The 288,358-nt window shown below is 39.5% G+C and overlaps 1 protein-coding gene across 1 annotated transcript; it reads right to left on the bottom strand.

Moving 5' to 3' along the window:
- Positions 1-121,583: 121,583 nt before the first annotated feature.
- Positions 121,584-242,285, bottom strand: CDH2 (cadherin 2). Its single transcript, XM_032181026.1, has 16 exons — positions 241,636-242,285; positions 230,972-231,083; positions 160,863-161,089; positions 158,873-159,019; positions 157,649-157,804; positions 155,790-155,934; positions 154,563-154,735; positions 149,575-149,712; positions 149,026-149,211; positions 146,529-146,785; positions 144,919-145,061; positions 143,463-143,696; positions 142,927-143,160; positions 141,061-141,200; positions 130,274-130,438; positions 121,584-123,008 (listed from the first exon to the last, which is right to left on the bottom strand). The coding sequence occupies exons 1-16, from the start codon at positions 241,708-241,710 to the stop codon at positions 122,802-122,804; spliced, it is 2,739 nt and encodes a 912-aa protein (XP_032036917.1). The 5' UTR covers positions 241,711-242,285; the 3' UTR covers positions 121,584-122,801.
- Positions 242,286-288,358: the final 46,073 nt, after the last annotated feature.

The following is a 288,358-nucleotide window of genomic DNA, read 5'->3' as shown; positions in this document are numbered from 1 at the left end:
GAAACAGTAAAAGATTGGAAGAATTTTTGGAAGGCAATGGAAGATTTTCAAGACGTCAACTGTTTAACAAACAGGTTTCCACTGCAAATGGACATATTACCAGCCTTTGTAAACAAGCCTTAATTGGGTTTTGAGTTATAGTTTGGCTACATGAAAAGCCCTGAATTTGAAAGAGGAGTTTGCAGCATGAACAGGAGTCTGCTACAATGAAAACTATTTATATTCTTTTTCAGAGGTCCTAGTCATAAGTGATTTCATCTGGTGCTGGTGGGTTTAGGTTTTAATCAGCAATGAAAGCAAGTGAAAGGTTACATGGTACTCCACTGAACCAGCTTATCTAAGTCATTGAAAGATGGAAGTGTGAATGACTAAAGAAGCGTAAGACATTTGGAAAACCATTGCGTATTCCCACAAAGAAGAAAAATGAAAATAGTATATTAAATCATGCTGCTGCACTGCTAATTCTAGGAAGCATAGTTAGTCTTTCTTTGTGAGGGCATCTCACTAACTCTGACAGCTAAGACCAATGATGGTCATTCTCAGAACTCTACATCACTCACTTGTCTTCCTGCAAAAAAGTATATTTCAGTCTCTACAGTGTTAAAAAACCAACTGCATCTGGGAATAACCAGAGCAACAGGCAACACATATGTCAGATAAAGTAAGAAGATGTTGGTTTTGGAGCTTGACCTCACCCTAATCTCCCCCAGAAGGAAGAAAACAGCTCAACAAATTGTCTTTACCCTGGGCTCTGCTCCCAAGAACCAGGTGATGCCCACTCAGATGGGACCTGTCAAGAGAAGAAAACCTCCTGTCAGAAGAAAACATTAGTAGGCAGCTTGTTCCCCAGGTCTGTCATCTGCCCAGCAAAGTTTGCAGTAATTGCAAAATATACTTCTGAGAGGGTTTCTTCTATTATGCTTGTCACAACTCTGACATGTTAAGTAGGGGCAAAGATCAGGACAAACATGACATGTGCCCTAAAGACAAATCACTGTCCAATTCTCCTCCAGCTACAAAGCGTTGGCAACAATCCCAAACTCTCAGCAGATGATACATAGGCCATGCATCCTTCCGTATCCTAAACCCTGATGAGTCTGTCATTCTTACAGCATTTACAATGTTAGGTCAAGTTAAAAGAAGGAATCCAGGACTGTGAGGCATGAACAGATGACAAACTGAAGAAATTTGGGTTTGAATAACACGTCAAGCGCTCTTCTCAGAAATCAAAACAAAATTAATTTCTATGTCTTCATTACTTCAGACAACAGGATCACTACAGCTCAACTTGCTGGCTGAAAACCCACTGCTGCCACCCGGTGTTACTATACCAGCATTGACCTGAATTTATCGAGAAGCAGCTCTGGACTTTGCATGCAATACTACCAGTCTTGGGAAAGGTGCTTACAGGGTCTAGCAGGAGAGAATAAAGGTACAGGCAATGTATGTACAGGCTTAGTGTTAGTGTGTATGATTCGGGCTATCTGAGGCATGGTGTTGTGATGGTCTAAAAAAATCACAGTAAGTTACAAGAAGCAACTGTGGATGTTCAGTTGTTGACGAGAAGAGATCAGTAGATGGACTATTTTATTTGATTGGAAATCACACACAAGTATATTAAATCCATAGGAAATGAATGCAGAGAAAGTTAGTAACAATAGAACACTTTTTTTTTTTTTTTTGGTTTTTCTTTTTTCATTTAGGTAATCCACTTTCTTTCAAGTTACATTTCATGGATTTTCTTTAGCAGTGCTGCTTTGCTAAGCAAAACATAATGCATTTGTTACAGCCTAGGGAATGAGCTGTAGGTTGAAAGGTAGATTGAGAAGAAAAGCATACATTCATTGTGATTTTCCAGGTGATCAGTAATATTCAGGAGTCTAACTTACCTTGCATTCCAAACTGATTGTTTTACCCAAGATAATTAAAACCCACATTCTCTGAGTACAGCAGCTGCTTGTGAATGTCAATGTTTTGGCCAGAAGGCTTTTCTCAAGACAATTCACCATGCAGTATCTGTTAAAATGCTGTTCTGTTGGGACCATGTTGTGATTGAGAGACTTCTGCTCATCAGAGCATCCTCATTATTATCAGTTTTGCACTGAGTTATTCTTCTGTGACAGGTTTGGTTTCATTTTGTTCAGAGGAAATGAAGCTATACACTGTTTTTTACACCTCCGCTTGAGAAGGAACAATGTTATAATGCAAAAAGTGAGGAAAAATTCAACTCTGTATTCAACTATCTTGTTTTTCTTGCATGAAATAATACAGTCTTTTGATTGTTAACCTGTTATTCTTCATGCTAGAACATGGCACAGGTTACAACAGAAACCTCCATCATCCTTTGAAATGTCACAGGCTGTAGAATATGAAAGAAAGAAACATCATCAAAAATAATTTGGACTGCATTAGATACCTGCTGTTCCTGGACTTTCCCAGCTCTGTCACCAAATTTGACAAAACCACTGCTGAAATAGGAGACAAAGCTCAGCGTGAGATTTCCCCAGCTGGCTCAATCACACTGATGTCCTCTGGTTCTTCCACTAGACCCAGTGACTCTGCTTCCCTTGCATTGACACTAGTAACTGGCCCATCCTCTGGTGGGTCAATTCACTGTCAGCAAAAAGCCACTCAATACTTTACCATTACCTTTAGAAAGAAGCACTGGCCCACAGAGGGCCTTGGATGAGCCTCAGAGAAAGCAGAAAGAAAGCAAGAGGAGTGGGAAGATTGAAGGCAAAAGACAAGTACCACTATTGCAGTAATCCAGTCCTGCTCCAGATTATCTTTACTTTGGTTACAAACATAAATATTATTTGTAAACTAGAATTTTTGAAACTGCGAAAATGTGTCTTTATTAAACACCAACACGACCTTCCTCCTGGGAAGGAATCTGTGGTAAGGCATGCTGCCAATATAAACTTGCATTTGGTTCTGAAAGCTGAACAGAGACTGACAACCACACCGACAGAAATGGAATATTTTCACTGACACTACTGTGACTGATGGTGATGATCAGCTCTCACAGCAGGGAGCATGTTTCATTTTTTCAGGAGTTTTATCCTGACCTTGCATGCTAAGAAATTACTCAAGGAAGATATCTACTTATGAAAGCTCACACAAGCATACCCACCCTTCCAGCTCCCTGTATCACAACAGGGCATTGCCAACTGCCCATTCTTCTCCTCGCCAGACAAGATGGAAGAAGGAGAACCTGCCATGATGGGAGCCCTCTTGTTATGGGCACCATACATTGAAGAGGGGACAGTGACATGAGAACAGAAAACAAGCCATCTGGAAGAGCTGAGCAATTGACAACATAGCAGCCTATGAAATGGCTGGAGACTGCTATAAACAAATTTGATGTTGCTTATGCTGATTCAAATCATCATCTCCTTGAGACACATAATTTCCCAGCTCTGTCACCATTTTTTTTCTTTTGTTAACAAAATTGTCACCAAACAAATGTCACTCTGGACAGACTTCTGGGCACCATCTGATCCAGACCCTTCCTCGTAGCATGGCTGATGTGAAGCTTAGTTTCCCAGGCATGACTGTGCAAAAAAAGGGAGACACTGTAGGAGAAGAAAGATTGCCAAGGAAAGGTCATATATTTTAAAGCTAGTATCCAGGTCAACAGAATGCCATTTAATTACCATCTGAACATGGATGCAAATAATCAGAATTCAAACATTGACCTGTAATTGATTAATCAGAGCTTCCATATACCCAGGAAGCTCCTATCAAGCAAGTGGCCAGGGCTCAAAATTCCAGCCAAGCTATTGGTGAAAAGTAGCTCAAGCCTTCCTTTATGCTCTCCCTTCCCTATGATTTATGTTTATCATAATAAACATATGATAGTAAGTCAGTGTATTGAGAACATAGAGACAGGCTTATATGTAAAAAATATATAATATTTTGTATATAATTTTGATTATATGCAGATATATGCAAAGAATGATAAGAAAGTAGTTTTTCTACAAAGTGTAGGTGGTAGAAAATGAATTAATTTTTGTTAAAGGCTAAAGTATCATATTGGCATGCTTTTCACAAATCTCAAAATTTTGCAAAGTATCTATTATCAGTTCTAACTTTTGTTTTGCATAATAGGAAACTGAGACCCTGATCTGTATGTCTTTCATGAGGCCATAGTGACTTGTGCTAACAGAGTATGTATTCTGAAATCTTAGACCATGGAAGAACGAAGCAAATGCTTAGAAAACCCCTGTACTTCAAACAGTTCTGCAAGAGTAGACAAGTTAACAAGCTCTACTTCTGGTCCCCTGTCTCATGTCCCACCTGTCATTCATTTTGTCAGTCCTTTATTTATACTGTTTGTATTTACACTGCTATTCTAAAATAAAATTAAAAGCTACTACTTTATTACTACTTTATTTCAAGTTAGCACTCTCAGAGAAGGAAAAATCAACAGCTTATTTAATCTCCCATTATTTAATTTAGAAGTTACAGCTGAACTTCAACTGCATTATAGTAGATCTCTGTGAAGATATAGTAAATTAATTAGCAATGAAGGAGCAAATAAAGTGTTAATAGAATTTGAGCACAAACAGTTACGTCCTCTTAAATACCCAATAACTATTGCATCATTGATAATAAATTATGATAGACCATGTAAGAACTACCTGAATATGAAATGATCTTACAAGAGATGCCCAGGTAAGAAGTACAAAATGAATTCATACTAGCAAGGCGCAAATTCTTTGCAATAAAAGAATGATTCGGGAAACCATCTGAAATCAGTTTTTACTACATTATCGTCATGATCTATCAGAACACATAAAAATGCAACAAGTGTGGCATTCTCTGCTAGGGATGGGAATATCAGATGTGCTCTGAAATAATTCAAGGATCTGATTTCTGTGCACCACACAAAAAAAGTGTCTACCTTTTTGGCCAAATATATCTGAAACCCAAATCAAGTTGAGGAAAGAGAACCCCTTGGACTAGTAGCAATAAAATAATGGATGACCACATTTACCTTATGGGAGAAATAAGAGGTATGACAAGACCCCAGACCATCTGGTTTGTGAACTGTAAAAAAAAAAAAAAAAAAAAAAAAAAAAAAAAAAAAAAAAAAGTGCTAGGCTTTTTCTGGAAAATATCCAGTTGTAACAATTAAGAATGTGCAAATGTCCATGTAACATTTTGATTCACCAGTAGAGGACACCACACACTTCATAAAATTATTAGACCAGTCTGGTCAACTACTTTATAAATTTTGAAGCCAGGTGAAAACTCCGGACCAGGTCCCACTTGGGCCAAGCTCCTGCTCTAAAACTCCAGCAGAAACACCTGATTCTTCAGAGGCTATTTTTCCTCATAGATTTTTTCCTGACTTTCTCCTACAACCCAGAATTTAAGCCCATACCAGACCATATTCAGTCTCAAGATCCTATCTCTACTACCCGTTCCCTTACATTTCATAAACAGTTCCTACAATGATTTCTGTAATTTCCTCAGCTTACAAAACCACTGAGGGTGCAATATAGCAAGGATTTTCTCCATGACATGACCAAATATTCAGTGAGAAAGATGGCAGTGATTTCTCTTAAGACAATGATGTGTTTCAGAAACCCAGTATTGAAACTATGGGTCAACTTTTGTCTCACTCATCTCAGACACAATATGGGTTTTTTTAGAACGAGTGTTAGAAAACTCTATTTTTCATGTATGATCACACTGCCTCCCAGGAGACAATTATAGTGTCTTTCGATATCTAAGAAAAATAGTTTTCCAAATGTACACATGGGTTGTAAGTCATATTTGCGCTATGTTCATTCATAAACACCAAGATGTGGGATTATTTCCACAATTATTTCCATTCCAGAGATATATTTGCATCTGTGCAAAGACTCCTGTTTCAAGATTTACACTGGTTCTAAATAAAGAAGCATTAAAGGAAAGGAAATGGTGTTTACAGGACAAATAGAATCAAGATATTTTAAATTTCACTCTCAGTTGAAATCTGTGTATTGAACTGCAGTCAAGCAACCAGTTAAAAAATACAGGAAAAAGGATTTCTTCTGTTGTCATTTAAATCCATCCTTACTGGGCCATTGTCTAAATCCTGCTTCTGGTGCCAGCGTGCTGGTGTATTTGGGATTTCTTGCTGACAAATACAACACTGCTAACATGCTCAGCTGTCTGTTTTCAGTGTAAAATGTAAAAATGCAGATGTGTCCAGAAGTCCAGTAGACAGTAAGACTGGGCCCTTCATTCATTAAAAGATGCTGGCAGGACTCCAGTGGCTTTGAAAGGCTTTCTGTAATCCATTAAAATGCTCTTTGAGGAGGAAGGTGTAAGTATCCTGTTATCTGAAATATACAATATATATGAAGATATGCAAGCAGCATTATGAAGAGCAAAGTATGTCTATGATACTGAAATGCCAGATGGGAAGTCAAAAACTGAGTGGGAAAAGTATTAACAATGACTGATAAAGATGGTAGACAGTTCATTAATGCTGTTTCTATGTGGAATTATTCTGAAGATCAAGCTAAAACCATTTTGTAATGTACATCCTCATAGTGAAATAAGGATAATGCATCAGGTATTAGACTTTCTGAGCCACTGTACAAAACATGAGGAATGTCTTTTATTTTCATAGACAAAGAGCAGCATTATATGGTCTCATTCAGAATGTCACTTAATTTATGCTTTGAGAAAAATACAAAACAGGAAGAATACATAAGAATTTTAACAGCTTATTTTGATTTCATTTTAACATTTGTAACTGCCTTGGTTTCCATGTAGAATGAATCACACATACCTACAGTGAAAGTCTGATTGCGTCTGAAGTCGAAAAGCAAATATAGTGTATATATATATATATATATTTTTTTTTTTTAACCTGTTCTTTTCAGTAAATATTAACTACTGTCAGAAAAAGAGAAAGGACTAGAGAGACTCCTATGGCTGAAAGCAAGTCTTCAAGCAAACTTAAAAACTCCCAAGGGTCTGCTCTGCAAAATAGTGATGGCTGTGCTTAAAGCCTCTGTACCACAAGTATGATCACACTTCACTCTTAGTGTGAACGCATATGCAAATGGGCTCAGCTTATTTTATACAAGAACCAAGATAATGTATCTAAGTGCAAGAAAATTTTAAGAGTACAGAAAATGGGAGTGACCAGATCTAGTTTGTTAATTGCAATTCTCTGCTTCCAGATAAATCTTCATCTTGTAACTCTTTTCTTAAAGCTAGGAAAAATTATTTTCAGAGCAGTTCTCTCTTTTCTTTTATCCTTATGCTTAATAGAAGTCTGTACCAGACCTCATTATCTCTTACAAGAAGCCAGTTGCTACTAATTTCTGATCTGAATTTCATCTGCAGGAAACCATACCAGAATTGTCTGCTACCTTAGATAACTTTTCTTTCTTCTCATAATTTACTTCTGTGGTATATGAATAGTGATATATCTTCTCAGTTTTGTCTATATCTGACAAAGTACCCTTGCAAAATAGGGGCTTGAAAATGTAGGATCTAGACACTAGGTCACACTGGTAAATTTCCTCTGAACCCGTTGGATTTTTCACACTTCATGTAGGAAATTAGTACTGTGTACAGCTTTTCAGATGAGCTCTGCTATGGTCTTGCACAACAGGATCATGCTTTATATTCTCTCTGACAGAAATAATGTGCCCAATACATATACCTTCTGTATGTCTTCTTCACAGGCATATCTCACCACAGCAGATCTTGATCTGATGTCTCTCACTTTAATCTTACATATTGTTACAATTAGTGATACATTTCTTAGTTATCTTTGATCTCATTTCACTTACTTTAGATCTCAAGGTCTTTTGCATTTGTCTTTCACATTCTGTTCCCCCACTGTGTGCTGCTTATCCTTGTACCTCCCTATATTGTGTCATCCATACACTTACTCATTAGCAGTACATTTACCTTTTCCTGCTTTAGGCTACTAAGACCTATCTTTGAGGTAGACCACAAATAACTTCTATATGATAATTTCTCTTTCAAAGTGTCTATCAGCAAAAGTGTAGAAGTTAAAAAGATGTCGCAAATTTAGTTGTTGCCAAAATGGCTGTCACTATACAGTGCATCAACATATCAATATGTGAACGACCTTGGATAACTACTTATATTAAAAAAAAAAACAAAAAAAAAAAAAAAAAAACTTCTAAATTCTTGGCAATGACATCAGCTGAAAAGAACATGTATTAACTTGAATCTTTTCCCCTTCTCAACACCTCATTAAGCCTTATATTTTCAATTGGGCTTGACAAAAATCCAAGATAAAACAAGGTATCTGACTCTTTAAAACTACAATAAAACAACACAGCAGAAGCCCACAGTAGCAGTAAAAGCCCATATTCCTCTAAATCCAAGTTCTAGTACATGAGACACAGCAGTTCAGGGACGAAGGAGAGAAATACAGATAAATATGTACTGTATCTCAACAAAGACAACAGTAGGTGTTTATAAATCATTTGCAAGGTCTCCAACTCCTCCAGTCCCCTATGACTTGAGTTTAAAGACCATTTTAATTCAGTTCCAGGATCTAGAATGATAAGAGTCTATGACAGAAGTGAAAAGAAATACATTATTAAAAATATTCATGTGTGTCACTTATCTGTAAAAAATACAGTTAATATCAGAGGTAATCTGTATTGCTGTTGCATCCAGCTATGACTGATGCCCATAAAGCAGAGGAGAGAGGGATACCAGGGAGGCCCAGTAAACCAAATGCAGTGCCAAATCATTTTACATCCTGTCTGATGAAGTTCTCTATTTCTCTATTCTAAGATACTCAGTTGATACATAACTGGGTTAGTCAGGTACCCATAAACAGCCCCTGTCACAATTCTGTGCCCCAGGATCTTCAAAGATCTGATTGCTACAAAGAGGGGAAAGACTATGTCACAGCACTTCTTGCTTTGAGGCTGGTACCACTTTCATATCCAAAGGATGTGAAACGGTACATTTTTACAAATAGAAATAAGGAACAATTCTGAAAATAATAATATATGTCACAGATTTATATTATATAAATAGTCCCGGTGACATCATTGAAAAATGCACAGTTAATGCCCAGTCACTGCTGGAAAGCAGATGTAAAGGTAAACCCTTATACTAGCTTGGGATTGATCTATGCTCATACGTCAAAGGGCAAACAGAATGAAAGTAGCAATTTCATTACAGTGTCTGTCAAAATAATGCTTTAATTGATCCAAATTCTTTATTGTCTTTAATGGATTGAGCTGCCAAAGAGAGTTAATGCCTCACATATTTGGGTGAATTATAGGTTAGGATGCTCAAGAACTTGTCAGAAGAAAAATGATACCTTCACAGTGAAAGTGGTGGCTAAGGGTAGCTCCTTCAAGTGCTAAAAAGAGATAATGTTATAGGAATATTTTTAAAACAAAGATGTGTTTAAAACAAAACAAATCAAAACAAAAAGAACAAAACAAAAATGCTTTTCTCCTTTCAAATCTTTATTTAAATACAGTTTCTTCAAATGTAAAAATTCCTTGCACAAACATTCAAAGAGCAATTGTTCTTTGAGCAATTGTTCTACCAATTGTAGAATGGTATTTGAAGGAAAGATGTCTTCTGCATGTACTAGAAGAGTGCACAACTAAACATACAGTTACTCACACTGAGCTTTCCCACTATTTTCTTACAAAATAAGAAAATTCTGTGCTTAGAAATAGTACCTCTCTATGGTCAAATCCAGTAGAAACTGAGAACACACATGTTCATAGTGAAAGATGACACTGACTGATCCTATGTATGGACATAAGAATAACTTTTTGTGTGTGGTTCAGAGTTTGAGCTTCTCACAAATTCACAATACTAATGAATGCTCAAGGACAGGCAGAGAACATGGCTGGTAAAGTGGGGAGTGCATGGATGCAGTGTGTGAATCTTTCATAACAAATGCTATTTTCTATATAACTACTATTATCTGCTTCTGCAATGCTGTCGTTATAAATCTTTCTTTGATTGCCTTTCCTATTCTGCTGTCTCGTGCTTGTGGCAGGACTTGCTTTATTTTGTTTTGTTTGTTTGTTTTGTGTTTTGTGGTTGTTGTTTATTTGTTTGTATTTTGGACACAGAGAGAAAAAAAAAAAAAAAAAAAAAAAAAAAGCCAAAGAGAATTGGGTCTGAAATGTAAATATGCTTTTGATGTGTAGTGTTATTTGTCACTCTTCCCCCAAAACAGCACAAGTCTAGAAAATTTCCGATGTCTGGAAAACATTTTCTCACCTCCTAACTGAAAGTGCTTATGATGCATGACCTGCCAGCAAGTTAGATTTTGGTGTAAAAAAAGGTCATGCAGAAACCAAACATTTTTATTTAGCAACAAAGATTCATCGCTAGAGTCAGCTAGCTGCTCTCCTTTATGCAACTAGTTTCTAATTGGAATTACACCAATGATCAGAAGTTATACTTTCCTCTGTGAAATACCTGCCCATGGGAAATTGCAACAGAGCTTGTTCAGTTGAGATTTCTGAACCACAGAGGAAAATGCAAGCAGGAAGTCCCTGAACTGTAATTTCCATGCTATAAAGCAATAAATAAATAAATAAAATAAGATAAATAAATAAATAAAAGATACCTGAATCCAAGTCTTCAAATTTGGCAAAAATCAAACTTTTCAGTCAATTATTTATAAATTTTGCAGACTGCAGTCAGTATTTACACACATTCATTTCAATTAGTTGTTGTTGTCACCACTAGAAATGTTATCAAAGGCAGTGTTGATGGAAAACATCTGTTGATTCTTATCCATCTTCTCTCAGACTTCTCTTGACAGAGGACTTTGGCTTTGTAGATGTGCAGTGGGAACACCCTGATCTTGTCATCTCCCTGCAGTCACTCTTAAGGCACGAGAGCATGAAGACTGGAAGGGTGGAAAAGCAGCAACAGTGGTTCCCAGGAAGGAAAACCATGCCAGCTGCCTTTGTTCCTTCCAGAATGGGGTGGTCTGGGATGATGCATGCACCCTGACAGTCACTGATAGTTTGTTTCTTTCATAACTGGAGGTCTGGAGTTTTCAGGAGTTCCTGGACCAAAACAACTTATTGCTTGCATGTGAACTTCTCAAGCACTATGCATAACTAACAAACTCTTTACACTTGCCCTAAACTTACAAGCTCATTGAACTCCTCGCATTATTTCACACTACCTTACATACTGTTAAATAGGTAAAGATTGTCACTTGAAACTGTTTCCATACATGTTAGCAATCTCTTAGAGGGGCTGACATTGAGTAATGGATGTCACATCTTGCCCTGTGTTCACAGTGTCAACTTGAATTTTTGAAGACAAATTCAGTTTTGTCCACAGGCATTCAGAATGGGTGAATCCAGTATGGTTCCTGGTCACTGACACAAAAATCCACAGGAAAACAGGTGGACACTGATATCCCCAAGACCTGTTCTGTTCCTGGATTCAAAACTGAAGAAAACCATGTTCAGTCTAAGCAGAAACTACAGCGGGTGCCAAGAAAAGCAAAGGAGAAGCGGACTGATAGCTCTCCTAGCTGCCTTGTTTGGAAGATCTGCAGCTGCATCATAGACCAGCTAAGCTTTCACAGGGGTTATTTTGGTATATCCAAGGAGAAAGGATTGCAATAATCCATATCACAGAAAACCAAAACTTGGATTACAGAGTCTTGGTTCACCTCCAAAGCTGTGTTTCTTTGCTATCCACAGTCATTCCTTACAGTGACTATAATAAACATCCAAAAATGGAGCAAAACTTGAGGCAGAATCCAGTACTATAACTTAAACAGGGAATAAGAGCAGTCTACCTATGAGGTGATGCCTGCAGCTTTTCCTTTTCATCAAAGTAGTTCCCTTTTTAAAAAAATTACAACTCTTATTTCTTAGCTTTGAACCAGGCCCTTTTCATCTCAAATCCCATTTTTCACCGCATTAGGGATCACTCATATTTGACATTTAAGACACTACAAATGGACATCATTTTCTGTAAAACAGTATTACATATATGCTCACTGAGATGGAGAACAGTGGCATTTAATAGAAGTTTTCCAGGCGAGAGCTACTGGGCGAGGAGGTGGAGGAAGCTCCTACTAAACAGCTTCAGACTTGCAGAGAGAAATGAAAGAAGGCGTTTTGAAAGGACAAGATCTCCCCACTCTCCCAAGTCTTTCAGTAAGTCAACTGCCTCAAATGCCAGGTAAGCTAAAACTGTGATAACACTGAGGTCTCATCTGCCTGTAGTTGTAAACTACAGTGGCAAAGGGCTCTCTTTACATCTAAACCAACATGATGCTTCACCAGCACTCAGCGAAGTCAAATGTTGCAAAACCTAGCCTGCCACCAGTTAGCTACTCATTGGTGATGTAAAGCAAGACATGTCTGGGGCTGTGGAGGGCACTGGTGTCTTCTTAATTAGAAGCTGGAGTTATCAGTTAGCAACTGGGAAAATCACCAAGGAAGAAAAGAAAGCAAGGAAAAACATGAATGGTTCCAAGACTGCTGACTGATCTACTGGTTTTTCTGTGAAGCTGAGAAGGCCTGAGGCAAATGAAAAAAAAAAAAAAAAAAAGCAGGAAATCTTAATAGGGTAGCTACAAGAAATATGCCAGTGAAACAATGTCTTGGAGGAGTAGTAGATGTCCAAGTTTTCAAAGTGACAATGAGAACTCATTCACCCAACAAGAAAACACATGCCCCAACCACTGAATTACTCTGTCTTTATTCAACAGCATTTCTAATTATCAACTCTGTCCTGAGTTTAAAACTCAACTGTAAATCTTAAAGTAGTGACTGAATCTAGTACAGCCTCTAATTATTAAAAACTCTTTGTGAATTAGATCTGCAAGTATTGAAAGCCAAAGCCTAGATATCTTATCAATGACTTTGCAGATTCAGCTTCTGGAAAAGTGGTTGACCCATGTCAGACAGTCATTTTCAACTTTCATGCTTAGAAAAGTGCTAAAAGTGAATTAGTACTAATGCTTTTCCAAGGTTTGTTAACCTTGCTTGCTCAACAGCTGCTCTCTGTTCATTATAAGTCTAAAAAGGAGCTGTAATGGCCTTGGCATTGCCAGAATTTGGGGAGCAGTGCTCTAAAAGCTTCCGAACAATTTTCCCCTTGGAGAAAGATGATTGGCAAACATTGGCAGTCTGAGGACTTTTACATCGTGCGATGATGAATGCCACAGACGTACAGTAAATAGGGCTGCTGTGAAATTTAATGGCTGCCTTAGATGCTTCATTTCTTATTAGAAAAGGTCACCCATTGTCCTAGCTCACATGATTAATGTGAGCTCCTGTATCTTTATAGGATATTTCTACAATATGTGCTTTGCAAGTAACTGTTTGTTCGTCATTTCAGACTATACCAACGTTTGCTACTCAACGTGAATTTAGATTTGTTGTTGAATACAAGCATTTTTCTGGTAGGCTTGTGTAAGCTGTCCTACTGGGAAGAGGCTTATGACTGGGGCCTAAACAATGCGTGTAGCCCACTTTAGTACAATTTGCTCCAGCAGGATTGCTGAAATTCATGTTTGCAGTGCCATTTTAAATAAACAAATTACAAAATCCATGCAGCACTTCTTTACCTATTCTGTAAATTTGAAACAGGATTTGTTATTTTTTTTTTAATCATCATTATTTCCCTGAGGTCTGGGTGGCTTATTGCCATCCATACAAACAGAAAATATTAACAAGTTCTAGTTTCCTTATTCCAAAGTTTTTCATCTTACACCTATGAGCCCAGTGCTTCACAACAGGTCTTGTTACTTATTAGGGATATCTGGCATCGAAAGGCAGACCTTTCTTCTGTCATGAAACAGCAAATGCCTTTGACAAAGACTGGGACAGACTTATAGACAAAATCACATTTGATTTAGGAATCCCAGGACGTGTATATCAGTCAAATGTAGTTCATTCTTGATCTTAAGTATTTAGTCTCACTATCCTTTACTCAGAAGTCCAAAAGTGGACAGCCAAATGGGGATTCAGAAAAATAGGAGCAATAGATCATTCAAAAAGGGAAAAGAACAGTGAAATTAAAAGGCATGAGATCACTAAATGGGCTGAATTTCCTGAACAATTCATATTCCATAAGTTATTCCCTCTTTTATATTTCATATAAGGTCTATCCTTCCGACAGCCCCTAATTCTGTAATTGTTACTAGCATTTTCCTGTATGTTTCAGTTTTTTAAGAGGGAAGGCATTAAACAAAGAATCCTAAATAATTGAGCTAAATATCTACAGCAGATGTTATCCTATATATATGAGGTATATGCAATACAGCTACATGCATAGGATAAAATGTACCAATTTTACAACAAGCTAATGCCACTGACAGGCTATCCTCTCAAACACCTGAATTATTAATAGATATGCCAAACCCATGAGGACTTCTAAAAGGTAAGCATTTATATAACAATTTTCAGATTATTAGGAAATAAAAATAGAAACAGGCATGAGACATTTCATCTATATTAAATATGACTCAGAACCTAAGAATCTGTAGCTGGATTTTGCTTCTGAGTTTCAACCTCCAAGCTTTGTTTAGCCTTCATTTATTGCTGTAGCTGTCCATATACCCAGACCAGCACAAGCATTAAAGCAAAAGAAATGTCTGTCAGCAATTGAAGGCTTTTACCCAATATTCTGCAAGGTTTTACAACTACATCTTCCATTAAAATAAGATTAGCTTATGTTGGTATACTAAACTGCTGAATATGGAGAGCAATTATTTACCACAATTTAAAGACATTAAGAACTTGTCAGAATCAAATCAATTCTTGGTTAAGTAAGGTACATTAATAATTGCCAGTTGATGAAACTAATATGGATTTTATTTTAAACTGAGAGAGAAAGAAAATATTCATCATCCTTGTCATTTTTATGGAGTTATTCAGAGAATGAATTATTGATTATAGGCACGGGATGAGTGAATAGACTGTAGATGTTTAGGTACTTGTCAAATTAAGAAGTATGATTACAACAAAATGCAGAATTATGACAAAAATAGGTGCAGTGTCTGACAGTTCTGTACCAGTGAAGAACAGGTACAGCTGATTTGTATAGAATCAGGCAAAAAGATAAAGGTCCAAGATCCCTCACTGTTCAAGAACATAAAAATCTCTAAAGCTAACCTCAAAATATTACAAAAAATACATATGTACCCTCCTCTGTCTTTCATTAATTCTGGGGTAACTTACAATGCCTCCATTTTACATACTTGTGCCTTGACCTCTATACTAGGGAAAACGTCACACCTCCTCACACAGGACAACTGGGCACCCCAGAGGATGCAGTGCAACCTGCATTGCTGCAGTGAGAAAAGACCTCAGTCACAGTTGGGGCCCCAGTGTCGTGTACCAACACTGAGCTTCTTACCTCCACACAGCAAGTAGACAAGGGCAGGGAGAAGGCAGAGCCTGGGGGGCCATGTGCTCTGAAGCTTTGTTTTGACACTGCAGTGTTTTGACGAGTAGCTCTGCATGTGAGTGAGCTGGCAGCTTCTCCTGGGAGGGAAGGCATGCAGGCATGTACTTGCATTGCTGTAGGACAGTGTATACTGATTAGGGATCGATCATTATACTTTGTGCAAGTACTTTTCTTCTTCTTCTTTTTTTTTTTTTTTTTTTTTTGATTAATTATATATGAGGGAATTTCAGTATTAGAAATAATTTACCTTCAAATGTTTCCTTTCTATCAAAAGCCTTCTGAAAGCCAGGTTCTCTGTCTTTTTGGTTATATGTTGGTAGTCAAGGTCTTTCTTTATGAGACAGCCTCCCCAGCTAATTTTATCTTTCAGCTTTGCTTTATAATAGTCACATGCTGGTGTGATTTAGACAATAAAATGATGATAAAATATATTATTACTTTTGATTAATGTTATAATTTGTTGGTGCAGTTAAGCTTGTCTGACTCAGTCCACTGTGTTCAGAATGTTGTATAACAAACATAACCTTTGATCATTTTATATACTAAAAAAGATCATAATATTGACATTTTATCTGGAACATTTTCATGGGGTTACAAAAAATAGCATACAAACTGCTCTTTGAAAGGTCTTATATATATATATGTATTGATTTAATATTTAGTGATGCTTTCAACAATCAAGAGACACGGGATTCTGTAGGTTTCCTTTTAAAGCTCCACATGGGTTACTTTTAGAACTGCAAGTACTGTGTTCACAATGCTAAATAAAAATTGTGACTTTATTTTAATTACATATTTGCCCTTTAAGAAATATTGAGCATTAGGAAGAAATTCAGGCTCTTATTTATTTATTTATTTATTTTTTTAATGAATTTTAGTAGCTAGACTACAAGTCCACTTTTGGCCACTGATTGAGTTAAGTGAGTCATATTTTACTGTGAAGAATGTACACCACAAATAATGTGTTATATTCCCAATATATTTCAGACCACTGAACTGAGTTTCTTTAAGCTGACTCTACAGATATACAACTGTATTCATTTGAAAGTTTAAGAGATGATTTCATAGGAGTTTACCATATAATGAGGAAGCTTTTAAAATTTCATTCACACAAATACCGTCAAAATGAGATAGTAGATGCTTGTCAGTTACAAGTAAATAAATCCTAATCCTTGAGGGGAAAATGGGCATTGGATTATCCACTGCTATAGCTCACTTGTCAGCCCTTTGGATAAACTAATGATTAAGGAAAAGCACTTTGTAATGCGTGGTTTAACCCTGCTGATTTCATTATAATGATCTGAATGAGACATGTATGATGAAGTGATTAAGATCCATGAATCTCTAGACTGAATGGAGAACACAGTCTCTAAAAGGGGCCCTGGTGAGACATCCCTCATAGTTTTGTTATGGAAGAAAATGCTAAGTTCTGGAGTCTAAAGAAGTCTTCATTGTCACAGCAGTGATGTTACATTGTTTAACTTGTGCTTGGTCCTTCAAGCCTAGTCCACAAATCTAACTTCAATGACAACACAATACATAGGGAAAACGGGTGCCCAAGAACAAGGTTCACAAAAAACCTCCCACTCAGTTCAAAATCCCTGCATGAAATTCCTCCTCTTCTTTTTAAAAGTCCAGAAGAAAACCATTTTATTACTCTCTTGTGTGTACTCTCTAATGTTAATCAGATCCTGTTGCAAGAGTGCACCAGCCTCTATCCAAACCCCTTTGAGCTGGGAGAAAGAACTGGTCCTGTCCAGTTCTGGGTATGCTCTGGGCTCTGTACTGCTTGACCCCATCTCCTACATGTTCTGGTTATACTCAAAAGCAGATCCTTATTCATAGGGAGCCTGCAGCTGCAATTTTCCATTTAGAAACATAAGTTATGCCACTTTTGAGATCTACATCTAAGTTTCTTTCTGAGATTTTCTCTCCAGCATCTATATAACTGGAGGGTTTTTAACCTCTGTAAAAAGGCCACTGTGGGGAGAAATAGCAGAATCTGCCCAGGGAATGGAGACATGGATGAAAGAAGGGGCATAGCTGGCAGGGGGCATGGGCTGCAGTACATCTTAAGACTGTAATATGACTTGAGGTTGCAGTAGCATCATTGCCAGTTGGCTGTGTTTCCATACCAGTCCTCAACTGCCACAGTCTTTCTCTTTGTAAGCTCCACAGAGGTAAAGTGTAAGTAAGCATCCTTCCCTCATCTGACCCATCCACTGACATCCCATACCACCCTCATTCAAATGTCTCTGGGTGCAAACCATCATCTGTCACAGGGTGTGTATCTACCTGCGACATATTTTTCATGGGAGGAGAAGAGAATTTGCACATGGATACATTTATTTGGGTATGTATCTTGTAGGGTAAAGTCTAGGCCAAAAAAAAATGTATCTTATTCCCTTCCTTTATATGCACTTTTAGTATTTCAAAACCTGTCCACCTTCCCTACTTTTTATGGCTGTTTTTCATGCAACTTTTAATTAACAATAACTTTTCACATTAAAATTTAATTAATTTTTTCCCCATAGTGAATCATTGGTCAACAATTCACAGCAAGTCTTATTAAAATCCGATGTAATTACTCTCTACACATCCTGAGAACATTACAAACATTTAGTTCTTATGGTCACAATGATTAAAGAATTGAATTTCCTGAACATTATTGTTAGAGCTTATACATCCACAGAGTCAAATGTATTGGTGCTTTGTGCTAGACTTGTAAAACTACACTTTACCCAGCCAAGCTACTCAGCTAAATCCTTTTTATCAGATTGGAATTGGAAAGGACTGCAGAGTTTGTAGGAAAATTTGTAAGTGCCATTCTTCTTTTTGTTCTTAGTGCTTGGATTGCTGATTGCATTCTCCCCTGGCTGCCTCACTGGATTTTCCACCAGGGATTTACAATAGCTCACCGTATAAAGAAGGAAATAACAAAATTATTAATGACCCATTGACGCCTGCCAATTTTGAAGAGGTTTTTTACCTGGGGCTTTCAAGTATTTCATAATTATTTGACACTACTGACTGCTTTTGCCAAGTCCACATATTTCCTTAAGGCTGCTGCAGAGTGCACAAATACATTCCAGGGTTCCAATTATGCACCAGCTCAGCCCAACATGTAGCTCTTCCACTCAATTTACGATGCTCACAGGTGTTCCTTAGGATTCAGCATACACTGCACCACTCATCACATACCTGCCATCACTTCTTGAGTGTCAAAGGCTCATTTTGCCTCCTTTATCCCTCCTCACTCTCTCTACTCACACATAAATCACTCCTATGTTAGCAGTGCACAAATAATCTGCAAGATTTTTGTCATGATACTTCACAGAGGCTACTTCTCAATGAGTTTAGAAAATTAACAGGTTGAAAATTGATTATTTAAGATGCAGAAAACCTCTGATCAATGTTTCTAGGCACTGTCCTACATTTACAAAGTGAAAGCCCTATTTAGCAAAACAGGATTAAATGCACAAGAGATATTTTTGGCATTTGTTTACTAGATAGCATTTGAGACAGAAGAAGCCCCACACTGTCACATGAGGATCAGTGACTTCCCAAGTCTGAAGGCAGATTGCATTTCTTCTCTTTTCCCTATAAATCACAGGTGTTGCAGACACTTCATACCCACCCACCACTGGGCAGGTATTGACAGTAAACCCTGGTCTCCATTCCAGATGGGCTTGATTTGGGTTGACTGTAACCTCCACAGCAGCAGTGAAGGTGTTAGTGCAGGTGATGAGGACAGCTGAAACTCAGTTTTACAGAAATGTGGATATATAATCTCATCTCCTTTCTCAAGTTAGTAGTGAATCTCAGATCTATTTGCACTCCACTATTCTGACAACAGCATATTATATTCCAAGGAGATATCTGATAGGAAAAAAAAATACATCAAGACTGTCACACTACTAAAGAAAAAGGAAATTAATATATGTTTACCTTACAGGACTAGTGACCTGTTTTGGGATTTGAGTTCAAAGATATAATGCAAGGACCTACTTGTTTGTTCAAACAATTCTGAAAACTGGCCAAGAAGTAATAATATCCTTGACATCTGTAGCTCTTTAATGCAGGAATTACATTAGAATAACTGACAAGCCTTTGCATACACACAGCTTCCCATATGCTAGGTGTTTCTTTTAAAGTAAAGAAAAATCATTTTCCAATTTTTATCTAACTGCCACTTCAACAGGCAGGTTTTCTAGGACAAAATTAGAGTGCATTTATCAAAAGATGACTAAAAGATGAAGGAAAAAAAAACAAAAACAAAAAAAAAAAAAAACAAAAAAAAAAAACCTGCTAAGTCACACAGCTACAAAGCTTTCTTGCAGTCAAGGTCTCACAGAATGTACAAAACAAGCTGCCATGGGAAACCTTTAGAGCCAGGTTGCGTGCTTCTTGGTGTTGTTTTCCTTCTCACCAGTGCTTCAGCTACCACTAATGAGACTGTTCCTGACACAGCAACGTAACCAGGAGCTGTATTTGGACAGAGCACAAAGAAGTGGAAATGCAGCAGGGGAGGACAGGAACAGTTCATAATACCAGGACAATTTTGCACAGTGGTGCTCTTTGGATCAAGGGAGTAAAGACTGTGGGGAGGACAAGGAGTTGAAAAGGGAATTATATTAAGTATCACATGACAAATCAGTTGCTACCAGAACCTTAAATTAACAAATTTGTCCCTTCTTTTTTACTGCTGAAAGGTATTGCATATTTCTTCTAAATCCAAAAATTGGCTCACTTGTTGGCAGGAATTTTTACTCACAAAAAGAAGAACAAGATCTTTTCTAAATCACAGCCAGTATCTAGCATATACATTTGCTGATAAACAGAAGAACTTGCACTTCCTTTGAGGACGGACAGAAAAGTGAGATGACAAAAGCTGTGTGAAACTTGAAAACAACAACAGCTACAGTCTGTGTGACTGAAGCAAGAGTTTTAAGCTGCAGATTTAGTTTTGAAAGTTACACGGCAAAAATTACAACCTTCAGCTGTGAATGAGAATTCACAAAGACACTGTGAGGCCACAGCAAACTTTCTGATGTAGAAAATCTACTCTTCCAAATCTACTAAGCTAGGAGAGACTTACAAACAGCAAGCAAAACATATTCCAGCTGATTAGGTCCTCCATCATGTGTTTTTTGGCACAGGCACTCGTGCTTCCTTATAAATACTTTCACAGTTAATTTTAATGCCTGTCACATAAAGTATTAATAGCAGGACTCCAAAATGGTGCCAGCACAGCTAGTCATAAGCCACATGATTATATTGCTAAATACTAAGTGTAAATATGAAAATATGATTGGAACCTGCCTGGCTCAGTGTTGCTTAACACTGAGTTTGAATTCTCTTCTTCAGAAGCCATGTAACACGTTTTTCTTTTCATGCTACTCTTTGCTCATGCTTCTTTGATAAGTAGGTAAATGCACTCTCTAGCACTGACGAAACAGGTGTTTGTGTAATATCCTCAGGAGGGCCACCACAATGTTTTTCAGAGGGGAATAAATGACAGCAGTGGCAACTGCAAAACAAACATGAGTTGACTACTGCAGTATTGTCACGGCAAGGATTAGTCTTTATGAAGTCTATTGTGGTTTGTCATGTTAGTGACTAGGCAGCTGTGGAAATCCTACACAGGGTTTCCATTTCTTGCCAGCTCACAAAAACAAAGCAGTGTGGCACAGGGAAAGGGGGGCACAACATAAGTGATGTGGTAAAGCTTAGCAAGCGTATTCAATATTATGGCATACTGCATGAGGGAGAAGCTCCAGAGGTTTGTGGTTATCCAGTTCTCCAAGGTGACTAGGTTGGACGTCATTCTCTGTTCCACTGAGGGAGCTCTTCTTTTAACATTTACAAGCTGGAGAGCTGGAGTGATTTCAGCATGCAAACTCCCAGAGCCCTTCTTCATCTAAAAGCTGGGTGGCACCTATTGCTCATTCCAGATTCACAGCATGACCCAGACCCATCTCTCACTTCTTGTTTCATGGGCTGGAAATGCTGGTTGTGTGCAGATGGTCAGCGAGTGGCTCGAGCACGTGGTTATTCTCATTTCCCTTCTGTGCCTTCCCCACTAATCTCACTGCTGCTTTGATTGCCTGGTGTGGCTGCTGAAGAAAATCAGCAGATGGAGACAAGCTAAACGAGTCTTCTTGAAGATAGGTATGAGAATTTCACTGCAGTGCCTTCATCCCTATTTTCAGCCTTGAGGGAGCAGCAACCCAAGAAGAAAAGCACAAGGTGAATCAGGATGGAGGGAAAAAGTGGTCACTGTTGACTACAGACAGCCTTTAGTTCTCTGATTTCCCACAAATATTTACAATTCCCCCTCCCCTTGTAATGTGTGTACAGATATCTACCGACCTACAAAACCATATGATTTTACTAATGCAGCTCAAAAAATGCCCAACAGTAATTCTTGTGGATTTTGTTTCATTTTGTTGTTGTTGTTTTGTCTTCCTTCCTTCCTCTATCTTTTTCTTTCTCCCTCTCTCTCTCATTTCTTCTCTTTCTTTCTTTCTTTCTTTCTTTCTTTCTTTCTTTCTTTCTTTCTTTCTTTCTTTCTTTCTTTCTTTCTTTCTTTCTTTCTTTCTTTCTTTCTTTCTTTCTTTCTTTCTTTCTCTCTCTCTCTCTCTCTCTCTCTCTCTCTCTCTCTCTCTCTCTCTCTCTTTCCTATGGATGGACTTTCTCAGGAGCTCATTTGAATGGGTTTCCCAAGGAAATACAGACAGCCATGATACCTGGCACCTTCATTTCTCCCATAAGAAGTGTACAGTAGCTTGTGTTCAAGTGATAAAACCAAACAAAAAGGAGAGACTACTGTCCATGCTTTTCTGCAGAAGAACAAAACAAATAGATGACAGATGGTAAACACATCGCTTAGGCAATGTGAGAAGCTGCTCACAGGCCAAGGTTGTAAATGAAAAATAAGACTCTGTGGAATAGAAAATAGAATTAGAGGCTGATGATTGTTCTGGGGTGTTGTTGATTTTTAGTTGGTTTTAGGAAATTGGAGTCATGTTCCCAATATTGAATTCATTAAATGGCTTCATTTTTCCCTTTTCTTCTGTTGACAATGAACCTGAAACCTATTTGTATGGGTTTGTTTTATTTTATTGTATTTTCCTGATTTCAAGACATTCCTGATTTCAGGACAGGTGACAGAAAATCTAACCAACATAGCCTTAGATGATTGTACGATGTCCTGAAGTACCACTGAGCTACTGTGCATTTGCTACTTTCTTTTAATGAAGTCACTGCAACATGGCGTTCTCTCATCCAGAGAAGCAAAAGCCTCATTACATGCTGAAATAATTTGGCTATTTATTTTTAGAGTTAATATATTCCCTCTCTCTCTCTTTTGTTGTTGTTCTGCTTCTTCTGTTTGGTCATGGTGAGTGTCTACATTAGTAATTTAGTTCAGTTGTTTCACTCCACAGATCTGTTCCTACTGGGCTGTGCTCCCTGACAAATCAGCAGTACCCAGCACCAACTGTTAGATTTGTCCCAGTTGTTTTATTGAGCTTGCCCTGGTACTCTATGGCAGATTATGTTCTGCAATACATTGCCTATTTTTCACATCTGTTCAATGTATCATGGATCTTGCCTACTTTGGTTTTGCAGGAGACCCTATTATTAGTGGGACTGGTTTACATATTTTTTCCACATATGTTACAGACTATAAAGCAGTTACAACAAATATGCCAGTGAAAGCTGTTCCCTGATCAGTCCCTTTCTCTGCTAAAGACAAGAAAGTCTTTAAGGATGTTTTCACTCAAGCAAGGAAAACAGTGAGCAAAAGGTTAGATCAGAAAAAATAAGTATCAAATAGAACATAGCAGAGGACTACAGATAAATTACAGAATAATTGCTGCTAATAACTTATTATTCATTTTACTCTTGCCAATCTAACGGATTTTCATTGTATAATATTGAGATAAGAGATTACTGTTGGGAATTGCAAGAATGAAGACAGGAAGGATAACATCCAGCTAGCCAGACTGTAAATTGTCTCAAAGTCAGGCTGCATTAGCAATAACCTGACAGTGGAACCACATTAGATTATACTAAGATGGTGAGAGCAGTATAGAATGCCCTGAATCAATCCTATGTACCTGTCTACCCAACTGGAGGCTAAACAGTGACAGATGTAGGGCAAGGACACATCAGTCTCCCTCAGCATCTCCCAGACTGCAAACAACCCTACCTAACCACAGACAGCAAATAAGGTATTTCCAGATCAGAAAGCTGCTGGGAGATGTGCATCCCAACCCTCCTCATGCATATTACAGAGTCATGCAGCAGTGAAAACTGACAAAAGATAGAAGTAAAGCTCTATGTAAACTTCCTGGTATCAAAAGGAGGTGTGGATTTCTGACCAGTCCGTATCACAGATGACTATCGCTACTGTCTGGCAGACCAGCTTGCTTGCAGATTTTGCCACGTCTGTGACCCTTTGTGTGATGTTAAGCCTAATCATATGACATGCAGGCAAGATCAGACCCAGAGCACCCTGGATTCAACGAAGGCTTTTTGACTTTCAGGGAACGCATGAACTTTAATACAGTTCTGCTAGGAAAAATAAAAATAAACAGAACCACACTACTATTTGTTTTTAAAACAAGCAAGGAAGCAAACAAACATCTGTGCTCTTCGCATCTCTGAAGCAGTGGTGAAGAAATTATGTGCATTTGGCAGGTTGTGCACACGCTCTCCACAAGAAGGCAGATACCCCAGCAATGCATCTGCCTCCACAAACCTGGGGGCTTTTAAGGAAGCTGAAGCTGTCATCCAGCCATGCCATCCTCCCCAGAAATGGTCACAAACCACCCCATGGTGGTTTGGTGGATGGGATGTTTTATATGGGCTTTATGCAAAGGTGCAGATACATCACATGAAAAATTCTTACTGCAGTGTCTTGGGTTAGCAGAGTACATTAAACCTCAGACTTCCATGAAAACTACCAGTGTTCCAGTTCCCCTCCTGATGAATCCACCAGCATTAATTCAGCAAGTAATTGCTGAAGGCTACCTGACTTTGAAAATTCATACAGCCACAGTAACAGTCAAGTGTTGTGTAGGAACTTCAAATGCCAACTTCAGATTGGGGTCCATGTTGTGCACCAACAGAAGATAACCAGCAGGGTGAGATGTAGGCTCAAAAATGTTAAGCTCGCTGCATAACATGCAGATAAACTATAAAACCCGAGCACAAAACTGGTTGAAAAAATGTGTCCAAGGGAGTTACTAATAGCACCAGTATGCTCTGTGAGGATTTCACTTGTGTACAACACCTTTCAGTATACCTATTAATAGACTGGATAAAGGAAAATATAGTATTTCCTAAATCTACAAGTTTTACCAACACGGAAAAGATGAATAGGAAGAAATTCTTACAAACTGGGAACACAAACTGGAAAAAAAAGAAAAAAAAAAAGAAAGAAAAAAAAAAAGAAAAAGATCAATTTCATTAAAAGCAAATAGAATTTTCTAAATTAGGCAGAAACAATCACCTGTATCGCAGCTAGTGAACATCTGGACAGGTAGGTGTTCTACAGAAAAGAACCTGGGTCGTATGCCACATGAATAAATAATATTGGGCTGTTGCCAATAGTAATAACACATATACATGTTATATATGTGTGTGTATAATATCTAATGTATAGTACATTATATATAATGAAATACAATTAAATAAACAGGAGCAAAACCTGCAATAACAGGACATTTTTCTTTTCTGTTCAGTAATTCTAAAGATTCCAATGAAATACTGTTTTCAATTTAGGTACTGGGTTAGAAAAAGGAAAAAAAAAAAATACAAATACTAATAGACCCAACTTGCAACATGAGAGAATTAGCATAGACATCAGGGGAAAACTTTCTAGTGGTAAGTATACCAAGGCACAGGAACAGATTGCCTGGGAAGCCTTCCTTAATAGGTTGGCATCTGTCAGCTAATGATGTAAGTATAGTTGATCCTGCTGTGGGTAAAGGGATCGATGGGATGATCTCTTGATTCTCTAATTTTGACAAAACACGGTATTAAACATACATTTAAGCAGAAGCAAAAAAATATTACTGGCTAATAATACTTATATAATTTTGTATAGCTTAAACTACAGTCAAAATGAAAAGGGGGTGAGTTTTCTTTGTTTAGTCTTCCTGCAACTTTTATTATTATTATTATTGTCATTTAAAGGAAAAAAAAATCAAGCACAATGAGATATTAGCATTTAAATGAGTCCAGCTGTGTACTGAAGCTCACGTCTTGCAGGAAATAAGCAAGGTCCACTCTCTGATTACTAATGTTTGCATGAAGACAATTTATCTGTGCACTTGCCTGTAATCTCACAATGAAAGAAAACCAATGGAATATGAAGAATAATGGAGAACAAAGTGCTGAAGACAAGTGTCTTCCTTCACTTTTTTTTTTTTTTTTTTTTTTTTCAGATAGAGGAAGGTCTGTCTGTGTGTATGTGGAAAAAAAAAAAAAAAAAAAAAAAAAAAAAAAAAAACAGCAGTTCTATGCATATGCCCATGAATAGATACAGTCACATTGTATCAAAGCTGTGTTTTATTGTTATGTTATGTTTTGTTCTGGTTTTGTTGGTGGTGGTGGTTGTTGTTTCTTTGTTTTGTGTGTATGTCTGTCTGTGTTTAATGATTTTAAAGGACTCAGGCTTTACACCTTCACACTGGTTTAAGCAGCTGATCCCAGTTTGAGTGCGGTGGCCCCAATACCAGCCTCTCATCCACACAGGCAGAGAAAATTTTTACAGAGATGGCTGCAAGTGATTCTTTGTAGGGAGTTACAATCTAAGCAGAACACTCACTGAGTACACACAGAGGTGGTCTTATTTTAAGCCTTCTTCCTTCATCTCCAGCCAAAGAAATCTTTAGCAATTGCTATATCCAGGCCAAGCTTTCATCTTCAGCTTGTTGTGCAATATTAAAGTGCTAGAAAAACATAGGCAGAATATTTGGATAATGGATTATATTTTTCAACCTGAGGTAATTCAGAAGGTTGGAGGGATTTTGCTCAACATTACATCCAGTAAACAGGCTATCACCTTTCAACACAGCCAAGAATGGAAATGTTCAGCTGAAAATGTAAACATGTTAGTAAGTTATGAATGTGAAGAGAGGAAATTATACTGCTTTGCTATAAAGATTCAAAATAACCACTGAAATTACTTTAAGCAAGCCTCAGATCTTCCAGTGACATACCATTCTCAGTGTTTCTTATTTAGTTTGCCATTAGAAATAAAAAAGGAAACAGATTTTTATATGAAATCACTTCTCTCTTTCAGGAAGATTCCAAAATGTTTTATAGGCTCATACATAGCAATCAAAACAGCCATGGAGTGAAGCCACAGTTTCACAAGTGTACAGACTGCATGTGCCAATTTTTCTGAAAGTTTAACTAAAAAATGAAGTAATAAATCCAATAATGGCACAGGTTATCACAAGGGGGCCTGGAAGAACATTCTGTTGCTGCAACACACAGCTACCGGCTCCAGGGTAGTGGCAGGTCTTGGTTTCAAATCGTGTCAAGGATCCCTTGATTAAGAAAATAGTCAGGCCATGAGATCATTTCAAATTCCCCCAACCCTTCTGGTATCTAAGATTTCACATAACACAAACCTGAGCAAAACTAGGGTGTAGGTCTTGCAAGCCATTCTACAGATATGCCTGCAGCCATTAACTGATAATGCCTTTAAAAATGGTGATTTTTGAGTGCTCTCTTGATGGCAGTTTATTACACGATAAGCTGACAGCTGGTTCCTGCTCCTACACCACTCACCAACACGTCTGCTCATGTAGGTTCCTCCCATGTGTGTGCACAGAGCCAGGGAGATGTCTGCTGGAAGGTAGCTCTGGAGGTCATTTAACCCTACTGCTTGCACAGAGCATGGTCCTGGCCAATCCTAGGTCAATACAATGACCTAAGATAATAACAAGTCACTACACAGTTGCTGTAATTTTCCTTCCTACTTTGTCTCAGATGGGCTTCTGAGGTGGCCAGGAACTTCATGACTACTCAGACCTGCAAAAACACATGCATGGTTTTCTGCACCACACACTGCAGCCTGTATACAGAGTTATCACAGAGCCATCTATGTGAATAAATGAAAGGGCAATACATTTCGTTATTAGGTATGTATGCATGGCTGCTCAGGTACGCAGAAGAGAGTGGAAATTTTCACACTTGGACCTACAGGGCTGTCAAAGTGACCTCTTAATAGACTGGCAGGGTCTGTAAATATCATTCATTCATTTTATCAGCTTATTTGTTAGAGCTTTCTGATATGTTTGCCTAGACCCAATTTTCAAAGGTCATTTTGGCTAGTATGAATCATATTCATGATTCACAGAATTACAGTCCCCTGTAACACTGCCAAGAAAGCAAGCTGAAGCACTGTATAACAACCCTAACACTAACATTTACTCTTTACCAGTTATTTGGGGGGCTATCTCTAATGCTGCCTGAATAAAACACTTGCTACCGTGAGTAACAGGGAGATTCAAATTCTGGTGAGCAAGCTCTCTGAGCAAGCTTGAGCAGTTGCTGTTGTTCATCCATTAACCGTAGGTCTAGCTCATACTGTCCCTTCATGCTTACTGAGTTTTGATTGCTTTGGCTGGGTGTAACAGAGAGATTGTGGCTGTTATCAGCAAACACTGCCGATCAGCTTATTTGTTGACTTTGGTGCAGAAATTCACTGACTTGGCTTTGTACTACATACACAGCCCTGGTAGTGCATCACTCTGTAAAACAAATGTGTTCCTCCATATTTTTCCTTTTTGCTGCCAAATCTCATCGATACTGAAACAGTGTCCTGGTCTATGGTGATAGAAAGCACTACACAGGCAACACATTTAATTGACAGTATTTTGTTTCTTCATTTTCAGTTTACTACCAGCTGTTTCCAAGTGATGGATCTATCAGTGTTTACCTTCAAATTAAATGCAACCACTCTTATTGTAGGAATGTGCAATAACTGCTTGGAATTTCACCACTAGATATGAAAGCCCTGTAGTAAATATACTGCATTTGGATATGAAGTTTAATAAGCTAAGTGCAATTGCTCTGTACCATTAGGGATTAACTTGAATACTGCCATATTTCTAGATATAGAAACATTTGTCCACTAATTGCCTGTTTAACATTATGTATTAAAAACATTTACTGAAGCCTGGCATTAAAGTAAGTAAATACTATTTTCCCCTCCTCAATGCAGTTACCAAACAGCACATTTCATTAGCTTGCTAAAGACACCCTGACTGTGGCCACATAGCTCAGCTCGCCGAGCATCCCACAGCCTCATGCAAGTGATAAGCATCAAAGAGGTGGGGGCTCTGACTTGGAAACTGCCACAGAAGCATGGATACCCAGCTTCTCCCCTCTGCTGTGAGACTCAGTGCTCATTGTGACCATAGTGTTCCCTGCTTGGTATGACATACTGTTTAAACATTCCTATTTTTCCTTTTAATGTTAGCCAGGATGCTGCACAATGTTATTATTCCTGAGTGTATCCCTCTTTTCCAGGCATGCCTGGCTGCCTGCAGACACATTCCTTGGGAATGTTAAGTGCCAATGAACTGTATTTTGTTGTTCCTAATGGCCCACTCAGACAGGCCACAGTGGAATTAAGAATCAGTGTGGTGATATAATTGGCCAGCTTGCTTTATTTTCTGGACACGGACAATTTTTTCCTCCATCTGCTTTCATGGGACTCAAAGCGATAGTCCTTACACAGAGGACTCAGGCTGAAATTGGTGCATTTTACTAGCAACATTGCTGAGTATAAATGGAAAAGCCAGTTCCTGAAGAATATTAGTTCTAGGTGTTTCTCAGTGATTCAGGATGAGTGCTGTGAAATGTTTTTCTCTTTCTTACTTTGCCACAAGCCAGGAATGCGTATTCTTCAATCAAACTGCACATGGTGGCATCTAAACCTGGGTGTAAACCCCCCTTGCCTGATTCAGAGAAGCTCCTGAGCTCTTTTACCATGTCTACCAGTGTTACTCCTTCAAACTCCTTTTCCACATTTGCAAGGCCACAGAACCCCAAGGTTTGTTGGCAATTTACAGTGCTAATATTTAGTAGTACCTTCAGCAATAAGAAAGTATAGAATTTTGCTAGATCCCTTCCCAGCTATGTTTAATGATAGCTAAGCCTACATTTCAATACTCAAAGCATATTCTAACATCAAAGCATGTCAGAACTGAGGGCAGAAATTGGTTTAATCACATGGAACATTTTATATGAAGAAATAGTCCAATGCTACTTTGACTAAGCCAAGATAGCATTAAATCAGAGATGTTATCTTCATGTAGAGCTAATCAGGTCTATTAAAATCCTGTTTTATATAAATTATCTTTTTCTATGGCAAAATATCTACTGTTAGACTAGTTCAATTTTATTCTCCAGTCAGAAAAAAAGAACTATGTCTGGATTGATCGAGGACATTTCCAGTTTGAACCGCATTACTTAGCAGACATTGATTTTATTAGTCACATGGTGTTGTTCCTATTACCCAGCTGAGTGCATATTCAAGCTCCTTGAGTAACAGTGCTTGCCTGGGCAAAATATAATATTTGGTTTCCAAGGACATTTTTAAATAAATTGCTAAAATTGCTTTTGTACGAATGTGGAGGACAAAATCCTTTTCTCTTGAATGTTCACAGAAAGCAAGAACAAAGGGGCAGAAACAAACACTGTTGCTTTTAAACCTCCTCTGCCTTAGAGTGAGTGAACAGAAAATGTTTTTACTGTCTCAAAGTCCAAGATTTTAAATATCTCCTCTTTATGTATTAGGAAAGGAAGAAGACATCAAACTAGAAAAAGAGGCCTGAGTGAATGGTGGTGAGGTTGTCTGGTTTTGGAAGTCTCAGTTACCAGTTTGTTAGCTCTACAAAACAGAAGTACTACAGGAGGAAATGAGTGAACATTATCACAGACAGAGACAGAGTTATGTTACTGATTTGAATTAGTAACTTAAATCCTGAAGCTTTTAGTCCCTGGTCCTTGTCCTAGCATAGCATTATTGCTTATCCTGGAACATATGCCTTGTTCTTCCCGGAAACACCTACTTCCATTAGAAGAAGAAAAAAAAAAAAAAAGTCTAAAAGAATTACAAAATCCTGATAAAAGATAGTTTTGACAGATAATTCCTTGAGGGGCCACTCAGGAATAAAACAGCCTTTGGCCACCTTATTGAGGCTGCCATCCTTTCAAATCCCACAACCTAAGTAGAATGAGGCTTGGGAAATATGTAAATAAGAGACATTTGGTTAAGTCTTGCTTCAGAAAGTAGATCATCTAACAGATCTGACAGTCAGAGTTACAACTCTTTAAATTTATACTAAACCCTTGTCCTGGCATGGTGCTGAAGTGCTGAAATGACATGTTTTCTACAAGGTGCAAACCTAAGGGTTCTAAAGAGGTACAAAGAGAAGAAGTATAAGACTAACCATACTACTACCCTCATTAGTTATTACATTTCATTTAGTTATTTCCCAGTTGCTTAAACTTTCCTGGAGGTTTTTGCTGGGGTCTGTGTTCCCCATATCTGCTCTGAACAGATGTGTCCTCTGCCTCCAGAGCTGCTATATTCTGGTCCAGGAGAGCTCTGAGATGGAGGGGCAGCAGTCAACAGCAAGGTGGATAATAAATACACTACACATGTATGAGCATTTAAATATCCTTAAATGTAAGGATGTTATTCTAAAAAGAAGAGACTGTGCACTGTGTGCAGACCACCTTCTTATACCCAATCTCAAGTTTTTTAGTGGATTTTGCCATCCAATTCTGAATGAATGTAAGCATGGCACAAAAAGTTCCTTCTCAGAGGAGGACAAACAGCATTTTAAATTGTGTTAAATACAGATGGCTGACTCTATCAGGATGATTCTTCACCTTAGAGACTGCATAAATTCAGCCTCTCTAGGACTCAAACTTTCTATTCATCCAAAGGGAAAAGACTACAACTGGTATAAATTAGTAGGGAAGTCCTCAACACAGCAACCACAGTACAAATACATTTTCTTTTTTTAATTCTGAGTATCTCTAAGCATTACTATTTAACAGATGAAACCTCTTCAGATGCAAGGCTTTGCACAGAAAACAGGCACCGTTAATAAAACGCGTGTCATTTGGTATATCAGGAAACTTCTGGACATATTAATCAATAGGGAGCAATCACTTCAAAAAGTCCATGTTTCTGACTAAATACAGTGTGCTGAAATTAATGCAAATGGATAATAAAATATTTTCACACTGTACTGACAAGTAATGGTAGAAATCATTACCCTAATGGCTTATGAACTTTTTATATTAGAGAGTGATATACATTGGCAATATTATGATTAGTAGCAGACTTTCTATTCTGCACTTGACATAATAAAGTAGTAGAAATTATTAATGCACAGCATTTCACTTCTGTGTATATTTTATGTTAACTCCAGAGAAAATACAAATCAAGTTCTGTCTCTCAGCAAGTCTTAACCTCAAACCTTCATCTGCACTAGTGTAACAGTCTTTCTAGCTACAATGGAATAAAACCAGCACACCTTCTCTAAAGTGGATGCAGTCAAATTGTTCAGACCAATAGAGCTGTTCCCACATGAGGAAAAGAATAAATTGGTTTTGTATCTTATCCATGTCCACAGCTGTGCATAACAACACAGCCTTCATTTATTGGTATGTGTAATGTGATTGGCATTTATAGTATATATGAACACTTTCTCTGTTTGGATCAAAATCAGTTTATAAATTAACATCAGTATTTCTCCACCACCACCTTCTTCTCCTATGAAGAAAGGCTGAGAGAGCAGGGGATGTTCAGCCTGGAGAAGGGAAGGGCCCAAGTTAATCTCACTGCAGCTTTTCAATACTTAAAGGGGGCTTATAAAAAGAGGGAGAGAAATTTTTCTTAGGAAGACAATGACAGAAAAAGGGAACCCAGTATCACTACAACTTTCACCACTTCTGCTCAAGCTGGTACTGCTAGTAAAACTCTAACACAGCCTAATAACCTTGCCACTGCAGCTTAGGCTGTTCTGCTACTTCACCAGAATGACCTACTCATTATGTAGGACTAAGTTGTAGTCATAGATGTACACCATAGATACACAAATTAGATAGAGTTGAACCTTTATATTCATAGATCTGCACTCATATTTTTGGGGAAGGGGAACCCTTATACAAGCAGAGTTAAAGTCAGGTAGAGGAATATGATTTTATGGTCCATAAAATAAAATATTTTGGAGCCAGCTGCCTCAAAGTAAGGAATAGGAGGGATCTGAATTGTCCAGCACTTTCCTAGCTGCTTACAAATAAATTCTTGAGCAATTGCAACACTTCAGTTAGACTGAGCTACTACTGAAAGGAAAAAAGTTTGGCATTCAGAGCCTCTCTTCCAAACAGGATCCTCACTGGCATGTCCTTTCAGACAGGTCATGGAACGGATGGGTCAGGAAAGCTCTGGTGCTGCTTGCAAGGGCTTGCTCCCAGCTGCCAGAAGACAGAGGGGAAATCACCTCTGAGGGTGCTGACAGAAACAGACGTTTGCATTTAGGGTTTTGTTCTTATCAGCATGAAGACGCCTTTGAGGAATAAAGCATAGATTACACAAAAACATAAAAGCAAATCTCTCTTTTCTGTCTGTGGGTACTTTCATTAAAACAGTTAGGGCCTGCTGCTTGCAGAAGCCTCTGCATAAATGAGTCTGCCCTCACACACCTGTGACAGAAGAAAGCAATCTCAAAGCAGAAGTTAACATGCCAGTTTTAAAGCTCCTTGCAAAGGCCATAAGGATAGCAAAAACCATGTGCAAGACATTTGTTCCCCTCATGTACGTACACACATACACTGCATGTGCAGCTTGCTGAGCCCGTGCTCTGCCCTGGGCAGCCACAACTACATTCCAGTGACAAAGGCATGCAGCAGTGCTAGCCTGGCACCACAGGCAGATGGACAAAAATTTAATGGATTGCATGGCTTTCATGTGAGGGTTGACTCACACCCAGCTTACTCAGAGAACAGTATGCTTCCTGCACTTAGCTTTGTTAATGGATCCTCAATGACACTGCTATTATAAACAAGTAAATACAGATAAATAACTTTCTTTTTTGAACTTCTCTTCCTCCCCTCATAGCAGAGTTCTTTTGCCCCATCAAGCCCCCATGTCTTTTTGTCTATTCCTCAGCAGGCAGGAGAGAGTAAAGTTAGATTCTCTTAAGGACAGACTAGAATGAACACATACACAGTACTTCAGAGGAAATAATAAAAAAAAAACTTTTCAGCTCACATAAAATCAGATTTTTAGTTAAATACATATCCTCCACAGTTATCACTGCCTACTGTTTCATCTGACTCAGCTATTGCCTATAAATCTAACTGTTGCTAATGGCTGCCCAGTATCAGGAATGGCCACTGAACTTAGAAAAAGGATGGAGTCTTACAAAAACATGACCAGAAATACAGCAGCATTTAACAGAATATAAGGAAGAAACAAAGCAGTGACTTAGTGTCCAAAGACTTCCCAGGTACTAAGCTACCAAGTGCAGCTCCATTCACTGAAAGAAGAAAATCTGCTGTGTATTACACAATTTGAAGAACAGTACAACAGTGTTTTTTTTTTTTTTTCTTTTTTCATTTTCTTTAGCTATATAACAATATTAGACAGATCAGTGATGTGACCAATATATCTCAGATTTTCCCTGCACTGGTGCCTTGACAGTTGAGTCACCTGACTAACGCAGGAGGGCAGTAGATAGTGATGCTGCTCTATTTTACAGTGAGAGCAGACAGGCAAAGATGATATAATGCCTTCAGGAATCTGACATGATTGATATCTGCCCCTATTCCTGAGTGTAACAGTGCAAAATAAAAAGACAAGGAAGTAAGCTCTGATCAGAGTGTACCGTAAGCACAGCAGAGCTAGCTACATCCCTGCTTTGTGAAGGCAGGGGGGATTGGCTAATGCACAAGTGGGCATGCTGCTACCTAGCTAGCACAAACAAACCCTGCAAATGATGTCATTAAAGAAAAGTAAAAAACACAGCTAAACAGTCTGTCAAAGTACTATCAAGAGAAGAGAAACATCGAGTCAGTGTCAGTCTGGTTGCCACCAGGCATGGCTTGATGTTTGTGGAGAGTGACATTGTGAAATGCTCCTGAGAAATCTCCCTTTGGCATCGGGGAGAGTTTTCACATTTACCCTAGAACCACTTACTGAGCTATTTGCACTCACTGCCACAAGAGTTTCTGTCAAGAGGACAGCTGGGAGCTTTGGCAGGAAAATGTTTCTTAGGGTGCCATTCACTAAGAAATACATGATACAAATAATCCAACTTTTCTGAGTTGTTTCAACCATAATGCAAGCACTACCCATTCTGAAAACACAAAGATGTTCTGGATGGAAAACAGAATTTTGATGAGGCCAAAGGGGAATCCAAACTACCGTATGGCAGGAGAAAAATGTGTCCCTTTTGTCTTGCAAGGCAAGGATGCTTCAAGAGGCTCTCTCTATTCTACAGTTCCAAATTGTAACAGAAAGGGAGATAAAAATATTTTGGTGAAGGTGAAGAGGAAAGAGAAGCCTCATTTTCCTATTGTTTCAAAAAATTAACTCTTTGGAAAAAAAAAAAAAAAGAAAAAAAAAGAAAAAAAAAAGAAGCAAGATGATGAAGGGAGCATATACAGAAACATTGTTTTAGAGATAAATAATCTACTGCTTGGTTTTCATAGATCCCAATATCTCATCATGTTTCACTAATGCTCTAAATCTGGGAAAACATAATTAATAATAATAAATAGTGAAGGTAATTACTGGGTGGTGTTTGGCAATATAATCTCATCAACCTTATCACACTTGAGAAAGTTATGTGTGCCTTGTTTTCCTAGGCTTTTAGCTACAGAACCATCAAGGTAGCTCTTCTTGCAGAAATATATATGTTTAAGCATTGTAATTTATAGCCCAACTGATGTGCTGAAATGTTAAACACCTACTTAAATATTTCTGCTCAACTAGGTCATGCTGGATTGTTAGCCAGCATGTTATCTGACTACACCAAATTTCATCCTCTGAGTAGCAAACCTTCCCAAACCTTTGGATGCAGAATCAAGCTTTCAGATCAAATTGCACATCTTCTGCAAAATTATTCTGCAGAAGTGGGAGGATTGCAGCTCGGCATGTTAGACAATGCCTTGCATTTCAATGCTCCCTCTCTTTCAGAGTTCCCTTTTCTTTTTTTCTTTAAGGAACAAAATTATCTACAAAACGCGCTTTCTTTTCATTAAGACAATGATTTTGGCCCTGCTGCCCTCCCTGCTTCATTTACACGATCTATTGAAAGTTGCTCAGCTAATGCTAATCACATAGTGCCTTGTTGACAATACAGCTAATCTGATTTGCTGCTCAAGTAACGCACTTGGGTTGTAAAAACCCTAGATTTCAAACCTCTAGCGCATAATTCAGCAGTACCTTCAAGCTATTATTCACTAGTCTGAGTGCCTCATCAGTACAAGGTATTAGTTAACTTTTTAGAGATTGTCCTATCAAAAGAGCATCAGGTGATTGCTCTTTTGAGGCACTCATCCCAAATCCTGGCTATACATTTCACATGCCTACTGCATACGCTGTCTGGATTATAAAAGGAAAAGCATTAGGGTGTATTTGCAGTTCTATAACAGTGGGAATTAAATGCATAAATCCTATCACTGTGCAGAGGAGCTATGTAACTTAGTCCCTGTTAAGTATATGGAAAATTTGAACTAATCAGGCCATCACAAAGAGGTACTATTTGCAGGGGGCCACTCAGTATAAAATGTGTTAAGACTTTTCAGGTTCATTCCCTCTTCCATGAATTTTAGACTTTTTGCCTTAGTTTGACCCTATCCAGCTATTTAAAGGATGTTAAATGCTTTGTTCATTTCAATTCTCAGTCCATAGCTCCTATCTTTACTTTCATCTCTGAAAAGAAAGACAAGAAAAAAGGGGAAAAAAAACCCTCTCTGTCCTCTGTACAGTCATGTGGCTGATGCTAACGCTTTTTACAGAAGTGTCTCACCTGGGATGTTCTACTTGCTCCCCTTCAACTTATGTTATTAAAGGTCTTTGGAGATACTTTTGTTTCATCCTTCTGTTCTAGTTTAGCAAGGGTGATGACATACCAACTGAAATGTCTGGAGGCTTGTTAGCAAAAACCCTGTCACTGGGAGGAATCAAAGTGTTTTTGTGCAGAGTCCTTAGGGCACTGATCCTGGCAATACAGCTGGACTCAGATGCGGCCTCCACATGGTCTAACGTGACAAGCAGCTGGATCCTCAAGCCAACAGACAGGGAGTTGTTTTCTTAGGATGAAAAGTATTTCCCAAAACCAAGGGGTGAAATGAGCACCAGTGCCAGAAAAACTTGCTTAATTTCTTCCAGCATTTTTTAACTTTCAAAGAGGGCAAAAAAAAATAGATTAACTAGGAAGAAGAAACTGGTTCTTCTCACTGCAAAAAAATCAGAATGAGCACTGGAGCAAACTCATCACTGCAGATCAAATTTTGAACAAGATGGGAGTTGGGAACAATTCCTTTTAGTTAGGCCAGCCCTCTGTACAGATAAGCAATCGTTTTAAGCTGAAAATAAGCCTGAGAGTGCCTGTCAGATGTATATGTAATCATTTGCAGTCTAGCTGGAGGATGACCCACAAATACAAGCTGGCTATACATCAGTAATCAAATAATTGACTGGCTGACAACTCAGCCCAGTGCTTGGCTTGATGTCCCTGACTAGACAGGAAATGGCATTTCCTGCGTCTTGATAAAGCAGATGTCACTTGGTCCCTCCAGCCAAATACATGGCACTGAGGGTATCTTTAGAAAAGGTTCCTTCCCACGCATGTAATATTGGCCAGTTTAAAAATATGCTCCATCCCCCATGAAGCTTTATCAGGCAGTAGCTTTTAAGAAGCTGAGAATTTAGGGGAAAAACTTCTACAAAAGATGATGCCTTTATAACTGTGTAAGTCTGCTGCCATGCTGCTTTCCCTAGCTGGTGTTCCTGCTCTTATTTAGGCAGTGTCCTTCCCTGAGGACACACTCCCTTCCTGCCCAGAAATGCAGCAAGAAAGTAAGCACAAGACATGGGCTCGTGGGATTGGAATGACTTGCAAGTGAGCAGCATCTTGGACACTCATAGTCTCAAGCAAGTTGTTTTGCTGCCTGTCTCAGTTTCCATTAATTTAACTTGAGGGCTCATTCTTTTTGTGGTTTGCAGGTATACAAACAGTAGCTGTTACTGCACTAAATAACATGTGATCGATGTTTTCCGAGTTTGATCTTGTATTTGTGAGTAACGTGACTTTATCTGGCAGTTTACTATGTAGATATGGATTTAACTTAAATCACTAAGCCATCTTGCATGTTGTTTACTTCATTGCCCAGCACTCCAGAAAGTAGCAGAGACAATAAAGTTGGCTTCCCTGGAGGCTGTCAGAAACTGTGAGGAAGCAACATACAATGTGTGAAAACATCAAACTCCTCCATTTCTATCATTAGTTTTCAGCTGGTTTAAAGCCTGGGACAGCTCACCTCAAAATCACATGAACGCCAGCATAGAGGGAAAGACTGAATGTGAAGAAGGGACAAGGGAACAACAGCACTCTCAGCCTGTAGCTGTCTCTATGACCAAAAGATCAGGCTCCCAGCAGACCTGTCTTTATAGCCTTTCCCAAGAGAAAAGGGGGGGTAGTTTAGCTCTGGCCCCTGGGACAAATCACAGTACTGCCACCTTGCCAGAGCTAGGTGCTGCCAGTCTGCTTTGCCAGGATGCATTTGGGACTGCAGAGGAGATGCTCCCTTGATTAAATATCAAGAATTTGCATTAGCAGATTATTGCCCTAATCCATCCAGCTCCATTTTCTGTCCCTGACAGCAGCCAGCACCAGCTTCTTCAGAGACCAGAGTAAAGTCCTCATTATAGGCAATTTTACAGTTAATAAAAACCTAAAAGCCTGTACGCAGACAAATCCCTGTGGTTTTCACATTAGGAGTTTGCCAGAGTTAAAACTGAGAACTGACCATAGGATTTGGTGTAGCAGAAAATGTCAAACCCCTGTTATCCGCAGAGCTTATGCTACTAATAAACAGTGAAAACACAGGAGCATAACTGGAGTTATCTGCACAATAACAAAGCCCTATCCTTAAATAATATAGCCCTTAGAATCACATTTTAGAGGAAAGAAGGGTATATCTGCAGAGGCTGCCTTTTCCTGACACCCCAAGTGCAGATTTCTGCAATCACCTCTCCAGACTGAGTGCTGCATGCAGAAGTCAGGATGCAAAACCTAACTCCCGTGTAATCCTTCAGGCTGGTTACAGTGCTTGGTATGCTGCAAAGATAGCCAGACTGAACTTAAGGAGGCAAAAATCAATTCATAAACAACTTTTAGATTTGATAACTGTCCAAACGTTCACCGCTTGGGTGAAGATAATTGTACTTGCATGCATTTCTGAAATCTATGGCCAGGATGAAAATGGGTATCATTCAATAACTCATCTCTCAACGGTGCCTGTAAATACACTGGCTGATCTATAAAGGTGGTTTGGATTATTTGTTTTGTATTGCTTCCTCCACTAGTTCTCCATTACCTCCTGTTTCTGTTACTCTCCACATCTCCTTGTAATTAGTTTTAATTTACCCAGTCCCTGTAATACAAGCTTGTCGTACGTTTATACCACAGCCCGTTACCACCCAACATGATGAATATGAAAGGCTCAAGCTTGTTACAAGCATTAACACATGCAGGCAACACCAAATATTGTGTGATTAGTGCTCTGGAAGGTGGAGACAAGGTCTAGGAGGCTTTTCATTCCAGATCAATAGGACTGATAGAGATTTCTAGGCAAGTCTTTGGGCTAGACAGTTGTTTAGGCATAGTCTGTAAGCAAGGGCTGTGTACAGATCACTTCAGCAGGGCCAGGAGCAACACAAAGCTCAGAATACTTAATAATGCTGTGATTCCTCAGCGGGTGAGGTTGACCCAAGTCATCTTTGCCCCAACCCAACCTTGCACTCAGCAACTCTGCCCCTAGCTGTATTCTTGCCCCCTCCCTTGCACAAGGATTGATCCCTACACAGCTGCATGTAGAGCACTTTTGGGGAGCTGAAATTATCTATAAAACTATAAAAAATGTTGTGAGTACATTACTTGTTTCAGATCATATGTCATGATCTTGCAAGCAGCAGCAAGAAAAGGAAAGGCAAGATCATAGAACTGGGAGTAGAAGTGATGGAGGAACCAGAGCAGCCTTGTTTTAGGCTAGTTTATGTGGCATAACATTACATTCTCACTTACTTCAGTGACTTACAGCACTTGTGGGGGGCAAAGAGATTTCATCATACACCCTTGAGTCTCAATACCTCAGCACATTTGGGTCCCACTTGCCTCCAAGGGAAAAACAAAATGTGCATCATTGAGGGAGGAATCTGGGCTTCTGGTAACTCTGAGAATACAGAAGGGGTCTGGGGGTTCTGGTGCCCCCAGTCCTGGAGGGGAGGTATAGCTGGGAGTACAGAAAGGCGTCTTCACTGTCTGTGACTGTGCATCCCTGCTCCTGCAGTTCTCCTTGCCTGTGTGTACCTAACATACTGCACATACTTAATTACTCTATATATTTGTTTATAAATTCTCTCCACAACTTTTACTGACCCATCCATTAAAGCAATTTGCAATCCATGATCTGCAGAAACCTGGCAGTCTGCATCACCTAACAATAGTCCACAAAGCAATTGTGGCACTATGGCTTAAGTCAGCATAACCTTATATCCCTTCCAGCTAATTACTATGACAGCAGATCTGCCCACTTGGCCTTCTCATTCCCATCCCCGTGTCATTTCTTCTTTTGCATGGGCAGCAAGAAAGGATATGGTGCAGAGGCAGGACCAAACACTGCTTTATATGGTAATGGTTCTGAAATTGCACTGTCTGCAAGCATACATGAAACAATAGCATAATAAAGCAGGCATATTGCTGGAAGCTTAAATTTGCTGTTGGAGGACCTCCTGCCCCTCTGAAAATGTTGTCTGTGGGTTCTCAGAATAGAGAAGGCTGTAATGGCATGGCATTACACTATTCTGTGTGTATCAGAGCTGCTCCAAAGAGGAGGAGAACTGCCATCTGACACAATGCAATCAGACCTCTGGCTTCTCCTCCATGCCTTTGGGATTTAAGGTCTTTTTCTTTTTTTTAACCTTCAGTCCTCCTGCAAACCTAATCTCTCTCTTATCCTACACAACCATGTAAAGGTTAAGCTTGAGTGACACGGAGTTCATGGAGAGGCAAGCATCTATTATGACTTCTAAACACCAAAAGTCAACTTACTTCTCTACTATCCTCATGTTAACATTTCACCTTTGCTTAACACAAAAGAGTTCTGCAAGGCAGCACAAAACACATGGTAGGGGCAAGGAGTATATGCTGAAGCAGGTGTATTCACTGCTATCTTCTTGTACTGCATGTAAGGTACAAGCAAAATGTTGTGTCGTTTTGTTCATTAACCTGATTTGTAGTGGTATGAGTGACTACGTGGGAAAAAAATTATTGGGGGGGGAGAGGAAATACAGAGATGCATTCCTTACCTGTTCCTCTCCAACCTGCAGGCTGATGAACAGCAATAGCACAGTGTTGTATTACTGACAAGAGACTGCCTAAATCCTGGATTAAACAATCATGGACTGGATTGCTGACTCTGTAACATTCCTGTGCAGCCCTGTACCAAAGATACCCATCCTGTAGTCACTTCTGTTTAATGATAAAAAGCCCTTTCTGCTTTGTATTTCGCTACATTAAAAAAAAAAAAAAAAAAAAAAAAAGAATATTGTGGGTGCAAAGTCAACTGTTCAAAGGTTAGGAAATGACAGGTTTAAGATTTCCTGCCTCCCTTCCATTTACAATACAGCCCTCAATTATAAGACCACATGCTATTTTTTCTGATGAAACACTGTGGCTTTCTCAGTGCAATAGATGGTGCCAATGCACAGCTGTGCAACATGTTGCTTCATTCCCTTCACCTACCATGTAGTTTCAGGCTCTGCTTAACTGTACGCTAACCAAATCTCTTCCCTCTGTATAAAATAATTTATCTCTTCATGGGCTCTCCTGTGGTGTTCCTCAATATGCCACTTGAATGCCTCGGAAGCAGAAGTTAATTTATCTCTAAATTAGAGAGGAGTTTATATTCCCTCCATTTTCAAGATGGGAAGCTGTAGCTGCAGTGAGGCTGCACCTAGAAAGCACAGCAACACATCAAAATGTGCCCTTGCACCCACGGTGTCCCATCAGCCACCCGGCATCCAGGCTGGAGTGCATGCCACCCTCATGGTCTGCATGCAGGGTGGGTGCACACCTTCCCATGGCCCTCTTTCTTTGTGGATGCCTGCCCCTAGAAACTTTGGGAAGGCAGGCTTTTCCACTGCATCCCTCTGTAACTAGATCAGCAGCAGAAAACACCCATCTCCTCAGTTTTCAGTGTGTTTTTTGTTTGTTTGTTTGTTTGTTTGTTTTTTGGGGGGGAGGAAAGTGAAGGTTGAACCAGGACACAGCTTCCTGTGCCCGGACGCTTTCATTTCACCCTCAGGTTTCAGAGCAGTCTCTCCTATTGCCTCACTGGCTCCTTCCGAAAGCTCTTCCCTTTCTGCTGTTCCTCTCCCATCCCTAACAAGCTTTGTCCTCTCAGTCCCTGTGAGCCCATCTCAGGCTTTCCACCTCCCTGTCCCCACCTCCTCCTTGTTCCCAAGTTTCATCCTGTGCTGGTGAGCAGCAGGGAGGCTGCTGCCCTCTCCCTCTCTGCAGGGGTGCTCCGCAGGTGATTCTCTCCAGCCTTTAGTGAATTTATTTGTCATTTAGTTTTACATTCTCTGTCCTCCTTTTAACTTCCCATGCTCCTAATGCTAATGTTTGGGCACATTTTCATGTACTCCCCGAATGAAGGCTGCTTTTCTCAGTTCTGAATCAGTTCTCTTTTTTCAAATTATATATATATGTACATATATGTATATACATCCATCATACTGATGAAATGAAAACACCCCTGTTTTGCATCACCCAAAACCAAAACATGCAGCTAGCAACCTCCCCAAAAGGAACCAAGGTGCCCGATGAAGGCATCCCCTTCCCTTTGCCCATAGTTACTTTTAACCCCACAGAGCAACCTGTTTTCTTTCAGTCCCCAGTTGCTGCCGAGGCAGCTGCACTGTGGCATGGCAGGACCCAGGGAAATTTTTTTGCATGGGGCTTGAGTGTAACCCGCAGCTGTGTGTACAGCCCGGCACAGGCGGACAGCAGGGCTCTGCACCTCCTCTTCCTGCTGTAAGCTCAGGTTGCTTGAGGGCCAACAGAAAGCAGGATAAAGTTTTTTTTTTTTTGCTGGTAAGGGCTCAAGAAGAGAGGAGAAGAGAGAGGAAGCAACTGATGAAGGAAGGGAGAAAGAGGTAGGATTTTGGGTCCAGAGGCAGTGGTGGAAGGAAATAAAGATAAAGCTCACCCCAAAATTTCTAAATAGTGCCATACCCATCCTCCTACCCCCAAGCCCAGCTTATTCCCTACCACAGCAGCTAATAGTTTCACCAGAGTGATCAAGAAGGTAAAGGGGAGAAAAGATGGAAAGCTAGAAGAAAAAAATGTGCATAACCTTGCGCTTCTCTCATATGTTGCCTGCCACTGGTGCTTTAAGATAACCTTCCCCCCTTCTATTTATGCAGAAACTGCCTAATCCAGTCACTTCATCATATGGAGCAGGCTGTGACACCCCCACCCTCCCCAGTGTGAATATTTTGCTTTCCTCCTTCATGTGGCAGCAGCAGGATCTCAAAGTATTCACATAGTCCCCAGCTCTCCACCCAAGGCTCAAAAGTCATATTTCACTGTATCAAATACTAAACATTGGATGACATTTAATTTTCAGCACAGGTTATATACCATTGCAGAGCACTCATCTATAGAGCTAACACCCTGATATGTGCTATATACCTGTGCAGCATACAGCCAGGCATTTAGAGGAATATCATTAACCAGCCATCCAGCTATTTAAAATGAATTAAAAGCAGCCTCAATTTTCACATCTGCTCCCAAACGTCCTTGTCAATTTGCAACCTCAGTTTCCATAGACACTTTTTTTATTATTATTATTCCTTCTCACAGATATCACCTTTCTCAGAGTACAAAAGTTGCAAGTTAACAAATTAGAACTGATTATTCAGAGAGAAGCTGTGTGAGTGATCATTCTCACACATACCTGGCACTGGCTGTCCTACCTTTTGATGGGACACAGCCCGTACAAAATCGTTTGGGTCTCACCTTACTACATCTGGCAGATTTGAAGACTTCAGAGTCCAAACAGAAGCCAAACCTCACCCTAGCTTAAAAAATGCCCATTCCGGGGGTGCAGTCCATCTACATATTTGAGTCTCTTAGTGCATATTCCCTTCCCTCCACCCCCAAAAGGTTAATCCTAATCTTTCTGGCCTCGGACTCCTTAATTCTGTTGATTTATGCAGAGGCATCCAAGGAACTCTCAACGGTCAGCTCTTGCATGTTTTTTCTGCTCCTGAGCTGCCGCACTAATGGTTTGAACCCTTACAAAGAGCACCACAACAGCCGTGCTTGGGTCAGATCAAAAGTCCAGCAAGTCTCGTACCCCATCTTTAACAGGAGGCAATAGCAGATGCTCATTATAAGCTGCTATCAGTTTACATTAATATGCCAGGCTGCACAAATCACAGCTGAAGCCTCTGATTCATCATCTATCTTGGAGGGAGATGCCCTTGTTACAACCCCCACTCCTGCACTGAGGAGTAGTTGTGGTAGGGAGAAGGTAATCTGTTTAGCTGCAGCTATGTATTAGGGAAAGTGAATCAGAGCCTACAGATTCTTCCACATGTTTTCAGTGTGTGCTCTCCCCTTTCAGTCATAAACTGCACCAAGTCTACAAATTGATACAGATATCTGCCTACCCTCATTCCCCTTTCCCTGTCCCCCAAAATGAAAGTATTTACTCTAAAGCTTTTTGTGCACTGTATATTTGACTGGAGAAAAAAATGTGGCTGGACACATAAAATAAACCATAGAAATAATAAAAAAAAAAGGTTTGTTTCTATATATTTGACAGTCTGAGCACGTAGGTATTTCTTGCAGTAATAAGAGGTGGAAAAATCTTAGGTCAAGGTGACGTTTAAATTAGAAGGTGTCCCTTAGATCTCTCCCCCTTAGAGGACAATTTTACACATTTGAAGAGCTATTAAATCCCATCGAAATCCTCATGGATTGTGACCAGTGGAGAAGGCCATGGATGTACAGCTTCTTGTAGGACTGGCATTTTCATTTGGAAATGCATCAGGACAGGTAATTTAGACCAGTGTTTTCTATTGGAATGGAATAGGAATAGCTTGATTATTAGCAAATGGCAGGACAGGCTAATATTTTGACTTCAAATTCATAAACTTTATGGCAAATAGTGTATTTTTAGTGCTGGGCCTGAAAACATCATTATTTTGTTCTTAGTTCAGACTGATGGAAAACTACAGAAGAAAAACACTAGTGAAAATGTGAATGCAGTATTAGACAGAAAGATGAGTTTTCAGTTAAAATCACATGTTTGCAGAAAGTACCTAGACTTTTGTAATTTGTTTTTCATCATCAAAATACTGAGTGCTTGGACAAATGCAAAACTCTCTCCATTTATCTCTGAAAAATGTTCCTTCTCCTACCCTCCTTTCCCCAGCAGAAAAGCCCCACATTTTTTCCAAGCATGGAACCTAGTTTTCTAACCAAACTCTCTAATAAATCAAAAATTTTTACTACTACACTTTGCATATGTGTAGACAGCGGTGTGAAGTAATGAAGACAGGGGCTGAGGGACTTTTGTGTACTCTGATTTTTCAAACCCATTACCCTCCATGGTTGCAGCATTTTATTCTGTATACTCCTTACGTTATTCTGTATATTCTGTATACCTCTTTTTGCTACTCTGCAAACACAGAAAAATACTTGAAGACAAAATTCATAACAATAATAGATTGGAACTACTGCCAGGTTTTAAAAACCATTGTTTAATTGAAAAGTTATAAAGTAAAAGCAAGTACATGAATTGTTGAAATTGTCTGCATGAAACATTTATAGTGAAAAACCCTATTCCATAAAGATAGATGGAAGGACATCTCTTATATGCAAAAATAAAACAGTTTATTTGTCTGCAAAGCTGGCATCTTGTAAGCTTGCCTCTGGAGAACAAACTGGAACACACAGCTGCGGAAAAATGTAAACCTTACTTGCTGAAGCATTCCTGCATCCACGAGTGACCTATGGGAGGGGATGGGGAGCCAAGGGTGGCACTGAAATGTAATGAATTAACCTGCCTCCTCCCATGTGAAGAAGTGTAAATAAAAATCAAAGGGATCTTTATCCCACTGACAATATGGTATGCAAGGTCACATGGCCTAATATTTTAAGAGGATTAGAGCTAAATCTCCACAAACTTTGAAACGGCCCAACCAAGCCTGTGAGCTTTTCAATTTAAATGGGTGCACAGCATGACTTCTACGATCAGCTGGAATTTGGCAGGAAGAGATATAGTGAAGTGGACTCAAACAATTCAGTCCTGCAGTGATAGATTTTACAGGGAATCTATTAATTTGTAGCTATGCAGGAGGTGGAAACAAAGCAGGTCACCAAAAGAGCTCAATACTTAATTGTGTACAAAATTAATTGTGAAAATAGGGGAAAACATCCTTTTTATTTATTATTCACCAAATCAGGAGCACCATTTCTGTAGTTGTGTTTCATTTCTAGGAGAAATGCAAGGACCACAGTCTAGCTGAAGCATCACGAACCACTTAAACAGCACTTCCATCGATCCGAAAAACCATAGTTCCCTGAAAACATGCAAAACATGCAGGAGAAAGCCCTGTTCTGGATAGTGAAGAACAGCCTTTCACCAAAACATCTCTATTTGAGTCTCAGACATTATCACATGCAAGATGCATGCAGAGTAAATCTATTCAGCAGATGGGGAAAATTGCTAATTGTCCAGCAGAATCCAGCCACCAGCTGGCAGGCAGCTACCATCACATGAACAAGAAGCAATCCCAATAACCGCACATAAAAATAGCATAACAACATGCATTCAACCTGAACCATCAATTGTCGCTAGGGGCACAGCTGACAAAAGAAAAAAAAAATACATCTGCTCAGGAAGCAAAGTGTGTGAATTCGTGTGCTTGTGTTTCAGGAGCACTGGAAAATGTTTCCGTGCTAAAAGCAGTGGTAGTAAAGCAGCTGGGGAGCTCCATTCCCCGTAATGCTGATGGTTGCCCTTTGGAGTTCAGACTTGCTCCTCCGCATATGGAGAGATGTAAACATTTGCTTCCCAGAGCAGTGCTCTTCAAATACTTGTGCCTAGGCAGTACCTGCAATTACCCAGGGACGGGACTGCTTCTGCTTGGCCAGAAAGATTGGAAATATCCAACAGTTTTAGTGGGAGCATGGATTTTACTAGACCTCAATGTATTATTTAAAATAATAATAATAATAAATTTAAATTATTTGTGGAAAAGAAGCAGCTGATGAGCTCTGTTTAGCTCTATACCTGTCATCCCTTGTTGCAGAAGTGCTGATGCGGAGATTCAGCTTTCCCTTTTCTTTGCCACAAACAATGTTTTTTTTACAGCTCTGTCATGTCCACTTTCTTCTAGCCTTCCTGTTGCTTCTACTAAATGAAGTCATGAGTTAGCCAAAAGGCCCTTGGGTGAAATGGAAAACTCTGTGGTAGAGACAATGAATTTTTCAGTAGAAAACATAAAGAGTTTTTAACCAACCACAAGACCTGCTCGGAAGGCAATGTTCGGTGCATGTGGACTTAGATTCTCTCAGTAACCTTTAAGAAAACAAAAAAGATGCTGCTTCAAAGGTTTTTGTTGTTGTTTTTTAAATGTTCAGTGCCAGTGCGTTCCCAGATGCTTCCCCTGCAAAACACATACAAGGCAGCAGGACTGGGAACTGCACTGTAGGCTCAGAGTTCTCCAGCTGCAGTTCATTAAATCAGACTCTCCCCCATACACCTGTGTGACCCTGAGAGGTCAAAACAGAATTGGTTTGGTTTAGTTTTTTTTAAGTAAAAAAAAAAAAAAAAAAAAAAAAGCACTCAGGAAAACTGCATTTTTAGAAGGCAATAAGTAAGCAAGATTCTACATAATAACCCAGTTTTAAGCACCTATCTGAAGATCTTAATTAGCCCATTCTACTGTTAATTTCACATATCCCCTCATTGCCTTCAGTATCTTTCTGGAACAATTTACAGGCAACTGAATCTATGTTTAAACCCGTATCCATCTAGGCAGGATATGATTATGATTATTTATGATTAGTTCTTCAAGCATTCCCACTTGATCAGCATATGAACACTGAGAAGTTAACTCCCTGCATACTTGCCCCTAAGTAAGCCCAAGCACCCTACAAAAATAATGAACAGTTCAACAAACCATTTCTGTGTTTGTTTTGTTTGTTTGTTGTTGTTGTTTTTTCTTTATTTCTGATATATTTTTCTGATATATTTCTGATATATTTTTTTTCAGATTTTTACAGAACATTCTCAACTATGCTTTTATTTGGAAGATCATTACTATCTTATTCTTAGATATTCCTGGGTCCTCTTGGCAACAGTCTAGACCCCTGTGTTATGGTCAGAAAAGGTTTGGTTTATTCTTCTGCTCCAGCTGCGGTGACCACATGCAGATACACACAGGCTGCTTACTGGATTTTGTACATTATTATTCCTTTTCCCATTTTTGATCCTCTCTTCTGCTACCCTCATACATCCCTTTGACCTCACCACCACAGTCTCCTCACAAATAAATAACTGCTCTTTTTTTTTTGTTTTGTTTTGTTTTTTTTTTCTTTCCCATGGGTGCCGGTTTTACTACATCTGCCCCCAAATAAAGTATTACTGATACAGTTACTGAGGTACTGCTGTCCTTGCAGGACTGCTGCAGGAGAAGTCCTCAGCACTCCCATTACATGCCAAGCATGGCCACTTCTCACACAACTCCCTCTTAACCACCTGTGAAATCCAACTGTCCCTCATAGCTCTGTCTCTAACTTTTGTTGGCTCTTTACACGGCTGCCTGTCACATCCATCAATTTCTCATGTTATGTCCTGTACTTTTCCCCTGAACACTCTGATCCATTGGCTTAGCTGCAGCATGGGTCCCAGGTATCATTTGCCTGCAGCCTCAAAAATCAGGAGAGGAGATTCCAACGTCTGAGCTATTTGTCTCTCCCAGAATGAAGCATCCTTTTGTGCACAAAAGATACTGTAAACTCGTGTTCAGCATTTCCTGACCAGTCCTTCCCCAAAGGCCATTCATAAGGCATGCTGTGGTGTGATGCAGCACATTTGGCAGTCTATTTTCAAATTAGATATTTTCCTTTACCTAGTGCTTGAGTACTTTTCTGGCCTCTGGCTTATAGCTCCTTTTTCTGGGCCATAACTGAGAAAATACACTGCACACTTTGGCAGAGTTACTTTCTGCCAACAAGCTTAACAGCAATGTGCTTGTGTGAAATGGGTCACGTGAAAATAAGAGGCCTTTCATATCTTGAACATTGCATACCTATGGAGCAGTCTGTCTGAAGGTCAGCTGCTCAATGAAACAAGTATAAAATGAAGTCCCACATTACAGATAAGCCAATTGAACAGATTCTGAAAATACAGTCCCTGTTCTTCTCTGCTTCCCTACAATCTCTCCTCCTTGCATCAGCTTTGCTGTCCATCTGACCCCACATCAGGCTGTAGCAAGTGGGAAATTACAGCAAGAAGCTCTTTAACAGTATAGGTAGCAATTCACTAATGCAAGCTTAGTTGAGGCTCAGTTCATTTTTGACTTAAATCACAGTTGGAGACGCCTCTTCACAGTAAATGCAATCTGGAAGATGCAGACTTCTGCACCCACTCTGGCAGTCAGTGTGCAAAGCCAGAGGAAACACCACCTGTCCCAAGTGTGGAAGACCTCTCTCACCAAATGGACACTTCCACAAAACTCAGTTCTTCACGTGTGGCCACCGCTGCTAGATGACTTCTCTTTGTGGAAAACAGATGTGGCATTTTGTCTCTCAGCTGCTCAGCTGGTTTTTGCTTTTCCATAAGTAAGGACAAAAGTTCTACCTTTCCAAAAAAAAAAAAAAAAAAAACCACTGGCTGCCTCCTAGATTTCTCTGGTTAGTTACCTCAAAAATGAATGCACTGAGGGGAAAAATATAGTCATTTCTGAAAGGACCTGATATATATGTTTATTTTAGAACTATATATATATTTGTTGGACAGCACAACAAAATAACATCTAAAGGAAGCCAATATATTTTCAACACTGAAAAGGCACAATACTTCATACTAAAATTACAATATATTGAATTTGCTGCCATTGGCTTTTTCATTCATAACCATTTGAAGCACTGTCTTCTGCTGTGGATGTCCAGACGGTATCTTTATAGAGCAGAAAACATTTTGTCTTGTAAATTTACATGATATCAACATAATCCTACCTAACAAAATGCAAGGGGAGGAAAATAAAAGCTGTGAAATTAGTTTTTCTGGTATCAGAACTGCATTATGGGTAGCAATTAGAAAATGCCTGCATTAACCATGAACCAAGTGAGCAGATTTAGCGCATCACAGTAATTAATGAGTCTGCATGTAAAAGATGATAGCAACTCTTTCCTTGACACTACCTCCTTGTTGGCAGCACAGCAAATGCAATTTAAGTTATTGAGGCCACAGAGACAGTTCTCCCTGAAATGTGGAGGGAGATGAATGCAGGTGCCATGTTCCTTAATGCAAGGGCTGCGAGAGGACCCTCTGCCCTAACTTGCTCTGACTTTCTTCAGCTTGACCTCTCTTGTCAAGGGGATCCTAGATACAGATCCTGTATGTTTTAAGTGCTATATTCCAAGCAAGATATCTTATGTATGATGAAATTCCTTTCATGCCATGGTTCTCCCTTCCGATCATCTTAATGGCATTTCTGGGTAAGTTCTTTCTCTACTGAAAATTAATAATAATAATAATAATAATAATAATAATAATAATAATAATAATAATAATAATAATAATAATAATAATAATAATAATAATAATAATGTTGGAAATGGACTAGCAAAAGGAATGAAAACAGAAAGCTGAAAAATAAGACAAAGCACAGCTCGCCTTTGTGTCATCAGGATTCCCATGCTGGTTTATTTCCAGAAAATATTGAAGCTCCCCAGGCCACATTCACATGCTAGAGATAGTCTGCTGGGAATAAACAGCCCATCTCCTCACTGAGAAGCTGCCACAGGGCCCAGAAAACAATCAAGCACAAGAGAGTGGGATAAAGTGATGAGAAGAGGGTAGGGATCGCAGCATTAATAGAAACACTGAAAGAAGAGAAAACAGAGGAGTCTGGAGCATCATCACCCCTTCTGGAAGGAACCCAAAGAGAGAGGGCTAACAATGCCCAAGGGAAAAGCCTCTGCTTGGATGCTCAGCACAGGCTGGGGCATGAGGTAGGTCCCTGACACAAAGCAACTGCTTTTCAAGTTACTTTTCTCTAATCAAGCAATTGGCCCTCTTTCTTGGTAGGAAGAAGAAGCTGAGGAGTGCCAAAAAGGGTTAGTACAGAGAAAATGAAAGCAGAAATTAAACAGCCAGAAGTCCATGACTTAACGTACTGAAAAAAAAAAAAAAAAAAAAGAAAAAAAAAGCATACAATCCTGGTTGTTATCTCCCATCAAAGAGACAAATGTCCAGGGAATAAGAAAATTTCATTATATTGGTGCCCAGGTCTTGTTACAAAGAGGAGGTACAAGGTCAAGAGTCTGCCTGAAGAGTGGTGAGTGGAACACTGCTCTGAATAGAAATATGTAAGTATATTTAAGAATTAAGATTCATTAAAGGAAGTTTCTCCTTTTTCTTCTTGTTCTGTTATCTCCAATGTCACTGTAGTTCTGTTGTGAGAGGATGTGTTTCTAAGGGCCTTTTTCCACAGGGATTCTCTTTCTTTCTCGATGTGGCCTTTTCTCATTAATCACTCCCAGGCTCTCCTTTCTGTCCTCTAGATGTCTTGCTCCAACTGATTGCCTTCTCCCTTCTCAAACAGTGGCTCCCTCAGCTCATGCTGTGTTCACACCTTTCCCCATCTCCTGCAGCCTGCACAACTATGCCCTGCCGCTCCAATCACTCAAATCCTTCACACCCACAGCAGTCGTCTTTCTTCAGGGCGACACCCAACCGCACCATGCAGAACTGTGAAATCCAGGAATTAAACACGATATTCTGCAAGCAAGAGATTAGAAGAGGACTGGATGTTCATCCCAAATAGGACTGATCGCAGTAATGTACCGTTCAAACAAGGAAAGGTGACGGCAGGGATGTGTGCACTAAACATATTGTCATGGGGATTGGAGCCCCCCTTTTTAAAAGCCTTAGTACTCAAGAACAGTTGAGTAGCTTTCTTCGCCTCTGACAGAGTCTGCTGCTTGTCTGCCAGCTGTCATATTGTCCCTATCTGCTTTTGGGAGCTTTTATACTTGGAGCTCATAAGATATACTTCTGAGGAGCGCTCTTTGCCTTTATAACGAGACAGATTATACTATGCTGCAGATATTTTCAGACATGTTCTCAAAGAAGAAATAAATCCAACACTCCAGAGAGAAGCTTCACCTTCAAACTGAAGCTGGATATCTTTTTGCCAGAATTTTGTAGTGCAGTTCTGCAGCAAAGTATTTTCTGGTCAGTCTTTAACAGTTGATTTTGTGTCCATTACTATGGGAGAGGTGTATGTGTTTTGCTTAAGAGAAGAAAAATTCTTTAGCAGTTCCCCTGTCTCTGGTACCCAAATACTTTATTTATACTGAACATATACCACTAGTGTAGCATGATATGTTTGTAAGAGGCTCTGGTATGACAGAATCTCATCACCAAAATGTACAACCCATGTACTGTTACAAGCCATGAAACACATCGTGCACTAAAACTGTGCTCTTACCAAAGCAAGTGGAGGGATGAAACTGTTAAAGTATTTGCTATCCAGTAGCTACAGTAGGGCAACTATACCTATTTTTAACACCTCCACACTTGAAAGATAGCTAAGGGGAAATAAATAAATAAATAAATGAATAAATAAATATGCATATAATTGTAAATAAGGACAAATTATATCAGTTTAAAAACTTACACAAACAACAGCTCTCACTTAACTGCATCTCACATAAAAAGGAAACTCATCCAAAAGTTGGTCCCAGACTTTTACTCTGTACAGATTGCAGGAAGCACAAACAAAGCTACTGAGGCCTACAGAGGAGAACCACATCAAATCATGTGTCCACCCATTCCTCCAAGCAGCTCCGTAGGCAAAGCCTAACCAGTGCTGTATTGACTTGCCATAAGACAAATCATGAAGACTACAACCACACAGCAGGAGAAGGGGAATAAGATTGTCTCCAGCTTCCCCTTCCCCCAAAAACACTCCCCAGGCCAGGTTCAAGTTAGAAATGAAAAAAACAATAGCAAGAAAAGTACCGTTTTACAATTATTTATGACTGTGGTGAGAAGAAAAGCAGAGTTATGATGCTACTTGTGCTATTAAATAATTCCCAAAAGCATATCTATTCTATTCTCACAATCAGAAACCCCAAAAGCTCCTTTCCCAGCCATTTGCCTTGTTCTCTGAGTAAGCAGTCACACTTGCCTGAGAAATCATTATTTTTTTTTTCAACAGAAGAGGCAGAATATTACCCTTAAAATGTTCTGTTTGTTGAGGTGCTCTTGCAAGATGTAGGCATATGAAGTCACTGACTCTTCAGAAGGGCAGTGCACAGGGGCATCTGATCTCTTGTGTAGATGCAGTCACCACTATGTAATCGTATAATACTGAGGGGGCACTCAAAAACTCAATGCTTTTTAGAATATTTTGCCAGAGTCACTAATGGCAAATGTGAAGAGCAGGTGCATCAAGGAAGTGGCCACAAAACTCCCACATTCATAGTTCTGAACAAATTTAGGTGGGAGATAACTGCTGAAGTACTTTTACAATGACAGTATGGCAGAAGCTCTGGGAGAGAACAGAGCAAACTTCATCACTGCAGTCATATTTGAGTTCTCAGATTCCCAGGTCCCAGAGCACTTTCCTAGCAGCAAGTGCCTTCCAATCACAGAAATACACTGGCAATCAGATGGAAAAGCTGATTTGTCTGGACAATCAGGGAGCTCTATCCTGAGGGTAAGATCCAGCATGTTAGTTGGGATGTGGCACTGGCGAACTTTACACAAGAAAACCTAACTACCTTCAATTTTTCAATTGCAGAATGGGACAGACTTTAGACAGATTTTTTTTTTTCTTTTCTAGTCTTAGAACAAGTCTTTCTGTGGACTTGTGTTTTTGTCATGTAGCTATCTGGTCCTGTATAAAAGAGGGTATTTCTGACATTCCTTCATCCCTTCCAGTGCCTTGGACAGTGTCCAAAGACAGGTCACAAGTCTTGTCAAACCTTACCTCACACTTGCCCAGGCAGACCCTCCTGGCCAGATGGTGTGGACAGGCAGACAGCTGGGTCTTCACCTTCTAAAAGGAAGCAGTAGACTTTTAATACCTGGCAGACTATTTGCTTGGGCTCAATCCTTCGATCTGCTGTACAGTTATATAACTTTGAAGCTTTTTGTAGATGTAAATGAAAAGGAAGGTAAATGAAGCTGCTGTAGTCCCACTGCTGTGCGCTGGAAAGGTGTAATGTTCAGCAACTGAACAGCTCAGGATAAGCTGGCAAAGGGTCCACAGGCTAGCCAGATAGTAGTTGAAGCTCTTGCTTTGATTTTCTGGGCGCTTGATGGGATAGGCCCCAAGCCATCTAAAAAGATACTCAAACTACCTGGAATGAGTAAGCCTGTGTTAGCCCACAGTAAAATACAAGATAAAGGGATGGGTAAATATTTCAGCAGTTACACTGCTGTCTGTACCTTTGGTGAGTTAGTTTAAGGCCATCTTACATTTCTTTACATAAGTACAGACCTATCCCGCACTACCAGCAACAACTCATAGTAATTAGCATCCATGTTCATTTTAATTATCTATACATATTTTGAAAGTTTTACCATGGAAAGATAGAACCTGCTGGAGAAAACTCTTTCCACCAGATAGTGCTGATACTCATGAACTACTGGTTTGCAGATGCAAGAAGCTTGAATGTATATATGTATATTTGACATAATTTCATATACACATATATTTATGCCTATATATGATCCATGTAAGGTAATAACCAGCCTGACACACTCTCTTCCTCCAGATAATTTGATTTTCACTTAACTGAAAAGCACTTGCATAGGGCAGACAGGGGCCAAAGCTCACTCCAAATGTCTTGCTCTTGTGCCACTGACTGCCACAATGATTGTACCTTTTTTTCTCCAAATCAAGTTGTAGAAGACTATTCACAGTCAGTTTATTCACATAAGTTTCTGTCTCCTTGCTCAGATTCCAGTCAACTGTGTTACAATTAAAAAGATGAAATAACAGACTTTTCTCTTGACAATGCTAAAATACTAGCTACTGGAAAGGAACACCGTTTTAAAGAAATTCATGACAAAAGCAATGCTGCTGATCTATATCAGCAGAAAGACATATCATGCCAAGTTTTATTTGTGTATGTTTTTGTATTTTTTTTTCTACTGTTCTGTCAAGTACCCTGCAGCACAGTTCAGTGATAGCGGGTAGTATTTGAATGAGTGGGTAGTGGATGTCAAACTGAGTGTACAAAAATGAAAGCATTGGCCTCATCTATGGAAGGTCTGTTCAATTTTAAAAGCTAATTCAATGATACAAGCTTTCATTCAGCTAGTTTGCTGAAAGTATGCAAGCAGACATTTTCTCTTCTTTTTTCCCTTTTTTTTTTTTTTTTTTTTTTGAATGTCTGGTGCAGGCCCCATGCATCTGTTCACAAGCTATCTCTTTTCTACCACATAGAAAAAGCTTCTCAACGACCTGAAAAAACAGCTAGGACACCATGCTATTCCAATTACCTGTGAAAGAGTTTTCTTGCTTCCTTTTAGATCCTAGCAAGCCTTTTTGTCTGCCCCAAGTCTCCTAAGCCTCCCTCAGCTACATTGCCTCAGGACACAGCTTGGTACAGCACCATGTGGGATGCTTGGCGTTTGCCTCTGATCAGTGCTGGTCCTCTGTGAGCTGGCTGCTGTGCAGCGGGGAGAACGAGGTGGGTGCAAGGCAGAGAGGAGAAGTCTGGCTGCTCTGGGATGGAGCCCATCACCTCCTCATTAGTCTTGCTTCCAGCCCGCTGGCCTGCAGAATGACAGTCTGGAGGTCACTGGCTGGTCTGGATCTCCAGCTGGGCTCGTCATGACACCTAGTCAGGATCTGGTGCTGTCTTGTCCTGTTATAATTGGATCAGTCTTCTGGCTTGTCTGGGCAATGGAGGAGTTCTGTAACATTTTCATGAATATTCTGATACCGTCTGTACTTATTTATCTTGTCACAAGTAAAGTGACTTAGTCACAAAAGAAGAAAGGAAAAAAATAAATCCTTCAGAACCTGCAGGATAAAAATGGCCTCCTTGAATCAATCTTCATCTGACGGTAGTGTAATTATGGATTATTTACCAAGATCCAGTCTCCTACTCAGAGCACAAAAATTGCCAAGGTGCCTGGTGCTAGTAAATTAGATAACACACAGGGTGATTTGTCATTATTACAGATCATTAGTTCTTTTCATGTTTAAACTTGCCCTTTCCAAAGACAGACTTTTTTTGGGTGTCTGGAAGATACAATATGCTTCAATCATGACTCAACTGGTATGTTAATCATTGCACTGCATTGATTCTGCACTCCCCCAGAAAAGAAAACAGCATTAAAAGCTTTATAAAGTGAGAGCAAAGAAAGGAAGGCACAAATGAACAAATATGACTTTGCTAATAGAGACAGTGAGGGCAGGAACTTTATCTGCAGCCACAATGTGAAAGTTACTGCTCCTTCAGCTAGTCCTGTGGCTGGCACTGTCCCCATCCTTTGCTTCTCAGGCCTTCAAGTAAAGAGCTCTCTTAATGAGAATGAAATGCTTGGAGGTGTGACAGAAGCCTGAACTGGGCCACTTGGAGTTGATGGCATCCTAAAATCCTTTTCTTCGCAGGTGGGAAAGTGTTACTGTGCTGCCCTCTAACGCTCACAGCCTTGCATGTGCTCACGGATGGCAAGGTTTAAGGTTAAAATTGCTGAACAGGCACAGCACCGTTTTGCCGTCTGCTCTCATTACATGAACTTGGAAAAGCAAGACTTTATGCTACAGTCAGTGTCGCTTTCCCTGTGCAAGCACACTTGTTATTACTTAGTGAAAGCATGAATTACTGAGCGCTTTGGGGCTGTAATCCAATTTGTGGATATTTCATTTAAAGTGTGCCATGAGTGAATTGTCCCACATTGATGTATTGATAGGCCGTAGGCTGATATTGTCACTGAGAAGTAAAATAAGGCAACTCAGCATGACTGGAAAAGATAGGGGAACTTTACTTGAAGGAAATTGTGATGTGACATGTTGGGTTCCTGTTCCTTTAAATTTTAGACCGTACAAATATGATGCTTCCTGGTCTGTTATAGCTTGCAGAACCATTTCACAGGATCACTTAAATCTTTTTCAGGAGCTTCCCTGCCCTGAGTTTCTTATTGTTCTCCTTCTGCATCACCTAAAACCCTGTCAAAACTTAAAACCGCTCTCCTAATCCAAGATTGACCGCCTGAGCTTTGGGCTTCTGTACATCCTGTTTTGCACTTAAATAGGCACCAGCAGCTCCCCCCTCTCTCTTCTTCCCTGTAAAGAGGTGCAGAAGGGGGTGTATGTGCTCAGCAGTGTGCAACCTGCTTGACCTTGGAGCTTGGGAGCTGCGGCAGAAGCTGCACAACTGCTGCCAGGCTGGGGGCAGGAAGAAGAGGAGGGAGGGGAGGGCTGCAGTGGAGGAAACATGTCCATGGAAACCCAGGGCTGGGGTCTAAATGGGCTTATCAAGCTGCATAAATATTAATCGCGTCGTTTAAGCCGACATTCTGCCCCATCTGCAGAGCTTCACTGTAAGAGGTTTCTCTAATAGGGCATGATGTCTCCAAGCTCCTTTTGTTAATAATTAAAATGTATCTCGAATTACCACCCAGTTCATGGAAGATAACGCTGTGTCGGCAGTGTCGGTCGGGGAGATCCCAGTGCATAATGCCGAGGTGAAGGGGTTAGGTATGCAGCCTCCTGCCTTTCTCTTCATTATTTACATTTCAGTGCTTCCTAAAAGCCGTGAGATCATGCCCTTCATGTGCTAGGCTCCTACTCTCTACCTCTTTTCCTCATCTGTAAAATGATAACGTGTTCACTTGTCAAGCACTTTGAGGCCTACCAATGGAAAGCATCGTGTACGAGCTGGCCTGAAAAAGGATGTGTATGCACAAAAGCTTGTTTGTCAGAATATACTAGCGGGGTTATTCTATGCCAGTACTGATAAATCTTCTCTGTTTCCTTAGTCTATCACAGGCAAGCTCTCTCCAGACACATATTAAGAGGTGGTTCTGGAAAAAGAAAATAGATATTTAGGAATGATGAGTGCCCTTCTGGCAAGGAGGGGCAGACGACAAACACAGCAGAGTGATTCAGCAGTGCTACAGCCAGGAGAGCTGAAGGGCACCAATGAGAGATGAGTGGTGATAATAGGGGAGTGTCAGTGCTTTGGACCAGCCAGAAGAGTGGAAGGGTAAAGCACTGTCTCGTCATCTGCCTTTTGGCACGTGGAGATGTATGTGTGACCTGCCAACAACCCTCCTTCAAGGATCTCAGCTACAGGGAGCAGCAGAAGAGTCATAATTTAAAGGGAAGATGTAATCAATCCAGATACAAAATATTTAAAATGTGAGTTTGTTCTGGTTTTCTTCGGAGGCCAATTTCCATCTGGCAACAGGCATTAAAGCCTGTGCAAAGGCAGGTCTGTGGCTACTGGTCTGCCATAGTGATAAAGCGCAGGGAATGAAGTAGAAATAGCACAGGCAGGACTCAGCCCACACAATGCAAACCAGAGCCTGGCAAAAAGACATCTCAGATGATGACAATCCAAGCATTAATGTTTACATGTTATAACTCATACTGTAACAAGATTATAAGTTTTGGTCTGGAGGTGTAGCTTGAGCAATCAGGGCTGTTGGGTTGTGACATTAGAGGACCCTAGGCTCAGGGTGACATCCCACTGGACATCTCGGGTGTCCCTGGATCACCCTGTGCTCTGCTTTGGGTCCAGAATGGGCAGAGTAACTGAACTGAGCACCTGTGACCGGGTACATCCTTTCAGGTCTCAGGGTTTACATCAGTGCAAGCAGGGCTTACATAAAGCTGTGTTTGAAATCCCTTGTGTCAGAAATCTCTTGTTGTGCCCAAGAGTGGTATAAAAGGCTTTCAGAACTGAGCTCACATTACTTACAAACTAATGTCTTCCACGTTTTTAATTACTATACAGATCTCTTTTACATGTGGAAACAAAAAAATGACACCAATGGGAGTTGAAGTATCCAGTGAAGATTTGAATGCACTACGAGATTTCTCTAGACATGGAACACTACTTGTTCTCATCTTCTCTAGCCGTAAAATTGCATTAATTCTAAAAGGAACCTGTATGCCGCACTTATTAGTCAAGAAACCTGAAAGAAGAAAAAAAGAAAACAAGAGGATACTGATGAAAATGTATAGAAAAAAAGCATTGTTTAGTATTAAAGAGCAGACAGTACAACAAGGCAGTCGCATGAAAGGAGCTAAACCTTTCTATTTCATTTTTGTTAACTATTTGAGCACCCACTGACACCTTCTCTCCTTTCTTTTTGTGCTCCTTTTTGTCATTGTTATCTAATTCCTTGTTCTCAGGATAGCTGGTTCACAGGAGGCTCTTAATCTTTTGGCTAGGTGTTGTAATTGTTTGAAAACAAATTAGATTGCTAAACTGAGAGACAAGAGAATTAAGAGACACATCTGAGGTCACACGATAGGTTAATGGCTAATCACAGTTTGAATCCAGGAACTTCTAATTATTAGACTTTTTCTGTAATCGACTGTGTTGTCTTCTGCAACTCTGGAGTGCTATAATATCACTTGGAAATTGATGTAAGGGTTGCATAGGTGAAAATTAAAAATGTGGTCAGGAGACAAAAAATTGAGCTATCAGGAATCACTAACGAGCATCCAGCACTGATCACTTCTTAGACAAACAGACTGGACTCTGCAGAGATATTTTTGATACCCCCAGAACAATTAATCAACTCTCAGATGTGGCAAGTGTCAGTAATAATAACTTACCTGCAAATCACTGAATACCCGGTGAAGATGGTGCTTGTGATAAAATCACTCTGTCTTTTGTTTCCTCTGCAGAATTTGCTGGCACTTACTACCCTGCTGGGAATGTTATGTGGAAGAAATTCTGGAAGAAGGCAGAGTACTGCTCTCCTTCACCTGTCTCCTTCCAATTAAACCTCCATGGATTTACGTCTTAATAAAAAGGCAGTTATACTTTTTTTTTTTTTTTATTCCAATTCATCTTTGCTGTTAAAAACCACTGCTCCAAATATAATAGGTATTGTCTGCAATTGCTTAAATTGGGCATAAACATTTATTGCCTCCCCAGCTAATGAAAGCAACCTTGCTGTTCTTAGGAATGAGGAAAATTCCACTCAAGGTCAAGTGACCTGATGTTTTCAGGCAGCCTCATTACCCACATTAGCACTATAGAAGATGAAGCAGAACATCTGGTAGTGTCATAAAAAATGATAGAAATGTATGTATATCTATCTGCTTTAGCTCTTGTGCCAACATTCAGCCTGTGCTCCCATTTTGGGTCAACACTCTGAAGAAGTCACATTGTTTAAGGTTTAGCTCAAAAACATTTTTGGTCTCTGTAATTCCCTATGTCAAAATAAATAAATTAATAAATAACACAGGGACACAAAAATTAACATTCCTTGCTCCTTGTCTATGCTATTGGATTTCAGGCAGAGATGATTTAGCCAATCTAATATGCATTTCGTCTCATGTGTCTGACATCTGGGAGGTAGTTGTTTATTATAGAGCTGTCAGTATTCCTCTGCTGTCATGTCTGTCACAGAAGTTTGTTCACCACTACAAAAATGAGTTACAAAACTGGAAAAAGAAAGGATGCTTGGCAGCACGAGAAATTCTGTGCTTCTCTGACGTTACACTCAAATGAGTCGCTGCCCCAGTGGCATTACAGTATGCCATTCAGTCCTTGGAGGTCATAGAAGGGCAGCAGCATCTCACCAAACCCCTGCAGGAGGAATCTCTCTGCCCACAAAAGCTCATTGTAGTTGCACAAATGGAGTTTACACAGATCCTCAATTTTCTGCCTGACTCCAGCCCTGATGAGAGTAGTTCTGGGTCCATTTTGCATCAGCAGGTTATGATCACACACTGACAGCTGAAAGACTTTGCTTTCTGGCTTTGCTTTCTTCCTGAAGTCTGACACATCTGAGGTATGGAAGGAGAGAAGTGCAAGATCTGGCTTTCCAGCTCCTTGTCATATGGAAACGCTGCTGCTCAGAGTATCTTTAGTACAGAATTTAAGGGAGCTTCCCCTCCCTTCAAAGCAGGGGAGCACTGGAAAAGGGTGGTACAGGGCTAAAAAGTTGCCTGAAAGGCATGTATGGCACGGTCCATTTACACGGTATGACTGCTTTGTATCTCATTAAGCCCTCCTGCTCATTTCAGTACAGTACAAATGACTATACTCAGGATTTAGGAACTCCTGCTGCAGGTGCCACAACAGTCAAAAACTGGATTTTTGTGGTCCAAGGATCCCAGAAACCCAGTCACTCCCCAAAGCTCCAGAACCAAAGATAATGAAAACAAAAGGATATCTACCAAAGTGATGCTGTAGTGTATGTTGTGTCCGTCTGGATGTGTAATGTAGCCAGGAAAACAGAGAAGATCCTGGAGAGAAGTGTCAGATTCCTTCATGAAGCTGGTCCTTTCCCACTCCCCCCCTTTCCTTCCTGACCTGCATGTTTTCATCTGAACTGCAAAAGAGACAGCAAGGTTATCCTCCAGTGAAAATTTTTCAGCCTTAGTCATCATTACTGTTGCGGCCAAGGATAATAAAACAGGCTCTGTGCACTCCTGGTGACCAGTTGGAAACTGCTGCAGACAACAGAGCATAGGAACAACACTGTGTTTAACAGGGGACAAGGCTGCTCTTTCCAAGCTAGCCTTAGAGGAGTTTCATGCAAAGATGTGAAACCGAGATAATCAAAACCCACCACCTCACTCAGTATGCTGTATTGCCTTAGTACACTTCCCTGCCTGTATTTTAAAGTGCTCGCAATTCAGAGTAATTTAAAACCTCATCAGAACTCACTTGAGGGTTGGGGTTTAGAACCTCAGTCAATTAAGTCCATGTAGATGAGTAATAGGAGTAAAACTCACAGTTTTCAGTGCCGAAAAAGAAAGAAAAAAGAAGAAAAAATATTCTAGCCTAGCTATTCAAAAGCAATTATATTTTTAGTTACATAGAGAGACATTTTCAGACTACTAATTGCTCCAAATCTGTCTGCTAAAGAGTCATTACATTCCATTTTAACCCCTCTCTGACACCAGGAACTAATGTTGTAATTGAACTGTGTCACTAGTGATCTCAGTTCAAAATCATTAGTAAAGTTGTTTTTTTTTGTGTGTGTGTGTTGTGTTTTTTTTTTTTCATATTTCCTCTAACATCACTGTTCATTGTCTACAGGTGCGGGGTCAGATTTGCTGGTAACACATGTGGGTACAACACCACTGAGGCTGGTGATGTTGCGTCCAACTAGGTCTGCAATGAGGTTGGCCCTACGTGCTACAAGCCACAATTAACCAATATATTTCCATTGCAGATTGTGTCCCGTTCACTCAGCAACATCCTTTTGTGCCCATGACAATGAAGTAGAATAAAACTCAGTAATATCATGCTATTGAGTCCTCCCTAGCTGTTCTATATCATAACGTCATTTCATAACCCCTCGCATGATTCTGATTTCAAATGTGGACTAGAAAGGAATGATTCATTTAAATAATTTTGGCTGTAGTGTGCTCTCAGAATTGTAACACTTCTTGATATTACTGTGTGCATGTAAATAAAACTGGGATCACCTCGTTTCTCTCCATATACAATCTGAAGAATGAAAAAGCCTGAGTCAGAACATCACAATAAAAGTATTAATAAGGTTACATGTAGTTTCCATATCAAATTAAAATACAGGTTTTGTCTTTCTCATAAAAAAATAAGAAACATTAAACATAGAGGATGTTGCTAAAGGCAGGCTTAGAAAGCGATATTTAACCATACAGCATAATAGTTATTGGCAAGTGATAATGTGAGTCCTGTAGCAATTCTGTAATTAAGATTCTACCCACATTTCTACTTTAAACCCTGCCATAAAAATATGCTTTGAACTGTAATTTGGCAGAGGTCTTAGCACAGCAGTATTTTTTGTTGTTGTTGTTGTTTTATTTTTTAATTCCAAAAAATCATTCAGCCATTTTACAGCAGAGAAAGATAAAGAGTAAGCTGGAAGTTTCCAAGCTCTCTGTTATGATCTTGCACAATTCATCTGAGCCCAAGATTAATGCTCACAAAAGCAATAACTCAATCTCATTCTCATGGCATGAGACAGCTCAGAGCCCAGCATTTAGCCAGCAGGTAGTGGAAGAGCTTGCTCATGCCAGTGTCTATCAAAGCAGTTGATTCATAACCTGCCTTACCACTCTGAGCACCTGTTGGCCAGATAGATGCAGTTATTGATGGCCTACCCCTGCTTGTTCTCCCCGTTGATGGAGCTTACACCATTTAGTTGTGTTAGCACATGCTGCAGAGCTCTTGTCAGCACAACTTACTGCGCTGAGCACTATCATGCAACTGACCTTAACAGGACCATCAGCTGGCTTGTACCTCATTAGCTCAAAGGACAGGAGAAAGCAGTGGTGACCATCTGCATATGACTATGCAGACAGCACCTGAGGAGAAGCTGCTTTCTGGGACACACTGTGGCCCGTGACCTGTTAGAAGGGTTACGCTGAGACAAACAGCCACATTTCCATTTTTACCGACCTCATATTGAAACCAGGCTCTCTGGGGACAAAAAACTGAGCTTGTATCTGGGCCAAGATCATGGTAAACTAGGTCACCACCATGACTCTGCCACATGAGTCAGCTCAGCTCTCAGGGAAAGAGCAAATGCCTTGTGGCAGGAGCCACGGCTTCGCACAGGCTTCAAACAAAACTGCCAAGAAACAGTCTTGATCAACCTGATCTCCAGCAGCCAGAGGTTGAATGGCTATTTGTGTGCTCTGTGGTACCTTCCTACTGATGGGAATATCAGTTAGTGAAGACATACAGTGGTATGTGGTGGAGAACCGATCCTGGATAAAACTAACCCAGAAAGAGAGGGAGAGGTGAGTTAGTTTTAACCTTCTTGTGACTAGAGTGACCAGAGCATGGGAGCTGTGGGTCAGTAGCATTACTGCTGCTAAAGGTAATTTAAAGTGTATAGGAAAATATAGCTTTAAAATTCAAGCACAGAGACTAAATGACAACCAGAATCTCTCCCAAACACTGTGAAAATCCCATGTCTGTTTTGAGAATCCAGTTTTTGAGTCAAGTTTTTATACTTCTGAGGAAATAATAGCGTTAGAAACAACTAACATCCTGACCCTTTGGACTAGCTCAACATATGCTTCTTTCTCTGAAGCTTAATAAGAGAGTTTTTACATCATTATTGCACCATTTTATCTAAATTTACATCAATATTGTTATTATATTCCTACCAAATTGACTATATGATCTATTTCAGTATCCACTTAGCATAATAAAAACTTCAATTTAACTAAAAACAAAATTAAAACAAATTCCCCAAGCACAAAGCCAATTAGCAGACCATAAAGACTACACATCCGAGGTCCTTTTACTTTAGCCAGATGTTAGAATGAGCTTTTCTAAAACACTTTGTACTGCTTTGGCTTAGCTCCCCAATCTCAGAGACTACTCATGAAAATATCCTTGGCCTTTCCATGACAAATGGAGGGAGGCTTTATGAAGTGCTCCTACCAGCACTCCTCTACAGCATGGCACAGAACTGCTTTTCCCCCGCTTTCCTCATTCTTCCAAAAGGTAACTTCACTTCAGTGGTAATCGGTGTATCCGGATCATATAGGAGGCAAGACACTAATATAAATGCCGATTATTCTTATTAACTTTTGGTGAATAATCATTATCATTACGTTTCCAAAATTAGGTTCTACATTAATTTCTTCCTGTGGTGCCCTTTATATTAAACCATGGAGGTTTAATCTGCAACTACAATTTTTCTTGCTTCTGTGGGATTATTTTATTGCCTTAATGTTCCTCTAATAGATGGTATTTTGGGCATGTGAAATGATGACTGTGTATTGCAAACCAATTAGGTTTTATTTAAAAAAACAAACAAACAAACAAACAAAACAAAAAAAAAAAAACCACTTGTGATTGGCAATGGAAAGATATAAAGTACTGAGAAATGTTTGAATTTCTTGATCCTGTCTCAGAAACTGTGCTGTTTAGCCGATCTGCTAAACCATTGGAACAGTTTTATTTTTAGACTGCATGGCTCCACAGAACTAATTATCATCCCGTACATTATTGTGCATACCTTCAGTTGAAATCAGAAGTTAGATTTATTCAGTGATTCTTTCTAAAGCAACATGAGATGCGTGCCCTCAAACTAATTTTATCCTGTGGAAAATTTAATTTTACCTACCATCATATTTTAAAGAGTTAATTTCCATTTTGACTGTGTTTTATTAATAGGCCACTGGAAGCTTATAAACACTTCAAGGCTTTTAAGACTGTGTTTTTGAGAAAATGATTAATTATGCAGTGTTATGGATTATGATGCCCTCCTTTTCTGTGGTTTCCGGACTTCTTGCTTGTTGTCATGTAGCTCCAACAGTCTGATGAACACAAGAATATTTTTCTACTATTTGTTCTAAAAGAAAGTGTGGTTCTTTATAAAGGATGTATTGCCAATTGAGAATCTGCCACTCACACAGTTACGCTGTCCTGTAGTGCATATCATATACAACTACTCAACACATTTGAAGACTAGTTTAGTATTTGTGCAAAACCCCAGACTATGAGCTGTGGAGATGGACAAGCTTAAAGCTAGCAGAGACAAAGGCAGTCATCAAGACTGATTTCCCACTCAATACAGACCATATACTTTCCATCACTAATTCTTCCAAAAGAGAGAATTATTGTTCCTGGAACACCAGAGCTATTTGATCTATGAGACAGCAAAGGGACAGTGTCACCTTCTACTGTATTGCCTCAGTTTTTGATGAAAAAATGTCTGAATAGTTTCTTTACAAAAGTAATTCTTGGATTCTTTATGGATTGTGTGAAGTGGAGCCGAGTAAATCTTGAAACAAGGATCTCTACTGGAGAGTATCAATTTCATTTCTTAATTAATATAGACAGTGTGTCCCAGGCCTCCCTCCTAACATAGAAGTACTTTTTCTACTATCTTCCTTAGAATATCACAGTGAATGACTTTATTCCCAGGAATATTAGTGCTTTTCTCAATACACAGACACTGCAGAGAGATTGCACTTATGAATTAATCACTTCAGAAACCTGATCTAGCAGGTCTAGTTTACTCTGCTTGGAGGTCACCCCCACATTACAGTGGAAGGGGTTTTCAAAAGCAGACAGTGACCAACTGATATGGCAAGAATTCTGTCCCAATATTGTCTCTCTGTAAGGTGGCCTGATGGCCAAGTGCATTCAGGAGCAATGGGGCTGCTTCATTATGAGGCAGGAACAGCAGGTTGTGATGATCCTGAAGAATTACATTCTGACCTGGCCTGTCCATCCAAGTAGGGAAGCATGGTGGGGAGGTAGGGAAACTTTTTGTTCCCCCAGGGGCTTGTCTTGTTACAGGAGACCAAGTATCAGAAAATGATGAACTTCCTAGGAACCAGCAATCTATGACTTGTGCAGTAAACAGGTGATCATTCCTCTTGTCCCTAATAAAACAGCAAGCCCACCGACCTTGCAGGGACAAGAAAACAGATCAGCCTAGAAGGCAAAAATGACCTATCTTCTCACTAGTCAGGGAGTGGGGGTGAAAGGGGCTGCCGTGACCTACAGCTTGGTGTGCACTCTGCATGCACAGATGGAAAGACATGCAAAGCCTTTCCTCAAGGCACAATGGGAGATGGCAATTTTTATCTGCCATGAACAGTTAGCATGGAAACAAACCATTTACTTATTTCATGGGCTAAAATATAGTAGTTATTTTCCCATAGCTAAAATGTAGCAGTTACGCCCACCATCACTTCTCTGTTAGGATCTGATATAACAATTTATAATTATGCTTTACCTTTTCTTTGTGATTTCCACCCTTAAATTTTGGAGTACTTCATGCACATTGATGAAGTCTGCTTTGCATGAAGCATGTGAAACCTTATCAACTCCGTGTTACAGAAGGAAGGGGCAAAGAATGCTGATCAAAAGACTGTGGACATGTATCATTTACCTACACCTAGGTGGACAGGAGGAGATCCTGCAGCCTACCCGGTGCCCAGGGTTAATCATTGCTCTCCCAGCAGAAGCTCCACTTCTCCTGGCTGCCTCTGCTGCCCAGGGCAGAGCTCCCCAATCCATTTTGGCCTTAACAAGTGGGTCTTGCTTAAGAGGGGGGTGAGTAAATCTCTGCTAACCCAGCTGGATTCAAGTGCATTCACAAAAGCAGCTCAGGCTGGGTTGCCTCTGGCAAGAATGGGTAGCTAGGAGGCAGGGTCTGGCTGGTAACCTTTTCAGCTGGCATTGCTGCAGCTGGAAAAAGGATGTGTGCTCACACAGTGACTTGCCCAGGGTCAGACTGTGGCGTAAACAGACTTACAGTTGCTTAACTTAATAAGCAGAAGATAAGCATGGGGAAGACAGGAGAAAGTTCACAGCAGAAATTCTACAGTGCAGTAAAAAGAGAAGATACAAGAAAAGCCAAAGGGAGCAACAATTTCTTTGTTAGAACAAGGTCCATTTTTCAATATTAGAAGAAAGAAACTTTTCTGTGATTCTTCACTTTTTGCTACAAAGTCTTTATACAAACAACTTCTAGTTTTATGAGGCAGCAACTAAACAATCCTTCTCCAAAACTGTCAGACAGTGATAATTAAAGCCGCTATTCAGGAGACTGGATTTGAGCCACTGCTTGACAGGGAAGAGAGTGTTATGGAATATCCTGCACTCCCTCAGCTTTGCACAGCCTTTCCTTTGCTATGAACTCATGAAAAAATGAAAGTTAAATCACATCAGACAAATGCATAATGAGCTTGTGTTGCAATGTTTAATAAGTTAATCAAGTATGTTAATGATACATATTTACAAGAAAGGGATTTGACTTGAAATCAAGTCAGGAAACAACAAAGGCTGGTAATAAGAACAGCTTTGCATTGACAAAGTCCAGATGAATATGAGATAATTTGGGAATCAAAAAGAGAACACAGAAACTGGTAATAGATGGAGCTATGAAGAAGAGCTGAATTTCACAGCCTATCCAATTACAAAAGTCATTACTGATGGGAATAGCAAAACAACTTGTCTATACAGGATATGAGTAGAATTCAGTGGGCTAAATTGTCTAAATCTGTGCAACATTTCATATTTATTTTTAAAAATTTGCTTGATACTGTGGAATTTGAATCTGAATTCCAAAGTGTTAGAACATCTGGAATGTGTCAGGTTTTTGGTTGGTTCATTAGAAGTAAGACAGTTGGGAGGTTGGGGATTCAGACTTTTCAAACTCTACAACATAAAGCACACTTGGAGTTGCCTAGGTTAAGGTTTCTGTTTTTCTGGTCAATTCTCATTTCTTCAGAAATAAAATGACTGCAGTAGAATCAGTCCACTATAAAAGCCCCAGTTTCAGATAAGAAATGGCACCCTCTCTTTGATCTCCTCAAAACTGTGAGACTCGTGGAGATGGCTGAAAATGAAAGAACAAAGTTCATCCCAAACTGAGGCTTAGCAACATGCCCTCCACTGAAGAGACTTTTGTAATGGATAGAAAAACAATTTTCTTTCTATTTTCTTCCTTTTAGAGAGGAAAATTATTTTCTCTGTCTGTGTTTAGAGTTTAGAGTTTCTAATTTCCAAAGGGGGAGAGAAAAAAAAAAAAAAAAAAAAAAAAAGCTCCATTGCATATGTGTTTTTTTGTTTGTTTGTTTTTTGTTTTTCCCCATGACATAAGTTCAGTGGGCTGATGAAGGGTGAACCTGGAAATACCACAAGGCACAGTGACCTCCCTTGTTATTGCATTGCTGTGCTGCACTGGTACCCCGTCAGCCCCTGTTGATTCAAGGAGGCATGTTCACAGGGTACAGTGTCACCCTGTGTGAATAGCTGGGATCAGAAAGCTGGATAGTTGTGCCAGTCCAGAGTGTATTTGCCTGCATTCCATGAGATACTAACACAGAAATATTGTTTCCAGTTCTGGTGCTAGCTTGAAGTAAGCTCACACAAAGCATCTCTGAGCTCAGCTGTAGACCTATTATACTGTATAACCCATTTATTTGTGTGCATTATGTTCCTTCCCTCCCCATACCTAAAGCGTTTGTAGCCCCTCAGCAACGTGTAACGTCTATTAATGTTTAATGTCAATCTGGCTAGCTCTGGTTGCACCCACTTTGTTCAAAGGCATGCTCCCTGGTGTCAGCTGGAACTGGACTTTAAAGATTTAAAGAATCTACATTCTTTTTCTTTAGATATTTTGCCTTATATATTCTAAGTTACTTAGATTGATTCTTAATGGTGGCAATTCAAACAAAGAACTCAGTAGTTCTCAACCATTGAGAATTTTTACATTTATTTATATCTACTTACAGAAATACATGTATTTTAATTTAGAAACATAATTTTATTTTGCAACACTTGTTGTCCGTAAATATTTATTGACCATCTTGTATGAGCACTTCCCACAATGTGGGCTGATCTCGAACAATGTGGTCTTGGTTATTTGATCTTTGCAAATGGATAACTGAATGAAGCAGTCTGTTTCTGCTCATTTATTGGAGGGAAGTGATGTTGCAATCTGGGTAGTAAAGAATGAGAGAGCTCCTTGGATAACCAAAATTATTTATGTGCGTTATTTTTTTTTCAAGATTAACTCTTTAATACAGTGTGAGTACTGCCTGATATTACATTTCTGAAATTGGACTTTGCTTGTATCAGGGGTCACACTAACAGCTTCTAGCCCTTTATCAGAAAGATGAACAACTCACTGAAGGACAGAAGATGGTGTGACAGAGGTTAATAATGCTTTAATCTTGTAAACTTCATAACCTAAATAAATTAAAACCACTTGGAGCTCTAAATGATGACTTTTTAACTCATCATGTCTCATTGTGAGTGGCTTTCAAATGATGGCTTCATAAAATCCCACCTAAGCCCAACAGCCAGTAGGATAAATCGTGTGATGTCCCTGAAAGGGTAAGGCTAGGCTCCTTTGATGGCCTCAGACCCGGGCAGTGGGGGAGGCTGCGAGCTACTGTCTGTACAAAGGAACAGAAGGTTTCCTAGTGCTGCTTCCCTCTTCCTTTGTTTCTTTTCCATTCTTATCTCAAGGGCTACTTTCGCTTGGCCTTTCTGACAGTTGCACTTTTGCCTCCCAGTTCCTCTCTCATCAGTCCCACTTTTGTTCCACTTTTAAAGTGAAATACATAGATGAGGTGGCAAGAAGCTGTTTTATGGTCTTCAGTGAACATTTTTTTTTCCTTCAGGGTTAACCTCATTGCACATGTTGAGACTTTCCTGCACTGTCCTTGGCTTCTCTTTTTACTTTCTCTACAGTGAAAAGCTTAGCCTCAAACTGCATTTTTCTCTCAACCCTTGTAGCAGGAAAAAGGCAGCTGTGCTGCAGCTTTATTTTTTAAATTTCTTACAGCTGTTGGAGAGACTATTTCTTTTCTGCTAGACTGGCTGTCTAAGTCTAGCTAGGAAATAACTGATAATAATAATAATAAAGCAGTGTAGCACAATTGAATGTTTGTGTGAGGCACTTTCTTCATCCTGAGCCTTTTCTCCTCTTCATAGGCTTCTGTTTAGTCCCCGTTATTGTTCACTCAGCATTTTATAATGACAGGCGTATAAACATTATAGAGCCATGCAGCTGGAGCACGCCTGAATGCAAATTACCTCACACAGGAAATTGTGTAATGCATTCAGTACCTGAAAATAAAGACCCAGATAATGAAAATGGAGATAGTTCTGTGGATGTGAGTGGAATCATGCTAATTTACGGCAGCTAAGGATTTGCCTATGCAGATGCCCCAATAAGCAGGTGAAAAACAGTCTGTCCTATTCATAATTGGCACCTTTGTTGGTACTGCCTTCCCCAACCCGCCAGAACTGGATGCAAATTGCTCCCCTTCCCTCAGGACTGAAATACTGGGGGTTGGGAGATTTGAATTGCACATGGTTTAGATATAAGGCATTTTTAAGTGCACAGACATGTCAATGCAGCACAAAGCTTAAATTTCCACAGGGAGAGAAAGCTCTGCACTCCTGTCCCTTGCCTTGAACTGAAATGTCCTGCAGAGAAATGCCACAGAGTTCAGGGTATAAGGACCAAGGGCAGATCATAGTAATGAAGGGAATACATGCTTTGGCAAGCAGCTGATGCAAGGTAGCTACTGGAGAACGCAAGTCAATGGGCTATGGTGACAGAAACAGAGTCCTTCTCGATAATTCCTTTCTCTGCCTGTCCTGTGCAAAATTTAGAAGGGTTTACTATGTTCTCTGGATACAACAGGAAAAGAAAAAAAAAAAAAAAAAAAAGGAAGAAAAAAAAAAAGACCTAAAATTAATTAGTTTTCAGCATCCTTTCACAGAGCAATCAAGTTTTGCATCAAATAGCTCCCAACAGTTTCTGTTTTAGAAGAGGCAAATGGCAGTAACAAATAAAGTAGCGAGAATTTCTTGGGCTAAAGTTCCCAGATGAAGATTTTGCTTGTATTGAGTGTGTGCTTCAGTTTAATTGCTGCTTTATGAAAAAATCCAGTTAGCTCTCCTATCATACAAGCCTTAAGGAGGGTTTCATAGTGTTTCTTGCCTTTCAGCTTCCCTCGTGGAAAATGTTGATCCATCTGCCTGAAGGGCCATTGAGGTTCTAAATCAATGTGAGGAAGGAAAGAGAATACCCAGCATCTTACATCTTGAGTGGCTATTTACACCTCAACAGAAGCAGGCTAAATCAAAATGACACTCTTTTATACTCTGCACTATGCAAATTGTTCCACAAGGGGTATTACCAGCACAGAATGAGGTCCAGAAACCCACAGGAAAAGACTTGCACAGTAATTAGATGCAAGTTGAGTGAAAGGCTGATGGTAATTCATAGGGCAAAGGGCTAAATGTCTTCATTTTGCAGCATGTGGAGGAACACTAAGGAACAAGACAGTCACTTACAGCAAAACACAGACTTCACAGAAGCCTTTAAAGACATTGTGCAGGCACTTGCAATGAAAGAACCATATAATAGCAGAAGACACCATTCTATCATTGCACAAAAAAATCCTCACACCTTTAACATTATATGAGTGGAGATGTCTCTAATTGATAGACATGCATTCTTCTGTACAAAATTGCCCAGTGTAGTCTCCCTTGCCTCACCATGACAGCAATAAAACCCTGTTGTATGCAAACTAATGCACATACCAAGTTCTAATGGACGTTGGGAAACATGGTACCTGACAGAATAAGTACAGCTTAACACCCCCCATACTTGTCCCTACTCTAATATAATTTTCATCATTTTTGTGCAAAACCATAAATCGATCCAAAGTCTAAGAAACAGCTTGCATGTAAAGAAAACAGAGCTAAGCTTAGAAACCACGATACTACAGACAACCAGTAATCAAGCAGGATCGCATCTGTACCAAAACAGAAGACCAATTAGAAAAAATATCAAACTAGTGTACCTCAAAACTTTAAGTAATTTTCAGCATCTCATAAATAATATTCAGTCATAGCGTTCCTCAATCTGACCTGAAAAAAAATAACTGCCTGAAGGTTTAGCTGGACTTGTCTTTTATTATTCAAAGCCAGTGTTATTCCTTCTCCACACTCCCCCAGATAAAGCAGACTTGAAATAAAAGAGCTAGAGGAAGGGAAGGGAAGGGAAGGGAAGGGAAGGGAAGGGAAGGGAAGGGAAGGGAAGGGAAGGGAAGGGAAGGGAAGGGAAGGGAAGGGAAGGGAAGGGAAGGGAAGGGAAGGGAAGGGAAGGGAAGGGAAGGGAAGGGAAGGGAAGGGAAGGGAAGGGAAGGGAAGGGAAGGGAAGGGGAGGGGAGGGGAGGGGAGGGGAGGGGAGGGGAGGGGAGGGGAGGGGAGGGGAGGGGAGGGGAGGGGAGGGGAGGGGAGGGGAGGGGAGGGGAGGGGAGGGGAGGGGAGGGGAGGGGAGGGGAGGGGAGGGAGGGAGGAAGGAAGGAAGGAAGGAAGGAAGGAAGGAAGGAAGGAAGGAAGGAAGGAAGGAAGGAAGGAAGGAAGGAAGGAAGGAAGGAAGGAAGGAAGGAAGGAAGGAAGGAAGGAAGGAAGGAAGGAAGGAAGGCAAGCCTACATAATTGTGCTCTGTCTGTCTGGGTTTCTTGGTATCTTGATAATGTGACATCAGTGTTATGAGCTTGCTGGTTTGAAATTGTGTCTATGCTCATCAAGCAAGAAGTGCAGAAGGGTCAGGGTAGCACAAAGATAATACTGGTTCTACTATTATTTTTGTCCTTATTAGCTTCCTAACAGTAAGAAACTGCTACCTCAGCCTCACTGAAAAGCAAGAGAGGAGCAGGGCATCTTTCTGAGCTTGTGCTCCCTGACACATTCATCATTTTAGTTTATTTCAGAAGACTCTTTTAGTTATACTGCACTAGACACCAAGACTCTTCAAGTGGCTTTTGGGGTGAACTTTCTATTATATTATATTCTATTGTAGTGTATTGAAAAGTTTGGGTATTTCAAGGCGGACAGCAGAGGAAGGCATTATTAAAAAGATTTGAAAAATGGTATGAAAAGCATGACATGTTCCAAGGTTCTGCTACAGTCCTGTATACTTTAAAATTTATGCACAAATGAGGTATGATAAGCAAGAGAAGTTGGCTATGGCGAAGGGGAGACCACTGGGAAACAACATAGGCATCAAGTCCCATTGTAAGACGAAAGCTAATGTCCCTCCATTGGAAGGGAACTCTGAGGGATGTGAAGTCTGAAATTTGAATATGGGATTTTTCTCCTGGGTCCCATCAAATTCCTGTTCTGTTTCACTTGATTGAATGGGATCTGCATCAGGGATTTCCTATATTCCTGCCTAATCAGGTGAAAACACAGTGAAAGATATGACTAGCCGTCTGTAGGGAACGATTTCTGGCCAACAGACAGGAGCACACATTTGCTGTGCTATAAACTGATTCAGCCCAGGATTCATCATCTGCCCTGAGGCCTGGCTCCAAAATTCACCATGATAGATTATATATGCCATTACCAGAAACATCTGAGAATGTCTCTGTGGGCTACATTTATCAGCACAAATGCAAGCATCCATTGTTATGATGGATCTCACACCTGGTCCAGACTAGAAGTAAGGGTGATTGGTACATCATCTCAGTTTTCACAGAGGCAATAGAAAGAAGTTCTGGGTTGGAAGTTTATTGTAGTTTTTATTTTTACGTTGGGAAAGGAGGCATAGGGCAGTGACAACAGATATCCCATGAGATCAGGTATTAAATGAGCCCAACTCAATCAGTCACAGAATGGTTACTCCAGATGGTGGAAAGAATGGGCGTAAAAGATCTACCACCCACTGTGGAGCAATATAGGAAGAGAAAAGAGAGGAAAGTAGCCCAGTAGGTGCAAAGAATAGGTTGAATTTGAGGGGAAGGAGATCTCACTGTGACTTAACTGGGCAAGATAAAAGGTTTTGATTGACTGGAAGATTAAGTGATGTGCAGAAGTTCTCAAGCAGTAGCTTTCCACATAAAGTACAGATTTTGTTTTCTCCTGTGATTTGTGCTGAGGATACAGGTACCTTGTCGGTCAGCATAACCTGTGAAATAACACTGCAAGACAGCATACAATGTGACTGAACAAAACTTTCAAGATATCAACCCAACTGTAAATAGCTCCTTTTTTCCTTGTATTCAAAATAAGTGTCTTCTTTTGCCATCAGCACAGCTTATGATGTGACATCTGTGACCAATTTTTACAAAAGAAGACTTACAGTCATCTTTTTTTTTTTTTGTTTAAAGTCCCTGCGATAGGGTTGGAAGATGTAGCAACTTGTAGAATCCCAGCAGTGAGTTTATGAATGATGCATGAAAAGAAATTTCTCTGCCTGGTGCTCAGAAGGAACATCAAGCAGGGTTGTGAGACCACTGCTGGGCTGGGCTGCTTGATGCAATATTCAGCTCAGACACAGCCAAGAAAGTCCACCAAACACACTAGTCTCAAAGTAAATGCATAAAAATACAATGAGAGGGAAAAAAAGATATAATAATTTTAAGTTGTTAGGCACAGTGTTATTTTTTTCCTTTTCCTTCCTCTCCCTTGTTGCCATTTGCTTTCCCAAAGCAGATGCCTTCACAGATTGTGCAAAAGTAAAGAATGTTTTTATCACTCCCTAAATACATCCTGTAGAAACATATCTTAGTGAAGTAAGTCTATCACATTTCCAAGGGAGATCTTTTACTTAAAAACACTGGTCTGTGACCTTTCTAATAATGTAATTTCTTTCTATACTGCTAACACTATTAGAGGGATCTGAGAAACACTAGGAGTTTTTTGTTGTTGTTGTGTGTGTGTGTGTGTGTGTGTGTGTGTGTGTGTGGTATAAGAATATATCTATCTTTAAACTTAATTTTATCTACAAAATCTAGCTCAGGAATTTGAGCTGCTATTATTACATTAGTAATATATATATATTTTTTTCAAGCTATATATTTCAGCATAGGAAATCATTAGTTATCAAAGCCTGTTACTGGTTAATAGGAATTTGCAATAGCAAAATTTTGTTGTTCTTTCCAGTGAAGAGATGTATATGAGACTTAAACACCTGGCAGTTCCAGGAAAGATGATGAATAAGCTGGCAGAGTAAGTCATCTTCCTACTCACATAAAAAAAAGTCAGATATGGAAATGTATGTTCTTGATATTGATGCTCCATCAGAAACTCCACATTAAAGTATCTGAAATAAATTCCCTTTATTCCCTGCTTTCAGCTTCTCCACAGCAATCATCTTCAGTGTTGACTGACTACCTTCTCCTGCATTTTCTTACAACAAAAGTTGTAAGAACTTTTTTTCTTTTACTAGAATTACTGAATAATTAGGGAGAGAAAGAAAGAAAGTACAAACTTTGGCATTCTTTTACTAGGTCTGATGAGAAGGATCACATTAAAGAGAAAGCTAAAAACAAATTAGATGTATTTACTTATAGCTTAATCTAACTTTGCTAATTGCTTAGATCACATGAGAGGAAAGCACTGAAAGAGCAGTGACACACACTAGCAGGGAGAGCTGACAGACCTTATGCCTTTATGGAACAGACAGAAAAAGAAGCCATGCATGTCTATAAGAACAGAGTTAGATGACAAATTGCAATGACAAATAATGCAATATCTTCATTATGTCCCTTTTTAGTATCCAGAAAAGTTACAGATTTTAATTGTAAACTCATTATTTGAAGGGATTTGTAGATCTCCTTTGAGGTTTGCTACTGAGAAGCCAGAATAGCTTTGTGAAAAATGCTAGAACTGAATATTTCTATCCTTTATTGATTATCTGCAAAAGGTCATGTTTCTGCATACTGATTATTCATTTTCACGAGAGCACTGGCTGCATAGGATACCACTTTTCAAGTACAGTATGTATTAAAGCAGAAGATTTTGATGAGTTTATTTATGGAAATAGTCTAGATATATACATTGTATGATCCTGGGAAGATTTGGGTCCATTTATTATGCATTAAGGTGTAGAAAGTTTTCACAAGGTTACTGAAGATGGGTGTTATTTGAAAAGCAGAAATGAAGTTTCTGGAAAATTATATTTACATGCATTATTTCTAAGGATTTAGTTCATTTCTGAACAGTCCTGGTCTGAGACAATTTCTGGCAACTGAGCATTGTATTTAAATACTATTTAAGTAATAGTCTGTTCAAATACATTATATTTTTCTTTGGAAAAGTCATGTTTGGGTTAAATTCACCTTTAAATTGGTTATTGGGAAAGAAAGCATTCTCATAAGAGTAAACACATCAGGAGCTGACAGTCTATTTATCACAGCGTATTTGGCCTACTATGGATCATTCTGGTTTTACCTTCCCAAATCCCTGCACCAGCTGACTCTTTTTTCTTCCCGTTTTACATACTGTTTCGAGCCTGTCATCCCTCTTCACTGAGGATAATATCTTGTCCTTTTCCTCGACTTATCTCTTCTCCTCTATTCACACTACACTTATGATTCCACCCTCCAGAAAAAAAAAAAAAAAAAAAAAAAGTTGGGGGTGTGGGGGTGAGGGAGAATTGAACTGTTAAATCTGTCAACAAATATCTACAAATGGGGTGTGGTGGGTGTGTGCATGCAAACAATAACAGAAGAATTATCAGATGTTGTTCAGGGAGCACACCCAAGCCTGACCACTATCTGCAGTCCATTCCCTCATGCTCTTAAGCTTCCACAGTTGTTGCTGCATCAGATGTCAGAGGGTGTATCTCTGCCTGTTGTCATAGCATATTCTTGTGGACTTGTGGTCCACAAGCTAGCTTCACCCCTTTCTGAATTCATTGAAAATATCTGGCTCCACATCTCTGACAACAAATTTCAGAATGTTGTTATCACTGCATAAAAATGTTTTATAGAAGAATTCTTTTATGAAAGTAAAAAAATATTTTATCTGTCCAAAGCTCATGTCCTACGAACCTTCAATGACTGTTCCTTGGTTCAAATATTGAATGTTTGGCCAGTAGGAATTCTACATTCTTCTTACTCACAGCCAGTGTGATTCGTTCATCTATTCATTCTTCCCCTGTCCCATTTCTGCTGTACAGTGCAGAATGCAATGAGTGTATCTAACAACAGCCAGGTAGAGCTGTGGTTGGAAATAAATTATATTGACAGATAAAAACAGTACACTCCCTGCTTTCATATATCAGTGCACAGTTCCATTTGAAGATTAGGCCTTCAGTGAGAGCTGGATACCTTTTTTTTTTTGAATTATTTCAAGGGAACAGCTGTTCATTCCTTTGTCTGTGGAATGTCTGTCATGTTTGAGGCACTGAAGCAACACAAATAATTTTAATTCAGAGGTGCAAGTGCTGACCTAAAAGCAAGCTGAAGGCAGGAAATCATGGGGCAGCTCCTATACCACAGTGTTCACAGGATGCCCTCCAAGCCTGCTATTACTTGCTTGGAGAAGTAAGAAAAACCAAAGCTAAATACTATATTGTCCCTATCTATTCAGCATATTTCCCTGGAGTGAAGTGAGCTGCTACCTCTGGCAACCCAGCATTTACCACATCTTATACAGGATAGCAAATTAGCTGGCTGCTTCCAGCTCATGGTGTCACTGCCCAGGAGAGAGGGAGAAAGGAGGTGGCTGTGCTCAGGAGGACCTGCTGAGATAAAGACCAAAAAGATGAGGACAATTAACCTCTGACATACAATATAACGTATTATGGTCACCACCAGCTTAATTGACTATAGTGGCTGCATCAGGAATATGCTCTTACACATGCATAAGTCTTGTAAGGTTCATTTGCAAAATGCCATGTATTTGCATTGTCTGGGAGTAATTTGTGTTTCAGTTCCCTGATTATTTTCAGACAGGTGAATGTTAAAGAAGTTCCCCAGGTAACAAAGTACTGAGAAGATTTAACGTAAGAAAATAAATAAATAAATAAAGTTAAGATCATCTAATAATGAGGATGTAATTCTTATCAGTTCTTAGGAAAGAATTCCTGATGGGACTTTCCAGTGACCAGTACAAGCAATCACATAGCATGGCAGCATGGAGCCCGAAGACCCAGGTCCTCTTTCCAGGTCTACCAATTGCTTCATCTTGTGGGACAGGTTGTTTTGCTGTTTGTCCTGGGGATAGGGAGGAAAGCTGTACACACACCGATATTTTGTACCTGAGCACACACAAGCTCTATAAAGATGACAGACACAGAACATGCTTTAGCAAGCAGGGAAGAGTGGGTTATTTGGTGCAAGGTGGCACAAAAAAAAAAAAAAAAAAAAAAAAAAAGGATGTACTCAGGATACCTGAGTAGGTATTTCTGGTATTTCTTGGTTAAAGCACCACAAAATGTTTGGGATTGCTGTAATTGTCCATTTTAATGGAGAGGCCTGCCACCTGCTTCCCTGCTCATGTGTATGGGCTGTTGTTGCTCCATACTTAAGCACACATTCATTCAATAGAAGAACGTTGGTATGGCAGGCAGCTAGGACTCTATTGTATGGGTCTTTACAAACATTCCGCTCTGTTTTCTCAGGCATTTTTAAAACCATCTCCAAACAGATCATCTTGCCTGTGTGTGTTTGGTTTTGTTTTCTGCTTTTGCCAAAGAAAAAAAAAAATCTCACACCTTAATGAGACACTAACTATATTTTCCAAATGCAGATGTGCACACACAGACATATTTGATATTTGTATTTACATGTATGTATATCCACGTATAAAAGTGCAGTGACAGAGAGATGGGATGAATATCAGCTTTGGAATGAGACCCTGCTGTAATGTTGACTACAGAGAAAGACTTGTGGGGCAATTAAATGTTATTTTTGCTGACAAAACTGCCTTGGGAAGTTTCTCTGCACTACCCTAACCCAGTTGCTGCCCCTCTGCAGGAGCTTGCTATCTCCTTGACAGTGGCAACACAATTCTTTGTGGAATGCTCCGTGTCTGAGGCCCTTAAGACAGTCCAGGGCAAAAAGAAAACCTCCAGGAAAAACAAAACAAAACAAAACAAAACAAAAAGGCATTTGGGGGTTTTGTAATTGTTTGTTTGTTTGTTTGCTTGCCTGCTTGCTTGCATTTTAATGCAGATCACCTCACTAATCTGTTCCACGAAATGATCCCACTAGCGGTTGTGCTGGCACATATAAATGAGTGTGGGAGCAGGCAAAAAGGGCTGAAGGGCAGTGGAGGGAGGTCAGGCACATATGAAGCTAATTTCGCCACCAAGGAACATGTACCATGCAACTAATCCTAACAGCTCTCTGCAGTGCTGTACCAGAACTTCAACTTCTCTAAAGTGTTTACTGTACTTGATTCATGTATTTCACTCGCTAAATATTCTAGGTGTGGGTGTATTGTTTAAAAAAATGCATGTCTTTTTTTTTCACTAAAGCATACTGACAAGCAACTATTTATTTCTTCCAAAATAGAGTGTCAGACAGTGAAATGCAGCTTTAAGCTAAAAGATTTTTTTTTTTTTTTTTTTTTTATGTAACATCTTTCTTGTCAGTGGAATAAACAACCAGCATGTACTTCCAGCTGGTGCTCAATTCTTCTTCATATCTGAGTCAGCCCTTGTACATCATTATATGAGTGCTATTGTTGCTGTTTAAAGTATGTGGATTGTTGGGTATTTGTTTCCTCAATGAAGCAATTTTTTTTTTCCCCTGAGATAAATAATTGTGCATATTTTATTTATGGAAAGTGCAGTACTGAACATGCTCACACCAGTTCAGCAAAGAATATTAGTGTCTGCTTTACTCCAGGAGAATAATTTCTGCTGCACTCATCAGGGACACTATTTACCTGCTGGGAGCAAAGCATGCATCTTGCTGGATTATATCCAGAATGTTCAGAACCTCACAGAACTGAGCTCATTGTTAATTGAAGTTACTACATACTCTTCAGCTGGTGTTAGCCACTGAAATACCATCAGAGATCTGGTCTGAAGTTCTCCTTGGAATCCTACTAATCCCTTTTTAAAATCATGCTTTACAGTAGTCCATACACAGCTGAATCTTATTTATGCTTCTAAAAGCATCCTTTTAACAGTTTTAATTTTGTTTCCTTTTAACTGGTAATTCATGGTTGGACTTGGTGATCTTGAAGGTCTTTTCCAATCTAGATGATTCTACGATTCTATAACTTCATGGTGTCTCTGCATTTTTCTATTATGGAAGCAAACGAATGCCTCCTTCTGACCTTCTCTTTTCTAGTCAGTGTTGGACCATAATTTATTTGTTTTTCTCTAAAGCACTCACCTTTATAATCACTATGAATACTGTAGACATCTTGCTCTTCTGTTCCTCTGATATTTTTTCTTGCCCTTCTCTAGATCCACTCACTTTCTAGTTTTATCCTTTTCAAATTGTTGTGACCAGAATTGTAAACAGCATTCAAGGTGAAGGTACACTCTCTGTTTACATTATGATACATTCCTAACAGCATTCATTTCCTTTCTTAATACAGATTCTTGTTTATTTAACTTGAATCCCAGCTTCCGTTAACAGGTGGTTTTCATCAAGGAGACTAGGAAACCTCTATTTTTTATTTTTTTTTTCTCCTGCAGGCACATCAATTTAGAACTGATCAATCTATAGTCAGTTCAGTATTTGCTGTCAGTCTGTTTCACTTCATATTCTTTGACTACCACCTTTTTGACTCAGGTTTAAATGTCTCCTCTCAGGCCCTTATCAAAACAAGGGTTCAAATGTGGAGAAGCACTGGTACTACACCACACAGCAAATCAGTGTTGATTTACCGTCAAATTTATCATTCTCTGCATACACATCCATCTGAGGTGGTGATCCTATTGAAAGTACAGGTAACTCCCTTTCCTCTTCCATTCCTTACACAATGCATATAGATAAACAAACTAGTGGAAGTCCTACAGATAAAGCCCTCCACATCCCCACTTTCCTGCAATGCTCCAAGAGGAAGTTCCCCTACCAAGGAGTAAGGGGCTGCCTCGTTCAGACACACGGCACAGTTTGTGCTCCTGAAACAGTTCTTTTGTCTTGCTGTAATAATGCTATTTTGTATTGTTTGCAGGCTTTGCACCTTCACTTTTTTACACAGATATTGATGAATATACTGGACCCTCCCAGTCAGAGGTGTTTTTTGGCTTATTTTGCAAATCAACCCCAGGCCAAGCTGAAAACAAACTGCTTACTATAGTCAATGTTGCTGACAACTGAGCAGTTTCTAATCAATTATATGACCCTTCTTTCTCACCCCACAACTGTGTAGCTGCCCTTATGGTCTCCCCAGGGACATTGTCAGGAAATGCACAGCAGGTGGGAGATCTCATGTGTCATCTCCTACAAACGAAGGCTGAGCAACTCCTTAACCAAGCCCAATTGCAGATAAGTACCCTAAAATTAACTGGGCATTTGGCAGCAGCAGCTGTACGTAGTAATGCACTGCAGCCCAGGCAGTGGCAAAGCATGGAAACAGATGGCATTGCAGAAAATATGGGTGTTGTGTTTGCAGTCTTGAGGCCTCCCCACTGCCTTACTTCATCATCTTTGCTGACTTTATTGTGGATAAAATGGGATTCCCTTTCTGCCCCTCTTACTGCTGCTTTTAGTCAGCTTTTCTAGAACTTCTCTCAGTTTATAATTGGTCTCTTCTGCTTCTTTTTCTGGTTTTGACCTTCTTTCTACTAGAGCCTTTTCCTTCACCCTGTACTCATATATTTTTGACCCATCTCCACAACACTCACTTTATATGGTAATAACCAACACAAAAGTACTCTTCCTACAGGTTTTTGTTTTTCATGAGGGAGGGGAGTGTATGTATTAACATTTACCTCAAAGGAGTCATCAGAAAAAAAATTAAAAATTTATGTCAAAGAACATGCATGGATATATGTTCTGCAACAGCAATGTTAGCAATCTCAGAATACCTGGGGGGGAAATATTTATTTATTTATTTATTTATTTGTCCCCAGTGAAAACCAGCAGGTCAATGTGAGACCAGTAAATTTATTGAAGTTTACATCTAGTTCTTTCAAAATCATAGAATTTTTTGCTTGAGAATTCCTTAACATGTGTCCCTAAGCTCTTTCAGACACAGGTATCTCTGGATTCATGACACCGGTTGATTTTCTTCAGCAACAGTATTGCTGAGGTCAACTGCATGAAGTTTAACAAGGCCAAGTGCTGGGTCCTGCACCTGGGGCGCAATAACCCCAAGCAGAGCTACAGGCTGGGAGATGAGTGGTTGGAGAGCTGCCAGGCAGAGAAGGACCTGGGAGTGATGGTTGATAGTCAGCTGAATATGAGCCAGCAGTGTGCTCAGGTGGCCAAGAAGGCCAACGGCATCCTGGCTTGTATCAGGAACAGTGTGACCAGCAGGGCTAGGGAGGTGATCGTCCCCCTGTACTCGGCTCTGGTGAGGCCGCACCTCGAGTACTGTGTTCAGTTTTGGGCCCCTCGCTACAAGAAGGACATCAAGGTGCTTGAACGGGTGCAGAGAAGGGCGACGAAGCTGGTGAGGGGCCTGGAGAATAAGTCCTACGAGGAGCGGCTGAGGGAGCTGGGCTTGTTCAGCCTGGAGAAGAGGAGGCTCAGGGGCGACCTTATCGCTCTTTATAGGTACCTCAAGGGAGGCTGTAGCGAGGTGGGGGTTGGTTTGTTCTCCCACGTGCCTGGTGACAGGACGAGGGGGAATGGGCTAAAGTTGCGCCAGGGGAGTTTTAGGTTAGATGTTAGGAAGAACTTCTTTACTGAAAGGGTTGTTGGACACTGGAACAGGCTGCCCAGGGAAGTGGTTGAGTCACCATCCCTGGAGGTCTTTAAAAGACGTTTAGACGTAGAGCTTAGGGATATGGTTTAGTGGGGATTGTTAGCACTAGGTAGAGGTTGGACTCGATGATCTTGAGGTCTCTTCCAACCTAGAAATTCTGTGAAATTCTGTGATTCTGTAAAGCACTTCTTGGGGAAGAAAATTAAAAGTAGAAGATTCTGGTGATTAAAGCTACCAATTAAAAAGCAGATTAAGTGGAAGTATCTAATGTGTCTCAAGGTGTAATGGAACTGTGGTATACTCTGAGGTAAGTGCTCTGTAGACTTCCAGGATACATGGGAATTTGTTGCTGTTTCAAGCAACATACCAGCACAACTTTCAGGGAGACCAAAGTAGGCATTTCAGCCAACGGCCTACCACAGCTCTACTGAAATTTAGACACTTATCACATCCAAAGAGTTGGTGGTCTTACCTCAGCATAAGCCCTCTCCTCAGGAAGCCTCACTGTGGTGCCACAGCTAAATATTCTCTGGGACCTTTTTCATCTCCACCCTACCCAGTACAGTTTCCTCCACTGCTATTCACACCTTGTCCTTCCATAGAGTAGTCTCCTCACCCTTCTTAAGAGTGTCACCACATGGCACAGGTTTGTAAAGCCTCTCTGATCTACTGGCCGTACTCTCAGCGGAGGTGCTTCACAGCTCCTTTATCAACCCTCCTTCTTTTGAAGTGTTTGCTTCTGCAAAGCACAAAAGTTATCAGGTTCACCCATGGGGGACCCAGATCGAGACAGGGACGCTCAGAAAGCCTGTCAGGAAAACCACTGAGCAGCAAAGGGCAGCAGAAAAGCGTTATGCAAACATCCCCATCTCCTGTGCTGCCCATAACCTCACCAGAGTATAAAGGTAATTTGAGACCAGAAATAGATACTTGCATAAGTGTTCATATATCATTTTTTCCCCTTTATGATCTTAAATTTATGTTTATTGGTAATAAATTCATTAAAATTCCCCCACTTGATACTGTTTTGCTGGGGACACCCTTTCAATTCATTCTGGGGCCTCCAGTTTACCAATGCAAAAGTGTATAGACAAAGGCAGGGGACACACTCTTATCTTCATGCCTTAGCTTTCCCTAAGTATTTTAACCTATAATAGCTATGGATACAAGCCCTGTACACTTGTAAACTAGATGACAAACTGAACAGTGCTTGTGCTCATACTCCTGACAAACACAAACCACAAAATCCCCAGGCATTCACCAGCCTGCTGAAAATTGTTATGACCTTCACTCTGACATGGGATAGAGTGGCTGGGGGCAGAAAGTAGTTGCTGATCTGTGATTGCTTTTGAGGCAGTGAATCATAGTCATGTTATCCCAGGACAACAGGGTTGCATATCTTCCAAATCACTGAAAATTTCAATTTCAGTCCATGGGTCATGTTGCATGGCCTGGTTTGAAAAGAGTTTCTACCTGTCTTTCATCTATTGGAAATAATTGAACTGCAAACATTAGACCCTTTGTGGTTTTCCTTTGTAGTTTCTGCATTCTTTACTTTTAATTAAAACCTGGAAAAAAGATTTACATTGCATTCCAGGATCTTGAGCATAGAGATGTCATGTATGAAGCTGTATGCAACCAAGCATAAACACTAGGGACTGCAGCAATGAGGCACTGTTTTCTTGTGAAAAGCAACTCTGGCAAAGTTTGGGGAAGAAATTTAAAAGTGTTTTCTTCCTGTTTAATTTAGAAGAAAAAATGAGAATTGTTACCTCTCAGGAAATGTTAGGGGTGACACTATTTGCTAATGCTGTGGCATAAATAAAGCAAAAATTTACATCTTTCCCAATATCTGCCAGAGTACACAATGAGCGGAGAGATGAAGTATACTTAAATTTATAAGTATAGGCACACCTTAAGGAATAGGATATCAAGGTATAAATGCTTTCTGCTCCTTAGGAAAAAATATTGGTGCAATCATAGGCTGCGGGAACTAGCAGTTATTCTGAAACTTAAAAGAAACTTGCTTTTTGGCTGTAAAATATGTATTATTCATTTTGCCCAGGTTAACTTTATTTTTCTTTTAAAGGAGCTTTGACACTTGAAACTGGCATTCATGAATTTACTGTAAATCTTGGCAATATTAACTAGGTGACAAGCTGGTTGTAGAAAATGAAAAATATGACCTATGGAATAGCCCATTTAAACAGAAGCATGAGGAGCTAGTCTACTTGCAGTCTACTTGCAAGCACTAAATAAGGTGCTCAGACACCTTTGCACTGCCTGTCTACAGACGTTGCTCAGTCCCAGTGTCACAGTAGTTCTTGAGTAGGTATTACAATATTTTCTATATAAATGCAGTTATTTCCTTAATATTTTTTTCTATCTCTTTCCTAAGAAACTAGATTGAAAATTAGAAGTACCAAGTATAAATTTCCTGAGGATAATCATTTGAATACAAAACTGAATTAGATCTAGACATGTTATAACCCACTTTGTCTTTCACATGCCTTTAAGCAAGTACATTTTGCTAACATAAGTGCTCAAGAAAAGTTTCAAAATTTGCAGTAGAGCCAGTGTATTTTAAGGCATTTGATGTTGTTTATGCAGAAAGCCTCTGACCTTCCAAAATCCTTTCACACATCCTTAGCACAGAGACCAGGCAATGATTCAGGAAATGTTTTGGCCACACCTTCTGGTAATTAGGAGTGCAGATGCAGCCATATTACCAGAGAGTTAATATGTTCACTGCAAAGTTAATTTGGGGAATTAGTATCAGAAGGAATGAGTATGAAAAGCAGCCAGGTTGAAAAGCCAGCTCATGTCACTGTCTCTACTGGTGATACACTTGCATTATTGTTTCTGGATCATACACATTATTTCTTAACACTGCTGAAAGTGAAGTGGCTCTGTGATTCCTTTGCTGTGAAATGCTGGAGAACCTGGCCATCTTTTTGGACAAGTCTCTGGAAGATGTCAATTTAGCAGTTTAGAGTTGGCTTTGTAGAGGTTTTCCAATAAGGGCACTACAGATGTACCAACAATACAGTCACAGGGTGGGGAAATACAAAGGACACCAATGAATCCAGTTGCTGCTCTTTCTTAGTTGCAGTAGAACCATTTACTACTCAGATAAAACATGTCTTACTTTCCAACCGTAACACAGATCTCTCTGCTTCCCCACAGAAATTGCAAGATGGGGCCACTCAGAATGAGTCTGGCTGGTTTTGAGTGGAAGTACCTGTGAAACAACATACGGGGAAACACAAATCCACCTCTTTTTTATTTTTGTAGTAGAAATGTGACCTGGAAAAAAATCAAGAGTTTGACGATGAGTGTTGGCTGAAAGCTGCTTTGAGCTGGAAGCAAATAGTTTGCCTCCCAGTGTTTAATTCTTTCTGTGTTAAGGGCTGCATGAGTAAAAAGGGATTACCTCAGAGATACCTCTGTCAACCCATTTTTACCCCTAACATAGAACTCCGAGGCCTATGAATCTTGGCAGACAGCAAAGGTCAAGAGTCTTTTCATATACTGGTTGCAAAGTAAATGTAAATGAGAAAACGCAAAGGAAGACAGATTTCAAATGGTGAGAGTAATAACCGTGAGTGGGTGAAATTGTCCACCCAAGCAGTTAAAACTATAAGGAAGTCTCAGGAAACACTGAGCAAGCCAGACAGAATATTTCAGTGCACATCAGCACAAGATTAAAAAAAAAAAAGGTTCCAGTGGAGAAAAGCTGAAAAGCTGAGCTCACACTGTGAAGGAGAATGGGATTAACATAATTCATTCACCTTTGAACTTGCAGAGAGCGCACAAAATGAATGTTGCAATGAAAATATTAGAAGATTGTTGCACCCATATGAAAACTATGTATGTGGGCACCATGTGTTCAACAGTTGGGGAAAAAAAAAAAAAAAAAAAAAAAGCAAAGCATCTGATTGCTCTGCAACAGCCTTTCAAATATCTTTCATATCGATGTTGAAACATTTTGTAGAGGGAATAATTTGTAATGGAATTACAGATGGTTTTAAAAGTGAGGAGACTAAGGCAGTGATCGCACGCACCTGAGCAGCTATAATCTCCATAAAGTGCATGGAGGCACACCAGACAAAGAAAAATCTGTGTATGGCACAAGAAAAAATGCAAAGTCTGACATAAGATTGAACAGTAAGCTCTGTTTAAAAAGAAATTTTGTGATAGCAGATCAAGGAAATAAATGCATTCTGGTATTCAAGAAAGAGAATGAGCTTAGGCAAAAGTCCCCAACAAATCTTAGAGCTGTAAGCAGCTAGCAAAATCCTCATAGATGACAGCTTTGAAGAAAAATCATTTTGCAGGAAAAGCACTGGGCTGAGCCTCAGGAGGTTGGTGTCCTCATTGCTACACTGTTGCACATGCTCTCTGGGACTCTGGAGGGGAAAAAAGATTCACTAAAGATTTTCTTTATAAAATGGAGATAATATTTTCCTTCCTGACATCCCCTGCCTCATCTATTTATGAGGCAATAACATCTTTCTATTTACTCTCAGCTGAACCTGTCAGGTGTTACTGTGGTAAACAGTGTTCCAGGGACACCCTGAAGAACAAACCAGTGTACCAAGAGAGACGTTCTGCAAACCTGCAGGTTCAGAAGCAGAATATGAGGCCACTTACACAGAGGATGTCTTTCATGGGCCGGCAGGGAGGGTGAATTCACTTAGCTCCTTTCTTGTCAATCTAGATCATTTTATACTCTTCTTGTTGTCAGCAGGTAAATGTTACAACTAAATCCAGGGTTTGGGGGTTTTGTCTGAAGGCCATTGGCAAATATTCAGGGCCAGTAAAGCAATCAGACCTTTGAGGACCTTATCCAGACCTTTAATGGTCCCTTTGACCCTGCCCTGAGCAGACTAGAAGCCCCCCAAGGTCTGTTCCAACCCAGCTGATTCAGTGACTCTGTTGTTCTATGAAATGTTCAAACTAAAGAATAAACAAAATTAATGACATTATTTCTGTCCGGTGCATGGGCATGATTAGGGCCCAGTTTTATGATACAGCTTGAGACAAAGTAATAGCTTAGTGCTGCTGAAGGAACAGGTCCAGCCTCAATCCCCAATATCCCCACCACTCCTCCTAGCCATGCCCTTCCACTGTTCACTTTCTCATGCTCCTGTGAGTCACACAGCAAGCCACAGCAACCCATAAGAAGGCAAAAAGGGGATGAGATGAAGCAATTTCATCTAATATCTCATGAGCCATTGTAAAGGAAACAGAAGTGATAGCTCATGCTTGGGGACAGAGATGGGAAGGGACAAGACAGAAGATGGGGATGGGAAGAGTGATAACAAGAAAGAATAGCACAGTTTCCTCCTATTTTCAGTGGTAACCTTGCATGTTAGCTTTGCCATATGGTGAAAACATATCTTAAAAACAGGAGTAATTTAGAATTGCTGTTGATCTTAAAATTATCCCACACCACCCATATCCTGTCAATACATTGGCTGATGTATAAGTACAACAAGCAAAAGCTTCAGCAGAACTTTAAGCACAGGAATAAAGTAATAATAATAATAATAATAATGCCTTACGCAGCACAGAAAGAGATAATGCTCTTGTGCATGGTATGCTGCCATGATGCAATATGGTGAAGGAGGGGCGGTGAAAATGAGAATGGCAGCAAAAACATGGTCTGAAAGGCTTGATCCTTTATAATGCAAGTGTGGAGCTATAAGCAAGGATGGAGGAGAAACAAACCTTCACATTCAACAGCAGGACAGCTCTGTGCCTGAGGACTGACTTGGCTCAGTGTGTCAGCAGCAGAGGCACACATCGTCAGTAGGGCAGGGCAGGACAGACAAGTGAGGCCTTACAGAACAGGCAGGTGTTGACATGGGGGAAGCAAACGCTGTTCCCACCTTTACCTCTTCTCTGCCTTCTTCTGTAGTGCCATGCCCAGCTATCTCTGTGCAAAGCCACCCTGTCTGTCATTGCCTACTACTCCAGACCAGAGGTGTATTTACCTCCACAGCCCCTCGTCCAGCCAGAGATGCTGCTTTTGTGCTCAGCCCCTTCTGAGGCTTGCTCTGCTTAATTTTTGTCTGAAGCCAGGCAAATCCATTCCTACCAAGTAAGAAAAGTAAATCTGAAAAGGAGAGCACGCTCCTACTCTACACATTCTGCAAGGCTTTCCAGCATCAGTTTCTACACACAGCCCTGTGAATACACACAGTGCTCCTAATTACACACTTTGCTCTCTGATTTATTCTGAACAGGGTAGCATGATGACCGCAATGCAGTGCTCCCTCATAAAAGGATATGTTTCTCCTCAATGACCTGCCTGTTGCAGGCAAACAACTCTTTGTTATATATGTCTTTGTTCCCAAGGCTCTAGAGCAAAAAAACACAACCCCAAAATGTACTATAAGGGCAATAAATGGAAAACAACAAGCCTTTGACGTAGGAAAATTACACACTCAGACAAAAGCTCAGGATAATCTAGGGCTGGTGAAATGATGAGTGCTACAAAAATATCGGTGATAACGGGCACAGAGATTGCTACACAGAAGAACACATGCTATGTAGCAATGGCCTTATGAGTGAATGGCATTTAGGGACAACCAAACCACAGATACAAAGTTTGAAAGCAATAAGAAGTGATTGCATTGCAAGAAAATACTTCCCAGACAGAATAATCCCAGAGCTGCAAGTATATAGCTTGTATTATTAAGTAAAACTGAATCCCAAGGAACTGAAAAAGACTCATTCCAAAATAAAAGGGGTAGCTTTAGATCATTGTGCTTGCTTCTAAATTTGAAGGCCTTCATAGTTTAAGATCATGCTTTCATGATCTCCTTTACAATATAAAGGTTACAGTTTAACACTGTGTTAAACAGCAGCAGACGCTGGCTCATCCTAGCTTTTGAATAGAGAAAAATTTGCTGATTGTCTTCAAATTCTTCTCCCTAGTCTGAGTATGTGGGATAACTAATGCTTGGCAGGAGTCCAAACCTTCTCTTGGTTTTGCAGGCCTCCTTTACTGTATTCTAGCTGATTTGCTTTCTTCACTGTTCCCCAGTATCAACAACTGTTGCAAACACAAAAGAACAAGCTCATGGTTGGCATCCCCATAGCTTTGGGAAGGTTCAGTAGATGAACTTGGACTAGTTTTACTGGGAGGGTGGGGGTGGGAAAACAGTGGCTCCCGTTACTCACGCTGCCCTCCAGCTGTCCACCAGCAGGCCTCAGAGAACATTCCTTTTGCCTCAGTGGCACCCGCTTCATAGTCCAACATGCTCATCTATCCACTGGAGAGGAAAGTCTGGATTGCTGGAGAAAACTGGAGTATCAACACATGGTCCCTTCTATTTGGAGCTGAAAGTCCACAGTGGATGGGCTGCCATAAGCCACAAGTGCTTTCTCGCTGAGTCAATGAGCCCAATATGTATGGGAGAGAAGGACAGGGTTGCTACTTGAGCAAGTGATTTCTGCAGAAGAGTTCTGCAGTATATTCTTGCCAAGAAAAAAACACTAATGTGACTTTGTAAAGTTTTTCCCACCTCATGTCAACTCAGAGAAGTGTTCAGCAAGCCCAGAGCTGTATTTTCTCTGGATGAACAGCTACCCTAAATTGTTAGTGAGGTGCAATTTAAAAGAGCTGGTAATAGATTTGCCAAAGTCTTCTCTGTAGAATCGATATTAGCTTGTACTCATAATAGCATTTCAAACCACTGCGTGTTGAAGTCCTGACCATCTGGGCCAGGAAATGGCAAGGGGAATTAGCATTTCTCCTCTGCTAGCCCCCAGTATGCTACCCTGTGGCTATTACAGCCCTCTTTTTTTGCATTCTGGTTCCCCTGTGATATTGACAACAAACAGTAAACAGTGCACTTGGTAATAACTTCTCCAAAGGAAAACAAAAAATACCCAACAAAAAAACATAATGTAGACACACTCTGTAGGAGTTTCCAAGATGGTTTGCAGCAGCTACTCAGGCATCAATGCCAAACAAAATTATCTGAGTGGTAGAAAAAAGTCCCCAAACAGCTGCCACCAGCTGCAGCAGGCCAAGTTGGAAATAATGAAAGGGAGAGATTTATTTATTTATTTTTTTTTTCCTGAGCATTAATAGAAACGGGAGCAGAACTACATAGAGTGTCTGCACCTCCTAAAGAGTGTTTTGTTGTACACAATCCTTACAGCAATTTACATATGTTACTGTCTGCTGGTACCCTCTGTTACTGCTTTAAAACATTATATTACTCTATAACTTTTATAAAATGTTTCATAAAATTCCATTGACTGTATTTAGAAAAGAGTAGATTGAAGGTGTCAGTGTAATGAAAATGGCTGAACCCATATGAAATCAACAGAACTTGAGGTAAGTTTGCAAAGCTCAGTACATGTTTTACCTAGAGAATCACACACGTTGTTTTGGAGAGCAATGCCTAGAAATAGGGAAAGGGACTACCACCTGGAGTGACTTGATAGAGGACAATATAGGGACTGTATTGATTGTATTGACTATAGGGAGTATGAACACTAAAATAGAAAGTCTGTATCTGATCAATTTATTACATTGCAAGCTGAACTATTAGACCAATAAACTGGACAGAAATTAAGAAATGTTTTTAAAACACTGACATATCCTACATAAGGCCTACAAATATACCACACAGCTCTCAATTCGCTACATGCAATAATTTTGCTAAAAATGCCTTATGGCAGCTTTGCCATGTTGCATGCATAGGCTTGATAAGTCCATCTACTTCAGGGCTTCTCTTCATAGCCAAAAAGGCAGCATTTCTAACGGCAGGGAAGCAAATACAGACGAGCTATCCTGAGGTAAAAAATGCAGTGAGGGCAAGTTGTGTTATATTTCCTTCCATTTAAATTTACTCCAAGGTTAACCTCAAGTGGGGAATGGCGTTGATCTCTGTGAAATTACCCTGAAACTTTAGTATGCTGTTTTCATTATGCTCGTTCTTTGGGACAGGTGCTGATGCTTCTTAGCTCAACGTAGAAACACCCCTTGTTTAGCAATGAAGACCAGACCTCAGCGAAGAACATTGAAAGGATAAAATATCAAAAATACACCATAACTGCTTGGTTTTGCCATTTTCTTCATCTTCTGCTATTGCCATCTCCTCTTTTTTATTTGTGGTTTTTTTGTTTGTTTGTTTGTTTACAAGGTTGGTAATTGCCTATGTTCCTGGCAATACTTATCGAGGTTTTAGACTCTGAAGTATAACTGAATTAAAGAGGCATAGGTTCTGTGTTTTTAATAACATATTAAATAAGAACGCTTTTTAGTAGGAGTGCTTTAAATGTGAATCTTTCCCCAAGCATAACTGAACTACTATTTGGGACAAGCCTTGACTCTTCACTGCAGGTGCCACTGTTCCTAGCATTAATGTATGAGCTTACAGCATTGCTGGGGGTTTACCACCACCTCTGACATGCACAACAAGGAGATTCTCACTAATAAAAAAGGAATTTAGAGATTATTCTTTGGTAGCTACCTGTGGGTTTAGATGGAATTTCCAGGCTGCTGTTCCAGACTTCTACTTTCAGCTGTTGAAAACTGCAACTTTGAATCACCTATTTACTTAAATCTTCAGTTTATAGACATTAGATTGTCTCCTTCCATGTTTCTTTCTATGTATTTTATTTGGACAATGTTATTTTATCTTTTTATAGTCCTTTACATTCAGGAGACATGCTCTAAGCTCCAGTTAAGATTCAGAAGAGAGAAGAGTTAAATGCTGTATTTCATTTTAAGGAATAAGTCACGTTTGATAAACAGCTTTATCTGGAAAGGAATTTGAATTTTTTTATTTTTCTTTTTAGCTTATCATGTTTCTGTTTTATTCAGGCAAAATGTCACACATTGGCATCTATAGGGGAGCTATTGTCAGTGACCTTTACGCTACCTTGAAAAAGCAACAGAAACTGCTTTTTTGCCATTTGCTCAAAGAAAGAGGAGGGGAAACGACTGAACTCTTTCATTAGCAGCTAAATCTTCACTTTTCAACAACACACCTCAGAGCAGGTAACATGGATCCTAGTCGATAGAAACAACCTAAATAAATCTAATGAATTCTGAGAAAACTTTAGAGTAAAACTGCATTGTTCTAGGCATAGAAAGACCCAAGTATTTGCAAGCTTTGTTATTTATTTTTTTTCCTTCACGAGTCTCTGACTGCACATAGGGAGACATAAACGCGAGTGCTCCGCTGTTTAAAACAAAAATTAAGACCAGTTTGCACAGCATTGTAGATTAAACAAGAGAAAATGTTAGGTAATTAAATGCTAATGATTCAAGCTGGGTGCTTATGTTTTGGATTACTTGCCTAATAATGTTAGCATTTAAATGGTCAGCTTTGAAGTTAAGAAACAGCCCATTAAGATGCAACAGGGGAATTGTGGGTTCTTTGGGTGCCATTGTTTCAGTCTGCCCGGCTGCAGACTCAACAAAACAGCAGTGATGGGATTTACATAGCGAGGAGTATTTTTGCAATTGGAAGGGCTAAAAGTTTTTATTTATTTATTTTATTTAGTGAAAGCTCATATTATTGAGAACACAGCATGTGGGAAAAGCCTAAATCTACTCATTTCTTCTGAGCTCTGGGATTTCTATTGTCCCCGCTGACTGCTTAAATACAAATCATTTGGTTCCCAAGCAGTGGCTCTGCGCAGTGATCATCCTATTGCAGTCAACAAAACCCTACCAGATTGTTCAGTCCTAGGCAGTATTGTGGGGTACTTGCAAGGGTTAATATAAAAATCCACTCCTAGTGAAAGTTGAAGGAGCCTCAGTGATGAAAATTGCACCACATAATGAAAAATCCTCAAAGTAGAGGCTACTCAAAGGACAGAAATAATTAAGACGTAATTATCAATGGAACAGAATATTCTCCAGGATAATGGGCTCCTGCAGATGCAAGAAGAGCACGGCAAAGCCAAAGCATTTATGGAAAATAAATGGCAGGGTGCAACTCGGATTCTTTCTTCTTCAAAGCACACAACTCTGATCCTGTGACAATAGTCTGTCATTCCAAATAATTGATGTAGACTTAATTATTTTATCTAATGGAGGTTGGCACAGGAGTTACTTACTGTGCCACTGTAGACCTAGTGCATTTCGAGTGCCTCTGAAGAGAAAGGCACTGTGGATTTCAGTGCCTGGATTTCATAAAACGTTTTGTTATAACTACTGTGACTGCTGTTCCCTGTACTTACCATGTGGTGTTAACCAAGGAGAACTAGTTTTTGTATTATCAAAAGGGGAACGCTGTGAGAGTTTGATGTTTCTTGGAGGCAAGTGTAAATATTGACATTTCAGCGACTACCACAGTGGGAACTTGGTGCAACTTAATAAAGGTAATGAGGCTTTTTAACAGAATTTAGAAAGAATCATTTTAGGCCCTGTTTGGTGCATTAGGAGGAGGAGGAGAACTAGTCTTAAGATGGCTTTGTTTTCTCATGTCTTCTACATGACATATAAATGACAGAACTAAATTATTTTACATGTTTTTTTTTGATCTTTTGTGGTATGTTGCAGGATTTATTAAAATTGCCACAAATATGTACTGCTAGGTCTCAGATCTTAACCAAAGAAATAGGTGATATGGATATTTAACAAAAAATTCCTTATGCCAAAAATGCAAAATAGTTCTTAGCTAGAAATCTAAATCTGTTGGACTAAAACAATTTCTTCCAGTTATTCACTTGCCATCTTCATTTCTGTGATGTCATTTCTGTAATTAATTTTATATATATATATATATATATATATTTTTTTTTTTTCCTCAGAAATATTAGATAGAACTTATCTATTTATTTTGATCTTTAGTTTCATCCTGTGTAAACTTAGAGACAACACCCTTTAAGTCAGGGGATATTTCTGCATCCTACTGCCCACAGATGACGTGGACAATAAGGTGATGTCCATTTTGATGTTGCATGGGGAGTCTGTAGCTGTACAAAAGAGCACAGCCTTGGACCTCTGTCTTTCATGCAAAGGCTGAATGAGGTAACTTTACAGGCTGAATTTAAAAACAAAACAAAAAAAAAAGAGACAAAATGGAGTCCAAAATACAGAGAGAGAGAGAGAGAGAGAAAGTGAGTCCAAAATACAATAATGACATAGATAAAGAGAGATCAATAGAATGATTAAAGTACTAGGATTACAATGAATTTTTTTTCCAAGTGTCTACAGCTGTTAGGGTGAACGTCTGATGATTTTATAACTACTCCAGTTTTAATTGGGTAGGTGTCTGAGAAAGTGATGTAAAGACTGCCTTTCCTTCTGCCTTCATTTTTGTAGCAATGACATTAACAACATGTGATAAGTTCTAAGACCTAATACATCTCTCACTTTAAACTTACCAAAAGCAGGGACAGTCAGCAAGGTCCTCTTACCTCTGCCAAATCTTTCTAGCCATCTAGTCTGAGCAAATTATCTTCTTCACAGATATTCCCATCCTGACACTCAGGTAATTAGGCAATCACTACAAATCATGTGTGATTTTTATGCTAAAACACATTTCTTTGTTATTCTTGAAGGCTTTGAGCCTTCTGTTACTGTAATAAGAATGTCCATAAACATTACTTAGGAGTACAGAGAAGTTTGATATATCTAGCAAAAGCGCTATATGTGAATTTATCTGTTGACCTTAGTTAAGATTATTCCACCTGAATCCTGGATTTAGCCTAGATTGCTCCTAGAGAGGCTGATGACCACTTTTTAGTGCAACCTGTTTTCTTTTCACCATATATGCATTTTTGTCTATGTCAGATTTAAGAATATGTGGCTGTTAAATTTGAACAATTTGCCAAGTCTGTCGTGTTTGCTGCAATTTCTGTGGCCTTGCGAGTGGCCATTGTATGGATGACACAAGCAGTACGGATTAATGTAGCTTTGCCATACTTAAGATTTATTAGTATGTGTTACAGCATCTTAGAATAGCAGTCACAGTCGGGGGTCTATCTCTGAGTGTCAAGAAAGGCCTGTTACAAACTAGCTCTCACTGTCTCCCTGATAAAACCAGGTGATGTATTTCACACTGAGGCTGGAAACAACCTCACTGCCTCTCATAACCTTTTGTCCTGAGCGTGCTTCATTCCCAAGTCTGCAGCCCAAAGATGCGACTTCTTTGTGTTGCTAAAGTGCTTTGTGAGGAGCTGCAGACCACCTGAGTAGCTCTATTTTTCTTAGGACTCTTTCCAGACATAATTTTCAATGCACTCCACTGCTGACACATTTATCCACTGAATGACTAGTGTGCTCCACACCGCCTCTTCTTCTGGTCCTTTTGCCTGCACTGGAATGGCAGACTGTAGGATTTACACAGCTGCTGGGAGGAGGTGATAAAACAACACTCCAAAGAGCAGCTTTCAGGTGGGAAGGTATAGGCAGTCTGTCAGAGTGTGGCTGCACGGCATGCAGAAGTTTCTTTTGCTAAATTTGGTGTTGAACACACTCTTGGATGTGTACCTCACTGCTGCTGATGCCATGCTACATCTACAGAATTTATGGTACTTTTTGGAAAAGAAACCCTGCTGTCATTCCTGTGCCTGAAAGTCCCACTTTGACCATGTCCCATGCTCTCTCCAAGGTTAGTCTTTGATTTCTAGCTTTGTGTGGTTAGGAGTGAGTTTACACACAGTATCTGGAGTTGTTTCAGAGCTCCCTATCAGCTGACAGACTCTCTGTGCCATTGTTTCTGCCCGCTGCATTTATGTGGCCATCTGAGCTTGCCACTCTCCATCACAAGTGACAATGGCCCATAACTCACGAAATTTTAGCTGTGCTCCAGAGAGGGTGGATTCTGCATCACAAGGCTGCAATCTATCACCTCCAAGCCAAGAAAGAGTCAATCTAAGGTAGTATGGCTCTACACCAGCCCCATTACCAAGCTGTTAAATATTCAAACCTTGGAGAATGACCAGTATTGCTTATGGTGGTACAGAGAAGCTGGTTCCAGTTAACATTTGTCACATACATATAAACAAACTATTGTCTATGGCAACTATCGACTGTTCACCATCAACATCTATAGATAAAAACTGTATATAACTATGGCTTCATTTCCTCGTACTACTTAAAGAAGCATGAAACAATTCATATATAATCAGAACTTGCCAAAACCTTTGCCCCCAAACCTGCAATAACCACATTTTTTTAAAGCAAATTTTAAAATATTTCATCATTTCTATATTCTGTTTTATTAAAGGCAGAGAAATGATACCAAATGCTGTGGATGTTTTATCAGTGACCTAAAAAGAAGGTAGTCATTAGTCTCTTATCAGAAACTAGCAATGCTTCAGTTTTAGGCAATTCCAACACAAAAAAAGATGTAAATAAAAACTGTATATCCACAAAACATATATATATATATATATATATATATATATAACCAAAATTAAGTGTTTCAAAGTGTTACATTCTGGGATAAGATCTGTACTCAGTATCAACCCAGCTGTACTCACACTGGAAGCAATGGAATTGTTAATGTTGGCAGCAGTGGAAACAGTCTAGGATATCTAACAGTTGCTGCAGTAGGTACAACAGGTTAAAATCAGTCCAGAAAGCAGCAGACTGGAATTTATTTATTTTTTTTCCACAGCTCTACTTCCAGTGCTTTTACCTCCTCAGCCAGTTCTCACCCTGGTTCCACCTTTTGCTTCCCCCTTCTATTGCTATATCTGCACCACGTCCCTGCAACAGGCTCAATCCCAAGGTGCTATTAGTTTAGAATCACCAGTTAGTTAAGTTTAAAAGAGAAACCTTAGGAACAGCTCATTTTCCAATTTAGTAAGATGGAGTTAAAATGGGAGAGGCCATGGGCCTGGAGGAGAGCTGTGGACCTTGGAAGACCCCTGCTACTGATGTTATAGATGCCTGCAGTGGAGGAGAGCTCCTCACTGTTGTGTGTGATAGCTGAGTAGGAAACCAGCTGTGTCTGTGACATTAGGGCCCATCTACAGCTGAGTGAAGTTATCAAAGTGCTCCATCAGATTCTGTAAAGCAGAGCTACTTGAAGCAAATTCACTTTGGTGCTGCTGCTCTGTTTTGATTGATACGAACAAGCTTTATCTTCAAAAATATGTATAGCTAACATGACTATTTCTATAATCACTTCAGATTACATCTTAGAAAGGAAGACAATTTTGCCTTCTCCCTGCTCCTCCTCCTCTCTCATTCCCTCTACTCTGGAAAAGTCTTATGCATGGTTAAGACATATGTTAAATGTGGGAGGAAAAAAATGTACCTTCCAAATTTTCATTTCATGATCTGTGTATATTCCTCTTCTTTAAGGATACAAATTAGAACTGAAGAAATGCTACTCCAAAACCTCTTACTATTTGACAGATCTTTTAGTGTGTGGTGGCTATGGTTGTCAGCAGTAGTTTGTTAAGGATCTCAGAGTGTCTGATACTGGAGTGAAAGACCATCGTTTTTTTTCCTTAAAGATGGGGAAGCCCAGGAAGAAAATGACAGTGTTGGTCATGCATAGTTATGTCAAGGTATTAGTTTGACTCATCCAATCCTGCAACCCTTATTCATGGATCTTGCAGACTTTAAAAGGCAGAGCTTGGCATTCAAGAACGAAATTCCTTATCTCTATCAATCTCAGTACAGAGACTCAACTGTTGGTCCAGATAGGGAGACAGTGTTAGAGGAAGAGAGTATGAAAAGAAATCCCCCCTCCCAACATATGTTGAATGTTGCTGTTACTATACAAAGGATGGAATCCAGACCTGTAGTTTTTGAATAGGTATTAGATTAATTATTAAGAGAGTATAAGATGTTGTTTTTAAAAGCTGATTTGCTAAAAGAAAAAAAAAATAAAATCCCTCAAACCCTAAATATCAGAAGCTGGCTACAAAAGCTTTGGGAAGAACAAAACAAGAGATCCATAGCCACAGGTGGACAGAAATGTGCAGCAGATTTTGATAAAAGAAAAAAAAAAAAAAAAAGGATAAGTGTATTTAAAACTGAGGAGGAAGAAAGTGGGCAGAGAAATAAAGAGAACTGACTCTAGGTTAGAGCCAATTCAAACAGGTTGACCAACCATAATCAATTGCCGTGTTGGTGGTCTTTAAATAAAGGTCAGACAAAATTGTATCAAAAGCCACATGGGGATTATTTAAGTGCCTATTTAAGACAGTGGGATGCCTGTGGGAGGCAGTGTTCAGTGGTAGTTTCACTGTATTTCTAATAGCATTTAATTAGTTTATTGTTGTATTTGGAATGACTCCTTTCTAAAGGACTTTAAAGTCTTTCTGTACTGTTCAAACTCTCCTCCATCCTCACTTTTCCCTAGAGCTGCAACAGAATCATAAACATTTCTTTCCAAATTCTGCATCTTCATCTTTGCATCTAATCAACAACACCCTTGCAGTGGGACTGTGGAAACACAATAAAGACCACACCTAAAGCAAAAGAGTTCTCAGGTCTCACCAAAAATTTCCTATGTTACTATCTTCTCTGTCTACCTAATCCCCCATGATCAATCAGAATATCACCCTGTCCTCCATTTGTCAATGCTCTTCTTCTGCCCCAGTCATTGAAGCAGCATGCCACGAACTCCATGCACTTGAGAACCTTGTCATTGCAAGATTGATGATGAAATCATGGCTGTTTACCCTTTGGCAAGCTTAGTTATCAGGCACGAGGTGACAAAAATATTTATCTAGAATGGTCTGCTGACCTTCTGTTCCCACAGAAGTTTGGTAATTGGAAAACATGTGCAGTGACATATTCTGTATGGTTGCACAGGCAGCAGAAGTCTGTACAACTTCTGAATGTAGCCTACAAAGATTGAAAAAAATTTTTTGGAGCAGGGACAGCATTGTTGTATATACTCCTTGTTTCTGTTACACACTACAATGCTTTAAATCATGTACACAAGCGTGCAGTTTTCCCAGTGGCTTAGAAGGCACAGTATCCCTTTGCTGAAATATCTTTACCCACCCAAGGATGAAACTGAAATCTTCCAAAAGACAGTCCTGTGTGTGAGTTTTGCAAAGCCAAAAAGCATTTTATTTTTTTTTCAAGTTTTGCTATTCAGGCCTGCCTAAGACCTTGTAGCTGGACCATTTAAATCCTCTAGATATAATATGTGAGCATAATGGCTCTGTGAAGGGTGTGGGTTGAAAAAGCCTTACTCCTTACAGCAAGCTGCTTAATACCAGTTGGTTTTGAGACTCAGAAGGAACCTGTGAGTAGCCACACAGGTCCCTTTGAGAAACTTGTTCTCATGTTTATCAGGAAGCCTTCTGTTAGAGTAAACACTTCACTGCAGCACTCTCACCACCTAGGAGCACTTTGCAGCACACATCCCTGTCAGCTGAGTTGCCAGCTCTGTGCTGTGCTTTTGTGGTGGGTTAACTTTGGCTGGCACCAAGAGGGCTGGAAGGAGCACTGGCACAGGTTGCCCAGAGGGGTTGTGGGGTATCCTTCTTGGAGACCTTCAGAAACCACCCATGCATGGGCCTGGGCAACCTGCTCCGGGTGGCCCTGCTCGGGCAGAGGGTTGGTCCAAGTGACCCCCACCAAACTCATCCAATCTGTGATTCTGTGAAGGCACTGCTGAGCAGCTGCTGTCCCTGCCAGTCTGACAGCAGGAAAACATGGGGGAAGTAACACTACCCCAGGGACACAGCTAGCTGCTTCTGGGCTGACTGCCACCCAGCTTCCTCACTGTGGTGTCCAGTGTCAGGCTGCGTACAGGATTTGAGGGCCTTGAAGGAAGCATGTTGTTTAAGACAGTACATCTTTTCCTCTTTAGAGGCTGAATTCTAGCTAAAGGTGCCACAGTTTCCTTCATGATTATCTGTGATACCAAGGAGAAGAAGGTATTTTTTAGGAGTGTTGGTGTGGAAAATAATCGCCATCTCATGGAGCAGAAAAGCAGACTGACCAGCACTCTAGCTACAAGGAGATGGTGCCTAGACCTGCTGAGAGTTAGGTGCTTGCTTGAACTTGTGCATGTATTACAGGGTCCCACTGGGACTTTCAACATAAAAATTCTCCAGATATGAACAATCCACTCTCCTTTAAGATTACTGTGAGTTTAATCCTAATTTTACATAGGGTCTGAAATGGGAACGCTGTGGCATCCTTTTACAGCTCACTGTGATATGAATATATAAGTAGCACAGCAATGTACTACTTTAGGATTGAAACTACTCTGAAAAGTGTCCTTTAAGGCAAAATTGATTTCATAATACGTGAGTGCTGTAGGGAACATGTTCCACTCTCTTTTATGGAGAGTGTGCAAGTTGGTCTCTATCTTGCACGAAATGGTATCTGATATGAACTATTATTAGCTGAAAAAAAGATAATCTCTTCAGTGAAACATGTTCATTTTCTGGTTTTAAATTGTTTCTGCTCCTTAAAAGCACCAATCCCACAGTAATTCAGAATACAGGCTCTGCTAACATTATGTTTGACGCACATATTTATCAATCTGATAATTATGCTTAAAATAAGGGAGGAAAATAAAAAAAGGCTGACTGAGAAAGAATTCTGATCGAGTGCTAGAGGCAGACACTGTTCATGTCTGCTAGCACAGAGGTTTACAAGAAAACAGAAAGAAAAAAATGCAATTTCACATTTTATTCAGTGCTGTTTATTCAGCTCTTTTTCCCTAAGAATCATTATCAATATTCTGTAGTTATTTATGCTTCCATTTCTGATGGAACTTGGGTCAGCAAATCTTTTCTACAATAAAGTATTCTTTCTATTTTATATCTGCTCACAGATGTTTTAGGATGAGATATTGATTATCCTGTAAATGGACAAGAAAGCAGTTGTTTTTGAACCAGAGGCTTGTTTTCCTCACTGCAGCTCTAAACCACTTGCTGTTTTTTACACTTATTCAGTCCCCTGATTCTGTTTCATCAGCTTCCTTTTGTTTTTGTTTGCTTTTTTTTTTTTTTTTTTTTTTTTTGTTTGTTTGGCTTCTCTCAAATCCTCGAGGTTGCAAAATTCCTAGGATTCTAGGATGTTCACAGTGCATTGAAATGAAAAAAAAAAAAAAAAAAACCAAAAAAAAAAAAAAAAAAAAATAGGCCAGCCTGAGAGTGTGTGTCTGTGTTTCTATACATGCTTTGAAAATGTAGCAATGCAGCGATGCTGCCACTCAAATAGTGTTGGTGCTGTGCCTTTTGTGGTGGGTTAACCTTGGCTGGCTGCCACACCCCCACCCAGTTGCTCTTTCAGTTCCCCTCCTCAGCAAGACAGGGGAAGAAAGTAAGAAAAAAAAAACAAACAACTTGTGGGTCAAGATAAGGACAGGGAGATCATTTACAAATTACTGCCATGGGCAAAACAGATTTGCAAATTGAATTTATTGCCAATTAAAAATAGGGTAGGATAGTGAGAAACAAAAACTAAGCTCAAACACCTTCCTTCCACCCCCTCCTTCCCAGTCTCAGCTTCACTCCTTTATTCCAGACTCTTCCACCTCCTCCCCCCAAACGATGCCGGGGAATGGGGAATGGAGGCTGCAGCCAGTCCCTAATGCTTCATCTCTGCCATTCTTTCATGGTCCCTCTCTGCCCCTGCTCCACACAGGGTCCCTCCCACAGGATGCCGTCCTTCCTGAACTGAGCCTGCGGGGCCTGCCCACAGGCAGCAGCTCTTCAAGCACTGCTCCCACACGGCTCCATACCACGGGGTCCATCCCCCAGGAGCAAACTGCTCCAGCACGGGTCCCCCACGGGTGGGCGGCAGCTCCCCCCAGACTACCTGCTCCTGCGTGGGCTCCTCTCCATGGGCTGCTCCAGCCCGGGGCCTGCTGCTGTGGGGGCTCTCCATGGGCCGCAGCCTCCTCCAGGCCACATTCACCTGCTCCACCGGGGGCTCCTCCACCCATGGGGGGGGGGCTGCAGCGTGGAGATCTGCTCCATGTGGGACCCATGGGCTGCAGGGGGACAGCCTGCTCCACCAGGGGCCTCTCCACAGGTGAGAGGTCATCTGTTCCCATGTTTTATGAAACCTGAAATCCTCCAAATACATTCAAATTGGTCCATTTTGAGATTTATAATAAGGTTAGAACAGAATGCTGTGATAGTATTCTGGTTATACAAATGTGTACACACACACAAACATATATAATATACTCTACAATTCAATATTTCATATACTGGGGCAGATTCCCCTGTTTTGGGTTACTGTTGTTGTCTTTCATGGACAGTCATTGGCTCAATTTTTGCCTTGCAGTAATAAGCATTAATAGCAAGGCCTGTGAAGTTACATTTGCGTAAAAACTGTGTGGCTAGAAGTTGTCATTTCAGACGTGATGAATGGAATGACAATAATCTTTAAAAAGATTCTTGAATGGAGCTTGAGGCATAGCATCTCCTAAAGTCAGCACTTGTTGAAATGACACCCTTAATGAATACATGACAAAAGCATTTCATATCACCCACGTTAAAGAAAAGGCATTTTACACCCTTTTGCCTCTTCTGTGAACTAAACCAATAGTTTTCAATCACAATATTCTGCCACGTGCTTCCAGTCAGTGAGAATAAAGCACAGTCCAGCTCGTATTCTGAACCACAGCACCTCGCCAGGGTGCAGTGTGGAAGGCTGCTTCCTCTCCTGACAAGTGTTACCTGAGAGGCAGCACCCAGCAGCCTGTATAGCTTTATCCCTCGTCCCTTTCCTTCTCTGCTAACAGTGGGTTCGTAACTGACCCCTGCTGTTTCACACCTCCTTTCCCTTCCTGAAAGCGGCTGAACAGCTTTCAGGCTCTGGTGGGATCGTCTCCTTGCTGGGCTGACACTCTCTGTGACAGAACACTTCACACACATACACTGGAAGAATGTAAAGAATTTGACCAGGAACAGATGATTGGTGTGGTTAAGCTTTTAAGCTGGGAATTTTAGTGATTTGTGGTTCACTAATGTGCTGCTTGGGAGCTTTGGGGCTATTCCATGCCCAATGCAAGAAAAAAAAAAAAAAAAAAAGATTCATATCCATTTCCCTGTTATTTCCCTGTTTCTTGAGGTGTGTTCCAGGCTGAGCAGTCAGTGTGACACTGTAAGACAAAGACTTCTCAGGGGAACATCATACTGTGCAGCTGGGATTTATTTGCTCTTTTAAGGAAGCACATTCTCAATTGGGCAGTTAAAGAAGAGCCATCAGGTGATTTATTATATTTTCTCCTTTCTTTTCCTGGAATGTTTTGAAGGTCTGGAAAGCACCTTGTGATTTGGGGTGCCCATGGGTGTTTGGAGGGGCAGTCAACCTTTGCTGTGAGTGCCGACTACCTGAGTACCATTGTTCTGCGGCTGGAGTCAGTTACCATCGTGACCCTTCTACAATCCCACTAAAACCACACTACTAATTAACAGCACTACTAATTGATACTTGTAAATATTAAGCAAGTGAAATAAATCAACGGCTCAGTAGTCTATATTAGCCTAGCCTGAATGGTCTCAAACAAGAGATAGGGGAATCTGACCCAAAATATGAAATATAAGACTATGTTATGTTATGTGTGTACACATAATCAGAGTGCTATCCCAGCATTATGTTCTGACCTTTTTAAACTCAACCTCAGAGTGGCCCAAGTTGATTGTATTTTGAAGATTCCAGTTGTTACAATACAGGGAAGAACTTGTAGTTAATGCAAGATGTTGTATCTCAGCATTACTCTTTACTAACTAAGGCAAGTAGTCCATGTGGCTGCTATTTGGAGCTGAATGGGACCAGGTCTGAGGCTGTGTGACACCAGGGTGTGCCTCTGACCAGAGGGACCATTCAGAGGCAGTGCAATTGGAAATAACATGCCATTTTCTGACACAAGTGATACAGTACTTTGGGCACCAAAAGACAGAAGAGATGGGGTTTTACCCAGAACTTTTATCCTTTCTCTCAGAACTTTCAATAATTGTTTTTTTTTTTTTTAAAAAAAAAAAGATTCCTCCCAGCTACTGAATTACTCTTGCTTTTAAAACCTTCTTTTCCCTTTAGCTTCTGATGATTGACTTTCCCTGTAAACTGCTTTGTAATACTCTGTATGGAGGACAGTATATAAAAATAAATTGCATTGAGCTTGATCCAAACATCATTTGACTCAAAATTACACTCAGGTTTTGTTATTTTATTTCTCCTTCTCCATTTCTAGCTCTGACTGGCAAACCAAATCATTTCTATTTGCTATCATAAAAGATAAATAAAAAGGCAAACAACTCATTGCTGTTTCAATGAATTTCATGTTATTTCTACAGGAAGTTTTCCTGTATTGCCCCCTTAACCCTCCCCCTTTCAATCCTCCCCCACAAAGCCAGCTGGGTCACTTATACATTAGCATATCACCAAGCCTGCAGAAATTATGGGATCAATTTATACCTCATTTGGTAGACCTGATCACTGAAGAAAGACTGGGACCACTGGAAAATTAGTGTTTATTTACAACACTTCCAACAGTGCAAAGATCCCAGCTTCTTGCTACTGTACTGAAGTTGTTACCTTCCTTGTAGTAAATCTCAGGACACCCAATTAAAGTTAACTTGCAGCTTGCAAGCAGCCTGTGAAGTCTGCTGGAAAGAGCTGCCATATTGTCATTCAAAGTACTTCATACTAAACAGCGTAAGACAGTGACAAAACATCTAATTATCTGATTATGCTGCAATAATAGTTCCCTACATATACTGAATTTTGCATACTATCAATGAATACAGACTCTGTTCATCAGTGACTCATATAAACAAAATCCAAACAAAAATAAGATAGAACATTGGGTTTCAACTATTATTGTTCCCAAACAATTTCACATTTTCCTACCCCTGGAGGGGCCAATACACAGATTTCTGTGGTGTGAATGGGGGTGGGGATTAGCAGTAAGGAAGTTGCACTGTTTTCCCACCAGCTTTTCTCTTCTGCTGATTGCATTTACCAAGGCTGGCACGCAAGCCAATTGCACAGACAATACATCTGGTACTCCATATGCAAAACTAAATATGGGTAAGGTACTCTAATTTCTTTTACTACAGTTTGGGGCAAGACAGAGGGAGAAAAAGGGGTTGTTGGATACCTCGTGACAAAAACAATTTCAGCGCAGGAGGTTTTTTAGTGTGCCTCTACTGCACTGAGAGTATTCTCACATCAGCCATAATGTGGTCCTGCTTCTTCACAGTCCCAACTGTCACACTGTTAAACATAAATCTTGGCCTCAAGGGACCCTCTTTTGCAGAAGGGAGAAGCAATTTAGCCTCCGTAACATATCAGTCTCCAGCTTGTCCTGAAAAGGCTGTCAATTGTGGTGAATTATGTATAAAATCAATGCGAGGTGCTGTCTGCCAGAGATGGGTTGACATTACCAATTTCATTTTCACTGAGGGGGGTCACAAGTCCCAGATCTTCATGAACACAGAAGAAGTGCCCATTCCTTCCCTGCTTCTCTGGTTCCAAAATGATACCCCTTTTGTTGCATGTTTAGAATTTTAAAAAAGTTCAGGGCAAGATGTTGCTGTCATGAAGCATCTCTTTAATTGTCTACAATGGGCAAATTTAAATAGTGATGTTGATGGGGTACCTTTATAACTTGCCCTCCTTTTATTCTTATTTCATTATAGTCTCTATTAAACGCACATTCACAAACACTTCTTTTTTCTTTCTTTCTTCCTTTTTTTTTTTTTTTTTTTTTTTTTTTAAATTTTTGTGTTGGTGGTGTCCCCACAGTATTTTATCCAAGCAACAAAAATCAGCATGCGTAGGACTCGCAGTAATTTTCAGTAACGGAGAAAAAGTCCTCTGTAGCACGATGCCTTAATATGTGTATGTACAACATATTCATGTGAACTGGGAGGGACAAGTAACCTTGTGTTGATCTTCAGGGAAGCCTGATGCTGTATTCTGCTCTGATTATGAATCCTGTCCTTGTAAACTCACTGTCACTCTGCAGCTGAATGATTACGGCCTGTGGCCCACAGACCTACAATAAATACGTACGCAGCACATAGCTTGTGACCCAGCCCTGTTTTACCATATGCTTTTTTACTACTCTTCATATGGCTGGAGCAATTCTGAAATCCAGTCTCATGAAGTGGTCTTTGCTGTATCCTCTAGAATGGCAGCTGATCTTGTATTCCTGTGACCTACCAGGTGTCTGAGTGCCTAATGCTCTTTGAGACCATCAACCAACAAAATCACCATCAAAATTCTTTTAAAAATACATTTCTGAAATACATTCCTGTAAAAGCTCATTTGAACAGGGTCACCTGGCATTACAGCATGTGTCAGAGCTCAGCAAACATAGCACCTCACTGAATACAATGAGTCATAATAAACGTAAAGTCATTAAAGGACATTTCTCAAAAAGAAGCCAATTGACAACTCATAAGCACTTGGAATTGTTATATCAGTCTATATTTTCCAAAACAAATGTAATCAAGCTTATATTACTGGATATTCAATGCCGTTTACCTTTTTGTAACATCATACATGGCTGCAGGAATATTACAGCCATAAATGTTTTTCTGAGCTGAATGCTGCTTTGAGGGCATCCACAATAATCATGGGTGCATCTCTATTGACTCAGGAGCTTTGTATCTGAAACTCGTTTGAAGGGCTTTATTCTGCCACACTGACATCGTGCATTCCTCCAGTAGACATGTTGACACTACTGAGTGGCAAAATTTTTCATGAGAACTTGACCTGAGGGACTGCTATTCAGCAAAGAACTGTCTTCCAGTCCCTTGAAGGTTGTTCTCAAAATGTTTCTTTGTGGTCCTTGTCCCATATCAAAACCTTATTGCCATCATTATCTTGCCTTTGAGAAGTTGCAGGCTAAATGGGAAGGCACTGTAAAAAACCCTGGTCTAGCACAGTCCAGAAAACAATTTATTTTTGTGAATAAACACAAAGCATTTATGATAATTGGGATAAACACAAAGCATTTATGATCTATTTCCATCGGGATAAAATCTAGAATGTTCCAAACATTTTCATGGGCATTTTCAACACAGTGGTCAGGGCATTCACTCAATATATAAAATACCAAGGGACAATTCTTTGTTCCTGAGCATGGACTGGAGAGTTTTTTACACCCCAAACAGTAGTTTAGGCTGTAACATCTTTTTTTCAAGAAGAGCAAACTTCTAATTAGCCCTATCAACAGAGAACAATAGGAAATGCCAAAGCAACTAACTCAAAGTTAGAGCTTGGATTCAGACACTCTGCAGGCAGATTATTCAGGCACTAGTCAGCACAAATGCTTTCCACATAAAAAATGGGAAGATCAAGAAATGAGGCAATAGCCTGGAATTCTTCTGTTATGAGACACAATAGCATAACAGGTCTTTGAAGTTGCCTCTCCCAATTTGCAATGAGTTTTTAAGTGTTGGTTTTACTCTTTTCTGGTCATTTTTCTTGATTGACTTCTTTCTGCCCAAATGAGGAAAAATAAGTTCTCAAAAGAGATAGGGCACTGAATATTGTTTCCTGACTAGGTTAGGTAAATAATTCATTTTTTGTTTATTTCTCAGTTTATCTTAAAATAACCTTGCTGAGCAAACTTCTCCTCAACTTGAAGTCAAAACATACCAGCAATGATTCTATGTTTTTAGTGTAATTCCCTGTAATCATCCTAGCACAAAAACTCCGCTTGTTTTTATATCTGCTTTATACAATGCCACAAGTAATGAATGTTCTAGAATTGGAACATAATTTTGATTATCTGGCCATTACTTTTGATTTATGGAGCACAGAGACAGCTGGGTTTTTATAAGCTCACCCTGCAGTACTGCAGATAACAAATGTAATATAATAATCAAACTTCAGTAACAAGGAACACAGAAGGGGTGGGCCCACAGATCTGTCTGTCTTTATCCACGCATACTACATCAACAAATTTTATCTTCAGAAGCAGAAGTATAAAAGTAATTTGCACAATGCTGCTATTTATTATTCATACCCAGAGCAAAATATGTTGCTTTCAGAACCAGTTTTTAGACTCTGCAGGAGAGTGTGAACCACTTGGAGGTGGTTTCAGTAAATTGCATAAATGCATACCATCATGAGGTTTACAAATGCATCAGTGTATTAAAAGAAAGCCTCTCAAAAGAAATATATTTTTGAAATAGTCATAAATATAAGCTATTATGAACAATGCAAAATCCTTTTTTTTTTTTTTTTCTGGGTGCCATGAAGAAAGATATGAAGTCAACAGGAATGTTTGCCCAAGAAAGAAAGAAAGAAAGAAAGAAAGAAAGAAAGAAAGAAAGAAAGACACCTGCTTAAATGAAGAAGAGTTTGACCATTTATTTTAGCTACAGGGGGTGGATCAAAGGTCTGAAAAGAGCAGCAAAAGATCTGGTTACAGAAACTGAAAGGGGGAAAGGAGAATACAAAATTATTCTCTCAGGCTTGTCAAGAGAGCTAGAAAAGCAGAATTTGTTAATGACAACCAAAAAGACTTTATACATATACTAGATACACTAGGAGTGGGGAATAGCAGCAAGCAACAATGGTAATTCATGAACCAAACCAATTATCCTAAATACTTCATATAAAAAAATTGGTCTCTCACAGGACCAGGGAGGGGGAGGGAGCACATTAGAAGAAAGATAAAAGCAATGAGAAAATAATGGGCATTTCTTCTCCAGGTAGTGTCTGATTATAAAGGTGATAAGGGAATGCTGAGGAGGAAAGAGATGAGACATGGGTGCCCAGGAGCTCCATTTATGCTTTATGTTTTGGGGGTCGTATGTGGGTGGCTTGCATGTACTCAGGGAAGAGGGGAAAGAGAGCTGTGACTACACCTAAATCTGAGCAGCATCTGTTCATCACACATGCACACATATATATGCAATCTCTACAGCTAGAACTGCACAGAGAACAGTTCAGAGGGCACATACCCACCACCTCACCCTGATTAATCTTTCCAAAGAGCTCCATGGGGACTGCAACCTCCCGTTGTCATATTAGTGTTTGCCATTCTGTGACAGAAAAATCAAGACCATGCAAACATATTTATCTACTACACTACTGGCAATTGCTACAGTTTTAGATATCTTAGAAATCCCCAGCGGTTTCAGGGGATACTAACATTCCAAAAGGAGACTAGTCCTCCCAGCTATTGCTACATTGAGAACAGATCCTGACATCTACAGCAAAACCACCAAACCAAAACAAGACCAAAGCCTTGATTCTGTGAGGCTGCCAGTTGAAGAATATGCAGCCTGATTTGAGTTAGTTTTGGCACTGCTTAATTATCTTGCTGAATTGAGTGGGAAAATCAGGTGAAATGTGGTGAAACATACCCCAGAATGAAAGAAGCAACATTACACTGGGAGCTCCAGAGAAGAGGCATCTGCAGGTTCTCCATTACACTGGAAACAGCAGCTTGGCCATTCCAAGAGCAGCAGGGTGGTTGGAGAGGACCTTATGTTGGTTGATCAAAGGGGATGATACTCTTTCCCTGCCTGTATTCAACGAAAGTACCTTGAATCCATGGAAGTGCTTAGCGTGTTTTACCTTAGCCATTCTCATCTTTTTCTGTTTCCCATCTGGGTTTTGTTATTACATGGAAAATTCATCATTATCGATGAACTCATTATTCCTGTTTTTTTTTTTTTTTTTTTTTTCCTGTGGCATATATTAAGCAAAGAGCAATTATCCCATGGCTTTAGAGAAACTCCTAGGAAAGATCCTTGCTAGAGTAAATAAAAAGAAGAAAAGCTTACTTAAAAGAAATGAAAAAAGGGCATTGTATGAATGTAGACCATCTCTGGCTGAATGAGGAAAACCATGTGTATAAAACATACCGTTGTGGATTGTGTATTAATGCATTTAAGTGACTGCAGCATCTTATTTGAATAATTAATATTGACTGAGGTAACAGCAGGCAGGTACTCCGCTTTCACATTCCTGACCCAGAAAAGTGAATTTGTTAAAAACATGCTACTTCTGCTAGAAGGAAGGCTCCTAAGGAAGCTGGGAGTAGCTGTCTAAGATAAGAACAGGCAGTAGCTCACCTGTGACATCTTGAACGACTACTGACAGATTTGAGAGACCCTTTTGGCAATTTGTGTCCCATCCCTTATCAGAAAACACTTTACCTTGTGTGTTAAGGTGAATGGGGCCAAGGCGGAGTAAATATAACCCTCTTCAGCATGAGGAACTTGGTACGGTTCCAGAAATGATACGTACCAAAAAGCAGAACTCCCAAGAAGCAGTCTTCACGTGGTTTTTAAAGCAAACTTTGCTACTTTGGCACCAAAAGAAAGTAAGTGGCTGTCTAAAATGTTTTTGTTTGCAACTGAGAAACATTGTCTGTCTGCAAAGCAGTGCAATTCAGACACTAAATTAAACATCTTACATTTAAAATTTACATGAATTTATAAACATTTTATATAGCAGAGTCAAGAAAGACAAAATAACATGGAGTAATGGAAGAAGGCAGTGCTTATTGTCTGCCTTATCAAACTGATTTATGTAGGTCTTTTGTAATTCAGAAAGATCACAGTGAGTTTTACAGCCAGCTTGTAACAGTGCTACAGCACAGCCAGAGAGGGCATCAACACCAATAAAATCACCAGTTGAAAACTCAAGTACTACTTAGTTCAGCTACTTGAAGGAAGTGTAAGCATGGTTTAGACTGTTGTGGGATGTGTATTAACATCCGTCACCAGTACTTGGGAATCCCTGAAGAAACACAGGAAGCTAGTTCTACTTGTATCTGAGGTCTTCTGTGTCCATTTAAGACATTCATTCCCAACAAAGACCTTTCTCCTCCTCCTCTTTACAGACCCAAAGTTCAGAAGAACATAGTCTACAAGGGACTATCCTTGAAAGGAAATAGAAACTGGAAAAACTGAGATGGAAAATCTTCTGCAGCTTTACTTCTTGCCAATAACTTCCCTTGGATACAGCGTCTACAAGGCAGAAACAGTACATATTACCGCTCAAGTTAATTTCCAAAACAGGCAGCCAGAATTTCCCCAAACAACTGCAGGGTCACAGGTTGGCCATCCTCTTCCTCTCAGTGTAGCCCTCTGAGCATATTAGACTAAACCTGTTTCCACATTTCTGTAATATCAACAAACCTGAAGCTCAATGAACGAGGGTCAGTTCAAATATTTTATTTTTCCTTGTAAACATATGAGATACAAAAAATGATTTCATTCTATTCTATTATTTCATAATTATTTAATTCTTCATTCTGTTTAGCAGATCTAACGCTGACCTAACGCTAGGTTTGAGAACCACTGCTAGAATTGCAAAGCTGCTGTAGACAGAGTTGTAAGCTTGTCTGATCAAGACAGAGATAAATGGATATATTAATACTCAAAATGCATGAGCTCCTATTGCTGTCCAACAGAGCTGAGTATTCACAAAAGATGACATCTACTGCATTTAAACAAAATAATGGGCTATAGTAAAAACTGGAAGTCTTTCACAAACCTTTCTGCCTCCTTATCTTTTAGCATTCAATCTCAATTAAGTTCGTCTAGCATTTCCAATTTTTTGGTTCCAAATACCAAAACCAACAGAATTATTATGCTTAAAATACGTTTTTGTATAAATTACAGAATATGGAAAAAAAAAACAACAACATGCTAAACGTGGCTTTTTGCTTAACATGAATTCACAATTTAAATCCTGCCTTTTATAAAATTTTCCTTACTTAACTACGCATAGCCAGATTTTCAATTGTGCATCCCACTCTATTTTTTCCCCACACCACTAATTAATATGGAAATAGCTTAAAGAAGCTCATTGATAATTTTGACACGTTACTGAAAAAATATTTTTTTTTTCAGCATCAAGCTAATGCATGAGGTAAGTAATAGCCAGGTACGCAGACACTAAAGGGATGTATTCCAATCTGAGAGGACTGCTGTCTCTAAGCACATTCACTGGCATCATCAGGAATAAGAGAAAGAAAGGAAGCATTCCTATGAAAAGCTCAGTGAGGAAGAGATACCACGCTTTGTGTCCTGGTTTCAGTTAGCACAGAATTAATTTTCTTCCTAGTAGCTGGTGGAATGCTGTGTTTTGGCTTAGAATGAGAAGAGTGCTGATAACACCCCGATGCTTTAATTGTTGCAGAGCAGTGCTTATACTAAGCCAAGGACATCTCAGCCTTTGCTCTGTCCTGCCAACGGGCAGGCTGGGGGGTGCAGTAAGAGCTGGGAGGGGACAGACCCAGGACAGGTGACCCAAACTAGCCAAAGGGGTATTCCATGCCATCTGACGTCATGCTAAACAATATATAGGGGTGGCTAGCCGGGGGGAGGGGGCGGGACTGCTCGGGGTTAGGCTGGGCATCGGTCAGCGGGTGGTGAGCAATTGCATTGTGCATCACTTGTTTGTACATACTATTATTACTTTCGTATTATCACCATTGTATCATCATTATTATTATTATTATTATTATTTTCCTGTCTTATTAAACTGTCTTTATCTCAACTCACGGGCTTCACTTTCCATTTCTCTCCCCCGTCCCAGAGAGGGAGGGGGGAGGGTGAGCGAACGGCTGCGTGGTGTTTAGCTGCCAGCCGGGTTAAACCACGACAGTCTTTTTGGCGCCCAACGTGGGGCACGAAAGGTTGAGATAACGGCAGATCTGACCAGAGTGTGTTAAACTAAAATTGGTATAAGTATTAGACCTGCTTAATAGTCACTTGTCATAATGCTGATTGCTTTAATCTCAACTGTGCTGCGCCTGTTTTCCAAATTGAGTATTATAGCACGTTATTTTCCGTATGTGCTCTCTGTCATGTTGTTTATCCTCTCCGGGCCCTGGTTTCAGACCATTATGGTACTGTGTGTTGTATCAGTGGCTTATGAGATGATGAAATATCTGGCCATGACTCTAACCTGGTATTTGTACTCAGTAACATCTTCGATTCTATACTTTGGAAACTGTATTTTGGAAACTATTAGCAATTGTATCTGTTGCCTTTTTTCATTAGGGAGTCAATCTGTGGAGGGGAAAGGGGAAGATAATTTTTCTTACTTGATCACTCTCCCTTTCTCCTTCACCACCCCTGTACCCTCCTTGATCACTCTCCCTTCCTCCTTCACCACCCTCTTATCCTCCGAGTTTATTACAATAGCTCTCCAAGATATTGAATATCCTTGGGATACTCAGACCAGCATAGTCCTGTTGTTCTGCCTCCTGAATGCACTTCAGGTTCTGCTTAAAGTTAAACAACTACTTAGGAAGCTCATCCGGAGATCTGCCCGGAGGCAGTATAGTTGTGGGTGGCAGGGAGTATGGGAGGATATGGGCAGGCATCTAGACCAGTTGGCACCCCCAGTGTTTTGGAAATTCACCCCTGAACAAGTGCAAAATCCTCAAAAACTGGCAGAATGCTTGAATAAAAGGTGTCGCGATTCGGGAAGTTCCAAAGTAACACAAATCATTGTAACATGCTGGGGCCTGGCTTACGCCTATCGAGCTGCCATGGATACTGCTATCAACTTAGTGACAGACCCTGCGGCCACTCCAAGTCCCGTGACAGATCCAACGGCCACTGTGACCCCTACGGTGGACTCTGCAGCCGCTCCAGTCCCAGCTCCTGCAGCCGCTCCAGTCCCAGCTCCTGCAGCCACTCCAGTCCCAGCTCCTGCAGCCGCTCCAGTCCCAGTTCCTGCAGCCGCTCCAGTCCCAGCTCCTGCAGCCGCTCCAGTCCCAGCTCCTGCAGCCGCCCCAGTCCCAGCTCCTGAAGCCACCCCAGTCCCAGTTCCTGCAGTCGCTCCAGTTCCAGCTCCGGCCGCTGCTCCAGTTCCAGCTCCGGCCGCTACTCCAGTCCCAGTTCCTGCAACTGCTCCAGTCCCAGCTCCTGAAGCTGCTCCAGCTCCAGCTCCTGAAGCCGCTCCAGCTCCAGCTCCTGCAGCTGCTCCAGTCCCAGTTCCTGCAGTCGCTCCAGTTCCAGCTCCGGCCGCTACTCCAGTCCCAGTTCCTGCAACTGCTCCAGTCCCAGCTCCTGAAGTCGCTCCAGCTCCAGCTCCTGAAGCCGCTCCAGCTCCAGCTCCTGCTGCTGCTCCAGTCCCAGCTCCTGCAACTGCTCCAGCTCCAACTCCAGCTCCTGTAGCCGCTACAGCTCCGGTTCCTGCAACTGCTCCAGCTCCTGTAGCCGCTCCAGCTCCTGTGGCCGTGTCAGAGAAACGAGCTGTAGCAGTGCAAGTTGACCCTGCAGAGGGCATTCCAACCCCTGTGGCAGACCCTGTAACAAAGTCAGAGAAACGAGCAGTAGCAGTGCAAGCTGCCCCTGTAGAGAAGGTGAAAATATGGTATAGAAATTCAAGTCGTTTAGAACGCAGAGAGTCTTCTGCCAATCCAGGTAAGGCTTCTGCCAAAACTAAGTATAGAGATGACGAAGATGATGACGACGCTGGGCCGTCAAGGATTCAGGAGGAGGAAGATGAGGATGCCGAAAGAGCAACAGTAACTACCCGAAGCCTAAACGAGCGCGAGCTACGAGATGTGCGAAAAGATTTTGGTCGCTGTATAGGTGAGCAGCTTGTCACCTGGTTGCTCCGGTGCTGGGACTCTGGAGCCAATTGTGTGGAATTAGACGGCAGGGAAGCCAAGCGGCTGGGATCCCTTGCTCGAGACGCCGGCATTGACAAAGCAATTGCAGATGGAGCACGACCCACCAGCCTCTGGAGGCGTCTCCTCTCAGCTGTGAGGGAAAGGTATCCCTTCAAGGAAGATATTTTATGTCTACCAGGCAAGTGGACCACTATGGAGAAGGGAATCCAGTACCTGAGGGAATTAGCCGTACGGGAAGTGATTTATGAGGATCCAGACCTCAAACAAACATCCACAGATCCAGATGAAGTCAAGTGTACACGACCCATGTGGCGGAAGTTTGTACGGAGTGCACCATCATCATATGCCAGCTCATTGGCAATAATGGCCTGGAAAGAGGATGAGGAACCCACAGTGGGTGAAGCGGCTAAACAACTCCGGCAGTACGAAGAAAGTCTCTCCTCTTCCTTACAGGCCTGCGTCTCAGCTGTGGAGAAACTTTCTGAAAAGGTTCACCAACTTGAAGAGAATCTATTGTCCTCCCCACCTGAACCAACCAGTGCCCACCGACCAAAGGAGAACACTTGGGAGAAACTTTCTGAAAAGGTTCACCAACTTGAAGAGAGATTATTCTCCTTCGCACCTGTACAAAGCAGTGTCTCAGCTGTCAGGGGTAGGCGTTCACCCACACAAGGAAGACGATATGGTGGGTACTCACCCCGTGCCACCCTGTGGTTTTACTTACGAGACCATGGAGAGGACATGAGAAAGTGGGATGGAAAATCTACCGCGACCCTAGAGGCACGGGTACGTGAGTTGCAAAAGAAAACAATCAGGAAAAAGGGAGTCTCCGAAAAGTTTGCTGCTCCAACTTCCAGCAGACAGTCCTTCAAACACAGAAACGAGGAAGATTCTGACCAGGATTAGGGGGGCCCTGCCTCCAGCCAGGGGGAGGAAAGGGACAATCGAGTTTATTGGACTGTGTGGATTCGATGGCCTGGCACATCACGCGCACAGAAGTATAAGGCTTTAGTAGACACCGGTGCACAATGTACTATAATGCCATCGAGCTATAAAGGACCAGAGCCCATCTATATTTGTGGAGTGACAGGGGGATCTCAGCAGTTGACTGTATTGGAGGCTGAAGTGAGTCTGACTGGGAATGAGTGGGAAAAGCACCGCATTGTGACTGGTCCGGATGCTCCATGTATCCTTGGCATAGACTATCTTAGAAGAGGATACTGCAAGGACCCAAAAGGGTTCCGGTGGGCTTTTGGTATTGCTGCCTTAGAGACAGAGGGCATTAAACAATTATCTACCTTGCCTGGTCTCTCAGAGGACCCTTCTGTTGTGGGGTTGCTGAGGGTCGAAGAACAGCAAGTGCCAATTGCTACCACAACTGTGCACCGGCGGCAATATCGCACCAACCGAGACTCCCTGATTCCCATCCATAAGCTAATTCGTCAATTGGAGAGCCAAGGAGTGATCAGCAAGACTCATTCACCTTTCAATAGTCCCATATGGCCAGTGCGAAAGTCTAATGGCGAGTGGAGACTAACAGTGGACTATCGCGGCCTGAACGAAGTCACGCCACCACTGAGTGCTGCAGTGCCGGACATGCTGGAACTTCAGTATGAACTTGAATCGAAGGCAGCCAAGTGGTACGCCACAATTGATATCGCTAATGCATTTTTCTCCATCCCTCTAGCAGCAGAGTGCAGGCCACAATTTGCCTTCACTTGGAGGGGAGTCCAATATACCTGGAATAGGCTGCCCCAGGGGTGGAAACACAGCCCTACCATTTGCCATGGGCTGATCCAGTCTGCACTAGAGCAGGGGGAAGCTCCTGAACACCTGCAGTACATCGATGACATTATTGTGTGGGGTGACACAGCAGAGGAAGTTTTCGAGAAAGGGAAGAAAATAGTCCAAATCCTTCTGAAAGCCGGTTTTGCCATAAAACAAAATAAAGTCAAAGGACCTGCACGGGAGATCCAGTTTTTAGGAATAAAATGGCAAGATGGACGTCGTCAAATCCCAATGGATGTGATCAACAAAATAACAGCTATGTCTCCACCAACTAACAAAAAAGAAACACAGACTTTCCTAGGTGTTGTGGGGTTTTGGAGAATGCACATCCCAAATTACAGTCTGATTGTAAACCCACTCTACCAAGTAACTCGTAAGAAGAATGAGTTTGAATGGGGCCCTGAACAACGACAAGCCTTTGAACAAATCAAGCAGGAAATAGTCCATGCAGTAGCCCTTGGGCCAGTTCGAACAGGACCAGATGTAAAGAATGTGCTCTACACTGCAGCCGGGGAGAACGGCCCCACCTGGAGCCTCTGGCAGAAAGAACCTGGGGAAACTCGAGGTCGGCCCCTGGGGTTTTGGAGTCGGGGATACAGAGGATCTGAGGCCCGCTATACTCCAACTGAAAAGGAGATATTGGCAGCATATGAAGGAGTTCGATCTGCTTCGGAGGTGGTCGGTACTGAAGCGCAGCTCCTCCTAGCACCCCGATTACCGGTACTAGGCTGGATGTTCAAGGGAAGGGTCCCCTCTACGCATCATGCAACTGATGCTACATGGAGCAAGTGGGTTGCACTGATTACTCAGCGGGCTCGAATAGGAAACCCCAGTCGCCCAGGAATATTGGAAGTGATCATGGACTGGCCAGAAGGCAAATACTTTGGGATATCATCAGAGGAGGAGGTGGGTCGTGCTGAAGAAGCCCCACTGTACAACCAGTTGCCAGAGAATGAAAAGAAATATGCCCTGTTCACTGATGGGTCCTGTCGTATTGTGGGGAAGCATCGGAGATGGAAGGCTGCTGTATGGAGTCCTACGCGACGAGTTGCAGAAGCTGCTGAGGGAGAAGGTGAATCGAGTCAGTTTGCAGAAGTGAAAGCCATTCAGCTGGCTTTAGACATTGCTGAACGAGAAAAATGGCCAGTTCTCTATCTCTACACCGATTCATGGATGGTAGCAAATGCCCTGTGGGGATGGTTACAGCAATGGAAGCAAAACAACTGGCAGCGTAGGGGCAAACCTATCTGGGCTGCTGCATTGTGGCAAGATATTGCTGCTCGGGTAGAGAACCTGGCTGTGAAAGTACGCCACGTAGATGCTCATGTGCCCAAGAATCGGGCTACTGAAGAACATCAAAACAACCAGCAGGTGGATCAGGCTGCTAAGATTGAAGTAGCTCAGGTGGACCTGGATTGGCAGCATAAAGGTGAATTATTTATAGCCCGATGGGCCCATGACACCTCAGGCCATCAAGGTAGAGATGCAACATACAGATGGGCTCGTGATCGAGGGGTGGACTTGACCATGGACGCTATAGCACAGGTTATTCATGACTGTGAAACATGTGCTGCAATCAAGCAAGCCAAACGGTCAAAGCCTCTTTGGTATGGAGGACGATGGCTGAAATATAAATATGGAGAGGCCTGGCAGATTGATTACATCACACTCCCTCAAACTCGCAATGGCAAGCGCCACGTACTTACAATGGTGGAAGCAACCACCGGATGGCTGGAAACATATCCTGTGCCTCATGCTACCGCCCGGAACACCATCCTGGGCCTTGAAAAGCAAGTCCTATGGCGACATGGCACCCCAGAAAGAATAGAATCAGACAATGGGACTCACTTCCGAAACAACCTTATAGACACTTGGGCCAAAGAACATGGTATTGAATGGGTGTATCACATCCCCTATCATGCACCAGCCTCCGGGAAAGTTGAACGATACAATGGCCTGTTAAAGACTACCTTGAAAGCAATGGGCGCTGGGACGTTCAAAAACTGGGATACGCATTTGGCAAAGGCCACCTGGTTAGTCAATACTAGGGGATCTACCAACCGAGCTGGACCTGCCCAATCAAACCTGTTACGTACTGTAGATGGGGATAAAGTTCCTGTAGTGCATGTAAAAAATATGCTGGGTAAAACAGTCTGGGCTACTCCTGCCTCAGGAAAAGGCAAACCTATTCGTGGAATTGTTTTCGCTCAGGGACCTGGATATACTTGGTGGGTAATGCAAAAGAACGGAGAGGTCCGGTGTGTACCTCAAGGAGATTTAATACTGGGTGAGAATAGCCCATGAACTGAATTGCACCATGTTAAATAGTATATTATACTGTATATTATCACTACCATGATTACTATAGGTGACTAATTAGAATGTATGGAAAAGAGTGTAACCTGAGCATGACATAAATGGTATGGAATAAGGGGTGGATAGATGTCCTGGTTTCAGTTAGCACAGAATTAATTTTCTTCCTAGTAGCTGGTGGAATGCTGTGTTTTGGCTTAGAATGAGAAGAGTGCTGATAACACCCCGATGCTTTAATTGTTGCAGAGCAGTGCTTATACTAAGCCAAGGACATCTCAGCCTTTGCTCTGTCCTGCCAACGGGCAGGCTGGGGGGTGCAGTAAGAGCTGGGAGGGGACAGACCCAGGACAGGTGACCCAAACTAGCCAAAGGGGTATTCCATGCCATCTGACGTCATGCTAAACAATATATAGGGGTGGCTAGCCGGGGGGAGGGGGCGGGACTGCTCGGGGTTAGGCTGGGCATCGGTCAGCGGGTGGTGAGCAATTGCATTGTGCATCACTTGTTTGTACATACTATTATTACTTTCGTATTATCACCATTGTATCATCATTATTATTATTATTATTATTATTTTCCTGTCTTATTAAACTGTCTTTATCTCAACTCACGGGCTTCACTTTCCATTTCTCTCCCCCGTCCCAGAGAGGGAGGGGGGAGGGTGAGCGAACGGCTGCGTGGTGTTTAGCTGCCAGCCGGGTTAAACCACGACACTTTGTAATTACCGTCATATGCAGTATATAATGCACTCTGACTGATATTTCAGGATTCACCTCTGGAAATCACAGTCACATTATGTAAATGAGGGTTGGAGTGCTGAGGAAGCACTGAAGTGGCATCATGCTGAAGAGCATCACCCACAGACCAACTGCCTTCCAAGCCTTCCCAGCGCAGAAGGCTGCTGCACTACTCCTGGGGCCTGGATCCCTTCCCGCTGCTCCAATTCTCTCAACAGCCTGTGGAAATGTGGTGTTTCTGCTGAGTTTGGGCTTCACACTGTTCACAATTAGGCCCTTAACGAGCGTAAATGTAGACATTAAACCTGAGCAGATTGTTGCAAGTGAATGAAGGCAGAATTGCTGCACCTACTGTGCTTGCTTTGTTTGCAAATATATCATTTTAACAGGTTAGAAACATGACTAGTGATGACTAATCTCCTAAAAGGACTTTATGATAAAGTTCCATGACTGCAAGCATTCTCCTTGAAGGACATGCTGTGACCTGCACAGAAGTTAACAGGGGATTTGCCTTTACTTCAGCATGAGAAAGTTCAGGTAGCAGATGACTGCCAGGACCTCTAATTTATTTGTTTATGCAACCAGCAGCATAATCATAAAATCATTAAACTGTCAATCGAGAAATGAGACAAAAATGATGCAAGCTTTGTTATTTAGATAATATACATTAAAGCTAGTCATCTAGATGGATCTGAAAGTTTTGAATTACCAGAAATGGCACAGATCACTTGGCTTCATCTGAGAACCTGCCTTCCAATTTTGTGCCAAACTTTCTCCTATACGCAGCTTATTTGTAGTCCAGCAGTATTACATGCTAAAGAAATGCACATCTCACACAATTCAAATGTGCTTTGTGTATGTTTTATTTACTATAGTCAGGGCTGCCCAAGTAGGGGAAAAAAAAAAAAAAAAAAAAAAAAAAAAAGCCAAACCAAGCACCAGATCCAAAATTAGCATTTTATTCAGAACGTTGGGGTCAGAGGTGTATCATTCATATTCTGGTACACAATACAGAGGCAAAGCTGTTCTCAGAAGTCTCTCCAGTTTGAAAGCTCCTTCCCCCTTCCCTCCCCACCCCCAAAACATACTGTATATTTACTCGTGCCACCAGTATTAGGCCAACTCCCCTCCCCCCTTTTTTGGTACAAATTATGTAAAACTTTTGTGCTAAGAACTTTTCTCCCTCCCCAAACAAACAAAAAAAATAATAAAAATAAAAATAAAAAAAATATTGAGTACTCTAACTACAGTTCAACAATTGAATCAATGTCACTTGTTTTCAACTTGTTTTGTAAATACTTTATCCATAACGAAAGATATAAACATGCAAAAACCTGAATCCATAGTCCAAATAATACATACACATGTTCTGAAGTTTCTGCACTTCTCCACAGACTATGCCAATAAAACATTATGTACACATACCATTTTTACAGTGAAGTGGGAAAAAGTACTAGAAATTAAAAAAAAAAAAAAAAAAAAGAAAAGAGTGTACATGGATTAAGACCGAAATGTGTCTAACATTCTAGCGTAAGGAAAAAAAAAATCAATTCTGCTACAAACTGGTGATATGAAAACTCCCTTTATTTGCAACCAGCTGCATTAAGTTTTAGAATTTTAGTGAAAAAAATCCCCTAACATCTAAAACTAGAAGTAATGTACATTGTTCCACCTCATGGTCTTCTCTCCCAAATAATAAAATTGTTCCACGAGGATTTTTTTTTTTAAGTTTTAATCTCCTTATTTTAATAAAAGCAATGCGATGTAACAAAAGCATGTTGAAGCATATTGTGATTCACCTTACTCCTCCCCACCCCAACATATTTTGTCTCTTTAATGCATCATTTCATAAATCAGTACCATTAAAGCCTTAAACATAAAACTAATTCCGATCTGAAAAAGGTACAAAAAGGCACATAAAATCCCAGTGCTTCTGTACTGTAAAATTCAAGTGTAACTGAGCTCAATATTTTTTTCCAAACAGCATTGGATCACTGATATTCCACGGAGCCCAAATTGGTTTGCAGCCTATGCCAAAGCCTTCAGCAAGCACTTGTGCTAGTAGACTACAAAGTTAAAGCCTAGCTTCTGTATGCTTTTGGGGAATATCAGTTGAAATGTTTGTACTTGTCCAAAAACAAAGTTCACTTTGAAGTTCAGTCATCACCTCCACCGTACATATCAGCAAGTTTCTTGAAACGTGGGCCCCAGTCATTTAGGTAGTCATAGTCTTGCTCACCACCACTACTTGAGGAGTTAAGAGAGCTCAAGGATCCAGCAGTGGAGCCACTTCCTTCATAGTCAAAGACTAAGAGGGAGTCATATGGTGGGGCTGTAGGGTCATTGTCGGCTGCTTTAAGTCCCTGTAATCATGAAAGGGAGAAAAGAAAGAAGTAAGTTCTGTATCAGAGAGAGGCAGCAAGTAACTGGAACATCGCAGTGCAGTTATCTACCAACCACCGCCTGAGAAAACCAAGTTCTTGTTTGTCTGTGGTTCATGTCAAGCAGAACAGGATTCACTGACGGGTTTCCAGCATTAAGCACTGGACATTTTGAATGTAACTGTACATGCAGCTCTAACAAAACTGTAAGAGAACATTACTACACAAGGAACAATGCTAATAAATATACACTTTTAGAGCTACACAGCTCACAACCTGAGGCATGAGCAATATGGGACTGGTTAAACAGACAGATGGGATAGGAAAAATATGCATGTTTGCAAAGATTTGCTTTAACAGCCATCTCACATGGCCAATAACATATCCACTGACATCGCTGGCCTGCAGGTCCATCTGTGTGTGCCAAAAGCCATATTTAGTCAGTTCTGCAAAATTAATGTACCTCTGTAGACTGCTGTGTGAAAAAGATACAATATGTTGGCTTAAGCCGTATGTGTTTTGCCACCCATAAGATTCTATCTGCTCTTCATAAAACACACACAAGAAAAGACATCAAAGCCAAATACATCACTAAAACCATTTCTGTTTCTTTGTTTCAAAGCAGTCATGTTATCAACGCACAAATACTGGGTCTTCAGTAATTTTAAACTTCTACTCTCTATGGCTGAATAACCTAAACTAAAACCAAAATAAATTAACAAGGGACAAGTAGGGAAAGAATGACACTTCTTCTAAAGAAGATACTTTTCCCTGTTTTCTTACATAGGTGCAAACCTAAACAATAAATTTAATTTTAGTATATGCAGCAATTGCTCTGTGGCGAGAGACATTTATTCTGGGAAGTTACAAGTTGAATATAATGGGCTGCAGCCTGAAGTTAAAAGTGAAAGCAAGCTCTCTTGTGTTTTGGATTTTTCAACGTCACAGTTTCTTCCACAGGATTAGCAATGATTCTTCAAGATCTTCTGCACTTTCAAGATGATCTACTCTGGCAGACACCAATGAGGAATAGTATGACTGCCAAAATTCTTGAAGACTTAGACAAGACTCTATGTTGCTCACTGTTAAAATAATTTTAACCAGTGCTATTTGTGCCAATTTTCTTTTCAATTTTTAATGGATGTCTATTTCTTTAAAGAAACACATTCTTACATTCATTTTTTGAAGGATTAATGCGCATCCTTTTAATTATTTAACATTTTCATTATACAAAAGGATGTTTTTCTCTCAATCACGAACTGTTTAGTCTGAAAGTGATGTAATGGAAATAGCTGTTTTTCTTCCTAGATATATGCTAAAATAATACCATTAATTAAAGCATATAGTATTAATAAGAGAATCCTGATTTCTATCACCTAAAATAATTTAGAAGCGTGAAAAATGTACTAATTTTGCAAATCAGTGCTGGAAAGGCCCAGCATATTTATCAAGCTAGCGACCTCCATTCAAGAACATACTTTGGACTTAAAATGATCATTTCACACATATAACAACATCAAGCAGGCTATCAATAGCCTGCACAAGAAGGATAATTTTGAATTATCTGATAAACGTAATTCACGATACTCATTATCTTTCTCTTTGGATTTTTTCCATCGTGATGGCCACAGTATGGACAAATAATTCAAGATTCCTAAAATGCAACAGCAAGCAAGCATTCTTCCCCTGTTCAGCTTCAAAGCTTGAAATAGTTCTAAGGCTTTCTCTCCGTTTCTGCTGCTGAAGCAGAAATGCAACTAAACTTCTCAGGCACTAGCTGGCCTTGCAATATTTGTACCTTCCCTTTAGCTTGGTTGGGGTGATGGAGTCCCATGCTTTTCGAACACAGGTGACAGGGAAGGAGAATAAGCTTGAGCTTAAGGAGTGCTGCAGTATGAATCTCAGGAGTCTGTGTGTGAAAAGTCATTTACAAAGGTGGTTTGGAGAGGAAATGTTATTTCCCTGATATTCTGCCTAGGAACAGCCAGCCAAACATTGGATTCTAATTTATTAAAATCAGTGAACAAAGTATTTTCCTATGTGACTGCAGAAATTCTCATGCCTGTCAGCCATCCACACCGAGAAGGTAGGCAACATCCTTCTGCCTTTTCTTTCCACAGGGAATGTTGGCTTTTTGCAATTTGCTGCCAGGATTATGATAGCATTTAAAATTAAAACTGGTTTTGAGCTACTGACTTACGAGATAGTACCCCACTGACAAATGCACTGTTTCAAAGGTTGCTCTTACTGTGTAACCCATTTTATTCAGAGAGCTATGGGCCGTGCTATGGAAGTACTGACTCAACTCCACAGCCCAAGTTACAATGATAGTTGCCCCTATCTTTTGGCCAAAAATTCCTCAGACTCACAGTATAACAACTGAACTTAGTCTTTAACTCTTCAAAAGACAACCAAGTTCTCTGCCATATTTGTATGGGAAGTTACACGGTAAGATAGTGAAGGAATACCGTAGTGGTGTTTTTTTACATTCCTCTCTGCTAAGCATACTCTCTGAACCTACTCAGTGCACTGCTTTGCTCCACTGCTGCGTTCTACAGCATGTCTGAAGCTGGAGATGCTCAATGTTAGCTTAGGCAATGAAATCGGCTTATGAAGCTCCTTGTGGTTTCAGTATTGCCACCTTTCTGCTTCCCTTTCAACAGGTGGTACCACAACGTGCTGTATTGGCACGACTGAGAAAGCAAAAAATGGTTGCCAAGAACTTCTCATTTCACTGAAATGGCATTGTCAACCACTTCTCAAAAAAAAAATCCCTCAGTCTTTCCCAGATGTGCTCAAGAATCTCAGAACAGTGGATTTCTTGTATTTATTTAGAATACAAGTTCCTGATCTGAAAACCCAAAACTTTTATTATAAAGAGCAGATTATTCAACAGCTGAATTGCTGAGACACATGCTTAGTTCTCCATCTTTCAGGAGGATCAAGTCACATTTCTTTGCATTTGTTATACTTGCAATGCACAAAAGCAGACACAAGAACAGCTGATGTGAAAACCAGTAATGCCGTGACAATACAAAGGAGAGCTTGAGACCTAGAACAGACTGAGTAGCAACCTCACTTTTTCCTCTTCCTCCTTTACACATTTTGCATAGGAATAGGAAAGACTACAGCAGTGTCTTGACTGAGGAACAATGGTAACCTTAAATTATGCTTGCTTGGTATGTGCAGCATTCTTAATTTGTCTCAAATCAAGGGAAAAAAGAACCCACAAAATCTCAAACTAACATGAAACTTTACAAAATCAGAGATCTAGCACTTCTATTTTCATTAATCCTACTACTTAATCGGGTTCAACTTACTTTTGATGAGAATAGAAGAATAGAGCCTTACCAGGAAATATGAAAGACTGATTCAATATGTTTTTCACTTGACAAGAGAAAACAGAAAACATACAGCGACTTTTACTCTGCTTAGAGGTGCACTGTATCAATAACCATTTACTAAGAATGAATTGAGGGTCCTCCATGTCCTCATGGGATGAGACCTTTAGTTTGTAATTTAAATTTAATTTACCTCAGGCTATGTTCTCTATTGATTATAAATATATTCTTAGCCACAAACTCTCCACCACAACATAATTTGTTTAAGATTTCTAAGGACAGCATAGGTGGTTTTTGAAAACAGGTTTAACAAAGCTTCTGCAAACAGGTCTGATTGATACTGTCCTGCAAATCCCGACTCTTCTAAGCATTAATTATGCTCCACACTCTGTAGGTTATGTTTTAAAAAGCTCAAAATGGAAAAAAAGTCTACAGAGGATTCTTAATAACACATGACTTATTTCCCTGACTTGTTTGTACACTGAACTGGAAGAAAAGAAGGTTTTTCCCTCCCCCCTTAAATTAGAGATTCATCTATCCATTGAAATAGACAAAACAAGAAAGTCCCCGAGGTCATTTAGCTTATGCCTGCAAAACATATTTTGATTATAAAGGCACCTTTGGAACGTTCTTATTTTGGAAATTTCATAGCTCTGTATGTGTTATCTTAACTTTATAAGTGTTATAAAAATAATTCAAAGTTTTATCATACTTGTAACTTGTTTTTCAACTGAGAAGTCATTAGAACACTACAAAATACTTATACTTACATACTTCTCATTGAGTTAAGTAGATTTAATACAACTGATGACAGCTAGAAAGTAATATACTACAAAAACAAATTAAGTACTTCCGAAGGGAAAGAAACAAAATGACTCACTAGGTCTTTTTCACATTTTGTTTCTATGACTGTGTAATAGAAGTAAGAGGAAAAAAACACCCCATGCTTTCTCAGGTGATGGTAGCTAAACCCTCTAGCATCTGAAATGAATGACTATGGTTCTTTTTTGTCAGAAGCTGGAGTAATTCAGTGGCCAATCTGAACAATACTAGCTCTGTGTCTGAGTTACTGGTGAGCATAGCATTCAACAGACTAAATTAATTCCCACACGTGGGCCAGCATCCCAAAGGATCAGACTGATCAGCTACTCTGGGAACAGAGCCAAGTCCTCCAAAAGACTGGACTGATCTCCACAAAGCCTTGTAATCTTTTCAAGCCAATGGGGCAAATGCAGACTTCGTTACCGAGGTACTGGCAACTGAAAGGAAGCCTCTCTCTGTTCAGTTAGCAACTGGGCTAGTTTTGCACATGGTATGGGTTATGGCTGACCAAGGAAAAAATTATGGCGTGACTGGTAGTTACAGAAGAAGTAAGCTTTTTGCCTAATCATGTTAAATTTGGATGCAGAGGTAATGAACTTGCCCTTTCTTATCTTGCTATTTTGTTTTCATAGCTTGGCACAACTTCTGTCTGAGCTGTCCTAAAAAATGTCTGGCACAGGTTTTACCAAAGGTATTTCTTTAATTTACTCTATGTAAAACAGAAGAATTACCTTTTTTTGTTTTGTTTTGTTTTTTTCCCTACTGAATTACCAAGTTGGGTATATCTTGCAAGGGTTGCTGACAATGAGCTGCAGGTGGAATTGTCTGAAGGGAGGTTGAAAACCTGTGCAGCCTGAATGTTTATGCTCCAGACACTGGTAATTTGGAATGTTAATTGTAATAGTAACTACTATAGTAAAATGCCATATTTTTTTTTCTCCCAATAGACTTCTTAGAATCACATTTGCCACAGGAAATTTTAATATAACACAAATTAAGATAAAACTGTTGTGAGGAAATAAAATCTTAATTTTGCTGGGGCTTCTGGCAAAACTGAGCATGAAGAAACCTTGGCTGCAACTGTCTGCTTCAGAGTGAGTTAGGTGGAATGCCCCATAGTAAAATGAAACTGAAATCCTAAGAAAGAAATACCTTATGATATACATAAGCTAAATATATAATGGTTGAAACATAGAATATGCCTCAGATAGTTCCTTTCAATCAGAGGATATAATTAACTCACAGCTAACTTGAAGATAAGAAAATTGCCATGCTTTCTTTAATTTTATATATAATTATAGGGTTAATTTTATTTTAGAGTCAATGATATTATTTACGTTATTTTATTATATAAGAGTAGCTCGAAGAAGCCTTCTCTTTTAGGTGATGGGCAAAAGGAAACACAAAGAAAGGTATTGACCTAATACAAAAGAAGAACGTAAGAAAATGATTCTCAGCTTGTCAGTACTGTGATTATAAACATACTGAGTTAAATCAGGACAGCACCTACTGTTTCTACATCTCCATGTACACACTGATGCTAGATTCTTCAGAACTGACAACATACTGAGAAGCAGCATTGCAAGAAAAGTTTGCTGAGTAATTTATAAGTCACAGGAGGTTGGACAAACCTCTGCCCCTTTTCTGGCTTTCCAGAATTACTCTCACTCCTTGTCTAGGCTCTGTAAGAGTGAACTCTGCTGCATGGAAAAGGAAAATCAAGATATTGAGGTGTGTTCTTTGGGATATTGAGGTTAGTGTTCTTCCCCCCTACTTGCCTGGTCACACTCATGTAAGTATAGGATGGGAAAACGATCATCTGGAAGAAGATAGGCACAAGGAAGTTCTGGTGTGTACATTGTCTTGGTCAGCAACTGAGGTTTCTTATTCTCCCATGTGTCCACTGTTTTCCAGAAGCCAATAATAATTGTTGTATTTAGAAGTAAAAGGCATGCAAAATCCTCTTTGTTGAGCCACTTCTTTCTAATACAAGTCTTCCACAAACCCGGATACTTTTAAAAACACATTTAACTGGAATAGCTTTCTGCTGGTTATCTCCCTGTAGATACTTTAAAATTGCTTCGCTGTATACCTTATTAGGAGCAAACTCAATTTTCTGCAGCTTTGCTAACACAGAAGAAAGTGTATTAGCCTGATTTTTCTTTAACACAAACAAGAATAAACATGTTTGCAAAAACAGTTCTCTACAATACTTGCCCAGCTGTAACTGCCGAAGAAGATACGTGAAAATTAGCATAATTAACTACTACTACTCATCTACAGAATACAGAATTATTAAACGATAATTTACAACTTAAAAATAATCTAAATATTTGTTTTCCTGCAATTAATGAGAACAAGAAATGAACTCTACTATCTCAAGTTTCACAAAACCAATGATTTAAGAATGACCAGTAATTAAAATAATGAAACAAATATTTGTAGTAGCATTTCTTTTACAACTGTGAGCAATCTGTATAATCTGAATCTAACATTTATCTTTATTAATTTGAAGAATCAAAGGTAACACAGAGACTTTTAAAGCTCTGTGACAAGTATTAAAAACACTTACATAACATTTAATTTAGCTGCCCTGCTCACTAATCGTATCTGATCGAATTCTTTTGGTCTTATTGAAGGTACAGAACTTCCACTGTTAATCTAGATTCAAAGGGTAATGTACAAGGAAAATGAGTATGAACTTCCTCCATTATTAAATTACTCTGAATTAATAAATGAATTTAGGCTAAACTATAATTTTGTTAGTCTATTTATTACTCGGAACCCACAGAATAATCCTGCTTGGAGATACTGTGGTTGCAGCTGATAACGTATTATGAATGTAATTAATACAAATATACAGAAGTTAATTGATGTATCTTCTCTTTCTGTTTGAATGAGTTAATTAAATTTGCCCACACTTCAAAAGAACATATTTACTTAAATCTAGCAAGACAATTTTAATTGTTTAAGTAAGTTTTAAAAAGTTATCATGTTCAAACATAACAGCTACTCGTGCAGAGCACAATTAACAAAATATAAAAGCTTAACTTATCTTAGGAGTAAACCCTTTCTTTCCTTTACCTCATTAATGAAGTCCCCAATGTCCCCAGGATGAGGAGCAGCTGATCTGACTGGATACTGAGGTTCTGCATGGATTGGCCTTTCATCAAGACGTCTGATTCCAACAGGTTTGATGGCATCTGGTTCCACAGTGTCAGGCTGTTGGAGCTGGCTCAAGTCATAATCCTGCAAAATATGAAGCAAAGAGAGTACATTAGGAGAATTTTGAACAATATCTGTCAGGGGAAACATGAAAAAAAAAAAAAAAAAGAAAAAAAAGAAAATACAAGGAATCATTTCACCGCAAGTTCTATTTTCAGGATTGTAACACTGAGAGTAAGTCTAAAACATTGTTATTTGCATACCAACAGGATGTTATTTGATTTATACTCCCTGAACCTACTGTTTTGATTCTATTCCATCAGATTTGTAGAGCTTCTCATAAATTTTCCATTGAGAAGGAAGGATTTGAGTAGTACTATTACGAGACTAAACACTTTGCCTAGTAATGCTGATTTACTGCACAGAGCAAAGATGCCAAATCCAACTCTTATTTTTCTAAGCAAATAAATGCCAGACATTCTTATTCTGAGAAAGATGCAAGCGTACTGCTCTGAAGCGTTTTTGTAATACATTCAAAGAATGAGTTTAAGACTCCTTGCTGATTTCATGTGGCTTCCATAATATGAAAGCCAAAGGGGGAAAAATGTCATAAGAAGTACAAAGCTCCTCAGATTTGGTCTTAATTCTAAGCATTTTCTACAGATTACTTGTGGATCTGTTCATTAAGTACTTGATGCTGCAGTTTCAGACTCTGGCAGACTGATGAAGCTAGCATAGCAGTATGAATTTCAATAAGCAGTATGTATGTACATAAAATTTTTAATTAGAATGTTTATGCATTTAAGATAGGTATGTCTGAATACTTTTTGCACAGTGTGATGCACTTCAGCATTGTAATTCACCTCACTGTTGTCATGTCTAGAAGGTAGTCACGATCAAAGACGCTTTTGCACAAGGCACCGGTAAAAATGCCGAACAAGGAACTGGGCTCAAAGGCTTAAACTAAAGCCATCCACGAGCTACCCAGTAGACTGGGGCTCATGCCAACTCAACTGTATGCCTGACACCTTGCCCCACATATAACCCAAGCAGTTGAGGGGCACTCTAAATAAGCTATCCTGTCTTCAGTTTCTATTTTTCATCAGTGATTTCCTGGTAAAAATCATATTTGTAATCTCATTTTGCTGGAAACTGTCTGTGCAGAGAATTACGTTTTTATTGGTTCCTAAGTGACTCCTAAGGAAGAAATGCAAGTACATGCTTCTGCTGTCGCTTCATGGGATGTAGGTCCTTTTGAGAGTATTACCTACCATGACCCCCAAAACCAGACTTTTCAAAAGGAGGAGAGGTCTGTTGACAGCAGTGAAGGGTAGCTTGTTGGGTGCACTTTAACGATTAAATCACTACAACTTCTAATTTGTTACTCAGGTCCTCAGCTGACTGCACACACATATATATTCAAAAAGGTGGAACAACTTCACTGAGATCTGAGAAAACAGCTTTATATATTTTAATTAAATTACAAATTCCTTGGGGCAGAACTGCAACTTCAACCCTTCAGTTCGTCATGCACCAAACAGGGTAAGTGATTTCCATGAAGCAGTATGGATTGGAGAAAAGTAAACAGAACTCCTTACCTTTTCCCTTTTTATTATGTAAAATAAATCAAAACAGTTTAGAAACACACTATCAGAAAATACTATCGAACAGAGAAGAATGTACTTTTTAGAATTTATAAATACGTAGCGAGTGCTTTTCATATCCTCCCTAAAGATAAAGGTCCAAAACACGAATGGGGATAATTGATTGATTTTTTTTTAATTTTTATTTTTTTAATACTAGGCATTTTTATATGGATGAATTTAAACAGGTATGGTCAAAGAAAAATACATTAAAACCAGGAGAGCCTCTGGTCATTTCAGTTTTATAACGATAAGATGTTTTCTTTTTCACCCATTCCAGTATGCAAACAGCTCTCTCTCTGATTAGTGGTCATACAGAAACTAAACAAGTTTCTAAACAGTACTAAACAAATCTGACAGAGCCTTCCACATCTAAGGCCATTCTCCTGTATATATGCAGTTTGAGACATCTCCAGGCTTTATAGCTACAAAGACAGCAAAGATTGCCATCCTCAAGGCAACAGTGGTGCAGAATGTCTCCTTATGTGGACTCCCACTTTGGATTTCCTTTCTAGGGTAATTTATGGCACTGCCTTCCAGACTTCTATCAGAGGAAATTTATTCTGCAGGTCTATTAGTGTCTGGACAGGAAGAAAAGATCCATTCTGCTTATTACGACAGACTCTCAATTCTCTTGTATCATTAAAATCAATACCAACTGTACATCAGTCAGGTATGGCAAGTCATCCACCATCTCCCCAAACTGGCTTAATGCTGTACAAACACAGCATCGTGCAATGTCTCCAGCTGTTTCAACATTCTGTCTGAAGTCAACTCTACTCAATTACTGCAAAGAAAAAGAAAGAAATATGTTTCAAAAGAGCCAGGGCGTAAGCTATTTAGGACTGCTGAAATTCCATTTCTTTGCTCAATGTTGCATTCACTGCTAGATAAATAGGAAAACTTTTCCTGTATTTTCTAAAGCTCCTGAACAGACTTTCAGGTTTGTCTCAAGCTGAGTTTAACATAGTTAACTGCAGAAGTGACAGCTTAAAGGAAAACTGTGCTGTATCAGAGAGAAAACAAAACATGGTGGGTTAAGTTGGGACAGCTAGCCTGGAGCAATGGGTCATTATTTCTACTCTTATTTCAAGATCACAAGTCAACACTGTTTTGTCTTAGCTCCTGCCTTCTTCCATACAACCTGCTCATCATTTAAATCCGTTGAGGGACTGAGGAAGAAGACTAGGCCCTCTGTTGGAAACATACCTGAGCAAAGTCTGACAGCATCCAGTTCATATGGCTGCCAACTTTTGTCAAAGGCATTTATTTACTTGCTTCTGTTGTTTAGCCCTAACTTCATTAATTTTAGAATATCTTTCCCTTCCTTCAGTTTGAATTTGAGCAAATTCATTCAGAGGGTTTGATTTTTTTTTCTTCAAACTTCTGGATAAGCTCAGTTTGTTGATGGAAAGAAGCAGCTAATACTAGATTCTCTCTGTTGGAACATAGCTAAAACCTGTCCATCTCTGGCATCACTATTTTACTTCTTGCTGAAATAAATCCCATCATCTGTACTGAAGCAGAAAACCTTCTTGTTTTGATTTCCTTTTGGTTTATAGAAAGGAACTAACATCAAGATGTGCTAAAAGAGCATTTTATCAGAAGTTACAACTTCTGATGAAATTTACTGATAAAATTATATAATATATATCAATCAATATCTATCTATATATCAATATGCATCAATATAATTAATCTCTCAAATCTCCCCTACCCCAAAACCAGCCCAATTATAAATACTGACCTTATTAACTATTCACTTAGTTTAGACAGCTTTAAGCAGAGACTTATACCATTACTAGCTCTGATCTTGTATTCCTGGAATGTGAGATCCAAGGCAGACAAGAGACAGTACTAAATATCAAAACCAGCTAGCTAAACCCTACAGACTAACAACCTTACCAGATGTGTAGACAGGAGGGTTCAAAACTTCTAAAAGCTTTTCTTTAAAACCTTTACACAGTAACTGGAAGCATAGTCCAAGTATTTTAACTTGAACAGAAGAAATGTCCAGAATAGAAGAAAATGCAATTGAAAATCTAATTTTATATTCCCGGTAATCACTGATTTACAAAGAAAAAGAAAATGCAGTCTTCAAAGTCGTTCTCCTTAAACAACTTCCTCTTGTGCAAGGCAGCTATTCATTTAACAATGCTTGAGTAATAATCTCTCATGCAGCAGTCATCAGCTATGGCCGTAGGAGAGAGATACCTTAAAAGAAGTACCTCACTTCCTGACTGTTACCAGAGTCTACAATCTCTGGAAAGAGAAGAGGGGGAAAAAAAAAAAAAAAAAAAAAAAAAAAAAGAGAGATTATCCAGGAAATTGAATTAGTCATAAGTTTCTAGTTAACTTTTTTTTTTTTCCCCTCCTTCCTGGATTAGCTGTTTCGATTATGTTTAAATTTTAGAAGTTTATGGCAAAAGCTTAAAGTGTATTATGCTAACTAGACCTGCTCAATATGAATACTCACTGAAACTTAAAGAAGAATTCCAAACAACAGATTCAAATTTAATAAAACCATATTTTTTTTATGCATATATGGGATTGATCCCCCTCCCAAGACATCATATCCATCCCCGTATCCCCATGGAAGAAATCATCAATTTAATTGTCACTAGGTTCACTTACTTTGACTATGACAGCTGTGAGTGACATTCACTGGACAAAACCAGCTGTAGTGGTCTAACCACATGTAAAAATGCTGCTTTACATTATCAGAAGTTTTCATTTCATGCATCCATTTTACAGGATGATACGTTAGCATAAACTCAATTTTATTATTGTGTTAGGGGAACAGAGGAAACTATGACTTGAAGTACCAACAGATAAAACACACATTCTGCTTATCCTCTGTGTTGCAAAGACAATTTCTGTCTACTCCAGTACAGAATTGGGGTGGAAGGAAGAAGGGAGGCAGTATTTTATATAGGTAAGTGTTCCACCTTTAAAGGTCTTTTAAAAACAAATAAAAGGAAGTAAAAAACAATCTTGCTACATGTAACCATCCTACTCCAAAACCACCAAACGTGGTCCTAAGGCAATATTGCCTGAGTTCTGCAAAATGCTCCAAACCCCCTAAATCTTACATCTGCTGAAATAACAGGACTTCCAGAAAGGCAAAGCACACAGGTCTGACTAGATGCAGACTGCAAGTGGAAGACTGGTTAAAATGCCTGCGCTAACAGTTGTTCTTTATTTGCAATTCATTTTTTGATTACTTTCTGCCGTAGTGCTTTTCCTATTTGTTTTTATTACAGACGCATCTGGAGCATTACAAGTTAATCATTTTTAAGGTAACCAAGAAGCTCGCTTGTCTTTTTTAATAATAAAGAAGGTGGAAGTTAAACTTGAGCTGCAGATAAAACACAGTAACAGGCGCAGGTTATAGGTAGGATAAAATAAAATAAAAAACAATTTTGTAATGGCATTATGGAAACATTTCTTTTCCTATGATGAGATAAAGATTCACCAAGGAATGATAATAATTCCTCCACAGGAGCACTGCATGAGTCAGTCATTCAAAAAAAATAAACTCAATGTCTTACTAAGCAAACACTATTCTCAAAATAACTTCCTCCTAATTATAATATTGCAGATGCCTAGGGATATCTTAACAACAGTTATTTCTTTCATTATCATAAAATATTTTCCAATCTTATTGTAATGCAAAATAAAGGTTAAGAAGTGAGTGTAAATGATCTGAACACTCAGGATGGTAAAAATAAAATACAGTCATATGGATTTATAACATTGATTGAGTAGTTCAGAAATATTGTTGTTTTTACAATAGGTTGTGGCAAGATCCAGCATACAAAGCTAATGTAATTGTAAGATGCAAGAATCTAGAAAGTTACAATAAGAAAAGGAAAAACTAGCACCACCTACCAACAAAAATCCAACAAAATCCGATGGATTATTCAGTTTGTTTTTATCAATGACTCACAAATGCTAGAACAAAACTATCTTTTTTACATGTCAGCAATCCCTGTTTGAATTTAATCCATTCACACATAAAAATAGTCCATTACGTATTCATGCTATTATCATCTTTAAAATAACTATTACTATTTTATTTCTCTCTATATATAAGGTGAAATAAAACATGACAAAAAGCAAAATATTGACTCATGTCTGAACAGACTGTAAGGAAAGGCAATTTAGGAAGAAGCAAGCAGAGCTCTTACTAAGAAAAATACTTTGAATAATAGTAAAATTACTGTTTTAGAAACTCTTGTACTGAAGAGGTGTGATGGTCGGATTAAAATACCCGTTCATAACAGCTGATCTGCAACAGTTTCAAGGCATACCACTTGCTCTGGCAACTTGCTTCAACAGGACCACTTGCATAACCAAGTACTACTAAAATTCAGGAAACACCACAGAAATGGGCTTAAAGGAAATGTGAGGAGCACATTCTGTAATTTACTACAAAAGATATATACAAAAACAGTTAAATGGAAGAAAAATGCATGTGAGTTATCAGGCTGACATAAGCAGTAAGCATCCCCAGTTGAGCACCAGCTGCCTCCACGTAAATCACATAAACGGCCTGAGACGTGGTAAAATGAATTAGTGATGTTTATGGGTTGTGATCTGCTATCCTCGTGAACTCTGCAGCAGACATGGGCTAAGTGCTTTAACACTCAGACAACATAAGGTTTTGGTATTTTGAACTGACAATAGTGTCACTAGTAGAGTGCACATCGTGTCAGGGGGAGAATATAAGTTGTTCGCCTCTCACACTTCCCGTTTGCTAACGACTACAGGCTCCAAATCGTGTGGCCCATTAATAATCAAGACTGTCACTCCCAGCTTCTGAAGGTGTACTTACACTTGATGTATCTATCCATTTCAGAATATAGCAAACTGCAATGCCCCCACCCCATATTGCTGGGTTAAACATTCGGATGGAATTAAAAACACAAACCCTCCCCCCAAACAACAGGAAAACCAGTCCCACTGACTCCTGTGGAGTGGTGATGACTCAAAGCCACTCACAGTCTAGCTCCTATAGTAGTCAGGTAGCCAGATTGTTAGAACTGGAAAATATTAAACAAAATCCTGGGAAGAATCACAGACTTTCTGAAGCATTTTTCTCCCTCTCATTCCTCCCTGGTCTGCCCCCCCTCCCACCTCCTTTCAGCTGTTACAAAAGTGATCTTTCCTGGTACCAGGAAAAAATGTTCTTGTCTGGAACAGAATGTGTGCTATACAGCTGTCAGAGACAATTTTTCAATCCACATTTCCAAGAAACAGAATTTTAGGTGAAAGAAGTCCAGAAAACAACTATTTTCGACATTGCTCTGCAGCGGTGCAGTGGGGAGTAGGCTACCATCAGTTCTGACAGACAGCTGTAGAGCTTTTCTGGCTTAGGGAATTAAAAGCATTTTTCTCAACTGTAGTGGAAATCGCATAACACTGTATAGATCATTCCAGGCTCGAGGAAGACAACGAATCATTCCAGAACATCAATTTTCTTTACAACCATTCAGCTTGTCAGTGAGAAAAACAGGCTAAGAAGGCCTCAGATCAGATTAACATGAGACTTGCAAAGACAGAGTAAGTGCATCTTTTATGACAAACTTTGTATCAGAATTTCTTCAGAATTCTAGCTTAAGGGAAAACGAAAAAGAAAAAGCACACAAAAAACGCAAGCAGGAATTCCACTTTGCTTCTGACAGCAGCTACGACTCAGAGGAACAAGCTGGAATTTGGAACTCATCAAATTTGTTACTGGATACACTGTTCTGATTGCATGGACAAAGTGTTTGAAAGGTACATGCTGAGCATGCTTTAGGAGTTTCTCAGTCTGTCGTGATAGTTCAAAAACCCAACTGTATAACTTCCTTAAAAAAAATACAAACAAACAAGACAAACAAACAAACAAAAAAAACCCCTCTAAGCAAAACCAGAAGTCTAAAAGTAATTTGGTTTATGATTCTGAGAGTCTTAAGTTTATCACTTATCTTGGGGCCCTAACAAACTGTCTTCCAGTCACCTAAACATGTGGCATAAAGAAGATGATGGTGAAGCCACACTATGTAATGTGTAATCATCTTCACATATTCATTCAGAAAAGGAGGTGATTTTGAAAAGGTCTAAGTAATTTGCTTGTTATAAACAGTAAAAGGAATTTTAAGAGGTAAAGATTATGAAAATATCAGAACTTAACATATTCTTTGCTTTCACTAAGACTCACAAGAAGCTTTGAGCATACCCTTTTGTTTTGCTGCATGATAAGACCCTGTGCTCCTGAGTCACCCTAGGCAATGCCTTCCACCAGAGCTGCTTGTTCAATCAGTGCTGATGGTTTTGGGAACAGCGCACCAAAAAAAGTTAATATTGACAGAGCATTTTACTCTGTCATTTGCTGATGCCTTGTGGATGCAAGGTTGACGTGAAGCAATTTTTCTTGATTTTAATAGAACAGTAGCCCTATGAGGCCTCATTCTGAAAATAGATTTTGATGTAAGTCTTATATGCTTTTTTGGGAACACTTAGCTTTGACACTTTAACACATATTTTAACTTTGACAAAAATGCAAAGGTCTTGATAGCCAATGCCTACTGTCTGCAGTGTTCTACATACAGCTTTCCTTGTACACAATTTTGCTAAGAAAAAATGAGACTATTACTTTTAAGGAACTTGTTGATACACTCAGTTTAATATACAATATACTTAGTACTTAAATTTCATATAAAATTATGTGCAAAACCAAATTAATCTAAATTTTACATTGCAAAATGTCAAACCAAAATAAAGTTAAAGCAGCTCCCTGAAAAGAATATATTGCCCATCATCTACTGTAGATAGAAAATTAGGTGCCTATGAAAAGTTTGTGCTCTCTATTCACCCACAGGAATAAATTCCTAATTTTTGAGCTTTGAGAGAAGCTTATCCATTTTTTGCCTACACAACTGTCTTAAAACATAAGTGGTTATAAAAGCGTGCTACATTTTGTGAGTACTCTTACTTTCTGTTCCTGTGACATCTCTTACGTTTGAGTGTACAAAGGCTTTTTTAGCTCCTCAGACACTAACATTCTACTGCTCAATGGATCAGGATAGGGACCAGTGTACCTGAACTATGTGGCTGATAGCTATGATAATTTGCAAGAACAGCTTTAAAAATTATCTAAAAAAAGCAAGTAGAGGTTTTGTGGCTAAAAATCCTTCTATTTTTATGAAGTCCTTAAACTTCCTCTTGTCTAGGTACTTCATCACCTCATTTTGAGAGGAAATACTTCTCATTTCCCATTTCCCATTTTTTTACCACTTTATTGCTTCTCCACCCATTGACAGTTCTTCCTGCATGCACTATGCTCATTCATAGCTGCGAAAGGCTGCATTTATGGACGGTTTATACCCTGCTAAATCTTTACTGCGTTCACACGTTATCTCCTGCTGTGTTCCCTTGACTAATTCTCTCATGGAGACAGCACATTCACTTCAGAGGAGCACAGTGCACAATGGATGGAGGAGAGACTTGAGCACTATTTCTAAACTATTAAGTATTTTTCCCTTCTCTGTGCTGTTGCTACAAGTCTTCAGATTTCTGATCTGCAACACAACTTCTCCCAGCACTCTTAAAGCATAACCTGTGTCTTCCTAATGAACAGTATACGCTCTGAAAACTGCTGACTCTGTCCTGAGGACCGTGTGGTCAATAACTAAAAACATAACCACATGAAAATTTCTAAGCAGATACTCCACGAAATTGTGTGTGGACAAGAGCTGGAGATGTGAACTGGAAAATTAGTTCTCACAGGTCTGAATTTTCTTAATACTTTTTCATCTTGTAACTCTTCTGTGCAGGAACAGATGCGCAAACTGGGTACAGTTCTTGTACTCAAACCATATGCAAACTACTGGAATACACGCAGTCTCACAGGGTTGCCTTTAATTTGTTAACATAAATGATTTTCAAAAACTGCATAAGCTGAAGTTTCCTTTGCTAACTGCTTAGAATGCAGTTAAACTGCAGTTAAACTTAGAATGCAGTTTACTATGCAGAAAATCCAGGAAGTAGGAACAGTACCTGGGGAAATGCAGGAAGCCTGGAAGTTGTAAGGAGAACACCAATTTCAGACAAACAAACAAAGGAGAAAAGAGAAGCTATACATGTGTGTATCAGTGAAGGGAGACACTTTTCAGAAAACTGAAGCACTGGATGGATGTGACTCAGGTTATGTGGAAGAATTATACTTAATTTTTCAAGGCTTTTTACTGGAAAATTTCTTAGGCTGTATTATATGCACTGTTCCCTTCGTAATTGTTACACTTACTTTTACCACTAATAACATGCAGAAATCTACTATTTGTCATGCTCATAAAACACTTAATAAACCTCCTCTGAAGGAAAGAAACCACACTGCTTGGAAATTCACTAACTCAGAGAGAGAGGAAAAAAGTTTTTCTTAGCATACACACATCACTCCTAGTTCTCCAACATATCAACAGTGGTTCAAACAGAGGTGATGCGAGAGTAAATGCATATGGCACCTGCCTGGAAAGGTATTTGAATCGACACAGATGTGCAGTGACAGCTACTTGAAACATAAATACTTTCCAAGCTGAAATCAGCCAATCTGTCAATAGCCAACATTACCATACATACAGAAAGGCATTCACCCAGGACTAAAGAAAGGTCACATATGGAACAGACTATTATATTAGACACTCTGCACTAGTGATTCTGTACAAAAGGATCCCTGACAAAGAATGAAGAAGGTTTACAGACTGCAATCTGAGGAAATTTTAATTGTCATTTAAATATAACTGCCTTAGTTGGAATATGGCCAAAATACCATGACTCTTTTACAGCGTGTAAGTGGGCAATACACTAGTTTTACAATATTACCCAAAAGACAGGCAATTCCTACCTCTGGAACTCCAAAAATGACATGAGAAAAATGTTTTATGTCATGCTTTTAAAATACTACTTGTCTTTGATGTTTAATGCGCAAATTAGCTACTTATTACAATCCGTCAATGGAAACAAAATAAAGTGCAGAGTGAAGCATGAACCTATACGTAAAAAACATTCATCATTTCTCACCTGATCTTCTTCTCCACCACCTTCTTCATCGTATTTCAAAATGTTGTCCCTCACATCATCTTCTGGATCAATCAAGAGCTGCTTGGCCTGACGTTCCTTATCACGGCGCTTCATCCATACCACGAACATTAAAACTAAAACTATGTGGCAAAAAGGGAAGACACAAAAACACACTCTGATTCTGAAGCACAGCCATGGAAAAATGTGCAAATTTAAACCACACTACTACTACTGTTTTTGACTGTTCTCAACAACACATTTCAATAATACAGGATGGATTTTTATTTTTAAATTTTAAAGAATGAAGCTTAAGGAAGAGATGTTTAAACTTAAGCTACTATAAGCAACTTGATTTGGAAATCGGTCAATCACATATTCCTTCCCTAAGTCAAAAATGTGTTCCACACCTGCCAAACAAACTTTTTATAAAAGGAAGTAAAAAAAAAAAAGCAAGCTTCACAAACCACTGAATTCAGAGAGAATCTCTCTAGTAGTAACAGAACTTCTAGAAGACTATACTACTTTTATTTTTTTCTACTATGTCTGAAGAATATAGGGCACTTCACATAGCTTAAGTACTTCTGATAACTGAGTATCACTAAGCTTTAGACCATTTGGGCAGATGAGCCAGCAGCCCACCAGAATGAACCGTAACTGTTGCTTAATTCTTTATGTAAGCTCAGAAGCAGTAAGAATTATGGTCGAGGAAAATACAGTGGCATTTGGAACTATACATTTTTAATCATTTATTCTCAATAAATTTTCAGTTAGACTGTTTGTTTACACACCAAAGCTGTTAAAGAAAGCAGAATGAGAAACACAATAGAATAAATTTCAGTAAATGAATCTCTAAATACAGTAGGTTTGTTTCCAATTACAACCACCTTCATGGAAAGAAATTTCAATTCATCTAGAATGTAAATATATGAAGAGTATCTTAAAAGGTAAGGAGAATATCCTAAAAGATTTGGTAGTTTCAATAAGGCTCTGTTAACCCAATACAAGGCACTCTTAAAACGTTAGGTTATCAGGAAAATCATTATACAGAGCTGTGCTTTGCCAGACCCAAAGAATACCCTAACTCCCCCCCTCCAATCCTCTCATTTTGTACGCCCTGTGCTAGTGCACAGTATACTCTGAACAGATAAATTCCTTCCTTATGTTGCACCACAGTCAGAAATCAGTTAACCGTAATGTGTAGGAGAGCTGGCATCTAATTGACTACACTGGACAGATACTTAGTCGTGATGTTTAGTCACTTCCCTTATTGAATGCACTCAACACAAAAATAAAATACTAGCACAGCTTTGTGTAGTACTTAAACAAACACACAGATTTCTGTTCCTGCATGGCTGCTTGCTTGCTGGGCCTTATATGTTGGGCTGTGATGCATTACTTTCCAAAATCATAAAATAGCCTACTTAAATTAATCTGACACATAATAGTAATAACACCAGTGCATTCCTGAGAGGCTGTGTAACCCACTGCGGGTTGTGTCAAATCACAGACTACCAACAGTACCAGACACTAGATGTCTGAGGGCTGATCATATCGTCATCCTGGTCACTCACTGATGTAACGTAACATGTACCCTTGGGCACAGATGAAAAACCTCTTTCATAAGCCCAGTGCGGGGACTGTGCTCTTGACTGCCAAGTATGCATGCAAGTGCTAGTTATGATACGTCTCGCAGACTCCTAATTCATCAAAGTTTTCATACTTGTCCAAGACATTAACCTAAGCAGTAACAATTCTTGTTTTTGAGTCATTAATCCCTTTTTGGTCTTTGTCAAGGTACATAGGACTAAAACATAAAATGACAGTATGGTATAATAAGAGTCAGTATTAAGGAATCCATCTACTTACTGAGCAAGATGATGATACAAAGCAGAATTGCAATGATGGCACCAGTGCCCAGTCCTGCACCAACAATCCGGTCAACGTCAGTACAATCCCCATTTATGTCGCACTGGCAAACTTTGACTTTCAGCACCGAAGTGCTAGATGCATGTGGATTTCCAGAATCTGTAATTACTATGGGGACATCATAGATACCAGCCTCCAGAAACCTGATCCTTAAAGAGAGCTGAGCATGATCACCTGTGGGTGAAATAAGGCACTAGGTTTACAGAAGACAGAAATGGCACAAAATGGCTCATCTTTGAGCTTTGCATCAACACAACACATAGCCCACTGACTACAAGACACTCAGGACAAAAGATCTCCTTTTTACTGTGGACTTCTTTCTTAAGATTTCTTGTTCTTTAGGGAACTTGTACTGAGGTGCTTTCCTATTCACGTTTACCAGATTAACGTATATTGTGAAGTCATACCGAAGTAAAACACAGAAAACAACATGCAATTTCCTTTAACGTGATTATAATTTCTGTAATGTTAATTACCACTGATTCGAACAATGGTCCAATTCCTCTTAATACTAGGAGGTGTATCAGGCAGCTCAAAGGCAAATGGTCCCGCATTTGGATCAATGTCAGGGTCTACAGCAGTGATGTTAATAGCATTAGGCTGCAGCGTTTCACATGTTGTGGCTTCTTTTGGGTTCACTTGGGGAGCATTATCATTGATGTCCAGCAAATGTATTTGAAGTGTGCCAGTTCCACTCATCGGAGGAATTCCTTAGGAGAAAACAAAAAATGTACAGAGCGTGTTTCCAGTTGTAAAGTTACTTAAATGAGCTCGTACCAACCAGCTCAATTACCACATACACACATTCACTGCCGTTCTGGAATTTTGTTTTTTCCAAGCCAATCTAACACTGTCACTGTTCCTACAAACACATAAATTCTCATATAATCTGCCTTCTGAAAACTGTCCTACTCAACAAAATTCAACTCATAACTGCTGATCCATGGATCAGGAAGACTTCATCACTTTACTCGATCAGACCTTTTCCAGCGAAGGTCTACATGAAACACTTCAGAGGAAAAGGTACAGAATTTGGATTCTTTAGTTCTCCCTTGCAGAAATTCTTTCATAACTTGGAAAACTTATGATCAACTTTCACCACAAGCATGCTACTTCAATTCTTTCTAATACTTACTTTCAGCATGCAGATTCATACTTCCAGAAATTCCCGTTATCTATATTGAATGTGTGATCCTTCCTTAAACCTTGCTAAAGTCACACATTTATGAGAACATGTGGCACTGAATTTCTCAGTATAATTAGCAATGGTTTTCATTCCTCCCTCTGTCCCCATATAATCTCCTTCCAGTTCCATTTACTTTTATTCTCCAGAACAGGGCCAAAAGGATAGAAATAGCTGACCTAGCTTTGTTATACTGTAATAGTTTGTATAATTTTACCATTTGTCTTCTCTCCAAGGTAAACAGCTTTAGTGTTTCAGCTTACCCTTCTGATGTGAAAGTGTTGCTGAACACACCTGTCCATCTTTCTGATATTGTCTATAAACAGCACAGCATTCTAGCCTATTTTAAGGGACTAATTTCTGAGCAGAAAACTTCATTAAACTGCCAATGAAAACACACTTTTCCCTCTACGCTTCTGTAGTCGGAATATGGAAAAATATAATCCATGCCACCTCTTCAACATGCTACTCCCCATAAAGTCATCATCCACTCCTGCTGTGCATTTGTTCAGCCTAGCACAGTCTTGTGTAGACTTATTTTTCAGTTTAATGTAGTTTAAGTAATGTAACAAATACGGTGTCCTCCAAACTCAGTGGCTTATTGTTCAGCTACTTCCTGAGTGGCTGGGAAATATAAAAATTCTTTTACTTTCATAGGTTTCTGACTGGATATCTAAGTTTTTTGCTCCAGTAAAATAGAACGACATTCAACCACATTTCAAAAAAAAAAATACAATGCTGATACATACCATTATCAGAGGCAAGAAAAGTTGCATTATACACATTGTTTTGCACATATATTGACTCTCTGTCCAAAACTGCTGTAGTTGTTATTTGTCCATTGATGGGGTCAATTTTCAGCCAATTTGCAGGATCTGAAAGTTTTGAGTACCTGTGCATTTGAACACAAGATGTGTCATTTATCTGCCAACACAAATATTGACAACCTAGACAACAGACAATTTAATTTGTATTCTGAACACACTTTTGTAATTTGGAGTCAATACTTTACAAATTTCTATTTATTAAGCTTTGTTGCTAAAATTCTTGAAAATGCATATTCAAGAATCTAAACATTAGACTGTTTTTAAGTGCCCTGCCATGCAAATTACCATGTAACTTGAGTAAACCATACAATTACCATAAACTAAATAACATCCATATTCAGACTCAATTAAAATATTTAACTCGGGATCCCTCTTGCTTGTTCTATACCTACAGAGCTGTTGATGTCAACTTTTACATTATCAGAGCACTGAAAGCAGGAGAGATGCGGAGAAGTAAGAACATATAAAGAGCATTTAACAGCACTAACTCATATTATTCTCACGCTTTCAGTATCACTCAAACTTAATTTTCTACAGAGGCACAGATTTTATTGCATGTTTCTGATGTTCATTTGAAAGAAGAATGTCTTTCAAAATCATCCTTCTATCTGGCAAATTTGTCCTTTGACATTAATCAAGTGAAAGCTATCTTAGCTCATTAAAAATGTATATATCCTTAGAGTCTTCATGCTATCATGTCTATGCAGTGCTTATGTCCAGAAATGAGCAAAATATAGCCTACAGCTAACCAACATTAAGCGAAAATAAAATTCTAACACCCTTGGAGCCTTCCTTTCTGTGGAAGGAAAGTGAGAAAGAAGTTCTGGAGTTTTATCTACATGAGCTAATAAACTGAATAAGCTAGGAAAGTGAGTCCTGACCCAAGGCTAGTCACTGTGCCTCAGCTTTGCAGCCAGTGACCGTGTTTAAATGAGGTATGCAAAAGCATGCTTAAGACTTCCATGATTTTGTTTTATCCTCTTCACTTTTCTAATTTAGATTATCTTCAGACATTAGGCAAATTGTGAACAAATTACAATCACAGCTATCAGTACAAGAGTTCACAGATGGACAACAACAGTACTGTGTATTGCTGGAAAATTAAAAAAAAAAAAAAAACAACCTCCTTAAGATTTGGTCCTCAGTCAGACATCTTTTTGCTACAGCACCAAAATTATTGGTTAATTTAAATTGCAAATGCCTTTAGTTCACACACACAAGTCTGTGTCTGCTCTAACTGAACTCACTAGGCTACCATGTATTGCTTAACACATGACTTCATTTTACCTTGATGAAGTAACACTTTACTTTAGAAGATGATCTCATTTACAAATCTATGAATGCTGTTCAGGTCACTTTTTCTCTACAGCCAAAATTCGCTTTGGAGAATGTTGCAAAAGATCTAAAGGAGGTATTGGTATATATGTGTGCCATGGTACACAGAGTCACTTACACAGTCTCTTTGTTCCCCACCCACTCTACAAGGATATTGCATCTGAACTGCTAAGTAACCATAATATATTTATATAGACCTTAGAGAGGTTTGCTGCATGTAACGATCTGGGTCCTGAGCTGTGAAAGTTGTCAACATGCTACCAGCAAGCAGCCCTTCTTCTTGACGTACAAGCTTGGGGTTTGGAACAAAATATGGACTCTCATTCACATCGATGACCGTAATCGAAACAGTTGCTGTTGACTGAGGAGGATGCTGAATCCCCTTAGCCAAAGGCACTTGATTTTCCGCAGCTACAGTAAGTACGAACATTCTGTTTTTCTCGAAGTCAATAGGCTGTGAAAAGTAAAGAGCGGGAAGTCTTAACATTTGCTCACAATAGTGATGGCCACAGAAAAACATTTTTACTTTAAAGCACATTTTTAAACATTACTTCTACTGCTTTTCTGAAAAACAAGCAAAGAGATGAAAGAGAATATGATTAACATAATACCTCAACATGTGATTGGGTTGGGATCATCATTTGTACTATTACTACTGATAGAAACCTTGGCAAAATTTAATTTGCTCAGGTACAGCCACTGGTTACAACAGCGGAAACATTTTCATCAGACTATTATGTTGGAACTCCCAGCTTTGTGCCAGGCACTCATTTGAGCAGATACAACTTCTGAGAAGCTCCCCAAAAAGAGAAAGGCTGGGAGAGATCTGCCTTTCTATGTTACGAGAACAAAGGTTTCCTAAACAAGATCATGATCATAACTAGCCCCCTAGATGAGGGATTCCCATGTCCTTGTATTTTAGTAGAAAGACTCTCTGTAATCCCAGCTAACCCCATTGCTGGTATTCCTACAGCTCCCGTTTTCACAGTCCAGACACCCTTCAGTCTGGGGACGTTCTCAGTAATTCAGAAGTCCAACTTAAGGAGGAGCAGGAACAGTTTGAGACTAGAGCTCCTTTGTCCTGCTGCATATGGCTGAGGCATTTCTCAAGACCTGATTCTCATCAGTGCTATGCACTGAATTGCTCACACTGATTCTAGACTTGAAGGAGCCCTGTACCTTACAGGGGTAATAGGCATGTAACAGTGTGAAGTCAGTGACAACAGACAACCCAATCTTCATTACAGGTTGACAGATCAACTCACTGCACCTCAAGCTACTCTTTCTGTGTCTTTCTGCTTAAAGTAGTGCTGCTGGCTAGACTGCAGAACTGCAATTCACCACCTGAAGCAGAATTTCCCATGCTATTTAAAAGGCTCTGATTTCATATGGTGCATCTGACCCCCTTCTGAAAAGACCCATCGTTCCCTTGCATTTGTAGGAATAAGTTCCTTTTCCAAATTAGGCTCCCACATGCTGCTATTCTGTTGTTAAACCAGGTCAGACGTGGCAAAGCACTGAGATACTCTGGCAATAGAGGGGATTCAAATTTATTTTTAACAAACTCTCAGTGCGCACAGCTATGTCAAACACATTAGAGACTTGGAAGCTTAGGTTTACTTCTCTTTATGTTACTTGTTTAATCTGAGCATTTTTTAGATTCACTTTTCCAGGGGCTTCTAGTTTGACACTATTCCTAGACCTGAGAAAGATGCTCATGTGCCTAATTACAAAGCACAGACACTCATGTAATTTTTGCTGGAAGACTGTAATATAAGAATTGGTACCCCTGGGGAAGTGCAGTTATAGAACAGAAGACAGTTCTTCGTAGTGTGAATTATCACTCTAGCTGTACAAAAATTCTATCTTTTTCTCACCTAGATACTGACATGATTAAAAAAAAAAAAAAAAACAAAAGAAAAAAAAACAGAAGAAGAATGAATAAAAAGTGAATGCTTTAATTTCCAAATGGGAACACTGACATCTCACACTTCATAAGTGGATGGACCAAAAGCAGAACAGGCCAGCTCAGAGAAGAGACACTTATCAGAGAGCCATGAGGAAAGGTGGCTACTGCTTGGCATGTTTAATTATAGAACAGCACTGTTATTATCACTTAAATAAGTCACCCCTCAACACAGAGCCGTGTTGGCTACAGAAGGAGCATAGACGGGTTATTCCATAAAAGGTATTTAAAAGAGGTTTTAAAAATAGCCAGTCTTTAAAAGCCTCTTGCAAGTAGCCTCCCACCTATCACTTTTCCCTCTCTGATTGTGCCTTGACTTTTTAATTTGTATCTGTTCCTTAACAGGAACATGTTGACATAACACTAGCAGACAACAAGCGTGACTACTAATGGAGGCCAAGAGGTAGGAAGCTGTTCCTTCAGACTAGCAATGAATGCTAAGCAGATGCTTTTTCACAGACTAATTCCTATCTTTTGGCAAATAAAGCTTCAAAATCTGTCATTTTCAACAACCTAACCTGCTTTTTAAAACTGATCACTTAGAATACTACCGATAGCATAAGCAAGGAAATGCTCCAGGAGATTAATGGCTTACTTCCACAAGACAGACAGTGCCCATTCATTTTACTTTCAAGACTTGTGCTGGCCTCAGGAAGTCACATTTATTTTCAGTGTTCTCCCACTTATTTGATCTCTGCTTAACTCACTGAATTGCAGGCATCTCTTACCTTCACAACAGTTACCAACCCATCATTGCTATTTGGATCAGTCAGGATAGTAAATAGACCTTCTGGGTCTCCTCCGGTCATTCGGTACATCGCATTCCATGCAGGTGTGTGTGGCTGATCTTTATCTGTTACTGTTAGGTTAGCTACTATAACATCCACTCTGTTTTCCGGTACTTCGCCATAGAACTGCAAAAAGAACAAAGCCCTTCACCATGCTGGCAAAAGCAGGCAAGAGGCACACTATAGCGAACAGGCTTGTACCCACCTCGTTTAATGCTAGGGAGTGCATCTCATGTCACCAAAGCTCTGACAGCTTATCTAATGAATTTTTACCTGAGGCCACCCAGAAAACTTATGGTTTGACTCCCCAGTCAACTTGGCCTAAGCAGAATACCGTATCTGATGGGCATATTCTGCACATATTTAAGTTCTACCTGCCAGTAGGCTATTTAATAAGTGATAAATATTTACAGTCTGTGAATATAATGAGAAAATTGGGGAATGGGTATAAATATGCACATCCTCCAGTTAGTCCTACCCCATACTTACAGTCATAGCAGTGAACTCGGGAGGATTGTCATTGACATCTGTCACAGTGATGACAGCAGTTGCTGTGTTTGAAAGACCATATGTTGGGTTTCCTTCCATGTCCGTAGCTTGAATTATTAATGTATATTGTTGTACTTTCTAAAACACAAAATGACATCAACATAAGTTTTAGACAAAACTGACATTATTTGTAGGACAGCAGGTGTTTCTGAAATTCCACTTCGCTATGCACTGAGCTTATCATACTGTTTATCCCAGTTAGCATCACTTGAAATGACAGGAGCAAAGTGTACCACGGAAATACAGCACCAGGTTGCATCTAACTCTGTTGAACACCACTGCTCAACATTTTTCAAATACCACTGAGATGAGGGCAGACTGCTTTCCACCTACTTTTGAAATCAAAAATACTTTATACAGTTGAAGCCGTTATCGCAGGCCTAACAACGCTTTTCCAATGTGGGAAAAAACAGAGCAGTTTATTGGGATAACAGGGTAAGTCCTCAAAAGCATTCGAGAGGACTGAGCCAAGGAATGTTTGTTGGCCAAGCCACCACAACTGCCAAGGCTTTGTTTCAGCCAGGCCTAAGCATACAACTGCAGTTGCAACGCCTCGGGATTGCTATGGAAACCAATGGTGTCAGGGCTAACAGAGACCAGCACGGAGGAAAGGGGAGGGAGCAACCCAACAGACTACTTCCATAAAGGTTAAACAACCCGCAGAAGATGGCTGCCACCTCCTCCTCCCTGCCTGCAGCCTTCCTACCGGCCCTGCGAGCCGGGGGAGCCCTGCTCTCCAGGCAGGGCTGGATGCTCGCCAGAGCACAGGCCTCCTTTTCTGTGAAAAAGAAATGCCCCGCTGAGAGCTGGCCTCAGACTGGCTGGCTTTGTAACACGGAGCTGAGGCGGTTGTAGCTAAAAATAAGAATTAAAATAAATAAATAAATAATAAAATTAGAAACCCTGTGTAGTTGCTCAGAAGTTGCTTTTAACTCTTCAACAGTTTCTACCGTGAAATGCAAATGTTATGTATACTTTATTGTTTTTCATAAAGAGCTGCGTGTTATCATCCTAAATTCAGTTCTTTTCCAAAAGAAACCCCACAAACTTAAATTGCTATTATTTGAAAATGCCACTTTCATGAATGGTTTACTAACGCAGGCAGAAACTTTTTAGCAAAACAGAAATAAAAAAGCATAGTTTTTCATTTGCTGACAATTTCCCCCATAATTTGGGGACTGGGCTATACGACATATTATTTTTCATGGAAATAATTTACAAGATAGGACTGTGGATACTGATACTAAAAATAAGCAAGGACAGTGACATTAATAATGTCTTTCTTTCAAATTTTGGCCAGACACTGCTACAGATATGAGAGATGCAAAGGGTATGCATGCTTCCAAGCAGCAAATATGAGCCATTGAATAAAGAGAAGTTTTTAAAACAAGTTGAAACAAGTATAAATCTTTATCTGTCACTGAAGATAATTTATGTACGTCCTCTTTCACAATGGAATCCCTACAACACACTCCAAATATATATTACTGTATATGAATCTCACAGTTCTTTAAAAAAAGCAACACTAATATTATTTACAGAGAAATGTAATATAAACATTTAATAGTGCACTTGTATACAAGTACTTCTTTGGAAAATATACTTGCAAAGTGGCCTTCAAAAGCCTTAAATAAACATTCTAAAGGTTTCCTTCATGACAACAACATGAAAAGCAGTCAGGAGTGAATCGAAGAAATACTTTCACTGCTTCCACCCAGGAAAAAAAAAATACTTATTGTGAAGCAATAAAATCTAGAGCAGTATTGAAGCAAATCTTGCAGCCAGATGACTCTGTGTTATTGAAACAGCAGGTGCTTCTGATTCATCTGGGTCTTAGCACATTGATCCCAAGCAGCAAATTTCATTAAGGAAACTCCATTATTATTACACGGAGACTCAACTTTCACACAACCTTCTTATTTAATTCCAACAGAAGAAGCGCATGGGAAATTCTCACCAAAGTGCCCCCAAAGCCAGTACTTATACGTTGTGTTTTTTTTTCCCCCTTCCAGCACTCGTATACAGAAGATCAGCCGCTGGGGCTGATATTTCAGGAAAATCAACTAGCACAGAACTTTTACAAACACAGGGAAATTAGGGGAAGTTGCTATCCTCTTTTTACTGAGGGTTGAGAAGCAGCCAGAAGTAAGCCGTTGAGCATGTGTCAGCAGCCTGCACAGAGACTTTGCAGCAACACATCCAAAGACGAACTGGCAGCTTCAAGAAAGAACACAGACCTCATCAGGTCAAATCTTTCCACTTCAACACAGGCCAAATAAAAAGAGCACTTCACTGAATTAACCTCACGTGAGACAGGAATGCCTGTGTGTAAATTTAAGTACCATGCCTGACTTCTACTGCACCTCCAGCAGTAAGGCAGATGTTTTAATGCTGTAGTGGATTCTTCCACAGATGTTTTAACACTGTAGATTCTTCCACAGCAATATTGGAAGAAATGAGACCAGCTGGAACTCGTGAAAGAGCAACATCTGGGAGAGCAAATGAAAGATTTCTACTCTGTCCCTTAACTAAGCAACTCTGCTCCTGTGCATGTTCATATGGACAATGCATTGTATGTGAAAACTTAAAATACCAGCAGAAGTTAATATCCTTTAATTTCTGGTTAGACTTTAAGATGCCAGGCAGTTACACTAGAAGATCTTTGTAGGTTCCAACTGAATTATTCTATTCTGTTCAATTCTGTTCTATTTGAAATCCTATCAAAAGAAACACTTTTTTTTTTTTTTTTTTTTTAATAGAATCATAGAACAGCTTAGGATGGAAGGGACATTAAAGAACATCTGGTTCCAATTCCCCTGGCCAGGGGCAGGGATGCCACCCTCTAGATCAGGTTGCCCAGGGCCTCATTCAACCTCGTCTTGAACACCTCCAGGGATGGGGCATCCACCACCTCTCTGTACAAATGAATTTTTTGAATGCCTACAACACATATGCTCACATAAATGTCACAATCTAAAATTGTGTCTAGTATTCAGCGAGCCTAATTAGAGAACAAAGGAGATCAAGACTTAGAGAACAGGAAAGATTTTGGTAGCCCAGTGGAGGCTCATGGACACTACCTCTGCATCGAAACCTGAGCGCAACATGACATTCCCTGGAGCAATGTCGGAAGACCTGCCTGATTCAGATCTGGCTGTCTAGTCTCCTTGTTGTTTTAATTAAATTGACTTTCACAAAACTCAGGAAATGAAGGAAGCAAAGCAATGGCTTGGGAAGGAAATCATTTTATCTTATATTAGTCTAATTTGATATTTGAATGCTTTAATATTAATCATTAATATTCAACACGTGCAAGAAATGTTTATAAATACTCATTTGGGTATCAGTACAGTGATCCATTGGGAAGACTGATGGCAAATGACAACTCTTCGGCAACTGTTAACATGAGGGTCTAAGCTGCAAAGACAGCTGGTTCCTTTTGAGTTAAATCTCTCCAGTATAGCCAGTCGCTAAGCAATAAAACTCAGTTATCACTATGTCCTTCTGAAAGTTCACCTGCCAAAGATGACCAGAGGATTTTAAAAGCAAGGGCAAAACCACCCATCATTCTTTTAACTTAATAGTGCAATACTGTAAAGTTCATGGTTTTCCTTTCCTCAAATCCTTCCTTTTCAAAAACATCTTTAACAGAATCAATGTTAATAAAATTTTAAAAATTAACTGCAATATCTGACAGTCTGTTTAGCTTTTCAAATATTCTGATTGGCACTTTCATGCTGCAAAATGCAGCAGAATATTAATAGCCTACCCAGAACATCCTTTTGTTCTCCATTTTAACTAAGTATAAGCAAACAGCTGAAAGCCAAACTGCAAATTCAGTTTAAAAAATCCCCCAAATCCTTCAGATTTAATAAGCTAAAATGAGGTTAGTAAAACAGAAGTGGAAACAAGATGTGTTGAATTAAGATTTGTTTGGATTTTATAGTTTGTTTATAAAATAATGCTTATCTCCTGTGAAGTTTAAACATAGTTAGTCCATGTGTCAGATCTGAAGTTGGGAGGGAAATATTTTTATTCCCACCTCACAGATGGGTGAACCACAGCAGAGGATCTGGCACTCTCCCTCTCCAGTGAAGATCTGCCTGGACAGAATGGGACTTGCCCAAGATGTGGCAGGGAATTACTGACGGTCAGATTTTTTTTTCCTTAAGGTTTTGAACATGTATCCAGGCCTTGAGATAAGCCTTTTTCTATATAATATCAAAAACAGGCTGATTTACTTCTTAGAGACATCTACATTTGAAATTTTAAAATCAGTGATGTTTTCCTGGTTTATTTTCACCAGCAAAGTTCTGATCAGGGAATTACTGCACATTTATCAATACAACAACGAGGAGATTTAAAATCACACCTCTCTGTGAAGAGCTAGGAAGAGCAGAGAGAGCAGAGAGAGAGAAGAGGAGGACACGAGCTCCTCTCCTGTAGCTTCTAAGATAAATGAAACGCATCCAATTCAGTTTTCCATCTATTCCACATCCGATTCAGTTTTCCATCTACTCTTTGCCTACAGAGCTCAGTAAAGAGGACAGGGCTAGAGATGAGGAATACCTTCCGTTTCAGCACCCAAGCTGAGCACCTGAAGCCTTATCTGCACTGCTCTTCTTTAGTGCATACCCATTACTCAAAAGCAATCAGGCTTTTGAGATGAGATTCTTTCCCAAACCCAATGGGCTTGAGAGTGACTATAAATACAAAGTATCTGGGTCTAATTTTCATCTGGATGCTAACTGTTCTTTTATTTATTTATTTATTTAAATGCTCTGGACCTAGTATAATAACTATTGTCAAATGGGTGATAAAAAGGAGAAAGTTCGAGGTGGAGGGGAGTATTTGCAAATTACAAGCAAAACCTGTGCATCTACACACACTCTACACAACCTAGCCTATGGGATTAAGATTTGCCATACCTCTCTGTCAAGCCCAGCTGCTACGGTGATAATGTCACCAGTCTCATTGTTGATTGTAAACATATTGGGAGAGGGACTGCTTGGGGCCTGTGACAAGATCCTGTATCTCAGCATCCCGTTCTGTGCATTGGGATCGTCGGCATCGATGGCAGTAACAGTCATCACATAGGTTCCTAGCAGCAGAATAAATAATTGATTTTATATAAACAGTTTACTCAGATTACACGAGATCACTTACAAGCAATGGTCAAAGTATATATTTCTTTTGGTAAACTCTGTACATTCCTTCTCTTACTTAAAACAAACTGATTAAACCCAAGACTCACCAACAGAGTAATTAAAATACATAAGAGGAGATAAAAATACTTTTTGTTTATAAAATACCAGGTTTGTTTATAACCAAAGAAGCTCCATAAACAGTGAAATCCTACAGTTCTGCCATAAATAATATTTCTGTAACAACACAGCTTCTCAATGTTTAGATTAAAATATTATTAATTGGGCCAAAGGAAATATACTTAATTTTCAGAATTGGTGCACATACTGATAGTGGTTGAAAATCAGTGTAAATAATACTTTTTCAAAGGTCTTTGAGATGCATGTTCTTTCCAATTCAAATGCCAAGTCAATACTGTGAAGTGAGAAAATATATTTCTTGTGCTAACCTTTCTAATAATTTCATTTTGCACTACTGACAAATTAAGGAAGTAGTTTCAGCCATAGTACAAACTTAAATATGAGCTGATTAGAATTTTAATGAGATGTGAACAACGTTTAGGATTTTCTCAAGAATTCAAATGAAAGTGTTTGATTTCAAATCCCTGTATTTCCAAGTCTCTGAGATTTGGAACTAAAGCTGGATCTGTTGGTATGTTGGAAGACTTTTAAACCCTCCGATGTTAACTAAATGAATGTCAATTGCTATTATGAATATAACTGGAAGAACTGCAACATTATAAATAGGACTTTCAAAAACAGAAACCTGAAAGTAATATTCTTAAATCCCTCTGTTTTAGTTCATATATACTTTCCTTCTTTGAAATTAATCCTAACATGCTATGAAGTGAGTTAAAAGTAAGGTGAAACAGTGAGACAGTATATGAGATTTTGCTCATCACATTTTTAAGACACCTTTGACAGCATTGCAGTTTGAAGATGCGTTTTGAAGATGATGAAGGGGGTAACTGCATACCTTTTTTCCCCCAGCTTAGAAAGCCCCCATCTTACCTGGCTTTGACCCTTCAGGGACTGTCCCATTCCAAACCTGGTGCAAAAACTCAGGTCTATTGTCATTCATATCAATGACATTAATGACAATGTCAATAGGATTTTCCACTTGGTTTCCATTTACATCCACTGCATGCGCTCTCAGCTGCAAAAATTATCAGAAAAATGTTAGAATTTGCACAACATACAAGCATAAACAGATGCCACTAACAGTGGCATTAAATTACAGACCAGACAATTTTAGCTCAATGTACTTTATCTGCCACTGCTTCCCCATACTGAGCAACCTGAAAACTTGTATGATAATGGAACTGCTGTTCAGGCAACAAAAGAAGAAAAAAAGACAACAAACTATTTTAAGTTTACATACTTTCTTCTTTGATTTGCTGAGAATAGTTTTGAATCATACAATTTTGATTAATACCAATGCTACAGTCAAATATAATTCTGTTTTTAATAATCACTGTTGGAAAACACTCTCTAAAAACACGCGTATTTATATTTAGCAGATGAAAACTTTAAAAGATATGTCATTAGCAATCCAAATGGAATGGACACTGGGATAATTTTCAGAAATTTTTATCTGATGTTATCTATTTGTGTTACCTAGAACACCAAGGTAAAATTTGTGATAAATTACTGTCAGTAAACACAACAAAATCTGTCCAGGCTAAAATTAAGCTAAAGTTTATGGACTGAGTTTCAAAGATGCCAAGACATTTAAACTTAATACTCTGATTGTCAAAAGTGTCTGAGTAACTACCTTTGACAGCCAAACTTACCTAAATCATCTTAAATTGGACAGCCAAAAAAAAAAAAAGGAACGCAGTACTTTCTGAAAATGTAAACCTATGTATCTAGGCCACAGCCTAGCAATTGCTAGGCAAAAAGCAACTTCCTCCTGTAAGCAGTCCTGCTGAAAACCATTATATATCTACCTTCTGGCTACAAACCTACTAGAAAAGAGCAAGGGGGCATGAGTAACTCACTACTCTGGAAATGCCTCATATAAATGTAAATTCCTAAGTCAGTTAACCTTAAACTGCCAATGCCAAACTCAGTAAAATCTCGTGGATGCTGAAGTTGCTGTGCACTTACAAGAGGCAGGCCCTATACACAAATGCCACCTGCTATGTCCTCCATTCAGGAGTAGCACTCGAATGGCTTCCCAGAGAGACAGACGTGGAATGTTTTAATTCACAACATGCTTGAAGCTTTCTCTAGGACCTGAGTGACTTCAGTAACAATTCTAGTGTGGTCTCTCAGCAGCAGAGACAACTCTAAGTCAAAGCTCAGTCTCCTCTCTTCCTTCAACACTTTCTTTTCGACTAATACTGGAATCCATGGTCTACTCCGTCAATTTCTTTAGAGCAAAGAATATCATTTTCGTAAGCTGACAGACCTAATTTACAATTCAATTAAAATGCTTAGATTTGCCCCTGAAAATGAAAATTGGTAGGTTATTCTTCCTATCCATTTCTCAAATCACAGCTGCTGCAATTCTAATAGCAGTCACCCTAATTTAAGTTGCTAAATTAAAAGTAAACTTTTGAAAAATATACAATAGTGGAGGCGACTGTGATCAATGATCTGCATTTGAAATATAAGCTACAGTATCCATATTTCAATCTTTTAAAATTACTTTATATAAATACATTTAATCACTGTTTATGTATGTTAATGCATTTAAGCTGCTTAGACATAGTAAGAGTTAGCCTTAAGTACAATAAATATAAATCTGCTACAAACTCTTCAAATCATATCTCATAGAAAACTAAATGCCGGCTGCTCAAGTCATGTTTGAAGCAGATGTTAATCTTCAATTTGATAATCTGATTTATGGTGAATTAAACTCTTACATGAAAAGAAGCAATCTGCTCACGATCTAAAGGTTTTGTCACAGACAGCTGTCCTGAGATGGGGTTGATGATGAAGATTCCTGTTGGAGGCTGGTCAGCTCCTGGGCCAGTCACGCTGTACCGTAGCGAAAGGCTTTTATCACGATCAGACCTAATCTATGTATCAAAAAGAGAACATTTACATTAACAACCAACAACCAACGGATGGGACTGCTGCTGAGACAGTAGCACATCTTTTGCCTTTTTTTAGTCTTTAAGCTAAGCTTGTAAAAATAACTGAATAAATTGTTCTGGAAATAGTACAAAGTTAGTATAAAAACTGAGGTTTTCAATTCCACTCTTTCATTTGTCAGAAAGCTGGTCAATAGATTTCCAGGATCATGAAAATATCCTTGATTATTTCTCATAATGAGATGAATTGTACTAAACAAAGCACACAAGTATGCTTACCTTAAACAGAATTGCTTAGATCCTAGGGAAGACAAACATACATCCCATCACGAAACTATTTATTGTTTAAAAACTCTGTATTTTTCCCCTCTTCTATCTTTCTGGACCAAAACTACTGACTCTCATCTGCTACTGGCAATACTACAGCCCTTTAGAAACTTACTAGTTTTGTTTTAAGTCTGAACTTTAGTTTCATCTTCTAAGGAAAAACTAAAGGGCAGTCTGTCTGTGATGAGTGAGTGATTCACTAGCAGCACATTCACAGAGCAGAGCAATGCTTCAACCCATTCCCATTGTGCCAATACTCAGCTGAATTCAACAATTCCTTGTAGAAGTAGATCATGACCAACCAGTACAGAATGGAAGCCCTCCTGTGCTGGACTTTTGGCAATGCCAAGTCTGTGCTGCAGTCCTGTGAAGCAGCCTGCATCCCTTACCCCCATCACATCCTGTTTCCTCCTGCCAACTTCCATACAATTCCTCAACTGGAAAACTCCAGTGCAGCTAACTGGAGACCTGGACCTACAGAGATCCTCCTCAACCAGCAGGAAGGCCTCAGGTTACTTACCACCTGAACCTAGGCCACTTTCTACCAGTACAGGAGCATAGGGACAACTAGCAGCCCCCCTGCCTGCTATGCACAGAGGTAGCAAAAGCAATCAGCCCAAAACACTCTGATAAAGATCTGGACTATGGACAAGACATCATTCACACAAAGTCTCTTCCAGAATTATCCAAGGGCCACTGAAATCACATATCTATTAAATTCCTTACCCTAACTAATTCTTGAGGAAAAGGTCCTCTGGAATTTTCTGGTAGGTTGATTGGAGGGATAACCCAGTCTCTCTTCTGTCTCTTCAGATGGCTGCTGTGCTTATATTGTTGCCATGGAAATATGATCTCTTCAGTTTTCTTTTGGTCCTTTCCCAGGTACATAGTAAAATTAAGCACATGTTAGGAGGAGAATTGCTAGTAGATGTTATAAAATAATTTGTATATAATTGCACAATCAACTGAAAGGCTGTCTTTCATCTGCGTTAACAGAACTGTTTTATTTGCATTAACAATGGCATATGAAAATAGTCATTATTATTTACTACTGTACTACAGAATTTTAAAAATTCTGTTTCTTTTTTCCTCATTCATGTTGCAGGAGAAATGAAATTATAAACCATTTATAACATGGCACTATTGTGTAAACTATTCTCCACTTTCAGGAAAGTAGTTAATATTTTGCAGACTTTAATAGTATGCCTTTATGTATTTCTCATTAGCTGGAACTTCAGTCCAGGTAATGTGTTACTGTACATTAAATTTAGATCTGGGTGTTCTAAAATATAATTTGAGTTCCAAGAGAAGTTTAATACATAGTGGTAAGGAATGTCTCAAATATTTATGACCCTATTAAATCCCATAGAATTAATGCTGTAATTATTTTAAACCTATGTCAGCCATGATGGATGCTGTAGATGACCCACTTTACACACTGGGCATTAATCTCTGCCGGGTGTCAACATTCCTCGCCTATTCCCTTCTATAGCTGCAGTCATTTCAGCCTTTGGATGCCACACATATAACCACGCTAGCTTGCTTAAGGGTGGAGACAGGGAGACAAAAACATTTTCCCAATCTTTTAAGAGAAAATCTCTCCCCCTACCACCCCTTCCCTTTCTCATTAATCTAATCAAATGTGTCACAGACTAAAAACAGATGCCAACTGAAGGCCAAATTCGACTACTCTGTATTCTACTGATGTTAGGGATGCCTGAACTGGATCTTTGGAAAGAACAGCGCATGCCATTGCATATCTATCTGCTCTTTTACTAGACAGACAAAATGACAGTATTTCCTTTGTTAAAAACATGCCTTAGAAAGGTTTAAAAACAATCAGCAAATTGGCCAAAAAAAAAAAAAAAAGATGATGACACAGCTTTGATTTTTAAAGTGTTTTCAGAAAAACGTCCTGCATAATCACACCATCTATTTTGAAATTATGCTTAAATCTTTAATGTGTATCCATAACAGGCATATTAATCCATGAATAATTTTGTTCCTTACTTGTAAATTAAGCGCTTTATAAGAGAAGGTAAGAAGCAGCAGGCAGCAAGTAATATTACAGACAAACATACTAGGCCTAATACTGTTTTCCTAAAGTAAATACATTATGTTATTTGTATATTGATAGGTGTGATTTCTGTTACAGTACATGGTTTATCCTATGGCAGCTTCCAGCAGAGGGAGACTATCTTCCTTACCAAGTACTGCTGGAATCATGAATAATTTACAGTCTCCAATTCGATTATGAAGGGACAAGACAAAGCCAATATTCCCTGCCAGAAATGCTTTCCTACTACTGCTTCAAATCTACAGCTCCCATCTAATAAACTTGACTGATGCACTGTAGCACAGATTTGTTTATTTTGCGGTTATATTTAACTGCTTGAATAAATACTGCAATACTCTCAAGCAATTTAAAATAAAGAAATGACCACGTCTGACTTAAATTCAGGTATAAATCTCAAACTATACAAACAAAAAGCTCAAACATAAATGAATTCTACATACTTAAACAGACATGCCTTTCCATGCCTTAGCAAAGCTACAGAATAACAATAGAAAAGCTCTTTCTAAGGCTCCAGCTTCACGATTATACATGCAGTACTTGCCCATTAGTAGAATATCTCATGGAGAAGTGCATGACAGCCAGAATCAAAACTCTATTTTTAAGCCTGTTTCCGGGGATACGTTCATTTGGTTGTTTTACCTTTTCTGTGGCCCCTGTGAATGCTGGCTCAGGGGTTAGCTTCACCCTCATTTGCCATTCTTCCCGGGTTTCCTTGTCTTGAGCAGACACTACAAACTCTGTAGGCTCTGCTGAAAGTTGAAAGCTTCTCTCTGCGTATACCACACCGTCTTCATCTATTCTAAAATCTTCTGGCTCACTGCTTCCAAAGTGTATTTTTTTGTTTCCATCACAGCTTTGAAACCTCACTGTAAAACACACATACAAAATGAAGAACAAAAAAAATGAAAAAGCAGCCCATTTGAACTGTGTGTGATATAAAATGAATATAAAATTAAGAACAAATATTCAGAAACAGAAAAAAGTAACTAATTGCTATTACAATATGGCAAACATGTAATTGTGAGTTTTACGGTTTAGGGAGTCAGTGATGTAACATCGATATTCTTCTGAGAAATACAAGGTAAAAAGAAAATTTTTAACACTAGATACACTGCCTGCCTCCTAAAGCTCCCTCAAACAAGAAAACATTTCCCTCCATATCCCACACTGCATTTCAGTTTGTTTCTAGCAAGCATCTCTAGGGATTTGCACCTCAAGCCTCACAAAAAGATCGAGTCACATCAAAATCATCACAAGCTGAGAAATCCTCAATGGATTTAATTGCACTGCAACCATAATCACAAACACAATTGTACTTCCAGTGCTTTCTCTCACAATGACGGTAAGTCAGAAACCTCCAAGTCAGTTAAGAGATTACCCGCTATGTCTTGTTTAACCCATGATTCAGTTCCAATATCTCAGGTACATCACTTATGAGCTCTTGGCTTAATTTTCCTCAGTCCTCATCCATAAGACAGAAGCAGCAGTAAATAATTACCTCACAGTGAAAATCTAAGTTAAGGACTTAACATTTATGTTTTATTTATTTATTTTTCTTTCTTTTGAAAACTACTTCATGTACCATGCACATCCATACATCCACTTAGGAATTACCCGTTTTTTATTTAATGGTAACCTAGCCCTGGTTCCTTTTGTGCCATCTGAAAGATGCTCACTGGAACAAAAAGTCAGCAAAACTAATTGTATAGGTAACGATGGGAAGAGCACAGAACAGGTTATTGCTTTTTTTACCCAATTGCTTTGACTACCACTTATCTTCTGGGCTACTGCAAATAATAGTAGGTAAAAAACGGATGTGTGGTTTTAAAGCCAATGATCATCCTTTAATGTTTCCAAAGCATTGTGAAATATTTTGATCGTATGGGCAACAGAAGTTCAAAACATCATTATGAAGGTTGTGCTGAAATGCACATAGTGAAGATGAAATGAGACTTTATGCCTCATTTCAGTTATTGGACTTTTTATATTGTGCTAAACCATGCACAAACTATTTAGCTTCAAAACCTAAAGGTCCCTCTCAAGAAAAATCACGACTAAATGCCATGCATCATATGCTTTCTTCTGTAATGCACTGGTTACAGGAAGATACTGAGAAGTAATCCTATCTTTTCTTCTTTGAACTTCAAGGACCAAGCTGATGTTCAGATGACATGTATTTTTTGTTTCTTTTGAATTTGTTTCTTTATTATACCCTTTCAATTATCTGGAATCCTCCATTTGCCCCCTCTTGACAGAACAGATTTTATAAAATACTTCTTAAAATGGGTCTAGCACGTACTAAAGTGAGACAAAGTACAGCACCCCTCAAAACAAATGATAAAAACATCCAACTTCCCAGTACTGAGCTTGCTGGGCTGTGCAGGGACACTGCTCTTTCCAGACATCTCACATGGTTTGAAAGGCTTCCTCTGGGAAATGCCTGCCTCTTCCTGGGGAGTTGACCTTACACACCACATGCCACAAAGCACAGAATCCAGGAAGAACACACCTCCCTTGGTATAAAGCATCACTGCTAGGGCTCCTCGTATGGCTCCTTGTAGATGCTGCCTCAGGTCTTCCTCATTAGCAGTGGGAGTGCTTCACTGCAATGTTAATAAACACTTAGCCCTCAGCTTAGTTTTTTTTATAGATAGTGCTCACTAAGGCTCGTTCCTCCTCAGCCCATAAAGTGCAACTTCCTTTCCTACAGATTTTACAAAGGTCTGCAAGTCTTGGAGAAGATAACAGAGCCTCTGATTTGTGATTCATATAGGAGGACAAAATTCACAAGCAGAAAAGATCCAGCTCCAAGATGTCGACTATAGCCGTCATCTCCCTCTCTTTTTAGCACTGAGCCTCATCACTTGAATCAGCTTACCATGACGGTATGCTGAAATGCTAAGTGAGAAAATGCATGACCCAAAACCGAGGATATAAAGTTACTGGTTAAAATGAACGTACTAGCATCCCAAAATCCTTACCACTGTCCTAAGGATGTAACTCTGACTAGTTGGCCCTCACAACTGTATATTCTGTATCGGTAAGTACAAAACCAGAGAGATGTCCACTAAGAGTTTACTCAAAAGTCACTATGTCTCATATTTTAAGAAGTCAACCATTGAGACTGGAGAACTGAACAATGCTGCTCGTACGCTGCTCGTTCAGATGCACAGACCACCCACACCCCAAGAAAGCTGAAGAGAAAGTTGGGCTTCTGACAAGCGTAATCCCCGTTGACAAACAAAACTTTCAGTTAGGAACAATTTGCATTAGGAAGCCAAAGGGGAGGGAGAAAAAATGAGCCATATAACCTATAATTCTGTGCCTCTGTTGGCCTCTAATCTCAGCTATGGCTGCTCTCTGAACCTGCTCTTCAAAAGACTGTCTTGACCAAAAGGATGAAGACAGAGTACGATTCACCTCTGGCTCTTCTCAAGACTAACTTCTGAGAAGAACCAAGTTGAAAAGAGAATGAATATTAATCCAAACTTTGATCATCACTGGTTTTGATAAAGGTGAAATTTAAAAGGATTGCTACAGTCATTATGGTCCTTGAGACAAAGATACTACAACATTTTATAAAGATTTATTTTCAAGTACCACACAGTAACGTAATATATTATTTTTTTGAATATTTAAACTCATGAAGAATAGGACCTCACCCTTGCCCCTCATCTTCTTACATACAGACTCTAGCACAGAGGGGAAAAACAAAAACAACCAACATGCTCCTAGCCACTTCACTGATATTCCTCCTCCAGGCAACTCTACATTAGGAAATTCAACAAAAACCCCTTTCCTTTGACAGCATCCTGGTAAAACTGTTAAAAACTGCCAATGCTTTGTGAGAATTATTCTCCCTTTACAAGGAACATACGTTAACAAATTATACTCAAGTATAACCATCCATAATTAAATTACCTTGACAGAGTACAGGTTGTACAGTAGCTACTCTCCCCACAACTGTATGGTTATCAGTCTTGTAAATTTGATTTAGATCACTTTGCCTCATTTTTCAGTGTTCAACTGGTACAAACAAAGAGGGATTTCTGACTGTAGGTTTTTAATCAAAGATTTTTTTGCCAAAATGCTAGAGGATTTTTTTTTCTTTTTTGGTCACTGAAAATGACTATTTACATGAGTCATATATGTGCTAACAACCACACTGAAGGGGGACATGCTTTCCGAAAGTCCCTTCAAATTGGCAAATCAATCGTATGGATTCTTTTCATTTTAAAAAGGGTTAACCAGATACATTATACAGCATTCAGTCACTTTATATGCAGTAAAAAGAGTAATCAAATACCTAATTTTACTACTTAAAAACACTACTTGCATAAATGATTAGATGCAAATATCCCACAATCTGTAAAAACAACTCAGATTTAAAAGATATTTCCCTACTGAGTATCTTGGGCATCTTCTGAAAAGTATCTGCTTTTTAAAAGATTCCTAAGTGCCTTATCTGAAAACATGAGGAACTGTTTGGTCATGATCTGAAATATAACCATTTCGGTTTTAAAGAAAAAATACCTTAAATCATATCACAAGAATAATAAGGACAATAAGCATGGCAGTAAATGCAATTAATTCACATGCACAAAATGAGACCATGCACAAAGATTTACAAAAACAGAATCTTTAATCAGAATAAAAAATCTATCTCGTTTTGGCACTTGAATATTATTAATCATTAGACCCTACAGAGAAAAGGTCATTGCTATCCTACTTTGGGAGACTTTTCCTGCACAAAAACAATTATTTAGAAAAAAAAAAAAAAAAGAGAGAGAGAGAGAGAAAGAGAGAACCTCTCTGACTGCAGCATTCTTAGAAGAAAATCTACACCTCTGTTGTATTAAAACAAGCCCTCAAGCTAACTCCTCTTTTGCATGGAAGTAATTACAACATATGTATAAACGTGCACTGTAAAAAGAATTAAGAACTAAACACGCAAATTCATTTAAAGTGCACTAGAGAGCTACACCACTCTTACTCATGTCTAATGAGATGAATGATTCATAATATCTGTAAAATAAATGTCTAACCTCATGTACCTTACTAGTAATCTTCAATTACCTAGAATCATTTCTCAGACAACAAAAACCTTTTTTAAGCTACTCATGTTGGTTTCCACTCTCTGACAATTTTCTTCTGCTGTCTTAGGAAAATAATGCAAAAACTATTTGACACAAGGACTGAGCACAGAATTAAATAATGTGCTATATTGTTAACATTATTTTTTAATGCAAATATTCATGTACAATATGGAGTTTTAATACAGAATTCTTGTTACTTGTTTTTACCCTGAGATAGTTACGTTGAGTTTGCCATTTGGATTTTTACATGTGGAAAATATCCAATTCATTTCTAGATAAAATTCAGATACATATATATAAAAAAGTGTATTTTCATTCCATAAATGTGATGGAACAATATTACTTGTCTTGAAAGTTATTCTCTGTGCCTAAGCTTCAACCTCAAGGCTAAGGCTCACTTAGAGGACATTGTGGAAATTGCAACAAATTCCAAATGCTAACAACATATGCGCTCGAGCAATACAGTTAAAAGTGGGTATCATAAAATGGAAAAAAACAGGTATATTTAATTCACTCAGGATCACTCTGCAGCAGATAAAATAAATAGGATAAGAAAGTAGCTTACATACATCCACCTGCCAGATATCACTTTTACCTTTGACAGTATGAGAAATTTTATGGAAACATTCTGCTTCAACTGTCTAGCTATCTGCATGCTTAATATCTGAACACTACCTTCTCAAGAACACCCCGTATTTAACAAACCTTCCTATTTTTGCAGAGAGAGAGAAACCCAGAGAAAACCACACTCCAATAAACAACAAGAACAACAACAACAAAAAAAAAATGCTTTATATAAATTAGTAATTTATTCAGACTGGCTACTCCTCTATCTGTAAGGTGATCTATTAGTCCTACTAACAGAGTGCAGATGCTCATATTTCAGCTCATGGCTCGCCAGAGTGGCATGTGAAATGCCCATGAGAAATTCCTTACTACAATTATAGATAACCTTCAAGTTTATATATAAAGTCAGAGAAGTGGGTTTTTTACGTCACGGCAGACCATTATAATTCCAAAGAACTGAACTACATTCTAACTTGCTTTTTCCAACACTAATAGCACTTTTAAAGTGTGTCTGATTTGAGTTCAGCTTAAAAACGTTATTTAATTTTTGATTTTTTGACACGAGTGGTCTCTAACCATCAGGAAAACGTCTTGTTCTCACCTCTAAGCTGAGAAAATTAGATACAGAAGTTACTGATGCAAAATAAATGCAGAATTTAATCAGGTTATTTTAGACAATGGCATTTTTCTAACTGTATTATAATTGAATTTGTCATTATATCCCTTAGAGATACTTAATACACTAGCATTGTTTCTAATAGGTTCTTCTAGTCTGTTTTCTAATCCCCTTTTCCTTTGTCCTTTTACTTTCATGCACTGTAGATCATCCTATTCTTCAGATCATCCAGAAAAATCTCAAAAAAGCTACTCATTTTGAGCCTTTTTGGGGTAACCAGCCTGTGACATTTCAAAAGACAGTCTGACTGTCAAAAGGCAGCTGCTTACCACCTTCCGAAAAGCAAGCCTGCTAATTCAGTAATTGCTTCTGAAAATCTCCAACCCTCCACCCTCGTGCTGAGCACTGCACTCTCCCACTCTCACCCATGGTGAGCAGAAGGCTGCTTGTGTGGATGGCAGGAAATGAACTGGAGTTTTGCCACTTACTAAGGGCCAAATTTGGGCCGTTTGCTTCTAATTCCCATTTTCACTTGACTTCACAAGCTTTACAGCCTGGTGCCAAGGGGAAGACAAAGAAACTCACAAAAAGGAAAAAAATTGATCGCACTTAAAAGTCTCAACAGAGATGAAACTGGGGATACATTTAAGCAATTTACCAACTTTACTTGTTTCATGATCTGACTCTTAGCAGCTTAACTTTCCCCATTTCCATGCTGTACTGTTTGCTTAATCATCTGTCTATTCAGTTAGGAAAACAATAATTAAAAGGAAAAATGATTTGCAACAGTTACGGTTTAATTCATACTGTACGCTTATTTCATTAACTGAAAGCAGTTCCAGAAGAGTGATCTGCAGCAGGCAATAGGTAAAGTCTAGCTAGTATTAATATATGACTTTACTCTATGGTATTAAGATGCTTGTAGTAAGTCATGTACTGCGGAAAAGCTGTTAAGTTGTATGAGAAGTTGTACAAAAAGTTGTACAATACACTGGTAAAAATAATTTGTGCTGGTAACTGCAACGAATGATCATTCGGTGCAATTCCTTTCCCTGCCCCACTCTCCAGACTACTACTTCTAGACAGAAGAAAGAATACATGTATTTCCTAAAACACACTTTCAAAGCAAAGTAGTCTACACAATGGCAGGTGGGTGGAAACTTTATTTCTGCAGCATGTATTTTTCACTCTTAATTTGTACAATTGCCTTTTTTTCCTTTTTCTTTTTTAAAGTCGTGCACTGCAAAGTGCAAATGGGAAATGTCAAAGCACAGAGCATACTCAGTTCTACATCAGAGGCCTGCTTCCTCATTAACCCAACCAACTCAGTCACTGGGGGCTATTTTTAAAGTATTTTCTTTCATAGGTAGTTATCACAAAACTGCCCAATTCTAACATTTGTAGTGAAAGACTTGCACAGCTCTTTAATAAAATCCAGTTTCCAGTTCCCATAATCCTCTTTGTTTACAGAACAAAGTCATAATAGGCATACCAGAATGAAAACAGGGATAATGTTCTTTCTATTCGATAGAAATGCCTCTGCAGCTTTTCAGAATGGGAATGCCAGCCATCAGCAAAACACAGAACTGGTATCTCAAACTGAGTCCAAATTATATCTGATTCACTGATCCTTTTCAGTTCTTGCCTCTACCACTCACTGACACAAAGATCTTCTGCGCTTTGACACCCCTTTTGTCTTTATTTAAAAAAAAAAATACAGAAAAAGAGAATAAGCATCTTCGGGGAGGGGAAGTACTTCTATTTCAACAACTGCTTTTGTTTTAAAACACAAAAAGGCTTCTTTCTCTTTTCCTCCACTCTGTATTGCTTAACGAACTTTTGCTATAGATGAGCCTGTAGGCTCCTGCAGAGTTCTGCTAGAGCTTTTTCCTAGAGGATGCTAACTGAAAGAAAATTCGGTAATAAATGTCATTTCTGTACTCTGGAGTATGCAATGCACCTTTAATACTTCCCCAAGTATACCATTCTACACAGTAATAAAAAGAAGGATTAAACACTAATCTCTTATACCCATAATGCATCAACCGACTACACCTGCTAAAATCCAATTTGGTAATTAAAAAATATCTACTGAACAGTCAAACTGAGAGACTAAAGGGAAAGTACTGTCTTTAGAGATAGCTAGCAGAAAACAGCTTCAAAATTCAGGCACTTAGCACAAACCTATTTTTACCTCTATTCATTTTTATGTGACCTTAAACAGTGTAAGAAACAAATACCTACAATTATGGTATAGCAATTACAGGGCAGTTTTATTGCTACATTAATGACTTAAATATTAAATATCTAGTAAAAACTAGATAAGCAGCATTGCCTTTTGTTCTGTCTTAAGAAAACACCATTTTTTTTTTCCTTAGCAATAAGGAGACAGAGACGCTTTTATATATTCTCTTTGTTAACTGCTCCTGGCTCTAACCTCCTTCCAGGCTTCAAGTTTCTTTTTTTTTCCTAGCATTTCTTTATTCTCCATTCTTCCTATCTCTAGGTGTTCAATTTTCTTAATTTTTTAAACTTTTTTTCTTATTTACTTTGCTCCCCAACTCTCTCAATTTTTCCTGCCCCCTCATTCAACTGTGCTCCTGATGGAGGTAAAGAGGTGTTGAAGCTTTTCTCATTTCAGGCTGGCAACTCAGGGTTCAAGCACACCTAGGTGGGAAGAGGCTGTCACTGGAGGGCTGCCCTTAAAAAAAAATAAACTAAATAAAAATGCAGGCTTCTGGAGTTCCTGTAAAGATCCAGGATGTGCTGATATATCAAATGGGCACATGCATACTTTCAAACAAACTGATGATCTGTTTCACTCATGCAACAGGTCAGCTGTTTTCAGTGGTAGCTTAAGCCCCCACACTTCAAAGGAGTTTAAAAACAACAACAGAACATAAGGGAGAAGTATGCATACATCACAGTTAGGGTATATTTCACTTCTTACTGTGAAAAAAAGTAAAATAAAATTAGTCTTTTCTCCTTAATTACTGAGCAGCCTGGCAGAAACAAGTGTTGTATTTGCACAGTATTACAACCAGAATTCCCTGCTTTGGCAAAATGGCAGTGATCCGGCCAATAATCCCATTACCAAAGAAAAAATGATTCTTGAAACAGATGCAGGACTGTTTATTATTCATAACTCTGACAGGGACCCCAGGATATCACCTGTTGCTTGACAGCACATTTTACAGTCCCTCCCAGGTGGCTCAGTGGACAGGGACAGATGCATGGCCACCTGGATGCGCCTCCTTGGACACACTGAGCTGCTAGAGATGCCACAAGAAGGACATTTTCCCTAAAGCTGATTTTCAGCTTCACAAAACAGCACACATTTGAGAGTGAAGAAATCCGATAGAAGACTCATAGGCTTCTTCATATGCCACCCTGTAATGTCGTGCCAGGACAAGAGGCAATGGAGAAAAGCTGGAACACAGGAGGTTCCCTCTGAACATCAGGAAGCACCTTCTCTACTGTCCAGGTGACTTAGCAGTGGCATATGATGCCCAGAGGGAGTGCAGATGGAGATCCCTTGAGATCTTCGAAAGCCACCTGGACAACATGCTCTCGGTGTTGCTGCTTGAGCAGGTGATTGTACCAGATGGCCTCCAGAGGGCCCTTCCCACCTCAGCCATTTTGAGACTCTGTGGTAATGAATGGGTGCTCATTATCTTAGCAAAGAGATAAGCACCCATTTTGCTTGAACACTGCTTTTACAACAAAAAAGCACAGGAAACTGAACAGTTACCAAATAGGATGGAAGCAGAGACAGCCTAGCATTATTTACACTGATGTGTTAGATAGCAATAAAAATCATAAATCCCAGGGATTATACTATCACTGGATCATGTCCAGTAGGCCTCGGGCAGAAAACTGGTTGCCATGGCAGCTTAGTGTTATCTATTCAGACCTGAAGATTTATTAATAATAATAATAAACAGATATCTACCCTTAAAAATCAAAAAAAAAAAAAAAAAAGTATCTTGTGACTTGAACAGGCCACAGCAGTACTTTCTGTAACAAAGTGGAAGACAAAAAGCTACGGTAATATGGCTCTCTTGTTGGAAAGATGTGTGCATGTGTGTGAAAGTAACATGTAAATGGGTATTCTTAAAATGGCAAAAGTAGCATGCTAATAATTGATTATTTAATTAATAATTTTGGATGGGGAAATACCAGGATAACTGCCAGGAATTTGTCTAACTGCATATACTCAAAAGTACTTCCATCATCTGGGTTTTTCACTGGAACTGGTTACATTTCCTCTGAATGCATGTCACATCCTGGTCAGATGGAATAAATGCATGTAGATACCTAAAAATTAACAAAGAAGCACTATTATCAGTGCTTCCTATTTAAATGAATTATAAAGATGTAGGAAATCTCTGAGCATTGCCAAACATGGAAATTCACCTGAAATGTTTTATCATCAAAGTGAACCCTTAAAGTTGTATTCAGTTCTACACATAGAGCAAAGAGAACTTTCTGCCCCCTCTTGAATGAAAATGTGCCCAAGGATCAGAAAAAAAAAATAACAATAATCCAGTGCTGGAATACTCTTCAGTGACTGGAACACAGCAAATGCTTCGGATGATTAATAATTACTTTTATCCTCTTGATTGATTACCTAACCCATATTCTCAGTGAGATGAAACATCATTGCAACATTAACGAATCTCATCACCCCAAAAGGCAAACCAAGGAGGAAGAGAAATATGATTTCTTAGGATAAATAACTACAGACTCAGGACTTCAGACCTGAGTCTCTTTCCAAATCACCTTATCATTTAACAGAAAGCTCACCTGGCTCTAGGTAAGTTAGAGAAACACTGGTTGCATGCAGAAAAGCATCATCACATCTGACTACACTACATAGTGGAAACTCGATCAACGTGAGGTCACTTCTGTACAGCTGACATAGTTTAAGTCAAAATTCAAGTGGCACTATTTGATTTCACAAACATTTACCATTCTTTGCACACCTTGTTCTAGGGATTACAAAATTATGAGGCTCAAATAATCCACTTAAATTTAAATTGACAGGAATAAGGAAGGTATTATGCTTGGAAAAAACATGTATAAAAACTGTTTTCTTCTCAAAATGCAGACAAGCATAACTGCAGCACAACATGGCACCTGGGATAATCCAGGAAGAAAAATAAAAGAATCCTTGGACACAGAATGCAGACTAATGAGAAGGATACAGACAGGCTTCACTCAAGAAGCAACTTTCAATACAACCATAGAAAAATTAAGACATACTTTAGGATCCTATGCCAAGACAATGCTGTGCAAATTTATGCAGTTTATTCCAGGTAACAGCCTTCTTGGGGAACAGGCAGACACAGACCTGGCTGAACAGCTTCTCATTTAACAATCATGATTCAGTCTAGCCACAGCAGAACAGAAAAGAAAACGAAGAGCAGACGTTAAGGATACGTTTCCTATGATAAATGCGGCTTTTTTTTTTTTCTTTTTTCTTTTTTTGTCTAGACTTTCCTGTGGGCCTTGTGAGTGCAAAACACAAGATACTTGATATTCAAATTGTGTTAGATTGGAATAATGCCTGAAGATGGCAGGGGCTTCATTGATTGTACTAGAACTAAAATCCTACTTTTAGAAAGGCCTAAGGACTGGAGCAGGATATTACCTTTCTGAACCCTTCTGCTGGGTGAACAGTTCCATGAGCTTTGAGACCGAAGATTAATGTTATAAATATCACAATGAACATTCCTCCATGTGATGATGATTCCTGAAGGGAGTCATCATTAGGATTCATTTGTAGATGTGGCAATTAACCTATTACTGTCTGTGTCAAGACTATTTTGTTGAGTAGCAGTGAGGTATTGTTCTCTGTGCAGCCTTGATTTTTCAATTATTAGCCATGACATTCTAAATTTCTTAGTACAGATTATGCAGCATCACCCTCCAAATGCTAAGAATGCAAAGTCCCCAGGGATTATCTGTACAGTGATCGGTATAATGGGACTGTTTCTCGACTGAGAGTCCTTGGTACTAGATAAAAATAGTAATAATTTCAAATATTTACATGAATCAAACGTGGTTCAAGCACCTGGATAATGGAAACATTCGTTCAGTAGTAACTTGCAGAATTGATGCATCACGAAACTGAAACTAAATTTGCTTGTAGAAGCTAAATACTGTCTTACTCTAATAGGAAAACTTGCCTCATTTTACTTACCAGAATACTAAATATTCTGTTTCAAAAGCAATCTGAGTGGAAAAGCCCCAGTACAGTAAACATTTCAATATTTCAATGGTTATTTCAAATTACCATCTGTATTTCTCTCAATATTCTTCAAATGTTTGAGCTTCCAGAAAAGGCACCTGTGGTATTCAGTCATGTGAACAAACATCTCTTTTCACTTCCTCTCCCTCAAAACAATACCAGTTTGCAAATGGAATAAAAAAAACATGCTGCATTACCACAGACTTCAGAAAATACTGCCCAGTATGTCCTACAATAATGACCACTGATGAGGAAGTTGCTGCACTGTTAGTTTTCCTAAAGATATGATAGATATCATTACAAACATCTTGTACAACGATTACTGAAATGCTGCACTACGATAGCTAAAATAAGCAGATTCATGATTGATCTAAATGACTACTCAAATTGCTCATGGCTAAATTCTTTCTTCTCCTGGTGCATGAAGTGCTGTTCCTCTCCAATAAATCTCAGACACTTACTGTAACCAGGATGTGCCTTTATATGCATATGAAAATGCTTTTGGTCCATAAACGCAATAGTTTCACCTACTGGGAGAAGACAAAGTCATTCAGCGAGACGACATACTGAATTTCTGTTGAAACAAAACTGTGGAGTGTGAAATAGCAACCTGTCATCAGATGTTGGGAGTCTGATGTTCATCAGTGGCAGCTGAAAATCACTCTCTTCCCCCCCACATATGTTTGAGGCAATCAACAGCCATCAGCATGCAAGTCTGGCCAGTCCCCATCTTGCAAGCAAAGACTAGAGTTAAATTGTGCAACGCTGTTTAAGATCTATTTCACTGTGCTTTACGGCTGTGTTTTAAGAAGTTGGAAAACAAAAACATGAAATAAGCATCCACCCTGAAAAACAAAACAAAAGAAAAACAAGGCTCCATTTTTTTTTCCTATTAATTTCAGGTAACTTCAATGCAGGTGCTCTCCACTGCAATCTACTTCCTCTTAATATGCATAACATTTTTTTGGAGAATGGAGCCAAATCTACATCGTTCTACTTAATGTCATATTGAAGATGATGAATTCTGGAAGGTAAGCAAGAGCAGTTGCCCGCAACATGATCTTCCCAATGAGTAGAGAGAGCCTGCAGATGTACTTGGCAGTTGTCTGAAATGTGCTACCCAGAACACGTGGTGAAAGGCTTCGTTTGGACAGGCTGCTCACAGGGATGGCACTGCAGACTTTCCTGCAGGCTGCTTTTCTGACCAGTGGAGAGCACTCACCCAGCTGGTGCATAACACTCTGATGAGGTAACCAGACATGTAAGCAAGAAATATAATCTATTAGAGCAGCCATCTCAGCTGAGCACTCTCGAGTCTGAAATAATGCTTACTAAGTTGGACAATACCACCGGTAAATGAGGGATGCATTATTTTCATTTACTTCTCAGGACTAAAATTATGGTATCTAAAGCTCACCTTCCCCCATGAGAAATGGGTTTCTGAAAAATAAAAGCAGCCTCTCTGGCAGCAGCAGAAAGCAGCACGTGAAATTTAACAGCGATGACCTTACAATAAACATCTGAGCTACATTTTAAAATACTGGCACTGAGACATTATTACTTTGCTTTGATATACTGCCAAGAGAAAGCAAAGATCCATTGAAAATTGAACTCTATTTAGAAATCACATCAATTTTTCAGTAATCTTTGTATTCTGTATATGGAACTTCAAGATGTTACAAAAGACAACAGACTATGACATCATAAGATAATAATATTAATGTGAAGGTCTCAACAGTTCCATGCTTACTATTGTCATATATCAGAAAAATCACTAAGGAACATATAAATTATGCCACAGATGAATTATAGAGTAACTTGTGTATGGAGAAAGGCATTTGAGTTAAATTACAAATACTTCTGGCTCACAAGCATGCAATACGGCTGCTGTTTCTTAGAAATAACTTTTTGATTAAATTCACTACAGCATTAGTTTTTCTTTTAGAATGCGCAGATACCACTTTAAATGTGCCACTGTTGGCATTTTGCCCATTGTAAACATAATTAATCATTTTCTAAAAACTGCTATCACTAACTAATCAGAAGTACTAATCTACAAGCAAATTTACTTTTTGTTCAAGTCCTTTGTTGCTGTATGTTTTCAATACCACAGTGTAACTTTTTCTTTGTAGACCAAGGAAACAGAATAACTTGACACATCTGATATTTTAGCCATGCAATAGTGTTTAATCTGTGGTACTCAACAAGCCCTCGAGATAAAAATTGGCAACTGCATTCAATCTACCTACAAATCACATTCAGCTTTCTTATGTACAGCTGCGTAGCTTTGCTTTAACTTTAGCTTATGTTCACTTCTGATAGATTTCTGCTCTTTTGCTAAGTATTGCTATGCTGTTTAAATGTTATCTCTCCCCTCCTTTAATACACCCTGTCTCCATCATGCCTTTTCGTAAGCTGCCTTCTACATATGGCACAACCTGATTCTCTGCCTTCGTGTTTTCTACCTAGATGTCTCCTAGCAGTACTTTCCACAAAACGTGTCCTTGTTGCTCAGGGCAATACTACTGCCACATAGGTCCTTGTCTCTTAGGTGTCAGTAAGATGTCTCTTATTCTCCCAAGCTTAAGGGAGAGAATAAAAAAAAACAAACCTCAAGCTCCAAAGGTAACAGACTTAGATGGTCTTCCCAAAATCTTGATTCAGTGAAGCAGAGCCAAGAGAAACAGCAGTGTCTTAGGACATGGCTGTTCCTCACCTATGATAGCTTATGGCATATTAGGTATTTTGGGAGAGAAGGGACACATCCTTTCTTTCCACTGTTCTGTCAACTGAGTCTTCCCCACCACAACTGCAGATGCTCTTACGTAATGACAGCTGACAAGTGAATGTAACTCACATCATTTTTACAAAAGTTTCACAAACAATTCTGAAAGCCATTCTAACAAGCAGGTGAGACCTAAGTCCAGAAAACTTTCACACAGGAATCAGAAAGCATCACTGAAGTGAGTGCTCTTCCCTTTGACCCAGCTACCCTTACCACACCAGTACCCTGCACAAAACAGTCTAGGGGAACATGATGAATCTTCTAGGGTTAGTCGGATAGCACTCCTTCCCAGTGGTTGTGTGTTTACTAGAAATGAGGCCTTAAAATCCAAAAAATGTTGATGCTGTAAAGCCACACATCACCAGTTCCAATAATATAGCTAATCCAACGTGAGTTACTTATAAATGCAAATACGTGAAAGGGAACATGTTCTATTGATGTTTACTCCATCCACCACAGGACTGCACAAGCATACTAGCAAAACGAAAGGTATGTGTGTAAAACTACTGATAGGGACATCTCTCTTGACACTACTATATATATATAGTAGCATATCTTGGTTATGTCCCTCTGTCCACATATGGATAGAAATACCGAAGGTCTGTAAAGAAAAGTTGGAAAATAAAACTGAGTAATGCAAAAATGAATGATGACAAAACCAACCCACACTGTCCTGAAAACCTGTCACCACTTAACTACTTAAAATAATCTTTTTCTTCCTATTTAAAAAAAAATAAAATAAGTGAGTATGATTCATGTAAATGCTTCCTCTCCTGTCAAACAGGAACATTCTGTCTTGGTAGCCTCATCAGGACAAAAGCGTAGTTGAGCCTGTGATACTCATTGATCTGACAGGAAAAAGGAATTTTTAAGAAAAGAAAGCAATGTCCTTCCTCTAGATAGAAATGGAAAGGATTTATCTTTCCCTAAGCGTCTTTTAAATCAGGTAGTAGCTCTGATCTAAAAAATATTTATTAATAGCATTTCATGCTTTTCTTGGTTGTGGTCATGATCTGGAGAAGGCTTTTTTTGTTGTTGTTGTTTTGTTCCTATAGAAAGAAGCCATTCTTCTGTACATTTTTCATTTGAGTCTCAAATACATTCAACGAGGCCTTGTCAACAAACGTGTAACTTTGAATTAGAGGACTGATTCATCAAAACTAAACATGGTTTCAATTCTGTTTAATGCAGGGCTGTAAAACATTGCTGCATTCCAAAATTAAATTTACCATATATTTTAAAAGGCATATTTATGTTCCTGCAACAGTATTTTATTACATTTCACTTACTGGACCAATAGCCAAGTCTACATTTCTTGTCTCCTCATAAACATAGTACATAGGTAGTAACGATTTGACCATTTCCTCTCCTTACAGTGACTAAGGAGATGATAAATTCAGCAAAGGATAAGAAATAACATTATTGCTGGCTTCAAACACACCTACTACAGAACATGATCTGAAGTAAATATCCAGTGAAGGAGAACTGGATGTAACATCTCTTGCTGCCCCTGTTAGTGCTGCCTTACTGCGTGACCCATAGGAACATCCCTCCCTGGTGGACCTGAAGATGTTTCCCGACCCCAGCAGAAGGAGAGACAGGAGGGAGCAATTGCTGCCCCTACCAGGCTGAGCCCCAGCAGCTGCACAGGGTAAGAGCTGAGCCTCGGTGATAAGCAAAACTCCTGCTCCTCCTGTAGTCCTTACAGACCTCTGTCTTCCCAGGCGCAAGAAGTGATCTCAGCCTCTCCTCCGAGCAGGAGGTAACGCTTTGACACAGGGACACACAGCTCAAGAACAAAATGCGAAATGACATGGGGACCAGGGAGCTGCTGCAGGAGCAGCTCCGCCACATCGGCGGAACGAGAGGTCGTGCAGGTCAGCAAAATATCAAGGGCAGCAAATTGTTTAGCGACTATTTTGTTTACTGCGCAAGTGGCTTTGGACTGGGAGGGGCGGTAATTCTTTCCAGCCTGCCTTGGGCTGTGAGAGCTATAAAAGCGTTTGTACTTGACTGGTGTCTGGGGAAATCAGACTGAGCTCTGGGGCTGTTCACTTATCAAGTTTGGCAAGTGTTATGCTATGTGTGGCACACTTAAGATTTTTCTCTCTCCCCCTCCCCATTACTCCATGTAACATGCCAGAAAAAGTATTAAGCATGCCAGTCCAAAAACCAAACAAAGAGCAGGCAAACAAATCCTTCCACCACTGTTTAGCAAGCTGCTTTTGCTATGGTTTACCGTTTTAACAAGAATTTGCCTTAATCTTCATAGAAAAACATGATGCCTCATAGATGCCTGGTGAGCAAATCTCTCTGAGGCTAAACATTTGTATGGGAAGCTGAAGGAAGCTATAAATTGCTGAAAAAGAATTTCATTTACAGCTTAGCAGAACTTAAGTGACAGTGCCCACTAGCAGGCATTAACAACAACAGCATCAGAAACATGGATTTTTTGAATTTATTTATGGGCCATTAATGTAGTTTATGTTGCTCTGCTATCATGTGTTAAATACGAAATTATAACACAGCTGGGGACTACAGGGAATTTCAGTAATAACCCTGAAAAACCATTTTATCTCTAGCTCCAACCCTTATCTAGGCAAAAATGCATTTTTGTTAAAATTGCTAGAACTAAAGTCAACTGTAAAATATTACATTTTTGAAGAATAAGGTGATTTGGGTTAACACTGAACCATCTACATGGAGGAACAATCCACCTTTCAAAATGAAAATGTTCATTTAACATGAAACACAGAAATGATTAATTTAACAGATTATAAATTGTGACTATTAAGTGCAACTACCAACATTAACTCTGAGAAAAGACTTTGTTTTGTCCTTTAGGTTTTGATAGTGCACAGTAGATTAAAACTAATTATAATTTCAATATCTTCATCATTAAGTAACTCTGCTCACATCAGCCAATTTACTAAAAACATTACATGGACGCTAAACAAATGATACATTGTTCAACTGAATAACTAAAACCAGGCAGGCGCAATATTAGGGTGAATTTAGGCAAGACCTGAAAAGCTTGTTCCAATGGAACCAATCAGCCATAGCTTGTTAATGGAGTAAGTCCAATCAAATCAATCTGGAGTTCTTACAAGTCTATATAAAACTCTAAAAACCTGTAAAATCTGTAATAAGCCTCTTCCCTGACTTCCAGGCATTACTTACTGCACTGGTCTGTTAAATTTATTGGATGGCCTCTACTGGATATTTGAGTTCATGCTGTTTTCAACAAACAAACAAACAATCATTAATCTTATTTTTCCTTGTTTAAAATTAAGAGGAAAAAAAAAAAAGAGGAGACAGCTAACAGAAAAACAAATTAAAAGCACAGATTTTAATTTCTGATGATTTCATTTGAATGTTGAACAAATACATGTCTGGACAGGACAGACATCTCAAATTGATACTTAATAAATAAAACATCAACAACCAAAGACCAGCTTTTTCGTAGTAAAGTCACCGTATTTGCGCAGAAAGTGCTGAAGGGAAACAAGTAGACACCGGAAACCTCTTTGTACTGTATACTTGTATTGATTTGGAAGAGTTTGGTATGCATGAGGACTACAACACTGCATCTTAAGGAAATAAAAAGGAGCTACAACACCCTTTGTACTGCCTGGATCTTTCCATCAAATGGTAGTTTTTCCTAACGTTTCATCAGTAACAGAAAAGGAGGGAAAATAAAGGCTGGCAAAGCATTACGCACGCATTGGTCTCCCCATTCCTTGCTAGCAAATCCCCCTGCCCCTCAATTAGGCTGTTCTGCACAGACCCAGTGCAGTCAGCAGAAAAACAGAGCAAGTGTTTCTCAGCAGAGACTGCTAAGGAAATACACGACTGAGTCTCAGTACCCACATGTGGGGATGGAGGAAATGCATCTGCCAAGTTAGTTATGGCCCTGATCATGCATATCAGGTTACTCTCCTTCATTCTGCTATAGGCTGCAGTTCCGCTAATATTGACATCTTACCAGTCCTTTCTTACTATCTCTAGGCAAGTCCGTCCTTATCCTTTCAACTATACCAGAACTGTGTTTACAGAAGTCAATTTATCTTCAGGATGCTGGATTCTGAAATTAATGGTCTACAACGAAAGCTAAATCAATATAACATCTTCAGGATATGAAATGGATTTGAAAGCATACATAAGATAAGCAAAATTGACAGAAGATCTTTAATTAGGATTTCCCAACATATACAAATATGCCAAATTAAGATTTCCCAACATATTTTATGTATTTATACATGTTGGGAAATCTTAATTTGGCTATGTATTTTTGTAGTACATTGGGGTTGCGAACGGAACAAAATTGCAGCCACTCAGGCTGAAATTTGCCATGAGAGAAATTTCATTTTTATCTCAGCAAATGGGTCTTATTTCTGACAATCAGCAGTAGGAAAAACAGCTGCTTTACTCCTACAGATGTCCATGCTAACCACCTTGACAAGGCCCACTGCAGGGATGGGATGCTGTTCTCAACTGTTGCAGTTACATGACAATGTTAAACCTAAACCCCAGAAATTATTAGGTATCTTTAACTACTCTTCCCTTTAACTACAAGGTACCAGTCTTGGATCCAACTTCTCCTAGCCAATTTTAAAAAACCAGAGCAACTGTAATTCCCAAAGCTCCTGGCCTCACCAGAGACAACACGTGCTGCCCTTGAAAATGCTTTTTCATTTGTAGTTTTCTCTACACAAAATGGCAGAGAAGTACCTTACACAAAAAGGGCTACAGAGGCCACAGTTCTGGGCAGAAAAATGCTGGGAGAAGATTATAACGTTACTGCTCAGAGAACACGTACCACCAGTGCTTTCCCTCCACCCAAATCTGAAAACTGTGGCACGGAACTGCAGAGAAATCCTAAAACTGTAAGTATTATTTTGATCGTCTCTACTTAAATTTTCAACGAGCAATCATTCATGAGAAAGGCACACAGGGGCAACAAAGAGCAGGCAGAACAGCAGACTCAGTACATCTTTATTCAGCGGCAGGAAGGCACTATTATCTGATGCAGAATGGGCCTGACATGCAAAGAAAGCCAGCATTGTTGCAGGCCGCACTGAGAACACCCCAACTGCTCACTGCCATATTCACAAAAAAATGAGCTGGGACGACCCAAAGTAATGCCTCTAAAACCTATAACCTCAATTCTCAATTCTTGTAATAAAGCTAAAGCCCAAGCAGGCAGGTGAACTACATACTGCCCAGAAAACCGAGGGAAAACAAATGTCTGGAGACCGGCCTTCACAGCCCGTCTCGGCAAGCACGCTACAGAGCGGCAGTAAAAGATGCAGTCAGCCTTCTAGACATGGTTGTCTTGGAGACACCAGAACACACTGCACCGATGACAAAGGAAACAAAAAGCTGGATGCACTTTCTAAGGCTTTTAGTCCGCTCTCTTTCATCTAGAGTTTATGGAGGAGGGCCTCCCTGGGATGGGTATGTGAGGAATGCTGGCATCCCCACCAGCTCCCTGGGGTAGAAATCCGTGCTGGCTGGGGACAGCATTTTGCACAGCCCTCCTCCTCCTCGGTTAGGGACACCACAGCACGGCACAGCACCTCGAGCACACAGGACTGAGGTTTCGAATGAAGGCATAGCTCTGCACCAGCATTAAACCCTTCCACCTAAGGATATTTAGCTCACAGATGCCGAGTGGTTCGATAAGAAAGGGAGTTAACTTCATAAGCCTCGCATTAGCTTCTCCTGACACCAGACACTTGTGAATGGGGGGTTTTAGCTGCAATTAGTCTTTTATGAAGCTGATGATCAGTAACTGCAGAGAGCTGGGTCTGCTTTTAAAATGATTATGGAAAGCCAGAAGAGCTGCCAAGTGAACTCTTATAAAAGCAGTCTGTGACCCAGAGAGAGAAATAAAGCACGCCGTGTCTCCTGGCTTGTGCAAGGGCCTGGGAGCCGTGCTGGGGATTATTTCCACTTAACCAAGCGGTCTGCTGAGAGATTCCTTCCAAACTATAGGCAAAAATTCAGAAATGTACTTCAAGGTAACAGAGACAGAGTTTCCAGCAACTACCAGAGGAACAGCTAATGGCATTTAGGCAGTAACTGAGAACAACTTCCATCTCACTGTAATTGAGATACGCATGAAAAAATCTCAGCAAAAGCTTTATTTTTTAAACAGATGATGGACTCAACATCAAATCTTTCCTATTCCAATTACTGAATAACTCCTGTAACTCTCGACTTCCCTGCTTGAACTCTATCAGATCCTAGTTTTGTGAGAATGTAGAAAAAGCATGTCATTTTTGTCCCCCTTTAGCCTGCTCGGGAAGAAAGACTATTACCAGGAATCAGCAGTCAGCCTGAATGGGCTTCATCTGCACTGAACTACAATATGCGCATCGTGCACAAGGATCTTTTCAATTTGCAGTACTTTTCATTGATAATGGGATTCAGAGCTACATCAGAGGATGCCATGACAACAATAGTAATTACTGGCTGTAGATATACGCTCCCACATGCACCCATCATTCTTTGAATTTAGCACTAACACTTAGGTCTGGCTGGGTAGCCTGGTAACACATGCCCAAATACATTATGCTGCAAGGACTCTGGCCTTGTCTCCACATCTGTATCTTTTGTGGGACAGATGTGATACTGATGGCTATTTGCAAATAGTGTGTAGGGGTTTTATCTATTTCACACCAAAAAAAAGATGGAACTTTTCACCCCGCCACAGGTCACCCGCTTGCATGAATGTTTATAAATTTCTTGATTTCATGGACTGCTGACTTTTATATGCCCACTTTCAAATTCTGTGAGTACACCAAAACTTGTGCATGATATATGAACATTTAGTTCTGACTGACAGTAGGATGGGTGAAGATGAGATGAACAGGGAAAAAATGGTAATTTTCCACATCATAACCTCCTCTTCTTTCATGCTGCTCCACTCTTTTGCCTGTACAGTCAATTGAAAAGGAGAGAAGGAATGAACCTACACAAAGATACAGGTTAACTCCTCGCCTCCTGAGTGTGTTTTGAAAGGTTATAAAATGGATGGGTAATAGGTACCTCACAAGGGGATACTGGAATAATCAGTATCACCACCTCATGCTTTACAAGACCTCTGAACAACTGTAAATAAAACCACACATGTGTAGTAGATGATTGCTATCCTCTCAGAAGTACGACCAGCAATAGCAGAAAATCCGGGTCAAATGATGTGAAAGACATTCATACCTGATGGGATCATCAGCTGTTAGGGGTTTCTGAATCAGATCTAAGTCATAATGCAGCACTGAAACTACTGTCTCTCTTAACTTTGGTCCATTTGTCTTGACAGCAGCTGTACTTGTATTTGGGACTGCTAAAAATCCAACTATTTATAGGCACCAAAATACGTTACTTGGGAACCTCATTTCAGTCATTGCATGGCTTATGCATATCCAAACTTTGTTAAATGTCATAAAATTCTCAGACTTGGAGAGCCCATGATTTTAGGCAAAGTTTAAAAAAAAAATAAAATCCCATCTCCTTGTAAAATTCACCTCAAATACTCCCCAGGACACTGAGCAACTGTGACCCTTGCTGGGCTCAATCTGTGGTGCTTGCTTTTCTGTTAAAGCTTCAGTATCCTCCAGCAATGTCTTCTAGCAAAGGCATAGGATGGATAGGAAGGACAACCTGCTGTCCATATTGGCTCTACCCCTTTACACTTACAGCATCAAGCTTACTTAAGTGGCTAAGGCAGACAAATCCCTTAACGTATGTCTGTATGTGAAACAAAGAAGATCACGTTATCAAAAAGTATCACGGCTTTTTCTTAGGTATAAGACAGAAGTCCAAGGAATTTGGGTTGAGCACTTATGACTGCGGCATCCTAATGACCAGTGCTTGGCCATTCTTTCTGAAGTGCAGCCTTTGACTTGTCAATCATCCACAAGTTGAAGGGGTGCATATTGTGTACATGTATTACATAGCATGCAAATCTGTAACTACTGCCTTAAAAACAAATTCAGCAGTAAAAGTAGAAACTTAAAAACTGATAGTTTGCTAGGCTAGGCCAATCTGGCAGAATATAAATACCTCTTTGATGCATCATTTCGAATTCCTTCTATGATGAGTGAATCGATATGCACCTGGCAGAGATGACCCATTCCTTGGTGCAGGTACCTACTGTAGCTGAAGCATCCACAACAGTGCAATTCAGTAGGATTTCTAAGAAATACTGAAAACGCAACTATCCAGAATGATTAGGGGAATACCAGGAGTACAAAAGTAGTACAGAAGTACCCTGCTTCTCACAGAGAGGTTCTCTAAGACAGATACAGGTGAATTTCACACTCGTGGTATCGCGATTCCTGCTGTGAAGTTTATAGGAACTAAATAATCCAGCTGTGCGACCACCATTTTGTACTGAAATCCCAACAGTAAAGACCAGGCTCAGAAAACACAGGAGTATGTCAACGATGCAGCATGAAGCAGAATGTGCTATACAACATTATACAACATTGTTTTTCCAACTACTTCTTTTTTGTAAATAAAAGAAGTGTTACTCAGGACTCACACAGACAGCATTTGTGTCCATTTTGTTACGTTGCACTAGAGACACATACTAATAGGAAGGCATAGTGACCGAAAGATTAACAAGCTTGATACTTGCATACACTTTTGCATCAAAATCACTTTCCATGTTTGATGCCCACCCACAACCTACCTCATAAAATAATGGATAAAATAAGAGGATGCTCTCAAAGGCTGTTCAGAATTAGGACATGAGATGTTCTTACACATTAAGTCCATGGGTATTTGGTAAAACAATTACACAAGGCTGTAACATACAGCCATGCTAAGGAAAGTTTCAGCAAGCCCTTTAATCTTTCCAAGATCCAATTAAAATATCTCCAAATCATATACAAAGGTCTCCTCTTGACTCCCAGTAAAATTTGAAAGTTCTAATCCCTCTTTTTATATAAATTGTAATTAAAATCTTCTGCCACATCTCAGGTACAGCTAAAAAGATGACAAATGTTTGCTGATAGCTGAATTGCTCCATTTTGCCCATGTCGTATCAGCCGTCTATTAAGTTTCACCATAGCAAAGCTATGAAATAAATTAGAGGTTGCTTACTTCCAGAGAGCATTCCCCTCTGCCCCAACAGAAAAAAACGCAGCGGACTGTAAAAAAAATGCAGCCAGGAATATTTTTTTCCTTCCTTCTTTTCTCATAGGAGAAAATGAAACTGCACACTTACTAGCATCTAGAAAATAATCCTGTACATGTTTTCTGTATCAGCAGTCATCAGCCAGTTGACTAAATTTTCACAAAAATTGATGCCCAAAATAAATATTTGCAAACTAACATACTGAAACTTCAATTACAGTAAGCAAAACAGGTCTTCTCACTCTTTGTAGCAGATGCCAGTTGTTTCCACTACTCTGTTTTATGGGAATTGGGATCCTTATTTAGACTTTAACGTTACACAGCGCATATTTTATGGATACAATTCTAAATCCAGGTCAGTTTCAAATTCTCCAGATCTCCATCCTTAACAGCTGAAGTCAGAAGCACAGGAACAAGGGAAGATCATACAGAAATGACACGTTACATGTTTGTAATGTAAACAGACAGTATGACACCACACAACAAAAAGCAAATTTTACAGCCTTAGCTAATGCAAATCACAATGAAGTAGTCATCTATATGATTTGCCACACTGAATGGAAAGCAAAGTCTGAATCTGCCAAGTCATTTTTGTATTGATACATTCTCAGTAAACGTGGACAGGGCTACTTATATGCTTTGAACTGGTCATATGTAAATTCCTTGTGGAGATGCAGTTCTGGATACAAATCTCTGTATTAATACAGTAGCTGAAGTACTGGAGTTTTACACTCCTGCTGCTAGGATCACCTTTATAGTTTTAAAGGATACTTAAATCAGTGTTGTTCCTGTGGTAGAAAATAACAGGACCAAAATTTATTGCTAGGTGATACAGATAAAAAGGTATCTATAGCTGACTATCAGTTTTATTTAGTTTATCTGCATTGAAAAATTGCTAATACATACATAAATCAATATATCACTTTAAAACCATCAGAAGCAGGCTCTTTATACCATACCTGAACATTATTTCCTCTAGCTCATTTACCCCTTCCTTTTAAAATCTGTATATTATACCCCACCCCCCATTTCCTCCAGTAATCCCTTTTCTATTGTGCAGATGCAAACAACAGAAAAAAAAAAAAAAAAAAAAAAAAGCAAAACGAGCCCACATTCCTGCTGCGGGATTGTGCCACAGAAGCAGAGTGAAGTTTGCTAGAATTATATACTGTCAGCTCTGCTCTACCCCCAACAACACTCACAGAGTCTTGCTGCACAGGAGGGAATGTAGACGCTAAGCTCTAGCATACAGAAAATATGTACGGAGGGAGAAAAGCAAAATAGGAATGCTGGCGTATAATAAATATCACAGACACTATGACTGTGTGCATAACAGCTTGCTAAGCAGAAGCAACAGGAATGCTAGTTCTACAATCAACAGAAAGTATCACATGCTTTTAAATTATAGGTGTGTGGATCATGTAGTAGGGATAAATCAGTGTTTAAACTCAGTATTATCAAATAAACTATAGATTAATAATTAAGTGTGTTCTCCCCCCCCGCCCCCCCCATGCAATATTCATAATATCAAACTTGACAAGCTTCTTTTCAGCTAAGGATACAGGTAAGTATACTTCACATAGAAGAGAGATGGTTGCCTGCGAAGCTGTTAAAAAGAACCACTTCAGCTCTCACAGAAGAGTCATTCAAGTTTCTGATGGACAGGAATCTTACTTTCAAAATAATTTCAACATTTAAGACTTCAAAATATGTAGGTTATTTCTGCATTTATTCCAAAGCAGTCAAATTCCACCATGAGAAATTCTCTGTCAAACAGTCAAAGACTGCTAATAGCACAGCTAAAAAACTTTGGTTTTCAAAGACAGTCTCTGTAATTGATATTAAAGACTCCATTTCTATTTTGAGAGCGGAATGGAATTATAAAAAAAACAACAATGAATTGAAACTTTTTCTAATAACCTGTTTCCATTAAAAAAATGCTTCCTTTGGCCTTTTTCCAAAGACGAGTATTAGATATATGAGAGAATACATCATTAACAAACATTTTCAGAATAACAAGTTACATCTAACAAGATTGAGACTTGGTATTTGGGGATACAGAAGAATACAGAATGTACTCAATGTTAAAGAATTGGTTATTCTACATCTTAGGACATTTGCATTGTCTGTATATATACACATGCTCTAAATGCACACAGCAGTAAATATGTATCGATGCATACCAATGCCTTAGGACACTGAGAGATATTTATCCCAGCCCTAAAGGAACAGTATATTAAATTCTTGATATGGGGACACTGTTGATGTTGTAGTATTTGTGGAAAGGCTTCTTTCCTCTGTTGATCCTCCAGAGATACAGGCTTCCAGAAAATATCTGACATTATCTTTTACCTGATCCTCTGCTCAAGTTTTATAAATAAATGTAAATATTTTAAAGATGACATTGAATAGCTGAAAATGGTTTGAAAATTCATTTGAAATGGTTGAAAATTCATTTCAACCAGCTGTGGTGAGCCCAAATGCCTAATCATCTGACCACTTTCTGTATTCAACTGAAAGACAAATTGCTTTCCTAAAGGGTTAAGACAGGCTGGACAAACTGCCATCTAAAAATAACTCCCCCTCCACTAGAGACTACAGAAGCCCAGATGACTGACACCAGATGTCTAACAATGAAGGACAAGTTTTGTATAAAGAATTATCTTGAATTAGGCCAACTCACATCATTTAAAAAATGACAAATTTTGGGTCACATAAACCCTTTTTTGGTTGTTTTAAAATCCTTCCAGTGTTATTCTCAGGTGGGCACGTATTCCTACTTTGCAGCTAAGGAATGACAACTGTACAAAGTCAAAAGATTCGCCCAGGGCTACAATGGAAACTAACGGCAAACCAGGATCAAAGATCAAGTGGTTCTGGATGTTCCAGGAACTCATTCCCTAGCTAACATCACTTCTTTAATGTATCTGGAGTGCTTGCACTGAACAAAAACAGACTTGCAAAACTGCCTGAAGTGAGTTGTGGCAGGGCACATTCAAGCCATGAAAGCACTTTGGGGTGATCCACCAAATGAATGAATACATTGGCTACTCCAGACAAAAGAAACCAATTCAAGTCACAAGAAAACCCCAGACCCCACTAATGCTATATATGTCTTTTAAAATGGTCTAATTCATCTACACAAGTATTTCCACAAAGTCAGAAAACAGCCATCGGCAAGGAGGAAAAAAATATACGTATTATTTTTTTATGATAACCTCACACTGAAACAGACTTGTTCTTAATAAGGTTATGTGGTCTAAAACAACAGCCTGTTTTTAGGCAGCATTTCTGACAAGGAGAGAGTGAGTCAGTACAGATCAGAAGCAGTTTATACATACAGATATCCACAGGGAAAAATTAATGAAAAATTTGTTTACAGTTCTGATGTTGAGACTGCCTACAGGTAAATAGTCCGGATTAGAGCTACTGTCTAAGGGTGATGGGTGCTTCAGAAGTCTCTGGTTTGATATAACCCTTCTAGCGAACTACAGCTAGATTTCTATGTACTTGCCCCTCAGGGACTCACTCACACACAAACCCTGATCCTGAATGAGTACCAGCTGACCTGGCACAGGCTCCTGCCACCAGATCCCAAATAGCCTTAATGATACACCCAATGTGGGTTGCGATTAGCATTGCCAGTTGACAAGGAGCAATGACTTCTCTAGTTTGTGTTGCAGTTCATGGGCACAAACAAAAAGCTTCCCATAAATTGTTGAACGGTACCCAACTGAGCAGGAAGAATCCGGAGGGAAGCTTTAATAGGCTATTGAAGAACACTGTGATGAGCTAAGTATGAAACAGCAATAGAAATAATAGCGGAGGATTGCAAAACAAGGGCATAAGGCCTAATATATGTGAAGATGTGCCAGTTAGAGGCAGGAAGGAACTAACGCTGGAAAAGGGATCTCACAAAGCAATTCTTGAGTAATGAGTCGGATAAAAATATACCTTACTAGGTTCTCATTGCATTTATCCTGTGATGTATTTAGCTTCATTGCCTATCTAGGAATATTGCCCTGCTATTTTAACTGTGCTACTTACCTCATTCTCAACAGATGGCAGCACCTTCTGCCACCAGTTCTTGCTCCCCTTCCCATAAAAGCACCCCACAAACTGGTGCTGAAACTTGTACAGCCTCGCACAGAGGCAGACATCTGGCTGCTTTACCTTTTCTTTCTCTTTCTGTAACCTATAAACTACACTGCTAAAATATTTAGCACCCCCACTCCCTCAGTAAACAAAGAAATGAGTACAGAGAGAAAATCAACTAATCAAGTGATGAGAGGAATCAAGTAATCAAGTATGATGTGAAAAAGATGCAATAAACTATTTTCTAATTGTCTGAACCTTTGGATGCATTTCCTCACTCTGCTTTGGTAATACCTTGAGTATCTATGGAAGTTAGTGAAAACATGTCATTTCCCTCAAAATGCCAAAGCAGTCAACCAAAGCATGGTTTGGACTATAACAAAGATACTTCCCAATCAGGGCCTATCAAGGTTTAAAAGGAGAACTAGCTGTTCAATACCAGCTAATAAAGATACACCATTTGGCACTGCTAGAAGCCCCGTATATATTCAAAGTCAGCCTTAAAGAAAGATACTTCTTTCTCTAGGCTTTATTCCCTTTGAAAATTTATGGAATTCAGGGCAAGAGACGCATGCAGGCAGAAAGATGAAGAAAAAAAGCTGGAAGCTGAGCCCTTTGGACAAGCTGGCAGAAGAGATCATGTACTTGTTTTTAACGAACCACTAACTGCAGAAGATGCCCTAAGCTTAGGAGGTCTGCCCAAGTTATATGAGAGAGACTTCCCTGCTACTTGTGCTTAAAGATAATGAAAGAAAACATGTATTTCTGAATCCTTTCATATTAATTCTATTCACGTTTTTAATAACTTTGACTCAACCTCTTCAAAAGTCATTCCTCCACTGATTAAAACAAGGATGAGAAACACATGCCAGGGCACTGGAATATGCAACAGGCATAACTGAAGTGCATAAAACACAAGGCTAGTTAAGTAAATTAGTATCAGATGATACAGAAGGTGGGACTTGCAGGATACAAGCTGATGCAGTGAGGCTCCTAGATCTGCGTCAGGATTTGCTTCTAAAACAATTTATAAGAGTTCTTATCTAATAAGCATTTCACTAAATGCCCTGCATGGTAAATTGATTGACCAGAAAGAATCTGTGCAGAATTCTGACCTGCATAATACAAGAATTGCATCAATTACATGTATAAAATTAGTCTCAGTTGGCAATATTGCAGTGAGAGAAAAATCTGTGCTTTGTATCTGTGCAAAGCATTATTGCAATTTGGATATATGAAATAGTAAAGATACAAATACTGATAGGAACATAAATATCCACTATTCCTTCAGCATTTAGGAACGACCTTTAGTGGTAACCATTGTGCCCTTCCACCTAGGGGGACAAACTTTCTGCCTCTAACAAAGGACCACTGCAACGATGATTTACAGTAACCACATTTAATGATTAAGATGTTACAGTAAAGAGTGCAAAGTTTCCCTACCAACTTGCTGAAGTAACTGAAGAGGCTGAAAAGGGGATTTACAAACCAAATAGTTTGAGATAAGAACAAAAGAATTCACTCTGTTCAAAGAAATCACGGTGGTTTTTTTTTTTTTTTTTTAAGACAATTCAGAACAAGATTTTACAGTTATACAACAGCATAAACACAAGACAGCTGTTTTAAGAGTAAACTTTAACACTTCCAGTAGTGAAAATGCCTAGGAGACAAGTTAGGTGCCTGTGGTGTGACTTGCCCCTTGAGTACAAAAGTTTGTGAAACTATTTCTGTCTATTTTAGGTTATTACTTCAAATGGTACCTTAAGGGTTAGAAAATGAGTAGTAATTAAAAATAAATACAGCAGTAATTCTTATGAATGGAGGACATGATACTTCTGCTTTAATAACAGTCTCTGCAGAAATACCATATTTTATGTTTTTAGGTTTCCTGCATTTCAAACAGTGATAATCCAACTGCGAGCCTTTTTATTTAAGTACTATATATTAGATTACTTGTAGGTTGCCCAAACCTACCATTCCATAAGTTTTTACACCCTGTGCTTCACACGCATCACCTCCCCCTTCAAGAAAGCCTTGAACCTTTACAATGCCACTCATATTCACTTGCAAGCCCTTCTCTGGCCGCCTGGTACCTCCCCCATTTCAGTGGCTTTTCAGTGGTGCTGGGCAGCCTGCTGTTCTGTTCCTTCATTCACACTTCAATGGCTTTTTGCTGAACAGACAACATCTAAAAGTGAGGAGGCAAGACCACAAATCCCAGTTTCTATATGGACATCCAGCCTGGTTATATAATCACTTCACTACCTTAAAAACAAAACAAAAAAAAACTATTATTGGAGAAATTGTTTAGATGGTAGAAAAGTATTTTCTATTTGGCCCTGAAAAGCATTCAGGTGAATGGTCAAACAGATAAGACAGCAACAAACAAATATTAACCACGTCCATCTTCTATGGGTATATCATTTCTTATTACTTCTCTACAACCAGCTTTTGCTCAGCAGATACTAATGTTCAAAAACAAATCAAAAGCTACTTTAAATACTCCCATTTCTTTCAGTCTCTCAAGAACGACTATTCCGTTGTCTTGCCTTTGATGATTTAGACATTACACTAATGCATTATTTCTGAATCCATCAGAAAAGAGTGGGACAAACCTACAAAGACTGTTTAGTGCACAAGATAGAGGCTTGTTAGAGCTACCATTTGACAAAATCCTGGAGAAGAAGGAAGACTGTGGTTATTGTTATCCATTATTAAGGCAGACAAGAAACATTTCCATGTTAATAGTAAGGTGAAAAAATCCTTTTTTTTTTTTATTTTTGAGGGGGGGTTGTAGCCAACAAGCAAAACTGCAAAATGTTTTTTTTTTCAAATCCTTTTTAGTACATTAAAGCATCTTTTAAGTCATACATTTTATACATGATTAATTTTGCAAGCAATGGAAAAACTAACAGCATTTAATGCAAGGATTGCTTGCTTAAACTGAAATTATTCCCCTTTCTTGAACAGAGATACAGGCATACTCATTTATTTCTTTAAAGCTTTTACACTTCTGCTTCTAAATGCATCTAAAACAGAATTTTAAGGATAATGTATGCTGGATGATACATAATAGACATATTTCATCCATATACATGACAAAGACATGCAAATTACTATGAGAAGCCCAGGGCTTTCCTAGGACCATGAGAAGTCAGGAAATATTTTTGGTTCTCCCTTTGAGCTTTTAAGAATTAAAGGCCTTTTTATTATTTTATTTTTTAAATGATTGCTTAAAGCTTCCTGTGCTAGATAAAGTAAGTCTTTGTTGGACGAACCGTGTCTGTTCATCACACCATTTAAAGGCAGTCGCACCGATCATCTTGGTAATTACACGTAACGAATATGGGAGGTTAAAAAGGGATTATTCCGACTTCGGTTCTTGCACACGCAGTCTCCAGTGTGAACCAGGGAGGTTCAATGGGGCCTTGTGCTCCCACCCTTCCTAGCCCATGCTCTCAGCTCATTAGAATTTCTGCATCCTCTGGTCCTGCAGAACTCCCATTACCTTCTTTTGTGCTAGGGCACTAAAGACAGTAATTTACGTCTAATTAACGGAACTGAGTCATAATGAGCTTCTTTCTTCCAGACATGGCTTGAATGTGAAATGTCCAAAATAACCAGCGAAACCGGGCTTTTTAGTCCTGCTCCACGTTAAGTTCCTGTAACACAATGCTCTTATTCAGGCTCCCTTGCTTTGCATACAGTCGGAGGGCTGGAGGTTATTCGCAGTGAAGAAGTCTTAAGACTGTGCTCCCAAAGTGACTTGCCACCAGCTTTAATATTTCAGCTGAGCAGCCATGTTGAGACAGCCTCTCGTCCTCCCAGGATCTGTAGATTTTGTCCTCCCGCCACCTTTGAAATGGCACCGGCACTCCTCAGGAGGGATCGATTTCCATGCAAGAGGGACAAAAGGCAGGATGAAAGTTGGGAGGGAAGGACACAAAGGGCTGTGCATCCGTGTAAAGTAGAGCACGATAAAAGCAGTTCTTCTATGAGCCACCAAGATGTAATGAGGTTAAATCAAGCTTGTCAAAGAAACAAAGTGGAGTGGGAAGAAAACCACGCACAGAAGGAAAGGAGCTGTGCTGGCCATCCAAGGAAAGAGAAAACCTGCTTACCTAGTGAATCTAACCACAATAACATGAAACAAATGTGCAGAATGTTTTAAGATACTGACTCACCATCTGAAAAGCCAGCCTAGGTTCTTTTCCTGAACCACTGTATTTCCATCACTGTTTTCAGTTACATAGACAGTTGTGATGGTGCATGTATCACACGCATACCAATACGCTACTGTAAGCAGGAAGACAAAAAACACCCTCAGCAGGATGAGGTCCACCAGCAAACCACAGCCTTATAAAGCTCGTCTCTTCCATGCCCAGGGGAAGGAGCAGAGCTCTGGAGCATGGGCAGCCAAACAGAGCCTTCCACCTGCACAAATCTTTGGTGCATGGGCATCCCATCTCCTATGCTGCTTTGTAGGCTTGAGCTTCCCCATTTCATTCTAAAGAAAGCTACAAAGATAGGCTTTCTCTATCAGAAGGCTTTTTTTGTGGGTTACGAAATACAAAACTACTTTTTAAAGTAATTCTGCATTAAAATAATTGTGCGTTACTTGTAACATGCGATATACAAATTATTTTTTTAAACTAATTTTAAGTAGAACACCTTCCTTTATATTAAACTATCATCCCTGATGTCAAGTTACATGTAAATAGTTACACAACCACCTACTCATTTTTATCTGTAGTTGACAATGTACCAAGCTGTGACAGCACAATAAAATCTCAGACTAAATTTATTAACACTAAAATCATGTTAGTATGGAAGTACTCAGAAATTTACTTTTCTCTGGGTACGATCACCTTACTGCAACAACCTGCTTTTCCATACATACTGTTAGCTCTAACTTAAAACCCACCCTCTCCAGAAATTTCATGGGGCACAGACAGCTTAAATAGACACAGCCTTTGGTTTTCAGCTGTTCTGATTTACCTTCCCACTCCTACACCATTATATTTAGGCAAACTTGTGCTTGCGACATAACATGATAGCTTTTATACTATGAATGAGACATGACTTAGCCTATAAACTTTCAGCTTGCTTTGTTAACAGCAGAGTGAATATATTAAATAAGCACTACAAGGCTTCCCCCCCATACCTTACCTTGTACAGGCCAAAATAACTGATGCATATTAAAGCTAATAATCTAGTTGCTTGTTAAAATACTTTAATTGCATAATAGAACAAAGAAGTTACTATTTATCAATTGATTAAAAGCACCATTTGCTAAAGCTGAATTACACTAAGAGAACTTTCAATGTTACAATTATGTGAAAAGAAAAAACAATATACATTTAAAAATTCTATTTGTCAAGCATTCATTTTGTTAATGTACTAGTCGTCTATGTTAATGACTTATTAAATGTCGTTTTCAAAAAATTTACCATATAAAGAAAACAATTTAAGTGCATCACACTATATTAAAACTTATCTTCATAACAATACTGGTAATGAAATGAATTCGTAAGTGGAATTGCTTTCAGAAGCCAGAGTTCTCAATCATTTAAAGAATCAGTTAATCAAACATGGAAATTCTTAGCAAAATTACTGTAGCCTCTTTAAATGCAAGCACAGAAAGAGACGTAGTTTTCAATTTTCCCCAGATATTATTTTTCTTCATACAAAACAGACGCCCACAAAAAAAAAAAAAAAAAAAAAAAAAGAAATCAAGACCGGAGTATCATGACAATCAGTCCAGTTCTATTCCTTTGAACTGAGTCAAATGGATTTGCAAAGGTTGATTATCATCATTTGCATGTAAAATGCATTTTCACTGGAGGAGTACGGGGCAGATAAAAAGACAAGGGGGAGGGCAATTGCTAATAAAAGCATACACCAAACACGAAAAATTATTTCCATAATCATTTTCCCCCAGTAATCCAGATGAGCACACAACTAAAGCACTGAACTGGCAATCTGCTGCTGAGACCACTTCGTTTGCTAATGGCATAAGGTTCAGACTGATACGTACTGCATTTTTGCAGAAGGTCTTACAGCAGAATTGCCTGTAAGAGTTATTTTTAAAATAGCATATGAAGTGTTTCTAGCCACAAAGCACAATGCAAGGTGCCTCACAAATTTCCTGAATCTTTCCCTGAATATGTAATTTTCTACTTCACTATTTTCATGGGACTTTAATAATATCCAATTTTGTTTATTTGGCATTCGTCCTACCTGCATTGTTTCCTAACTCTTCTATTTCAACAATTTGTTTAACACTGTGCGAAGAAACTTAATTATGAAGAAAACCTTGTTTGGCCGACAACATATCAATGGATTGTGTTGCTGTGCGAAGCTCGGACTGGTGCACCATGTGGTGTTTTAGCTCAGAGATCTTCTTGCCTTCTCCTCCACTATGAAAAGCAAATGTAAAACGTTGCTTCCACATGCAGATAAAAGTTTAAGTGGGTATAATAAGAATTTACTCCTAAAATTTAGCAGTGGTGCTCAATGAAATTTTAATGCTAGACAAAGACTCCAGACAGGATTCATTTCTACAATTTAACTCTCAAATTATTTAATTTATGTGGCAATGCAGTCATCCATTTAACAGCCTGTCAAACCAAGCTAGCAAATCTACAGGAAATGTAATTTCAAGACAAGGATAAAGACCACCAGAGCACTTCGGCTGTATTAGTATATGTGCCCATGCGTGCACGCTGTGTCTTGTTTTATTTATCCATTTCTCCCAGCGGGAAGCCCCTTTTTCTGGCTCTTCCAAACACCAGATTCTCAGGTAGTGCTTTCACCTTGTTTGGTGAAAATATTTCCTGGCCCTAAGATAAAAGCCCTTTTGTTCCTACTCCTGTATGGACAAGCAAGGACAACGGTGACAAAACTCAGACCGGTGAAAACCAGCTTTGGACCCCATCTGTACATAGGGCCCACTGAAAACAGTCACTTGGGTTTTTCTTTTGGTTTGTGTTTGTGCACCCATGCAGCTGTGCTGATGCCAGGCTCGCAGAAACAACATTTGACACCAGCACAAGACATTCATCCCTACTGCTTTGGCACTACAGAAGGACAGGATTTGCAGTGGAAATGTCCATGTCATTTCTCACACTCTTAATGCCCATAGCTGCAAGCCTGAGTTATGCTTCTAGCACTTGTCTTTACAAGGCTTCTGTTTAGGAAACACAAGTCATTTCAAGTATATTAAATTACGTGTTTAACAAATGGCTGTTTTTTTCCCTTTTTTTTTTTTTCTCCCCTCTTTTCGGGTGGTACTGGGAGTTTATATTTACATATTTACATAATGCAGTTTCAGCAGAGAAGGTGCAAATGTGTTGGAGAGCAAAAACTCTATGCCTTATGCATTTTTCCCATTTCTGGAAACAAGTAAAACCACCCTCTTCCTATAAACAGCCAGAGAATATCTTGTAGCTCTTTACGCAGTCATATAATAAAGAGGCAATACCCATAGCTGGAGCCAACTTTAAAACATTAACTATCCTTGAACTGAGAGGTAAACAGGAATAAATACACATCAAAAGTAGTTTGCCATCACAGCTGCACTTAAAAAAAAATAAATAAATAAGCACAGACTTTTTGCCAACATGAGCCCCACATATTGCTTTTAAGACATTCATCTCAGGCTTTTATAAGGTCATAATGACAACCACTGAGCCATCCAACCTCCTCTTCTTTGGATGGGGCTCCAACTTAAAAATGGTAAAAGTCTGAAATACACACTGTATAAAGGCATTTAAAAAATACATTATTTCAGCACCTTGGGACATGGTGAATTGAAGGGCTGTCTTTTCGCTCTCTTTTCATTTATGAATAATTATGCGAACAGAGACATGCAAAACGGGTTTTCAGAAAGGCAATGTATTATTCAACTCAGAGCAGAATTCACATTCCAGGACACACTTCTCAACAAGTGCAGTACTCCCATGAATAACATTTTCACAGCACTGAAGACCACAGTATAAATCCTGGGTCACAATTAACCATAGCTTCATCACAATAGCTGAAATTCCTCATGTGACCTAGCATAATGCAGTACTGGTATGTGCTGAAGAGACAACTAGGGCAGTAATATTGCATATGGCTGAGGCTGAGAAATACACTGTGTAATACATTGCTCTGTCTGGTGTTTATTTCCTAAGTTCCCCCTCACCTTAGTCTCCCCAAGAAAAAAATTATGACTATAATCAATCACGACTTCTGCCAGCATGAAAGTGAAAAGCGAGAGAATGTAATAAACTATTTACAAAACTCCTCTGCTAAAAGCTGTTGTTGGTCGTCTTTTTTTTTTTTTTTTTTCAAGTAACTCAGCATGCTGATTTCATTAGCTGAGTGAATTTGTCTTGCTGTAAAGTAGACAAGAATTTGGTCTTCAAAATGCAGATAAAAGTCTAAGACTTCTGCTCTGGGGGTTTCTACCTCTTCAGCTCTCCAGTTCCCCATATATAACACCACCTCCTTTGTAGAAAATAAGAACTATAGTTTTGAAAACACTCAAGGTAAATTTAACTACAAACTTTCAGAGAAACTGTACTGATTTATGTGGTCCAGCACTTGTCAGTTTTCTTTTCCCCAGTATATAAATTATTTCCCTAAGTATCAAGTGTTTTGTGTATGGACACATACATTACATACAGTAGCCAAGGTTTATGACCAAAATAATTTTGAATCTAACCAGTCAGCTTCTTGCTGTAATGGATCATTCTGTTTTACATGCAGTAGTCAATGAAATGTTGATGACTTCCAGAAGAAAATACTCAAGCTGGATGATGCCAAAACATGGCAAATGAGCTGTATATGAAATATTCTCCATGTACAGAAAATGCATGTGCCTGTGAATAAGTCTTTGCTACCCTGAATAGTTTTTGTTGAACCATATCTATAAGGATTATTGAAATAAATCTCCAGCATTTGATGCTTCAGCAGTTTTTCCCCAAGTGTAGGGAAAAATATCTCAGATAAAGACTGTGGTATCTGTTGATTTATACTAAAAACATCAATGCTTTAATGATGAACACAACGCTTAAAACCATACTGCCAATAGGCTTGTAAAGTATTACACCACCCACTTGTACTTGTCAATGATTATACGTTCTCAAATACCTCTTTCAAGTTAAAAGAAAGGAAGCACAGAATTTGGAAGAGGGCAGTAATTTCAGGAAGGAAGCTAAAATTCATAAAGAGTACCCAGAATGCTGACTGTTTTTACTATCCAAAAACACGTTTCCAAAGGGAAAAAAAAAATAGGCAAAGCCATAATCTCTCATCAGCAAAACCAAAAAGAGCTAGAAATATAACAGCAGCATGTGGTTGTGGGAAACTTCTATCTTTTTTGTTGACGTCTACATCATTTTCCACTGGACGGGTACATCCTACACAAGTAGAAGCTGGACTCTGTAATCCTTGCGGGTCCCTTCCAACTTGGGATATTCTATGATTCTGTGGTTTCCATCTAACAATCTCAGGCCTACTGATAGCAGAACGGCTTTTCTTTAGTACACCTTCAAAGATCTACAATTAACAGACTTAAACCACAGTAATTAAATAGCTCTCTTCATTAACAGAGAGATCTAGAACAGTCACAAAGCAGCTGGACGTCTGCTACAGGCAAGTAAGTCACAGTTGCCCAATGCATTTTAAATCCTATGAAATTTGTTGCTTTACTCAAGCAACAAATTTACTCTTTTTATAAGATATTTAGCAATAAGTCTGCTATGCCAGAAAACAATTTGATATTGAGGGATTTTACCTATTTGATAACACTGGAGGGTAATGATCCTTTCTTTTATTTCCTTCAGTCTGAAGCTAGGACAATTTTGGAGATTGGTCTTTCCTCACTGGTGCTTATTTTCACCCAGTGGGGCAATGAAACTCAAACACATATTTCTTAAAAGGCTGCTGTTAAATCTGGAAAAGCATTCATTATTTTGGGGAAAGAAAAGATCATTCTTGCTTGCAGTTTTCTCTTACAGACAGCTGCCAGATGGGACAATTCCCCAGACTGATCTGCTTTCTGATCCTGTTTCAGATACCTAACTTTCCTAAACAACTTTAATTGTCTGACATAAAATGTCTGGCAATAAGTCGTGCATTTTTTCTGTATCTTGCTATAAAAATTCTACTAGTTCTCACTAGAATAAGAGCTGTTACCATTTACATTCATAACAAGTCCATCCTTCCTGTCAATTGCTCCTTGATTTTTGTTTAAAAAACACCATTCAAACATACAGGGTAACCAGGGCAAGGAAATAAAACTGAAAAGGACTACAAACCTAAGTCCTCTCATAACCACAGCATGGTTAGATGCTATACTTCTTTTAAATTATTTTTCCTTCATCCACAAACACCTTACATTCATTGCATCTTTCTGCTTGACACTGATGCTCCCATCTAAGCCAATGTAATTGTACTCGAGATGCCTTTCCTCCTCTAATGACCTACAAGAGAAAAGGCATATGGCATACACTGTTTGTGATCGCATCATCCAAGATGCCTAGAGACAGCATAACTAGTGATAAAATCTCCATCCACTCTATCTCCTCTTACTTGTCCTCCAGAGCCTTTGTTTTTCCAAGCTTGGGAAAAAAAAAAAAAAAAAAAAAAAAGGAGAGAGAATAAAGATAAACCAAAGGAAGTTAAGCAAGTAAGAAGGAGCCTGGCAAGAGCAATTCATACTGGAAGATTAAAGAGCTAAACATATTGTGTATCTCGCCTAAGCAACAAATGAGGGAGTCGTGATAATAATCTGCAAAATATTTGAAGGACACAGAGTAGGGAGGAAGAGGAATTCTGTAAGGCAGCATAACCCATGAGGGTACGGCGAGAACACCAGGCTGGTTAGATAAGGGAAATGGAAGCAGAGTATCAGGGTAAGTCTTGAATAAGAATCACTTGCTATGCAGTTGCATTAAAAAAAAAAAAAAAAAACAAACAAACACAAAACTCCACCACATGGAAATTGTTAAAACAGAAAGGAAAAAAGAAAACTCAACAATCACATTGCAGTGGTTATAAAAAGAGACCCTTTTTCCCCCGACTCTTGTTTTCTTATACTCTGTACCATCTCTTTCTAAACAGCTTTTGGAGTAGGAACAGTTCTTGGCTTTTTGCAAGATACGTGACAATGGACAGTCTATGTCATTCACCTGCAGAATTTGTTTTCTTCTTTGCAGTTTTACTGTTTTCACATATGGGCTTTGGCTGGTATGTCTGGAATTATAAAACATGGATTTAGAGTACTATTGCTGGACAAACAAGAGATGATATTAAATCGAGGATTTTTTTTTTTTTTTTAAATAAAAACCACACAAAGGAATAGCAAAGCAAAAAAGCCTACAGTGAATCCTTCCAAAGCAAGAAAAACAAATCTTGGAATACAAAACAAACAAACAAAAAAACCCTGATTACTTCCTCAAAAAAAACCCTGAAGGTAACATTCTGACATGCTCCAGGAACAAACACCTTGCCGTAGATGATGGGGTGAGAAAAAAAAAAAAAAAAAAGCAGCATATCCCTTTTTCAGGCATTGAAAACGATCTACTAAATCTTAGCTCTTTTTTTTTTTGTTTTGTTTTGTTTTGTTGCATCATCACTCTAAAAAGCATTCATAAAACTGTTTTAAGACCCACTTTCCAGAGACAGTGCTGAACAGCTAAAGGCAAAACAGCAGGATTACTGGACCTCTATATTCATGCACACATCAACCAGCCCAACACAGAACTAATGACAGAAAGAAGCCTCCCTTCAAGAAAAAGTTCAAGGAAGAAACCAAAGAAAGTATTTTAAAATTGCTTCTGTAATTACTCAACAAACCACCCTTCACATTATTTTTGGGAACAGTTGATTCCTGGACAGAGCATTGACCAATGGTACAGTCAAAGAGTAACAGCTTCAAATTGTTCATGTAATTCTATGTATAAGATCCTTTGTTTCCTTTTTTTTTTTTTTTTTTTTTTTTTGAGCTGATACCAGTTTAGTACAACTATCACAGCAGAAAGGTTTCTTTTTAAAAAAAAGTATCTTTTAGGCCTTGGGAAAACTGTAAACAACTCCACAGGATCAAGGAGGAAGTGTCTGCCGAGGTTCAAGGTTAGCAACACCGATCTTCAAGAAGAGCAAAGATGGCAAAATCGCATGTAGTCTTTGAACGGGTCTGTGGTTCTCGCATTTTCTGAACTGAGCGGGAAATGCAAAAATAAGTTTATCAAAAATATTTGGCAATAAGAAAAGCTATTTAATTAGCACAGGGGGAAAAAAAGAACAGTAAAAAAACACAAATGTAACATACTTCATAGGGTTGAAGGAGATAATGCCTTTCCTTTTTTGTCTATGAGAGCATAGCTTCCTTTCTAGAAAGATGCTCTCCTGAAAAAAGAAATGCATTGATTATAAAGTGTGATCCCAACACAAAAAGCCAATACATCTATGAGAGGGTAAGTACAATTATTTTTGAAGAGTGAGGGGGTGGTTTGACCAATTAGAGGAGTAAGCCATTGCATTAAGTAGTGACTACCTATGAATAATAAAGCTGCACCAGTATTGCTAGACAAACTTTCCAGAACCAGAGTTACACAAATAAAGGCTTGGATGAATCTGCTTTTTTTTTTTTTTTTTTTTTTAGAGACTGGATTAAAGGAAAAATGCAGTTGGACCTTAGGTTCCAAACTGAAAATGAAAGGCTAGCAATTAGAGGGAACACAGTTAAACTTGTAAAATATGTCTATTTGATGTAGATCTCATTGACAAACAATACACTAGGAAATACAATGCCATTTTTACAGACACAGAATGTATCCAGAATCCAGGAATCCAGAATGTATACATTTTAAGGTGAGAACAGTGTTCTGATTTTGTTAGCTCACTGTGAACCCTGCATGCATCACAACTTCAAATTTAATTTCCAGGATGAGTCCTATTCTATAAAAATGTTACTGTGCTTATGATAGCCTTCCATTTTATCTAAAGACCATTATATTACAAGATTTCTCTCCGCATTTTTTAACTGCATTTAAGAATACACCCCTCAGATATGGCACATCCTCCAAATTAGTTACAGCTAGTCAGTATATCCTGAAGAGTTTTCTGACACGTGACCTCTGATGTTTGCTGCTTAAAGGAATTACCCTCTAAAAGCAGAAGGATACCTTTATTTTCCATTAAAGGTGATAGCTACCTGTTAATAGCAGGAAGTACAAGTTAGGGCACCTCAATAATCTCAGATTTGTGTGACGCTCTTTCCTCAGAGAGATTTTTCTCTAAAGCCAATTTTGTTTTAACACAACATGACAGTTTTAGCCTATTGCTTTTAGAACAGGGTGCAACCCACACCAAGGGGCTCCTCCTGCAGCCCTGCCATCAGCCTGCTCTTCTCTCCAGTATTTCACTGTAACTTACGCGCCATTCACAGAATTTACATTTCCCTTCTTGGAGTCTAATTTTAAAGCTTTATTCAATATAGTGTCCCTTGGCTCCGCACACCAGATAGCAATTAGATTTTGTCCTGTTTGAGGGATAGCAATTAGATTATGTGACTCCTCTCTTTAGTTTGTCTGCTGCCCCCTTAAATAACCATGTTTTTAAGCCCAAACCACACTATTTTGCTTTTCTTTCCATTAGCTAAGCAGTTTGTAGTTTTGGGTTTTGAATGCTAAGAGAAAGAAATGCCCTCCAGGTTATCTGATCCCCAAATTCTGGACAGGCTGTAAAGTAAGATCCTTGCTTCGTTGCCCTCTTACACTGTGTCAAGATGACATGCCATTATTTTACCCTCCCACATCACACCAACCTACCTTTGGCAGAGGTTGTGAAGTCTTAAATGGGTCATCCATATGGAGTGAATTTCATCCACAAATTATTGCCACTCAGTATTTATAATATTTTGCGGATGAATGTTTTATATAGTTTATGCAGTCAGTTCCAAAGTGTTCATTAGATGAATCTGCACATTTTATCTACTTATATTACCAAACCCTGGATGCTACCAGAAATGAGATCACCTGGGCTGCAAGAAAGAAGGGAGAAGGGAGAAAGGATAGAAGTGTTGCTGTTCAAACAGACCCATGCTTTTCTCAGTTAACATTACGTACATTAATTGTTCTCTTCTAAAACTAGAGTAAAAGAAATAATTGCAATATTACACAGCACAGCATTTTGGCTACCTCCTTTTTGGATTACTAAACTTCTGCTTTAAAGTGATTAGCATCTCCAAACCTCATGGAAACCAAGAAGCTTTACCATATGCCAAAACAGTTGATATACATGATTGGGAAGCAAGTCACCATCACAGAATCTAAATGAAACTTCAATTAAATAACAAAAACCATTCACAAACAATTTTTTCACATAAAAGCCATTAGAGAACTGATAAACCTCTACCATTTCTCACAAACATATACCTGTTAAAGATAACTTAGAAAAGAAACACAATAGGAATGCCTATTTTGGGGCTTTTTAAGGTTTTACAAATGCATAAGGAAATTCAGTTTAATAATGTGATCATTTACTGTACTTGAAATCATGTTTGTTTTAAGTCTTTAAGTCTGGGGTGCATATAAAAATGTGCCATAAACAATTATATATGTACACTGATATATATGTACACTGATAAATTTACGATTCCAAAACTGCACATAACCTATTGTTTCTTTAGCCCACTTGCACAAAGAAGAAAAAAGGAAAAAGAATATTTGCAAATACCTCATTCCTGGGGAATGCTTTCTGGAAAAGAATAAGCAAAAACATTCTTCATACATTTTAATTAGCCAGCTTGCAAAACAGAAATGATATGAAGACTAACAATTAAGATCTTCTGCAGCTAGCACTTTGTTGTCGACCAGAAGAAAACCCTCCCACTTCGGGATTTAAAAGACTGCTGTTCATTTAGTACCCTTCCGGTAGCTACTGACAAGATTTATGTTAGGAGAACTGCTTGTTTACAATACAGATACTATTCTGCCACAAATTAAAGCTAATTATCCAGAGTTTTTAATCGAAATTGTTTAAAAATCCATGAGTACCATTTTGCTAGACAAACAAAACAATAATCTAGCTACTGGGGTGAGGAGGTGGGGGGGAATGATGAGTTTTGAAAAGTTGGGAAGTACTGAGGGAGAGATGGCCTGTAAGCCAGTTAATTAAAACAAAATCTGGGTGTTCAGTGAGCATGATAAATGGTAAAAAGATAAACAGACTCATTTTTTAATGCTTAATCTTGGCATTTGACCAAAAGGTTCCTTCCCAGCACAGAAATAAAGTAGTGGAAGCTACCAACCGCTCAAAATATCCGTACGTGTAAACTTCTTTTGGACATTTATTCATTCTTAACATATGCCCTCATTACTGTTTCCTTCTAACTGCCAAATAAGCCAGTGTACTTTTTGTTTTATTTATTTATTGTAGCCACCACTGCAGGCCAAGCCAGGAGCGCCCAGATAAGTAGACCCAGCTGCTGTGAGAGCAGGCATACAGATGATCCGCCATGACAGGCCCAAGGGGTGGCTGCTGTGTGGCTTTCAGCACAGGGCTGGAGTCCGCTTTGGCAGAAAAGCTAAACAGGGTTACTAAAAAAAAAATTAAAAAAAAAAAAAATAATAACTCATGTCAAGTGTGCTCTGAACACTTAAAGTGCCTTACAAGCCAAAAAACTTCTCTGCACTTCCATTTTTGCTCTAAAAAGGGTACAGTGCTTGTGCTACAAAAGCTTTCTATGGAACAGTCTCCACCAGCCTCTCCCTTCTCTCTGAATTTCCAGTAGCTGTTTCTAAAGGATCGAATTACTTTATTATGTTCTCAAAAATCTCATCCAAGCTGGCACTAGTTCCATTCAACTGACTTCTTCCTCCCCAGGCCTTGCCCTATTTCTTTTAAACCAACATTTATATAATGCTTTTATGTGCTTTTGTTAACAGCTTAGGGGAGCAAATGTCGTTGTCCTCCTCCTCAAAATTTGGAAAATGAGGGATTCAAAAAAAAAAAAAAAAAAAAAAAAAAAAAAAAGCAAGAGGTCATGAAATGCTTCTGGATAGAGGGAGCTGCATTTCTGTGAATGCCATGATTTGCACTTGAAAATGATATATTCATTATTCCAGCTGGTACCACCTAGGTTTTGCATTGCACCAGGGATTTTGATCACAAAAACAATCAACCACAGCAAGAAGAGGTCTGCGACCAAAACAATGCTTTTATTCTTCTGCATGCAGAGGGGAGGAAGCAATGGCAGTTCTGTAGAACGGCTCTTACCATCCCTCTCCTCATTCCTCAAAAACATGGGTGAGTTAGGCAATCAGCTGAAATGCAATAGGCCCAAGTGTGTTTGTTTTGATTGAAATGCATCCAGGCAAACCATGCAATATCCTGGTCTTCTCTGAAATCTCTGTAGTAAAATTGCCAGACACACTTTCCTCCCTCAACAAATCACTAAGTTAAGACATAGCTGACTTCAAAGTCTAGCTAGCCCTATGTTGCTACCAAAAATGTTAGGGAGCGAGCTTCATTCCTTCTTTTATTTTACACTGACACTACCTTTCTCCACCCTGTAATCTTTCTTTGAGGATGAATACAGCCCTCCAAATACAGCATCTTGTGGAAAGACTTCCTATAAAGTAAAACCACAAACATTTAAGTAACTTGACAGATTAGGGGTTTTTATGGCAAAATAAGTTAACTTCAGTCTTCCACCACATCCCAAGAGAGCAAAAGACAACTGCAGCATAACTTTTCTCACCATTCTTTCAGAGCTATTTATGCCTCTGTTGTGTACCCTCTCTACTTCTGCTCTTTTATTACACTCTCAAGAATGCACTCCACCTCCTGTCAAGAATAGTTCTACTTTTGAACATATAATTTAACTTGGGCATCTTGAAGAAAAAAAAAAACAGTTCCTGCTCCACAACATGCATTCACAAGCCTTCTGAGACGATCACTTCTTAGTACACAACACTTAGGTGGGCCTGTTAAGTCTTAGCTCTCAACATTGGTCTCTCATACAGGAAAACAGGAGGCCGCACAAGAAACAAAAGGTCTATCTGCAGCTGGAACCAGTAAGAACTAACAACAGGACTAGCAAAATCTGCCTTACAAGCTGTAACGTTTTTGGGGTACACTAGCAATGGTGACTTTAGCTTTCTGCTGCTTGGAAGTGCCATGGTTTAAGCACATGAAGGAGACTACCAGCTGCTAAGCTACAGTCAACTGCTCCTGTAGGAAAACACCACTCCTACAATGCTGAAGCAACGGTGCATCTGCTTCTTGATGGATGCACTGAAAATGTAAGGCCTCTCTGGTTTGTCAGGTTGGGAACACAGAGGAGAACATCAGGAATGGTGGCAAGAGCAATGCTGGGGTCTGCATTTGGAAAAGCAGGAAGAAAACATGCAGAAGGTCAGGGTTGGGTACCATTTTTAGGGAGGCAGGAATATAATGGGAGTAAAGACCTATCTTGGAGTCTTCAATTAACTCCAAAGCATGTTACTACACGGCACAAGCTTAAGTCAAAAGTCAATTTAGCCTATGCACAACTGCTCTGAAACTGGACTGTGTGAGGTCCAATGAACAGTGAAGCAAAAAAAGAGGTTCTATCAAACAAGTCTGGGGTTATTTTTGTAACATAATCATTAGTTCTTGCATGAAGAAAACCCTAGAGAATGTCTTCCAAACTTTGCTGTGAAGTAAAACCAGATTTTTAAAAACAATTCAGCTAACTATTAAACAGGATTGAATGAACTTTATGTGGTATTTCACCAGCCCTGTCCTGTCAGAAAATTACAGACATAACAAAATATACATGCTGTTCAACGGTTAGACCACGGATAGATATAATTATAGCCTGTACTACGCAAGGCTTTGCATCATCAGTGGGTTTTGCAAATGAACAACAACAAAAAAAAAACAACCAGCAACATAACCACAAAGGTTCTCTGTGACAAAATTCTGCCTGGAAAAACACAAGAGCTTTAAAACCTCAACATCTTCCTCCCAACTAACCTCCATGGCCTTATCCCTCTTCAGACTTCAGTTGACAATTAGATGTTCCAACTCCAGTCTCTTCACTCATAAGGAAGCACAGAAGACAACAGAAGACCATCTTGCCTTAGCACACTCATTCTCCCATTTATTAATTCTGTATCAAATCTCTGAAACATACTTGCCAACATATTCACAGGACTAACACTGCAAAACTGAGGGTTCAAGTCATCTTTCATGGCAGTGACCAAGTAGTTCCGTAGAATTACCAGTGTACAGCTGCTATAAGAAGCAACTTGATAAAGCCCATCCCCTCTAAGGGAGTATGTTTCAGCAGTAACCTGGATGTGTAAAACAAACAAAAGCAAACCTTACAGAGTCTGTGCTGGTAGAGAAACAAATGACTACTCCACACAGCATGGCAGGATTTGACACTAATCCTTCCTTTTTCATTATAAAAGGTGCCACAGAATTGCAAGACAAAAGTCAACTGTGTTAGTAAAAGTATTCAGCATTTAAATTTGAATTGTTTCCATTGATGTCACAGAATCACAGAATCACAGAATTTTCTAGGTTGGAAGAGACCTCAAGGTCATCGAGTCCAACCTCTGACCTAACACTAACAGTCCCCACTAAACCATTTCCCTAAGCTCTACATCTAAACGTCTTTTAAAGACGTCCAGGGATGGTGACTCCACCACTTCCCTGGGCAGCCTGTTCCAGTGCCTCACAACCCTTTCAGTGAAGAAGTTCTTCCTAACATCTAACCTAAAACTCCCCTGGCTCAACTTTAGCCCATTCCCCCTCGTCCTGTCACCAGGCACGTGGCAGAACAGGCCAACCCCCACCTCACTACAGCCTCCTTTAAGGTATCTGTAAAGAGCAATAAGGTCGCCCCTGAGCCTCCTCTTCTCCAGGCTGAACAAGCCCAGCTCCCTCAGCCGCTCCTCTTAGGACTTATTCTCCAGGCCCCTCACCAGCTTCGTCGCCCTTCTCTGCACCCGTTCAAGCACCTCGATGTCCTTCTTGTAGCGAGGGGCCCAAAACTGAACACAGTACTCGAGGTACGGCCTCACCAGAGCCGAGTACAGGGGGACGATCACCTCCCTAGCCCTGCTGGTCACGCTGTTCCTGATACAAGCCAGGATGCCGTTGGCCTTCTTGGCCACCTGAGCACACTGCTGGCTCATATTCAGCCGACTATCCACCATCACTCCCAGGTCCTTTTCTGCCTGGCAGCTCTCCAACCACTCATCTCCCAGCCTGTAGCTCTGCTTGGGGTTATTGCGCCCCAGGTGCAGGACCCGGCACTTGGCCTTGTTGAACTTCATGCAGTTGACCTCAGCCCATCGGTGCAGCCTATCCAGATCCTCCTGCAGAGCTTTCCTACCCTCAAGCAGATCGACACACGCACCTAACTTGGTGTCATCTGCGAACTTACTGAGGGTGCACTCGATGCCCTCGTCCAGATAATCGATGAAGATATTAAAGAGGACCGGCCCCAGCACCGAGCCCTGGGGGACGCCACTAGTGACTGGCCTCCAACTGGACTTGGCTCCATTCACCACGACTCTTTGGGCCCAGCTATCCAGCCAGTTTCTAACCCAACGAAGCGTGCGCCAGTCCAAGCCAAGAGCAGCCAGTTTCTTGAGGAGAATGCTGTGGGAGACGGTGTCAAAAGCCTTGCTGAAGTCAAGGTAGACCACATCCACAGCCTTTCCCTCGTCCACCCAGCGCGTCACTTTGTCATAGAAGGAGATCAGGTTCGTCAGGCATGACCTGCCTTTCATAAAGCCATGCTGACTGGGCCTGATCGCCTGCTTCCCCTGCAAGTGCTGTCTTAATTTTTGCTTCACTTTTAACTGAAATTTTCACTTTTACATTTTAACTATACCTAAAGCATGAAACAATGGCCACCAACTAATAATAGACCCAGTAGAAAAGGCTATCACTATCTGTATACTGAAGTTTAAAGAAAACCTTGTCACCTGTAGATAACTTCTTAAATCACACCCACTACAGGCTCCTCGAGGCATGCAGCCTTTTTTATTTCCTATCTCTGTTCTGTGAGGAGACAAAGTCATTGGTCTAAAATAAACCCCAGCCTTTTGCTGTTATCGTCCTGGAGGCTGTCTGGTGATCCTGCCCTTAAGAACGCCCTGTGGCAAGCAAAATGCACTGAGGTACATTCAGAGCCCAACCTTGGCATAGCTGCGGCATGATGACAGCTGGAAATGTTTCACGTGCACACCGCTTCCACTGCAACTAACACAGAGGTGATGGCTAGAGATAAAGCATTAATTCACTGGTACATGTTTTGTGTAATTTGCTTGAGATAGCCCTGGTATCTGTAGCATTCAGAGAAAATTTTGATGCACGCGCCTTTTTCTCTTCTCACTCTGAATTTTGCTCAATTACTTTTAAGTCACTGAGAAAACAGAGAAAGAAAGGAGGAAGTCTAAAAAACAGAGTAACTTGATTTCTCTTACTTGCAGGCACTAACTGGTGGTAACAAAAAACCCTTCTTCTCCAAAGCATAACACTACATTAACAAAGGCTAAAAAATGAGGGAGGGCAGGGAGTTCAACAGTCATCTGCAGCTTTCTTCATGCTAAAATACCAAAAGCAGAAAGTCAGCAGTTACTGAAATCCGTGTTCTATGAGAAGTTCAGCTCTGAGCCTCTGATGAGGTGAGGGGCTTTTCCCCGTTTCTCTCACTTCTTTTTCTTTAACAAAGAACTATTTCAGCTGAACATGTAAGAAGATTTTATATTAAGATTTCTTACACTGTCTCTTATGCTGCAATGGGTGAGACAGAGCATCTCTCCAAGACTTTTTTTTTCCTCTAAGCCTATTGTACTTGAGATTGTATCTGGGAGCTTATTCTATAGCTAGACCCTTCTTAAATAGGAAGATTATCTTCTTTGACACTTTGCCTTTTTTCTTTTTTTTAAAATGTACTGCTAAGACACACACCTCAAGTCACCCAAGACTTTGAAGACTATGACCGAGCCTTCGTTCCCAGCACAAGGGTGGAGCACAGGTCTAAGCTCCTTAGACAGAGATTAGCCTTGCTTGGTAGAAGGGGTGGCACGCTATACCTCAGTAAATCCAGCTGCCTACTGCCCACCTGCCCTCCTTTCCCTAGGCACACAGCAAACTAGCGAGTGTGACTGCTCAGAACTAGTTGACCACAGTACGTTCCTTTCCAAATGCACCATGCAAAGATTTCTAGACTAGCCCACCAAAGTCCTAGTAAACTCAGATGGACCACTGCTGCAACACAGGTTATAGTACTCTATACCTAACCCTGTGGCAGGAAAGGGTAAGAGAGAAATTCACTTTCACTGCACCGAGTTTTTTTCCTCTCATTTGTTTCAAAGTATGACCCTACATTTTTTTCTTCCATGTCACTTTTCATTCCACAGTTATGAGCTGCAGTAACACAGTGCTGGTAAGACAGAAAACCAGTGTAATGCAAAAGCTGTGATGAGCTGGCATGATACAAGCATTAAGCCAGGCAGTATGACAAAAAGGAAGTTACAACATTTAAGGAGAAAATACTTTGCTTCAGGCTACCAAATGACCTCCAACTAGCCTTACACCTACTGCATTTGAGCTATATATATCTTTCATCCATGTGGTAATCTCCTGTATGCACGATGATATCCTTTTAACAGCAAAGGCTGCACTGTGAAGGATGACAAACTGGACGAGGTGTCCAAAAGCTGTTCTTACATACTGGGGTCATCAATGAAGAATGACAAAACAGAAGACAGAGGCTGTACCTCAGATTAGGTTAAAAAAAGGGTTTTGTTTAGCTTTAAACCAAAGCCTTTAATACATGGCAGATTTACTGCATTATTGAAATGTCCTACTAGAAGTATTGAGAGGCTGGTGGAAGTTTTTAGAGTACAACTGCTCTGCACCTGAAACCCATGAACAAAGCTCTACCTGTTTGATATTAGTCATTCTGAGCATCCAGTGCTAGAAATTCTGTTCTTCTGAGCTCTTTAAAGTTGTGTTTAACCTTCCAGGCCAATGGCATACAGCTTTAAAAGTGTTCCCAAATATAAAACAATACTGCTTCTGAAATTTAGGTAGCAATTTAAGCCCACACCCAAGTATAAAGACAGACAGTGTTAATAGCCATCCTGGACTTTTGTGACAGAGGGGAAGAAATACGAATACTTCATTTTATTTGTTGTTGGTTTTGGTTATCCAGTTATGAATGACATACATCTTAATGGTCAAGTGACCTCTGACAAGGACAGAGGTAGTGACAGCACTGCCTGTGAGTCCTGCAAAACCCACAGATTGTGTATAGACTCACTGAGGATCTAAAATCATCAGGGCCTGGCTTTTCAGCGGTCCTTGGATATACCTGGCTTTGCAGGAAGCGATAACATAGGAGGGGTAGAAAAAAAGGCAGCTATTGGCTCTCCTTTTTGGGGAGATGGAGAAAGCAGACAGGAAACATTCCCTAAAGAATGGGGTGACTGAACAAAGGAGGACTTTCTGGCAGCTGCCATCCCCCAGCTAAGCTACCCTATAGTAAGTACATCATACTCTGACTCCCAATCACCAGCAACCTTTTGAAATTCCTTCCAACACACAAAAGGGTGCAGGCACTTGCTCTGAAGAGCAACAGCGACCGTGTCTTTCTGGGAAGAGAAGGGATTACCAGAAGGTAGAGTGACATTCCCTACAGTTTAATGTAGCTCCTACACTGGATCAGCTCCCACAACACTCTGCTCTGTCAAGAGCAGCAGCTTCATCTGTACAGTAATGGAGTGGTGAAGCCACGATCAACACTGTCAGTCTTCTGCTACAAAGGAACTGTATGATGAACCTTGTCTAGGCTAGAAACAACATCCTACATGACTAGTTTGGGATGTTGCTTCCCGAGGAACAAAGAACCATCCAACTTCACTATGTTTCAATCTAACAGGAAGACACACTGGAAAAAAAAAAAAAAAAAAAGATGTAAGCTCTGTTGTTTAATGTTTTTCTAGAAGATGCTCCGTAAGGGGAATAGAATATAGCAGAATGAATTTAAGAAAGTAAAACAAAGATTTCGAGCACTGTGGTAATAGCTTGCAACCCACAGGGACACTGAATAAAAGATTAATCAGAGCAACGTCTGATACCTGCCTGAGAAGATGATCATTATTTTCAATAGCTCTAATTTTTAAATGCATATGTAAGGTACCAGCAAAATTGACTGTGACCCATATTGCAACACAGCTGGCTATTCTTTGGACAGCACTCTGAAGACGAAAGTCGTATCAGGACTCAGATGTATCAGTCTCCGAATAACGCTGGAGCACAAAGCATTACTTCGGTGTCAAGAGAAGGAAAAAAATTGTATGTAACGATTCATCTTCAATGTTAACCACATATTTCTACAAAATAAATTCATTTTAAGATTTGATTGCAACTTCCGCACAGAACGTAAATGATGAAATTTCACTATTTTCTGCTGCTTGGAAAATGTAAACGAAAAAACAAAGCAATGCATCTAATGAAAGCTGAGCCTATACAACTTAATTACCACTGAGGGTACTGCATTTATCTTTTGAGAAAAAGAGGCCCACCTTGTTTTCAGATCTATTGCAGCTTGACAGAAATATGAAAAATTACAAAACTAACATGTAACTATCAGTCCTAACTTGTAACGATAAGTGCAAAGGAAATTGCAAAGTTCTGTATTTTGCCTTGCATAGAATTTTCCAACTTGAGATTTAGAATCAGAAGACAGCTCCATTGTGAAGTTCATCAAAGAATTGAGGCTTTTGCTACCAAATCTAATTTTCCTTATGGTTTCCTCTTCCTTTCCCAGAATACCTGTAGTAAGACTGAGATGCATGTTAGCTATCATGAACTATTTATTAATCACTTTGTGTACCAACAGGTACAAAAATTCAAATATGTCAAACTTGAGCATTCCTTTTAAACCGAAACCTTAAATTTTTGTCATCTTTGCATAATCACATTCACTTCTCTGTACAGGATTCCAGAAACCCTGAATATTACCAACTTTCTAGTACTCCTTGAAATGGCTCTACTTTTTCTAGTACTACAGTCTACTGTAATAGATGAGGAAGTTATTCTGCAATATTTCTGTCTAAATACTGCAGATGCATTATCTCAGTGTTCTCATAAAATCACAAAATATTTCTAACATGGAAGAAACAAGGTAATAAAAAAGAACATCACTTTCAATAATTTTAGGTCTCAACAATGAAAACATCCCTCCTTCCCCCCCTTTTTTAAAAAAAAAGTCTGCTTAGGAAATTAAAGTTATTGGCAAAGCTGCACTATATTGCATTGAAGAGCCCCCTCTGGCCACAGCTGTCAGCTTTTAGTTTCAGAATCAGGATCTGCCCATAGGCACTGAGATAGCTCGTAGCTAATAGACTCATTAGAAGTCAAGGACAAAAAAAATAATCCATGGAAACCAATATGAAACGCTAATGTAACTTTGGATGTTTAGATTATGCAGTTGCACATCAGTATTCTGATTGTACTTTTTTTTTTTTTTCAATTAAACATCCATCTTTCATTTAAGTGAAAACCCACACTAAGAAACCATTTAAATCATAAAAGCAGCAAGCAGCATAATTCCTGGCCACTGGTTCAGACTAAAATAATATCAGCTATCATGAAATCTTTATCTGAAGAAACACATCTATGCCATTAGATATATTCTGGTCTTCAGCATACAGAAAACTGTGTTAATTACTAGTCTCTGGAGACATCTTATTCCTATTCATCCCTGAACAGGAAGCCAGCACGACTGTCATTCACTATAACTGCCAAATAACATACATAAAAATAACCTCCATATCTTTTCCAGAATGTAAGATCTACAGAACTTTTTTTTTTTTTCCTTTTTTTTTTTTTTTTTTCTTTTTTTCCCCCAGTAGAGGTATTCTGAAAAAGCAAAAATCTGAATACCAGAATCCCAGAATGGCTGAGGTTGGAAGGAGATCATCCAGTCCAACCCCTCTGCCAAGCAGGGTCACCTGGAGCACATTGCAAAGGATTGCATCCAGGCTGATTTTGAGTATTTCTAGGGAAAGAGACTCCACAGCCTCCTTGGGCAACTTGTGTCAGAGCTCTGTCACCCTCACAGTAAAGAAGTGTTTTCTCATATTCAGCTGGAACTTCCTGGGTTTCTGTTTGTGCTTGTTGCCTCTCATCCTGTCCCTGGGGACCACTGAAGAGTCTGGCCCCATCCTAGAAACTTACAAATTTGGCACTGATTTTAAACTACTAACCAAATTTGCACTGGATTTCAGTATTCTCCGAAATTCTGGAACTAACTTTCCTGTCTTATACTACATTTATACTTATGTAAACCAACCAGTTTTGATGAATTACTTTTATGCTGACCACTAATTTGAGAGGAGAAGCAGAGCGTACTATATGAAGTTCTCTGGAGTAAATAATTTGAAAGGGAAGCTTCAAAAATGCTGTCACAAAAACAAGTCATGGTCTTCAGCTTAAATAGAAGCATTCCAGTTGTTTTCAATTCAAACTTAATTATTACATGGATATATTTAAAACTCCCCTTTCCCCCCTCCCCCCCTTGCCACAGTAGAAACACTAGGAATAAGACTTCAACCTTAGTTCTGACCATTTTGTGCCTGAAGAGCTCCAAGCCCTGCCACCACAGGAATGCATTGCAGAAAACAGCTGTGGACCAGTTCTGAAGACTGCCTTAGAAGTCCTTATGACCATAATGGAGAACTCTGGGGTTTTTCTGCCTCCCCCCCCATGCTACCATCCTCAGCCACCTACCTTGCCCCTCTGCTGCCAATGGTGCTTTGTGAAACCCAACAAAAGGAAACAATCTTGTCTCAGCCACACTGGTTTTTATGGCACTGGCTTGGCTTTAGCACATCCTTATCAATAGTTCACAAAAGGCTTTGACCCACGGGGGCTCAGCCGAGGCACACAGCCTGTGATCAACCTTGCTGCAGGATGGCAGCCTCCAGCAGAGAGCTGGCACAGTACGTGGGGGCAGCGGCACCTTCAGTGACCACAGAAGGCTCCAGCAGAGCCATCCATCAAAACTCTTTCTAGAGGAAAGCCCTTGGAGCAGCCCAGGTGGACTGTTATATTTTACATGGTCCCAGGTGGCTGAAGAAGCAGTTCAAGATTGGGCACATACAGAAGTGTTTTACAGCTGTGGTAGTCAGCCTTGCTTACTTCATTCTGCTTTGTGTATTTGCAGTAAGACTTAAAACTCTTCTGGTCTGAACAGGCTGACATTTGTTTAGGGGGTCACTAGTGGATTGACACAGCAGAGGGAAAGAGAATGGACAGGAGAAAGATTAAAACGCTGCACATCGTTCTCATATTTCACAGAAGGGCTTCAGTTAACAGTGGAATATCCATGATTTATATATTCATTAAAAAAAAGTAATCACAGCAGAAAGGTCATGTCATTTGCATATTAGATGCTCAAGTCAACCACCCTGGTTTTGCGGATCTATTGTACCTAAAACGAGAACAAAGCAATACTGTTAGCCAGTCAGAGATGTAGGATGAAGACCGATGTAGAGGATGAGGGATATTTATAAACACAGCTAAGATGCACTTTCGGTATTATGGTTATAATGAGGAAAGGCTGCCAAAGGAGGTGGCCTGGCAGTCCACAAACCCTTGGAAGCTGCTGCAGCAGTCGTAGGACAAAGCAACCCAATGAAACAGCAGTTGTCTCCTGCTTCAGGGTAAGTTGCCTGTCTGATCAGCCTCATACCGAGGCTGCACAAGTGCTATATCCAGTGCAAGAGAAGCATTAGGACCTCAAGGTAGAGCTAGGAAGAGATGTGACTGCCCTTTTCAATAGCAACTTACTCTTAGGTCACCATAACTGTAATACTTCACCTTGGATGTAAGATGTCTGCCTAAGCCCCTCTATCATCACTGAAGATGCAGTAGGGTTGTCTTCTTCTCTCAAGTGTGACTCATATCAGAAAGCAGTGCCATTCAGTCAGTCCCTTATCACCAGAGCACGATTTTCTCCTTCCCTCTACCAGTCCCCCAACTTTGGTCCTGCTACCTTTTACTGAACCACAACAGAGGCCAAGGTTTAATTTAGCCACCTCATCCATAACCACGTAAGTATATCTGCACCAACCCTCTTGATTCATTCAGATCTAAGAGACTGATGGACAGGCCAGACTAGTATCAGCAAATTTTATTTTACTCTACATCTGTTTTTGTCCTTCACTAGCAAAATACGCTTTGCTATTTGTGAACTGCTGCTGCTGCTCTGCAATCCTTATATACACTAGACTAGGGGAAATAGACTCTCACTGTAAGGGAGCTTGAGGCAATCAATCTCCTAAATTGGTCTCCTAATCTTCCCAGCCTTTGCCAATAAACCCACATCAGCATCTTTTAAGTCTTTCAATCATAGACAAGTGATCATTTTATCAGAACTAAGCTGGTACACTATGAAACAATCCAAAAGCACTTGCCTGTCCCTTATTGAGTATGACAGACTTCACCATCCTCTTGGTATCTCCAGCTCTTTCTAAAGACTTAACACTAATATTTTGTTAACAGAACATTTTACCTTTTGTTGCTGGCAAAGTCAACAAAGTTAACAAACTATGTGATGTACCATGAATAATGGTAACAACACAGCTTGCATTTATCACACAAAGGTGACCTTTTTCCTTTCTTAGTTTATGGGCATGGTAGTCTCAACATTCAATTTATCCTGTAGCAGATCAGTGCATGGCTAGCAAGAATTTTAAAATGAAAGACAGCAAGATTCTTACTAAAGCAATAAAACAAACAGAGACTTGAGAACTATACAACCAAATAAAGACAAAGACCTCTAAGCAAACAAACCATGTTTTGACCTTCAGTGATATTTTTACACTATGTATAGCCTGGAAAATTATCTGTACCGTAAATACCTGTGGCTCATGACAGACATTATTAATAGAGTTGTGTAACAGCTTCTCAAACCCTTTTATCTATCTCTGTACATTCTACAAAGCAATGCTCTTCAAGAAGATACTGCAATTAAAAAGAATGCGTAGGGAACTCCACAGAACCCTCACCAGACCCTGATCATTGTTTGCAAGCTAAAAACATGGACTCTGACCCAGAGCAACAAATACAAACCACCTCCAACAACAATCAGGAAACAAACTGACAACAAAGTATCCCCAAACTCCTTTAGATTTCTTTGCTTTTAAACATTAAAGCAGTCATAAACTTATTTCATTGTATTTTTGAAAAGAAAATATCACAGAAAACATGTACCATCCAATTCAGAGGTAACTCAGAAGTTCACCTTCCAGGATTTTCAGAATTTGTAGAGGAAAATAATTCAATTCCTGAGAGTGGTGGAAAAAAAAATAAAGTCTCCAAGCATCATTTTCATCCTCTGCAGTGATTCTTACCAGGGAGCTGTAGTGCAGGCGCACTGACCTCCCTGCACACACGGAGGTCCCGAATCCATTGAGCAGCTCCAGCTGAACCCATATGGGTTGCAAAGCCATGTGTGGCGGGCAGCTGCAGATCAGGGAATGGGGTAAGCAATGCAACATGTTCCTCTCCCTCACCAAACCCAACGAGAGCATTCTTGTACAGTATTCAACAGAATTTACGAAGCAGCCCTTCAGCAAATAGCAGGCAGGCTTAAAACCCAGCTTTTTCTAAGCTCTTATTTGGTGACCTCTACAAAAAGGGTAAGTGAAAGTTTGCAGTCCCTGCAAGGAACACAAACGTTCAGAGCTCACTCATTCAATCAATCAGTTATTGATGAACTATGTTATAAAAGTGCCTTCAAAAATTAAGAAGCAGCTTTGTGCTAAATCACTTATTCAAGCAGAACATACACCTCAATGACTTCACTTATAATTTAAGATCAGCTGGAATATAGAAAACACTGATCCACAGACTGCCATCGCCTCAAGCAAGGCTTCAGCACCATGCAGACCAGAGTGGACACATTAAACTACTGCAGAATTGGTCCCAAGGCCAGGAGCACCTGTGTTTTGCCAGTCTTTGCTTCCTTTGGATAATGAACCCATAGAAGGCTAACAAAATTCTCCACGTTAGTGTCTGACAGCACTTATTTTTTGGTTGCTCAGCATCCTTAGGATACAGAGTCCTTGCTGCAACAAATTAGGAGGAAATAAGTAACAGATCATTTGCACTTCTAACAATTAACTAAGAAAAAAAAATTACCTTCTCTGAGGACAAAGTGATCCATTTTTATAAATAGTGACATGTATCACTGTCAAATATTTAATTTCCATAGAAGCAAATGACAAGATTTGAATTAAATGAGATTTAATGTGGTCGAAGTGCAGACAGTGACAGGCAGCATTACGAACAAGGGTTTTTCTCTTCTTTGTTTGTTTGTTCTGGATTTCAAAATGATATGCATTGCAGGTGCCAGGAAACACACAGAATCAGACCTAGGTAGGCAAAACCACCTCTGACACCCAAAACTACCAGATGGACAGCTCCAAGCTGTCTAAACTCCTACCCAAATATATCTTAACATTGCATATAAGCACTCCAGTAACTAAAATTTCACTCCATTTCATAGCTCCTCTGTTCTACACCTCTAATATTGCTACAGTATTGACGTACTCCTGCTACCTTCATACACACAAACACTCCCCACACACTTTCTACTAATTTCAGCATTTTTTCTACTTTTATGTAATAGGTACGTTTTTAACATAAACTGCTGCAAAAGAAGCTACCAGCCTACCAAGAAGCTATTGGTTAGCAGCTACTGCAGACAGAAGAAAGACTGAATCTCACCTGGTGACCTCAAAAGGACCTATGCTCCCCCATCAGCCATACCCCAAGAACTAAATTAATCGACTTTTATAAAAGTGCATACATGCACTAAAGCACAGTGAAAGAAAATTGTGGTTATATGAACAGAAAAACACATACTGAATAAGAAGTTATTTTTATGGCTAAGAAGTATACCAGGTGCTTTACAGAAAGCTACTAAAACAAGGTGTTTGTTTTTTTTTTTTTTTTTCCTCTTTTTCCTGGGAAAAACTACAGCCAACACTGAAGACTGATTCTAAGCAAACAAAAACAACGATTAGATTTAATGAAAGAATCGTGATAAGGACACAGCTTAGAGAAACCCGTTCCAAACAACTTCTGGCATAAAAGCCAGAGCTAAATAGCAAACACTATGTACAGGACAGAAAGAATACACAGAGATTATAAAATGCATCACTGACTCACTGATATAGTCATATGTTCACCTGATCAACAAATGATACACTTACAGAGGCTATCCAGCAAAATATCAGCACATAAATGACAGAAATGTTTCATAGATTAGATAATTGTTTTATAGATTAGAGAATGAAGGGTCAAAAAGAAAAGCACCTTTAAACGCGACCTTTATTTACCATTCCCTAACAGTTCTTATGCACCAGTTTTGTTGCATGGTTCTCCTTCATGGGAAAGTACATTTACAAACTACCTAAGTCAGGCATGAAGTTAAATTTAAGATTTAAAAGCCTGTGCAGCAGAAAGCCTCAAAACACAAACACCAAGAACATTTTATGCATCCAGTTTCTGTCACAAGACTTAAGAGTTAATATATAAATGGGTGTACTGCACAGCAATTATTCTATTAATGAACATAAACACAATCCAAATCCAGGAAAGTCAGAGTAATTCCCACTGATCTGAGCTATGCATCAAATCCTATGTGCACAGCTAGTTGACAAAACCTGAAATAAAAGACTGAAAAACCCTCATAAATGCTCAGTATTTATTATCTGCTACTAATGTTTAAAAGCCACTCGCTTGTGGAAGAAGAGGTTTTTTCTCCCCCCTCTCTGTTCGTATGCTTGAACCAAAACATTGACCTAACGCAACCAGTCACCCACCATTAATAAAAGCTCTGTGCTGAAAAACAACCCCGAGCAAGCCCTATGTGTACACATAATTTTGATACAGGTATGCTAAATGCAGAAACCAAAAGTCTATTTACATAGATGTTTTGCTTGTATTTGATTGCCAGTTTACTTGTATTTGAATATCAATTTGCAAGCTAATTAGAGAACATTGCTGAGCCCATTACAGAAAAATAGTGCTCCACCATTAACTGCAGTGCTATCTAACTAATTCCTTTAAAGACTGGCTTCAAACACCATCTTCATCTCCATTCAAAACAATTAGTGTACATTTATTTCACATTTTAAACTGCAGAGAATCAAATTTTTAAACACTTTAACAGATTGCACTGCTATTTTGATAGCTTTTATGTTACAAATTATGCTTTTAGGGATTCGTAACTTTCCTATTTAGGGGAATGTTAAACTGGAACTCACAGAGGGGCTTAAATAATTCCTCTTTCTCTACAACCTGAGAGCCATGTGCTATTAACTTTCAAAAACAAACAAAACCTACTTCTTGAAAGGCAGCACAGCATGGAGGAAAGAAGTTGCTCCTGGAGGCGAGCAGGCAGACCATAATTTCTGATGCTGCCCACAACTCAGCCAAAGTTCAGTGGACAGTAAAACAGAGTGGGAAGAACTCAAACCATGGTGCCCCGGTGCTGTGGGACTACTGGCGGCAGGACGAGCCAGTTAAAGGCATCAGCCGGGGCAGATGGGCAGTCCTGCCCTGGCGTAAATTAAAACAGCAGAAAAAAAAAGCTCTCAGTTACAGTGCTGGGAGGAAAAAAAAAAACAAAAACAGAAACAGGCACTAACAGACTCCAGCGCTGCCGAGTCTCATTCAGCTCTGACCTCCTTTTCTCGCATTACCCGTCGCAGAGCTCTTTTCCTCCCTAACTCACCTCCCTTTCTTCTCTCGTTCACCTGTACCAGTGCCAAGCTGCACAAACCTTCACAGGAAACAGAAATGCTGGAAAAGCTGGAAAAGGCCAAAGGAAAACATGCACAGAGCATCACTGCTACTTCTGTCCACTTCGTGCCAGCTGATGAATTTTCAGACGCAGAAGGACGTCTCCATGGGAAACGTACAGCTTGTTTTAATTTCACTGTTATCACACCGAGGGAAGGAATGGCAGCCCACATCTCTGTTGGCCAGCTACAGCACTATTCAGACTGCCTAACATTTGGATCCCTGGAAGATGTTGCTTACCAGAGGCACAGCATGGAGAGAGAACCAGATCCATCTACCTACCCGGTTTGGTAGTGACAGAGAAGGTGATATGAACAGCTGTATTGTGGTTTCTCTCTGAAGATCTAGCACAGCAGTCTTAAGCCCAAAGACTGTTCTTAAGGTCCATCACTGCTTCCATTAAGTCCAAACTATCTAGTGGCAATGTACTAAATCCCATGGGAGAATCAGTCCACCACAGGAAGCTGGAATAGCTTTGTGTTAGGTGAGCTTGCTGATCCAACTCATTCACCCCACAGCCACACCACTGCAATGTACTTATGACAAGTGAAGAAAGCTGCATTCTTATCTCCTAGCTTTACTGAAGGCTGGTATTTTCACATACATTTAAACTACACACCTATAAAAAAAACAAGCCTGTAAATCTGAAAAAAAAAATCCAACACTGTTACCGGTAGCAATTCACCTGTAGTATGAATCAGTGTTCATCCACACTGCTCCATAGACAGGGATGGATTCCCAGAGCTCAAACCCCAGTGCAGCCTCTAGAAAGAGACGAGGAGCCACAGAGTGCAGCTACGGGTATTTCTTTAGTGGAGCTCATATCCTGGCTATAAGATCAGTTTAACTTCAAAAGGCTCTTCCTTGTGCCACAATCTCTTCTCCCCTCCTGAGTTTCATCCCCCTCATCATCCTCCTTCCCTTCTGGGAAACAAATGACCCAGATGAAGCATATACAGAGGGCTGGAACACCAGCTGCACTGTGTTAAATTGGAAGGCTTTAATGGGTACTAAAGGCCAGTTCCTCCTCCTTACAGCCTAATTAGAAGATAACAGCAATTCCAGCCATTTCCCTTCCTTCTGCAATCTGATGCTGTTTCCTTGCACTCTCTTCTGTCCATCCTATATCCTCAGTTCAGCAGGGCTGACTGATGCCTAGGTTTGGGGAACTCTTCTGAAAGTTACTATCTCTTGCTTAACACATATGCTTGTGACTATCACACATTCACCCAAAAAGCAATGAATCTTTCTCACTGCATTCAACCAAAATGAGAGCACTTCAAACTGTATCTGGATTTGTTGATTGACATTAAAGCCAGAAACAGAGTAGTATTTGATTTAACACAGTCATCAAGTGTTTAAGTACTACTGGAATTTTTCTCTATTTAGTATGTTAATATGTTCTGTAAAATAAGGGCATTTCCCTATAACATCAGTTCAATGGGATGCTCTGGTAACTTTGTCTTCTGGATTGTTAGAAAGATGACAAGTCAACAATAGATCTTAAGTGATCATTTGAATGCATAATTATACATACCACGTGTCCTACGTTATGCTGACACAGGCAGCTTCACCCAAGGTTTTACTCCTTGTGTTAGACATACTCATTTCTATATATATAATTCTTAATGGTGCTGTTGCTGGGTGATGATAAACTTGTCTCCCATCGCTGAATAAATCTGCTATCCTTCCGGGCACCTTTGTTTGCTTGGGAGAGCCTCTCACAGAGCTCTGTAACCACCATTCCCCTCAGCCTCCCCTGGAGCACGGGTCAGCCTTGGAGAAGGCTCCAACTACAGCAACTCCAGGAGAAATAACAGCCCCTTGGGAACCAAGGCCAGATGGCATAGTTTGAAGCAAGAGCTAAGGCTATGCTAAGCAGTGTTAGAAACAGTATGAAACTAGAGTCAGCTTCAGAGGCAGAAACAAACATCTACTTTGCCATGTCCCGTTGAGCCATGCCCAGAGCTTACTGAGGCAGCTGACTCGGCTCTCCTAATTCGTATTTCTGCACGGAGAAGGGACATTGCATTTGAGATCCTCATAAGTAACCAGCTGAATATAGGAAAAGGGAATAAATACTAATTAATTCAGTGCATTCCAAGTAAATGCACCATAAACAGAAATGAGTATCAGAGCTGGACTAATTAACCAAGACAGTAATTTACACATCCCAGAGCACTGCAACAATTCAGGTTCCATATAATTTCTCCATCAGTATACTTTTCTCTTTATCAAGATTTATTTGCAAGAACCTACAGTAGAAACAGAAATAGAATTCTTTTTGTAGGGAATAATGGTGAGTCAAGTTCCTTCTCTGGGAAAAAATGGACAGAATAGTTCATTTAGTTTTCTTGTTTTTCCATTATTATTATTATTATTAACACAAAGAACACACCTTTAATATATGTATTACCAACCTAATTGAAATATTCCATAAGAGGAAAGCATTTTGATTAGTATGTTTGCAGGTTTCTTTCAGAATGGCTTCTTCTCTAGAACGCAAATGATAAATTCTCTGATACTGGATATACAAATTGATCCAGATGCTATATTCCATAACAGCTTTAGGGCCCACTGAGGGATAATGGAATTTCATTTCTGAAATTAGATGTTTGTCGTCTGTGCACATCCAATACATTGTTGAATTCCATTACTTACATTTATTGTTTATATACATAACGTTTAGCATACAAAGTTGCAATGAGAAAATACCAACGTTTATCAGTAGCTCAATCCTGAAGAGTAAAATTGGATATCACATACAGATCGCATACAGAATTTTACAGAAGTAACAGAAAGAAAAAAATTAGTCACCATTCAAGTAAATATTTTATCACTGTACAGTAAGGTGAGCGTATGTTTTGTGTATACTCCACAATGTATCCTATATTTAACTAAGAATTGTTGAGAAAAGGGAGTAGGAAAACTCTCTCTTGCTTCAGCAAAAGCAAGATCTGTTTTTCAGGGAACAAGTACCTAAGAATAAGTTAAGAGCTTGGTGGATAAACAGACAACAAAAATCATAAAACAGGCACTGTGCTGGTGTAGTAAAAGCAAATAGAGGAAGCTCTACCAGTCCGGGATAGTAAGCTCAACACTGACACAAGAGAATTTAAGAGCTATGGGGAACAAAAAAAGGACAAACAGAAGAGCTGTTTGAGAAAAGAAGAGAAAAAGGATTTAAAAGGCATGAGAGTGAGAACTGGAATACAACTCTAACATAAAATAGAACAATAGGAAAAGCAACACCGAATAGCGGCACTGAAATTTGCTCTGCCTCACAAGTGAAAGGCCAAAAACAAACCTACTAAATGTTAAGCAGGACTGCTGAGAAAAACAAATATATCCCCAACATAAGCTTCTTAAAAAAAAATTCACAGTTCCACTAGGGCCTGGAAGTGTAACTTGAAGGGTGTTTTTTTGTTTGTTGAGCGGAGTTTTTTTTTGTGAGGTGGGGCAACGGGATGGGTACGGGTAGGTTGTGCAAAAAGAGAATTTAAAAAAAAAAAAAAGTCATTTGGGAAAAATTGAAACAATTTCTTTCAGTTTGCCAGCAATTCACAGAGAGACCCCATCCATCTGAGATTCTTTGGCTGTCTGCCTGGAAGGAACATGTCAACTTGTCTTTTTGCTTAAGGCAAGTAGACTTCAAACAAAGCAGTTACCATTTTATTTTTTTATTATTCGTTGAAGAAAGTAACAAAAAAACAACCCACAAACATTTTTTTTTTGTGGTGAAATAATAATTTCCCTCCTGGAAAATATGATTCTGCTAAAAACACTTTCCCTAGCTGTATGGTTAATGTGCACTGGAATATCAAAGAAGCCAGCGTACACTAGCATGGGAAGAATACAATTGTATTAAAGTTGTTTTTTTTAAAGCAAGGAATAAAATGTCAGCCCTAAAAGAAGCACTGTTGCTTTGTTTTAAGCATGATGACTTTTGGAAGTAATTATGTTCTTAATTGAAGATGGACTGAATCAGAGCACACAGGTTCTACCCACACAGCTGCATGGGGATGCACCTGCAGATGGCACCACAGGTGACAGGACACAGGGAGACACCAAATGCTGAGGGGAACCAAAGATGCTGACCAACACTGCAGAAAATGTGCTAACAAGGGGGAAATTCCTCTCCCAAGCCTCACATTCCCAACAACAGGTTTCAGGATCGTTTTAGAGTAAGTGTTATTTTCAGTTGTAAGCTATAGAGTCAGCCATTGGGAACGTCAAAATCAAATTCTGTCACCAAATATCAAAGCATCAAAACAAACATTATTTACTTTGAGGTTCACTGCTAGGAGAGAAAAAGCAGCAAGGATACCACGGCTCTGTTAAATCTACAAGATCTTTCAGCAAAGACCCATGGAAGAAGAGTGTGAGTTTTACCCCAGGTCAGCTGGCCAACCCCATTCAATTCATGGTTTCATGAACACTTGGGACCAGCCTCAGAAAGGAGAAAAGGTATAAGGTCTCTTGACTCCTGTCAGCTTACATCAGTCATGGAATCGAGGTGTTACTGTAGTGGGTTTACGTGGCAAGGTTTTGGTAGCAGGGAGCCATAGGGGTGGTTTCTGTGAGAAAGATCTAGAAGCTGCCCCATGTTTGGGAAGGGCCCCATTGTTTTCCAGATCCGAGCCAATAAGCGATGTTGTTTTGCGCCTCTGTGAGAGCATATTTAAGACAGGGAAAAAACGCTGCGCCACACAGCAGCCGGGAGAGTCAAGGGAGTGGGAGAACAGCCTTGCACCAAGGTCAGTGTAGAAGGAGGGGGAGAGGTGCTCCAGGCGCCGGAGCAGAAGTCCCCTGCGGCCTGTGGTGAGGACCATGGTGAAGCAGGATGTCCCCCTGCAGCACATGGAGTACCACGGTGGAGCAGGGTTCCACGCTGCAGCCCGTGGAGGAGACCACGGTGGAGCAGGTGGCCCTGCACCGACGGAGGCTGCCGCCTGTGGAAGACCCCTGCCGGAGCAGATTCCGGGCCGGACCTGTAGCCCGTGGAGAGGAGACCACGCAGGAGCAGGTGATCTGGCAGGAGCTGCTGCCCGTAGGGGAGCCAGGTTGGAGCAGTTTTCTCCTGAGGGATGGACCCCGTGGTACGGACCCATATCTGGAGCAGTTCTGAAAGAGCTGCTGCCTGTGGGAAGCCCACGCCGGATCAGTTCATCAAGGACTGCATCCCGTGGGTGGGACCCCACAGCACAGGGGACGAGAGTGACCGAGAAGGAGCGGCAGAGAAGAAGTGCTGTAGACTGACCATAACCCCCGTTCCCCGTTCCCCTGCGCTGCTCGGGGGGAGGAGGTGGAAAAGGGTGGATGGGGGGGGAAGGTGCTTTTGGTTTTTTTTTTTTTTTCCTTTGTTTTCTCACTTCTCTCGCTTGTTAGTTGTAGGCAATAAATCTTACTATCTCCTTATGCCGAGTCTGTTTTGCCCGTTACAATAATTATTGCGTGATTTTCTCGTCCTTATCTCAATCCTTGAGCCCTTTTCACATATTTTCTCCCCATTCCTCTTTGAGGAGGGGGAGTGAGAGAGCGGCTGTGGTGGAGCTCGGCTGCCCACTCGAGCGGAACCACGACAGTTACCCATAATCACTGCTCATCTCAGTGACCAATGCCACGATATTTTTTCCTCTACTACTATGCAACTTGAGAGAATTTAGAAATATTTTGTAGCTACACAGTGCTCAAACAATACATATAAGGATCTTGCCTACACAGCAGATTTGGTTAGCAGAGAACTAAAATCATTAATTTAGTAGCAGGACAAATATGAATATAAATTATGTGAAAGAAAAAAAAATAGTGAAATAGATTATTGGATTAAAAATCTGGAAGTTTAAGATATGATTCTGCAAATAACCATTCATGTAACCTCGCTAGGTAGATGATTTTAGTAGAAATGCATTGTTTTTATCTTGGAATTTACAGGATGTAGAACAAAGATTAGATATACATGGCTCGATATGCATATCAAACAGCCTTACTTTTATTTTTTTTAACTGCATGAACTACAAAACTGTGATAAAACCATCTGAAGCAAAGACATTTATTATATTAAATGGAACTCCCTCTTTGACTTAACCTCTTCTTCTCCAAATACTGAATCCTCCAAGCATTAATTATATTTTATTTAAAGAAACAAGGCAGAAGTAGCATGTTTGTAAATTTGGGTTAGATATCTACTTCTAAGAGGTGAAGCCTGGGAAGTTACTTGCATAGGATTTTTTTATTTAATATTGGACTTTTTATCTTATACTACTTAAAGCATATCAAAGTCTAGAAGAAGTAGGGGCCCAAAAAACTCCACAGCTTTATGAGTAAGACAGACTTTTTAGATGTATGTGTTTCTTTTAATTTTGTTTCAGAGACTACTCCTTTTTCCCCCCCACCTCCCTTGAAGGTGTTGGTTCTGAGCTCACCTTGGTGAAGTCACCATAATTCCTCTGGAGTGACCAATGCCAGGTGAAACAACATGTAGAACTTGATAAATTCAGAACTAAACCTACTGTACTTCCTCACATGTGTTTACTGACTCGAGCACGTTGTACGTTGACTTGCCACAAATTTCAATGAGAAATAGGAAATAATAGATGAGATAGGGCATTTTCTTGTCTTATAAGAAGCACAAGGCAAAGCTTAAGAAAGCAGCTTTGAAGAGTCTCTAAGGCTGGAAGAGGGGAAAATGGGAGCACCAGACACCAGTGACACGCTGCCAGAAGAACAGGACGCATACCATACTGTAGGATATTTCCTACACAGCTCAGTTATCACCTGCTGAAGGAGACGATTCCAGCTTCCTTTGCCAAGTCTTCCAACTAGCTGTACCTTGTCCATTCAACAGGTTCCCAGTTCTTCCTTAAACCAAGGACAGCTATCTTCTTTTCCCTCTTTCCTTCACTCTACCCAGTTAGTAAGCATTACCCTCCCACATTATCCCTTTTCTAATTTCTATTATTCTGAATATATTCCTCCACCAATTTTCCACATTCAATGACAACTGAATGCATGGATATCAGCTGAACATATGTGCTCATGCATAGAAGGACAAACTAGCAGAGGATGACATATCCTAGCCATATGTATAAATGGAGAAAGTCATTATCAGTTAAAAAGATGTATTTTTAACGTAATAGCAACAAGAGTCTGACCCTCCGTAGGAGTACAAAACCATTTGAATATAGGAATAGAAAAAGAACCCCATGCAGAAAATGTAGACTATCACATCTTGTGTGATAAAATGCTGCCCCATACTCTCATATGGGAATGTTTCCTATAATAATACTTAAAAAAAACAGATATCCCAGATTACTGTAATAACTCAAAGTCACGGATCGACAAGTCATATGATGATTCTAATCTTATTTACATTTTGGTGAAAGAGATGGAAATTGAAGGCCTTAGAGAAGGCTTGTCCCCCAGTGGTCAAGATAAAAGCATATGAACTTGAGAGATATTAAGCATCTTGTCATTTTCTTAGTCAATATTTTAAGAAATAACATGTCAAGAAAACATCAAGTCAGACTGAGATTATTCTGCAGCTGGCTGAGATCATAAAGCTTATACGCTTGTTGTATCAATGCACAAATTCAAAGGAAATTAAAGCTTTCATTTCTAAAACATATAGGAAACCTATAGTTATACATGTGTCACTTCTGAATTTATACTAGTATAAGCATGCAGTTAGATATCCATGAGGCCACTGAGATCAGAATCAGGCCCATGGTTATACTTAAGAAGCAAATGTCATGCAACTATACATAACTTCTAGCGTCATCTGAATCTAGTTTAATAACCAGAAAACAGGCTTTTGACAACAATAGTATTTCAAAATGACAGTGTAATTAAATTTAAGTCAAAGCTATGCAATGATGGACCGTATGTTTATGTGTAACCAGCAAATTATATGCTTTTAAGCATGTCAGAATTTTCAAAAGAATAAACCACTGCAGTAATTCAACTGAGGAAATGGTAGCAGGAAACAAACTCCCCCAGGTCATTTCAAAATCGGTTGATACGATGTGATATACACTGTATGCTCTGCAAGGTTTTTCTTATTCCTACTTCCCTAAAATGCTATGCATTTTAATACCATTCAAGGACAAATCAATGGTATGCTTCACTCACATCAAAATTTTAAAAAGCAACAGGAGGGACTGTGTGACTGTGATGAGTAATGAAAAAGGAAGTCAGTTTTCCATCGGTATGTTACTAGTTCAAAAACAGCTAAGGCTGGTCAGTCATTATCATTGGATTCATATGAGTAATGCTAAGAAGGAATTAGCTGGCAGTTCACTGCAGTTCCCAGCTAGTAGAAAAAAAATGAAAGAAACTGCAGAAAGGGTCGATTCCATGAAGAGCAAAGACAGCTTTCATGTGACAAGGTAGATCTCAATACTGTGTCATCTCCATTTGATGATTAATCAACAGCATAACTTATCAGTAACAAACAGTGGTTTCAAGACAGCACCTTTGGAAAGCAGGTGCCTTTTGAGCTACCTGTTGCTGCTTCTGCCCCTTGCTCCAGGTTTGTGTATCATCTACCAAAGGAGTTCTCAGTGCCAATGGCTACTGCAGAGCCTTATATTAACTCCTGCTTGGCAGAACAGTGAGGTAAATTCTTTCTTTTTCATTATTTTCTCAATTGGCAGAAAGTGTAACTTAATGCATGAATTTCTAAGCTATTCTTCAAAAAAGCAAATGTCTATGGTGGTAAAATACAATTTCTTGAAACTGAAAAGAAAAAACTTTAATAACTTAAATTTAGATAGACTAAAGCTAATCAATTAATCCTGCATTCAAGTTTCCACTACTCAAAAGCACAACACAGGTCTGTAAAAATATAATTGAGGAGAAAAAATATAATTAAAAATATAATTAAGGAGAAATACTGATACATGCAGCATGTAAAATCGAGACTATAGCTTTGTTTGCTTCTTTTGTAGACTCATTAGAATTTTTTCATTTAAGTGTCTTGATCTGTGTAACCATATTTATTTGCGAGAGAAAAATTAAATTAGTCCTTAAGATGTGTTTGAAACCGTCTAAAACTGATGTTCTTAGTTCCACAATTTCAGAATTAGATGGAAGAAAGCTACAACATTGATGCTAGCATTTTATAAAACAGTTAAATTAACACATTTTTAAAAACGTTATTCTTCCATAAAATTTTATGCTGAAACTTAGCTGCTTGGGAAGTCTAAGAAAGGTTCAGAGCACATGCCTCTATGTTACACAGATGACTACTCTACCCCTGAAGGAAAGAGACATAAAAAGGGCAGTGAACCCAATTCACCACCTGGACGACTCCTGGGCACATGGACAGACCTACTGACTTCAGTGCATCCCGCACAGAGGCGAGGGCTTGCACTGGTGGAGCTTGCTGCTAGCTGGGGACTTGGCTAGCCTTGTTCTGGGCACGGTGCCATTCAGACACAGATACGTGCCAGGGTGAAGCAGCAACGCTCTGTCCAAGAGATAGCACTGGCATTACCCTGCGCCTCTTGGCAGGGCTCCTCACCGAGCCCTGAGAGCAGTGGTCACTGAGCAGGGCTCACAGACAACCACGCTCGGTGTTGCTCCCCATCCCGTGTCTTGCTTTCCAAAGGTGCCTCTCCTCAGGTCACCAGGAAAAAGCAATCAACATATGCTGTTGTCTTTATTAAAGTATCCGCTCCGGTGCTGTTGCCTGTGGTTGTTTCCCCCATCTTATGCAGGTACATAAGGAGCATAATCACTTAATTCTCTACATGTGGTCAGAGACTTGCCGCCTCCTGTCCAACAAATACATATGGAGAGGCAGGGCTGTGGCCATTACCCTCCTGTGGGAACTCCAGTCTCATTAAGACTGCTGCCCAGGACAGTTCCCTAGTAAAGGAACCATCCCCACATTAATTTGAGAACTAAGGCTGGGCATAACTGCAGTGCTTCTATGGGAACTACAAAGCAGAAGAGAAACTTTCTTCACCTTTTTGTCACTCATACATGGGTTCTAATTATAGGCTGATGACATATGAGTTTAGCATTTGTAATAGGAAGTATCAGTGGCAACACTATTCTGAGAAAGATTAGTGCACTATCACGAGGAGGCTTGCAATACAGTATTTACAGTCAATATAGGTGCATGTGCTACCATTAATGCCAACAGATTTTCTAAGTCCTATGATAATAATCAAAAAATAAACACAGAAGAGCAGATGTTCCTTCCTGAAAGCGTTTGCATCCTAAGAATGAAAATGCTCCAGACTGATTTATGGTGAATATTCTAGGAAATAAAATCCAAAACATCTTTTCTAACAGTACCATTAAGTAGAGGCTGTCCTCCATGTACGCTCCTCGACACGACGGCACTGTGAACATCTTCAGGAAATCCCGTCTTGCACAACATGTCTTCACAAGCTGCTTTTATCGGTGCCTGAAATGCAAAATAAAATTTATGTAATATTGCAACCCTCATTCACCAGAGAAACATTCCAGTTGGCACATACTCCGTTTTGCTGCTATCTTGTACAAACAGCATCTTTGTTTCTAAACGACTGCAATTAGAAGTCCAAGGGCAAAGGGTTAATCTCTCTGATAACTGGAATGGAAGGAACAAGTCCCACTTGTCTGGTAAGATCTAAATAATACACAATCTTGATTCTTCTGACAACTGAACATTTCAACTAAATCAGCCATTGAGACCGAAGTGGAAACGTAGGGGGAACAAAAACATTCTTTCCTCTGGAAATAAATGTTACACAAAACCAAACAGCAACTTTTTCCACCGCCAGATAGATTTGACAGGAAAGACTTCAGCTACTGATTTAAAATGCTTTATTTAGAGTACTTCCATGTGAGGTTGCACCAGTACCAGTAACTTAAGATAGAGTGCTACATTTGCAGTAACTTAACAGAACTTACATTTATGTTAGTATTTAAACAGATACCATAGGAAGTCAAACGTTTAAAACGCAATCCCCATCAATCCCCATCTATTTCAAAGGAACGTTAAGTTAGAAAGAGAGCAGCTCATTATTAAATTTGCACAACAAGGCTAAAGACAAGCCATTGAAACTGTTTGTTCTCTCACTTGTAAGAAAGTTTCCCTTCAACTCACATTTTCAAAAGTTTCATCAGTGACTTTTTATTAAGAACTATAATACAACAGCATGTGGAAACTTTTTTTTTTTGTTGTTCTCTGGAGTTCCACGTTCAAAAGATCATTCTGATTGCTAAGTTAGTTTCAGGACATTTTGCTGCTAAGTGAAAAAAAAAAAAAAAAAAATCCAGTTTTCTGTGGCAAAAGTTAAAGATCTCTTTTCAGTGGATTGTTTTTGTCTCATTTTAGTGCTGCACAAAACAACAGTCAAGCTTCCATGTGCCTAAATGACCAAGTACAGCAAAACCCCTTCAGACCACACAAGGCCCCACACCAGACTATGCCGATCTCTATCAGAGACATCCTAAAACCCCTTGCAAAACCTGACGAACGCCCCCATGCTAAATAAAAGCCTATCCATGTGCACGGCGAGATGTAGTACGTGGTCTTTGACAACACGAGCGACTGTGCTGCGATTTCATACCTAAATCTGATCAAGACTTTTAATTAGATTTTCCTTTTTACTTTCCCAGATGGGTTTCCATCAATCGATCTGCTCAGGGCCATGTAAGCATGCTTGCATACATTTAGCAAAGAAAGCCCAACAGGAAAGAGGGAGGGGAGGAAAAAAAAAAAAAAAAAAAAAAAAAGGAGAGAGAAAGAGGAGATGATGGTGCTACACCCATTTACCACCTTCCTGAGCACTCATTCAGGGTATTAGACACTGAAATCCTAAGCTCAAGGATCGTGCGCTTCCCACGCAGTGGAGGAAGAGCACTCATCACCTCTTGCGGTGGTTGTGCCACCTGTTTGGAGGGCAAGATTCACTGGGCCTGGAGGTCGAGCACTGCAATTTTACATTACTGCTGCGCTCTTGGCTCCAGACATGCTTGGTAAGAGGGCTGCAGCCCACGATCTGCAGTCTGCCTACGGGTTTATCAGCACTTTTAACTGGAATTTTTCAAGCACGCAGCTATCTGCGACTGCTCTGTGTCTTAGCACAATCAAAATTTTTGAGATTAGCTTCCACGCGTTTAACTGCGTGCTGTCTATAAACCAAATCCCTTTTTGACAGAGGCACTCTTATCCAGACCATTACGTGGCAAACCCAAAAAGGCAGTCCGCTGTGGTATGCAGCAGGACAGCCAACTGGTGGCACTCCAGGAGTGGAAGCTTTCTTCATCAGAAGCTGTCAACAAGGCTGTCTTCCAGGGAAGAGGAATCCAGCAGAAATGTGTCCTCTCCACTGACACGTGAGGCCAAGCTCAGCATGCCAACTCCTATTAGGATAATTTTACCACTAATACGAGGAGGGATTCGTAGCACAGTCAGATGCACTTACACCTACATGATCCTAACCAAGCAGCTCAACACTTACACTAGCAATAAAAATTAACATTAACTGCCCACTTCCAAGTTAGTATGCTACCTAGGTAAGCACACAGGACGAGAACTTGTAATTAATTACCAGGCGTCCAGTTAACTTCAATTGTGACATGGGTTTCTCTCTGACTTACACACTACACAGGTTGCTCACCTGTATAGAGTTACATAAGTACTTTTAAGTTTTTATATGGTTAAAGAGAAACCAAACACACAAATACTGAAAGAAAGGAACGAGGCTTAAATGACCAGGAGACTGTGTCAGCTGCAAAGCTGGAACCTAGCCCTTTCAAATGCTGATGTTTTTAAAGATGAAAACACAGTAAATCAAAAATAATTGCGATTCCAGCTGCTAGTTTCCTCAGCTTTAGAACTCAAATCACATGTTTTGTAAAGTTTCTATAATTTGAAAGAAAAAGAGTAAGACTTGTTTAAACTACTGCATAAAAGGTGACCTCAAAGCAAATGTGATAGAGAAGAAAAAATAGCCTTTCATCATATCCTTGAAACAAAAAAGGTCCTGGGTGGGCAGCTGAGAAGATAACAGGATTTTATAACAAGTCTGCACTGATGCGCCTGGGAATCTTTCAGCCTTTCCAACAATCTATATGTACTAAACAACTCTTATAAACTGAAACAATGCCCACTGAAACAAAGACGTGGGGACATGAATAGAGAGCCTTCTTTATTCTTTCATTTTCAGCCATCAATTTTATCCGGAGACAAAAGACTGTACTCTACTCTCTGAAAACAGTCCTTTGTAAAGATTGTTTGAGAATAAAAACACAAGGGAAGGAAGAATTCAAATTTTCAGCAATTCTTTATCGCCCTCTGTTAAGCATTTGGAATTAAGTAGAAGTTGTAGCTTCAGACAGACTGGGTCATATCAAGTTCAGCCTAAGAGTAGTGCGAGACTTAAACCATTTTAACTCTAAGCAAACGATGATGCTGAAATATTTTTATCCCCTTATCTGGGGCAAAAGGGAAAAGCTAGTGAAGATTATGGGGGCACATTACTGTAATTTACAGGATTTTGTGTGATTAGTACAATTCCCAAGACTATTTTGAACATAAGATAATATTACTTGTACGTTCATCTACAGAAGGACGCTACTGAAAAACTATCTTTTATGATGGAAAGTAATTACCTTAGCTTCTGCCCATATAAAACCTACTTAATGGAGCTACAAAGCTTTGAACAAGCTCAGCACTTGGAAAATTCTTCTCTCAAGTACTAATGGACTTTGCTAAAGCAAAATAGAGTTACCATTGAAAAACTAGTTTGCTTTCCTGATCACCTCTAGCTTATTTAGTCACTTTTAACTGCAAAATGAGTAACAAACATCATTATCTCCAGATACTGAACACCTACTCAACCTTGGTGCAAGAACTCACAAACTCAAGTAGTGTGGTACTCAAGTACAAACTCACTACTGTAGATCTCAGATCAAATGCAAAATGCAAACTGCAATCACAAATCAACATGACATAAATTAGAAGTCTTATGTCAAAGTTACTTTTCAATCAACTGAACATTCTAGTATAGTTGGTAAGCCTGCCATTTTTGTACCCTACTCCTCAGTTACATTAACATCATATCTAAATACTATCATAACACAGGTATCTAGAAACCTGTGGCTTAATTTCCAGGTAGTATTCCAGCTCAATTAGAAAACAAAACAGAACAAAACAAACAAACTGATGACAATCTCAACTGCATAACTGTAATGGAATCATGTTTATATGTGTTCTTCTGAACATCATCACTAAGATTCTTCCAACAATACTGTCTTCACACTTGTGTAAAGACTGTAAATTGAAACAGTACAGAAGTACAGAAAGATAGGATTGTTTCATTAGCATTGATGGTTTTGGACTACTATGTCTCTCCAATTTTCATACTTTCTAGGATGTAGACACACTTACAATGCAGTTCTGTAAAAAAACGCTCCAACTATTTCAAAATGCAAGCTCCCCACATGACTACAGAAGCGACTTCATATCACAACACGCATCCTACATTTGCAGAACTGGGCTCTTAAACACTGCTTTCAAACAGGGCTGGTCTTGTTCCTTGTGCACATACCATACACCACTGGAGCTCAGCAGAATCTATTTATCTGAAATATCAAAGTGTCTGCTTTTGCACTGTTTGCATTTGCGTGTACTACAACATCAGATTTCTTAATATTGATTGTAACAGAACACAAGGGAAGTTGTTCCTGAAAGACTTCTTTCTTTTATGCTCAATATAGCTAACTCCTATAGGAAAATAAGCCTACATAGTCAAATAAGAAATGGAAGGGTATGCATCAGAGAAAATATCATCCTATACACTTATAATTGGATGCATTACAGCTGCTAGTTGCCAAGTCCAGCCAATTCAAAGGGCATTATCGTGTGAAGCTCAAAACAAAGTCTTACTAATTATACGTATGACAGAGCAGGAACTGGGTATTTGAGCTCTCTCTCCTTAATAAGCAACATTAATTTGCAATTGTGACAGTAATGTTAAACTTGAGCACAGATCACAAAAACATCTGTGACTGTGTTTAGAGACTGGGTGTTTCTTCATTAATTTAAAGGCCAAAATTATACCCAGCATTCATTTACAACTTACCTAACTCTAGAGATTGTTTTACCCGTTTTAAGTTTTGTCTTAATACATCATCTGACATGATGCAATATGCTATACCAGGTGGATCTTAGGATGAGGTTTTACTAACCATCAAAACATAACAAGACATATGAAAGACCACAAGAGGATCATAGCCACATCTCTGATGTGCTTGGGGTGCAAAACTTCAAAACAGTTCATTATCTCTCCCATAATCTCTGATTTATTGCAAAGAGCTGCAACAGTTTATACCTCCACACTACTTAAGACAGTTGCACAGTACTCCAGAAAATATAGTCAAGTACAATTTGTTTTCAACTGTGGATTGCAACTGGAGAGAAAGAAAAGTGCCTTTCATTCAAACTGTTCTGGAAGCCAACAGCTTCCAGAGTCAGTGCCAGACCAAGTTCTCCCAGAGGTCATTGAGTTACCCGTTTTTCAGCAACCCCAGAAATCCAGCTTCTTGAACCAATTCTCAAGACTCTTAAACACTTTCCCTAAACAACAGAACCTACAACTTCTACTATATAATTTGTTTTAAAATGGCCTTAGGCCACCACCGTTTACCATAGATTACTGGACATTTGCAACTTTGAGAGTCTCACAAACCATGACGCCCACAGTCTCTTCTGTTAGCCTTAATTGAGAAACAAAGACTCACTTCATTTGCTTTACTAGATGTGAAGACATCTATGGGCATATCTGATACAAAGCTGAAATCTGGTTTGGAGTTTTTCCCCTTCCCTCAACTAGGAGCAGTGCACCTTCTAAAATGAGATTCTCCAGACAAGCAGTGTTGCTAGCAGAGGAAAAAAATATCTTAAAAATTCAGCTGGAAGACTAAAACCAAACGGAATTTCTGTTAAGTCTAAGTCACACTTCTGTACTGCATAAATAAATAAATAAAATTGGGCCTATGATTGACTACACATCCTCATTTCTTCAAAAAACAAAAGTTCCTCCCTTTGATAGAGGTTGCACATGTTCAGCACTTCTGCCCACGAAAACTGCTGGTGATGTACGCAGGAGGACTCTGGGTTTTTCTGACCTTCAGGGGAGGCCTTACAAGGCTTATCTGGAAGAACTCTTTTGGGGGAATCACAAAATTTTAACTATGTCTTCAGCTGCTGGGTGATAATTATATGCTAATTATAAGGAATGGAGGAGTCCCTAGAGGAGTCTGTTGGTAAAAATATATTTTTAAATATGTCAAGGAGTGCCTAGAGGAGAGGATAAACGCACCTTCTGGATATACGATACTTAATTAAATACATGAATACTGACTAAAACCAAATAGTTTAAGTGAAATGTTGAAAAGACTTGGCAGTGATGCACCTTCCATCTTGGAAGCTGCAGATCCTGTATCTGTTTTCAAAAGCCAATTAAAAATAGAAAGCCTAATTTTCCTTCTTTATTCAGACAGAGCTCCCATGATCTTTCAGAGAGAACTGCAGGATCAAATCAAATTATCAAATCATGAATCACGCAGATTAGGTCATATAGCGATCTGCTGCTGCCACAAGAAAGCACAAGAAACTGGAACACAGTCCAGCACCCAGATGAAAAAAGTCCTTTGATCAGTCACGAACTACAAAATGCTCTTTAACAAAATACAAATCCTCCTGAAACTCATCCCACATGAATGCATAACACCTTTTTTGTGAAGTTCTCTCAAGGCTCACCTCTGCCTATACCAATATTAACTTGACCAACCAGTCTCAGTTCAGTGGTAGGTTAGGAAAATTGTTATTAAAATGATCATTTTTAGTGCAAAATACGTTAAGTATTCTTTCCACCTTCATCAATCATCTGTGATTTGTCCCATTATATCTTGTATACAACTAGCATCACTGAGTTAGCAGACGTACAAAATGTATTAAGTAAGGACACTACATGTTCCTCCTATGTTTTATAACAAACAAACAAAAAAATAAAAATAAGTAATTTTTTTTACACAGGAACTTCAGAGGTTCTGATTCTTACTGGAACAAACTGATGTTTTGCATGTGCACATTGTTTAAAGTAAATAAAATGCTTATCCTGTTGGGTGTCACTGCTGGCTGGTAAAATATTGGAAGGTTTTGTTTGTTTGTTTTTCAATTAAAAAGCATTCACAAAAAAAAAAAAAAAAAAAAAAAAAGTGACAGAAAGTTTTACTATCAAATGATCCTCTTATTCATGCAATAAAAGCCATTCAACAGTTCCTGCTCCCTACCACATGACAAAAAGTCCCTTACGCAAGACTGTCTGTAATGAGTAAAAATAACTTTACTCACAACTTCCTCAAGCTATTTTTAAATATACTCACTACACTACTACCACATAAATTTTCTTATGTATTACAGTGTTCAGTTATTAAAAAAATTAATAATTGGAATTACTGACATAAAAGTGTCATCAAAAATAATTAAGATGGGACATGACAGGACTCTTCTAATGATGTTTCTGGGAGTTCCTCCAATTTCTGGGAGCAGAAAGAAAAAAAATAAGTGGTAAGGTTTTGAATTACATGTTCTCAACTAGATGTAGTTCAACAATACAGTAATTTAGGGCAATATTTTAAAACAGGTATAATAAAAATTACAAATTTGTCTTTAATTGACTTCTCCTTATATTAAATTGCATGCCTAGGTAGCAATACAACACACAAAGGGAGAGAGCAGAAGGCTTTCTAGAAAACATATGATTTACTAATTCGAAAATACATAAGTTGACAATACAAGAGAATGTATACTTTCTGTTACTTAAGTATAATATACATTTATGACCTTGCTATAATATCTGTTTAGAGAATAAGAACCGTTTAATATAGAAAATGATCTCCTGTTTTGTCAACCATTGATTTCAATTCCAAAAATTCATTGTCTACTGAATCAACGTGTCCTATAATAGATACAAAAAGCACTTAAAAAAAAAAAAGAAGTCATTTCTCAAATATGTATTTTAAAGTAATGCATCCAGTCTAATATCTAAAGAGAGATTTCTAAAAAGTACATGTGTTTTCTACAATTATTGGAATTTTGAGGATGTGTCAGAGGCATCACTATCACCTAGTCCAGACAGACAAGGAGGAGAGAGCTCTTTGCTGCAGTATCCTGCCACATTTAACTTTTCAGATGGAGTCTTTGAAGATGAAGCAAAAACAGAACAGAAAGATCCACATCCAAAAAGGCTGAGCCACTCATATACGTATTCCGTTCTGGAATTTATGAAAAGTGTTATAAAATGCACTCAATTCACTTTCAAAGGAGTAATGATGTTTGAGTCCGACTCATTAATAGAGAGACACCCTTGAACTCATTTTTGTGGTTATACAATCACGTATTTACTATACTACTTAAAATAGACCGATTAAAAGAAATAAAATCTAAGCCACGTGTATGATGAGAGACAGAAGATGCATCCAGAATAAAAGATCTCACTGCTACTTCTGCGCAAAACTGCGTTAATATGCCTCACCCTTGGTTCTGCCAGAGACAAGTGCTAGAGGTAAGAGGGTGGTTTGGCTGACAAGAAATTCAATCACTGGATTCACAGCTGAGGCAGCTTAACAGGAGTGTCATTTAGGGTAGTAGTTTTATCACCTGGATACATTTGCTAAGACCTGAATAAGACCAAAACTGCCTGCAGAGAGTAATAACTTACATCCTCTGTCATCCTGATTCGAATTCAAACCAGTCTCCTACATGCAAAGGGCTCCGTAACTGCATTGTTATTTGTTTCTGATTAAGAAATGGACAACACCCACAGAGTGACCCCATCACCTTGTACATAAAAACAGACTATTCCCTTTTTGAGCACTTAAGTTCTGTTTTATTTTCCAGTTGATTTCTAACTGACCTTAGTTTCATTCCTGTAAACCTCCCAGGCTAGCTTTCCCAGTACTTCTCCCATCTTGTTGTTATCCCTGTTCCAAGAACAGCTGATGTTTTGGACAGAAAAGCAAATCTCACTCCTTTTATCCTCCCTTCTGTCAGGTTTTTCACATAGTACTTCCAGACTCATACTGATCTAGTTAATCAGCAAAATAAAGTGCAGTTGACATTCTCTTGCATCCCATGCACGTTACGCGTTGCCAAAAACCTAAAGCCCTATTTCCTGAACAGCAACAGAACCCACGGATCTGACTTAAAGTGTGCCTCCAGTTATGATCAAGCAATTCCATGACTGCTTTTCTACAGCACTGATGAATGCCACAGTGATCAATAACTTCAGAAAATAAAGGTAGAGAGCTCTTTTGTTGTAAAGGTTTGGAGACAGAAAAATAAAAAGTAGAAAGGTCCAACCTTTCAGAAGAATCATATGTAAACAACCCCGTACAAACCAAAAGTAGCAGGTATCAAGGCAGAAGAAAAAAAAAGTTACTGCTGCATCTTGCTTTTAAGGGTTCTTGGCAGTACGCATGAAAGAAAAAAAAAAAAAAAAAAGCTTTTAAATGAAAGCGTTGTACAGACACAGGTCTATAAATCTGATTTCATACCCAAGTTCCAATTTTGTAACACACTATTAAAAATCAACCCTAACCTGATTTAATGGATACCCAAACAAGGGGGAAATTGGATTCCCCAACCGTAACATGCCAGTGACACTGAGTGATACATAAAAGCAGTGAGTCTAGTTCCTGTCCTTAATTCATAGCTTGTGCTTTAATTTCAAACCTGCCCTGGGTAGGAAAGTAAATAAATAAATAAAAAAGATGGACTAAAAGCTAACTGCAGAATTTGTGCTTTAAAGATTTATTGAGATAGGAAAACTAAACAGAAGTGGAAGCGCATATGATAAACAACACATGAGGACTTGTGAAAAAAAAAAAAAAAGCAGCAGCATGAAGGGAAAAAATAAACCCAATCAAAAGCCGTCTGTACTGAAGGTTTTGGGTACTGAGGAGAGAAAAAAAAAAAAAAAAAAAAAAAAGGAAAGAAAAAAACAATCCTAAAGTAGGCACATCACAAGTTTTCGAGCACGGTGGCTGCTTTCACGTGGGAGACGCGGAGGGCCAGCCGGACACTCCTCCGCCACGCCAGACGGACAGACGGACAGACACGGGTCCCCAACAGACGAGGGAGAAAAACCCGGGCCGCCGCGGACCAGCATTTCAGCACCTCGCCGCCCGGAGCGAGCAGAAGCCGGGGCCCCCCCTCAGGGAGCGGGGGGACAGCGGGGTCGCTGCCGGCCCGGCGCTCACCATGGACAGGGGCCGCCCCCCCCCCCGGGGCCCTTTCCCCCCTCCCCAGCCCGGCAGAAATGCCCCGGCCGTCGGTGCCGTTAAGAGGCGCTGATCTGCGCCATCTGTCCCTCAGATTTACCGCCCCCTCCGCCCAGCCCCGACAGCACAAAGCCGCCGGGGGGGGACACGCCGGCCACCGGGACCCCTTCAGCCACCCCCTTCCAAGCAGCCCGGAGCTGGCGGGGAGCCGGGACTCGCCCCCCGCGTTCAGCACTTCGCAGCCCGGGCCCGTCCCGCTGGAAATCCCCCCTCCACTCCCCCCCTTCCCCGTGCGGGCTGATTAAATTCTCGCCGAGAAGGGATTAGCGGGGCACGGCGGAGCGCCCCCCTCCCCAGCCCGACGAGGGTCTCGGGACCCGCCGCCGCCCCGTTCCCCACGCGGGGCGCGCTCCGCTACTTTGTCCCCCGCGGCGACAAAGCGGGAGCCGGACCCCCCCTACCACCACCACCACCACCACCACCACGGCACCTGCTGTCCCCAAACCGATGGGGGCACCCCGCGGACCCCCTCCCTCCCCTCTCCCCGCAGCTGCCCCCCGAGCAGGTGTCCGGCACGACGGCGGCTGCCGCCTTCCCCGCGGCCCCCCCGCCACCTCTCCCCGCTCCCCCCCCCGGTCCCCCGGCGGGGAACAAAGGATCCGCAGCCCGGCCGCGCTTACCTGCTGCAGGGCCGCCAGCAGCAGCAGCGCCAGCGGCGGCAGGATCCGCGGCGGCGCTCCCGCTGCCCGGCACATGGAGGCGAGGAGGGGCGGCGGCAGCAGGGCGGCCCCCGGCAGTCCCGGGAGCGCGGCTGGAGCCCGGCGGAGCGGGGCGAGGGGTGCAGCGGGGAAGGGTCGGGCACCGGCTGTGTGCGCCCGCCTGCCTGCCTGCCTGCCTGCCAGAGCCGGCTGCCGCGGCGCTGAGCTGCCGCCTGCCGCTCTAGCTCATGGGCAGCGATGCGGCGGGGGGGAGAGATAGGGAGAGAGAGAGAGAGAGAGAGAGAGAGAGAGGAGAGGAGAGAGGAGGCGGAGGGTGGGTGAAACTCAGCTCTGGGTCAGGCTGCTTTTCTCTCCCCGCTGTGCAGAGGGTGGGCAGGGAGGAGGAGGAGGATGGGCGAACAAAAGGCTGGGAGATAAGAAAGAAGTAGTCGCTGCTGCTGCTGCTGCGAGGAGGAGGAGGAGGAGGAGGCCGGTGCGGCGGCTGTGCCCGGCTCCGTGCCCCCGCCCGGATCGTGCCCGCCTCTCTCCTCCCCGCCGCGCTCAGCGCCTGAGCCCGGGCGTGCCGGCACCGCCGCTGCTCCGGCCCCAGCCCTGCTGCATGCTCTCCTCTCTCTCCCCCTTCACTTTCCTCTCTCCCTCTTTCTTCTCCTCCCTCCACCCCTCCCCCTGCACGCACAGCCCTCCGCCGAAGCGCAGCGATAACAATACCGAGCAGCCTCTGCCTGCCGTGAGTGTGCGTGTGTCTCTGTGCGTGTGTGTGTGTGTGCGTGTGCTCGCCCGGTGCCTGCCTCCCTGCCTCCTGCTGCTGCTGCTGCTGCTGCTGGCAGCTCCCCCTCCGCCTCCCGTCGCTCCCTGCCGGCCGCACGGCTGATGCAGCACCGTGCGCTGCCCTTCCTCGCTCCCCGGGCCCTGCCGGCCTCGGGGGAAAAATAATAATAATTAGAAAATTAAAAAAAAAAAAAAATCGCGACCCGCTAACTTAGTGTGCTGCAATTGGAGGGCACAACTTGCTGGGGAGGGAGAGCCCGGCCCTGCGGTGCCCCTCGGGGGATGCTGGATGCAGGGCGAAGCCCACCGGGGGCTCCGGGACGCCACCAGCTGCCCCCCGGCTGCTGCCGGCGCCGCAAGTTTCTCGCAACTGCTACGGCTTCACGGGGTGCTTTGTTTTTTTATCGTTATTTTTTAATTCCCTCCTGTTATTACCCCCCCCCCCCCCCCCCATCCCCGCTCTCTGTTTTATTCCCAGCTACCTGCTGAATTTATCAGCGAGTGTTTTCAAAGGCTCCTTGGCCGGCGCCGCAGTCCGCGGGGCCAAAAATGTGAGCGTGCATAGCGGAAAGAAACCGGGAGCCTTGCTGGGCGAGCACTTACAGGAGCAGGGATCAGTGCTGGGTCATTTGCAGGACTGGCAAAGATCTCCCCTCGCCCACAGGTCACTGAGCAAAGTTGTTTTGTGTCCATGCACCAGAGCTCCCAGCCCGGGACATAATAAGGGGAGGATCTGGCTTGATTGTCTGATCTCATGAAGTGTCGATTTTAAATGGTATGTTATTTATTCTAAAGCATCTTATTTTACACTTGAGCTTGCAAGTAAAATACTTTCAATCTCTGCTTTTTTTTTTTTTTCTTTTTTTTTTTTTTCCTTCTTTCTCTTCTTTAGAAAATAACGCAAAACGCCATGCTCGGGGCTTTGCAAGAAAACACCGGATTTGCTTTTATGTTTTGTCGGGGACAGGCGGGGTAAGTACAGGCTTGCACGATGCCGGTTTCATTAGCTTCGAAATTGAAAATAACCGGTCGCTTGCGAGCTGCCATGCAGCTGTTTACCCAAGTCAGGGAGAGGCAGAAAAAGCCAGCAGCGGCGGGGGAGCTGCGCGCAGCCGGTGCCGAGCCGCGCCGCGGCAGCAGCCGGGCCGGGGGCGAGCCAGGAGCGAGCCAGGAGCCACCCGAGGGCATCGAAAGGCAGAGGAGAATCAAGCGAGGAGACAGCCCGGAATAGAAAAACAGCCCCCTCATCCCATCCCATCCCATGCCATTCCATCCCATCCCATCCCATTCCCCTGCCTTTTTTTTTTTTTCAAGTTGTAGCCCATGAAATTGTAGCGGACCAAGAGTTGCGACGAGCAATAAATGATGGAAATGAAGTCTGGTAATGAGGCTCTGGATTAAAATTCAGCCTGGGACTAGGACAAAGTGAGCAGGAACAGCGCTGCTGATGCTTATATCCTGTTACGAGGATGAGTTTCCCGAGTTGGCACCTGCTGGACCAGCATGTGCTCTGTCATGTCTAAGGCCTTACCCTGAGATTGTGCTTGTGTCTGCTGATGAAATGTTCACTTTCCTCAAGTAACAGATTTCTATTTGTGTTTTCTGGTAGGTAGACATACTAGTAACATTTGTTAATTACTCTGTTTGAGCATTTATTCACTTTTACAAGTGCTCTACAAAATGCAAGGCATACAATATAAACACCTCCATAAACCAACTGTCTGACGAGAGTAATTACCTAGCACGGAGAGGAGCCTGGCCCCTCATATTCCCTCAACCCATCCATCCCTACAGGCCTGAAAAAATAAAAGGCTCTGCAGCATATCTGGAAGGTTACCAGATCTGAGCTCTGGCTGATGCCTCTTAACGGTTCTGCTGCTGCCTTTAAATTACTTAGCAGAAATAGTAACGCTGGCAGAAAAATTGCTCTCACCAACACTGTTTTACTGAATCTTTTAGTCTTGAACATGTTTCTATCAAGCAGGTGGCTTCCCTCATTTACACAGCTGTAACCAAAAGTGCCCTCCGGCTCACGGAGTTTCCCAGTTCTGGGTGCTGTGATCAAGAGAAACTAATTGAGCAGGGGTGGCTTATACTTTTTGAGGCAGAATCTCTGCACTGAATCTTTTTGTGGGTGAGAGGCATATGTCTGGGAGAGCGCAGAAGAGGAGAAACTTTAGAGTTTCTTTTCTTGGGAGACATGGATGGCTCCTCGGGGCTTCTGCTATTGATCTGTAGGATGAGCCCCAGAAAACAGCTTCTTACAGAAATAATCTGACAATAATTGGGCATAGCTGGAGATTCAGAGTTAGAACTGATACTAAATTGAGATCATCAGCCCTTTTTGCATATATCATGCAAAAGTCATCAAATGGTGACGATTTCTGGCCAATATTCAAACAAGTGATTTAGAGCTCGAAGGGTTTATCTCATAACTCAGCCACAGATTGCATTTGTGAGTGTATTCTAAGTAGTATAAAAATAATGGACATACGTTAATGTTCAACCTAGGAGATCTCAAGGGCTTCCAGAAAAAAAAACTTGTTAAAATTCCATGATTAAGTTGAAGAGAGGATTAGGGTAATTCCCATGTTAGTCATGGAGTTGAGTCTCTCTTTCAACTTGTCCAAATTAATTTTCATTCCTAGGGTTCATAAAAATTCTGTAAAAAATGAATGTTTTCAATTTGGAACATACTAGTGTGCTCACAGCTTCAAATATTTTGAAAAATAAAAGAACTTCTCCCGTGTGGGCCTATCCTTATGTTTAATCTGCCAGGTACTGCCACTACCACTGTCCTCGATTCAAATTATGGAAATTAAGCACTTTACTGACAATTTAGGCCTTGATCTGACAAACATTTATACAGGAGATCTCAGCAAATTCAGTCACACTACACGCTGCATACCACTGTTCATAGGCCTAAATATTTACAAGATGGAGGCCATACTCCATTATTTAGAATTAATAATGGAGGGATAAAGATAATGAGCAAAAGTACTTAAGGGCATATTAGTTTACCCACTTTTATTGCTTTCTTCATTACATCTCACGGAATATCTGTTGTTGATAAACAAAATAAAACACCTAATTAATAGCTTGTTCATTCCCTGCAATCTCCTTTTCTTTCCGAGGACATTCAGTTCTTAATAAGGTTTTTTATCACAGTAATGGCAAAAATAGTATTTTTTTCTTCCTACTTCACACATCCAAAATTCCCAAGGGTGGAGATTTTTTGAATTATAAGATTGTTTATCATTGGCAACACTTGAAAATAATTGTTTTAGGAAGTAGATAATCATGCATGGCCAGGGAGAATGCAGTTTTGTATAGATAGTGTCAAGTGAGAAAGAAAAACTGAGTGGCGTAGATGCCAAAACAGCTTAAATATTTTTCAAATTGGGGTAATAAGAACTTTGCTGCTAGAGCTGCTTTCTCTTACTTCAGTAAAAAAAAAAAAAAGTGACCCATTACGTGTTCTGAGTGCTTTTCTTAATTTACAATTTCATGTTTATCACCTATGAGAACTGAAAATAAAAGTTCTAATTGTTCTTTATTTAGGCAAATAGTCTTCAGAAAAAAAATAAAAAAAGTCCTAGAAGTAGGTAATATTTACTCGAATGTGTCTTTTAATTCATTACAGAACTTCACGGGCTTAATTTACCTTCATGGGCTTTCCTGGCGCTATCATTACCTAACATGCAACTTTCTTCAATCTGCTTCTTAGGTCGAGACAATGCAGGGCATGGAAAGGTAACTAAAACTGCAGCAGTTTGTGAGCTATTGTGCTCAACTTTGAAAACCAGCTAGGTTAGGATGAAAAAAATGTTGTATATAGCAGTTCTCTTTCTGCTTTAGCAACCCTCATCAGCATTAATCACTTTCTATCCTATATATGTTAAAATATATACATATGATGTGGAAGAGGATGGTTTTTTTGCTTTTTCTGATAAATCATATCTGCCACCACTTACATTTCTGTTAATTGCTAGTACATTTTGCAAAGGATTTCTCTATAGAGAAGATGCTGAGCATATGCAGTACAGCTGTGATACAACATATTTGCATATTGTGTAATTTGCTTTATGTCTATACCCTATGTTTGGTGATTTAAAAATCAACATAGTGAAGCTTAGTGTGTTCTTCTAGAGGGTCTCATTCAGCATTACTGCCCAGTGATTTAAAACTGTTTGGTCTGGAGATTTTCTGTTGAAAATCAAGACAGAGGAAAAGATCTGGTCAGCAAAGCATCTCTATTCAGAGTCATATATCTTCAACAACAACAAAATATTACCTTCCAGAACAAGACCCTAATCATACGGCGTGACTGAAAGGATGAAAGCTTGGAACAAGGGCCTATGATAATTTCTAATCACCACAGAAGAAAGTTTTACAGTTTCATAGAACCATTTCATTAGCCAGTAGGCCAATAGAAAGAATTGGGCTTGCCTCTTAAAAAGCTAGTTTTACTAAATGAAACCTTATTTTTTTTAATTGCTGGTATTTTTATTTATTTGAAGTGAAGTACTTCCTTTTTCTTGATCTCACTGAAATCTAGTAACTATGTTATTGTCTTGGGATCAGAAGTCTTATCTTTTTCAGACTAATGCAGTCTGCAGAGATCCTCTTTAGCCATAGCCAAATTTTACTGGCATGATACCTGTTAGTTTCTCTAAAAATTATGTAACACCTTGAAAAAGGAAATGTTGTAAATTTCCACATCAATCTTATTATTCATAACTTCTAGGTAATAAAAATTATGAAACTGGAACTCTAGTTATTTATGGTAAACCACCATAGATAATAATTTGCTTTAATTAAATTGTAAAAGGGAGCTGCCATATGGATTGCCCCTTCTACTGTTAAACAGAGATTTTAACAACAACTGTAATTAAATTTGCCTAATATTTTTATACCAAAATCTTATTTTCATTTACTATTCCCCTCCCTCTTTTTTTTTTTTTTTTTTTTTTTTTTTTTTTTTTTTTATTAGTTAACAAGATGAAATTCTCTGTGCTGGCCAGCTGTTTTGAGCCAAGTGCTTCATGAAAACTTGAGAAAATTTTGTTTGTCCTTTTTGAAGAATGAGATTAAGGAAAATATTTTATTTTTGTTATAACATTATTATTGCCATCCCATTGAGGGATTTCACTCCCAGACTCCGGAGCTTAGACTTTCTGACCTTGGAAGAAGTACAGTTCTTACATTGAGGTTGTGTCTTTCTCAGTCACTGATAAGGTTGACCAGATCTGTCATTGTTATTGATCTGAACATTAGGTTTTTGTATTTCAGAGGAGTTTCATAGCTATATACCCTGAAGAATCCATCTGCATCTAATATACCTCTTATTCCTCCAATAGCTTCTGTATTGCAAAAATTCTGTATACAAACCATCTTCATTAAACAAATGATGTACCCTATTTGGAGACTGCAGGAGCTGCTCTGGTGTTTCCAAGAGTCTCTGGTATATTAAGCTGCGGAGAGATGCTAGGGAGAGATGTCTATTTTCATGTCCTCATTGCCTCTCTTGAAAGGCCCCAACAGCATGGAGGAGGAGCTGGGTCTGACTGATGTCTCAAAGGGTAAACTGAAGGAGAGGACTGAGACAATATTTCTCTTGGAAATAAAATTGCAGTGCATTAAGATTTACTTGTTCACAGGCCGACAGAAACATATGGCTTCCGTCAGTGAAAAAACTGTTGTCAGTATAAGCTGTAGTTGCACTTCATAGATACCTCCCTTTGTAGTGGATTATAATAGTGATAATTATGTTTTCCATAGGAAAATGTGAAGGTAGAATATAAAGTGGCCCAGCATGATAATATAATTGGTATCCTGTTGATACCATTTTCTGGTTCAAGGAAAGAAAATGCAATTACAAAAAGTGAGCTTTAGATCACAGTCAATGTTCCCAAAAGTTGCAGATTAAAATATACATTTAACATGGTTTGTTCCAAGGATGCAAGAAGTTCAGAGACTTTAGAAAATGAGGACATTTTGGATTCAAGCACCTGAAAATTTGTTTTTATTTGATAACTAGATTGATAATATTAGTATTCTTATTCAAAGTGTTTGCAACCTGGCTGCAGAAATTCACTCCAAGTTAAATTTTGACACACAGTGAAATACCCATGCTTCAATATTTTACATACTTTCAGAGGAATTGAAAAAAAAAAATCATCTGAAATGATAAAAAAAATCATCTGATTAAAAAAAAACTTCCTTGTTTTGAATCATTTTCACATTAGTAGGACTTCAAAATGGCTTTCTTTTCTGAGGCCATCTTCTGTCTGTTTTGCAATAATGCACATCTAAAATATCCCTAAATGCTGTATGAATTTATGTAACTTGGTCATAATCTAAACTTTGGAAAGTCTCTAAACATTGATTGATGGAGAAAGAATACCCTCCTTTAAGGGAACTGTGTTAAAGCAGCCTGGATCCCTGGAAGCATGGAGATTTGGGCCTCATGACGCCAGGCCCTTCCTGCAGACAGCTAGCAACTCAACACGTTTGAGAGGGATGGTGGGAAGACCGATCTCTGCAGACACAGCTGTGTCTGAAACTGGGCTCTTTCAAACAAAAGGAGCTGTTCCTCTGGCACTGTGATTTATTAGCCTTCACAGCTGTCCATTTTGTCTCTTCCAAGAGGCCTCCATCCCTGGAGCTGAGGGGAACACGCTTATACCCCTCCTCACCAGTATGCAGTCCGACATGTTAGGTCAAATAGGAGCTAAACTGCTGAAAAGTGCCCCAGAAAGCTACCTGCAGATGATTTAAAAACAACAACAAGAGAAAAGCATTGTTACTGTGAGACCAAGAGGTAGGAGGGCTGCTTGGACTGAGGTGTTAACTGCCCCAGCAAGATGAGCTCCTAAATCTGCACCAGTCGTCCTTATCAACCTTGCTCTGCTGCTTCTCACCTTTAGCACCCTTGGGAGCTGCTGAGTGCTCATCATACTTGAAAATTTGTCCCATTTTTAACAGAGCTTTGACAGAAGCATTTGGGAGTTGAAATGTAGAATATGTATGTTATTTTAAATGTAGTCCCCAATTTGTTTCCGTGTTGAGGAGCACTATTCAGTACATATGCCAAAAATAAAAACAAAAATCTAGGACTCTTTGGCTTTAAAATAAACTCTATTACTTTTTCTCCACTGCTAATGGATCACATCCACTGTTTATATATTCTAAAGTCAGAGGGGACCGTTTTCATCATTTATTTTGACCTCACTGTAACACAGGCTCAAGAATATTGCCTGGTAATTTTCCCAACAGGGCCAATAACTTGCGCAGAGGCAGGGCATGTTTTTAAGGCAGAGATGGAGGTTTGTTTTAAAGTGACAGAACCCACCACAAGTCTTCTGTGTTGCAGTTAATTTTTCCCAGTGAATATTGTTCTTCAGTGAAAACTCTCACTTCACAAGTCAGTGACAGACGCATTTTCAGCCACGCCTGGGCCTTTCTTTGAACCACTTCAGAGAGGGTGCAACATCAGCTGCTGCTATAGGGGAAGCTGTTCACAGCTCCAGAACTGCAGGCAACAGCAGGGAGCTCAGCAGGGGCTAAACACCCGAACATTCGCTTTGATTCGCAGAAAGAGTTTGCATCCAGCATTGAGCTGCGTGCTGCTGCTACCTGGACTGATGCTACCGCAGTGGTATCTCTATTACACAGTAGTTATTCTACCGCCAAGAAAAGCTTTTTTTTTTTGGAGAAAAAACAAATAAACATTGAAATTGCTTATACTCCTCACAAGGTTTTTCAGGAATTCTTTATGCGTGTTTGTGATTTACTTTAAAATCATTTGAATGGAAATGTTAGATATCCTAGATTAAATGAATGAAAGTCTATAGGCTATGTAATATTGGTTATAAAATACTGCTGAAATAATTGCTGCCTGAACTAGGTACTTTTAAAAAAATCAACTTTAATTGAAAAACTACTGATGTTGGAGAATCTAATGTTACATGTAGTAGCAAGTTGTGCTGTTAGATGGTTACCCTTTCCTTTAAAAATATCTATGTCATGACTAGACTGCATTTATCCAACTTGTCTAATTTCCAGACAATAACTCTTGTTATTTCTTTCAGCAATAAGCTGAAGAGTTGCTTTTTCATGTTTCTGTTCCTGGTATTGGAACTATAGACCAGTTACATTTAATAAGTCTGCACTTTTCCTCATTAAGTTAACTGAAGCAAAGTCTTTGAGTATTTAATTAAAACTCATAGGTTTCCAATCATTTAATAAATGTTCATGACCCTCTAATTTTAAAAATGCTGCTTGAAATACCTGTACTAGCACTGCACAGTGTATTTCACTAGTAGCTGTAGTCATTTGAAAGACCAAAATAATGCATGTACCAGATTCCTGTTCAATGATTCCATGTCAAGAAATACAATGATCACATTAATCCTTTTGTCACACCGTTTCTTTGGTTATCAGTTGGCTCCCCGGTCAGAATCACAGCTTACCAAAATAGCATTTCTCTCTCTGAAACACACCCTGCAGTATTTGTTCCCAGGCATCTGACTTTTACAGGAAGAACCCTCATTTTCCTTTGCACTGAAGCTTTTGTAAATACATTCTTTGCAGCTCCAGTTCTGGCAGTCTTCCACTTCCATCCCACACTGATCACTTTACATCTCTCTGTATTCTCTCCTCACACTTACTTGGAGTCATCATGACCAGACTGCCTCTACAAGTAAGTGCCCTTGGGAAGCTGGGAGTGCCCCACTTCTCTAAGTAACTGAGTTTCTGTATCTATTAAAGCATACATGTCCCCTTTGATTCTGCCTGAACATGCTCTGGTCTTCTGAAGAGTGGCATGTGTAGTCCCAGCTTGAGATGAGTCAATAAGTGGTAAACATGTACCATATTTTAAGAACTAACAAATAAATGTCTCTAAATTTTGGCCTCATGTCAATTTCTAAAAAGTTGCAGCAGAGGAACTGAAGGACAAGGGGATCAGAACAGGACTGATAATATTGGATGTGCCACCATTTTGAGGAGCTGGAACAAACATCAAACCAAAGAATTGTGTTGTTTAGTTTTCCCACCAAAGCAAGCAAGCAAACAAAAAACCCTCCCTCCCTCCCACCCAAACAAACAACAAAACAAAAACAACCAAATGAAAAACAAATAAAAACAATCAAACAAAAACACAAATTATGTGTTTCATTGTGATTCATTGCTGTGCCTTTCCATTGTAAGGACTAAATGCCAGGCCTTGGGTTGATTTGGAGTTTTCTCTGTGAATATTACTCTCTCTCACAGCTATTCCTTTCTGGTACTGTTAACTCCATAGAGTCACGGTGCTGTGTAATCTCCATAAACTTCAGTCTGAACTGGATGACCCTGCTGAGCAGCTTTTAATAGTTTTGAAAAGGGTTCATTCTTTTGGCAGACTCTGCACATTTCACATACATATCCATACCATGACTCAGTTCCTAGAATCACAATACCAGCTCTTTTTGAGAAAAAGAAATCTTACAATTATTGCTGCCAAAGACAGTGTCCTGCTGCATGATGGCCAGAAGCAAACTCCAGACCATTGCTTGCAAATGCAGAGGTGAGATTTTCTCCCTCCCATATTCCTTGAGAGTTTAAATATTTTAGGGTTTTAACTGCTCTGTTTTTCATTGACATCAACTTCATATTGCAGGTAAACTCAGCCATTCATTAGCCCTTTCAACTCAAGTGAACAAATAGTATGAATGAATACAAGTCTGTAAAAGGTATAATATCCATGCACAGAATCTTCCCCCCAAATATCTTAACTCTTCTGCCAAAAAAAAAAAAGAAAAAAAAAAAAGAAAAAAAAAGTGGTGTATCATTTAGCAGGTGCTGATTTAGAAGTAATTCCTAAATTTATTCTCTTCCTGGTATCATATGTCCAATAAAGGCATGGAACCTAATAATCCTGTATGAGAAGTTTTCAACGTATCTTCTCCCTAACAGGTTGGTATGACTCGAGTAACAAGAGCCTCTCAACGACATAGCAATTTGCTCAGATTAATTCCTGTGAGAGACCCTTTCAAAGGCTGCAGGTTTCTGATATCTGGTCTCCTGGTCATCACTGCTCCTACAGAGAATGAGCAAATGGGATTTACATGTGCTGAAGTGTCACTTCAGTATGGAGATGGGATGTGGCTACAGCTCACACCTAGAATTGGGGCATTTAAAGCATTTGTAAATTCTTCACTTTTCCTCCAAAAAAAAAGTTGATAAAATAGGACTTTGGGAGGAAAAGACAACCAAGCATGTGATGCTTTGCAGAGCAGGGATGCTTACTGTAGTTACAGTGGCAGCATGAAAAACAGTGAGAGAGCATTGGCTTCTGCTTTCATTAGTACACTCAGCTTTTACTGCTATCGAGATTTCATAACATAAGTGGCCAAAATCACATTACAGAGACATTTCAAACTTCAATAGAGATTTTTAAGACATTACAAACTACTTGCTCTTAAATGGTTACTGCAGAATGCTATTAATTTTGCAGTATATTTTATACTTATTTGTAGGTGTAATAAAAAACCCTGAAAGCTGAGGTGCACAAACTTCAAGGAAGAGAAGCTCTACTGTGCCTGCCCAGATAGCTAGCATTTCTCTTTACTATTTCAGCAGCTGGAGTGCTTGTATGGTTGGGAGTAAGAAGAGGAAAAGCTCTTGATAAAGAGCACCCTTGTGCATCTTTCGGGTTGGCCTATTGCCTGTTTTGAATAAGATCCTTCTATACCCCAGGAAAGTCTTGTCTCTTGGTAGCATCCTTCAAAGTAAGAATAGCTTTGATGAAAGCAGAATGCGATTAGCAACCATCTAATTCCTCTTCTCTTTTCTACTACCCCTCCAAAAACAACAACAACAACAAAAAATAATAAAACAAAACAAAACAAAAAACTAACATTGCTGGTCAAACATGAAGTTACTATCACAGAAGCTTTATGTAGGAGAAAATAGCTGCAAATACAGCTCAGCCTCTCAAAGGAAGTCCAAAGAAATCCCAAGGTAGAAGAGTAGCTGGAAATAGTATCCCAAAACTGGGGGGCTGGGGGGAGAGGGGAAAGGGCTGTAGGGGGAGGGAAAGGCTTGTATTTTTGTTAGCACTGATATTATGTTGAGGAGGACACTAAGTACCTGGAATATTTCTATCATGATGCAGCTTGTATAATAGAGGTAGCTCTCCTCCACTGAGATGCAAACAGATCTGCATGTGAAAAAAAGAAGAAAAGATCTGCTTTGGGGATTTTTGAAATTACTCTAACAGAGGGCCATGAAGAGACAGCTGAGAAGCAAATAGTCTCTTATGCCAAGACCAAGGGGCCAAAACAGAACATTCTGACTCCTTCCAAAGCCAGAAGGAAGAAAGTGAAAGGAAACATGATGTAAATGGACATCTTCAGCAAAAGGATGAGTAGCATGGCCTACCACCAGTTCTACCACCATCAGTGCAAGGAACATCATTTCAGGTAATGGCTGTAGGACAGTGATCACTCTCTCTTCGTTTAACCTCTGCAGAATAAAACAGGTCCTTTCCACACATGCTTGGGAAAAATCCAACATTTAACCATAAGTGGTCCAAAAGCACTTTCCATTTTAAGACTAAGCAAAACGAAGCCAAAGTATTCTTTCTTCTGCCTGAAAAATGTAGGGAAAGCACCATATGCCGGGGAACTGAAAAGAAACCAGATCTTTCCTACTGAGGTGTGAAATCTTAACACCGTTAATATCCAGATTACACAGGGAGCATATTTGCCTTTGGGCACCACTGGAAATGAACTCCAGATCTTGGCAACATTGATGTTTCCATATTAATATTAGTGAACCTTCCTTAATAATTGATGAGGCCTTGCAGCAACATGAAAAAAATAAATAAATAAATAAAAATTCCTGTCCTGTAGGATTTGGGGTTGCTACCTTGCTGAAGATTAGACAAGTACAGCCTGCTGAGAGTCCTAATGAATCAAGAATGCAACTGTACAGCACCATTCGTAGGCCTCTCCAAACAAACTAAGTTACTGGTATGACACAACAGTACTGCTCCTTAGTGCACTTCTGCTCTTCACTATTGTTGGTCCCCTGGGATCTGCTCAAATAGTTCAAGACAAGCAATTAGCAGGTGAAGGGAGCTTTCTGATGGTGATGAGACATCGGAACATCTTCCCTATACATATACATAGAAAACCAGCCTTTGTTGTCCTGAATTTTGACTGCTGCTGTAGTGTATTCCACTTTTGCATTATTTCTTTGGTCCTTGTCACTGCAGGTACCTTATCTCAGAAGCAGAAGGCAACTAGTAAAAGCTGCACCATGCTCAGCCTGTTACTAAGCCAGATGACCATGATGTCTGAAGCTGTGCAATGCCGCAGAATGACATCCATCTGCTATAAAATTCCAGTTGCATAGGCACCATCCTATTTGTATTAATAAGATTTATATTCCCAGCATTAATGAAGATTCCTTCAAGCATCCTGACAGCAGTTCAAAAACAACTGGCAAAAGTAATGGGTGTCACAAAAGCAATGATGAGAGTGTTAGTCTCAGCTGCAGTTTGAAATTCCTGTCTTCAGGGACTATTCTGCACTGTGGGGAAAAAAATAGAAAGAAAAGCTGTAGATGGTCGGGGTGCATGAAGGAATGTTGCACCATAGGGCAGCTTCCCAGACTGCTAAGGGGCACATTTGAAAAAATCTGGTAATGTGCATATGCAATTACATTACATTAAAGATGAGGCTGCTGTAAGCTGCTGTTGCAAAGTGATATGGATGCACTTGTGTTTGATATTCCTAAAGTGCTGAGCTTAGAGTGAACTGGTTCATCTTATGTACGGCTGTTTAGAAGTGCAGCCTCAGAAAGGTGTATGTGAAGTATTTCCTCAGCTGGTCTTACTTGATACTCTCTGTTTAAACCTATAATTAATTAAGAATGAAAGAATTAAGAATTAAGAATGACACTAAACTCAGTGCGACTTAGTGAGACCGTAGGAACAAACAGTCAACATGTTTTTGCACCACATTGTCACAAGACAAATTCTGGTTGAAAAGAGTTACGTCAGTGTTTAGATCAAAATAATCTACATTCTCCTAACTGTATGAAATCATGATAGAGTATAGTGCCAATGCATATTAAGAGCTCTGCACAATCTTAGCTAAAATTTAAACATTGCCAGTGTGAATCGAAGGACAACATTAATTTTCTTCATGTCATTCTGTGTTTGAAAAAAACGTCTAACCCAACATATTGAATATAATGTCAATGAAAGATTTTGTTTGTTTGTTTCAGAAAAGAAATGGTAAATGAAATAATAATCCTGTTACAACAAAGCTCTCCACCCAGATAAAGATTCAACTACATCCAAACAAAAACAAACAAACAAACAAACAAACAAACAAAAAAGTAAGGGAAACTCACACATGTACTATAGATTTATAGATCTCTAAGCATCTTAGAATCAGTTCTTTCATTCTTTATTTGTGGAGAGGCATGCAGAAAATATATAAGGGATATCTCCTTAGTTGTTATAGAGCAAATAAGTCCTAAAATAATTTCCCAAACAAACAAAAACTTTTTATTTGTGTCTATATTCAAGGCATTGTCAAGTATCCTGCCAACAGTTCAAACACAGAACTGTCAAGGCTTCTCCTGTAGTCCCACTGACTTCAGCTGATTTTCTGATAACATTAAAGCTAGGAAGACCTCAGAGGCTTGGATAAAGGAGTCTGCACTTGGTTTACAGTGTTGCCTTTATGGCTTTTTTTTTTTTTTTTTTTCTGTTACTGATAATTCTGTGTTATGAAAACTTTAAGTTTCCATAACGATTAAATCAAGCCCTGTGCAGACAAATAAAAAAAAGTCAGAAGTTTTAGACCCAATAGAAATTAGATATTTGGGTAGCAGTTTGCTTTGACTCACTGAAGAAGCTGTTAGGATGGACTTGCTAATAAGATCCAGAGATCAAAGGGAAAAAAAAAAAAAAAAAAAAAAGTGAACATTTTGAGTGTATACTAAGCGGTCACATTTGAACCCAGAGTTTTCCTCGCTGAAGCACTCCTGCTGCTAGGAGTGAGTCTTGACTTCACTTGTCTTTAAATTTGGCCCAGTCTGAGATTCTGTACTTCCTTTACCTCCTACTGAAGAGATTGAACACTATGCGCTCTCCTGTATTGTTCTTTATTTAACCATCTGTTTTTTTTTTTTTTTTCACTTGCTCTGATCCTATATGCCTAAGATCTATCCCAATTCCTTGAATTCAAGTTAATTTCCATAGAACGCCATTGATTTCACCTTTTAGATTCTGAGAAAATGTTCCATAAGGCATTGGCTAGTACATTATTAAACAAATACAGGCAAGTTGACAGCTGGCAGGTGTTGAAATCCTTCTTTTAAAGATTCCTATGGTTGTGTGTTTTTTTTTTGTTTGTTTGTTTGTTTGTTTTTTTAAATCAACCTAGAAGTGGCATATTGATAGGTAATAGGATGCACGGGTAATCAATGCATTTACAGAAGATACAGAATCTCTAATATTCGTTATTCAGTGCTCCAGCTACTTAAATGTGTGTATATGAATTATGTGTAGTATTACTGAAACAAAAAAGTACAATATGAGGCAATTTTCAAGGACTGATGATGATGACAGTATATACCCTTTTAACTGAAGATTATTTTTTATTTCAGGTCTCTTCAGTAAGAGGATAACTTCTGTGAAATAACAAAGTTAATTGTAGTTAGCTCTGAAATGATAAATAAAAGATCTGACTCTCTACAGGAGGCTATTTTTTCAACTGATAAAAGGGGAAAGATGTCTGACAGAATAATGGGATTAATTTTAAAAACGTGTTTAGCTTTCGACATTATGTCCAAAGGCAATTGCATGATTACTGTTGACTTTAAAGAAAATACAAAAATTTAATTTTAGGGAAAACACTGGAAATGCTAAGACAGTAGGCATTTGATTGGCTTTGAGGACTTAATAGACAGTTTAGTTACCTTTCAAATTGCTGGCTGACAAACCAAAGGGTACATTTCAAACAAGTTGTCTGTTCAAAATCTCAGCTACTACTGGTTTTATTGGAAATAATACTGTTAATATATTTGGTAATAAGTCTACATTTTTTTGAGCCAATTGTTTTTGTACCACTAACTTTTCCTATGAAGCAATGTAGTCAGGAAACACTCAGACACATTCTTCTGCATATTAAAGAAAAAAATTGTTCACATTTTCTGAAGATTTTCTTGGAAAGTGAGATCCTCACCACCTTGAAATTAATTTATTTTCAAACAATGTAAAGAGTATTTTGTCACATGAACACACAGCTGTTTGCAAAGAAACATTTGCATGTTCACACATTGGAGCAGAGTAAAGATATTATAGGAAACTATTCTGAATTTCCTGACCTTCACAGAACTAAGGTTTCAACTTTAATCAGTGCTAACATAGTTTCTCTCCCCACCCATCTTTTCACAATACAATAAAATTTTATTTGAATATTGTTGAGTGTGTTGTAAAGTCCCAGAAAATTGAAGTGGCAACTCTCCAGGACCTGACTGTGCTAAGGGAAGAGGTAAATTATCTTTCTTGTAGGAGTGAGAGATTGCTTCATGTTTAAAACCTCTCTTCTATAACAAATGAAACACAATCACTTGGATTTTGCACTGTGACCTCCCTTCAATGTCCATGAAGAGAATCACATAAATGTCAACTAAAGCAGGCTATCACATAGGACGGGCTTTGTAAAGAGTCTCAGAGAGTGGAGGCTTTGCTATCTTAAAAACAAAGCAAACAAACAGAAAAAAAAAAAAAAAAAAATAAAAAAAAAGAAAAAAAAAATAAAAAAAAAAATTTTCAAAAGACTTTTTTTTTGGGGACAGGTGTATTATTATTCATTGCAGCAACTCAACTCTTCCAAGTTTTGTTGTTTTAAGCAAAAGAAATGTTAGGAACATTTTAGATTAATATTAATATAACTTCTAGCTCCAAAACAGAGGACATTCATAATATTTTTTAAAAAAATGAATAAAGTATGCTTTGAAAATTATTCTTGTCATACCAGAAATATAGTTTTATACCAGACACATACGTGCCCTGCAGAATTTGTCTGTCTTTCCATATGTAATAACAGAGTTCTAACATTAATAAACTGAAACCCAGGTAATATAAGCACCTTTACACAGAACATTAACTGCAATGCTAGCATTCCTTTTCATTGTTAAATTTTAAATCCAAATACATGAGACAAAATAAATCATTCTATATAGCTGCAGAAACCTTTCTCCCCCAGATTCTTTTCTTTCCCCCCCCCCCAAGACTTTTTCATGCTGTTTTAGTGGTAACATAACATGTTAATTTATTTTTGCTGCAGTTTGCTGATAGGAAGTTTTATTGTACATATTAATATAGGAAAGCTACAAGGAAGTTGCTTGATCTTCTTCCAAGTTTTAAATACCAATTTTAAGCAGCAATAGTCTCATTCACTAATTACTGTTTATTTCTTACATGCTGCTGTATTTTTCCTTTTCTTATTTTCTCTCTCTACCGCAGCTGAGTGTCTTTAATTGCAGCATGATTTTTCATTCTGTTCAGGTCAATTTTATTTCCCTACTCCCCTCAAATTTAGCATTATTTATAGAGAAAAATACAGATTGCTCTGTTATTTTTGGCTTTTGAAAAAAGTAGGCAATCTATCCTGGTATTGTGATAAAAGTAAGGGTAAGGTTGAAAAACATTATAAAGAAGGTATGGACCAAAACTGTAAAAGCTGCTTAGCTATTTTTTTTTTTTTTTTTTTTTCTAAGACGTCTTCTTCCCATTCAAGCAATAATTCTCAGTGATGGAAAGTTTGGATCTCATTGCTAAAGCAAAAAACAAACAACAAAACAACAACAAACAAACAAAATAACAATAAATATCCATTCTATTAACAGGCTAAATAAAAAGGAAAGAGGGGGGCAAAATATCTTTTTTTTTTTTTTTTTCCTGCTTCTCAAGAGGATCTACTCTTGTTCTAGATGCTTTAAATATGAAACTTTCATAGTGTTCTACTTCCACATATTCTTCTCTTGTCTTCTCTGCCGGTTGGTCCTCTGACTTGAGCCTCCAACCTTACCCCCAACTTTACCTCTAAAGTCGAGAAATGGAAATGGAACCATTAATGAAGTTTTTGCTTCTATTGGCCAGACTCATGGTCTCTTCAGGCATCCTTGTGGCTTTTCTAGCACAGTTTAATGCTTCAAGGGAAAAGAATAAGCTTCCTTGTAGTTTTGGTGTCAACGGACTGAACTTTAATTACTCTGTACATTCTTCAGGGAAAGAAGCCCTCTCTCGTGTACTTCTATATCTGCCTATGTGTTCAAATGACATCCAGCAAAATAGAATCTTAACCCAGAACCGAATCTAAAAATTGGTCACGCTACAAACTCGTGTTCGTTATATGTTCTGTGTTCATTCCCTCTCATAACTTTCCTCTCTGAATAGTTTTTTTCCCCACCTCTTTCTGTTTCTTTCGCTGTATTCATAATGCAATGAAGTCTCAAGGTATTTAAACCAAAATATTTAATAAACCAGTATTTAATAAAACATTTACTAAGTCCTCCTCACCCCCTTTTTATATATCTAAAAGATATTAATGATAGTAATACGACACTACTGAGAATTTGCATGGAAAGTAGAACATAAGTGCAACATAATAATGAGCCTCTTAGCAAAACTTCTTTTGACATGTTTATATTATTGACGCTGCATTCCAGGTTCCTACTGAGTTTAGGACCTTTTTGTTCTGAGCACTAAGCAAGCAAAGAAGAAAAATAATTCCTAAGATAATGAGGCTAGTTTTAGACTTGGCAGAGGGAGTAAAAGGAGGAATTTATTCTTCATCTTGAAGTAGGATGGTGAAAAAGGATTGTGTATTCTTGAGAGTGTCTTTATCCTGATAAGACTTGGCTTATGATAATGATACTACAAAAGATGTTACAGTTGAATAAACCTGTTAAGAAAACCAAGAAAAGAAGGCTCTGTAAATTGAGTATACGCTGTCCTGTGTGTTCTTAAATTTAAAAAATCCCCAAATTTAGAGAAGTCAGTAACTAAGACAGGACTTTTCAGCAATACACTATTACATAGTACTCGAAGCTTAATAAACATTGACTTATGCTCTTAGAGATCTGATAAGTACTTAAATTACAGTTATTGTTGGAACACTCTGCTGAGGTTGTTATAAAAATAGACAACTTGTAACTGCCAAAGAAAGTTCTCTTGAAAAAAAATAGTTACACATAAATTTCATGTAAAAGATTTTTGGTAGCTGACTGAGTAAAACTGCAGAACACCCATTAAGAAGCTTGAAAACCTCTGCTAGAGTTTTATATTAATTTGTTGTAACATTTATGTTAAGTAAGCCTCTTTAATCTTAGCTCTTTAAAAGACTCTCAAGCCAGTTAGATCTTCAGTTCCTTTTCCATCTTCACAGGAATACTGAGAACTTAGAGAAGCTTATTGCAAGTGTAAAAGATTTGGAAATTCATACTTTCCTCTCCTCATAAGGCTGCAATAGGACAGGTTTACATCATGGGAGAAGAAAGAACTTGTACAATGGCAAAACAATTAAGTTTAGTCTCACAATCTGACTGAAATCTATCTTTTTCTAATTGAAAAGCTAACAGTAAATATTAGTCCTTTCCAAGCAGTAGTTTCTCTTTGAATCATTCTTCCCAACTCATCACCTGATTTTTCAGGGATTTTTGTTGGCAAATGCAATAAACAGAAGAAATGCTTAAACTAACGCTATGGTGTGGAAAGCATTGACTGAAGGAGATAGGTGTAACTGCTGGAAATTTTTGTCTATTTGTGTCACTTTCAAAAGCTATCAAAGCAATTAATTCACAGGATTTGTCTTAACAATAAAAATAAAAAATAAAAATAGACCAATACTGCCACTATACAAGCACAGATTCCCAAGTCTCTTCTAGATACATGTAGGCATTTTTCTGTTACCCAGTACAGCTTTACAATAAAAATTAGGAGTAAACAGCAAACATGGGATCAAAAACAGATATATTTTCCTTCTAAGGTTGAGGTAGAATAAGCAGCAAAATTATTCTCCTTTCCATATTGTCCATAGTGTGATCAGAAGTATTCCTTTCTCTTAAAGTTTCACAACTCTGTTGATTTTCAATTCAAAAATCAATTTTTAACTCAGCAGCAATATGGTTTCCTCTTCAATAAGTATTAAATCCAAAGATTTTCCTTGAGTTATGGATTCTTTAATGTTTGAACTGAATAATTATAAGTCCTAGATGATTTATTTGGTTACAGAGTTTTTCATCATCATTGCTTCAATGGCTATTTTGCTATTCCGGCTGCTGCAGATGTGTTAGAGATGTTTCTGTAATCTCTATCCAGTCACATGCTGTTCAACCCTTGCCAAAATTGTCTTCACATTTTCCACTAATAAAATCACAGTATAGAGAAATTGTCACATTTATAGCGTTACTATAAATAATAATCCCTTAAGACTTAATATACTGAAAGGGCGAATAAAACAATGGCTTTCAAGATGGTTGAGGCTGTGAAACTTATCTTTAAAGACTATTTTTTTTCTTTTCATTGCTATTCTCACAGACTTTGCCATCTATTCATCCTGTGTGAAGAAAACATAAACTGCTCAACAACAAAGTAAAATTAAGGAGATTTTCTAACTCCTAAAAGAGATTAAAGCATATTCAATCTCAAGAACATTAGTTAGGAAGCCTGCTTTACTCACATCTTTTTCATCCTTCCACCCACAAATGGAACTGTAAAAACTGAATTGTATAGACACTCTATTACTTTGAGGAAAAAAAGAAAAAAAAATGCATTTGGAGATCAGGTAGGTGTGCACAATAACTTTCTCTATACCTTTTTTTTCTTTTTTTTTTTTAAAGGACTAATACGACAACATCCCCTAAAATGTAGTAATATTACATAAAGAAAAGAGACTTGAGGAGGTCTGTAATTTATTCTCAGTGGGAAACATAAAATGTACATTTTCTAGGGAAGATTGCTGAAAGAACACTGTTTCTGCCATTAAACAGGCTTGTTGTATGTACCAAGCACAGAGTGGAGCATGGCTCCTCTACCAGATAGTTTTCTCCTGTACACTACCCAGTGATGCTTTGTGCTGTGTGCAGCTCTGAATCTGGGCTGTGATGATACTGCTGTTGTATCACACCAGCATCACTCCACCATGAAGGTCTTTGCAAAACACAAACAGCTGTCTAAAAATATTTTTGCAGTTTCCACAAAGTATAAAAAGGGCATGTTTAAATTTTATGGACTGGGTACAAACTAGTCCATGTTCCTTTTAAGTATCTGGTACAGAAGATCCACATGTGTTGCTATGGTTGAAGGACACACCATGCTTTAGATCCTGCTTGGTTGTCTTTAGGACATTTGTCAAGGGACAAGCTTAGTTTCCTTTACCCCTCACAAAACATGAAGTCTGTATTAGCTCTGTATTCTCAGCATTATGAGCACAGTCACACCTGGTTCAAGCAAGCCCTTCAGCATACGGAATAAAAATAATTCGATGTGAAGTATTCATTCATTTGAAGAACAAAGAAAATTAGGAAACAGAAACAAAAAGATAAACACACACACACATATAATGTATACATATAACCTCTTAACTACATCTTAATTTTTACTTTCAAATCTCAGTAAGTCAATTTCAACCCTGTTCTGTTCTGGTAAAAATACATTAAGCTTCTGCAGTGTGTTTCATTGAGCTAGTGGTACATTTCTCATACATGCTCACTTTGAGATTGGTACATGCTCATTAAGCACAGTGATACAATCTTGGCCTTAGGTCAAGAGGATTAAACTGAGTGACACTTAGAGCTGTTCAACATACTGTTTCATCCAGTTAGTGGATGTACATGTGTCTACCTTTAAATCTTAGAAAAAATAGGACAGAAGGACATCAGAAACCACTCCTAGAGATCCCAAGCTTGATTTTTAAATAAATGATAATAGTAATAGGATTTCTATTGCACAGAATCAGTTCTGTGCAACCTTTTTCTCATTTAAACACTCTGAAATTTAGATATATAATGGAAAAATAAAGGGAAAGGGAAAGGGAAAAGGGAAAGGGAAAGGGAAAGGGAAAGAGAAAGAAAAAAAGAAAAAAAAAAGAAAAAGAAAAAGAAAAAGAAAAAGAAAAAGAAAAAGAAAAAGAAAAAGAAAAAGAAAAAGAAAAAGAAAAAGAAAAAGAAAAAGAAAAAGAAAAAGAAAAAGAAAAAGAAAAAGAAAAAGAAAAAGAAAAAGAAGTATTCTATGAATTTGATGAGCAGAAAAATTGCAACATTTAAAATGAAACTAAGATACTAGATGGTGGACTGAGTGTAGTTCTAGATGTTAAACTATGTGGACTAGCTGAAAGTAGAATGAGAATAATTCAGAATTTAGAAAATCTGACATGCTTAGGAAGACTACAAAATCATGAGATGTTTTTCATAAAGAAGAGAAACAAGGTAAGGACATGATCATGAACTCAAAATATGTAAAGAGCTGCTCAGAGATGAAATTGTTCTCCACACTTGGAGAGCAATGTAGCATAAGAAACAAATGAATGTGTAAGGCATAGGCAAGAAATGAAGTGCTCTCAGGCCTCCCAGGTATTCATGTCAGCAAGGCCTGGTGAAAGGCAGTTACTACCCAGAATACAGGAAGATCACATTAAGGGCTATCTAGATAAGCTCGATTTATGGGACTGTGTGTGATATTTCAGAGGGTATTAAGAGACCTGGCCACCATTAGACTTCTATTTATCATCTTTGAAATTGTGTCTTACCAGCATTCCCATTTGCAGGTGCAATGAGACCTTCACTGTTTCATAACTTGAAATCAAAGCTAGGGCACAATTATTGCTATCCATTAAGTTGTCTAATGCCTAACATGTTAAAGTCTAAGAATTTCTCCACTTAGATTCCTGTAATTACTTTAAGTTGACACGATGCTATTTGTGAATATTAACATGATACTACTTATGAATATTCACATGCTGCTACTTATGAATATTTGCATTATAGTAAAATGTGCAGTAAATATATTACCAGATGAGTGTTTTTTTTTTTCCCATCCCTCATGCCCAGAACTGGTTTGCTGACCTCTTTCGGTTCACAGCTGAGGGGCAACAAAAGAGAGCATTTCCTGTCCTCTTGTCTTTGTTTTTGAGTTTTCCAAAGATGAGTCAGTCTGGTCTAGAGTTGTACCTGAAGCAGTAGGCTGAAAGGCAGGGTATATTAGCTGTCTGCTAATTTGCCTCTCTGGCTGCTGAGCCAAAGCACACTCACAGCTTCCTAGCTTGGAGTTCAGCCAAAATGAATCTGTGACTACACTTATCCGAGCAGATACACACTTCAACATTTAATTCCTTTTTATGAACATCGTTCTAAAAACCTTTCCTCTTTTAGCATAGGAAGCCACTGTCTTTATACATGGCTTAGCATCAGTGTTGCTGAAGGCAATGGGAAACAGAAGCCATTTTGAAAGAGCACTAGTCTTTGTGTTTTGCTGGAAAAAATGTGTGTACCAGCTTCTAATGAAAGTAAGTTTCATCCCTGTCTTTTTATTATTTTCAAAGGCTACCCATGTGCTTACTTTACAGCGTCTATTCTAAACAGAGGCAAGGAGGGTGGGATAAAGAAGGGTGAGTATGTGAATGTGTATTTAAATGGAGAACTGCACAGGAGAGCAAGTATCGGCTGTATGGTCCTATAGTGGAGGTCAGGGAGCTGTGAGGAAGCCCAGGATGGACACCTCAATCATGTGGGCTCCTGTGCCACTAGAAAGAGAAAGATGCTTTCATTTGTCTTTAAGAATCATTCCTTCTAATAAATTTTCCTCTGAATGTGAAAATCCAGACAAAATGCCTGAGGTTATTCCATGATTTCACCAGACATCAGGCATTAGAGATGAGGTCAGTTGTGTTCCTTGGTCATGCAGAGCTATTCCTTAATTTTTAGGTTTGACTTCTAGCATTTTTATTTGTATTTATTTACACATTTAAGCTATATTTTGATTATATTATGTATAAGGTTTTGGGGCAGATAAATACAACAGTGTTGTTCTAACAATTTTTAATGGGATTTTCCATCAGAATCCCTTCCTGTGGAAGATGGAGTTTTGAAAAGAATTTGACAGTTTCAGAAACTCTAAATCAAGGTTCTTTGTCTAGAAAACAAAAAAATCAATCATTTTATGATTCAAAATTATGTTTCAATTACAAGTTCAAGTTAATTAAATACAATCTTAAATGAATGGCTGAAATTGGATTGTTGACTGAATTGTTTAAAATGAGCTAGATTGTACCCAATATTCTTGAGATCTCATTTTTTTCTTGATTTGGGTGAGAAAAGATGAGAAAATCTTAACCTTTCTTCATGATTAAACTGTTTCCCATACAGCTTTAATTTCTAACAGTTATGAGTATATGTTTTAGTATAGATTTCAGATATACACTGTCGACCTTAACCGTGTTTTATTGTAGGCTTCTATGGCAAATTTATTAACTGACACCAATACATTAAAACTTAAAAGGAGGCCATATTGTAAGCTAACCACTTATATAGACAAATTGAGGCTTATATTCCGTCCCAGCTCCTCTTCTTTCTTTCACCTTCCAGCACTTCATTAAATGAAATGATTAACATCGATCATATGCAGCTGAAGAAAGTGGCAAGATTTGTAAAGGACATTGTTTCATGTGGTAGCTTACATCATAGTCTCACAGCCACTCCTAAAATCATAGAAACATACAATATCCTGAGTTGGAAGGGACCCACAAGGATCACAGAATCACAGAATCATCTAGGTTGGAAGAAACCTCCAAGATCATCTAGTCCAACCTCTGACCTAACACTACAAAATCCTTCACTAAACCTTATCACTAAGCTCTACATCTAAATGTCTTTTAAAGACCTCCAGGGATGGTGACTCTACCACTTCCCTGGGCAGCCCATTCCAATGTCTAACAACCCTTTAAGTAAAGAAGTTTTTCCTAATATCCAACCTAAACCTCCCCTGGTGCAACTTGAGCCCATTTCCCTTCGTCCCGTCGCCAGGCACATGGGAGAACAGACCAACCCCCACCTCGCTACAGCCTCCTTTAAGGTACCTAGAGAGTGCGTTAAGGTCACTCCCAAGCCTCCTCTTCTCCAGGCTGAACAAACCCAGCTCCCTCAGCTGCTCCTCATAAGATTTGTTCTCCAGACCTCCCACCAGCTTCGTTGCTCTTCTCTGTACTCTCTCGACCTCGATGTCCTTCTTGTAGTGAGGGGCCCAAAACTGAACACAGTACTCGAGATGCAGCCTCACCAGAGCTGAGTAAAGGGAGACAATCACTTTCGTAGCTCTGCTGGCCACATGCAAGCCAGGATGCTGCTAGCTGCTTCTTATGCAAGCTTATGCTGTTGGCCGCCTTGGCCACCTGAGCACACTGCTGTCTCCTATTCAGCTGACTATCCACCAATACTCCCAGGTCCTTCTCCTCCTGGCAGCTTTCCACCCACTCATCTCCCAGCTTGTAGCGGTGTTTGGGGTTGTTGTGCCCCAGGTGCTGGACCCGGCACTTGGCCTTGTTGAACCTCATGCATTGAGTCCAGCTCCTGGTGCCATACAGGACCATCCAAAAATCAGACCCTGTGCCTGAGAGCATAGTCCAAATGATTCTTGAACTCCAGCTGGCTTAGTGCCATGACCAGTGCCCTGGGGAGCCTGTTCCAGTACCCAACCACCCTCTCGGTGAAGAATCTTTTCCTAATATTCAACCTGAACCTCCCTTGTTGCAGCTTCATGCCATTCCTTGGGTTCTAATATATACATATTTATATAAACATATATATCATGACAAAGTACACTCCACAAAGTATATTCTGTTTACCCGCATGGCTTTTGCCATACTTAGATTCACCGTTTGCCTATGCTTCATTCATGAGATGATCTGATTGCCATTCTAGTGATTACAGATGAAGATGAAGTAGAGCTAAATGTTTACTTGAAAAATCAGCTTTATCTCTGCATTTCTTGATTTCACCATAATGCTGATATTTTCAATGCAGCATTTCTCGATAGTCGTTTTTGTTAGAAATTGTATTCCTTTGCCACTGGAAAAACAACCACTAACTGAACATGTCTATTGTGTGATATAACTCTATGTACAGAATACTCACTTATGCTATGGACAAATATCAAGAATCATAACACTGTATTTCCCATTATAAATTGTAAAGATTAATGGTTTGACAGAATTCAGACACGGCAAAGGGGAGAGTTAATGAAATATAGGTGAGCAAATAGGAGAGAGAGGAAAAGGTTAGAAAATGACGCAGATAATCTTAACACAGATGAAGCAGTGTGGGGCAGCAGTCATTTGGTGCTAGTAAACTGTTTTTTCTCGATGTGGAAGGACATTTCAAAGAGATAACAGCATAGCTGTGTAAGGGATATATGTTTTTGACACTACTTGATTAGGACTATACTTGAGAACAGTTTACATGAGTCCAAATGTATACGTGTAGTCATCCACTGGTGTATATTATGCATATGCATAATACATATGTATATATATATATACACACACATATATATACATATACATGTAGGAATATATATAGGGAGAGGTATGTAACATGTAGTTAACTATATATTTAGTACGGAACATTGTTCAACTTGCCAGAGTAAATATGACCATTTTAATCACTTCATGTCATCTCTCTATATGTGTAACATACTAGGAAAAAATAAATAAATAAATAAATAAATAAATAAATAAATATATTTTAATCTGAATAGTGAGTGAGATATACTTTGTTCTGATTCATTCCGTGTCAGTACAAATATGGCCTGTATTTTAGCTGGAGAAATTTTACTGTGAGTGGATGGAAAATGGTGTATGGAACAGAGAAAAACATAGTTTAATTTTTTATTATTTTTTTTTTAAGTCACAAGCAGAACAGGGAACATAGACTGTTGGATAAAAAAAGCAGTTAAAAAAGTCTCTTTTGATTTGTAAACTGAGCAGATTTAATCTGGAAATCACCAAGGGAAAATAAATACAGTGCATGATAGATGGAATTTTTATAGTGTCATTTTTTTCTGACCAGAGTTACAGTTTAGCAGTTCTGCTGACAAGATAGACGTTCCAGAGGACTCTTACGCCTCACAGAATTTTAACTGCAAGCCTATATACTTAACACGTATCTCCTAAGGCAATAAGACACATTGCAATCAACACTAACATCATTTAAACCTGCGTCAGCCAGAAACTACAAGTCTGTGTCAGTTATGATTGCTGTCCATTAATGCTATCCTTCATTATTATACTACCTATTATTTTATCACTTGTTATTATACCACCTATCTCTAGGTGGTATGAATGCAGTTTGCATTATCCAGTAGATGTAAAATGAAATTATATGCTCATAGAAGTGTTATTATTATCGTTTCAAAGTCATGCAAACTTGTTTTAGTAATTGGTCCCATATGGGAAAGGAGACTAGCAATGGTAACTAGAGATTTGTAGGACATGCATTTGCTGCAGTAAGGCAACTAGAATAAGGGGAGAGCCTGAGGGGTGATATTTTTTAGAGGAAGAGTACAGCATAAGAAATGACAGTAGGAAAGTAAAAGAACAGAAAAAGAGAGAAAAATAAAAGTGCAAAGTGAATACTGGCACTAAATCCAGCAGAAAGTGGTAGAGGAAAAAAGCACATATCCAAGGGAGTGAATAAGCCTTTAGTTATCCATAAGTGGTCCCATTACCAATTTAGAATTCATTACAAGCATTAGCATGGCAGCCATCAGCATCGTTTCTGGAACCTCCCTAAATGCTTTCTTTCATCCTTGTGAAAACCTCCAAAGCATAGCAATACAGTGTGACTGGCACGAAGCCAATTCAGAGCTTCTCAGCTGCATAATAAAAACAAAGTTATACTACCAGAGGGCTGAAAAAGTGGGACCAGGCCAGGTTCTTCTCCTGTCGCTGGAACGGGCAAAGATGAGATGCGAAAGAGCCACGGGGAAGGAAACTCATTCCTGCTCTGGATGACAGGACAGACTTGTGCTCCTCTGGAAGGACTTTCATCCCAGACCTCCTGCTGGCACCTTGTCAGCAGGAGCAGCAGCAATGATCAGGAAGATCTCCAGGGCTTTGCCACAGCAGCTTGCTTCACTAAGAATCTACTGTTATCCCAACTGCACTACGTCTGGATTCCCTCCACTGCCAGTTGAAGATCAAGAGGGACCAACAGAATTGCTTGATATTTTGGGCATCTCTGGTTTCATAATATCTGTTAACGTGTGTTTTGGTGTTTACAGTGATGACAGCTAAGGAAGGAACAATGGAGTTATGTTGAGTTGAGAATGCTTTTTTTTTTAAATAATGTTTGTTGGAAAATGAATGATTTGAGTACAGCTAAACCTTTGCAGAAAAATGTGCTGAATTTTCCATACAATTTTAGTTGATAAAGATTGCAACATTTTAATGTTTTATAAATATGTTTATTTAGCTTTGACCCAAATACTTGATTTAAAATTTCAATTAAGACCAGTAACGTAAAAAGTAATAAGTAAAAATATCCAAACCAAAGTGAAACCCTTCTTTTTAAGTTTGACAAAATGCTTTCAAAAAGAAATTCCTTTCCTTTCAAAAGAAATTCCTTTTTTTTTTTTTTTTTTTTTTAATGTCAGCAGTAAATGTGGGAGAAATTAAAGACAAATAGATCCTAAAATGAGAACTATGCCTGTAGCTTCTCTGAGGCTGCTACTCTTTGATGTGCCCTTGGAAGACATTTGTGTGATCCTTCAGTAATTGAGACAACACTGGTTTGGCATTTTGTTTTTCTGAGGCAATGGGTCCACTTTGCCGATAACTGAGGTAACTGGGAATTTGTGCAGCATAGCTGGCTTGTATTCCATCATCATGTTAACAACTGTTTGACTGAGTTGGGGTTATTCAGCCCAGAGGACAGAAGGCTCTCAGGAGACCTTATAATAACCTTCCAGTACCTAGAGGGGGCCCACAGGAAAGCCAAGGAAGGACACTTTATCAGGAGATATAGTGATAGGACAAGGGAAAATGGCTTTAAACTGAAAGAGGGCAGAGTTAGGTTAGATATTAGGAAGAAATTCTTTACTATGAGGGTAGTGCAGCACTGGCACAGGTTGCCCAGAGAAGCTGTGGATGCCCCATCCCTGGAAGTGTTCAAGGCCAGGCTGTATGGGGCTTGGGGCAACCTGATCTGGTGGGAGGTGTCCCTGTACATGGCAGGGGGTTAGAACCAGATTACCTTTAAGGTCCCTTCCAACCCAACTGTTCAATAATACTATGATATTGCATCATATAACGGTAGGGCTAATTTCCCTTTTGAGCTCAGATATGAGGGCATGCTGTCTGATCCCCATGTCAGATTTACATAGCTAGATTCCATGACACTGTGAATGTTGAAGTATCTTCTGTTTTGATTATGATTCCTTCTCTTTCACCTGTAACTTTAGATTAATAATGTAAATTATCTTTTATTATGCTGAGTTGGTAGTGTTGCAAGCCACTCAGTTCACAGAGGAGAGAAGATTCCTCAGAAACCTTCCAATATACCGAGCTCAGGGTGGTTACTAGTCAGTAACAAAAGAGGATAAAGGGAAGAAAGTCAGTAAAACTGGCGTGTGGTGTGGTGAGGTCACGGCACCCTGTAGTTTACACGGTGTTCATCATGAGTAGGTATCCTCATTGCCCGAGTCCATGTGTCAGCAGAAAAGTGGGAGGACTTAAATGAACAAGGTGGCTCCAAGGAGAATCCTGCACAGACGTGGCATGTGTTTATAGTATTATGGAAAGCACGGTGAAAATAATGGGAGGTCTGGCATACTGTAGCTGATATTACTTATTGAGTGTAGGTGGTGGCCAAAGACTGAAGTCAAGTAAAAATGCAAAGCAGAGCTAGGGATAGATGTAGCAGAAATGGGAAGCTAATACATTCAACCAGAGATGTTTAAAACACTGGTCAGTAAGTACGATTTCAGCAGTAACATCCTCCTATGCAAATGGAAGCAACATGGACTCTAGTCAGATCAGAAAAAAATGTGATTACAGCAGTTAAACCTGGAAATGTGAAACCTACTTGAGACTATTATTATTGTTATGGCCATTAGTATTATTTTTATTTACCTGAACAGACAAAAATGAGGAGGTGCTATGTATGTAGGGAACAGAGAAGCAAGATTTAGATTTGATAGCCAGGAGGCAAAGGAGCAAAACATAGTTCCTATGTACATTTTTAAATACCGCAGCAGTCCTTCTTTTTGGGTTGTATTAGTATTATTGTATACAGAATGAGTCTCTAAGGTGCCACATACTTGTTAGCTCACAATCAGAGCATATTTCCAGCTTGTCCCATCAGTATTTTATGTGGAAGAGTTATGTCTGTTGTAGAAAGTGAAAGCCTATTTCAAGCCTGTCCTTTTTCTTTTTAGCTATTAAATTGCTCCAGTTCAGTGTAAGGGTTTGAGGCTTTTCCTGGTTAATTTGCAATAGAGGAATTTTACAAGAGAAAAAATCCACATATAAATCATCCTCCTGTTTGGAAAAAAATCATTACCTATGACGTACAAATATCCCATGCAACTAATGCACGTGGCAGGGAGCACAGGGTTTGTCAACTGTGTAGAGGTGTCCCCTGCCACCAGTCAGGACTTTGGCAAGTCTTTCTTGTGCAGAAGGGCAAGGGACAGTACTTACAGAGACAGTGAGAGTGCTCAGGGTCATTGAGAGCCTGGGAGGAGAGGCTCATCTGAGAAAGGGAGCATAAGGAAGAGGAAGAAGAAAGTTTTCCTTGAGGGATGGTTCTTTCAACTAGCAGACAACCTGCTAGGTCAGCAGGCCTTGTTTAAAATGTTGCAGGAAAGAACAAAAAAGCTGGAAAGCCCCTTACTATGTCCCAGCTGCTGGTAAGGTGAGGATGTCCTGTGCCCTCAGGCAGGGCTGCTGAGTAGGGTTGGCCAAAACCCAATGGTTTCCTTTTGTGAAAAATCTCAAGGTTGTTTTTGATGTCAGCATATACAAGACTGAGACATTCTGATAGTTATCATGGAAAGACTAAGATGAATCTATTAGCCAGGGAAATAAGCCTTTTGCAGGGGAGCAACCTGTTCATCTACAACAGAGTGAAAATGTGAATCTGACTCTCCGTGTAAGTGTACTGTGTGTGTGTAGTGTGTGTGTGAGTGTATCAAGCAGTGTACTGGATACCTCTGAAAGGGCATTATCTCCCTTTTCACATCTTTTAAGAAATTTTTGCTAAACATCAGTGTTGTCCACAGAGAATAAATAGGCCCCAGGGGCCCTTCCAGCTCTGCCTGTCCCTGCCCACCTCTCCTGGGCATCCCCCAACCCTGCTCAGGGCCAAGGATCTCCTCGCAGCCCTCCTGGGACCCCATTTCAGAGCCCTTCCCCACTGCTCTCACAAATGGTGCTCATTATCACTCACTTGTTTTGAACAAGTGAGTGACAGAGGGTTTTGCCCAGTGAGGAATTTGTGTCTCCCACAGGTGATGTGGAGGAGAGGAAGAACAGAGGAAGAGGGAAAATGGTTATCTTTTGCTTTTTTTGCACTGCTTTTTACCCCAAATCTCTCTAATTGAACCCAGTTCCTTCCCCCACTGGGATCCCTCTATTTCACTTTGAAAATCTGCTCCTCGTTAGGTTAAATCAGGATTCTCTGTGCTGTGCCTAATGTGTTATATAGGGAATTTAGTAATAACGCTTAAAATCCCTTCCAATTTAAGTTTAAATCCTTGTCTACAATTGAATCTTACTTCCCTGACAAAATTATTCTAGATTCTTTTTAAACAATCAGATTTGCTGTGGACACGTTTGCCTTGATATGCTAAGCTTCACACTCCTTTCCCCACCTCAGAGTGACTGAGAGCCTGCACACACTCCTTGTCCCTAGAGGGAACGTTTCAAGGACAGAAATTGTCAAGTGACAGGAACAAAGCACAGGGAAGTGCTGCTCCTCCTCGCTCTCCCACCCAGTCCCTAATAAAGAAAGCTCATAATGCCCATTTTAGGTAGTCTGCTCCTACAACTCAAATCTCATTATTTCAGCAAAGCAGTGTAAACTGCCAGCTGTATCTTTTATACCTCCAGTCCCACTTTGCAGAGAAACTCTTCACTTCTATTCTGAAAGTCAGTCTCCTTCCCCACTCTCTCCCCCCCCCCCCCCCCCTTTTTTTTTTCATGCTGCTTTGCTAGATCCTGATCGAAAAGAGTGTAGGGATAGCTCTGCATGCAAGCCTGAGGAGAACAGGCAGGGTAGGTAGGAAGAGCAGCATCAGTCCTTTCTACCACCTGTGTCATTTTCTCACTTCCTTGGTAATACCTTGATAATTAGAGGGGTTCTCATTCAGCTTATCCTGGTTCCTTGGTTTAAATGCAAACTATTTGTTACATCCTGCTGACTCTTACTCTGAATAAGAGCATTTCTTCTTGCATCAGCTAACATTTCCCCAAAGCAAAAGTGCAAAACCATTTGGGCAACCATCTCCAGGTTCTCAGCCAAGCACTCACAGAGGGCGAATTTTACGAACATGCAGAGTGCCTCTGTAGGGCTGCAGCACCAGTGCTGAGCCCTATCTCCTCTAGTGCTGTCCCTACTGGCCTCCAGCCAACTTTAGCCCTTGCTGAACACAAGAAAAATCCAAGTGTTTTTTGGCAGAAATACAAACCACTTGGAACACTTTGGCGTATGGATGTGAAGTGTTTTACAAGCACCCTTAGAAGCCCAGCACAGCTCTTTGTGTCATAAATTTGTGTAGCAAGGACAAGACTTGAAAAAACACCTAGGAGAGGAATGGGAGGCAACTGATGACATAATTACTGATCTGGAGAAAAAGGAGGCCAGAAATGGAGGGGAGAGGAGGGACTTGTTGATTGGACAAAAGTTTAATAGTGCATTTTGACTAGGCTGGAAATCAGGAAGGAACTGAACACAACATTTTCATTTTGAGGTTTGCTTATTTTCCCAACTTAGAAAAAAATTAACAACAGTTAAAATCAAAATAATTTAATTTAATTAAACAGAACATTTGTGTTTACTAGAAACCAGGTTTTCCAAATTTCATTTTGGAATTAGGATTATTACATTACCCTTATTTTACTGTTACTACCATACCACACACTCCCCCAGCGTCACTTTAATTTACATGGGGACCAAAAGAGATTTCTGCAGAGACTACATTGTACTTCTGTCTATACAAAGCCTGTGCATCATTGTATTCTTCAGCATGCTAATGTTGATACTATTTTTTTTTCCCTGCATGAATTTCCACATTTTTATTTTTCATTCGTTTCTTTAGATGCAGACCACAATTACATTTCATCAGAAGTGATGACAAATGTTCTTTGGTAAAACTAAAAGATGATATCAGAATACACTTTGTGTGCAGCACACTCATAAGTACATCAACAACCTATTTTTCTTACCCATTTAACTGATGAGGAAGAAGAAAAATACCTGCATTAGAAACATCTAAAAAGAAAGTGACACCACTGACTTAAATCCTTGTCTCTTTGTCACTGTTATGGTTCTGGAGGAAAAAAAAAATATTGTAGTCATGTCATCTGTTTTGTCTCCCTCATCTTTATCATTTTAAGACTCACTGGCTAGTTAAGCTTCAATAGCTATGGGCAGGGACACATCTGTGAAGCTGCTTGAAGATTAGTGGATGGTCAAAACAATAAAACAGTGATAGAATGATGCCAGTTAGCAGTTTTTATCTTGGCAAGGAACTTATTCCCTTCTGCCTTAATGAGCATGAAAGTAAAATAAGCAGAAGCTGTCAAGGTCTTGGGAGGTGTGGACTCCTGAGTGTTAGTAGCACAGTAACACTTTTCTGTGGAGACTTGGAAAACTGAAGGTCTCTGCTTAACTCTGTTTCCACTATTGCATTCAGACCATGCCAGTCATGTCCCACCAGTAATTCACATGACACAGTGTCCTGGTTTCAGTTAGAACAGAGTTAATTTTCTTCCTAGTAGCTGGTAGAATGCTATGTTTTGGCTTAGGATGAGAAGAGTGCTGATAACACCCCGATGTTTCAATTGTTGCAGAGCAGTGCTTATACTAAGCCAAGGACATCTCAGCTTCTTGCTCTGTCCTGCCAACGGGCAGGCTGGGGGTGCAGCAAGAGCTGGGAGGGGACAGACTCAGGACAGGTGACCCAAACTAGCCAAAGGGGTATTCCATACCATCTGACGTCATGCTAAACAATATATAGGGGTGGCTAGCCGGGGGAGGGGGGACGGACTGCTCGGGGTTAGGCTGGGCATCGGTCAGCGGGTGGTGAGCAATTGCATTGTGCATCACTTGTTTGTACACATTATTATTAGTAGTACTATTATCATCATTGTATTATTATTATTATTATTATTGTCATTGTTATCGTTATTGTTATTGATATTGTTATTGTTATTATTGTTATTATTATTTTCCTGTTTTATTAAACTGTCTTTATCTCAACTCACAGGCTTCACTTTCCATTTCTCTCCCCCGTCCCAGAGAGGGAGGGGGAAGGGTGAGCGAATGTCTGTGTGGTGTTTAGCTGCTGGCCGGGTTAAATCATGACACACAGAATTACAATACAAACTAAAATGAATCAGTAAGCAGCTTCATATCCGTTGCTAGTCATAACCTAGAACATGGGTCAGAAGACACTGAGAAGTATTCTGCCTCCAGTAAGCCTCTGCAGAATATATATGCTACCACATCTCTTTGTAGGATAAAATTCTCCCTCCCTGTGTGCTGCTCTTCCAATAGTGCATAGAGATACAGGTTTACTGAACTAAATCATGAACTAAATCATGCTTCCTACTTACATCTCCTTGATATATACTTGATATGTCTTTTGTGGAGAGGACAGACCATCCCCTGTGCAGGACTTCACAGCTAGTTATTGCTTTCTTACATCTTTCAAAGGCAAATAAAATCTTGTTTCCCATAGCAAACTGTGTGCCTCCAGTTAGAAAATGATCCTGTGATGTTACAATTTTTGGAGGAAATTATAGGAAGGAAGAGAAACTGCATGAGTAACAGTTATTCAGGGGAAAAACAAACAAACAAACAAAAACAACCAACCAACCAACCAACCAAAAACAAACAAACAAACAAACAAACAAAAAAACAAACAACAACAAAAAAAACACATTACATGTATTTTCCTAGCATGACAGCACCAGGAAATGCGTTGCAGAAGGTATGGATGTTTCTCCTCTGAATAAGAGGAGATCTTCAGTTTTTAATCTGGATGACTGCCAATAAGTCTTCAGAAAAGGAGAAAGAAAAGCGGTGTACTTCTGAAAAAAGAACAAGCTCCCTGAAGTGGGACAGAATTCTGACTAAAAGAACTGTCATGGTGGGGAGAAGTCACACTGCTGAGCCTCCTGTTCTCTGCTCCTCCCTGTGACAGCCACTCAGCAGCAGCAGGTTACTCCAGGGGCTACTTCTTCCAGGACTGCTGGCCTCTAGCAGCCAGACAGAGCTGGCATGCCTTCCTCCTTTTACCAGCTTTTACCAGCCTGGAATATTCAGACTGCAGCTGGTTAAGGAACGCTCATACAAGCATTTTATCCACCAGATCTGAAGGATCAACAGTCTCCAAGAGACACTGCGCTCTCTCAAGGAAGAAGCATCTTCACCTAGCTCAACTGTTTTTGAAAGAATGTGATCATGTACAATTGTAACCACCATTTAAAATTACACAGCTAGAAATTTTAGTATGGTGTAAGAAAAAATATTAAGGCAGCAACAAGAGAGAAAACTACAAGTCGTTCTCTTCAGTTATTCACAACCTGTGTAATCTGTATGGGGAATTCATTGATATACAAGAACAGGATTCAGGCTGCAGCTGGTAATGAAAAAAGGTGTTCTTGATTGCTTCACCTTCAGCAAGTAAGGCAGGAAACAGTAAGGCAAATGGGGACATCCCTCCACGTGGTAAACAGCCAAATATCAAACATCAACTAAAGATTAAAAGTAATTGTCATTTATACTTAGTCTTTGTGCTTTGATATAGACTAAGAAGAAGGCAATTTAATCAATTTGTTATGCTCTATGTGATATGCATGTCTCAGAAGTTTGTTTTGAAGCTGGTCTTGAAAAAAAAAAAAAAAAAGAAAAGAAAAAAAGGAAAGGAGATTTTATCTACAGATAATATGCTAAAAGTGGTTATCAAAATGGCCTAGAAATAGATATTAGTAAGTGGAGGGTAATGTGGTTTAAAGTAATAAGACCAAAGGTTAACAAGATAATGAAGTCTGGCCACACAGGTGTGCAGGAGGCCTTTCACTACATGATGTGACTATGTACCAATCCTGTTTCCTCCAAAAGGTTTTCTGTACAGTTTTTGAATTGTTCGTGTGAGAATATCTGGACCAATATTAGCTTGTCCTTACTCTTTTTCTTTTTTCTTTTCCTTTCTCTTCTCTTCTCTTCTCTTCTCTTCTCTTCTCTTCTCTTCTCTTCTCTTCTCTTCTCTTCTCTTCTCTTCTCTTCTCTTCTCTTCTCTTCTCTTCTCTTCTCTTCTCTTCTCTTCTCTTCTCTTCTCTTCTCTTCTCTTCTCTTCTTTTCTTTTTTCTTTTCTTTTCTCTTTAAATTGTCCTTTCTTACTGATACTTTTTTTTTTTTTTTAAATTGCTTTATTAAAAAAAAGAAAGATTGTTAATATACAGTAAGTCAGGCCTTGTATAAAATCCATGTTGAGTGATAGTGAGATATCAAGCTACAAGTGAGATATTAAGCTATAAAATCTGCCACATGAATATAAGAAAACGTCTATAGTTTGCTGTTATAAAAATATGGTCAGCTACAGTTCACAGCCACAACAAAAGAAAAGCTGATGCTGAAAATTGGCACATTGAGATATTCTCACTGTTCAAGTCCAATTATCTCCTTGGTAACAAGTTCTTTCATTCATTACATATTGTATTGTCAGAACAAACCATGTAATAGCACTGTATCTGGGTCTGTTCTGCTCCTGCAAATATGGAACATGGAAGCATAAATAGGCAAGCTGCTAACTGGTTTTGTTTGCTGGAAAATTAATCACCAAATATCTCGGTGAATCCACATCTGCCAGATTCTTTTACTCTTCATTTTTTCCATATAACTTTCCTTCTAAATACAAGTAACCAGCAGCTAATGAACACCAAGTTATTCATTGGATTGTGAAAGGAAAAAATACACTTGGCCATGTTTAAAAATCCACCTCTGTAAACACTGTGATTTCACCATACTGAATATGTTTTGTACATTTCATGTTTTCACAGACATTGAATGGACTTTACACTGAAGCACAGGTGAAATGCTGAGGTGATTTACACAACAGCTCAGACTCAATTTATGTGTTTACAGCTCCATGTGATGAAGGTTGAACATTTTCATATTGTTGATTTTTTTTGTTGTTGTTTTGGTGGGATTTTTGTGTACTGATGCCAGTTTAACAGGAATTAAGATAATGGTTGCCAGGGGCTGAGTGAAAGTGGCCATTCATTCAATAATTATCAGATCTCATGTCAAGGAAACTGTTTAGTGTGAAAAAGAACAACACAGAGCAAGGCTATTAGAGCCTTGTGTACTCTGCTATCTATTTTGGGCCAAGATCCAAAAGCATTTCATGGTTTAAAACAGTATCCAGTGATTTTAGCTGGGATAGGAGCCTGTTTCTCTTTATTGCACATGTACACAAGAAGAGAGGTTCTGCCACCGAAGATTTTGCAGTGTTGCTAAAAAAACATACAGAAATGGAGATGGGATGAGATGGTATGGGATGGGGTGGGATTGGAAGGATGAAGGCAATGGAACTGAAGTAGGGTTTATATAGAGATATTTTGCTTAACCAATTTCAGTGATTTTCAGCCTCATTTTTTGGTTAAATGTGAGACCTACACAAGAAATTGTCTTTGTAGTCCCTAGTGCCTGAACTTAACTTAAGGAAAGTATAATAAGAATATTTGAGTGAATACTGTCCAGGGAGTGCTAACTTCTGTTGAACAGTAAGTTGTACTTACTAGAAGTAATGGGAGTTATTACTACCAGGAGACAGCAGTAACAGAAGTGGATGATGGCAACCAGATCATATAGAGAATAATAGATAACCAATTTAAAAAAAAAAAAAAAAACAAAAAAAAAAAAACAACAAACAAACAAACAAACAAACAAACAAAAAACTCATCATAAGAGCACATTGTATCTGGATTTTAGTAAGAACTTCAGGAAAACATTATCTATAATTTTATAAGTGTCAACTAGAGTGCTATGCTGTGATAAAGACTAAAATGCTATCATAGAGACTATAAATGAAATAGCAAAGATCTGATAGTCTTTAAAATAAAGTGGAAACAATAACATTCCAGCTAAAGTGCCATAAGAACTATTGTTTGGGTGACCTCTTACATTTTAAACTGCTAATTTTTATAAAATGATATATCTTTTACATCATGAATAATGAAACTCATGAATATTTAGTTTTGTACTATGGATTCTCTTGTGAGGACATGGAAGCAGTGAAAGAGAATATCAGAATACTGACCGTTTGGCTGCTTCTTTCTGGACATTCAGAGGACCTGAAATAACATTTATTGGGCAAAGGAAATGATATGCTGTAGTGCCAGTGTGGTTAAAAACCAAGAAGGAAGTGGTATAAGAATGATAGATGCAGCTCTCTTGAGTAGGAGAGAGTATTACCATTCATCATAGAAGGAGTTGCCTACGTTTTTGGTTATAGCCCTCCAGTCTGCTTACATTCTGCTGCTCAGTTATTGCTATTACTTTGGCATGGTCTGTCAGTCACTACCTACAATGTCAATCCTAAGCTTTTCTTGGTAGTAGCAGAAGTGGAAACATTAGGATGGGCAGCCCCATGAGAGCTGCTACGTTCAAGGTAAATAAGAAATGTTTTCCTCCTCTGGTAAAAGCCAGCCTCTGGTAGAAAGATTGCTGCTCCCACTGCTGCTGCCCATGGCACTGTCAAGCAGGGATGGGTGAGCTAAAGGAAACAACCTAATGCAGTCACAAATGCACAATGCTATGCATTTTCAGGTTGGTTAGGGAGATAGCAAATTGGGAAAGAAGCCAAGGATGAGATACTTAATACTATTAGGATTGACATAGCATTCCAAGCACCAAACACCTGAATATCCCAGAGACAGCAGTGTTCTACAAAGTCAGATGTAAACTGGAAACTAGTGTGCATGTGGTCCAGAAATGTATATGGAATCTAACTGTATCATCAGTTACATGTATGTGAACTCATATGCATGTTATGAGTTAATACAAAGCAGGTATTTCAGCAGGGTTCCTTACATCCATATTACATCCCACAGGTGAAGCATGTGTGCAGTGCTGCCCACCCACATCTGGATTTACACAGGCAAGCAGAGCTGTGTAGTTTTATTCAAAAACACTCAAGAATGTTCCTAGCATAAAAGCTCTTCTTCTACATTATATGTATATGCTGGCTGACAAACGCACGTTATGGAGTGTGCTAATGGCTACTTAGGAGCAGTTGCACTTAGGCAACAGCTGGCATGTTGCCTGAACAAAGATCTTTGCGATTGCACAGACTGCCATGATTATGGACAGTAGGTTCATGAAAATGTTATTTTGATATTGGGCTCTTCAGAGGAAACTTCCACAATCAGCTGATCTGATTATGGACCTTCTGCCATTTTGGATATTTCTGTTTTATCATCTGACAAAAGGGGAAAAACCTACACTAGCAATGCTACTTTTCTGCTAACCCTTTCCAAGTCTAACATCAATGGGATTTGCTACAGTTTTTCATAAAGACATGAAGAGAGAAGAGTTTCTCACTTAGACATACTGGGAAACGGTTTTCTCTTATCACAGAGCAAAAAGGTGCAGCCTAAGGAATAGATGTGGAAAGGTCTGGGAAAAGTCTTCTGCAACTGGACATTAAAGCAATTTCTCATGAGAAAAAAAAATCACAACAAAACAAAAAAGAACAAAACCCAGTTCTGTAATGTCTTTTTTTTTTTTTTTTTTTTTTCCCTCATAGGACTTGATTGCTGAAGTTCTCTGTTTCAGTATTATGCACGTAATCACATGGAGAAGCAGCATGAAATCAGTATTTATGAAAGTGGCTCTAGTGATCTTTCAGATACCCCTCCCCACATAATATTAAATATTCAAAGGATGCCAGAAGATGACCATATTCTACCCACCAGAGTCTCAGTTAGATAAGAAACCGCTGATTGTGAAAAGAGGGATGTTTTCATTCCCCAAGGCAATGATAATGCCACTTAAAATACCACTATATTTCTGAGCTTTGAGCTAGCTGCTGTCCTCTGTAACTTCAGATGTGTTTTAGGATTACTAGTGTTGAATTTGGAAAGAACTTGAGGGTTTTAATACAAATATTAATGTCAAAAGAGAATTACAGATATGCATATTACAGGGTGCTTTCACAAGATTCTGATACTGGAAGCTAAACAGAAATTAAAGTACTTCCAAAAGGAATTTGAATAGGGAATAGGGATTTTCTAGCCCTATCACAAGTCTGCGCAATCTGTTTGATGTGTGTTTTTGAGGAGGACAGAGAGACCTATGTCTAAATTTTAAAATAATAGAGACCCAAGTAAGGCACTATTGACCTTCCACATTCACTTTCTTAATTGGTGTTGGATCTCAGTGAATTTTATCCATGGGTGAGCCCTGTCTCCCACCATTAAACCATGTAAAAATTCTGATTCATAAAAATACTACATATCTACAGTGGGATTTACTACCAGGACTGTAAAATCAAGGCAGGTGGAAAATTATATCAGCTCAAAACAGTTTTTACAGGTATCTGTCATTGGCTTAGCTGAACACTTATGGTTCCTACTAAATTAAAGGCATTAGGGTTAATGCCCATCATTCCTGATGGGACTGAGATTAGGCTCTGAGGCTGACAGGAAAGGAGGCTATGGAGGTTTATCTCTTTGTTACTGGTGCTGTTTCATTACACATGGTCTTGTCCCCCTACATTGACATTTCTCCTGTATATTACTGCCATTGCTCTGGCATTCCTTTAGTTTCACCAGCAACAGGGTAGCAGTATAGATCTTAGTAGCTGACAATGTTTTAAACACAACAGTGTTTGATCAAAGCAGATATAGACTTTATAAATCTGCCATTATTGCTTACTCATTTTTTGCCTATACAGGGTGTTCCTTCTGCTTGTATGATAGGTTCTGATGATGAGTGGCATATGTATTATGCGTGTTTGTATGTTTATTTATTTAGGAATATAGAAAGCTTATTTGATTTGATACCTTATTTCCAAAGTAACCATAGCTTCGAAGTAGCCAGCACCTCTGTTGTGTTAGAAGTATCCTAAAATACTGAAACTACCCAGGGGTACCTGCAGAGGGATGGATGTGAGAGGAAAAGAACACAAAATCATCAGAAATCCAACTTCATGAGTCCTGCAGCTTATGGAATAACTATTATTATTATTATTATTATTATTAGTCTCCTAAGGACTGGAAATCCATTTCACTGTGATAGCCTTTTGTATGACAAATGCAATTAAAAGGAAGGAAGGAAGGAAGGAAGGAAGGAAGGAAGGAAGGAAGGAAGGAAGGAAGGAAGGAAGGAAGGAAGGAAGGAAGGAAGGAAGGAAGGAAGGAGGGAAGGAAGGAGGGAAGGAAGGAAGGAGGGAAGGAGGGAAGGAGGGAAGGAGGGAAGGAAGGAAGGAAGGAAGGAAGGAAGGAAGGAAGGAAGGAAGGAAGGAAGGAAGGAAGGAAGGAAGGAGGGAAGGAAGGAGGGAAGGAAGGAGGGAAGGAAGGAAGGAAGGAAGGAAGGAAGGAAGGAAGGAAGGAAGGAAGGAAGGAAGGAAGGAAGGAAGGAAGGAAGGAAGGAAGGAAGGAAAAGAAAGATGGTGACAGAGATTACATCCCCTGAAGCTGCGGATATTTCAGACAGTATTTCTTCCTCCCATCTCATTATCTGTGCAGCTCATTGTCCCAGAGCTGTGTCTCCCAGAGAGAGTTAAAAAAAGTGATAAACAAATAGATCTCAATTTAGCAGCAGATCCTTCTGGGAGACTATTTGTAAAGCTGGAATTTTTCTGTCTTCCAAATTTCCTGGTTATTTTGTATCTGAATGTTTTTCAGATATGAAAGTCTTTTCATATCAGCTTGACAGGAAGCAGTGCATACCACAGTACTGTAAAGCACCTAGAGTTTAAAATGAGAGATGAACAACCTGGCTTAGCAGGGGATACAGGAAGAATTGGTTCAGCCCTCAAGCCAAATCTCAAACCGACCCCAAACTAATTTGTGTCTGGCTGAATGTTGTCTTCGAATCTTATTTGTTCCAGGGTTCCCTGGAGAAAGAAGATAGCAGCGAATTCTGAGCTGCTTCTAATATAGGGAAGCCCCATAACTCATGAGATTTGAAAAGAGCATCTGGTAAAAGCCCAGCAAGGGGTTGAAAAGGATGCATAAAAGACAGAAATAGGGCCCAAGTTCCTTAGAAGTTGTTTATCCTGCTTGCTAAAATGTCTCTTTGGCTGTTTCTCTGAGTCATGCCATGATAATAACAACACTGCACTATAACAAGAGTGGTTGGTGAGAGAAGAGAAAAAATAAGGTAGTTCCCTTTGCTCTGAGGCACCCTAGGTGAGTAATACATACGAGTCTTCACATTCAATTCCAGCTATCTTCAATGAAAGAATTGTTTATTTGCCACAGGGTAGAAAAACAAAGGTAAACCAAAGAAGAAATAATCAGAAAATAAAAGTTAAGCAGACTGTAAGCACAATAGACCAGATTACTTCAGGGATACATTTGACCCAGCTAAATATATTATCAAAAAAAAAAAAGTGTTCAAGCTGAGCATGAAAGCTGACATCTTAAAACTTGTTTAGTATCTAAATAGACACCTAAATCTAGATTGTGAGTGCTTAGAAGTAAGAAAAAAGAAAAAAGAAAAAAAAAGAAAATGTTTCCTGAAGTGGTCACATTCTTGCAGTTCTTACAAATGTGAGCAGTAGCACTTTCCAAATTCAGGCACTTCACTTTAGACAAACACAGAACTGTAGAGAAACTAGGGGGCATGATCCCACACTAGCACTTCTCTTTCCTGTCTTCTTGCCCATGGAAATGTTATGAAAATACAGTAAAAGACAGAAGCAAGCAGCTTTATATCTGCATTAAAGTTTTTTGTTTTTTTTTTTTTTTTTTTTTTTTTTTTTTAAAGGAAATGGGTTTTTATAAGCACTTAACTCATGTTCTCACTGTGTTTTTTGATAGCTTGCAATGTTTTTGCTGTTAAATTGTAAACCGCCTTCTAGCTCCTAATATACAGCTTGTCTAAACATCCTAGCTTCTCTCTAGGAGCATGGGAATGTGCCACAGACAAGCAAGGACTGTGAAATATAAGATGTCCTCTCATTTTCTCTTGGGATATATCCATTGTTTTCATATCTGGAGAAAAAACTCCCAGGTCAACACCTTTTGTAGGAGGGATTCATTCAAATCCAACAAATTATACAGTATTCATATTCCTAGTTGATTTCAGTGGGAAATTAGGTAGGTAAATAAGAGTTAGGAATATGTTTCTGACCCTAGAGAACATGCTCAGTAATGCAATACATCTCTTCCAGTCAATCAGATGAAAGTTGTCTTTGATTTAGCATCAACAAAAACTTTTCTACTGTAAAATTGTGTTAACAGAAACTGTGGGAGCTGCATGATCTGACGTGTGTTTCAGACACTGAAGAACCTATTTTTCTCTCATTATATCATGTTAGGCTCTGGTTTACTCTCTCCTTGTATTGTTTACAACAGTGATGATTTGCATTTAATCATATAATTCTGGTCCAATTCCATTGTATAAATTGGTCCTCCAGGTGTTCACATAAAAACCCATTAGTGTGTTTTCTCTCAACACATCTTGGGATAGAATATCCCATTACTATGAAAATGGAAATAACCATATTCCCAGACAGGTTAAGTGTTGCATAGCATATCTGCCATACTACTAAATATTAACACTCAGATTTTCTTACACAATATAATTTCTATGGGATATGCAGGACAGCAACTGTCACACATGATATGTACTGGTTATTTTTTAAGTTTTAGCAAAAATCAATCTAGCTGCATGAGTTGTGTGAGCAGGAACTCCCTCCCCCACCTCTTCCATATGTTCCAAATGAACTGTTACATTCACATGAGCAAAACCCAGCTGGAAATAGAAACCTGGGCCCAGATCCTCCTTTGGCATAAGCCAGTACAGTTACTCTAAAGCTAAAGGGCACCCACTGATGTAAACAAGTGAGGATACAGCCCTTAAAATTTAATTTATTTTGTTGTCTTAGGTGCTGAAAGAAAGGCATTCCTGCTTTACAAAACATAGGCCCACTGTTTTAAAGGATACAAATGAAGGTATCCTCTTTAGGTAGTGCAGTGTTATGCAGCTTCTGAAAAAACTCCTGGTGAAAAATTTAAGAAAATTTAAGACATTATTTTTTTAAGATCTTTATAGTTTTCTCTATGTCATTAAGCTAACTCAAGCTAGAATATTAGCTGTAGAAAATGAGGGATCTCAGTTGTCTTTGTCAAAGCCTGGCTGAGTTGAGGACACTGTGCTGCAGCAATAAAGAATACCAGGCAGATGTCTGAAGACTGGGGACAACCAGAACAGAATTACCAAATGCAAACTGTGCTCGACCAGTCCACTTGTTTGGTGAAATCTCTGGCTCTATGACTAAGTGGAAGTTTGCCTCATATTTAGTGAAGTTTTTGACATATTCTTGTAGAGTGGCAGTAGGTAATGACTTGAAATTTAACTTGCAGAGCCGTGTGTTGTTCCCAGGGGGCTGATGCTGTTGCTGATCCTCTTCAACAACTTCATCAACAAGCTTGGTGATGGGATGGCATGAAAAAGCCCCTTCCTCTGCAGGTTTGAGGGTAATACCAGTTTGGGGTATATGGCCTGGTGTGTTGGAGGGCAGGACTGCCAAGGAAGGACCTCAGCAAGCTGGAAGAAAGGGCAGAGAGGAACATTACGAAGTTTCAACATGAAGCAAAAACAAATGCGAATTCCCATGCCTGAGATAGGATAACCCCATGCATGGACACTGGCTGGGGTCAACTGAGGAAGCAGCAGTACTACAGAAAAAGACCCTGACATCCTGGTGGTCAGTTAAATAAACCAGAGGTGTGTCTTTGTGGGGATGAAAACTAGCCCCTTCCTGGGCTGTGTTAGCAAGAAAATATCCAGCAAGTTAAACGAAGTGATTTTCACCTGTGCTCAGTACTCACAAGCTGCACTTGAATTTCTGTGTCTGGTCAAGGGGTACCTAAAAAGAGTTGTCAACAAACTGAAAGAAATCCACAGGAGAGCTGGTATGACACTGAGGAGAGTGGAGGATGTGACATATGAAGAAAGTCAAAGGGATTTTTTTATGTGAATGTCTAATTGCAGTCTTCTACTACCTAAAGAAGGGTTACAGAGAGCACGGAGCTCAAATCCTGTCTGATGTACACAGAAAAAGGATGAGAGACAGCACTGACAAATTGCAGAAAGGGAAATTCTTACCAGGCTCTTGCACGAAGGGTGCTGAGACAGGTTCAAATTCACAAAGACATATTAACAAGGTCCATCCATAGTGTCCATGGTGTACATCAGTCCTTGTGATGAAAATTACTTTTTGGGGAAAATATAAGAAAAGGGCAACAAAAGAAACAGATTGAAGGAAGTTACAAGGGAAACTGCTCACAGGCCAGCTAGGAAGGGAAGTGATGAGTGTCTCCAGATGAACATTTCTCCCTATCCTACACAGCAGGGTTTCCCCACAGTAATTTTCCCACGGCCTCTGTAGTTTTCACCAGGTCTTGCACAAACTCCTTGCTGGTTTTTCCCACTGATTAGGCTGTTAGCACTGGCTGGAGCATGTTTTGATGAGAGGTGGGTGCTGCATACTGCTTGGTAGTGGGGCTTTCTGCATGCACATTGTAGGTCCCCTAATGTAATCCAAAAGCTTCAACTGGAGAAGAAAGGGGAGAAATAAGGAGTGATTATCACACCAGTAGCAGTCATTTCCCACGACAGACCACCACAACAGTGCCATCGGGGTTTGGGGTTGCATGAGAGAAACAGCATGAAAAAGCAGCGTGAGAGAAACAAGGGGAAGAGGCTCTGGAAAACTGCCCTGGCATATTGGGTGTGGAGCTGGGTGTGAAAAGACTGCCTATAACACTGCAGGCTGAATACCAAAGGTCTAAGCCATCTAAGACAGCATACAAAGAGGCTTAGGGGAAGAATCCTTCACTGGTTTGGAACTGGAACAGGAGCACAGAGAGTATTTGAAAACCCTCCTCAGAGATACCCAGAGCGTGACTGAGCAAGATCCTGAACAACCTGACTGAACCTTGAAAGCAGGCTTCCAGCTTACATTTTCCTCTGATTCTCTGTAAATCATGTTGGATACCATCAGCACTGTAAATATATTTCAAGTGTGATGTCTGAAAGACATAAAATCTTGTCTAGAAATTCCTACCAGGGAAGAAGATAGAGCTCATGCTCACAGTAGACATATTTTGATCTGCATAGGAAGATGATTAAAAAAAGATGATTTTAATTGCAGAGTGATTTCTGCCCTTGACATAATTTTTAAATATGGACTTCGTCTTTTTTACTCTCTTTGGATTGTGACTTATGAAAAATGTAAAAGATGATTCAAACATAAGTACCAAACACACTGAAGGCTTTGCAGCTATATTTGATTCTATAGTGATTTCAAGGAAAGCTATAATAATGAAGCTTTCTTAATGTCACGAAATCTCCTTAATAGGACTGTTCATAAAAATAAGTGTTTGCT

This window comes from Aythya fuligula, chromosome 2 (assembly GCF_009819795.1).
Source record: "Aythya fuligula isolate bAytFul2 chromosome 2, bAytFul2.pri, whole genome shotgun sequence".
NCBI classification, from domain to species: Eukaryota; Metazoa; Chordata; class Aves; order Anseriformes; family Anatidae; genus Aythya; species Aythya fuligula.
This window is presented reverse-complemented; position numbering and strand designations above follow the sequence as displayed.

Coding starts and splice junctions, on each gene's coding strand:
- CDH2 (XM_032181026.1), bottom strand. CDS start 241,710: ATGTGCCGGGCAGCGGGAGCGCCGCCGCGGATCCTGCCGCCGCTGGCG. Junction 146,786..149,025: donor GGTTGGTAACTGTTGTGAAG/GTAAGAGATGCC, acceptor TACTTTTCACAG/CCTATTGACTTCGAGAAAAA. Junction 130,439..141,060: donor GTGGTGGAGAAGAAGATCAG/GTGAGAAATGAT, acceptor CATATTTTGCAG/GATTATGACTTGAGCCAGCT.